The sequence below is a fragment of the Geotrypetes seraphini genome, chromosome 1, assembly GCF_902459505.1.
Source record: "Geotrypetes seraphini chromosome 1, aGeoSer1.1, whole genome shotgun sequence".
Classification (NCBI taxonomy): Eukaryota; Metazoa; Chordata; class Amphibia; order Gymnophiona; family Dermophiidae; genus Geotrypetes; species Geotrypetes seraphini.
Window position 1 is genome coordinate 94072271 of NC_047084.1, and position 288358 is coordinate 94360628.

Here is a 288358-nt window from a genome sequence, read left to right on the forward strand (position 1 = left end):
TGCTTACCAGGTATACCAAGCAAAACAATAATTCAGTAATTTAACTGAGTCAAATTATAGCTTGCAAGGTTAGTTGGAAATATGGAGGACCCAGTGAAGGTTCCTGCCTTCCCTCCCTCCCCTTTCTAGCCTAATGATAATGTAACTCCTGTATGGTCTCTTCCCAAGCTAACCTTAGAACACTCCCTGCATCTAATTTAAGGTGCCTACTTAGGTGGTATGTTATAAAGACACATAAAAGGAAATTCTGAAACCGACATCAGCCAATCAGAGTCTTAGGCCCCTCCTATGGGAAAGGCCTCTGGTGTCTGGGCCAATAAGAGTCTTAGGCCCCTCCCAGTGCATTCCAGTGCATACCGGGAAGGGGAAAAACACCATTTTGAAGAGGTGGGCCTGTCGGCAGGAAGGAGTGGGCATCCCTTTTGGTTTTTCATCCAAAAGTACAACGGGGTTGTAGAGGGGTGTATGGAGATATTGGGTGTGTGTGGAGGGATGTAGGGTGTCAGGCTCAGTGGAAGAGGGATCTCCTTGGAGGGGTGCTGGGGGGGGGATCAGTGGGTGGGTGGGAGGGATGGAGAGAAGAATCTGAGATCTACCTGCTGGTTCAGCTAATCACAGCAGGGGAATCACCAATCAGCTTACTTCATGAAGCCATGGTTGTGAGTAGTCTTGCTAGCTCAGCTGATCAGGGATTCCCCTGCCATGATCAGCTGATAGCAAGCTGTGGACTATTTTCGGGATCCCTCAGCAAAGATAGGTGCAAAAAATGTAGGCCCAGGTTTTCCAGGCCTACATTGCCAGCATCTAACTTTGCATGAATTGCACCTACGTAGGCGCTTGAGGTGCGATTCTCTAACTGGTGCTGCCATGTGATTGTTACGGCGCTTGGTGGCGCTTGGTGGCTGCTGAAATGGGCACCAGTTAAAGAATCCAGGCAAAAACACAACAAAAGGATCAGGAATCACACCTACATTGCAGTAATGGACCATGACGTCTACTGGTAAAGTATGCACAATCAAGTCAATGTGTACTGTATACTTTTACTCCCACTGGAATTTTAGAATAGAATGTTTGTGGTCCATGCACATGAAAATGACTTTATTAAATTATCCCCATTATTCAGGGAGGCTAGAACGTTAGAAGAAGACTTCAGCTGATGAGAAGGACAGCATTCACTATAAGTGTTTAAGAAAAAAGGTGTGTACCTCATCCCTTAAGGTTTTATAAACCAACTTTAAATTTGTTCCATCAGTTCCCAGGGAGTAAATTGAGACGAAGCACAGTAAGTAAGGCTACTGAGAAGATGGGTAGAGCATTTTCTACAAGCCGTAGTGCATGTAAGGGCCAAGATGAACGTCTTGTGGTATTGAGACATTCCTGTAGACCAGTGGTCTCAAACTCAAACCCTTTGCAGGGCCACATTTTGGATTTGTAGGTACTTGGAGGGCCTCAGAAAAAAATAGTTAATGTCTTCTTAAAGAAATGACAATTTTGCATGAGGTAAAACTCTTTATAGTTTATAAATCTTTCCTTTTGGCTAAGTCTTAATAATAATATTGTAATTTATAGCTAGACAGACATACGGTCAAGAAATTGTTTTATTTTACTTTCATGATTATGATAAACATACCGAGGGTGTCAAAATAGTACCTAGCGGGCCGCGAGTTTGAGACCACTGCTGTAGAGACTTTGAGAATGAGTACACAAGCCGCAAATTTATCTCAATATGGGGTCCTTTTACTAAGGCGCGCTAGCCGTTTTAGTGTGCGATAAATGCCAATGCATTTATTACAGTCTATAGACGCTTTGGCGTGCGCTAAAACAGCTAGCGCCCCTTAGTAAAAGGACCCCTATATTACCAATCATGTAAATGATATTCTGATTTGAATACAGTATGTACATTCATTTTCAGTTCTCAGCTATGCTTGGTTGCTTGGGTAGGTCTTCTGATCAAAATTTTCATACGTTGACTCTTGGACATGATGCCTGACAAGAGAAAGTTGACGAGGTTAACATACAGTGCATAGTACATGTTCATCAGGCTATAAACTCAGTATCAATGACTGAATTCTAAATATTGCACCTAAAGAATCAGTGCTGAAAAAGAAGTCTAAGTGCCATTCTATAACAGCTCCTAAAGTTAGGCTCAGTTTAGAGATTAGCGCTTACACTTGGGAACTACACCTAACTTTAAGCATGACGTTTGAACCTACAGAAACATGGTACAAACCATTGCGCCTACAATTATGTGTACATACTCCTTAGTCTACAATTACGCATGTAACGTTGAAGAACACCCCTAATCTGTCCATGACCCTCCCGTTTCTGTCCCATTTTTGGCACTGCATATACATTTTCAGTGCATAAATTTAAATGGAAACCAATTAATGCTAATAATTGCCTGTTAAGAAGTCAATTATCATCACTAATTGGCTTGCTATGCAATTAAGTTGGGCATGCAAATTGGACGTGTGCCCAAATTTACACGTGCAATTCAAAGTGCCATGTGTAGAATTTGAAATAGTCTATCGTGTGCTATACTCTTTACATTCTTATACCCTTTGGATCTCAGCGATGCACCTCCGCCGCGATCCAAATTTCATTGCCGCTAAGAGGGGAGTACATCAAATTTCCACTGATTCAATATTTAATTTTGGTTTATGACTAATTTTTTAACCTTTGTTTGACTAACTTTATTTAAATAATTTTCAATCAATAATAAATATGAAGAAGGGCATAGTACTACTCGTAAGGGTCCAGGGAAGAGCAACTAAAATGGTTAAGGGGCTGGAGGAGTTGCCGTACAGTGAGAGATTAGAGATACTAGGCCTCTTCTCCCTTGAAAAGAGGAGACAGAGGGAACATGATCGAAACATTCAAGATAATGAAGGGAATAGACTTAGTAGATAAAGGCAGATTGTTCACCCTCTCCAAGGTAGAGAGAACGAGAGGGCACTCTCTAAAGTTAAAAGGGGATCAATTCCGTACAAACGTAAGGAAGTTCTTCTTCACCCAGAGAGTGGTAGAAAACTGGAACGCTCTCCATAGTTATAGGGGAAAACACCCTCCAGGGATTCAAGACAAAATTAGACAAGTTCCTGCTGAACCAGAATGTACAAAGATGAGGCTAGTCTCAGTTAGGGCACTGGTCTTTGACCTAAGGGCCGCCGTGGGAGCGGACTGCTGGGCACGATGGACCACTGGTCTGACCCAGCAGCAGCAATTCTTATGTTCTAAGTGCATAACTTAGCTTTAAAGTTCAGTCGGCAAGGAGGTTCACGTCGCTGACATGGCTCATGCTTCACGTTTGCTATATCAAGGTAGACGCCCTCTTTTGTTAGCGTCACCGCCCCTCTCCTCCTCCGCCCCTTCAACCTCCCAGACCTCTTTAACATTAGCGGTGTGAGTAGCCACCCCAACCTGCTGCTCGTGCCAGTGTCAGCTCTTCCTTGGCACGGGTCTAGAAAATGATGTCAGAAGAAGAGCCGGCGCCAGCAGCAGGTTGGGGTTGTGACTCGCGCTGTGAACATTAAAGATGTACAAGGGAAGGGAATAGGTGCGTGCACGCACCGTAGTGGTAGGGTGGGGAAGGAACAGGGGTGGAAAGGAGGATGGGTTCTGTCACCCCCCACCGAGAATGTGCCTGGGGAGGTCCGCTTCCCTCGCCCCACCCCCTTACTACACCGCTACTGACGAGAAACAGAAAAAATGATGTCTGGTTATCAACCACTAAGATCATTGCGTTTCGAAAGATCCGCATTGCTGAAAACAAAGGCTAATCCCAAATATGTGGAAGAGAATGCCATGCCTTTTACATGCAAATCTGATACAAAATCACACTTCCGTATTCAGAAGTAAATTATTTGGAATTATATCAACTTATGATGAAACATATGCTCAGAGACATGGAGGCAAAAACAAGGGGTGAACCCCAAGAATATCGCCTCACCACCCAATCATCGCATGTTCAAAATACTTCAGTTGATATCCAAGAGTATTCAATGAACGCAGGGAGAGGGGGGGACATGATCGAGACATTCAAGTACCTCACGCGCCGTATCGAGGTGGGGGAGGATATCTTCTTCTTCAAGGAACCCAGGTCAACACGAGGGCATCCATGGAAAATCAGGGGAGGGACATTGCATGGCGACACCAGGAAATACTTCTTCACCGAGAGGGTGGTGGATCGATGGAATGGTCTTCCGATGCAGGTGATTGAGGCCAGCAGTGTGCCTGATTTTAAAGCTAAATGGGATCGAAAGGTGGGATCTCTTCACAAAGGGAGGTAGGGGAGGGTCATTGGTGTGGGCAGACTTGATGGGCCTTGGCCCTTATCTGCCGTCACTTTCTATGTTTCTATGTTTCTATGTTTCTAATGTGCTGTGTACCCACAGTCTATCACGTACGCATAAAGTTAGAAATTTCCAAAATAACAAACTTATCCTAGATTGCAGGTTCTAAGATAAGTTTGTTATTTTGGGATTGTTTCAAAAGAGTTTTCTTAGAGTTTTCATTGAGATTTCAATGCTTTTGAAAGGTTTTCTTCCGAAGCCTGTGAGAACTTAAACATTCCTATGACATTACACTGGAACTATAAAGACTCTAGTTTTCGCCTGGGTCAATGTGACTATTCTAATGCTACACCAGGTTAGGAGGGTTACAAAGATGCAGTTTCTGCATTTTGATAGTTATATCAATGGATTCTGCAATAACAGAATGTAAGTTAAAAAAAAAAAAAAAGAAAAAAGACGACTTACCGTATGAGGTGGGGCTGTCCATGAGAATTATCTGTAAGAAAAAGTAAGATATGCTTTAAAACAAGCACCCATCAGAAAGCAAATCAAATGAGACCAAATGTATCATATTTCAACTTTCTATGAACCAAGGAAAATAATATACAACCTCGGCTTCCGTGAGCCCATTACTCCAGCGCTCCGTGCAGCCCACTGATTACCAGTCAAAAAGCGCTGCATCTTTAAAGCCCTGGTTATGACCCACAAGAGATTCCACCCCAAAACTCTTACCAACATAGCATCCAAGCTGCACCCATACACCCCCCCCCCCCCCCCCCCACACACACAACCGCCCCATCCGCTCCAAAGCAGAACAAAGACTCGGCATTCCTGCAAGGAGATCCCTCCGGATGAGCACGGCACATAAACGCTCCCACAGCCATTTCCTCCCTCAGCTATGGAACCAGCTACCCACACAGATAAGGTCACTAGACTCACTAAAGTCCTTCCGTAGAGCAACAAAGACCTTCCTCTTCCAACAATAGGGCCTCAACTGAACAGCTTCCTCAATTTACTCTCCAATTACTCTTTGCTATGACTAGGCTGGACTCTCGAAGTAACCTAATTGTTGTCATGACTATTCTGTTCTTAAATTGATTGTGAATTCTCAAATTGTAACCCGTTCTGAGCTTCTGGGAGAACGGGATAAAGATCGAAATAAATAAAATATAGATGCATATACAAACAGGGAGAGGTTTTAGTCCACTATTTTGATATAGCACCGACATTTTTGCCCAGATTTGTACAAAAAAATGCAACACGTAAAGATTTGAATGCAATGGCATCTGTTTAAAAGATATGAATAGTTATGGAAAATCCCAGAGTGCACTGGGAGTACCTATCATGCCTAAATTTCTTTCATAGGAGCTGTCGGGTTTTATGTAGCTAACTGCAGTTGCCAATGTTCCCTCTAAGGATTGATGAGGTGTGTGCAAAAAAAAATATGCATGAGCGACAAGTTACATATTCCACAAATTTATGAGCAGGCACGGAGGATGCATTTTTAAACAAATGTAGTTTATCCTTGTACTCCTTATGTATTTTTAATCATCTATGGATATGTTTGTATGTTTATTGTTCAAATGGTTTTATTTATTTCCCAAAATTTATTTTTGTTATACACATTGAAAATATTTGATATTGCATTTAAATCAAAATCTCAATAAACTTGAAACTTGAAACGAGTGCCCATGAGATTGTGGGAGGGTTAAATACTCAAAACTTAGAAGAATAACAATTTACTTAAAGTTTTTGCTTCGCCAGCTTTCTGGTATCTTTACATAATGCAGTGGTGTACCTAACTTATGTAACACCCGGGACCCATCATTTTTTGGCACCCCCCCATCTGTCCGAAAAACATGATTTTTAGTAACAAGCCACCCGTCACACATGAGTATCTAAGAAAAGGCAGCATCTTACATATTGCAGTGAACAGTACATCAATACACCCATTATAAAACTAAACAAGCCAGACCAGCACAGATCAATCCTACACCGTCAATCCTAACAGAAAACTATGTCTTTCGAACACACAGAACACACCTTCGCCTATTATGGAATATGTAATCACAAACTAACCCCTCCCTCTTTTACAAAACTGTAGTGTGGATTTTAGCTACGGAGGTAACAGCTCTGATGCTCATAGAATTCTGAGCATCAGAGCTGCTACCACCACGGCTGGTGCTAAAAAACGCTTCACAGTTTTGTAAAAGGGGGGATAAAATAAAAATACATAGACAAAGGTTAAATTGAACCAGCAAGAAGCTGGACTCTGCATACAATGCTTCACAGAAACAGTGACACATGTCTCCTAAAGCAATAAATAAATAGAAATTTTTTTTCTACCTTTGTCTTCTGTGGTTTCTGCTTTCCTCATCTTCTTGTAACTCTCTTCCTTCCATCCACTGTCTGCCGTCTCTCTTCCCCTATATGGCATTTTCTCTCCTTCTATGCCCCTTCCAGAAACTGTATGCCTCCCCCTTTCATCTCTCCTTTCACCCCCATTGGTCTGGCATCTCTCTCCTCTCCTTCCCTCTCCCACACCTCTCCTCTGCAATCCCTTTCCCTTTTTTCCCTCATTTCCCTTTTCAATTTATTTTCTGCATCTGTCTAGATTATGTTCTTACTACCCTCTCATCAATGTCCTTTTTTACTGTCTACCTAAAGCTTGCCACCTCTTTCCCTCACCCCAGTGTTTCCCTAACTCAATCCTTTTCTCCCCATCATGTGCCCTCCTTTTATTTATCCCCTCCTTCCATCATGTACCCTCTTTCTCCAACCCTTCCATCTAGTACCTTCTCCTCTCTCTGTCCACTTCCATCCAGCATCTGCTCCCCTCTTTCTCTCCTCCCATTTCCTTCTGGCATTTGCTGCCTTATCTCTCCCATCTGCACTTCCATCCAGCATAGGCTCCCCACTACCATCCAATGTCTGCCCTTTCTCCCTCCATCCACCCCTCTTCAATCAGCATCTTCCCCCTTTCTTTCCCTCCAATATCCTTCCCCCTTATGTCTCTCCCCTTTCTCTGTACATCAATTCCATCAGCACCACCCTTCCATACCACCCTGCCCCTTTTCTTTCCCTCCACCACTCTTCCATTCCAGCAGTCCTGCTCCTTTCTCTCCCTTCATGCAGCAAGGTCCCACGATGATTGTAGCTGCCTGCTGCCAATCCACCCCACTCCGACGTACTTGCTCTAGAGTGGACTCAGCAGCCGCATGCTGGAAGGGCCCGCGATGACTTGTCTGCTGGCTCTACTCTGGAAGAAGTAAGTTACATTGGAGGGGGTGGACCCGGCAGACGCAGGGAGTTGCGACAATGTCCCGCAATGACTGTGTCTGCCGGGTCCACCCCCTCCGACGTAACTTACTTCTTCCAGAGCAGAGCCAGCAGACGAGTCATCGCGGGACCTTCCTGCACCTCAGTGCGGATGCTGACTCTGCTGAAGAGAAAGTAAGTCAGTGGTAACGTGACCATTTATTTTTTTCATCAAAAGGGGACATCTATTAATTGACTGTGTATCCTTTCTTTCTTTCTGCACTCAGGCCCAACAATTGTCCCATTCTATTCCCTCCCTCCTTCCTTCCCATGTCCTTAGTGCCCCCAGTGCCTCCTTCCCGTGTCCATAGTGCCCCCAGTGCCTCCTTCCTGTGTCCTTTGTGCCCCCAGTGCCTCCTTCTTATGTCCCCCCACTGTCTTCCAGAATTTGCCCACCCCCAAAGCCAGCCAGCTCTGCCACCTCTCCATTTTTTTCTGTCACCACCCCATCCCCTATGCTCTGGCATCTCTCTCTTCTCCTTTCTTTCCTTCACACCCCATAGTCTGGTATCTTCCCTTCCCTGATTCTCTGGCATCTCTCTCCTTTCCTTCCCTCCCCCTCCATGCTCTCACATCTCCCCCTTCCTTTTCCCTTAGTCTGGCATACCTTCCTCCTTCCCTCCAAGCCCTGGCATCTCCTTTCATTTCCTCCCTCATCTTCCTTCTCCCTCCAGCTGGGTACCGCAACACTCTCCCCTGCAGCTCCGGACTCCACCCCCCCCCCCCCCGGATCGCTATTATTTTAAATGTTATAGTGGCGGCGCTGTATCCATCAGTGGAGACGTCTAACCTCGGCCTGCCCCGGAACTCTTACTGCAGCAGCCGCCCGTCTAGGCAGGAACAGGAAGTGACTGTTGCAGTAAGAGTTCCGGGTCAGGCCGAGGTTAGACGTCTCCACTGATGGATACAGCGCCGCCGCTATAACATTTAAAATAATAGCGATCCGAAGGGGGGGCAGGGCCGGCGTTACACCAATGAGAACAAGGGGCGGACCGCCCCCCCACTTAATACGCCACTGATTACGGGGATCATGAAAGGAGCCGCCGCTGCTGCATCTTAGGCGATCAGGGCAGACCGCCGCCGCTTCGTGTGTGCGCTGTGACGAGAAACTTGTGCGCTGCGATGTAATATTTTGTGCGCCAGCGCACGCCAGCGCAGCTTAGCGGGAACACTGGCGCCCGGACCTGCATTGTGTTTATCAACAGTGACACTTTCTCAGAAAAAAAGTACTACTTATCGCTTATATAGCGCTGAAAGGTGTACGCAGCGCTGTACATTTGGGCATTTATACAAGGTCCCTGCTCAGAAGAGCTTACAATCTAACTTGGACAGACAGACATGACATATAGGGCTCCTTTTACGAAGCCGCGTTAGCGGTTTAATGCGCGTAATAGCGCGCACCAAACTGCCGGCCGCACTAGACGCTAACGACAGCATTGAGCTGGCGTTAGTTCTAGCCGCGTAGCGGGGGGTTTAGCGCACGCTAAAAAGCTGTGTGCGCTAAAACCGCTAACGCGGCTTCGTAAAAGGAGCCCGTAGGGTAGGGGATGCAGAACCCAAGGTGAGAGGAGTTAGGAGTCGAAAGCACTCTCAAAAAGGTGGGCTTTTAACTGGGCCTTGAACACTGCCAGAGACGGAGCCCGCTGTAGAGAATCAGGCAGTTTGTTCCAGGCATACGGTGCATCAAGACAGAAAGGATGGTCCCTGCTCAGAAGAGCTTACAATCTAACTTGGACAGACAGACATGACATATAGGGTTGGGATGCAGAACCTAAGGTGAGAGGAGTTAGGAGCCAAAAGCACCACCTTCAGTCTAGTTGCAATGGGATGAAAGGTGCATATTCCAAAAAGTCCCTGATTGGTGATGAAAGGCTCTAGGTCAGTGACCTTGAATGACCTGCTAGAAAATTGTCGCTCATTATTAGACTAACTGGGCCATAGGTATCCAAATATTTAAGAAATTCAAAACTGTGCTGCACAATTCATCTTCTACGCTCATGTCACCCCTCTCCTTAAGTTACTTCACTGGCTCCCTATCTGCCATCGCATACAGTTCAAGATCTTATTGCTGACCTACAAATGTGTTCATTCTGCTGCCCCTCAATATTTCTTCTCTCTCCTTATACACCTCCTTCTCTCTCCTTATACACTCCGTTCCTCAGATAAGTTGTTCTTTACCCTTCTCCTCCACTGCCAATTTCAGACTTGGTTGCTTTCATCTAGCTGCCCCCTATGCCTGGAATAAATTATCCAAGTTTGTCCGTCAAGCCCCTTCCCTTGTTTAAAAGCAGACTGAAAACCCACTTTTTTGATATAGCTTTCAATACTTAACCCTACTCCTCTACCCTCCAACCCAGCCTGCTGATTAACCGTTCCCCTTAACTGTATCCATGACACCATGTTTGTCTTTGGGAAGCAGAGCTGAGATTGTGATGTCATAATGCCTCATTCCACCAATAAGAGCCAACCTCATCAGTGATGTCACAATGGCTTGATTGTCCTGTACTCCCCTCTGCCCTCCAACCCAGCCAGCAGAAGAACTGTTCCACTTAACTGTAGCCATGACATTCTGTTTGTCTTAGACTGTAAGCTCTTTTGAGCAGGGACTGTTTTCTTCTTCTTTGTGACTCTGTGCAGTGCTGTGTGCATCTGGTAGTGCTATAGAAATAATTAATAATCGCTACAAATGCAGGCTTTTCCTAATTATGACAGGGATTGCTATGCAAATGATAACCCGCAATTGGAAAAGTTGCGACCGCCTTAACTTTCCTTTTTGGTGGGCTAGTTTATGTTTAGGTTACAAATATGAAAAGATGAATGATGATATGTTGGGGCATAGCAATCTTTTTAATTTGGTTTGGGGTCCGTTGACATCCTTTGTCTTCAGCATAGTTGTCTTTTATTTTATTTTGCTTATTTCTATACATATCCAGGACGGGGCGGGTGGGGAGGTGGGGAGGGTGGGAGGGAATCTTTTTGGTTTATTCTTGATTAAATTGTTGTTTGGGAGGGGAGGGATATTTTTCTTCTGCATTGTTATTGATGGAATTTAAATGCTTACGTTGATTATTAATGTCTATATAATTCCTGGCACTTTGTATTAGTTTTGAAAATTAATAAAGATTTTTTTTTTTTAAAAGAATATTAATTACTACTACTAGTAGTAAAGAAGCAATTGGCATGTAGCATTCATAATTTGTGACCAATGTAAAAAATTGATACCTTTCAATGAGTCACTGGAAAGATGTTCCTGCATATAAGTATAGTAAAACGTTGGATTGCAAGTAACGTGGTTTGCAAGAGTTTTGCAAGACAAGCAAAACATTTTATTAACTTGTAACTTGCTAAACAAGCAAAGACTTGCAATACAAGTACATACAGTATTTTGTGTTAAAGTTTTTGGGTTGTGGAACGAATTGTCTGAGTTTCCATTATTTCTTATGGGGAGATTTGCTTTGATATATTAGTGTTTTGGACTACAAGCATGGTTTCGGAACGAATTATGCTTGCAAACCAAGGTTTTACTGTATAGCCTTCTATCACATGGTGCTGCCTGCAAAGATTAAGAGGCCATTTGCTCCAAGACTCAAAAGAGTCAGTAATTTCTGTCATTCGCATGAAGTTCTCATACATGTTTTGCTGTTCCACAGCAGAATCTCAGTATTCTGTTTCCAATAGTGGCCAATTCAAATCACTGGTAATATTACCATGTAATTTCTTTGTGCCTTTTGAAAGAGTAAACATAGTTTTACTTGCACTTATACTCATTCTAAGCCACTCAGGATTTCGTATCCCCCTCTTGGGGCACTGCTCCATTTTACATGGTCAATAGATTTTCTTTAGCATCGTACAAATACAGTAGAAGATCCCATGCCCTGTTTACTTTTCCACCACTACAGGGCTGCAAAAGCAAGAAATTTCTCAACCACACTTTAGCTTTTCAAGCAGCTTCCCACAATAGAGAATTTTGATGCTTGGGATAATGAAGGGGATCACGAACAGATCGGAGAAGGTTATCATGCCGCTTTACCAAGCCATGGTGCGCCCTCACCTGGAGTACTGCATCCAGCACTGGTCGCCATACATGAAGAACGACAGGGTACTACTCGAAAAGGTCCAGAAAAAAGTGACTAAAATGGTTAAGGGGCTGAAGGAGTTGCTGTACAGTGAGAGATTGGAGAAACTGGGCCTCTTCTCCCTTGAAACGAGGAGACTGAGAGAGGACATGATCAAAATATTCAAAATACTGAAGGGAATAGACTTAGCAGATAAAGACAGATTGTTCACCCTCTCCAAGGTAGGGAGAATGAGAGGGCACTCTCTAAAGTTGAAAGGGGATAGATTCCGTACAAACGTAAGGAAGTTCTTCTACACCCAGAGAGTGGTAGAAAAACCCAGAGAGTGGTAGAAAACTGGAACGCTCTTTTGGAGTCTGTTATAGGGGAAAACACCCTCCAGGGATTCAAGACAAAGTTGGACAAGTTCTTGCTAAACTGGAACGTATGCAGGTGAGGCTGGACGCATTTAGAGCACTGGTCTTTGACCTGGGGGGCCGCCGCGTGAGCCAGCAGCGACAATTCTTAAGTTCTTATTGCTTGGAGTTTGTTCTTATATACATTTTAGAATTCAGTTGAAAACCTCTCTTTTTTCAAAACACTTGGTCAAATAATTTTCTTGCCTTCATTAAATTGTTTATTGTTTATAATATTTTGTCAATTGCGTTGAACGTATGGTTATGCGGTTAAGAAGTACGATGTTATGTTATGCTATATCATCCTACCTCAGCTGTCTCTTTTCCAAGCCCTACCCTCTTTAGCCTTTCCTCATATGAGAGGAATTCCATCCCTTTTATCATTTTGACCACCCTACTTTGAATCTGTCCTAATTCTGCTACATCTTTTTTGAAATATGGCAATAGGAACTGAATCTCAAAGATAAGAAAAAGAAATCCCTAAAGAGTATATACCACAGAAAAATACTATAATATCAGAGCAATGTACTCAAATTGCAAAATTAGAAATATTGTACATATTTATTCATTTAAAATTTGCAAAAATATCACAAAATTTTCATAGAATAGCATACACAGAACACCATACAAACACTACAAACAAACCAGACAAGATTTAACAACATATAACATATAACAGGCACTATCAAACCAGGCTGGAAAAGGCCACACAAAAAATCATACAATGATATATAAATATAGCTGTGTTCAAAAGTTCATAAATCACTTAGCTTGAGAGTTTGAAGTCTTCCTGGAACAGTCTGGTTGTCTGGTTTGTTTGTAGTGTTTGTATGGTGTTCTGTGTATGCTATTCTATGAAAATTTTGTGATATTTTTGCAAATTTTAAATGAATAAATATGTACAATATTTCTAATTTTGCAATTTGAGTACATTGCTCTGATATTATAATATTTTTCTGTGGTATATACTCTTTAGGGATTTCTTTTTCTTATCTTTGAGATTTATTTTTGAATCCCGTTGTTTATTGGTTGTAGCTCTCTGTTTTATTTTTTTGTTTAATAGGAACTGAATGCAATATTTAAGATGAGATTGCATTCTGGAGCGACACAGAGGCGTTATAACATTCTTTGTCTTATTTTCCATCCCTTTATGAGCGGACAAAGAAATCATGGTTTTCTATTGCTGGGCCCGTTGTCTGCAATGCCCTAACAGGCATATTGAGATTTTGTGGCACCCAGTTACATTTTCAAAAACTATTGAAAACTCATTTTTTTGGTTCATGCATTTTTACACTAATTGTTCCCTACATTGAGCAGAATATGTAATTTTGTTGAGACAGTGTATGATAAAATGTCTAGTAAGTTACCTCTTTTATCGTTTTTACTCTTGTTCGCTGGAAGAACTATGAGACATGTATGTTTTAAAGATTATGTATGTTGAATTGTGAGCTGTTTTGGCAAAAAGCGAAATATAAATGTTTTAAATAAAATAAATAAATCCTAGCATTATGTTTGCTTTTTTGTTTTTGCTGCTATCATACTCTGGGTAAATTTCAGCGTATTGTCTACAATGACTAGATCATTTTCGTTACACCGACAAATGTGCACAGGACAATTGCACTAGTGTTAGGGTAAGGTTTAGACGAGGGTTATGGGAACCATTTACATAAGTGGATATCTGGAAGGCCCTGATTGGCTCAGGCGCCTCAAGCCCCTCCCAAGGGATGGGGGCCTGAGGAGTCTGAGCAAATCAGGGCCTTCCAGATATCGAATTATGTAAAGGGTTCCCATAATCCTCATGTAAACCTTACCCTAACACTAGTAGCAAGTGAATGTTTTAAGTGTAGTGGGGGGGGGGCGGTATTCCCCCAACCCCCCTCTGCAAAGAGGGTTACTTTGTAACCCTCAAAAAGACAAAATAGTATCCGCTATAAGGAACGCATTTGTCAGGGTGCAATTGTCCTGCGTGCATTTGATGGGTCACCTCATTTTCTTGGGTACTGACTCTTAAGGTGGAACTTAACATCAAGTAACTATGATTTGGATTATTCTATCTAATGGATGCCACTTTGCATTTGCCCGCATTGTTTTAATAACTTTGAACAGTTTTGTATAATCTGCAAATGTAGTCACCTTACTTATTGTTCTGATTTCAGATCATTTATGATAGCACTGGTCCCAGTACAGATCCCTGTGGCACTTCACTATTCACTCTACTGTTTTCATAGAGAGCTGACCACGAGGAGAACAAGGATAGAGAAACAAATACAATGGACACAGAGGAGGAAATTAATTGCAATGAAAAAGGAAATCCCGAAGATGCTTACCTCTGCCACAATAAGCAGCCATTCCAAGTATGACCAATAATAGGAGCAATTTTACTCCAAATGCTGAAAGAAACAAGAAGAAAATGAAGGAACTGGTTCCCGATTTAAACTTAAAGAAATAGACGGTACCCTCTGTTTTACCATGACTGTTCATGGCAATGCATGTGTATTTTCCATCTTGAGTGAGATAGTTAAGCTCTGCCATTATCTGATGCTTCAGAGGATGTTGGATGATGGTGGTATAGTTGCTGTGCTCGGGAACAGTCCAAACCAGAGAGGGCAGCGGCTCTCCTTCTGCTGTGCACACGGCACTGTACCCGCGATTGCTGTCATATGCCACGGTGATATTAAGAATCTTGGGTGGAGCTGTGGAAGTCACAAGAAGGGAGAAGAAATTAGACTAGGCCCGAGACCTGCTTCCTCTCATGCCCCCCCCCCCAACCCCACAGAACAAGACTATGCAATCAAACTTAGGGGGCTTTAAGCAAAACATTTGCAAAATCGGCACCTCGGAAACCGAGTGTGGCTTGATTTATGAGCGCACCCTCCCCCCCCCCCCCCGCGATCTGGCACCCTCCCCCCCGCAATCCGGCACCCCCTCGCCGCGATTGGGCACCCCCTGCCATGATTGGGCACCCCCCGCCGCTTCTTTCTGTCATCTGGGCACCGGCAACGGCATGTCCTGTGCTTGGTGCCGGTTCAGAACATGAACTCGCAGGCCTTGAGCATGCACAGATGCTCAAGGCTCAGCAGAAGAGGAGGCCGATCTTCGGGCACCGGCACCAAGCACAGGACATGCCGGTGCCGGTGCCCAGATGACGGTAAGAAGCGGTGGGGGGGGGTGCCCAATCACGGCAGGGGGGGTGCCCAATCATGTCGGGGGGGGGTGCCGGATCGCGGGGGGAGGGTGCCGGATCGCAGGGGGGGCCTTTGGGGGGAGCAATGCCGGTTCTCGTGGGGGGGGGGGGGAACCTATCAAAGCGAGTTTCCATTATTTCCTATGGGGAAACTCGCTTTGATAAACGAGCATTTTGGATTACGAGCATGCTCCTGGAACGGATTATGCTCGTAAACCAAGGTACCACTGTATATCTGAAGAGCCTCAAGAGGGCCTCAAGAAACAGGGATTAACTGAAATATACTTCTGTGGGATTCATGATAGATCTTCCCAGATGGTTCAGTTTCCCTGCAGATACCAGATTTTCACTAAAACCCAGAAGTAGATAACCAGAGAAACGGAAGATTTATATACATAACACTTTTTGCATACTAGTTTTCTAAATTTGGCCGACTTTACATTATTCAGCTTCGGCCTACTTGGAATGTACCTCATCAACATGCTTATTTCTTCCTTGTCCTAATATTCTGGAATACTTTGCCCTTGTACCTATGAACTGAAGCTTTCTCGCCAGCCTTAAATACACATCTCTTTGAGCAGGTTTCCTGCATCATCTTTAGAACTGGCCTAGACAGTAAAGTATAGTTTTGCTTTGTCTTTGACTTTGCCTTATATATTCTACGTGATATTGGCATTCCTTTTTTTTCTATGAATATATTATAGTGATACTTCAGAATCCGAACGCCCCAGTACTCGAGCAACTTGGAATCCGAACAAAAAAATTCAAGCAAATTTTGCCCCGGAATCCGAACGCTGCTTTGAAATCCGAACGCCCTGCATGTTGCTCGTGTGTGTTTGTGCGTACGTTTCCTCAGCGCTCGGGCCACCTATACGTCGTTCAGTTCATTGTCGGAAGCTGTAGTGAAAGCATCTCGTGTAATTTTTGCCTTTGTGTAGTGTAGTGAGAAAAATACTGTACTGTATTATTATTATTTGTTAATATTTTACCTTAAAATCCAGGGTATTTACTGTTAAAATTTGAGTTTGTGGGACCCAGGAACGGATTAATCCAGTTTCTATTATTTTAAATGGGAAAAATTGTCTTGGAACTCAAACGATTTGGAACTCGAATGGGATTCTGGAATGGATTAAGTTTGGATTCCAAGATATCACTGTATGTGTGTTACATAGTAAATGATGTCAGATAAAGACCTGAATGGTCCATCCAGTCTGCCCTGTGACTACATGCATTATAATTTCATGATTGAATTTTGGTTTTCATTGTTTCTTTTGGACCACAAACCTTAGAAGTCCACCTGATACTGTCCTTAGGTCCCAACTACTGGAGATGACGTTGAAGCTTACCCCAGCCTATCCAAACCATCTCCTTTGTGGTATTCAGACCGTGAATTAAATTTGTAAATCAGTCTGCTGTTATAGGAAGGGGCAATATATTAAATCAAATAAGCCATAACCATAACCTTAGGAGTGTAGTTATGGCTTACCATTATGTTATTTTACCACTAACTTCTCATAAGGGGAGAGTTGGCGCAGTGGTTAAAGCTACAGCCTCAGTACCCTATGGTTGTGGGTTCAAACCCATGCTGCTCCTTGTGACCCTGGGCAAGTCCTTAATCCACCCCCCTTGCCCCAGCTACATTAGATAGATTGTGAGCCCACCAGGACAGACAGGGAAAATGCTTGAGTACCTGAATAAATTCATGTAAAACCATTCTGAACTCCCTTGGGAGAACAGTATACAAAATTGAATAAATAAATAAATACTGTAGCACAGATCCCATTTTCTGAGACCATGGAGCTTATTTTGGAAGTATATAATAATTTATTTTCTTGTAGACCGCCCCACCAGCAGTTCTAGGCGGTTCACAACAGAAGAACTGAAACATTTCAGTTAAAAAAATACAATTTTAAAAAACACAACTATTATAACTACTACATCCATTAAATACAGCGTCAGATAAAAAGTACATTTAAAATACAGAGGCTAATACAAAATATCTTCTTAAATATCCACATTCTTGTTTATCAAATAGGTGAATTTTCAATAATTTCCTAAATGTAAGATAAGAATAGGCTTGAATAATCAGCGGACTCATCCAGGAGTTCAACTTCCCTGTGGCCGTGTCAAATGCTCAAATGGACATCATATGCTTAAAATATCCAAATGCAGAAAAAGGATATGTCTAAATAGCAAGGGTATCAGTTGTGTGGGCAGGACTAGGGAGGACCCCCAAATCAGGATGTCCAACAGCAATAATGTAATGTAATTTATTTCTTATATAACGCTAAACCCCGTTAGGATTCTAAGCGGTTTACAGAAAAAATAGACAATAGGGTGCATTAAAATTATAAGTAAAATAGGTACTTAGATATTCCCTTACTGTCCCGAAGGCTCACAATCTAACTAAAGTACCTAGAAAAATGACAATTAGTAGAGTAATGAAAAAATAAAATAGAGATAGATGAGAAAAAATAAGAAAATAAACATTCTAATAAGACTACAATGGTCTAAAGGACTTTGAAAGGTTGAAAAAAAGAGGGGAGATAGGAAATAGAAGCAGAAGGGAGAACCGTTGAAACTATAGAATTCTTGGGAAATTTAAATGAAATTTAAATAATAAAGTAGGAAACAAAAACCAAGTGGCAAAACAATAAATGAGATTTAAAAATAAAATATCATAAACTAAAAAAAAAAGTGAAAAAATAAAAACAAACAGTCAAGACTGAAGTCCAGCTTGAAATGACTTCACTGCTTTACCAACCAGGAAGAAACATCTAAGCCTAAAAGGAACGACATCCTAACTTAGACCTGTTTCAATCACATCCAGGGTAGAAAAGGGTCCTCTGAGCAATTGACCACTGTAAGGAATTAATCCCCCAGTGGTTGCTGTCCCCCTCCCTCTTCCCTGAAAAGGGACACCGGGTTGTATTACAGCTTCAGAAACTGGGTCAGAAACTGGCTGTCGGACAGACGCCAGAGGGTGGTGGTTAATGGAAGTCGCTCGAAGGAAGGAAAGGTGACTAGTGGAGTCCCTCAGGGTTCGGTGCTGGGGCCAATCCTGTTCAATATGTATGTAAGTGACATTGCTGAAGGGTTAGAAGGAAAAGTGTGCCTTTTTGCAGATGATACCAAGATTTGTAACAGAGTAGACACCGAAGAGGGAGTGGAAAATATGAAAAAGGATCTGCAAAAGTTAGAGGAATGGTCTAATGCCTGGCAACTAAAATTCAATGCAAAGAAATGCAGAGTAATGCATTTGGGGATTAATAATAGGAAGGAACCGTATATGCTGGGAGGAGAGAAGCTGATATGCACGGACGGGGAGAGGGACCTTGGGGTGATAGTGTCCGAAGATCTAAAGGCGAAAAAACAGTGTGACAAGGCAGTGGCTGCTGCCAGAAGGATTCTGGGCTGTATAAAGAGAGGCGTAGTCAGTAGAAGGAAGAAGGTGTTGATGCCCCTGTACAGGTCATTGGTGAGGCCCCACTTGGAGTATTGTGTTCAGTTTTGGAGACTGTATCTGGCGAAAGACGTAAGAAGACTTGAGGCGGTCCAGAGGAGGGCGACGAAAATGATAGGAGGCTTGCGCCAGAAGACGTATGAGGAGAGACTGGAAGCCCTGAATATGTATACCCTAGAGGAAAGGAGAGACAGGGGAGATATGATTCAGACGTTCAAATACTTAAAGGGTATTAACGTAGAACAAAATCTTTTCCAGAGAAAGGAAAATGGTAAAACCAGAGGACATAATTTGAGGTTGAGGGGGTGGTAGATTCAGGGGCAATGTTAGGAAATTCTACTTTAAGGAGAGGGTGGTGGATGCCTGGAATGTGCTCCCGAGAGAGGTGGTGGAGAGTAAAACTGTGACTGAGTTCAAAGAAGCGTGGGATGAACACAGAAGATTTAGAATCAGAAAATAATATTAAATATTGAACTAGGCCAGTTACTGGGCAGACTTGCACGGTCTGTGTCTGTGTATGGCCGTTTGGTGGAGGATGGGCAGGGGTGGGCTTCAATGGCTGGGAGGGTGTAGATGGGCTAGAGTAAGTCTTAACAGAGATTTCGGCAGTTGGAACCCAAGCATAGTACCGGGTAAAGCTTTGGATTCTTGCCCAGAAATAGCTAAGAAGAAAAAAAAAAAAAAAAAAATTTAAATTGAATCAGGTTGGGCAGACTGGATGGACCATTCGGGTCTTTATCTGCCGTCATCTACTATGTTACTATGTTAGCTTCAGGTATTATGACCATTCTTAGCAAATCAAGGAGTAAGTCTGAGGCAGGGATTTCAAAGTCCCTCCTTGAGGGCCGCAATCCAGTCGGGTTTTCAGGATTTCCCCAATGAATATGCATTGAAAGCAGTGCATGCACATAGATCTTATGCATATATTCATTGGGGAAATCCTGAAAACCCAACTGGATTGCGGCCCTCAAGGAGGGACTTTGAGACCCCTGGGCTGAGGGGTAGCCTAGAGCAGGGGTAGGCAATTCCGGTCCTCGAGAGCCAGGTCAGGTTTTCAGGATATCCACAATAAATATGCATGAGATAGATTTGCATCTCAAGGAGGCAGTGCATGGAAATCCATCTCGTACATATTCATGGTGGATATCCTGAAAACCTGACCTGGCTCTGGCTCTCAAGGACTGGAATTGCCTACCCCTGGCCTGGAAGCTAGTGCAATGGGCTTTAAACCAAGGAAACTAGGTTCAAATTCTACTTTAACTCTCTTATTTTCTTCTTAATTGTGAGCCCTCAAGAAAACAGCACACCGACAATAGTGCGCAGGACAAATACACCCTGACAATAGTGCCCCGACAAGTGCGCGTATGACTGAAAGGGAGTGGAATTGTTGGGAAGAGAGCGGAATTGTAGACTCTTTTAAGTGTACTGGGGGGTTCCCCCCCCCCCTCAAAATTGAAGGCATGGGAACGGAATTGTTTTTTTTTTGGGAAGGGAGCATAATTGTAAACTGGAAAGGAGGAATCTTTTGAGTATAGTGGGTGGGGTGGGGGTTCCCCCATCCCCTCAAAACGGAAGGCATGGGAGCGGAATTGTCGGGACGCAATTGTCAGGTGACCTTCCATTGGGTACGTGCATTTGTCATGCATGCAAATGTCTGGCCGCAAATGTCAGGGCGCAATTGTCGTACATGCATTTGACAGGTCACCTCCAGAATTAGAAAAATACCTAGTGTACCTAAATATATTAACCACCTTAGGGCTACCAGATGTCCGGATTTTTAGACAATCTTTTTAGAGGATTGTCTGGGTGTCTGGATGGATTTAGAAAACCCAGCACTTTGTCCGGATTTTGGACGGCCCCGGCTCTGCCCTCCCCAGTGCAAGAAAAAATTGGCAGGAGGGATGCCCACTCCCTCCTGCCAACGGAGTGCCCCCTCCCCACACCAGGTGCCCCCAAAACATCTCTTACCCTCCCCCTTCCTCCTCAAAAAAGGCAGGTAGGATGCCCACTCCCTCCTGCCACTGGATGCTCCTCTGAACCTCTCCCCTCCCCGTACCTTTGTAAGACGTTGGGTGCAGGAGGAGAGATGCTCCCTCCTGCTCCGAGGCCTGCCAGACCAAAATGGTGGGCCTTCTCCTCCCTGGTGCATCATGTGATACATGGGGAGAGGCCTAAGGCTCTTTGCATGTGTGAGAGCTGCGTAGCTGGTTTTAAGAAAGGTTTGGACAAATTCATGGAGGAAAAGTCCATAGTCTGTTATTGAGAAAGAATGGGGGAAGTCATTGCCTGCCCTGTATTGGTAGCATGGAATATTGCTACTCCTTGGGTTTAGGTCAGGTATTAGTGACCTGGACTGGCCACCGTGAGAATGGGCTATTTGGCTTGATGGACCATTGGTCTGATCCAGTAAGGCTATTCTTATGTTCTTATGATTGAAGGGATGGGAGAGATGAGGATTACGACAAACCTCTGTCAAATAATTTGCATGCAAAATTTTTTGTGCATCTGTAGCTCTTATGGGATCAGCCACAAATCGGAACGGAGCAGACCAACGCAGTCTTATCGACCCTGTTTAGTGAATCTAGTTCCTAGTATTTTGATTCTTAAAGATTTTATAAATGGTGTTCAAAATTAGGAGCCAGGAAAAATTTGCACCAAATGCAGTTCTACGCAGGTTAATCTGGGCTCAGTACTTAGGCCCAGATGTACACAGCTCCATCAGCCTGGTATAGAATACCAGATTGGGAGCAATTTACTTTTATCAGGATATGCTCGCACAACTAGCATGCAAATCATATGCATGCTATTTGTGTGGAGTAACCTATTAAAAGAGGGGAGGAACTGTGCTTGGCGCCTGCTCCGAAGAGCTAGGCACAGCTCCTCCTCCTGCCTGCAGCTGCCGTTCTCCCCCTCTGCCCAGCTGATGGCAGCTCCAGAGCTGCGATCACCTGAGAGCTGATGGAGGGGGGAGCAACGGTTGTCAGCTCAACTGATTCGTGGCTTCTCCTGCTGGCTCTGGAGCCACGATCAGCTGATCAGAGCCTCCCCTGCCAGCTCCTGCTCCAGAGCTGGCAGGGAAAAGCCTGATCAGCTGATTACAGCTCTGGAGCTGGCATGGGAAGCTGACATTCAGCTGAGCAGGCAGATACCGCTCTCCCCTCTGCTGATCATGGCTCCTGAATTGCCATCAGCTGGGCAGAAGGGGAGAAAAAAAAGCTGCAGGCTTGGGCTTTTTTTTTGGGGGGGGGAGGGATGGAGGGCGCAGCTGTTGTGTGCTTGAATTTCTTTGGCCTTGGAGAACCTGAGTGCCTCTATTGCATGGACTGTTGCTTTGTCTCAGGATCTTAGTGGTGTAACCATATTTCAACAGTAACCAGTTGTTCCAAAAAATTGGCACCAGCTCACTGAAAATGCTGTAAAATCAACTTGGAAGTGTCCACTCAACGTTGATTTTCATCAGCATTCATACATTTGGGCACTCACTTGGCTCACGGCTTTTGCATTCCCAGCTGCTCATAGATTAAACGCCCAACAAGTTCCCTGGATATCTGTAGTGTCTCAGCAATTGTTTCAGCCGATATTTGCCGATATGCCAAAATCAGGTCAGAGACATTGTCAACAATTTGAGGAGTTGATACCCTTTGAGGCCTTCCAGACCTTGCTGCATCTCCGGGTTTGCACACCAGGTCTTCACTGTGAAGTATGATGGGCATCTATCACTCAATGTTTGCAACATACATTTATGGATTTCCTTTGGAGTTTTCTTCTGGAAGAATAGGAACTTCATCATGATGGTTTGGAGTTCCACACTTGAAAATTCTATACTTTTCATTGATATGGTTCAATCAATGATCTGAAACAACGTTAAAACATAGCATTACAATTCAACAAATTGGCACTTTGTAAAATAAAATAACACTTTTCAGCTACAGTGGCAACATAATGCTTAGAATTTGGAAAGTTGGTTTGACGGAGAACTTTTCAGCACCCCTTCGTAAAGAGTCCTTTGGAATTCAAAGATGGAAGGTTAAACTCAGGCAAGCTGGTCCTGGTGCAGAATAAGTGTATCGTCAACCACCCTATGTATTAAAGGCTTGGGTGAAGAGCCAGGCTTTCACCTGCTTCCTGAAATTAGACGTAACCTCTCTGGGAGAAAATTCTAGAGCATGGGGACTACTGAGAAGGCTCGCTGGTGGGTATCACATCATACAATATATTTTGATTAGGGTAGAGATAGTGATGCTCCTTGAGCGGACCTTAGAGGTCTCAAAGATAAATACATAGAAACATGATGGCAGATAAAGGCCAAATGGCCCATCTATTCTGCCCATCTGCAGTAATCATTATCTCTTTCTCTCTCCGAGAGATCCCACGTGCCTATCCCAGGCCCTCTTGAATTCAGACACAGTCTCTGTCTCCACCACCTCTTCCGGGAGACTGTTCCATGCATCCACCACCCTTTCTGTGAAGTATTTTCTTAGATTACTCTGGAGCCTATTGCCTCTTAATTTCATCCTATGCCCTCTCATTGCAGAGTTTCCTTTGAAATGAAAGAGACTTGACTCATGCACATCTACATTATGTAAGTATTTAAACGTCTCTATCATATCACGCCTCTCCCGCCTTTCCTCCAAAGTATACAGATTGAGATCTTTAAGTCTTTCCCCATACGCCTCATCACGAAGACCACGCGCCATTTTAGTAGCCTTCCTCTTGATAGACTCCATCCTTTTTATATCTTTTGGAAGGTGCGGCCTCCAGAATTGTACACAATATTCTAAATGAGGTCTCACCAAAGTCTTATACAAGGGCATCAATACCTCCTTTTATTTCCTACTGGCCATACCTCTCCCTTTGCAACCTAGTATCCTTAGCTTATTCTTTATGTATTCTGGACCATTTTGTCTGAGGACCATGAATATCAAAAAGTTTTAAATTTAGCCCTGTAAGGTACTGGTAGCCAGTTTAGTTTTTGCTGGAAGGGTGTAATGTGGTCACGCTGCTTGCAGCCTTCTATCATTCATGCTGTGGCATTTTATCTATAATTAAAAAGCTGTGGTCTCAGTACAGATTCACCTTTCTCCATTGAAAAAAATTGATCGTTTAACCTTGCTCTCTGTTTTCTTTTAACCCATTCCCAAACCACAAAAGTTCATTGCCTACCATCCCATTACTTTAATTTCCTCAGGAGTTTCTCATGAGGCACTTTGTTAAATGGATGCCTTGGATATTATTTCCCAGTGAGGCAAGCCAGTTTCTTCCAAAAGACTCTTTTGTTTCTCCTCTGTGACTATGAATAGCAAACATCCCCTGAATGAAGCCATAACCAGCACTTACAACATAGCTTTCTGTAACGTGAAAGCTGTACGGTGGAATGGACAACTTAGAAAATATGTGAGTAGGAAACAGCTCTCTGAGGGTCTCCAAAACAAGTCATCTTCCATTTTACATTCAACATTCAAGATAATGAAGGGAACAGACTTAGTAGATAAAGACAGTTTGTTCACCCTCTCCAAGGTAGAGAGAATGAGAGGGCACTCTCTAAAGTTAAAAGGTGATAGATTCCGTACAAACGTAAGGAAGTTCTTCACCCAGAGAGTGGTAGAAAACTGGAACGCTCTTCCGGAGGCTGTTATAGGGGAAAACATCCTCTAGGGATTCAAGACAAAGTTAGACAAGTTCCTGCTGAATCAGAACGTACGCAGGTAAGGCTAGTCTCAGTTAGGCCACTGGTCTTTGACCTAAGGGCCGCCGCGGGAGCAGACTTCTGGGCACGATGGACCACTGGTCTGATCCAGCAGCGGCAATTCTTAAGTTCTTACTCTCACAACTATTAATATGGTCTATTGTTAACACTTCTGAATTATGTAACTTTGTGCTCTGTACAATCTGGATATCATAATTTCCCAGTCACATCATTCATCGCTCTGAGAAATTTGTTCTTCTTAAGCTTTTCACCATTGGGTTTTGATCTCCTAAATCCTTCCACCATACTTTTTTTTTTTTTTTTTGTATACATGGCATTGTCAAGAGAATGTCCAAGTCGGAATTGGAATGTCCTGGTCATAACATCCAAAACAAATGTATACCTCTCACAGCAACTTTTGAACAAGAAAATCGTCCTGCTTTCCTGTTCAAAAATACGTGAAAAGGACTTCTTCACATTGGAGACTGAAGTTTTTAGGGGTAGGGGAGAGGAAGAAGACACAGACATCTGTCTGGCAGTATTCTTATTAAAATGGCCACATAGACATCCTTATAGATTAGAGCAGGGGTGCCCAACACGTCGATCGTGATCGACAGGTCGTTCGCTCAGGCGACCCCAGTCGATCGCAGAGCGGGTTCCCTTCTTCCCTTCTTTTTTTTCCCATCCTGATTGGCCCGCCTCTTGAAGAACGCCGGCCAATCAGAGTGCTGGAAGGGCGGGGTGAAGGGTCAGTGGGGGATGGAGCTCAGCGCACCACAAGAAATAGAAGCGCCTGTAATGATTGAGGTAAGAGCCGAGGCCTAGTGCTGCCCGATATACAATTTTAAAACCCCCAAAATCAGCCTCCCAATCAGTGGCGTACCGGGGGGGGGCCGTCCGCCCCCGCCCCGGGTGCACGGCTTGGAGGGATGCACAGCCGTCCGGTCCTCCTGCCCTTCCTTTCCCCCGGTCCGCGCTCGGAGCTCGCACCTGCCTGGTCCTGTACCGCCGCCCAAATGGTGCTGTTGGTTATCGCCAGACTCACGGGAATTGACGGCACCATTCGAGCGTCGGTGCGGGACCAGGCAGGCGCGAGCCCCGAGCGCGGACTGGGGGAAAGGAAGGGCAGGATGACCCGGACCTGGCCGGCTATGCACCCCTTCTAAATCCATTGTACTTGTCTTTTATTCAGTTCCACTAATGAGCATTGTGACACATGGGGCAGTTCTTGGAGGTATGTCTCTTCTGCATTTCTTTGTTTTCCTGTGCCTAAGTATTCTATTAATTTAACTTCCTTGTTCCTGTGGGATCTCCAAAGGGGACGAATGGGAGACAGCCGGTGGCAGGTGGTACTTTAGCAATTCTTGCAGGTTGCCATAGGCCTCAGGTCTTCCCTTTGCCTGGTCCTGCCCCTCCTCTGAGTCAGAGACAGGATTGGGGCAGAGGGAAGACAGCTCCTGAGGCCTATGGCAACCTGCAAGGATCGCTAAAGTACCAGCGATCCTCTCTGCAGACTGCTCTCTGCTGGAATTAGGTAAATGGATGTGGGGAGGGCAGGCCTTCGGGAGGGGGGGGTGCAGGGGGGGTGCAGTCCTTCAAGGGGTAGTGCAGGCCTTCAGGGGGGGAGTCAACCTTTGGGGGGGAATGTGCAGACCTTCAAGGGGGGGTCAGGCCTTCGGGGGAGGGGGGTGTAAAGTGAAACACATGTACATTTCTTTTTCTGGGGGCCCTGGTGTAGAAGTACATGGAGGGAGGGAGAGAAGGGGTTCAAAGAGACGTACATATGCCGGACTTTGGGGAAAAGAAATAATGGGTCTTAAAAATAGAGGAGAGGGAGAGAGATGGTGGACAATGGAATTTAGGGAGGGAAGGAACAGACAGGGAAGAAGTTGGAAACAAGGGATGGTATGGAGGGAGGACTAGAGATACTGGATAGGAAGGTAATTGGGAAGAGAAAGGGAGAGATGGTGGACCCTGGGGGGTGGGGAAGGAGGGAGAGATGAAGGATGAAAGGGTAGTTGAGAACAGGTGGATCTGTGGATCGTGATGAAAAAAAGAAAAGATGCCAGACTTGGGGGAAGGGAAGGGAAACAGAAGGGTTGGACAGAGATGGAAGATGGATGGTTAGCATGGTGAAAGAAGAAAACAACAAATGGGCAGGAGACCCTGGCAAGTGAGTTATCAGAAGACAACCAGAGCCTGAGACCAACAAGATTTGAATAATGTCCAGACAACAAAGGTAATAAAAATGATTTTATTTTCAATTTAGTGATCAAAATTTGGCCATTTTGAGAATTTAAATCTGCAGTCTATATTTTGCACTATGGCCCCCTTTTACTAAACCACAATAGTGTTTTTTAGCGCAGGGAGCCTATGAGCATTGAGAGCATCGCAGGGCATTCAGCGCAGCTCCCTGCGCTAAAACCCGCTATTGTCTATTTTTGTATGGTTGTTACTGAAGTGACATTGCATAAAGTCATCTGCCTTGATCTCTTTGAAAAAAACCCCAGAATATAAATGATAATTAACATTTCTCTGCGTACAGTGTGCTTTGTGTTTTTAAAAATTTTATTGTTGGTAGATCATTTTGACTTGGTCATTTTAAAAGTAGCTCGCAAGCCCAAAAAGTGTGGGCACCCCTGGATTAGAGGAATAGCCTAGTGGTTAGTGCCGTGAACCATATATCAATGAACTTAGGCCCAAACTCCACTGCAACTCTTTTTGTGTGTGTGTCTGTGAATGTGATCCTTCCAGGAACAGAAAAAATATCTTACACTATCTGAATGTATACTAATTCAATAACCTTCAGGCTTGCAGGTGTCATATCTTTAGGCACAGTAAGTATTTTTCTGTTTCTGGAGGGAGATCCGGAAAAAAAAATTCCTGAGTTCCAGCGGGATTTGAACTTAAACCCCTTTGATTACCGTCCACTACATTAACCACTAGGCTACTCCTCTTAACTGCTTGCTGTTTTGTTCCTTGGGACCTGGGATGGCTACTGTTGGAAACAGGATACTGGGCTTGATGGACCTTCAGTCTTTCCCAGTACGGCAGCTCTTATGTTCTTATGTGAGTCAAGTATAGAACAATCAAGCCATTGTGACATCACTGATGAGTTTGTCTCTTAGGCATTGGTGGAAGGAGGCATTATGACATCACAATCTCAGCTTTGCAATGTTGGTACTCTTTGGGTTTCTACCTGGTATTTGGGACCTGGGTTGGCCACTGTTGGAAACGGGATACTGGGCTTGATAGACTTTTGGTCTGTCCCAATATGGCAATTCATATGTTCTTATAATATCTGTAACTGACTTAGAGCCTGGTTTTCCTTTCTGGCTTCCCTGTCAGGGTTAAAGGAGGGAGTCAGCAACAACTGGGTTGGATTAAGGAGGTATCATGCCATAATCCCTCCAGTATACAACTGCCCTCTAATAAGAGATATCACAACAGCTTTACAGATACAAACTCGGTATACAAAATAAAGTTATTATTATAATATCTAAACACAGAATTTACGGTCTGCCACAGCAACTCATAATATTTATATACAGTACATGAATAATTACCTGCAAGGTTGAGGCGGAATAGAAATCAGTAATGTAATGTAATTAGTAAAAGGGAGCCCTCAGTTATTAGCACTAACGACCATGGTTTCAATCGGCAATATGCTTAGTACAACACCCAACGTTTATATTAAGCTTCAGTCTTATAACATCCCTTAGCGACCCTTAAATATCCCACCATAAAGGTGCAAGAATGCTGGCACAAAAACATAATAAGTGCTAAATTAAAGTCACTAATCTCATTCCGGAGGTGTGGGGAGCAAATAGGAAAGCTTTACTAATCCTCAGGTTACTACAACTGACGAATGACCACTATGGAGCGCTATCCCAACCCTGCTCTAGGGTTCAATGAAGTGCCCCGTTTCATTGGTTCTTCAGGATCCGTCGACTTGCAACTTGCAGTGTGACAGGGGGTATCCTATTTCATTGGTTCTTCAGGAGCTAACAGTCTTAACATCACAAACACCTTCCTCCTCCCACCTTCTTCTTGCCTCACAGATACCACCTGTGCTACTCCTTACCCTCTCTAGAAATCACCAATGATCTTCCATTGTAACCCACCGTTTATAACTCTTTTGTAATCCGCCTTGAACCACCAGGTAATGGCGGAATAGAAATCTCTAATGTAATGTAATGGGGTGTTCTGTTGCGTTGCTTCTACAGGAGCCATCTACTTGCAACTAGGGAAAGAACTGCATAATGGCACATTAAGGCCACTTTTATCACAGCTTTATAAAAGGACCCCAAAGCATTTCCCTAGACTTAGCTAGGCTTAAGTCCTACACTTTTCCTTCAAAAACATCATGTATTGTATCACCTTTACAGAAGCTCATGCAAACCACTCTGAACTGACTCTCCAGTCATTAGCAACGGTATATGGGTTTAAACACAAACAAGCATTTTAAGCAAAGCCGAGCTTGCGGATTATCTAGAAACTAGTCTTTAAGCCCGTTACATTAACGGGTGCTAGAATAGAGTGCTGTCTGTCTGTGTTTCTTTATCTCTCTCTCCTTAGCTGCTGTCTGTGTCCTTCTGTCTTCCACCCCCCCCCCCGCAAAGCTGTCTGTCCCCAGCACACACCTCCCACCCAAAGCAGCCCCCTTTCCCTCTCCCTATCTCTCCATGGCCCCTTCTGCCTCCCCCCAGCACACCCCTCCCCCAAAACAGCCCCCTTCCCCTCTCCCTGTCTCTCCATGGCCCCTTCTGTCTGCCCCAGAGCAAAACTGTCTGTCCCCAGCACACCTCCCCCCCCCAAAGCAGCCCCTTTTCCCTCTCCCTATCTCTCCATGGCCCCTTCTGCCTCCCCCCAGCACACCCCTCCCCCAAAGAAGCCCCCTTTCCTTCTCCCTGTCTCTCCATGGGCCCTTCTGTCTTCCCCCCAGAGTAAAACTGTCTGCCCCCAGCACACCTCCCCCCAAAGAAGCCCTCTTTCCCTCTCCCTATCTCTCCATGGCCCCTTTCCCTCTCCCTCTGGCCCCCTGAATTAATCCCCCTGCTTACCTGGCCTGCTCCTCTTCAAAGCAGGCCGCAATCGTGGTGGCCGGTGTCAGAGGGAACGTGCCACCGAGGCCGGAAAGCAGCCCGCGAGGCCTGCCAAAGCCGGCCACAATCGCAGGCTGGCCCGAAGAGGAGGATCAGCGGCAGCGACAGCAGCGGTGAGCGAGGGCGGGAGGTATGGTTCCAGCTTGGTGAGGTGAGGGCGGGAGGTCTGCTGAGCTTCCTTCAGGTTGGTGAGGGCAGGAGGAGGGGCGTGGCCAGAGTGATCATTGGCCGGGTTCTAAAATGGAACATGGCCACGGATCACACACCACTGCCGCAGTAATCACGCTTTTTTAAAAGCGCATGTGCCACTAACCTTTTATTATGTAGGATATTCAGGCAAACAGCATCAGTGTGAGCATTTCCACGTACACTGCACACTCAGAGCTCCTTTTACGAAGCTGCGTTAGCGGTTTAACGTGCATATAAGCAGGCGGTAGTTTTTTGGCTAGCACGAGGGTTAGCGCGTGATAAAAAGTCGCATGCGATAAAGCCGCTAACGCAGCTTCAGAAAAGGAGCCCTCGGTATCACGTCCTCATCAGTTCACCAGGTCTTACCTATTAAATGCAACCTTGTTCCGGTTCTGGTCTCGTACATATCGTGGTGCTCTGTGGAAAGTTCCACGCGGCAGAAGTATCTGTCGCTGTCGCTCCACGTCAAGTTATCTATTTTGATCGAAAGGTTGTTATGCCTTGGATTCCCCAGCAGCTTGTATTTGTTCCCGTAACTGACCGTGGTTTTACAGAGATCGTTACTGTTGTGGCTCACACACTTAAAGATCACCATTCCGTTGTACGGTTCTCCAATTCTCCAGATACCAGTCAAGGTGCCGTTATAATTTTTGTGAGGATGTGTGAAGGTGCAGAGCAAAGCAGCAGGTTTTCCAACTTCTCCAGTAACATCGGGTGCAACCTGAAAGGACCAACTACTTGCCTCTGTACCTAGGAGAAAACAACGACTTTCATTAATTAATGCCTTCTATATGATCACACAGTTATTACAACCCAATCTCTCTATTATGTGCAATCCATATGACTTCCAAGTGCTTATCTTTCTTCACTGAAGCTCTGTCGGCCGGGGACTTCTGCCGACATGTTTCGCCGTTCAGGCTTGATCAAGGCTGTCTCCCATCAAGTCTCTTTGTTGCTTTTGACAAAAGAAAAGCAAAAAGAAGCAAACAGACTTTATGGGGGACAGCCTTGATCACGCCTGAACGGCGAAACATGTCGGTAGAAGTCCCCGGCCGACAGAGCTTCAGTGAAGAAAGATAAGTGTCTTAAAAGTGTCTTTAAATTATTGAAGTATTATAATAAATAGAACATAATAGAAAACCAGAATAAATTATAATAAGGATCGATGACGATTTCAGCAGCTTTCCAAACAAAATGTGAAGGATTACTGCGCTAAATTCCGATGATCTAAGAAACTGATATATGAATTGTTAAGTGAGTCATATAGATCGTATATAATAATAATAATAATAATAACTTTATTTTTGTATACCGCCATACCCAGAAGAGTTCTAGGCGGTTCACATTGGTTAGAACAAATTACAAGAGGTTACATGCCAAACTGATCATAGAATTGCGAACAGCAAGGAGGAAGAAGGGGGGATAGGAGGGAGACCGGGGGGGGAGAAGTTTCGGTAGGAGGGAAGAGGAGGATTAAAGAAGGGGCATTATGAGTCTTTAAGGGTCTTGGTCTCAGAATAGGTGGGTTTTAAGTGTTTTTCTGAAGTCGAGGAAGTTGTGGGCTTTGAGGACCATTTGGGCCAGCCAAGGGTTTAGTTTGGTGGCTTGGAAGGCCGCCATTAATTAATGGACATGTATGTTTCCTCTTATCTGAAAATGTCTTTCTGCTCATTTAGGTCAAGTCTCGCTATTCTTATGTTCTTATTTTGGCACGTCAAGTCTTATTGTTTTGGTCTTCGAAATTCAAGCGGGAGCAGCACGCAGACCCAAGCCTGGGAGCTCTGAGCCTCCTGCTCATTCCTCTACCGTAATTCTCAGAAATCTCAGTGCCTGGGAATTTATCTCTCAAAGTACTTAAATGATTTGCACAGACTTGAAGCTGTCATTGAGCCTCTTGAAATCATAAGAAATATGTACGGTACATTTCTACAACAGAACTAGCAAGCTTTCTTCCTCAGCCTTTTGCTAGTTTCCAGATTAATCAGTTTTACTAGTACTGGGCTGACAAGGCAACACCCCTTGTCCTCTGTGGAATGTGTTTTACTGTGTCTTATCAACAGCCGTAAATCTTTTCAGATACATTTATGTGGAGGATGCAATGTAAAACATATTTGTATAGTGATGAAAACCAAGAGTGAATTTAGTGCTAGAGGTAGTAACTAGTAATATAAACATTTACCTCTGCAGGATTCCATGCAAGTTTCAAGTTTATTAAAAATTTGATTAAACGCTAATCAAAAATTCTAAGCGTTTTACAGTAAAAATTTAAAAAGGGGTCCAGTTAACAAACTATTAATGACATAACTTTACTTACATGAAACAATAGGATAGTGAAGAGAAATACAATTTGAAGGAAAGAAAGAATAATTAAGGATAATAACTCACTATTTGTAAAGTACAAATCATTTTGGGGTCCTTTTACTAAGGCGTGCTAACTGATTTAGCACGCGTTAATCGATTTAGTGCTAAATGCTAAGGTGCCCATTGGGGTCCTTTTACTAAGGTATGCTAACTGATTTAGCACGTGTTAATCGATTTAGCGCTAAATGCTAAGGTGCCCATTGAGGTCCTTTTACTAAGGCGTGTTAACTGATTTAGCACGCGTTAATCGATTTAGTGCTAAATGCTAAGGTGCCCATTGGGGTCCTTTTACTAAGGTATGCTAACTGATTTAGCACGTGTTAATCGATTTAGCGCTAAATGCTAAGGTGCCCATTGAGGTCCTTTTACTAAGGCGTGTTAACTGATTTAGCACGCGTTAATCGATTTAGCACTAAATGCTAAGGTGCCCATTGGGGTCCTTTTACTAAGGCATGCTAACTGATTTAGCACGCGTTAATCGATTTAGCGCTAAATGCTAAAGTTCCCATTAGGGTCCTTTTACTAAGGCGTGCTAACCGATTTAACATGCGTTAATCGATTTAGTGCTAAATGCTAAAGTGCCCATTGGGGTCCTTTTACTAAGGCGTGCTAACCGATTTAGCACGCGTTAATGGATTTAGTGCTAAATGCTAAGGTTCCCATTGGGGTCCTTTTACTAAGGCGTGCTAACCGATTTAGCACGCGTTAATGGATTTAGTGCTAAATGCTAAGGTGCCCATTGGGTTCCTTTCATTAAGGCGTGCTAACCGATTTAGCACGCGTTAATGGATTTAGTGCTAAATGCTAAGGTTCCCATTGGGGTCCTTTTACTAAGGCGTGCTAACTGATTTAGCACGCATTAATCGATTTAGTGCTAAATGCTAAGGTGCCCATTGGGGTCCTTTTACTAAGGCATGCTAACCGATTTAACGTGCGTTAATCGATTTAGTGCTAAATGCTAAGGTGCCCATTGGGATCCTTTTACTAAGGCGTTCTAAGCAATTTAGCACGCGTTAATGGATTTAGTGCTAAATGTTAAGGTGCCCATTGGGGTCCTTTTACTAAGGCGTGCTAACCGATTTAGCACGCGTTAATGGATTTAGTGCTAAATGTTAAGGTGCCCATTGGGGTCCTTTCATTAAGGCGTGCTAACCGATTTAGCACGCGTTAATGGATTTAGTGCTAAATGCTAAGGTGCCCATTGGGGTCCTTTTACTAAGAAGTGCTAACCGATTTAGCACGCGTTAATGGATTTAGCGCTAAATGTTAAGGTGCCCATTGGGGTCCTTTCACTAAGGCGTGCTAACCGATTTAGCACGCGTTAATGGATTTAGTGCTAAATGCTAAGGTTCCCATTGGGGTCCTTTTACTAAGGCGTGCTAACTGATTTAGCACGCATTAATCGATTTAGTGCTAAATGCTAAGGTGCCCATTGGGATCCTTTTACTAAGGCGTTCTAACCAATTTAGCACGCGTTAATGGATTTAGTGCTAAATGCTAAGGTGCCCATTGGGGTCCTTTTACTAAGAAGTGCTAACCGATTTAGCACGCGTTAATGGATTTAGCGCTAAATGTTAAGGTGCCCATTGGGGTCCTTTTACTAAGGCGTGCTAACCGATTTAGCACGCGTTAATGGATTTAGTGCTAAATGCTAAGGTTCCCATTGGGGTCCTTTTACTAATGCGTGCTAACTGATTTAGCACGCATTAATCGATTTAGTGCTAAATGCAAAGGTTCCCATTGGGTTCCTTTTACTAAGGCGTGCTAACTGATTTAGCTTGCGTTAATCGATTTAGCGCTAAATGCTAAGGTGCCCATTGGGGTCCTTTTACTAAGGCGTGCTAACCGATTTAACGTGCGTTAATCGATTTAGTGCTAAATGCTAAGGTGCCCATTGAGGTCCTCTTACTAAGGTGTGCTAATCAATTTAGCATGCGTTAATGGATTTAGTGCTAAATGTTAAGGTGTCCATTGGGGTCCTTTTACTAAGGCGTGCTAACCGATTTAGCACGCGTTAATGGATTTAGTGCTAAATGCTAAGGTTCCCATTGGGGTCCTTTTACTAATGCGTGCTAACTGATTTAGCACGCGTTAATCGATTTAGTGCTAAATGCAAAGGTTCCCATTGGGTTCCTTTTACTAAGGCGTGCTAACTGATTTAGCATGCGTTAATCGATTTAGCGCTAAATGCTAAGGTGCCCATTGGGGTCCTTTTACTAAGGCGTGCTAACCGATTTAGCACGCGTTAATGGATTTAGTGCTAAATGTTAAGGTGCCCATTGGGGTCCTTTCACTAAGGCGTGCTAACCGATTTAGCACGCGTTAATGGATTTAGTGCTAAATGCTAAGGTTCCCATTGGGGTCCTTTTACTAAGGCGTGCTAACTGATTTAGCACGCATTAATCGATTTAGTGCTAAATGCTAAGGTGCCCATTGGGGTCCTTTTACTAAGGTGTGCTAACCGATTTAACGTGCTTTAATCGATTTAGTGCTAAATGCTAAGGTGCCCATTGGGATCCTTTTACTAAGGCGTTCTAACCAATTTAGCACGCGTTAATGGATTTAGCGCTAAATGCTAAGGTGCCCATTGGGGTCCTTTTACTAAGGCGTGCTAACCGATTTAGCACGCGTTAATGGATTTAGTGCTAAATGCTAAGGTTCCCATTGGGGTCCTTTTACTAATGCGTGCTAACTGATTTAGCACGCATTAATCGATTTAGTGCTAAATGCAAAGCTTCCCATTGGGTTCCTTTTACTAAGGCGTGCTAACTGATTTAGCATGCGTTAATCGATTTAGCGCTAAATGCTAAGGTGCCCATTGGGGTCCTTTTACTAAGGCGTGCTAACCGATTTAACGTGCGTTAATCGATTTAGTGCTAAATGCTAAGGTGCCCATTGAGGTCCTCTTACTAAGGCGTGCTAATCAATTTAGCATGCATTAATGGATTTAGTGCTAAATGTTAAGGTGTCCATTGGGGTCCTTTTACTAAGGCGTGCTAACCGATTTAGCACGCGTTAATGGATTTAGTGCTAAATGCTAAGGTTCCCATTGGGGTCCTTTTACTAATGCGTGCTAACTGATTTAGCACGCATTAATCGATTTAGTGCTAAATGCAAAGGTTCCCATTGGGTTCCTTTTACTAAGGCGTGCTAACTGATTTAGCATGCGTTAATCGATTTAGCGCTAATTGCTAAGGTGCCCATTGGGGTCCTTTTACTAAGGCATGCTAACCGATTTAGCACGCGTTAATGGATTTAGTGCTAAATGTTAAGGTGTCCATTGGGGTCCTTTCACTAAGGCGTGCTAACCGATTTAGCACGCATTAATGGATTTAGTGCTAAATGCTAAGGTTCCCATTGGGGTCCTTTTACTAAGGCGTGCTAACTGATTTAGCACGCATTAATCGATTTAGTGCTAAATGCTAAGGTGCCCATTGGGGTCCTTTTACTAAGGCGTGCTAACCGATTTAACGTGCGTTAATCGATTTAGTGCTAAATGCTAAGGTGCCCATTGGGATCCTTTTACTAAGGCGTTCTAACCAATTTAGCACGCGTTAATGGATTTAGTGCTAAATGCTAAGGTGCCCATTGGGGTCCTTTTACTAAGAAGTGCTAACCGATTTAGCACGCGTTAATGGATTTAGCGCTAAATGTTAAGGTGCCCATTGGGGTCCTTTTACTAAGGCGTGCTAACCGATTTAGCACGCGTTAATGGATTTAGTGCTAAATGCAAAGGTTCCCATTGGGTTCCTTTTACTAAGGCATGCTAACTGATTTAGCATGCGTTAATCGATTTAGCGCTAAATGCTAAGGTGCCCATTGGGGTCCTTTTACTAAGGCGTGCTAACCGATTTAACGTGCGTTAATCGATTTAGTGCTAAATGCTAAGGTGCCCATTGAGATCCTCTTACTAAGGCGTGCTAATCAATTTAGCATGCGTTAATGGATTTAGTGCTAAATGTTAAGGTGTCCATTGGGGTCCTTTTACTAAGGCGTGCTAACCGATTTAGCACGCGTTAATGGACTTAGTGCTAAATGTTAAGGTGCCCATTGGGTTCCTTTCATTAAGGCGTGCTAACCGATTTAGCACGCGTTAATGGATTTAGTGCTAAATGCTAAGGTTCCCATTGGGGTCCTTTTACTAAGGCGTGCTAACTGATTTAGCACGCATTAATCGATTTAGTGCTAAATGCTAAGGTGCCCATTGGGGTCCTTTTACTAAGGCGTGCTAACCGATTTAACGTGCGTTAATCGATTTAGTGCTAAATGCTAAGGTGCCCATTGGGATCCTTTTACTAAGGCGTTCTAACCAATTTAGCACGCGTTAATGGATTTAGTGCTAAATGCTAAGGTGCCCATTGGGGTCCTTTTACTAAGAAGTGCTAACCGATTTAGCACGCGTTAATGGATTTAGTGCTAAATGCTAAGGTGCCATTGGGGTCCTTTTACTAAGAAGTACTAACTGATTTAGCATGCGTTAATCGATTTAGTGCTAAATACTAAGGTGCCCATTGGGGTTCTTTTACTGGCGTGCTAACCGATTTAGCACGCGTTAATTGATTTAGTGCTAAATGCTAAGGTGCCCATTGGGGTCCTTTTACTAAGGCATGCTAACCGATTTAGCACGTAATAATCGCTTTAGCACGCGCTAAAGATTACCATGCACTTTGTTTTCTTTCTCCAGACAGGGTGATGAATTTGTTTAACCAATGGAATACATTTCTGGGGTCAGGCCTGTGTTAAGCCCAAGCGGAGGATCTGGGTACGATTCTAGGACCAGGCACTGCTTTCTGTGCCAGTCAGGACTGGGAATGCTACTGAGGCAAGGGAGTGGGGGGAAGTTCCATCCATCCCTTAATAGGAGCAGCAGTGAGGCAAAACTTTGCAGTGGAAGTAAATTCCTTATGAATTAAAAGTGAAGTCAAATGTCCTGTGATTCTGGAAACTGGTCAAAGCTCATTTATTTTCAGTTCTTATTCTTGTGATCATCATTAATATTTATTTAATGCATTTTATTTATCTAATTTAGATTTTATTTTTGTTCCATGGTTTCTATAATCATGTTTTCTAATGGAATAAGGTATATGGAGGGAATATAAGAGAGTTAACTTGGGGAGATACTTTTAATTTGAGTGCAATTGTTGTATATGTAGAAAGAGGGGATGATAGAATTTGATAGAATTTAAGTGCTGTTAAAGTGTAAAATGTCTGTATATTATGTTGCACTTATTTTTGGCTTTAAAACGAATAAAGATATTTAAAAAAAGAAAGAAAGTTAACTGGGTGCAAGTGAGATAGGGGAGAAGCTCAGATGAGCTGATGGAAAAATGATTGTTTATTGTTGTTTATTGTTTATTCAGATTTTTGATTAAACGCTTTTTCAAAACTACAAAGCGTTGAACAAGATTTAAAATTAACATTTAAACAAAAATTTAACAAGTAAAACATACATTTCTATAATAAAAACTACAAGACTGACAACAATTACATACTAGGTAAAAACGGACCAAAAGGCCCGTAAACACGAATAGGAAGAGGGGGAGAAATACAATCGATATAGAAAATGTGAGAAACATTTAAGGTAAACACAAAAGGGGATTGGGAAAAGAAATGTAAAAAACAAGAATAGGTTAATTACTAAAATATAATTGATCAATTAAAAGCATCTTTAAAAAGAAAGCACTTTAAATTGCTTTTAAAATTTTTTAAGTTTTTTTTCCATTTTTAAGTGTAAAGGAAGAGTATTCCAGATCATAGGGGCTGTCACAGAAAAGATTGAGGTACGACGTGTACCAATTATTTTTAAAGATGGAATGTTAAGATTGTATTGAGAAATAGATCTTAAAGCTCTCGGAGGGTCATTTGGGATCAAAAGTCTGTCTATAAATGCTGGTATATTGTTCTGCAAAGTTTTAAATGTCAGAAGGGCGATTTGATAAGTTACCCTGTGTGGGACAGGCAACCAGTGCTGAGTGAAAGAAAAGCAAGAAATAGAAAAACATGCGAGATGTTCTGATGGATGGAAGAAATGCAGAGAGGAGAGATATGGGATGGAGTGAAAGGTAAGAAAAACAATGCTAGGTGGGCTGGGAAGAGAAGCATTATGGAAGGAAAAGCGAAATGGAAAGGAGCCATTCCATTGTAGATTTCTATGATGTTCCATTGACCTGTTGCTCTTTGTCTAGAGCAGTGGTCTCAAACTTGGGGCCCGGGGGCCACATGCGGCCCACCAGGTACTATTTTGAGGCCCTCGGTATGTTAATCATAATCACAAAAGTAAAATAAAACTTTCTTGATCATATGTTTCTTTAGCTATAAATGACAATATTATTATTAAGACTTAGCCAAAAGGAAAGATTTATCAACTATAAAGAGTTTTACCTCATGCAAAATTGTCATTTCCTTAATAAGACATTAACTATTTTTTCTGCGGCCCTCCGAGTACCGACAAATCCAAAATGTGGCCCTGCAAAGGGTTTGAGATTGAGACCACTGGTCTAGAAGGCCTACAAAGGGCCGCTGAAAAGTCCTCAGCCCAACCGGCAATGTTGGGGCAGTTCCATCTAAGGCCCTCTTTTACTACGGTGTGCTCAGTGTTTTAGCGCACGTTAAATCAACGCGTGCGCTAACTGCTCACGTGTCCATAGGATAACATGCATGCGTTAGTGTTTAGCGCGTGATTAGCGCACGTGCCAAAAAGCATAGTGAAACTTAGTAAAAGAGGGGGATAGTCCAGCGATTTTCCACTTTTATCGAACCGTATTTTTCTAACAGAACGAAAAAAAAGTGTAAAATCACTGGATTAAGGGGGAAATTCTAAAATGGGCACCTAAGGCACCCTACCGATGCCTAAGTTAATTGAAGAATACCATTAGAAATGGCAAAAAAATGGCAGGGTTGAAACGCCTACCGGCGCCTAAATAAAAGGGACTGGAATCATGCCTACATAGGTGCTTTAGGCCAACAAATGCCAAAGTAGGCATGGCCAATGCTGGAAGTGGTGTTGGCCTACAGTGCCTACCTAGGTGTGATTCACGCAACGATAGACGCCAGAAATGTATAGGCCCGAAGGTTTCTTCAGTTTTTGGTTTTCTTTATACATAGGGACATTTTCATGACAGGAACCTGGAACGGTATATATCATAAGAGGTTCTCAAGATTGAAGTCTGTATAATTTATGATATGTCCACTATATTTTTCTTTGAATACTCAATAAGGATCAAAACTTTACTCTTATTATGATTTAGATATTTATGATGATATTCTTAACAAATAATTTCATCTAGATTTGTTATATTAAATGCCTTTTTGGCTTTCATTTAAAGTCTCAAATGATATTAGAATTGATGATTTGATCATATACCGATTAACTTATCTTCCCTTTATCTTATTTGTTTACATTCATAGGGTTGATATATGATTAAGGCCTTTCTATATAATATCTTTCAGGTGATTAACTGAACTGGCAGGGAGGGCCCCCATTCCGCTCTCTCACTCTCTATCTCCCTCCCTTCCACCCACCCACTGACCTGATCCCTCCCAGTTCCTGTCCAATGTGCCTACCAGAAAGTGTGCGTGGTTATGGGTAGATCGTTGGCATATTTTTCATGTAGACGCCTGTTTTGGACTTAGGCGCATTCATTTAGGTCAAGAAAACTTTGGCATAAATAGGGTGTGCCTAATGTTAGGGTATCTACTGGTGTTTAAGTTCACTTTAGATGCCCCTAGGGGAAATTTTATCAACAGCGCCTAACTTATGATTGACGTGTACTTTGCAACATGCTCCTCGGTGCCTATATTTTAGGCGCTGTTTATAGAATCTGAGCCTTACTGCCTGTTGGAAATATTAACACACGGTAACTGCAAAGCCTGTTGTGTCCGACATCGTCCCATTTATTTACTGGAGAAAGGAAACAACGCCAATAATTATTGATGATTCAGAGCTCATTATCCATTTGTGTGTGCATGTCTTTGGGTGCCATATATGGAATCTGGGGGATAGCATGCATTTCCAGGAGCAAAATATGGGCATGGCATAGGTGGAACTCCTCTAATGCATTAAACTTACAGATTACTGTATGTTACATGTGTATTAATAATAGTAATAATAACAGCTTATATACTGCAATACCATGAAGTTCTATGCGGTTTACAAAAGATTAAGCAAAGGTACAAATTGACTGACTTCAAGAGGGGAAGAGGAAAGAGAAGTAATTAGACAGGAAATTCATTGTTGAGGAGAAAAGTGATCAAAAGGACAGTAGGTCGCTATTGAGAGGAAAGAGATAAGTGGATCAGTTGTCAAGATGTTTTAGGAACAGGTTTCCTAAATTCCTCATAAGTAGAGGGCGAAAATAATTGTTCTGGGTCTTTACCCCATGATGCTGCTTGGTGTGAGAGAAGGAATTCATGGTGTTTTTTCAGTTTGCAACCTCTCACTGGGGGGGGGGGAACGAAGTTGGAATGTGAACTTCTCTTGTGTCTGTTGGTTGAGAAGGAGAAAAGGTCAGTAATGTATTTGGGGGCAAGTCCGTGTAATGCTTTAAAGCAGAAACAGGCAAATTTGAACTTTACGCGTGCCTTCATCGGCAGCCAATGTAGCTGCCGGTAGTAGGGTGTCACGTGGTCAAATTTTTTTAGTCCAAAGATTAGTCTGACTGCCGCATTCTGCAACAGTTGTAGGCGTCGCATATTTTTTGGGGAAATTGCCAAATAGGCGATGTTACAGTAGTCAAGCAGGCTTAGTACGAGGGATTGCACTAGGATTCTAAAAACCGATGTAACAAAATAAGCTTATAAAGTTTGAGCACCTAAATGTTTGGTGCACTAATATTCTATAGGAATCTATATTCTATAGGAACTAATATTCTATAGGAACCTATTTTCCTTTATAGAAAAAAGCTCCTCCTTCTCATCTTCAAGGCACTTTATCGGAGGCAGCCAGTGGCGTACTAAAGGGGGTGGACCGCCCTTATGGTGAACACCGGCACCTGAGCCTCTCTTCCCCCCGCTTGCTTCGTTAAATGTTTGCTGGCTCGAGCAGCGTCTTCTTCTCATGCCAGCATTGGCTCCCCTCTGACATCACTTCCTGGTCATGGGACCATGACATGATGTCAGAAGGGAGCTGACACGGGTGGAATATGCTGCTCACATCAGTACCTATTTCAAAAGGTACGTGGAAAGTGGGGGGCATTCAAGCGTTGGGGAAGAGTTGAGAGCATCCAAGCCGCAGGGAAGAGTAGGGGGAGGGGAAGAATGGGGGAGGGAAGGCGCAAGACCATCATAGGCGTCAACCCTCCTCACTACATCACTGCCCCTTAATTCTATCACTGGGGGCTGCAAGCATAAATACCTAGAATACTAGTGCTTACATGTGTTAAGTGTACACTTACCCTTATAAGTGCCAGCTGGGTTCTTATGCACTCTTCTGGAACAGCACGCATACATGGCATACTGCGATAATACAAAGGCGGGCATATACAAGAGTAGAGAATGGACATAACATGGGAGGGGGGCTCCCATTAACACAGGTAACTTACAGAATACCGTCAGTTACACACAGTAGCGTAGCCACGGGAGTAGGGCCTGGGCCCGCCCACTTGGGCTCAGGCACCCTTCAAGCTTGTGGTACCAGATTTAAGGGAGGATGCTCAGTTGTACTCAGGGGCAATTCCATATGTGGGTACCTCCATTTTGGTTCCCTGATGCCTCACGGTGAGAAATTATTCTATAAAAGCATCAGGGTGCCCAGCTTCCATTATAGAATATTAATCAGGGACTCTGAGAGATTTTCCCTATCTGTTCCAGTGGGTTTATAATCTGGCTATGGTACCTGGGGCAAAGAGGGTTAAGTGACTTGCCCAAGGTCACAAGGAGTGGCACTAGGACTGAATCTACAACTGCAGGGTGCTGAGACAGCGGTTTTAACCAGTAGGCCACTCCCCCCTCCCTGGCATCAGTGTACTTAAGAACATAAGAATAGCTTTACTGGATTCACTTTATGCATCCCCAGTTACACTAATCACAGACCTGATGTAACTGGGGGCACAGAAATGTGACAGGGATGCATGCAACCAGGGGTGTAACTGGTTTTGGAGGGAGCCCAGGTGTGGACTGAGGGGACCAATTATTTTATTTTCTTCCCCAGCCGCTGCTGCCATATCATATGTTTACTGGCGGAAATCCTTATTCCTGCCAGCTGATGAGATTTGCCACTAGAAACCCCCGCCTGTGCTGCCTGAGCAGCAGGAAGTCGGTGGGGTGCTCCAGCCACTAATGCCGCCCTTTCCGTGCATGCTCAGTTCATGCAGTAAACTGAGCACGTGCATAAGTGTCGGTATCGTTGGCTAGAGAACCCGCTGGCTTCCTTGCTGCTCAGTGACAAACCTCTTTGGCTGGCAGGGCTTGAGAATCCCCACCAGTACAGGCGTGTTGCGGTAGTGGCGGCTAGGGGCGTGGATGGAAGATAAAATAGTTGCCCCTCCCCCATCCACTCCTAGCCCCCCCCCTCTCCGAAATTAAATTCTGGCGATGCTCCTGGTTGCAAGCATCTCTGCCACATTTCTGTATGCACAGTTGCACCAGGTCTATGGTGGGCGTAAATGTGAAGTATGCTGATGCCAGGTTATGCTATAATTCTATATAGGAAGCTGGGCACCCTGATGCTTTTATAGAATAATTTCTCACTACGTGGCTTCAGGGTTAGTTTACCAGAAGTCTGGATTTACCCGGACGAATCCTCCGACGCTGCTTCAATGCATATAGGAATTCTATGAGTGTCGGAGCAGCACTGGAGCACTTAGCACTGCCGCAGTTTAGTAAAGGGGGAGGGTGGGGGGGTTGAAAGTACAAGTCCACAGACTGGGTCAAAAGCTAAACTGGACCAGCCCGCTTCCAGACCATTTTAAGAGCGTTAGAGTTGTGCTGCCAGGACTAAATAAAATAAAATAGCAGACAGTCAGAACTCACCAGTCTTCAGGACACAAAATAGACATGAAGTAAAAGCAAGCAAATCCCTCATTCTGTCCATCGGAAGAGGTTAGCGTATAGCTCCAGAAAGCGCCCTGCTCAGTGCTTGAGCACTGTGGCAGGAAATCTCCGAAAGCACAGAAGCAGAGCATGCAAACTGAGGTGCAGGGAGAAATGAGGAAACGAGTTGACCATTTTCAGGAAGAATTGCTCAATGTTGGCATTACTCAGTCTGTGATCAGGACACCAGTGTTCTAGCATTTGCTGTCAAGTTCTCTAATCTGTATGGATTCAGCACGAGTTTGGATTTTCCTATTATTCATACCGTAGAAGGAAATTTTTAGGAATGTGTCAGCAAGAAAGATATGATTGAACGTTGAAGCACTGCTTTAAGGTTGATATAGTGCCTGATAAAAAAACAAAAGGACTCCCCTTACATCTGAAGAAATGACGCTGATGGAGATGGCTGCTTAAGCTTAGAGCTCCTGGAACCCTGCAGTTATTTGTGCTTCCTGGTGGAAGTAAATCTTGGACCTAAGCCTTCTAAGTCTCACAGAAATAGGAACCTCAAATGTGCCTGCCTAACTTTCAAGATCCTTCACGGCATCCTTCCTTCTGTTATTCCATTATCTTGGAAATCCTCAATTCCTAATTCCACCAGATCCTCCCAAATATTAAAACTATCCTTCCCTTCTATAAAAGGTATACCCCATGCAGGAAAACTAGGGACATCCCTCCCCTTTAGAATCACTGAGCTCTGAAATAACCTCATCTCCCCACTCCGAAACTCAAGCTCCCTCCAACTTTTCCATAAACATCCGAAAACTTGGCTATTCTCAAAAATGTAACATTTTCTCCCTCTCCGGTATCTTACACCCATCTAAACCTTCTTTACACTTAATCCTTTAACCCTCCATTGGAGTTCCTTTCCATCACAACTTCTATATACCGTGCTGAGCTCTACAATTGCGGAGATAGTGCGGTATATAAACCTAAGGTTTAGTTTAGTTTAGCTCATAGATCTGTACCAACTAGTTGTTCTTGTTAGGTTCCATCAACTCATGCTTGAGTCCTAGCGACTTGATGAATTGGGGATCTAAATCGGTTTTTTGCTAGTCTGGGAAGGTCCTGCAGCGTCATCCCTATAGTTGTTTTCAACGTGTCTATCCTTCTGATTGCAGGTCGCCCTCTTCTCCTGGTTCCTTCGATCTTCACCAGTGATCCATCCTTCTGATTGTAGGTCGCCCTCTTCGCCTGGTTCCTTCGATCTTCTCTAGTGATCATCCTTTTGATTGCAGGTTGCCCTCTTCGCCTGGTTCCTTCGATCTTCTCCAGTGATCCATCCTTCTGATTGCAGGTCGCCCTCTTCGCCTGGTTCCTTCGATCTTCACCAGTGATCCATCCTTCTGATTGCAGGTCGCCCTCTTCGCCTGGTTCCTTCAATTTTTCACCAGTGATCCATCCTTCTGATTGCAGGTCGCCCTCTTCGCCTGGTTCCTTCGATCTTCACCAGTGATCCATCCTTCTGATTGCAGGTCGCCCTCTTCGCCTGGTTCCTTCGATCTTCACCAGTGATCCATCCTTCTGATTGCAGGTCGCCCTCTTCGCCTGGTTCCTTCGATCTTCACCAGTGATCCATCCTTCTGATTGCAGGTCGCCCTCTTCGCCTGGTTCCTTCGATCTTCACCAGTGATCCATCCTTCTGATTGCAGGTCACCCTTTTCGCATGGTTCCTTCGATGTCCTTCTCCAGTGATCTCGAATAAGCGCTCTAAATCTGAGCTTCCTTCTTCAGTGGGGATGGCATCGCAAGATGAGCAGACTATAACGCTTCAGTGGATCATGCAGGAATTGTTAAGTACAGTCAATTAACAAATATAGTGCGAAAACAAGCAGGGAAGGCAGCCTTAGCTGGCTGATATTGCCAGAAGAAAAGAGCATTTTGAAAAAATATATCACCAAGCGCTCCCAAAAAACTGACTTTGTAATTTGTTAAGGATAAAGGATGTTCTTTGTGATAACGCAGCAACTTTGGCAGATCTGAGAAGGGAAACGTCACATGTGCAGGCACAAATGGGAAATGCACAGGAGCAAACAGCTGTTTTAACGCAGCGGTACGCAGCTACTGTTGACATTATGAGGCGGTTTAGTCAGCTGATAGGAAGGAGTTGGAAAGGAAGTAGAAACATGCCACCACCATCTGTAGACACTTTACAAACTAATGGTTGGATGGTGACGAAATGATTGAGGTAGGTGCTGATGAAATTAAACTTAAGGGATAAGTTAGGAGACCTTATTTTAAATATGTTCTGTCTCTGATTTGTTGCAGGGAAACATCTTATGATCTTTAGTTATATTGATAGAAGCATTGGAAATATTGAAAACATTTCCAGCATATGTTAAAGAGATATCATACGTAGTAATATCTGAACAAGACACCATACCTGCTGCCAAAAATCACAAACCTTAGGACAATAAAACAGCATATGATCTAATGCAGTGGTTCCCAACCCTGTCCTGGAGGACCACCAGGCCAATCGGGTTTTCAGGCTAGTCCTAATGAATATGCATGAGAGAGATTTGCATATAATGGAAGTGACAGGCAAGCAAATCTGCTCCATGCATATTCATTAGGGCTATCCTGAAAACCCGATTGGCCTGGTGGTCCTCCAGGACAGGGTTGGGAACCACTGATCTAACGTTCCCTTATCACTAGGGTTACCAAACATCTGGATTTCCCCGGACATGTCCTCTGGACAGCTTTTCAAAACCCGGCACTTTGCCTGGGTTTTGAAAAGCTTCCCCTGAAATTGTGTCGGTCAAGAGGGCATCCGCGCCTGCAGGGAAGCCACGCGCATGCGCAAATGCACGTGACATCATCGCGTCGCATTCGCGCACGTGCGGGTGCCCTCTGCCCGACCAGAGTAAGCAGTGGGGGAGGGGCTAGGGCAGCATTAGGGGCAAGACTGGGGCATAATAGGGTGGGGATGGGTGGGCTTAGGGGGCGGGTTTAGGGGCGTCAAATATAAAATCTGGCAACCCTACTTATCACAGCAGCAAGACCGACACAATGGAGAACATCCAGGGCAGAACTTATTCAGTTTAACAGGAATCCACATCACTCGTCAGATGGTGAAAAATGTAATGTAATGTAATTTATTTCTTATATACCGCTACATCCGTTAGGTTCTAAGCGGTTTACAGAAAATATACATTAAGATTAGAAATAAGAAAGGTACTTGAAAAATTCCCTTACTGTCCCGAAGGCTCACAATCTAACTAAAGTACCTGGAGGGTAATAGAGAAGTGAAAAGTAGAGTTAGAGGAAAAATAAAAATAAAATAAACATTTTAACAAGACAGCATTGATCTAAATACTTTGGAAGGTAGAAGAGAGGAGAGAAAGGAATAGAAGCAGAAGGGGGAGCCGTTGAACAGTAGAATTCTGCAGCATCCACTATCTCCTCCTCTCCCTATTGGCTAAGGCTCTAAACATTTGCATATCTTCTTCCCATTGGCTAAGGCTCTTTGCCTGCATTGTGATGTCATAGAGCTTTATGGTTATAGAAACCTAGAAACATGATGGCAGATGAAGGCCAAATGGTCCATGTAATGTAATGTAATGTAATTTATTTCTTATATACCGCTACATCCGTTAGGTTCTAAGCGGTTTACAGAAAATATACATTAAGATTAGAAATAAGAAAGGTACTTGAAAAATTCCCTTACTGTCCCGAAGGCTCACAATCTAACTAAAGTACCTGGAGGGTAATAGAGAAGTGAAAAGTAGAGTTAGAGGAAAAATAAAAATAAAATAAACATTTTAACAAGACAGCATTGATCTAAATACTTTGGAAGGTAGAAGAGAGGAGAGAAAGGAATAGAAGCAGAAGGGGGAGCCGTTGCACAGTAGAATTCTGGAGAAATTTAAATGATAGAAAGGTAAAACAATAGATAAGATTAAAGATAAATCATAAGCTGGAAAGAAAAATAAAATAAAACTCTGTCTTCAATCCACGGTTTCAGCGTCAGTGATGAAGTGGAGCAAGTAAGTTTAGAAGGAGCGATTGACGTTTCCAGAAAGGGCTTCTTCAGGGAAGAGACTTGGCCGACAGTCCCAGGATGCCTATGTCTCCTCCCCTGCGATGTCCTCCCATCCATGCATTCCCTCCCAGACACACTGCCCGTGCCCCAGCCGCTCCAAGGAGGCTGCCCCAGATGAGGCCCACGGTGAATGCAGGATTCTCTCCTCTGCGGGAAAGCCGCCCGGAGCCGACAGTCGATCTTCTTAGCGGATTGCATGGGGGGAAGAGTTCACACTCTTGGTAGGATCGGGTCTGTGTGCTCTCGGTGGTTGTGGCTGGTCTCGTTGCTGCTTAGGTGTAAAAGCAGTTGATCTCCTGTCCCTGCTTATTCAAGATATTGTGGACAGAGCTTTTTAATAGTCCCATCGAAGAAACTGCCGCCTGAGAATGATTGTTTCATAGAAGCAGATTGACATCAATGTACACGTCCCCCTCCATATTCGCGGTGATAGGGAAACAGCATGACAGCGAATGCAGATAAACTGCAAATAACTTTTCGTATGTTATTCGTGGTTTTTCTGTTTAAAAAAAACCCCTAGAAAATATACAAAACTGCAAATAACCTGACCTGTTCCTGTGAAGAAAGTATAGCGATTTTCTCTCCGCAACGCTGGGAACAGCGATTTCCACTGATGTAATTTTGGGGGGCGGAACCTGCAAATGAAAAACCGTGAATAACCGAAACCGCGCTTAATGAAACCGCAAATACGGAGGGGGAAGTGTTAGAGCGATATTCAGTTCATGCGACCATATATCATGCAGACCCTCTATGTTCCATTTTTGTTGTTCCAGTTGTACTAGCATTTTGCACCAATTAGATGCTTCATGACCTAGTCCCATAATCCTTTTACACAATGAAAGCATACTAGGGTTAGACGCTACCAGAGAATGGCATGACGGAGTTGTAGCCACTTAAAGCTGGAAGCAAATCTGAAGTGACGATTATTACATAGTTCTGAAAAACATTTCAAATGATTTGATTGCAGTAGGTCTGTCATTGTACATATGCCATGTTCTGTCCATTCCTTCCATATTATACGTTTAGCATCAATGCAAATATATTAGCATAGTACCTATGACCTGGAACTCGCTTCCAACACATTAGAACAGAACAAAATATGGTGGAGCCTTGGTTTGCGGGCATAATTTGTTCCAGAAGCATACTCGTAAACTAAAGTGCTCGTATATCAAAGCAATTTTCCCCATAGGAAGTAATGGAAATGCGGGCGATTCATTCCACATCCCAAAAAGACACCCCTCCCCCCGAGGCCTACGGTGTGCTTCCACTCCAGCCCCGGGAACCAGCTTCGCCCACTCTACCCCCAAGAACCGGCATTGCCCCCCCTGCCCGCCCTCCCAAAATCTTACCGCAATTGGGCACTGGCATGCAGCACCAACCCACAGCACGTGTCAGTGCCAAAAGAGCCTGCTGCCTGTCGCTGATCTCTGCTGGGCCTTGAGCATCTGCGCATGCTCACGGCCTTCTGGCTCCCGCTCTCTCCAAGAATCTCATTAGAATCTCGGAGAGAGCGGGAGCCAGAAGGCCTTGAGCATGCGCAGATGCTCAAGGCCCAGCAGAGATCGGCGGCAGGCTCTTTTGGCACCGGCATGTCCTGTGAGTTGGTGCTGCGTGCCGGCGCCCGATCACGGTAAGGGTTTAGGCGGGTGGGTGATGCCGGTTCTCGGGGGGTGGGGGCTCGCATATCGAGTCAATGCTCGGTGTGCGAGGCAAGATTTGGGAGAGTGTTTTAAACACTCGCAAACCGAAGTTTGACTGTAAGCTAAATTTAAGGGAAGCTTAAAATGCTTCCTTTTTAAGACGCCTATGAGTAACCTATTCACAGGTCAACAAAAAACTCAGATATATTGAAAACCAAATGTGTGCAATGGTAAACACTTTCAATAATGACTAGAGAGCTGTTCAAAAAAAGTGTAAGAACAGTAGAGGCTCTGTACCATATAAAAAATGAAGGAAAAAGCCTCAGAACAGGACCTCCCACCTCCACAAAGGTGGATAGTATAAGGTGGTCAAGCGGTAACCTCACTGGCAAAAAACCTTCAATAAATACTGGGCAGAGCTTAAAACTGTGCTTCACTGATAAATAAAACAGATAGAGGAAAAAAATCCACTTATCTTCTGCTGATCAGGCTTCTGCAGAACACAAAAGAGGAAATGAGATCGTGGTCCACTGCATGGAATACAATCATTTATTCAGTGAGTTACGCTGATGTGTTATTGATCATATCGGGGAAGGTGTTAACAACCGTCCTCTCCGATTGTTACAAGCTGAGCAATTCTGGATCCATCTGCTGAACAGCGAAGAACCTGGGTGTCAGGTCAAAAGCGCGCCGGGACAAAGGCACGCCCAGACAATTAAACGCAGCGCGGAGGCACGCGCCGCTCAAAATTACTGTTTTTAGGGCTCTGACGGGGGGCGTGGGGGGGAACCCCCCACTTTACTTAATAGAGATCGCGCCGCGTTGTGGAGGCGTTGGTGGGGGGTTTGGGGGGTTGTAACCCCCCACATTTTACTGAAAACTTCACTTTTTCCCTGTTTTTAGGGAAAAAGCTAAGTTTACAGTAAACTGTGGAGGGTTACAACCCCCCATAACGCCAGCGCGATCTCTATTAAGTAAACTGGGGGGGCTCCCCAACAAAACCCCCTGTCGGAGCCCCTAAAAACTGTAATTTTCTTCGGCGCGCGCCTCCGTCATGCGCTCAGTTGTCGGCGCGCGCCTTTGTCTTTCGCGGGGTTGACTATGAACCAGAACCTGTGGGGCTTAATCAGAGACTGGATTGGAGTGCTTTTAATTAGATCTGTTACTAAGTTGTTTACCAATACACCTCTCATCTTTTTTTAATTTAAATTTTGTTCTTGTTTTTTTTTGGTCTACACTTTGGGGGAACATAAAAATTCATAGAAATAATATTAAAAACAAAAGCAAAGCCAACAAAATCAAAAACCTTAAAATCATTTAAAAATAAATAAAAACAAAAATAAATATTTAATATTGATAAGTACAGACAAAGCGTTTGTTTTTTGGGGGGTTCACCTTTATAGCTGTTTTTGTTAGACCGGTTTTTTATCTCAGCAGTTACGTCATTTTTGACGCACTTCCGGTGGGGTCGTTTCTCCACCGGGAGGGTTTAAATTCTGAATCCCTAAGCCACCCAATGGGAGCTTTTTTCGGATTTGTGAGGCGTTTCGGCGTCCCTTTTGAAAGGTATGTTCTTTTATCTTATACACAAAGAAGTGATGTTTGGAGAGGGAGAGAGTTTTGCTATACATATATATCCTTTTCCCGACCTCATTTCCTCTTTTGTGTTCTGCAGAAGCCTGATTGGTCGGGAAATACCCTTATGTAGCCTTTCGGTGAAACGCTGGCCTTCGTTGGTGTGCCGATCAGCAGAACATAAGTGGATTTTTTCCTCTTATCTGTTTTATTTATAAGTGAAGCACAGTTTTAAGCTCAAGTGCTCAGGAAACCTTAATTCATCTGTCTGACAAAATTAAATCCTCAAATTTCTTGCACATTTCTGTGAAAGTTGCTTCCACAGGCCACCCAGTGTGAGGGTCATCTTCAATGGACTTGCTTGCTCCAAAATTTTACTTTGTAGGATGATGGGGCTGACTCGCCATAAACTGCAGTCATGTGTTCATGAATCTCCTTTGGCTTTTTCCCTTCTTTTGTGAGAAATTTTATCACTGAACGGTGCTCCAAATTAGAGAATGACACGGTGACAAAATTCATCACCGTTCCCTTCCCTGAGGATAACCGCAAGAAATAATCCCTTGTCATTTTCTAGTGCCTATTTCAACCTCGGTCCTTCTACACCAGCATTCTTCAAAGCAAAGCTTGCGGGTCAGTGGTTGTGGCCATTCATACTCTGATTCTTATGTAAGCCAAGGATAATGAAGCCATTGTGACATCACTGATGTGATTGGCTCTTAGGCACTGGTGGAATGAGGCATTATGACATCACAATATCTGCTCTGGATACCAGAGACTGTCATTCTTTAGTGTCTGTTTCAACCTTGGTCCTTCTACACCAGCATTCTTCAAAGTAGAGAATGACACGGGGAAAAAATCTGTCCCCGTCACCGGCCCACCATCCTCTGCACCGCCCCGTCACCGCCGTTCCCTTCACCGCCCCGTCACCGTCACCGCCATCCCTTTCACTGCCCCGTCACCGCCACTGCCATCCCATTCACCGCCCCGTCACCGTCCCCGCTGCATCCATATAAGCTAGAGAATGACACGGGGAAAAAATCTGTCCCCGTCACCGCCCCGTCACCGGCCCACCATCCTCTGCACCGCCCCGTCACCGTCGTTCCCTTCACCGCCCCGTCACCGTCACCGCCATCCCTTTCACCGCCCCGTCACCGCCACTGCCATCCCATTCACCGCCCCGTCACCGTCCCCGCTGCATCCATATAAGCCTTAGTACTGTAATATTTAGCTTATTTCTTTCTTATAAATCAAAGTTCCTGCTGCTGAACTAGAGAAAGAGATGTTCAGCTGGCAGGGCTTTGTTTATAAATTTTTATCAACACAACTAATATACTATTTTATCCTAAAGCAAAAAATAAATAAATAAATATAATTTATTTTTTCTACCTTTGTTGTCTGGTTTCTGCTTTCCACATCTTCTCATTGAATTCCTTCCATCCACTGTGTGTCTTCTCTCTGCGTCTTCCATTTGCTGTTACTGTGCCTCTCCCTTAACCCCCCCCCCCCAATTGGTCTAGCACCCATCTTCTTCCCTCCGCTCCCGCATAGTCTGGCATCTGTCTTCTTCCAACTCTGTCTTCCACATTTCCCTTGGGGGTCTGTTCCTCTCCACCCTCCTTCAATGTCTGTTCTATTCCTTTCCACCACCACCCTTCCCTCCCTCCTTTACCATCTGTTCCTTTCTACTACCCTTCAGCTCCTCTCGCGTGGCCTATCTACCTTCCTTCCTCTTATTTTCATGGCACGTTACAATGTAGTTTGTGCAAGCCACTGGAGCCTGCAAGCTCGGTCCCTGTCCCATCCCCACAAACCATCTCGCTTCTGTGCTCCTATTTTCTCCATTTCTAATATCTCCCCTATGTATCTGTCATTGCCCCCCCTGTGTCCATATACCATCCCCATGGCATGTCCCCTTTATGTCTCTGTCCCTATGCCCCATGCACATAATTTCCCCTCTTTCTGTTACCTTCCTGTGTCCAGATTTCCCCTATCTTCCTCTTCCATACCAGTGTGTCTCTTCTTTTCAACCCCATCTAGCTTTTTTCCCTCTTTCTTCCCCCCCCCTGCTTCTAGCATCTGGCTCACCTGCCAGTCCTTCCCTTTCTTTCCTGCTGTGGGTTTTTCTTTCCGACTTCATCCCCTTGGCCCAGAATCCTTTTCCCTTTCACTCCCTCCTTCCAATTTGAGCCGGGAACACTAGCGATCGCACGGTCCCCGCAGCCACTACCTGCCTGCCCAATCGATCCTAGTGTTTAGCCAGTTCTCTCCCTTCTCCTCACCTTAGTTTATAGGTTTTCTTTTTCGGCGACCTGCACGCTTTCCCAAAGAGCCGCGCACGCGCGGCTGCTCAGTGTTCAATCTTCTGCTCTGCTGCAACTTCCTGTTTCCAGTTGCGTCAGAGCAGAAGATCGAAACTGAGCAGCAGCGCGTGCGCGGCTCTCTGATAGCGTGCGGGTCGCCGAAAAAGAAAATCTACAAACTAAGGTGAGGAGAAGGGAGAGAGCTGGCTAAACACTAGAATCGATTGGGCAGGTGGGTGTGAGCTGCGGGGACCGCGCGATCCTTCATGCCTCACTGCGGGGACAAGACCATTCACCGCCCCGCGGGCGGTGAATGGCCTTGTCCCCGTCGCCGCAGCGACTGCTAGTTTTCTTCCCCGTTTTCGGCGGGTGACCCGCGGCTAAAATGCGGTGGCCGTGGGTAAACCGCCACCGTGTCATTCTCTACTTCAAAGCAAAGCTTGCGGGTCAGTGGTTGTGGCCATTCATACTCTGATTCTTCCCTCTCTCCTTAAAGAATGACATGAAGATAGTTTCCCGCGGTTATCCGCGGGGACGGGAACGGTGATGAATTTTGTCACCGTGTCATTCTCTATTCCAAATCTAGCATTTCATACTTGATTGGCACGAGGACTCAACATAAGAACATAAGAAGTGCCTCTGCTGGGTCAGACCAGAGGTCCATCGTGCCCAGCCATCCGCTCGCGCGGCGGCCCAACAGGTCCAGGACCTGTGTAGTATTCCTCTATCTATACCCCTCTATCCCCTTTTCCTTCAGAAAACTGTCCAATTCCTTCTTGAACCCTAATGCCGTACTCTTCTGACATCCTGTCTTTTGGAATGTTAGACTTACACTGAGCCCCTCGTATTTGTCCTGTGCTTTACTCTCTCTCCATTTTTTTTTTTTTTTTTTTAGTATCATGTGCCAATCTACAAAATGGACGTTTCAAAGCATCCAATAATGAATTGTGATGCTTTTTTTTTTTAAGAACAGGAAACAATTTCTGGTAACATTAACTTTGGTGCAATGTGACAACATGTCCTTTGTATACAAAACACGTGAGAAAATGACAATATAAAAGTGAGGAAAGATCAGGTACAAATACTGTACCTCCTAACCATAGGCGTCAGAACGGGGGTGGCCACAGGGGCCGTGGCCTCCCCCAAAATTTAGCCCTGGTGGTCCAGAGGTGCAGCGGGCAGGAGTCACCTTTCCACGCTCCTACCCGCTGCTAATCCAGTGGGTGGAGACAGCTGCGGGATGCGTTTTCTTCTGTCGCTCAGCGGCAACGAGAATTCACAGGAGCCAGTCATAAAGCCGCTCAGCGCCAAAGCACGCTTGTGCTTGTTGCTGCTGAGCGGCAGAAGAAAATGCATCCCATGGCTGCTACCATAGGAGGGCAGGGCTGGGAGGGGGGCTGGGTGCAGAGTCTGACAGGTGGAGGGAAGGGGGCTGGGTGCAGTGCCTGATAGGGAGGAGGGAAGGGGGCTGGGTGCAGAGTCTGACAGGGGGTAATGAGGGAAGGGGGCTGGGTGTAGAGCTGGGAAGGGGGCTGGGTACAGAGCCTGACAGGGGAGGAGGGAAGGGGGCTGGGTCCAGAGTCTGATAGGGAGGGGGAGGGGGGCTGGGTTCAGTGCAGTGCAGTGCCTGACAGGGGGGGAGGGAAGGGTGTTGGGTGCAGAGCCTGACAGAGGGGGTAGTGAGGGAAAGGAGCTGGGTGCATAGTCTGACAAGGGGGAAGGGAAGGGGGCTGGGTGCAGAGTCTGACAGGGAAGGGGGCTGGGTGCAGAGTCTGGCAGGGAGAGGCTGGGTGCAGGGGGTAGGGAATTGGGAAAGCAGGGAGGACAGATGCTCAGGGGGTTGGGAAGACAGATACGGCATATACTGGGTTATCTGTGTTCTGGTAGGAATGAATGTTGAGAAGCATACATACAGTGTGTTTTGTGTAGTTTAATTTTGTGGTTAACCATTATGTATTGTTAATCCGCTATAATAAAACCCATAGCACACATGTGCACTTCAATCTCTGTGTTCCGTGCCTCTGTGCTACTGTGCTGCCACATGCGCAGTAGAGTAGCACTCTGCCTGTGGCGGTTTCACCATTGGCCTCCCTCGGTGACGCTGAGAGGCCGGATCCACAACCGGGCATACCAAGGGGGGGGGGGGGGAAGGAGAGGATGAACCGCCCCGGGAGGAAGCATGAGGGGGTGTTGCGATCCCAGGGCAGGCAGGAAGTTTAATCGCGGCTCTGCAGTGATCCCTCGGGGGCTCCTGGCAGCGCTGAAGATGAGGCAGCAGTCTGGGAAGAGCAGAAGAGGCCAGGAAGAGCAGGGGCAGGAAGAGCAGAAGAGGCCGGGAAAAGCAGGGCTGGGAAGAGCAGAAGAGGGTCCAGGGAATGGGAAGACAGCGGGAATGTGAGCGGACCCCAGTTAGATAGGCAGGTAGGAGAGAGAGAGTACACGGATGGGGTAGGCCTCCACCACCTTGGCGAGTGAGGGCTAAGGACCCCTCCCCTCACCCGCCCCACCCCAGAGAAAGTGAAAGCACAGAGTGCAGAATTGCTTGTCTGCGCATGGTTCAACTTGGCATGGCCCAGCAGTTTGTGAGCTTCCTGCAGAGCAGCATCAGGTGGCGATCCAGCGAACGGGGTCTGGAGGGGAGATGGGACATGTTTGCCTGTTGTGTAGCTGGGCAAGTGTGTGGCGGCAGCTGGCCACAGCTGGTTTGAGGAAAGGGCAAAGGATCCCTTAGCTGGCACAGGTGGAAGGCGGCTTCAGTGAGGGTCTGGGCAGGGAGAGAGACAGAATGAAAGATAGACAGCGGGAGAGAAAGAGACAGAAAGAAAGGAAGAAAGAGACAGGGTGCAGGGAGAGAGAGAAAAAGAAAGAAAGAAAAAAATAGACGGGGCAGGGAGAGAGACAGAAAGAAAGAAAAAAAAAATAGACATGGGCAGGGAGAGAGACAGAAAGAAAGATAGAAAGAAAGAAAGACAGTGGGAGGGAGAGAGACAGAAATAAAGGAAGAAAGAGACAGGGCAGGAAGAGAGAGGAAAAAGAAAGAAAGAAAAAAAAAAGATAGATGGGGCAGGGAGAGAGACAGAAAGAAAGATAGAAAGAAAGAAAGACAGCAGGAGGGACAGAAATAAAATTAGAAAGAGATAGGGTAGGGAGAGAGAGAAAAAGAAAAAAAGATGGGGAAGGGAGAGAGACAGAAAGAAAGAAAAAAGATAGATAGGGCAGGGAGAGAGAAAGAAAGAAAGAAAGAAAGATAGACGGGTAGGGAGACAGAAAGAAAGAAAGAAAAAAGATAGATGGGGCAGGAAGAGAAACAGAAAGAAAGATTAGACAGTGGGAGGGAGAGAGACAGAAAGAAAGAAAGATAGACAGTGAGAGGGAGACATAAAGAAAGGAAGAAAGAGACAGGGGCAGGGAATGAGACAGAAAGAAAGATAAACAGACAGACATCTATTCTAGCACCCGTTAATGTAACGGGCTTAAATACTAGCAAGATTATATTGTGTGTGTATATACGAAAAATGAATGGAAAAAATGGTATTACAATTAGTACTATTATGGGGGCGGGGCCTGGAGCAAAGCTGGAGGGCCCTCCCAAACAAAAAAGCATTCCACTGCCTATGCGCTTAACTACGACTCCCATTTATCATGGGCAATATGAAATAGACCTGTTTTTTAAACAGCTAGGGTTTATTAAACTCACCTTTTGGACTGACCAATGGTATAGTTAACTTTAGTAAGCCAACACTGAATTTATTTGCTGATAGGCCACAGTTCAATATAGTGGCTGATATTCAGGACATGGGAGTTGGCTGGCTATCTCCTGCAATCAGCAACGAAACTGGAAATTCAATGCTGGCACAGTATTTGGTGACTAGCATTGAATTTCCAGGTTTTTTTTGGATGTCCGAGACATAGCCAGCTAAGTCGATATTCATCAGCAGCCAAAGAAACTAAAGTGTCGAGAAAAGTGTGGAATAACTTGTAAGTTTCATGGTTCCACATCATTCTGAGAACTGTTCATTGGCCCCTCGTATTGTGATGTCATAATGCCTCATTCCACCAGTGCCTAAGAGCCAACCTCATTGGTGATGTCACAATGGCTTGGTTTCCCTGTACTTGTGCCCATCTACTAGATGCATTTGCCTCATTGAAATGAAAAGTGTCAAGAAAAGTGTAGAATAACTTGTAAGTTTCATGGCTCCACATCATTCTCTTCTTGGTTGGGCTGAGAACTGTTCATTGGCCCCTCGTATTGTGATGTCATAATGCCTCATTCCACCAGTGCCTAAGAGCCAACCTCATTGGTGATGTCACAATGGCTTGATTTCCCTGTACTTGTGCCCATTCACTAGATGCATTTGCCTCATTGAAATGAAAAGTGTCAAGAAAAGTGTAGAATAACTTCTAAGTTTCATGGCTCCACATCATTCTCTTCTTGGTTGGCCTGAAAACTTTTCAGTGGCCCCTGGTAGACCTGCTTTATAGATGGGTCTTTCTGACTGCTAAAAATTAGCCAGCGAGCCGCTGAATATTGGTGGTGACCAGCTATATTGCGTGACCATTGGCATCAGAATGAGGAAGGCCACAGGGGCCGTGGCCTCCTCAAACATTGGCGGTCGCCAGTCGGTTATGGCTCTACTCCCCCACCCACCTCCTCCCAGCTCTGTATTTTTGAGTTTTCGGGCAGCCATTGCGCAGTGTCAATAAGCAGACCTGCCCCGGAACCTGTCATTCTACTTCCAGTGGCAGGCATGCTCGTTGATGCTGCGTGATGGCTGCCTGAAGATTTAATAGTACAGTGCTGGGAGGAGGTGGGTGGGGGAGTTGGGAGCTGGTGAGAGGTCGTGCCACAGGACTCCACTGGGTCCTCCCACACAAAACAGAGTTCCGCTGTCTATGAGTGTGACATAGCTGGTCACCAGCCAATCCACTGAATGGGATATTCAGAAGGAGATAAGCATCCATTTCCCACTGAATATTGTCGGAGAGTCGGCTATGTTAAGGTTATTACAGAAAAACCTAAAACTGTGAATTGAAGATTTTCCCATGAATTTGATTGCGCTTGATCAGGCAATAATTTTTAAATAAAATTTTTTAGAGCCCAACCTGGGGTCCCTCAAAGCCCCTGATCACATAAAGCTCATTTTTTTCTTAAAATGTGCTAGCATGAGAATAGAGCTGATGAGATCCTTCTCCCCGCAGCAGAGCCGATGAGCACCAGCACACGGCAAGAACCCGGATTCTGGCCTAGCTGGTAACATTGAACCAGAGTGGAATTGTCCCAATCAGAATGGTGCGCACCAAAGAAAGTGCCCTTCAGCTCATCTGATAAATTCAAATGCCTTTATTCATCCAAAGTCTCATAAATTCATCCAATGACTCATTCTGATTGGGACAACTCCACTCTGGTTCTGTGCTTTTGAGTTTGAGGTTTTGTTTCCCCTGGTTCATTTTGTTTCTAGCTGCTAACACTGACAGATTCTAACATAGTAATATAACATAGTAACATAGTAGATGACGGCAGATAAAGACCCGAATGGTCCATCCAGTCTGCCCAACCTGATTCAATTTAAATTTTTCTTTCTTCTTAGCTATTTCTGGGCAAGAATCCAAAGCTTTACCCGGTACTGTGCTTGGGTTCCAACTGCTGAAATCTCTGTTAAGACTTACTCCAGCCCAACTACACCCTCCCAGCCATTGAAGCCCTCCCCTGCCCATCCTCCACCAAACGGCCATACACAGACACAGACTGTGCAAGTCTGCCCAGTAACTGGCCTAGTTCAATATTTAATATTATTTTCTGATTCTAAATCTTCTGTGTTCATCCCATGCTTCTTTGAACTCAGTCACCGTTTTCCTCTCCACCACCTCTCTCGGGAGCGCATTCCAGGCATCCACCACCCTCTCCGTAAAGTAGAATTTCCTAACATTGCCCCTGAATCTACCACCCCTCAACCTCAAATTATCAATTATCGTACGCGACGTACAAGTAGTCTAGTGTATACTTATTTTTTTTTTTTTTTAATATTTATTGAATTTTTCAATATAATCAAGCATAAAACTTGTACAGAAAGGAAATTCAGCATGAAATTAATACAATTGAAAAAATATATAAAAGAATATCAAATATAAGCATAAATTTCTACTCAAGTCCTCAAGTCTAGTGTATACTTATGAAGGGGATTTTTAAAAATAAAATGCTGGACTCTCTCGTGGCACACCCGGAATCTTTTCGGGGCACACCGCCGTGCCGGGGCACACAGTTTGAGTGACGCTGATCTATGGGAAAGAAAGATCTACTTCTTGAATCATGTGGTGGTTCAGGGACCAAACAATAATTGCATTAATCAAGATGACTGACCTACAGATAGAGTAAACAGAAGCGACCCTGGTCCCCTCAGAGTCATCAGGGCCATTATCCGATGCGTCAGAGATTCTTCTCTACATATTTCTTGAATGTTTTGCAAACAAATGCCAAAGTACATGTCGTAAGCTAAGGACTAAATCTTACCAAAACTCGTTCTTTATTTTGAAAATTGTGCCATTGTTTGTGAAAAGATGTTTCAAGCTTCTTAAAAATTGTCCTCTCGATTATTTGATTGATCCCTCAGACAAAAAAAAAAAAAAAAGGCAAATATTGTTTTTCATAACATAATATGAGAATTCTGATCTATTGCATAATGTCTGCTGACTTGAACAGACAATAATGGAAAATCCTGAACTCAGTTACCCATGCAGTCATGTTTCCTCTAAATATAATTTACTTTGTGTAAATTTCAAGTTATTTGTAATATCTTGCTATCATATTAAGATTGCAAAAGATGTGTTTGTCTTTGTTGTCATTCATTGTGGAATGCTGGGATTATGGTGAGGTCATTTTGAAAAAGCCAGTTGAAGAGAGCAGAGCGGGCCTGGTCTTCAAATCCCACTTTGATTACAACCAATATTATGACTGACAATACTATTTTAGAAACATAGAAACATAGAAATTGACGGCAGAAAAGGGCTATAGCCCATCGAGTCTGCCCATGCCAATGACCCTGACTTTTACTCCCCTATTGATCCCATGTGAATATCCCATTTTCTCTTAAAATCTGACACACTGTTGGCCTCAATCACCTGCTGAGGCAGCTCGTTCCAATGACCGACCACCCTCTCGGTGAAGAAGTACTTTCTAGCATCACCTTGAAATTTCCCTCCCCTGATTTTCAGCGAGTGTCCTCTGGTAATCGAGGGCCCTGTAAGACTAAAGATATCATCTTTCATCTCTATACGCCCCGTGATATACTTAAAGGTCTCAATCATGTCCCCCCTCTCTCTTCTCTCCTCCAGTGAGTACATCCGCAGTTTTTTTAGTCTTTCTTCATATGTGAGATCCCTGAGCCCCAAGACCATCTTGGTAGCCATTCGCTGAACCGATTCAATTCTCAACACATCTTTCCGGTAGTGTGGTCTCCAGAATTGAACACAATACTCGAGATGAGGTCTCACCATGGATCTGTACAGTGGCATTATGACTTCAGGTTTTCTGCTGACAAAACCCCTACGGGGTTGGCTTTATCATTGGTTGCTATCAAAGTGGGTTTTGAAGACTAGGCTCGCTTTGCTCTCCTTTCTGGAGTTTGCTGCTATTTGTGCAGAGGTGTGACGGTCTCCATCGTGGTTTGAGGTAATTTTGAAGTCATCCAGCAGTAGGCTAATGCTACCCTTCTCAGAGGACAAGCAGGCCATCTCATCTCACAACTGGGAATTGGGTGACGTCATCCAGTGGAGCCCATTGTGAACGCTGCCCAGTGCAGAGGCCTTTGGCAGCATAGTAATGTACACAATAGAGATGGTAAGTGAGATCCACTGGAACAACTCCAAATTAACAAAAAGATCCCACTGTTCAAAGCATAAGGTGTAAAAAAAAAAAAAAAAGGGGGAAGAAAAGGATCTCAGAAATCTGCTTGGTGACAGGGGAATAAACCTCAGCCAAGTCTGACAAGGTTCCGCATTTCATTCATTAAAACATAAGAATAGCCTTACTGGGTCAGACCAACGGTTCATCATGCCCAGCAGGCCGTTCTCACGGAGGCTAATCCAGCTCCCTAGTACCTAGCCAAAACCCAAGGAGTTCCATTCAGAATCCTAAAGAATAGCAAGATTCTCGAATCCCAAAGATTAACAAAAGATTCCGGAACCCCAAACAGTAGCAACATTCCATGCTACCATTCCAGGTCAAACAGTGGTTTCCCCTTTGTTTTTCTGAATAACAGACTATGGACTTTTCCTCCAGGAACTTGTCCAAACCTTTCTTAAAACCAGCTACGCTATCCACTCCTACCACATTCTCTGGCAACGTGTTCCAGAGCTTAACCATTCTCTGAGTGAAAAAATAATTTCCTCCTATTAGTTTTAAAAGTATTTCTATGTAACTTTGAGTGTCCCCTAGTCTTTGTAATTTTTGACGGAGCGATCCTGAAAAACCTCCCCCTTCCTGGGGGTCTCGTCAGGGTGCGGGAGCCTGCAACATCTGAGATAAGTAAATCTGAAGATACATTGAACAGTAATTCAAATGAATAGAGTTTCATGAGAAAACTCCGAGGAGAAGATTTTTTTATATAAAAAATTAATATTAAAAGGAAGAAAGAATCATAATAAATATAAAAGAAATAGAATAAAAAAGGAAAGGGGGGGTCACTAGCCCATCCACCAGGTTACTTAAGGCACCTGTGTGATGCTCCCATACCAAGGGGTCCTTTTACAAAGCCGCGCTAGCGGTTTTATTGCACGCGCTAGCTGGAAATCTACCGCCTGCTCAAAAGGAGGCGGTAGCGGCTAGTGTGTGCGCTATTCCTCGCGTTAAGGCCCTAGCGTGGCTTTGTAAAAGGAGCCCCAAGTGTTGCGGTTCTTGAGACAGGTATGTACATTTCCATTCAGATTCTTTTGGGGGTGGGAGGGGATTAGTAAGCAATGGGGGAGTGTGGGGTGTCATGCCTTAATGTATCCAGTGGTCGTCTAATCAGTTTGGGTACCTTTGTGGCACTTAGATGTTCAGAGCTGGACCTGTTTTAGAAGCGTCTACGGGCTAGATTCACTAAGCAAACCGATCGTGTACCGATCAGTTTGCGACCCCCCTTTGCGACCCGATTTTCCTCCCACCCGATTCACTAACCTCTGCGCCGATCATCCTCCGATCCGTGCATGCAAATGAGGGGGAAACGGCATGCAAAGTAGGAAGGATGCGATTCACTAACAAAATTCGGGCACACCGACTGGGCTGGCCGATCCAAAAAAGAAGCGACTACTGGGGACCAGTCACTCGCGTCCTTTCCGACTGTCCTGCCAGCTGTAACAAACCCACTGCCAGCAGGGGTTTTGTTCCTATGAAATGTGTGGCGTTTGGCCCCGGTGCAGAGGAGTTGACCGAACTTGCAGGCGATGACTATCTCTGGAATAGCCAGGATGAGACAGGGAAAGTTTGGCAGGAAAGCTTGCACTCTTGTATAGAGCCTTGAAATCCTGGCGGGAGACTTGTTCCTGAAATGCTTGCTGTTCCTTTAAAAAAAATGGAGCAGGGAAATCTGACTCCTGGCAGACGTAGCAGTTCTCTAGAGCAGTGATTCCCAACCCTGTCCTGGAGGAACACCAGGCCAATCGGGTTTTCAGGCTAGCCCTAATGAATATGCATGAGAGAGATTTGCATATGATGGAAGTGATAGGCATGCAAATTTGCTTCATGCATATTCATTAGGGCTAACCTGAAAACCCAATTGGCCTGGTGTTCCTCCAGGACAGGGTTGGGAACCACTGCTCTAGAGCAGTGTTCTTCAACCTTATGACACCTATGGACCGGCGGAAATAAAATAATTATTTTGTGGACCGGCACCGGCCCGCGGACCGGCAGTTGAAGAACACTGGGCTAAGTTGTGGGCCAGACCCTGCCCCCTTAATAGTACTAATTATAACATCATTTTTTCCATTCACTTTTCATATATATATACACACACACACACATTATAATCATATTAACAACACATAATGGTTAACCACAAAATTAAACTACACAAAGCACACTGTATGCTTCTCAATATTCATTCCTACCAGAACACAGATAACCCCATACAAATATGGGACCAAAAACTAAAAGTACTAATATATATACAAACAAACCCTAAGATGTAAGACTGCATGCAATACAACCCCAGAGGAAAAGAAATAAATGCATTTCTTCATGAACAGACAGCAGATGTAAATCAATCACTAAATTAAAAAAATAAAATCATTCCCCCTACCGTTGTTGTCTCCCTCCCTCCATACTGTGCCTTGCCTTATGGCCTGCCACCCCCCCGGGTGTTATATTCGGGACGGCACCCTCTTCCTCAGTGCTGCAGTGCACAAAGCCATGGGCAGCGGCTCCTCGCACGTCCCATGCATCATCTGGAAGCCTTCCCTCTGAAGTTGCGACATCAGAGAGAAGGCTTCTGGTTCAGGCGCAGGACGCATGTAGGAGCCTCTGCACACGGCTTTGTGTACTGCAGGAAATTTCTGCGGACCGGCACCAGTCCACGGACCAGCAGTCGAAGAACACTGCTCTAGAGAACTGATTAACCTCCCCCCTCAGCCAGGCAGAGGGGGCGTGGTTTTGAGCTCCCTAAAATGGAAGCCAGGGAGGGAGTCAAGAGGAGAGGAAGGAAAGCTGGGAAGTACCCCAAGCTAAAGGGGACACGCCGGGCCAGTATTTTGTCGCAGCCTAGGTGGTTTGCTGCGCTCATCAGAGACCTTGGGTAGTGACACAGCCCTGCAGCCCTGAAATTAACCTGCTCTCTGCCTCCCCGGCTCTCACTTTGCATTTGCCTACATTAAATTTCATCTGTCACTTGGTTGCCCAGCCTTCCAAATTCCTAAGGTCTGGCTGCAATTTTTCACAATATGCATGTGTTTTAACAACTTACAAGGAAGCTTATTTTTCCATTTCCCAGATGTAAAGAAGATTAAGTAGAAAAAGATTTTCTTACAAATAGCATATCAAGCTGCTTTAATTTAGAATACCCTGCCCTTGGGATATCAGATCACTAGATATTTCATAAGAAATTGAAAACTTATCTCTTTGAAAAACACTTATCTGGTTGATTATGTTCTAAATTTATGCATATCCTAGGAATGCCTAGTTTCTACCTTTATAATCTGCATAAGACCATTTTGGTAATCTGTGGAGTATAAGTTTCACTTGCATTGTATTATGGGGTAATTTTATCAGGGATTTGAGTGTGTGTAAGTACGTTTTAATCCCTCTACTAGGATACGTAATATAAAAATGTCCTAAGGCTATATATTTCTAAAGCTTTAAGAGGTCCCTAAAACATTATTTGCTTGTTAAAGCTTAACATCTGAGTGACATACAAAGTAGCAGGTAGGTGTAGGGCAGTGGTCTCAAACTTGCGGCCTGGTCTCAAACTTGGGGCCCACATGCGGCCCTCCAGGTACTATTTTGAGGCCCTCTGTATGTTTATCATATTCACAAAAGTAAAATAAAACAGTTTCTTGATCATGTGTCTCTTTAGCTATAAATGACAATATGATTATTAAGACTTAGCCAAAAGGAAAGATTTATAAACTAGAAAGAGTTTTACCTCATGCAAAATTGTCATTTCTTTAATAAGACATTAACTATTTTTTTCTGAGGCCCTCCAAGTACCTACAAATCCAAAATGTGGCCCTGCAAAGGGTTTGAGTTTGAGACCACTGGCCTATAGGAAGAGGAGATGCAAATGTTAAAAGCCTTGGCCAATAGGGAGAGGAGGAGGTAGTGGATGCTGTGGATGGGCCATTTGGCCTTTATCTGCCATCATGTTACTATGTTTCTATATAACAATTCAAAAAATAATCACCTTATTTCCACATAAATAAACAACCCAATACTTTTATGGTCACACAGTGACTCTAGATTTCTAAGTGAACGCTCAGACCCATAACCAAACTCTAGTGAAAAGTCACGGAGTCAGTTATAATAGAGACCATCACAGCAAGTTCACTGTCTCTGCCACCTGCTAATAACATACCAGGAAAAGATAGATAACTTATCTGAATGCAGGATGGCACTGCTGTTGCTCTTTCACTGCTCCCGGTACATATTTATAGTACTAACACATTGCAACTGCCATAAGCTGTTAAACCACCCAACCCGGGTTTCAAGAAACAGCTGGAAGGATCCACAGTACAGTTTTCCACTTCCCTTTTTTTTAAAAACTCTCCGATCATAATACGATCTTACAGTACAGCAGTTTCCATCCTAAACCCTTACGTGACAGCATTCCTATTGGCCAATTCCTTAGGCTGAAGAGGGTTTGCAGGCCAGGATAATGTATGATAAATTCACGGAGCGTGGGTACCCGTCTCGGGTAGTCAAACGAGCCTGGAAAAGAGCCCACTGTTGCCAGCGGGAGTGGTTATTTCAACCCAAACAGCGTCAAGATGACCAAGATTTAGTGTGTGCGTTGCCTTTCTCCAACCTTAGTTATAATATTCGGCAGATTATTGTCAAACATTGGTCAGTGCTTCAGGTGCATGCAGGTTTTCAAAAAAATACCTCGGTTTGCGTTTACTCGCGGCCGTAATTTGGCAGATATATTGAAACACAAGGGCATTAGAGATGATGAGGACTTGGTTCCCCATGCCTAATGTGGGCATTGTACGTACTGCCAGCATGTCTTGAGCACTGACCATTTGACAATACCTGGTATTAAGGGGAAAAGGTTTTTCTAAAAACTGGCACCGACTGTACTTCTCAGGCCGTGGTATATTGTATTATATGCCCGTGTGGTAAATATTACATAGGTCAGACAAGGAGGATCATTAAGGTTCGCATTGCTGAACATCTCAGCAATATTCGGTGCCAGCGGAGTACAGCTCCCTTGGTCAGTCATTGGTTGGAGGCAGGCCACACCATTGAACAGGTCCAATATACAGTATTAGTTAAAGCTTGGAAAAAAAACAGGAAACGTGTCTCAATACCTGTTGCAGCAGGAACATCGATTCATCTACAATTGGCAAACTTTAGCTCCAGTGGGCTTAAATAATGAAATAGATTGGTTTCAGATTTAAAGTTTGTTGAAATTCTGTGACATCAGTGAAGCTCCGCCCCCAACGTCTGACATCATGGTTGACCCTGGTTGGCTGGAGCTTCAAATTCTGGGCCTGCTCCGGGTTTCGACATCGCTAGAGTTGCCTGTCAGCCGGGTGAAGGAGTGTCCGGTCCCTGGTAAGCCTATTTAATAGTATTTGAAAGGTTTTGAAACATTTAGTGTGAATGCATTTATTAGTCTTGGGTTTCTAGTTCGCCCTGACCCTGTTGTCACAGTAGAAGGTGGTTAGAATGTTATTGTTTTTCCTTTGCAGTACCCCTCCTGAGGAAGCCAATCGTGAAACCCGGCTTGGGGGGGGGGGGGGGGGGGTGAGGTTAACAGCTTATGGCAGTTGCAATGTGTTAGTACTTTAAATATGTACCGGGAGCAGTGAAAGAGCAACAGCAGTGCCATCCTGCATTCAGATAAGTTATCTATCTTTTCCTGGTATGTTATTAGCAGGTGGCAGAGACAGTGAACTTGCTGTGATGGTCTCTATTATAACTGACTCTGTGACTTTTCACTAGAGTTTGGTTATGGGTCTGAGCATTCACTTAGAAATCTAGAGTCACTGTGTGACCATAAAAGTATTGGGTTGTTTATTTATGTGGAAATAAGGTGATTATTTTTTGAACCTTTGAAAAAACAAGGTCCCTTATATTTTATGTACAATGTTTTCTATAACCATAAAGTTCTATGACATCACAATACAGGTGTAAAGAGCCTTAGCCTATAGCAGTGGTCTCAAACTCGCAGCCCGCCAGGTCCTATTTTGAGGCCCTCGGTATGTTTATTACAATCATAAAAGTAAAATAAAACAGTTTCTTGATCACATGTCTCTTTAGCTATAAATGACAATACAGTATTATTATTAAGACTTAGCCAAAAGGAAAGATTTATAAACTAGAAAGAGTTTTACCTCATGCAAAACTGTCATTCCTTTAATAAGACCTTAACTATTTTTCTCTGAGGCCTTCCAAGTACCTACACATCCAAAAGGTGGCCCTTGAAAGGGTTTGAGTTGGGGGACCACCGGTGTAGGGGGTTGGCAAAGTCAGTGGCAAGAACAGGCAGAGGAATTCATATGGTACTGTTGTCATAGCAACAAAACGGGAGCCAATTTCTGAAAATGACTGGTGGTGCTGAACTCCAAACGGACAACACATTTTCCCTCCCCCAGCCAAGAAAAACAAAATACATCCGGTAGTGAATGACCAGGCTGTATCTAAGGCCTCCTTTTACGAAGGTGCGCCGGCGTTTTTTAGCGCACACACCGGATTAGCGCGCTGTAGCGCGTGCGGCATTTTAGCGTGTGCTATTCTGCGCGTTAAGGCCCTAACGCACCTTTGTAAAAGGAGCCCTAAATGTCAAGATCATGGCATGTAATGTAGACAAATCAAAAGTTAGGGTTCCTTCCATTCTCTCTTCCCCCTTGCATCGTTCCAGCATCTTTCTCTCTCTCTCTCTCTCTCTCCATTCAGGTAGGGTTACCAGATTTTCCCGAAGGAAAATCCGGACACATGGCCACGCCCCCAGGCCCGCCCAGTTCTGCCCACACCCTGCCCCCCCTGCTCCACCCCCTTAACCTGTTCGTGCGTGCACGGATGCGACGCGATGATATCGTGGGCGATGTCACTGTGTTGCATCTATTCTGCACATTCTCGGATGCCGACCCAATGTCAGAAACTTTTCAAAACCCGGACAAAGTACCAGGTTTTGAAAAGCCGTCTGGATCCCCAGACGCGTTCTCAACAGGACATGTCTGGGGATATTCGGACGTCTGGTAACCCCACATTCAGCAAATAAAACGGGGGAAACAAACCACAACTCAAACGCAAAAAGGCAAAGTGGAATTGTCCCAATCAGAATGGTGAGCACTAAAAAAAGTGTCCTTCAACTCATCTGATGGATACAAATATCTTTATTGGTTCAATATCTTGTACATATACAGTGGTGCCTCGCATAACGGCCCGCCTCGCACAGCGAACGCTGCGCACAACGAACTTCTTGTCTTGATCCGTACAACGGACTTCGTTTCACACAACGAAGTCGCCCGAGCTGCATCGCTTAACTGGCGCTACATATTTTTAAACCTCCCCCCCGCCGCCACCGCATATTTTTAAACCTCCCCCCCCCCGCCACCGCATATTTTTAAAACCTCCCCCCCGCCGCCTGGGCCTGCGCTGATCTCTGAATGGCTGCATGTCAGCTCTCGCGGGACTCACAAGAACTAACTGCAGCCAGCTCTCGCGGGACTCACAAGAACTAACTGCAGCCACTCGGAGATCGGCATGGGCCCAACAGGCGTGCAGAGGAATTGCTCCTGATCTCTGCGCTTCTGGCCTGTACGCACTGGCTGGGAAAGAATGGGAAGAATTAAAAAAGGTACTGGGGAGTATGTGGGGGGTGATTATAATACACAGCAAGGATCAACAAAACCCCTGTCTCCCCTCCCCCTTCACATATATCCCCTCTATATCATGCTAACAGCTTCTAACAAGGTAAATTTATCTTTTTTTTATGTCATTACTTAGCATATTTTATGTACAGAACGAATTATTTTTTTTTATCATGTATTGATTATGGGAAATGCGTTTTCACATAACGAACTTTTCGCCATAACAAACTTGCTCCTGGAACGAATTACGTTCGTTGCTGTGATCGGCACCACTGTATATCCAAAGGACTCAACGACCCGACATGTACATGTCTTTTTTTTTCCGAGTTACAGCACATTCATGTCGTTTCACCCGCCTATCCATGCTCCAGAACCACTTTGTATCCCATGTGATTTTCTCACACAACCTGTAAAGGCTTATAAGACTCCTGAGGCAGGCCGGTTGGGCCGAAACATGTACATGTCGGGTCGTTGAGTCTTTGGATATATATAGACACATAGAAACATGACGGCAGAAAAGGGCCAAGGCCCATCAAATCTGCCCACTCTATTGACCCTCCCTCCTAGCTACCCTTTGAGATATCGTGCTCTGATGACCCATCCCCTTAACTCTACCCTCCTAGAGGTCCGACCTGGGCATCCCATCTGTTTTATTAAAATCTGCCACGCTGCTGGCCTCGATCACCTGCACTGGAAGCTCATTCCAATTGTCAACCACTCTTTCGGTGAAGAAGTACTTCCTGGTGTCGCCATGAACCAATAAAGATATTTGCATCCATCAGATGAATTGAAGGACACTTTTTTTAGTGCTCACCATTCTGATTGGGACAATTCCACTTTGCCTTTTAACCCTACATTCAGGCCATCAGCCCATCATCTACTGTACACCACACTCTTTCCCCTTTCTCCTAACTTCTTTTTCTTCTTCGTTCCCCCTTGTCCTCTTTTCCCCCCCTCACCACTTCCTCTGGACTTTTCCATTTTTTTCTCCTTTTGCACGGGCATAATTTGACATTTTCCCCCTCTTTTACCAAGGTGCGCTAACCGATTAGTCCGCGCTAAACGCTAATGCGTCCATAGACTAACATGCACGCATTAGCGGTTAGCGCTCACTAATCGGTTAGCGCACCTTAGTAAAAGAAGGCCTTTATATTTGGGGGCAGACAGTTTAATAGCTCTCCTTAAATCTAAACTAAACTAAAGTTTAACTTTGTATACCGAGTCATCATTTTGGGGTCAGACAGTTTAATAGCTCTCCTTAAATCTAAACTAAACTAAAGCTAACTTTATATACCGGGTCATCATTTTGAGAAGACTCAACTCGGTTTACAGCAATTAAATGAACAGGGAATGATTTACAAATGATAAATAGAAGATAATAGCAAAATTTCAAAAGAATTAATTTTCAAAATGTTTGGCAAATAGAGTAGTTTATAAAGATTTACAGAAAAATTGAAACGAACTGGAACTCCACTTCTCATTTTTCCCTGACCCAGACTTCTCGTTCCCTACACGCCTCAGCAAGCTTCAGTGCCCCCTTCACAAACACAAGGGGCACTCGGAGAAACTGAAAGGGGACAAGTTTAGAACCAATGCTAGGAAGTTCTTTTTCACTCAGAGGGTGGTGGACACCTGGAATGCGCTTCCGGAGGTTGTGATAAGACAGAGTACGCTACGGGGGTTCAAAGTAGGATTGGATAAATTCCTGAAGGATAGGGGGATTGAGGGATACAGATAGAGGTAGAGACAGGTTATAGAAAGAGTATAGATAGAAGATAAGAGGGATTAAAGGGCTTAGAAAAGGATCACCTTACAGGTCATGGGCGCGATGGACCTCTGGTCTGACCCAGCGGAGGCAACTTCTTATATTCTTATCTCTTCACTGCTTCCCACTTCTTACTCTCCTTTCTTGGGTAGGTATCACTCATTTTCAATTTGTTCCTCCCTATTGACCACAGGCATGGATCATTTCCCTGCTCTGCTCTCCATGGCTAGGGTTAGCAGACGTCACGGAAGGAGAAAAATAAATTGAAGAACGCTGAGATGACTCCTCCCTCAAAAAACAAACCAACCCAATGTTAGAGATGGATGTGTAGTGGAGGACATGAGGGCAGGAGAAAAATGACAAATGGACACAAAACCCTGGCATAAGCAGGAAAGCAGAAAGCAGAGATTGGGACCAAGGTGATTATTTATTTATTTAAAAGATTTTTCATCCGCCTATTCCTAGGTGGCTTTACAGATAGCAACATACATAAAATAAAATAAAAACCATACACAAAAACAAAATTTATTCAAACAACAAACATTTCAGATCATTCAATGAAAACAATTAATTCACAGCGCTCTATTATATATTGATCCAAAAACTAGAATAAACCAGCATCATAATTTATTGAAAAATTAGAAAAATTAAATGGCTAGATAACAAAGGTAGAAAAAATAATTGTATTTTTAATTTAGAATAAAGTTCAAAACTCACAAGTGAAAGTCCGATATGTCATGTGGAGAAGGTGGCGGCAGTGCAAGAAAGGATGGGGTACCAGAGAGTACAAGACACCCGGGGTGTAATTATAGCTTGCTAAGCCCCTGACCACATAGCCTTTAGCAACCTAGGAGAGGGGTGGGGTGAGGTGAGACCAGGTGTCCTCTTTTTTGTCTTCACAAATATGGTAACCCTCCCCGTATGTTGGGTTACCATATGGCTGCAGAAAAAGGAGGACAGAAGGAGACATCCGGGTTTTACTTCCACTGAAAGCAATGGAAGTAAAATCCGGACATTTAAAATCCATCCTCCTTTTTCTGGAGCTATATGGTAACCCTTTACATATGGGAAAGTTGCACCATGACAGATGCGCATGGCAAACAATGAAATATGCCTAACAGTGTCTCAATGCTATCAAAAGGTCCACATGGAAGTGATGACCCAACACTTGTCCAAACCTTTCTTAAAACCAGCTACACTATCCGCTCTTACCACATCCTCTGGTAATGCGTTCCAGAGCTTAATTATTCTGAGTGGAAAAATTTTTCCTCTTGTTGGATTTAAGAGTATTTCCCTGTAACTTCATTGAGTGTCCTCTAGTCTTTGTAATTTTTGACGGAGTGAAAAATCGATCCACTTGTACCCATTCGCTGCCTGGCTGGCCCGGAACGTCCTCTCCGATGTCAGAATTGGCATCGGAAAAAAGACTTCCTGTCGGGTTTAGAGCGGCAGGGCAGTAAGAGCAGCAGACAGGGGGAAAGATGGGGAGGCTTTTTTTTTTTTGCGGCAGGGAGGGAAGGAGATAGGTAGGCAGGCAAGCAGGCTGGCTTTGGCCAGGGAGGAGGGAAGGAGAGAGGTAGACAGGTAGGCAGCCTGGCTTTGGCCAGGGAGGGAGGGAGAGAGGTAGACAGGCAGGCAGGCTGGCTTGGGGGGTGGGGGTGGGACAAAGTGTGGAAGGCAGTGAGAGGGACATAGGAAGGAGGCACTGGGGGCACTAAAGACATGGGAAGGAGGCACTGGGGGCACTTAGGACACAGGACAGAGGTACTGGGGGCACCAAGGACATGAGAAGGAGGCTCTGGGGGCACTAAGGACATGGGAAGAAAGGAGGGAAGGAATAGAAAGGGACAATTGTTGGGCCTGAGTGCAGAAAGAAAGAAACAAAAGAAAGGATACACAGACAGAAGGAAACGCAACCAGAGACTCATGAAATCACAAGACAACAAAGGTAGGAAAAATGATTTTATTTTTAATTTAGTGATCAAAACGTGTCGGTTTTGAGAATTTATATCTGCTGTCTATATTTTGCACTAAATTTGTCTATTTTTCTTTAGTTACTGAGGTGACATTGCATATTTGAGTCATTTGCCTTGACATCTTTGAAACCCCCCCAAATACAAATGATAATTAACATTTTCTCTGCATATAGTGTGCTTTGTAGTTTTTTAAAATTTATAAGATATGTGTACATGAAAAATGAATTGGAAGAAATTGGGGGCGGGATTGTGGGTGGGGCTAGGGTGGGGTTGAGGCAGGGCTAGGGTGGGATTGGGGGTGGGACTGACAATTAATAGATGTCCCCTTTTGATGAAAAAAAATAAATGGTCACGTTAGTTATACCACCTAGCTTTTTTACTTTCACTTTCATCTCATGGTCAGGCTTTGCTTCCAGATCTGGACCCCAAGCATCCAGAGAGCGAATTACAGGTACTCCAAGTGCGGTCCCATGCAGGAACCTAACCCTATTCTCCCAACAGGATTCACTGTTCCCTTTCAGTGGTTTGGAGTCATAACGTGTACTGCTGGAGCTTACACTCTATTTTCCCATAGACTCAACATTTTGTTATTAACGATTTCACAGTTTGCAAACATTTTTGGGAGCTCTATTACTATGAATAATGAGAACAGACTGTAAACATCAATATCAACACTGCAGTGTTCCAGAAGCTCACAGGAGTGACAGAGGAGGTTGAAACCGTGAGAGCTGGAGAAGGCCAACAACCTCTAACGCAGCGAATCGCAAGCTTTGTTAAGTGTGCTGCGGCAAGATTGCAGGTGTGCCACGAGTCACTGGAGCTGGCACCTTTCCTCCTCTCGGTGGCCTCTCCTATTCAGCACCCCCGACTGGCGGCTCAGGGCCTGTCTGCCGGGCCTTCACACATGCACAGACATCGGCATGATGATGTGATGTAATGTAATGTAATTTATTTCTTATATACCGCTAATCCGTTAGGTTCTAAGCGGTTTACAGAAAAATACATTAGGGTGCATTAAAATTATAAGTAAATAGGTACTTAGAAATTCCCTTATTGTCCCGAAGGCTCACAATCTAACTAAAGTACCTGGAAAAATAACAATTAGTTGAGTAATAAAAGTAAGAAATAGAAGAAAAAATAAGAAAATAAACATTCTAACAAGACTACATTGATCTAAGGACTTTGAAAGTTAGAAAAGAAGAGAGATAGGAATAGCTGCAGAAAGGGGGAACCGTTGAGCAATAGAATTTTGGAGAAATTTAAATGTTAAAAATAAAACCAAACAAGGGGCTAATCAATGAATGAAATGAACAATAAAACATAAACTGGAAAAAAAAAGTGAAAATAAAAATCAGAACAGTCGGATTAAAATCCAGATTGAGATGACTTCACTGCTAGGCCGCCAAATTTCACCAGGTATCATCCGATCCTTGCCAACACACCGGAAGCCCCAGATCCAGTGTCTCTGGTCTCGAACTCGACCGAGATGTTCACATCCTCCTCCTGCATGCCAAGCCTGATGAATTTGTCTCTTTTGGACAGGTATTGTCACGTGTCAACATCCATGCACTTCCGGGTGCATTCCCCCCAGCCGCGGCCCACTGTTTAGCGTGCCATGGCTCCAGATAGTGTGCGAGACGCTGCTCTAATGCATGCCAAAAATCTGCTATGGGGGGGTGGTGGATGTGGTGGGTTGCACCTTGCAGAAGCATAAACATAAAAGGTCTTTTCATGTACTCTGAGCTTTCCCCAAGGGCTTGCATTACATTTTAGCTAAAAGAAAATCATATTGGAAATAAACCTATGGTCTGACCTAAGATTATGTTCATTTCTTTCTTATAATAGCCATGACTACAAAAACCCAACAAAACAGCATATGTGAAAAAACCCTTAATCTTGAGGAAACAGAATTTGGAATACCTTTAAGTTGATCCAGCTCTTCTGTATCTTTCCACTTTGCCACATTACTGCTTTGAAATTTATAGTTCTACTTTTGAATGTCAGGAAATTAGTGGACAACGCGACCCACATTATTCCCTTCTCAGTCCTGGCTTGTGGCTATAAAGATTATTTTCTGATGGGAATCGGATCTCATAAGGAGTACCCCTAGTCTTAGTCGTTCTCAGTACCAGTTGAAACAGGAACCGAGGTCTTGAAGTCGCTGGTAAACTTCAAAGTCTTTCATGGGAAGTTGTAATTCAAGCACAGCACAACTCATAAACAAAGTGAACTTTTAACGATACAGGTAACCATTTTAAAGAGTGATTTTAATTTAATATCACATTTCCTAATCCTGGCAAAGAATGGAAAGCAAACTTTCTACATAAACAATACTGAAAGGAACGTGGAGTACAGATAATTCTATCGTGCACAAATATAATCAGCTCCACTTGGCAAAAACAGTTGTGAACAACTTTCAGGATACTGAAAGCTATTACAAAGCCTTATTGTTGAAATACAATACCGACAAAGCACATTATAGGAGGAAGAAGCCTCAACGAGCTTGGACAGATTTAACTTTGGTTTTATCATTGGCATTATAAAAAAAAAAACCCTATTGGCTAATCTCAGTATTTTACATTATATATATATATACTAGTATTTTAGCCCATTACATTAACGGGTGCTAGAATATATGTCTTTCTTTCTGTGTCTCTCTCCCTCCCGCTATCTTTCTTTCTGTCTGTCTCTCTCCCTGGCCCCCTTTGTCTGTCTGTCTTTCTGTGTCTCTCTCTGCCCCTGTGCCTTTCTTCTTTTCTTTCTGTCTCCCTTCCTCTCACTGTCTGGCTTTCTTTCTATCTATCTGTCTCTCTCCCCCCCCACTTCCCTGTGCAACAGCCACAGCAGCATTCCCTCCCCCTCCATGTCCCTGTGCAGCAGCATTCCCTCCCCCTCCAATACTTCCCTGTACAGCAGCATTTAGATCCCCCCTTCCCTGTGCAGCAGCCACAGCAGCAGCAGCATTCCCTCCCACCCCACACCACTTCCCTGTGCAGAAGCAGCGTTTCCCTTACCCCCCCCCTTTTCCCTTCCCTTGGTCTTGCCTGCTCCCTTAGTCCCTTGCCGCCCCCACCCTTCCCTTCCCGCGGTCCGACAAACCTGCCGATTCCATCAGCGTGTGCAGCACTCTACACACACTGCTTCGGGGCCTTTTACTGCCCTGATTTACTCTGGTACGTCCCTGATGACATCATTAGAGATGCGGCAGAGCAAATCAGGGCAGTAAAAGGCCCCGAAGCAGTGTGTGTAGAGTGCTGCACATGCTGCTGGAATCAGCTGGTTTGGAGTCGGGACCGTGGCATCCCTTTGCGACTGGAGTGTTATGGGCTTCCCTTCCCGCCTTGCGAGGTGTCGCCGTGGCTCCTGTCGATCCCGCCAGCATCGGAAGCCTTCTTGGACGCTGGTTTGGCTGGTGAGAGGAGCTGACACGGAGAACAGGGAGTCCTGCGCTGGCGTCCAGTCCTGCCAGCGAGTGGTAGGTGCTGGGAAGTAAGGCTGGGGACTCGCGCATGCGCACTCCTGCGGCCACAGACCTACAGATCATGGAAACCACGCAGATAGGAGTGCGCATGCACGAGGTAGGCTTTTATTATATAGGATATTTTGTACTTGTAAACTTAAATAAATTAAGAGCAAAGAAAGTTCACCTATCTCTAAGGGCCCCTTTTACAAAGCCACGGTAGAAATACTGCCGCGATAAATGCTCTAAAGTCTATTCAATTCCTATGAATTTTAGCGCATTTACTGTGGTGGCATCACTACCGGAGCTTTGTATAAGGGGCCCTAAATTTGTTTGGTAGCTGTATTCTATTTCTTTTAAAAAAAAAAAAAAAGTCCATATCCAATGGTGTTATATTTTATTTTTTTATTATTTTGTTATTTTATCGGGTGGATATAAGAACATAAGAAAAGCCTTACTAGGTCAGACCAATGGTCCATCAAGCCCAGTAGCCCGTTCTGATGGTGGCCAATCCAGGTCACTAGTACCTGGCCAAAACCCAAAGTGTAGCAATATTCCATGCTACTAATACAGGGCAAGCAGTGGCTTCCTCCATGTCTTTCTCAATAATAGACTATGGACTTTCCTCCAGGAACTTGTCCAAACCGTTCTTAAAACTAGCTATGCTATCCGCTCTTACTACATCCTCTGGCAACGCGTTCCAGAGCTTAACTATTCTCTGAGTGAAAAAACATTTCCTCCTATTGGTTTTAAAAGTATTTCCCTGTAACTTCATCGCGTGTCCCCTAGTCTTTGTAATTTTTGACGGAGTGAAAAATCAATCCACTTGAACCCGTTCTACTCCACTCAGGATTTTGTAGACTTCAATCATATCTCCCCTTAGCCATCTCGTTTCCAAGCTGAAGAGCCCTAACCATTTTAGTCTTTCCTCATATGAGAGGAGTTCCATCCCATTTGAGAGGAGCTCTTTGAACCTTTTGTAGTGCCGCTATATCTTTCTTGAGTTAGGGAGACCAGAATTGAACGCAATACTCCAGATGAGGTCGCACCAAGGAGCAATACAGGGACATTATAACATTCTTAGTCTTCTTAACCATAAAAGGCCTCAGAATTAGAGCGTAATATTCTCTGGTATTAATATCCAGATTTTTTTTTATCACTCGTGATCTTTATCATTGGCCAAACACCACGCACCTCCCTCCCTTTCAAAATTTCTGTTATTCTTATCTTCTTTTTTTCTTTTTCAAAAAACTCTTATACATATTCAACTTAACATTCAGTTTAGGAGGATTTAAAAAAAAACAAACTAATGTCGGAAATTCACCCCACATTCAATCTCTCAGTAGGTTACATGGCACTTTTTGGATGAGAAAAACGTATTAATATCGTATCCAAAGGTACTTATCTGAAGTGTTTTAGACCGCTATCAATCTTCTTTTGTACTAGTTGGCTATCTCAGCATAAGCCGCTTCAGAATTTACCAACGCGGCCAGCATTTTGCGGAACATTACATTTCATCCGCTTCCTCAGGGTTTTTATTTAGAGCGGTTATCTTCTCTGCTTTAAAGCTCAAGCTTGAAGTTGGCAGGTGGGATTTCAGCCAATGATTAAGATCATGAGCGATAAAAAAATTCTGGATATTAATACCAGAGGATATTACGCTGTAATTCTGAGGCTTTTTTTCTACTTGATAAAACAACAAAATAAAAAAAAATGTTTCAATATAAGCATGAAAGTATTTATATATTTATATATCTAAGTTGAAAGATATGATACTTTAATCGGTGGAATAGAAGTTTACTGATCAAATTATATTGATAGTTCCATTGGATGTGAATTAGAATATTTTGCCATATGTTAGAATATTTTGGCCAGTGTTTTGCTTTGCTGCTTCAGGGAACCATGGACTACTGCAAAACAAAATAGAAAATTAACTGAAATTCAGCTGATGTGGAAATTCATAAGAAAAAAAAAATGTTTAAAGACTTGCAATAACTCATAGCTTTAACGGTGCAAAGCCTTACGGCTCACAAAACATGGTGGCTGCTTGAGAAAAGCACCAACAGACTTCTCTTCCAATCAGATGTCTGCTTTCACTTCTAAAGACGAACCAAAACATTAGAAAAGATGCTGACCATTTAAAATCTGCAGTTCCATTGGGTCAAGAAAGAAGATCCACTGCTATTCACATTATAGCAATAATTTCTGTCTTATTTTCATGGGGGAATCCAATCTAGTAGGAAACAATGAAGAGATAAAAAACTATGGCTGTTCGAACACAATGTTGAGCAAAAAGGGAATTTTGTTTCTGTGTAGCAATAATACTTTTTTGTTCTAATATCCATTTCGTCAGGTTTGCCCACATGCAGCTTCCGACAAGGGCGCATTATACAATAAACCACAAATTCTGTAGCACAGGTCACACGCATCCACGCATTGTCAGGCCCTTCAGATGCGGCCGGAGCTGGTTATAGAAGAGAGGAGGCTTGCCGGGGGTGTGGTTGGAGCGGAACAGGATGGAGCCGGAGGCAGAATGGGTGGGGCTATGTGTCCAGGGTTTTCTTTTTCAAAATATGGTAACCTTAGTTAAAGGTCTGATCATTTAATTGTCTATAAATGTCACATTTATTGTCATCTACATTTATCACCAATGCTGTCCTTCCTTTGTCAGCTGGTTTAGTGATAAACTAAACTAAACTAAACCTTAAGTTTGTATACCGCATCATCTTCATAAAGATAGAGCTCGACACGGTTTACAGGTAATTCAATAAATGAGGAAAGGACATAATAAGAAATTAGAGGTTATGAAGAGGATAAGAACTTAAGAACATAAGAAGTTCAGACATGTGGTCCATCATGCCCAGCAGTCCGCACACGCGGCAGCCCAACAGGTCCAGGACCTGTACAGTAATCCTCTATCTATACCCCTCTATCTCCTTTTCCAGCAGGAAATTGTCCAATCCTTTCTTGAACTCCAGTACTGTACGCTGCCCTATTACGTCCTCTGGAAGCGCATTCCAGGTGTCCACCACACGTTGGGTAAAGAAGAACTTCCTAGCATTCGTTTTGAATCTGTCTCCTTTCAACTTTTCCGAATGCCCTCTTGTTCTTTTATTTTTGAAAAGATTGAAGAATCTGTCCCTCTCTACTCTCTCTATGCCCTTCATAATCTTGTAAGTCTCTATCATATCCCCTCTAAGTCTCCTCTTCTCAAGGGAAAAGAGTCCCAGTTTTTCCAATCTCTCAGCATATGAAAGGTTTTCCATACCTTTTATCAGATGTGTCGCTCTTCTCTGAACCCTCTCGAGTAATGCCATATCCTTCTTAAGGTACGGCGACCAATATTGGGCGCAGTACTCCAGATGCAGACGCACTATCGCCCGATACAATGGCAGGATAACTTTTCATTCTGGTAGTAATACCCTTCTTGATTATACCTAGCATTCTATTTGCTCTCTTAGCGGCCGCTGCGCACTGCGCCGTCGGTTTCATTGTCATGTTCATCAATACCCCCAAGTCCCTTTCTTGGGTACTCTCCTTCAATAACATCCCTCTCATCGTATAGCTGTACCTTGGGTTTCTGCTTCCCACATGTAGTACTTTACATTTCTCAACGTTGATCTTCATCTGCCATCTCATCGCCCATTCACCTAGTTTGTTCAAGTCTCTTTGCAATTCTTCGCAGTCTTCTTTAGTCCGAGCTCCACTAAATAGTTTGGTGTCGTCTGCAAATTTTATTATCTCACACTTCGTCCCTGTTTCTAGATCATTTATAAATATATTAAATAGCAGCGGCCCGAGCACCGAGCCCTTCGGGACACCACTCGTGACCCTCCTCCAGTCCGAGTAGTGGCCCTTCACTCCTACCCTCTGTTTCCTACCCGCCAACCAGTTTCTGATCCATCTATGTACGTCTCCTTCCACCCCATGGTTCTTCAGTTTCCGAAGTAGGCGTTCGTGGGGTACCTTGTCAAAGGCTTTTTGGAAATCTAGATATATGATGTCTATGGGGTCATCTCTGTCCATCTGTTTGTTAATTCCTTCGAAGAAGTGCAATAAGTTCTTTAGGCACGATCTCCCCTTGCTGAAACCATGTTAGCTGGTTATCAGAAGTTTTTTCTTTCAAAATGTTCATCGATGTTGTCTTTTATCAGTGCTTCCGCCATTTTTCCTGGAACTGAGGTCAGACTCACCGGTCTGTAGTTTCCCGGGTCACCTCTTGATCCCTTTTTAAAGATGGGTGTAACATTGGCTATCTTCCAGTCCTCCAGGATCACACCTGTTTTCAGGGATAGATTGCAAATTTGCTGCAGTAGTTCTGCTATCTCCTCCTTAAGTTCCTTCAGAACCCTTGGATGGATTCTGTCCGGACCCAGGGATTTGTCAGTTTTTAGTTTTTCTAGCTGCCTGCGTACATCTTCCAGGCTCACTTCCATGGATATTAATTTTTCTGCTTGATCTCCCTTGAAGATTTACTCAGGTTCCGGTATGTTGGATGTGTCTTCATTTATAAATACAGACGAAAAGAACATGAAGTCTTTCTGCTACTTCTTTCTCCTCCTTCACCACTTCCTTCCTGTCTCCGTCGTCCAGCGGTCCCACCTCCTCCCTAGCTGGCTGCTTCCCTCTGACATATCTAAAGAACGGTTTGAAATTTCGAACTTCCCTGGCTAGCCTCTCTTCATACTCTCTTTTGGCTTTTCGAACCACACGGTGACATTCTTTTTGATACTCCCTGTGCTCTTTCCAGTTGCCCTCAGTTTTGTCCTTTTTCCATTTCCTGAATGAATTTTTCTTATTGCCTATCGCTTCCTTCACTATTTTAGTTATCCACGCCGGGTCTTTTGTTCGACTCTTTTTGCACCCCTTTCTGAATCTGGAGATATACAAATTTTGCGCCTCGCTCACTGTGTCCTTGAAAAAAGACCAGGCATGTTCTACCATTTGCCATTTTCTGGAAGTTTTCCTAAGTTTCTTCCTTACCATTTACCTCATTGCTTCATAGTTTCCTTTCCTGAAGTTGAAAGTTGTCGCTATGGTTCTCTTTCCTTTCGGTATTGCTACTTCAACCTTGAACTTGATCATATTATGATCGCTGTTTCCCAACGGTTCCACTACTTCCACTTCCTTTGCAGGTCCCCTTAACCCATTTAGGATTAGATCCAGAGTGGCATTTCCTCTCGTCGGTTCTCTAGCAAGCTGCTCCATGAAGTAATCTTGTATAGTCTCCAGGAATTCTGTTTCCCTAGCGCATTTTGAGCTTCCATGACTCCAGTCTATCCCTGGATAGTTGAAGTCTCCCATAATAACCGTATTACTGCTTTTGCATTCGCGCTTCATCTCGGCTTCCATTTCTTCATCGATATCTCCGGCTTGCCCAGGTGGACGATAGTATAGACCCATCTTTATTTCAGGCCCTTTCCTTCCCGGTATTTTAACCCATAGCGATTCCAGCTTGTTGGTCGTCTCTGTTGTGTCCATTCTTTTCGATTGTATGCTTTCTTTTATGTATAGAGCTATTCCACCTTCTTTCTGTCCTGATCTGTCCTGGCGATAGAGCTTGTACCCCGGCAGTGCTGTATCCCATTTGTTTTCTTCATTCCACCATGTTTCAGAGACTCCAATGATGTCTATGTCTTCTGCATTGGCCATGGCTTCCAATTCCCCCATTTTGTTTCTTAGGCTCCTTGCATTAGTATATATGCAATTTAGATCCTGGTATTTTCTTGTCTTCATTTCCTTTCCCTGTGCTTCGGTCTTTAGTTTATTCTCTTGTGCTATAATCCCTCTAACCTCCTCTTCTGTGTTAGTCAACTCCTGTAATTTGATCATTGTTTCTTCCCAGCCTTTTTTCCCTTTAGTATCTACACAAGATACCTTCTTCCGAATCATCGACGCTTGGTCGACTGTCGGCTTTCTCCTTCTTATTAGTTTAAAGCCTGTTCTATTCCTCTCCTGACATTGTTTGCTAGAAGTCTTGTTCCCACCGCGCTTAGATGCAGTCCATCTCTCCTGCCCCAGAACGTTGTCCAGTTCCTCACGAAGTGGAACCCTTCTTCCTCACACCATCTCCTCATCCACGCATTTACATTTTAAATAGATAGCTTTACGGTTTGGAGAAAAGCCAGGTTTTCAGATGCTTTCAGAATAATTGGAATGAGCCTAGTTCCGCAGCAGGGCAGGGAGGTTATTCCAAAGCTCAGTGAATTTGAAGAAAAGGGATTTCCCTAATTTACCTACATACATGACGCCTTTTAACGAGGGGAAAGATAGTTTGAGTATGTGGGTGGATCTGGTAGTGTCAGGTCTTGAAGAATTCTAGGATAGTGGGATTAGGGGAGGAAGAATGCCATATGGGATCTTGAAAATTAGGCAGGTACATTTAAAGTGAATCCTAGAAATCACCGGAAGTCAGTGAAGTTTTGACAGAAGCGGGGAAACATGATCGAATTTGCTTTTTGCGAAGATCAACCTAGCCGCAGTGTTCTGGATCCGCTGAAGTCTTTGAAGATTTTTCTTGGTTAGACTTAGATGGAATTGCAATAGTCCAGTCTGGAAAGAATGATTGATTGGAAAGAATGATAACTGAAGTATTTTGGCTCAAGCTTTTCTATTCTTTTCTAACAGTAGGATTCTTTAAACATGAGCTTTTCATAAGTTTGTAGTAATGGATTAGAAAAATTCAAGAGAGATTAAATTAAATTTATTTTAATTCTGCATATCCTACAATTCTATGCAGAGGGTTGGAGTGAAGGGCCACTACTCGGACTGGAGGAGGGTCACGAGCGGAGTTCCGCAGGGGTCGGTACTCGGACTGCTGCTGTTCAATGTATTTATAAATGACCTAGAAACGGGGACGAAGTGTGAAGTTATAAAATTTGCGGATGACACTAAACTCTGTAGCAGGGTTAGAACTGTGGAAGAATGTGAGGACCTACAAAGGGACCTGAACAAACTGGAGGAGTGGGCGAATAAATGGCAGATGAACTTCAATGTAGAGAAATGCAAGGTCATGCATATAGGGAAAAAGAACCCGATGTTCAGCTACAAAATGGGGGGAATAGTACTAGAGGGAAGTAACCTTGAAAAAGACTTGGGTGTGCTGGTGGACACAACAATGAAGTTGACGGCACAATGCGCAGCAGCCTCAAAGAAAGCAAACAGAATGTTGGGTATTATTAAGAAGGGTATTACAACCGGAACGAAGGAAGTCATTATGCTGCTGTATCACGTGATGGTGCGCCCGCACCTGGAATACTGTGTCCAATATTGGTCGCCGTACCTAAAGAAGAACATGGAGATACTTGAGAGGGTTCAGAGAAGAGCGGAAGAGCGACAAAAATGATAAAAGGTATGGAAAACCTTTCATACGCAGACAGGCTAGAAAGGCTGGGGCTCTTCACCCTGGAAAAGCGGAGACTCAGTGGAGACATGATAGAGATTTCCAAGATCATGAAGGGCATAGAGAAAGTGGAAAGGGACAGATTCTTCAGCCTATTGGGAAATACAAGAACAAGGGGGCACTCGGAGAAATTGAAAGGGGACAGGTTTAGAACCAATGCTAGGAAATTTTTAAACTAAACTAAACTAAACTAAACCTTAAGTTTATATACCGCGTCATCTCCACGGAAGTGGAGCTCGACACGGTTTACAGGAATTAAAACAGAGAAAGGAACTACAATGGAAGGAAGAAGGGCTGCTAAACAGGAAGGAAAGAGGGGGCTTTGAATAATGGAGGTGGGGGGGGTGGTTACATTTTGGAGAAAAGCCAGGTTTTCAGATGTTTTCTGAAGTGTTGGAGGGAGGTCGAACTCCGAAGGTGGGCAGAGAAGCTGTTCCACAGCTCGGTGATCCTGAAGAGGAGGGATGTTCCAAGTTTTCCTGTGTGGGAAATGCCATTTAGAGATGGGAAGGATAGTTTAAATTTCTGAGTGGATCTGGTGGGGTGGGTACTCGAGAGCCAGGATAGTGGAAAGAGGGGAGGAAGGATGCCGTGAAGAGATTTGAAGGTGAGACAGGCGCATTTGTAGCGAACCCTGAGGGTGACTGGGAGCCAGTGAAGCTTAGACAGAAGCGGGGAGACATGGTCGAATTTGCCTTTTGTGAAGATTAGTTTAGCCGTGGTATTTTGAATCCGTTGGATTCTGAGGAGATTTTTCTTTGTTAGGCTTAGGTAGATGGAGTTGCAGTAATCAAGTCTGGATAAGATGATGGATTGGACAAGGACAGCGAAATGTTGTTGGTGGAAGCAGGATCTGACTTTTCTTAGCATATGAAGATTGAAAAAGCATTTTTTTACTAGGGAGTTGATGTGGTCGTTAAAGGACAGTGTAGAGTCGATGATGATTCCCAGAACTTTGCTAACGTGCTCAAGCTGCAGGTTGGTGCCAGAGGGTGGTAGACACCTGGAATGCGCTTCCGGGGGATGTGATAGGACAGAGTACATTAAGGGGTTTCATGGAGGGATTGGAAAAGTTCCTGAAGGATACGGGGATTGAGGGGTATAGAAAGAGGTAGAGATAGGATTATGAAAGGGTATAGATAGGAGAAAAATAGGGATTGAAAGGTTTTAGACAAAGGATCACTTCCAGGTCATGGACCTGATGGGCCGCTGCGGGAGCGGACTGCTGGGCATGATGGACCCCTGGTGTGACCCAACGGAGGCACTTCTTATGTTCTTATATCACATATTTTTCAGGTACTCAAGCATTTTTCCCTATCTGTCCAGGCAGGCTCACACTCTATCTAATGTATCTGGGGCACTGGGGGATTAAGTGACTTGCCCAGGGTCACAAGGAGCATAGTGGAATTTGAACCCACAACCCCAGAGTGCTGGGGCTGTAGTTCTAACCACTACACCACACACTCCCCTGTGTGATGAGCAAGATCAATGGTGTAGTAAGGGGGGGCAGAGTGCCCTGGGCACAGTGTCAGTAGGGGCGCCAGCACCTCTCTGTCCCGCCCTGCCACATTACGCCATGCTTGCGCCATCCCATCCCTACCCCCTATCCCATACCTCTGTAGAACTTCACTAGCGTGAATAACTACTCCTGCCTGATGCTGGTGCATGCCTGGTTCCCCTTTGAATTACTTCCGGGTCACGGGGCCAGGAAGTGATGTCAAAAGAAAACCCGATGCTGGCACGATGAGCATGCTTGAGAAAAGTCGCTCGTGCTGGCAAAGATTTAGAGGTATGGGAGAGCGTGAGTGTGGAGTGGGGGTGGGAAGGAGTGAGGAGGGGGAGCGCGGAAAGAGCAGCGGTGCAGAGAGGAGGGCGTGGGGGTCTCCTATCCTTACTACGCCACTGAGCAAGATTATAAACAAGGGACTGTATATTCATGGCACAAGAGGATAAAGAGTAGAGGTAGATATAAGCCGATTTTGAAAGCGAATGATCTTCCCAGAACCAATTTAGAATGCAAGACACCCTTAAACATGGCACATTCATCTCAGCCGTTTGAGTGGCATGTTAGGGGATTTAGGTGCATGGGGTTATACAATAGGGCATGGGAGATCCACATGTAAATTTCAATTATTGGCAATTAACTGCAATCACCAATTGCTAACATCAATTAATAGCAATTGATTTGCTCAAAAGCTAAGTAATTTGTGCATGAATCAAAGAGCCTTGCGCAAATTTCATTGCTGACATCTGTTTTATTCTTATAACCTTGTTCATTCCATCAGAATCTTTTAATTTTATTCCTTTGCAAGTCACTCCGAAATATGAGGGCTTATCAAAAATTAACTGGAACAGAGCTAGCGAAATGCAACACATGCACTTGTGCATTGTCCGCTGGATAGTTCATCCATGCACAGAGAACCACACGGCCTTTAGTTATGTGGCAACCACGTGGTCAGACAATAAACAGAGAGAAGACCCAATGTTCCACCATGAAAGCAATCCAAACGATAAGAACAAAAAAGCTGTGGATGTGGCTGTTCTGAATGGTAATTTATTATTCACTCTTCACAATAAAATCATAAAAATACAAATATGAAGTTTATAGTCCACATGTAATTGACCTACCAGACCCTACAAGGTCCGTGTATCAGTGAACACGCCTTCCTCAGGGATCCTAAAAGAAAGGGGTGTGTAATGATATGAATATAAAGTTTTGGAAACTACGGCAATGAAAGTGACTGTGGTGCCAACCTTGCGCATATTAATTAATGACTAGACTTGACTGAAAGGTGAGAATGGTGTCTTAGAGCAGGTGTCTTAGAGCAGGGGTATCAAAGTCCCTCCTCGAAGGCTGAAATCCAGTTAGGTTTTCAGGATTTTCCCCAATGAATATGCATGAAATCTATTAGTGTACAATGAAAGCAGTGCATGCAAATAGATCTCATGCATATTCATTGGGGAAATCCTGAAAACCCAACTGGATTGTGGTCCTCGAGGAGGGACTTTGATACCCCTGGCTTAGAGCATCAACAAGAGACATGGGAGGAAAAACATTGTGAAAAAAATGGAAAGTTCCAAGAACAGCCAATGGAAATTTAACAGATGAGAAACCAGAATTCCACAGTGCATAATGTGCACACTATAGATATTAAAAATATTAAAAACATACTAGTGATTATCATGATGTGGAAGTTAAGATGTGTGAATAAGGACTGTATACACACCCCTTTTTTTAGGACCCCTGAGGAAGGCGTGTTTACCGAAACACAGACCATGTAGGATCCGGTAGATCAATTACATGTGGACTATAAACTTCATATTTGTATTTTTATGATTTTATTGTGAAGAGTAAATAATAAATCACCATTCAGAATAGCCACATCCACAGCTTTTTGCTCTTACTGTTCAGAAACATGGCCGCTCCATTGCAAGATTGCACCATCAAAGAACAATGCGCAGTAGTGCACTTTCGATCAAGTCCTCTCCAAGTCTCCTCTTTTCAAGGGAGAAGAAGCCCAGTTTCTCCAATCTCTCACTGTACGGCAACTCCTCCAGCCCCTCAACCATTTTAGTCGCTCTTCTCTGGACCCTTTCTAGTAGTACCGTGTCCTTCTTCGTGTATGGCGACCAGAGCTGGACGCAGTACTCCAGGTGGGGCATACCATGGCCCGGTACAGTGGCAAGATAACCCTCTCCGATCTGTTTGTGATCCCCTTCTTAATTATTCCCGGCAAAAAGGGCGAAAAGAATGCTAGGAATGATTACGAGAACGAGAGGGCACTCTCTAAAGTTGAAAGGGGATAGATTCCGTACAAATGTAAGGAAGTTCTTCTTCACCCAGAGAGTGGTGGAAAACTGGAATGCTCTTCTGGAATCTGTCATAGGGGAAAACACTCTCCAGGGTTTCAAGACAAAGTTGGACAAGTTCCTGCTAAACTGGAACATACGCAGGTGAGGCTGGACTCATTTAGAGCACTGGTCTTTGAGGGCCGCCGTGTGAGCGGACTGCTGGGCAGGATGGACTACTGGTCTGACCCAGCAGCTGCAATTCTTATATTATTCTCTTTGAGCAGAGAGTGAAACCTGTGGAAATTCACCATCGGATATTGACTCAGTATAGTCATAGCACCATGAATCAACAAAAGGTTTATGAGTGGGTAAAAAGGTTTAAATAAGGAAGAACAGATGTAACCGATGAAGGTCGTACTGGTCAACCATCAACATCGTGCACACAAGAGCACATCGACAGGGAGGATGCCTTGATTAGACCGAAGGATAACAGTGTCTCGATTGGCTGCAAATTTGGATATCAGCTATGGATCTGCATTTCACTGAATCTCACTGACACCAAACCATACCTGGCCACTCAAGGTACCCACCCACCGACAGCCATCCACCTAGCAGATCACTTCAAAAATAAGATCACAAATATCAGAGCTGCATTCATAAACACACCCTCCCATCTCGAAAAAATAATAACAAACCCAACAACTGATGAAGCCATCGCAGCAGACAGATGCTGGTCCAACTTCCCAATCCTACTTTGGTCGGATATGAACCGACTCTACAATAAATACAGCCATGCATCTAGCGAACTCAATAACTGCCCCACCTACCTGTTATCAAACGCCTCCACCACATTCAAAACCAACTTGATGCTATGGATTCAAACCACACTAACAGAAGGCCAATTCCCACAGGAATTAGGAGAGATTATAATCACCCCTATCATAAAAGATCACAAGGGCCCAATAGATAGCCCCTCCAACTACAGACCCATCGCCTCAATTCCAATGTATGTCAAAATAATAGAAGGCCTTGTTACACAACACCTCACAAACTACCTGGAAAAACATAACCTACTTCACCACTCACAATCAGGTTTTCGAACCAACCATAGCACAGAAACACTTCTAATCTCACTCCTAGATATAGCCCGGCAACACATCAGTAAAGGAAAAAAGATGATACTAATACAACTTGACCTCTCTGCAGCATTTGACCTAATAGACCACACCTTATTACTACAGATACTCGACGCCATAGGGATCTCAGGCAAGGTCTACAATTGGTTACAAGGGTTCCTCAAATCAAGAACCTATAGGGTAAAATACAATGACACCAAATCAGAGCCATGGGCAAACCCCTGCGGAGTACCACAAGGATCACCTCTCTCACCTACACTCTTCAACCTCTTTATCTCCTCCTTAGGAGCCACCTTAGACAAACTAAACGTCACATCCTTCAGCTACGCAGACGACATCACCATACTCCTCCCCTTCGACCCGTTAGAGCCCACCACCACAGAAAAGCTGGAAACAACCTTAGATACAGTAGAAAAATGGATGATGGATCACAAACTAAAACTAAACCCAGAAAAAACAAAATTCCTCCTGCTTGAAAAGGCCAAAACCCCTACCATCACAGAACTGATAATCAAAAACACCAAATACCCAATACAACTCGAACTAAAACTACTAGGAATTACCATAGACAGATGTTGCACAATGCACTCCCAAATCAACAAGACAACACAGAAAGCCTTCCTAACTATGAGAAATCTACGCAAAATCAGAAAATTCTTCAACCAAACACAATTCAGACTAATAGTACAATCCTTAGTACTAGGTCTACTGGACTATTGCAACTCCCTATATCTCCCTTGTCCAGCCTCTATGATAAAGCAACTTCAGACCATACAAAACACCGCCCTCAGACTAATCTACTCACTTAGAAAATATGATCACATAACAGCTGCCTTCTTAGACTCCCACTGGCTACCCTTACAAGCACAAATTCAATTCAAATTCTACTGCCTATTATTCAAAGCTTTACACGGCTCTTCCCCATCCTACTTAACCAACCGCTTAAACCAGATCTCCTCAAAAAGACACAGAAGAACCCCTAACCCTTTCACCTTCCCCCCTTTCAAGGGCACACATCGCAAGAAAATGTTCGATAACCTTCTGGCAACTCAAGCAGCAAAACTCAACCAATCTGTCACCAACCTGCTGACAACATCGGACAACTTCAAGACGTTCCGCAAAGAAATCAAAACCCTGCTCTTCAAAAAATTCATCCAAAAACCCTAACCCCCTTACCTACCACCAACTCACTTCACCAACCTCTCACCTTCATCCAGAAAATTCCAGTTACCCAAAAAAAAAAAAAAAAAAAAATTGCATCCTCACTGGAAAATGTCCAGTAATCTCCTCTGAAATGTTTACATCTCTGGAAATGTCCAGACAATTCTTTTGTAATCCGCCTTGAACTGCAAGGTATAGGCGGAATAGAAATCCGTAATGTAATGTAATGTAATTTCCTATAATGCATGATGACTTGCGGTATAGGAAAGTCTGCGCATGATGGGTTCCCAAACAGCTTTTTGATCTGCACAAGCAACAGCGTGTGGAGGTTGTGACCCAGTTCCTGAGATGGTACGAAGAAGATCTGAGTGTTTGGAGAGAATTGTCACTGGCGATGAGACATGGGTGTATCACTGCAACCCAGAGAGCAGAAGAAGCGATGCTTACCCAGCCGAAAAACGTCTTCTCTGCAGGAATGCAAAAGATAGTTGAACGATACAACAAATGCGTCATCTTGCATGGGGACTATATGGAAAAGTGAGATGTTCAATTGCTCACAGTTACTTCTATTAAAGCCGTTAAATGTATTTTTGCCTTTTCTTTTTGATTTACCCTCGTAATTTTATTTTTTCAACTCGGGCTCCTTTTATGAAGGACTCATATTCAAAACATAAAGATGTCCAAAAAAGGCATGAAGTGCCAATTTTTGAAACTGACTTTTTAGACATCTTGCAGGTCATTCCCCCCCCCCAGGGGAGGGTGCTACAAGCATGTTTTAGGCATGATTAGGGGATGTCTTTCAGGGATAATGAAACCTTTTTGAAGACGTCCAGGGCATAATTTCAATGTTTGGAGTTAGATCTGTTCCAAAGCACATAAGGGCCAAAATAGTACCCAAACGGACCAAATGACCATTAAATAGATGTAAGCATGACCCTGCTACACTTCCACAGTGGTCCCTGACTCCCTCCAACCCTCCCAAAGATGTGTAAGAAACAATACATACCAGCCTCTATGATAGCAGCAGATATGGGAAATCCTAGTAGAGCAGGAGTGTCTGGAGTTGCCTGGTGGGTTAGATTGTAAGCTCTTCTGATCAGGGACTGTCTATTGTATGTTAAAATGTACAGCGCTGCACACGCCTTTCAGCGCTTTAGAAATAATAAATAGTCGTAGTAGTGTAGTGAGAGCAGAAAAAGGGAGTGGGGAAGGGGCACGGGTCAAACCACTATAAGGACAATACGTTTATTAAAATGTCAACAAACTTAGGTCAAAAATACACAAATATATAAATAAATAAAACGTGACAGGCATAGAAAGTCCCTTATAATAAAATATATACTGGACCCCAGTAAAAGGTAGCCCAGCAGATGGTGCCAAATTGCATAAAGTCAAGCCAAAAAAGGTTAATTGCGGTGTATATGATAAAGTTCCTGCTGCCTGGCACAATGTCCAAAAAACCCACAATCTCAAAACAATGCTGCAACAACACAAAAATCGCTGCTAAGTGTGTATACACTGCAAGTAACCTTTTTTGGCTTGACTTTATGCAATTTGGCGCCATCTACTGGGCTACCTTTTTACACTCCTGAGGAAGGTCTATTTGGCGGTTCATAGACAAAACTGACGAAGACAAAGGCGTGCGCCGACAACTGAGCGCAAGACGGAAGCGCGCGCCGAAGAAAAAGACTGTTTTTAGGGGCTCCGACGGGGGTTTTTGTTGGGGAACCCCCCCACTTTACTTAATACAGATCGCGGCGGCGTTGTGGGGGGCTTGGGGGGGGGTTGTAACCGCCCTCATTATACTGGAAACTTAACTGTTTCCCTGTTTTTTAGGGAAAAAGTGAAGTTTTCAGTAAAATGTGGGGGGTTACAACTCCCCAAACCCCCCCACAATGCCCCATAACGCGGCGCTATCTGTATAAAGTAAAGTGTGTGTGGGGGGTTCCCCCCGTCAGAAGCCCTATTAAAACAGTCATTTTTCTTCGGTGCGCGCCTCCGCGTTGCGCTCAGTTGTCCTGCACGCGCCTTTGTCCCGGCGCGCTTTTGACCTGACACCCTATTTGGCTGGAACACGGACCATGAAGGGGTCCAGTATATATTTTATTATAAAGGATTTTCTATGCCTGTCACGTTTTATTTATTACGATATATTCTGGCCTTAACTAATACAGAGAAAAAAATTCTTCTGAGTGAAAGCAGTATATAAACCAAAATAGGCAGTTGCCACACTCTCATCCATATTCAAACTAAGAAAAAGATAAGTATAATCCTTTTCGTTCTTCCTTCTTAATCATTCATAATCCTCTTCAAACCACAGTTAGTATATATTTTTATAGTGACTCCCCAGCTCTACAGCCCTGCTTTTTTTATTTCTTTTTTTGTATACTTTTTGCTTGATGCAGTTTGATTGGTTGAGTGGGTAGCCTGCGGGGGTGGGGAAGCAGTGCGCGTGTGTGGCAGTGGGGGTGGAGAGGAGGACGGGTGCTGTGCCCCTACGAAGACGGTGCACATGGCAGATCGCCCCCTCATCCCCCCCCTTTACTATGCCACCGGACATCTAATATAATAAAACGGTAAGCCGCGCATGTGCAGTTCCTATGCGTGCGTCCGTTTTCCGTGAGCTGTAGCTAGGAAGTGCGCATGCGCGGCTTACGGTCTTCTTCCTCCCCCCCCCCTCCCCGAGGTGGATGTCGGCCGCGGCGGCTGCTGGCCGCCCGTAGCTCGCTCTCTCTTCCTCCCCTCCCCCCGAGGCGGATGTCGACATAAGTAGGGCATTGAGTTCAGGAGGAAGGTATGGGGGGGAAGGAAAATACTGCAACACACAGAAATGGAGGGGCAGAAAAGGGGTTGATGGACAAGGGAAGAGGTGCTGATGAACAGGGAGGGGGGCAGAAAAAATGAAGACAGGCGTACTGCTGGACAGATGATGGACAGGGGGAGGTAAAACAAAGGGAGAAGGGCTTCTGCTGGATAAGGTGAGCAGTGATGGGGTAATGGAGGACACGGGAGGTAAAAGGAAGGGAGAATGAACAGGGGGAGCAGGCAAGGGGTGGACAGCCAAAGAAAAAAAAAAAAAGACAGACAGACAGAAATACAGAAAGCGGCTAAGGAGAGAGAAAAAATAAAAAAGACAGACACACACACATATATTCTAGCACCCGTTAATGTAACGGGCTATAAGACTAGTTATATAATAGCCCAGAAGGTGCCTAATTGATAAAAAAAAGTGTGTACCTTCTTAGTTTCAAAGAAAACCAATGTAACAGGGAAGAAACGTGTAGGGGGGTGCCACCCCTCCTGCCCTTCACCCTTACTATACCACTGATAATGTCTAGTCTCAATCAGTCAAGTTTATGATGCCGAGAAGGTCAGTCGTCAATCTTGTGGTCTTGGCACTTCTCTAATTCTTTTGATCTTGTGGTCAAGACCAGTCATTAAATTTGCATGCTTACGATTGGCACCACAGTCACCTTCACGCCATTTTTTACTTTTCATTTATCTTTCTTTTTTTTATTTCATTATATCTAATCCCCTTTAGGACTCCTGAGGAAGGCGGTCTTGCCGAAACACGGACCGTGTAGGGTCCGGCAGTACAATCATAAGTGTATTACAAATTCAGACTTTTGTTTGTATTTTTAGTGTGAAGAGCGAATAATAAAGCATCTTCCAGAACATCCACATCCACAATCTTTTGTTTTTATCTTTGGATTGTTTTTACTGTGGAACATTGGGTCTTCCTTTATGTTTTGTTGAGAAGTTTGCTTCACATATCCAACACACACATAGACCCTGCAGCACATAAATAACATTTGCAGAATGACAGGTCGTCCTTGAAATTAGAGCGAACCATCGCTCAGCACCTGCAGGAATAAAAACTGTTGATTCCATCATTAAATTGCAGACAGAGCAATGATTACATTTAAAGTGCCCAGCTGGACGTGTCAAATACCAGGTCCAAACATCAGATCCACACAAAATATCACTCAAATCACAGTAACCAAAACACTAGTTAGATGGAATGGGCCTATGGGCAAAGTGGTTCCGAGGTCTTTCTTTCTCCCCTAATTGTTGTTAAAATGTGAAGTAGCTGTATTGGGTTTGTGGATTTTCAGGAATTCCTTTTTGTTGGTAATTGAAATCACCCATTATTTTGTTGGTCTTCCTGATTTCTAGTAGCATTTCAACATTTGTCAGTTCATTCTGGCCAGGCAGGCAGTAGTATACGTCTATCACTTCCCTTTTCCTCTTTATACAGTGGTACCATGGAATCCGAACTTAATCCGTTCCAGAACCCCTTTCGAGTTCCATGACAATTTTTCCCATAGAAAATAAAAGAAACTGGATTAATCCGTTCCATGGTCCCACAAACTCAGCAAGATCGGGCCCACCTGGCAGAAACAGCAGAAACAGCAAGCTCGGGTCCCCCACCAGCATAGGCAGCAAGATCGGTAACAAACTGCAAGCGGTTCTCAGCCCAAAGCTTCCCTCCCAGGTGGAAACAGGAAGCTGCGTCAGAGGGGAAGCTTTGGGCTGAGCAACGCTTGCAGTTCGTTCAGATTCCAAAGCAGCGTTCGGATTCTGGGGCAACATTTAAGAAAAAAGAAAAAAGTTTGGATTCCAAGTTATTCGAGTTCTGTGGTGTTTGGATTCCAAGGTACCACTATATTGGAAATTTCTATCTATAAGGCATGCAAGCTCTATTTTGTGTTATGAGGAACTTTTTATCGATCTATTTTAAGATCCTCGTTACCATATAGCACTATCCCTCTACCCAATGGCGTAGTAGGAGTGGGTGGCGCCTTTCCATGCCCCCTCCCCTTTCTCCCGTACCTTTTTAACTTCTCTGGCATGAGCAGCATGCCCACGTCTGTGTCAGCTCGCCCTTTGATGTCACTTCCTGGAAGTGATGTCAGAGAGAGCGCTGATACCGACATGAGCAGCAACCTTGTGCTGGGAAAGTAAAAAAAGGTACCGGGGAAGACAAAAGTACACACAGCAAGGAGAGGAGTGGGAAGGGGGGGGGGGGCATAGAGGAGGAGGGGTGCCGCGCCTTTAGGAACACCACGCCCGAGGCAGACCTCCCCTCCCTCACACCCTTACTACATCACTGCCTCTACCCATCTGATTCATCCTGTCAATGTGATATAATTTTTACCCTGGTATAACAGGGTCTCATTAGTTGTCTTCATTTCCTCAGGTCTCAGAGATGCCTATTATAGCTACCTTTTCTTTTAGGGTTTTTTTTTTTTTTTCCTTTACTACAAACTGCTAAGGATTGGCTTTTCTGTGCAAGCTCGTTTTATTCATCATCTGAGAATACTATAAACAAATCTTTAAAAAGGTGATCTTTGTGCCAAATTGGCATGATTCTAGAATAATTTGTTTCTTGTGGGAGGGTGCCTTGTAGTCTCTTGAAAACAAACACTGTATAATTTAATACCAGATTAGATGAGAGCTTCACATGTAATGACATGTCTGGTAATAAGGAGAGTTTTTAATTGGTGCCACAGATACTCGTTTTATGCTTATTACAAAAATCTTTAAGCATGCCCATGCCAGAGTTTTGATCTGGATCATCCTGATACCGCTGGCTAGCTTGGTATAAACCAAACACAGCCTGAAATGAAGCAAAATCTGGAGAGTTAACACCACCCAGCTCTCATTAATGTTAGTTTTGCAAGCAGAATCCTTTCCACAGTAATTGTATTAATTTTAGACTTACCAATAATGTTTGGAAAACATCTATTGGGATCATACTACGTATATAATTTAACTTGAGGCAATTATTATTTTATAGTTTCCAACCTGCCCCACCAAGAAATATAAAGTGGCAATTATCAAGCAGTCTATGGGTTTTGTTTTTTTTCTACTGTTCATTCCAGATTCCTATCATACTCCCCTACATATGTAATCATGAAAAATATCCACTGAAAATGGTTGACTCATACCTTTGACGGTATGGACCTTGAGTGCAAGAATCTAAAATCTAGACCAAATTGATTTCTATAACTGGAGATCTATGAAAATCAATCAATCACTTTTGCTAGCAGTGTTCACACTGAGCGTCAGCCCGTCTGTAGTTTTGCCTTCAATTCTCGAATTTTAAGGATTTTATGCAACACCGTTGTACTCCATATGGTTCTCTATTAATGGTAGCATAGGATAATTTGCACCCCTGAAGGAGGAGTGTTTAGTCCGTTCCCCATGTATATGAGAACCATTTTCTGGATTAGAATATTTTATTGGCTTTTAATTGATTTCTATAACTGGAGATCTATGAAAATAAATCAATCACTTTTGCTAGCAGTGTTCACACTGAGCGTCAGCCCGTCTGTAGTTTTGCCTTCAATTCTCCATTTTCTGGATTAGAATATTTTATTGACTTTTAATAAAAATCCCTGCACCTTGTACATTCCTCTTTGCAGTCTCTTTTTTGTTTTTAATATATCAATAATATCGAGCAAGATAGGGATGGAATCCACATTAAGAAAAGGTGGAATATCTTCTGCATAAATCAGTGTGTCTCAAACTTTTTATAGCGCCGACAAACTGTACGGGGAGCAAATGTTTTTCGTGGCACATTATAACCGAAATGATAAAATTGCAAAACCAGCAAAAAATTACAATTGAGAGTTATTTATTTAAAGTTCTTTAAGCTATGTATGGGTAATTGTAACAGCAGTGAATCTAAAGTAGATAGAATAGAATTGCTAATTAAAGCGATGGATGAGCTTGTTTTTGAGTGCAAATTAACTCAAAATGCGGCTCAATAATCGACAAGCAAACACGCATTTCATCATCCACCATCTGCAATCGTTCTCTTTGTTTTTTTATTTAATTTCTGTCAGAGCTGAAAATCCAAGTTCACAAAGATAAGAAGATCCAAACGGCAACAAAGCCTCAATTGTTTTGTTGCTCAAGTTAGGATAGCTATGGCATAAAAAATAAAACTAAAATTAAACTAAACTAAACTAAACCTTAAGTTTATATACCGCATCATCTCCACGGAAGTAGAGCTCGGCTCAGTTTACAAGAACTTAAAAATGAGAAAGGGTAGGAAAAGGTTTACATAAGTTTATAAATTGAGTGGAAAAGTAAGGGAAAAGAAATGACATGTTAGAGAAGAGCCAGGTTTTTAGTTGCTTGCGGAATAAATGGAGGGAGCTCAGGTTCCGCAGCGGGATAGTAAGGTCATTCCAGAGACCTGTGATTTTGAAAAGAAGTGATTTTCCCAGTTTACCTACATGGAGAATACCATGTAGGGAGGGGAAGGATAGTTTTAATTTATGGGCGGTCCTGGTGGAGTCAGGGCACGAGGAGTTGAAAGAAAGTGGGATTAAGGAAGGAAGGATGCAGTTAGTTTTCAAGGACCAATCACATCAAAGAATGATGCTTGGCTGGGTGGTTGTATCCTTTTTTAAAAATTCTTTATTTAATTTTTAATTAAGTACAGAATTGTGCTTAACAGGAAATATTCCGATATTAATACATCCAATATACTATTGGAACAAACAAGCTAAATCAAAAAGGTAATAATACAAATTAATAGATCTAATTTTCTATTGGGTTAAACAGAATAAATCAAAAAGTATTATTTAACTTAAAAATAGTCCTCAAACAAGGTGAAGGAGGGAAACCAAAAAGGAAACTCTTTCAGGGAAGAATACATATTATCATTAATAACAGGAAATTAAAGTGAAACCGATGGCTCAACGACGGACTTGAATTATTCCGGAAATCACTATGGTGCAAATGAAACTCCTTTCCCTTCTAAAAAGAAATGTAATTGATCTGAGTCATAAAAAATATATCTATTATTTTGAAATACAACAAAGCATTTACAGGGAAATCTTAACTGAAAGGAAGCACCTAATGAGACAACTTTGTCCTGATATGTAAGAAATTCTTTCCTTCTTGACTGAGTCCACTTTGAAACATCCAGGTATATATATATATTCTTTCTCCCAAAAAAGAAACTTGTTTCAAACTATAATACAATCTCAAAATCATTTCTTTATCCTGATGAAATACTAAAGAAACTATTAATGTAGCTCGACCAGACAATTCAAACTTTGATAATTCCAGAAGTACTGATAAATCTTGTTCAGTAGTTGTATCATTCTCTTTTATTGTCCTTTTTAACCCTTTCAGGACCAAGGGACATATTTGTCCCATAACTTTAAAATCCTATAAATTTTGATTGGGATAGTCTACAGTTCTAAATTTGATATGTACGGATTCCATATGATACTGCCTTTATGTAAACAAACTGATTCCGACATTCATTCATTAGCGTCGTTGCCAGATTGACGAGAAGATTCACTTGCCACACTGTCCATAAGCCAGAAGTGTGATTTTTTTTTAAAAAAAAATATTTCACAAAAAAAATCAATTTTTTGGCATCTGCAAGCCCTTTTTACCATAAAAATGTCATCAAAACCACAAAAATTGGCCTACGATCCTTATGGTCCTGAAAGGGTTAAATAATAAATCTTTTGCAAAGGTGGTATATTCACTTCTGTAATTTTTAATATGGAAACGAAAAAGATTTATTATTTAAAAAGGTGGTTGTATCCTTACGCACACAGACGTTCATAACATTAACAGACTTGCGTACATTTCATCTAGCCTAGTACATAGTTATGAAAGGAATTTTTTAAAATAAAGTAAAATTCTGGAATCTCTCATGGCGCCAAGACAAAACCAGAAAAAATTGACCTTAGGGAATCCACAGAGAAAAGAGTGACGATGTTCCTGAAATAATAATAATAACTTTATTCTTCTATACCGCCACAATCTTGCGACTTCTAGGCGGTTTACAATCAAGGGAGCTGGACGTTCAGCGAGTTACAATATGCAGATGATCAGAGGAAATACAGAGTGCAGAAATTTTAAGAAAGCAAAAATATAAATATACAGTTTGCTGAGCGAGAATAAAAGACATACAGTTTGCTAAAAAATTTCCGAGAGGACCTGTTAGGAAAAGGTCATGCATTTAAAAAAATATAGCGAAAATTACAATATGATAATAATAACAGTTTATATATATCGCTGAACCGTGAAGTTCTATGCGGACTTATGAGGGGAGAAAGGGAATGGGTAAGAGGTCGGGAGGACCTTTATTGTGGAGAGAGAAAAGAGCGGGCTAGTTGTCTAAGTATTGAAATGGACTTTACTGAAAATTTCAAAGTTCCAAAGGTACAATTCAGCAATCTACATGGTCCGCATTTCGACAAGATAGTCTTCTTCTGGGGTCCTATGGTAGCAGATACGTAGAATAACTTGCCCCGTTGTCCTACGCCAAAATGTCCCGTTTTCGGAGCTCAGGATTTCTCCCTTCTTCACCCACGCAGCAACACCAAGGTGCGCGCAGCACATCTGAGAAACGGCACACCTGGAATCTCTTCAGGACAGGCCACTGTGCCGTGGCACACAGTTTGAGAGATGCTGACATAGATCAATAGTTAACATTTAATAAGAGGGATTGAAAGTCTACAATTTTCTGCTTCTTAATAGCAATGGGTAAGTGTTGCTCTCCCAATGTGTATCCCATATATTATTTCACGGCAGCTAAACCAAGTGAACATCCAAGGAAGCCTTGCTTTCTTAATTTTCAAGGCAGAATGAATCCGTGAAGCAGGATGACGATCAACAGGATGACAGACCGCTGGCCTGAAGAACCGGACGTTGACAGACTAGGGAGATGGATTCTGACTTATTGCAGAGGTGGATGTTAAATGTTAGTGGAAAAAGGAAGGTTTGCGGGGTTCAATGCAAGAAGGCAGTTGGATATCTGTGGAGAGGATGTTGGGCTCTTTGGAGAAAAAGCAGTTGTTTTCTCCAGAGGAGAGAGAGGGATGGAGGCTGAAGATAGCTTGCGCTTGAGCCCGACATGAAGAATTCTGTTCTGCAGGGAAGGATACAGAGAGTGTCCTGTCTAAATTAGATTGTAAGCTCTTCTGAGCAGAGACTGTCTATTGTATATTGCCAGGTTGAGGACCAACTTTCCAATGTAAGCAGGTCCTGCGCCATATAATTTACAGAATTATATGGCGCAGGACCTGCTTACATTGGAAAGTTGGTCCTCAACCTGGCAGCTAGGCTTCAATGCTAAGAAATGTAAGGTCATGCACCTCGGAAGCGGAAATCCATGCAGGACGTACTTCTTGAACGGAGAAACTTTAACTAGGACTTCAGCAGAATGAGATTTAGGAGTAATCATCAGTGCAGACATGGAAACTGCCAATCAAGTGGAGAAGGCTTCATCTAAGGCAAGGCAGATATTGGGTTGTATCAATAGAAGTTTCGTCAGCCGAAAGCCTGAAGTCATAATGTACAGGGCCATGGTGAGACCTCATCTGGAGTACTGTGTGCAATTCTGGAGGCCACATTACAGTAAAGATGTGCGCAGAATTGAATCGGTTCAACGGACGGCCACCAGGATGATCTCGGGGCTCAAGGGTCTCTCGTACGAAGAGAGACTGAACAAATTGCAGCTCTACACTCTCGAGGAACGTAGGGAGAGGGGAGACATGATCGAAACATTTAAGTACCTCACGGGACGTGTCGAAGTGGAAGATGATATTTTCTTTCTCAAGGGACCCTCGGCCACAAGAGGGCACCCGCTCAAACTCAGGGGTGGAAAATTTCATGGCGACACCAGAAAGTATTTCTTCACAGAGAGAGTGGTTGATCATTGGAACAAGCTTCCAGTGCAGGTGATCGAGGCAGACAGCGTGCCAGACTTTAAGAATAAATGGGATCCCCATGTGGGATCCCTACGAGGGTCAAGATAAGGAAATTGGGTCATTAGGGCATAGACAGGGGGTGGGTAAGCAGAGTGGGCAGACTTGATGGGCTGTAGCCCTTTTCTGCCGTCATCTTCTATGTTTCTATTAAAATGTACAGCGCTGCGCACGCCTTTTCAGCGCTATAGAAATTATAAATAATAGTAGCAGTACTCATAAGACTAGGAGCTGTAAACTGTTTTGAGTTCCCTTGGGAGAATGGTATAGAAAATTGAATAAATAAATAACACTCTTATCCCTCCGTCGCAATCAGCTCACAAATCGGGATCATCTTTGACTAATCTCTCCTTCTCTGCACAAATCCATCAGACTGCTAAACCTGTTGTTTCTTTCTCTATAATATCACCAAAATCTGACCTTTTTTGTCTGATCACACTACCAAAACCCTTAGTAGCTTCTTGCCTAGATTACTGCAATTTGTTTCGTACAGGTCTTCCGCTAAACCATCTCTCTCCACTTCAATCTGTTCACATTTCTGCCACAAGGCTTATATTCTACCACTGTCGCTATGTTTGTGTTATCCTTCTCAAGTCACTCCATTGGTTCCCTATCTGCTTCCGCCTACAGACCAAATTCTTCTTGTTGACTTACAAATGTATTCACTCTGCAGCCCCTCAGTATCTCTCCTTTTTTATTCTTCCTATATTCCTCCCCGGGACCTCCGTTTATTGGGTAAGTCTCTCTTAACTGTACTCTTCTCCTCTATAATTAACTTAGAGGCCAACATTTTTTGAATATATTTTGCAATCAACATTAATAAATCATTTGGGATGATAATTAGTAATATATAATAGGTGTTTCTAATACTATAATTTTCAGTTCTATGAAAGGACCTCATTATATAAATACAAAAGGTGCGGTACAATGAATTCAGAGAAAGCTAATTCAATTCTAAGGTTAGGTCATCCGGCCCTGTGGATTTCTTGATTGAGAGGGATCTTTTAGCCTGTCAGACATCCTATAGGGATTTTTATCATGACTACCTGCATTGGAGAGAGAGTAGGATTGTGAAGAGAGCCTAAAAATTGAGTGTTGCATGTCCAGAATACAGTTTTATATAATATGCCTGAAAATACCATGCAATATTTTTAGCATTTGTTGTAATTTCGCCTTGTAGAATCAGTTATATCCTTGATAATGTAATCAGGGTTAAAAAAAAGTACAAACTAAACTAAACTAAACCTTAAGCTTATATACCGCATCTTCTTTATAAGGATAGAACTCGACACGGTTTACAAAAGTTTAAGAAAGGAAAATATAATAAGAATTAGTGGTTACATAGAGAGCAGCGGAAATTACATTTTTGAAAATAGCCACATTTGCAGATGTTTTTGAAATAATTGGAAAGAGCTCAAATTACGTAGCTGGACAGGAAAGTTATTCCAAAGCTCAGTAATTTTAAAGTAGAGAGATTTCCCAATTTTCCAATATAGATAACGCCTTTTAATGAGGGGAAAGATAATTTAAGCTTTTGGATAGATCTGGTAATATCAATTACAATGGTGTTAATTATCACCATTCCTCATTTTTTTTTCTTTTTGTGTATTCATGTTTGCACTATAGTTAGTATGGTGCCAGTGCTGCAAAATTATGAGAGACATATTAGCATAGGCATACATGTGCCTGCTGGTTGCCCTGGTAACCAGGGTAAAACATTCTAGTTTCTGCTGTTGCCTGTCATTGTCAGCTGGGAGAGCTTAAAAATGTGAAAACAGATGTTTGACTGATGTGTGCCTGAAATTGACTTGTTTTAGGAAATTAAGGTAAAATTTAGTTGGGAAATATATGGTAAACCGAAAGTTTGGAAGTCTAATTTAAAGATTGAGCTTCACAGATTTGCGGGGCTCAAGGTACATGTGTGTTATGTACACCAGATGATGATGAAGGGGAATTGTGAAATTAAAAAAAAAAAAAATATATATATATATATATATAATATATATATAAATATAAATAAATATGTAAATAAATAAATAATATATAATAAATAAATAATATAAATATAAATAATATATAAATAAATATAAATATATATATATATATATCAGCTTTGCTGGTGTTTAGGCCTCATAAGATTGTTTACTAACTGTGTGAACTAAAGTTATGGACCTGCCAAAGAAAAAGCATGTTCTGGTGTAAAACTAAACTAAACTAAACCTTAAGTTTATATACCGCATCATCTCCACGGAAGTAGAGCTGAGCACAGTTTACAAGAACTTAAAAATGAGAAAGGGTAGGAAAAGGTTTACATAAGTTTATAAATCGAATGGAAAAGTAAGGGAAAAAAGAAATTACATGTTAGAGAAGAGCCAGGTTTTTAGTTGCTTACGGAATAAATGGAGGGAGCTCAGGTTCCGCAGCGGGATAGTAAGGTCATTCCAGAGACCTGTGATTTTGAAAATAAGTGATTTTCCCAGTTTACCTGCGTGGAGAATACCATGTAGGGAGGGGAAGGATAGCTTTAATTTATGGGTGGTCCTGGTGGAGTCAGGGCACGAGGAGTTGAAAGAAAGTGGGATTAGGGAAGGAAGGATGCTGTGAATAATCTTAAAAGCCAGGCAAGAGCATTTGAATTGGACTCTGGAAATCACTGGGAGACAATGAAGATTGGCCAGGAGTGGGGAGACGTGGTCAGATTTACATTTTGCAAAAATCAGCTTGGCTGCCGTGTTCTGAATAAGCTGGAGTCTTTGGAGGCTTTTTTTTGTTAAGCATAGGTAAATGGCATTAAAATGAAACAATTTTATTGGAACAATGGAACAATCAGGCCTTAGATTAAGTGGGGATGGGAGGACCCGCTATGCCTTAGGCCTGATTGGTCCAGGCTTCTAGAGCCTGGGCCAATCAGGCCTTAGGCTTCGGCGGAATGGGCCGGGAAGGGGCGGGCCCGCCTCATTTCGATGAGGCGGGCCTGCCGGCTTAACGGACAAGACCCGTCTAGCCAAAAGAAAAGGTTAGTTTGGTGGGGTGGAGGTTTGGGGGCTGTTAGCGCGGGGGGGGGGGGGGGGTGCGGAGGGGTGCGTCTTCGGGCAGGAGGGATTGGGCACCCTTCTGCCAGCGATTGGTAGTGTCGGGGGGGGCATCTTCTGGCAGGAGGGTTTGGGCACCTTTCTGCCAGCGATTGGTAGTGTCGGGGGAGGGGGCATCTTCTGGCAGGAGGGTTTGGGCACCCTCCTGCCAGCGATCGGTAGTGTCGGGGGGGCGGTCGTTAGTGTCGGGGGGGGGGGCATCTTCTGGCAGGAGGGTTTGGGCACCCTCCTGCCGGCAATCGGACAGGCGGCCGCGGCCCGCTATACTTATAGCGGCAGAGAGATCCCTTGCCGCAATAAGTATAGCGGTCGCGTCTACTTACAATGTAGACCAGCATTTTGTTGGCTTACATTGTAAGCGTCTCTTCCTCTACTAGGGAGACACGTAGGGCCGCCTAGGTTCGCCTAAGGCCCGCCTAAGGCCCTTAGGCAAGCTTAGGCGTCTTGCGGGCCTCCCTAGGCTCCCGGAGGCGCCTTCAATATAGGCGGCCTGCCTGGGGAGCATTTTTTTTTAAAAAACGTGCATCCCGATTGGCTGATTAGACAGCTGTAGGATGCCTACAGCTGCCTAAAATCGTGACACACTTTGTAGAATCAGGGCCTAAGTGTCTGGCGGTCATGCCCACTTTCAGCTCTCACCTCCTCCAGCACCGGACACACACACAAGCTGCACTACCTCCAATGGTTACCTTACATTCTGGAATGTTTCCCGCCTCACTGTTGTAACCTCACGCAAGCGCTTTCCTGCATCTGAACACGATTGTGAGGTGGAGTGGAGAGGACAATCGCATACAGACGCAGGAAAACGCTTGCGTGAGGTGGCAGCAGTAAGGTGGGCAACGTTCCAGAACGTGACTGCAGGACACTTAAGACACAAGTTTTCCATAAAGAATCATTGTTTATAATACCGGGGGCCTCAAAATGGTACCTGGCAGGCCACATGTGGCCTCCGGGCTGCGAGTTTGAGACCACTGTGCTAGAGAGTACTTTGGAGGAGTTTTGAGATTGGAATCTGAAGCCTGAAGGTCTTGATCCATTTTATATCAGTCCTGAAAGATATTTGCAGTATCTCTGTTAGAGAAGGGAAAGACTGGAACAACAGGATGGAAGGGAGAGGGGCAATTTCTTTGAAGGAACTGACAGTTCTGAAAAGAAAGTCACAGGAAGTTATTTATATTAGGCCAGGAATAAGCTGAGAAGTAGTAGAACTGGATGTGACATCAGAAGAAAAGGTTTTGATGGTAATGAGGTCATAAAATCTAATCTAATCTAATTCTTAGTCTTATTTACTGAATCATCTTCTAAAAATAGGAGCTCGATTCAGTTTACATAAAAATGTACACTCAAAGAAGGAACTTACAGCAGAACAAAGCAAAGGGGTAATTCCTACGCAGAACCATTTAGACATGTAGATCATCTCCTGAGCCACTAGTGAAAAAAGTTTGTGGAAAACAATTGCCTGAGGCAGAAGCAGTGGAAAGAGGCTTTTTTAGCTACAGAATTTCCTCCTCGTGGCCTTGACCTGCAGGAGTTGAAAGAAAAACTGGAGGCCTCAATTAGGCTTCCCTGGTGATAGAAGACCTAGGTCCAGAATTAAAGCTAGAGGAAAGAAATGGCGTTCAAGTAGAAAGGGGGAAGGAAAACTCTGCACTAGCTGGTCAAGTATATTAAAAGTTTTCCTGTACAGCTAAATTGCAGGGAAAAGATACTCCCATTGAGAAACCCCCAAAGAGATTTGTCGTGTTTGGGAGAAAAAGGAAAGAGCATAGAAAATATTGTCACAGAAGAGGCGTACTTTGACAACATAGAAAACGTGCAGCAGTCAATGTAGGGAGAGAATACAGATGTGAGCAACGAAAGAAACAACCTTGTGAACATGGGATGTCAAGCACAATCTACAGAAAGTCAAGACTTAGTAGATAAGGATAGGTTGTTTACCCTCTCCAAGGTAGGGAGAACGAGAGGGCACTCTGTAAAGTTGAAAGAAGATAGATTCCGTACGAATGTAAGGAAGTTCTTCTTCATCCAGAGAGCGGTAGAAAACTGGAACGCTCTTCCGGAGTCAGTCATAGGGGAAAACACCTTCCAGGGATTCAAGACAAAGTTAGACAAGTTCCTGGTGAACAAGAGCTTAGGTTGGTAGGGCTAGTCTCAGTTAGGGTGATGGTCTTTGACCAGAGGGCCGCCACGTGAGCGGACTGCTGGGCATGATGGACCACTGGTCTGACCCAGCAGCGGCAGTTCTTATGTTATGTTTTTTAAGAAAAAGGAAACATATCAAATTCTGGTAAAGAAAATACAGATAAGAAAAATGTCCTTTTGTCCGAAAAAATTATAACGAAAGAATGGACAGGGAAGTGGCCTTAGATGAGTTTAGGCGGCCTTAGGCATCTCCCTAGGGCTGAGATAGGCACCTGAAATGTATGCCAGCAAAATGCTGGCCAACATTTCAAACAGATGCTGCCGCTGAACTGATTGCGGCAAGGGAATCTTCCTGCCACGAACGGTTTAGCGGCCGCAGCAGGGAACCCGTCCCACCGCAAAGTCGTCTGGCAGGAGGGATGCCCAATCCCTCATGCTGCAAACCCCAAAACAATCCCTGGCAGGAGTGACATCCAATTCCTCCTACAGCCACCCCTCCAAGCCATCCCCTGGTAGGAGGGATGCCTAGTCCCTCCTTCCAGAAAGCCCCCTCCCCCCGAGACATCCCCTGGCACCCTGACCCCAAGCCCACCTGGACCCCAAAAGTACCTTTTTTAGTTGGCCGGCCAGCATGCTATTGGACTTTTTGAGCTGTTTCAACAGTGAACACAACAAAGATAAATACACCTTTTCTCAAGTTATTTCCAAGAAAGCAATTTCTTGTATTTTTTACAGGACTTACTGCAGTTCAGAAGTTTGTTTTTGATGCCACAAGTTCTCTTAGAACATGGAGTCAATAATATTTGTTGGAGTGTTGCATAAATACACATGTTTTTGTTAGTACTGATTGCACTGTATTAGGAGCCCAGGGATGTTTCACAAGTTATACCACTTATATTATCTTGGGGGGACGGGAATAAATTCAGAAAAGAAAAAATATTCAGCATTTTACTGAAGCACTTGCACTTTAATTTTAACAAGTCACCAAAGAGAGTTAACAATACCAATCGCCCCCAAATACAGATAAGTATAATAAGTTGGATGGACCTAGAAGTTAGGTTTCAGTATTTAGGGAGGGCAGGGGACTTGTGAAGGCGATGATGGTCCCCTTGTAAACCTCATTGCAGTGACATCACTATTATATGGGTTTCTTGGTCTGAGCACTTCACAAACAAATAATTTGTTTTGCACAAATATAAATGATTAAGCTTTTAATTGGATCATAGCTGTGATTATATTAATATATAGTAATTTTTGTCACAGATTACAAAGAAATTTATCTCTCTAATTTGTAGTCACAAGTTATACCAACATGGGTGCACTGAACAAAGAACTCTAATTCCAGGCTATTGGCCTGCCTATGAGTTGTGAAAACTGAGGGCTCCTCTTCACTAAAAATGTTTTTATTAATGTTATTGAGAGTCCTGTTTGGGCTCTGTTGGTATTTATTGATACTCCACTACACTTACTCTCTCCTTCATTTTGAAGGAATCCTTTTTTGCATACTCCTTCAGACTGGCAGGCCTGCCTCCACTGAATGGCGGGCCTTCCCCTTCCCAGTGTATTATGGGATGCACCGGGGAGGTGCCTAAGGCCCTAATTGGCCCAGGTGCTTAAGGTCCCTCCCATAGGAGGGGCCTTAGGTACCTGGGCCAACTGGAATCATAGGCCTCTCTCCCAGTGCATTCTGGGATGCACTGGAAGTATCCTAAGATTCTGATAGATCAGATCTCTTAGGCCGTCCCCATAGGAGTGGCCTAAGGGATCTGGTCAATTGGAATCCAAGGCCACTCCCAGTACATCCCAGAATGCACTGGGAGAGACTAAGATTCTGGTTGTTCCAGGTTCGTAAGGCCCTTCCTTTGGGAGGAGCCTTAAGCACTTGGGCCAATCAGGACCTTAGGCCCCTCCCTGGTGCATCCCACAATGCACCAGGAAGAGGAAGGCCTGTCAGCCGAAGGGAGTAAGCATCCCTCTGGCTGGCCAACTAAAAAGGTACTTGTGGGGTCTGGGTGGGCTTGGGAGGGGTCCATGATGCCGAGGGGGGGGGGGGTTCTGGCAGGAGGGAATGGGCATTCTTCCTATCATGGACATTCAAGGGTGAGGGGTGGCTTTGGTAGTCTTCATGGGGTGGGGGAGGGTTTTCTGCTACGGCCGCTAAATTGATTGCGGCAGGGAGATACTCTTGCCGCGATCAGCTCAGCTGCAACCCGATTTTCTAACTGGCGCCTGTCACATGGATGGCGGTTAGAGAATCATGGCGTTAGAAGGACTTAACGGAAAATGCAAGCAAATGAAAAATCCAACAGTTCCTGTTAGAAGGACTTAAGCATCTGCCCTGTGAGGACAGACATGATTCTAAATAGGACACCCATGTATGATTCTCAAAAGTTGCTTAGGTGGCTTCTGAGACCGGGCGTCCTATACAGAATCCGGCCCTTTCTCCATTATATAGAAGACCTCTAAAACAAATAAGTTTTAGCTGGATACAACTTTTAAAACAGCTGACTTTAATAATAATAATTTTATTTCTTATATACCGCTGTACCGTGAAGTTCTAAGCGGTTTACAGTAGAAACAGAAGAAATGCAATAAGTAAGATTAATTAAGATGAAGAGAGAGTACTTAGAGTTCCCTGACTGTCCCAAAGGCTCACATTCTTGCTAAAGTACTTGAGAAAAATAAATTAGTTAGGTTATAAACAGAGTAGAAGAAGGTAGGAAAACAGTTCATAGGAAAATTAATTTTGAATACATTATATATTGTTCTTTTGTCTGAGTAAGATTTGTAAGCTTGGGGGGGTTTCCCAAAAGAAGGAACCAGAATTTTTCACCAAGGAAGAAAATTGTTAAAAAGGAGCTTGAGAATGGATCAGGCATACTCCTATACTCAAAGAGACAGGTTGTGAAAAGAAATAAAGAACCTAAAGAGATTGATTATAAGAAAAGAAAGAAGAAGAAGATTTTGGGATAAAGAAATGGGCTTTAGGTAGCTTAGGGAAAAAGTCCTTTTTACATTCAGAATGAAAGCTGTGGGAAAACTCTGTTTCCTGGAGAAGTGGAAAACTATGGGCTCCTTTTATTAAACTGCATTAGGGCTTTAAGGCACGGTATAGTGCACGTTGAATTGCTGAGCCTGCTAGACCTTAATGCCAGCATTGAGCTGGCGTTAGTCCTAGCCGCGTAACGTGTGGTAATATCCTGTGTGCGCTATAAACGCTAGCACACCTTAGTAAAAGGAGCCCTATGAGGTGCTGGGAGAGAGAGGAGAAATTTTTCTGAGGCTGAGAGGGCTCTGGTCGCATGAGGAGACTAATTGCTGCACAGTGAATTGCAAGGAGACTATTATAATGGGAATTTTGTAAGTGACACTTGCAGGAAAATATTTACAGTGGTGCCTCACACAACGAACTTAATTGGTTCCAGGAGCAAGTTTGTTATGCGAAAAGTTCGTTATGTGAAACGCGTTTTCCCATAACAATACATGTTAAAAAAAATAATTCGTTCTGTAGCATAAAATATGCTAAGATGACATAAAAAAAGATAAATTTTTTGTTATTATTTTTATTTAGATACATCTAAAAACATAATTGTTTTTTAAAACAACACACATTTTTTAAATTTAAAGACAGACTAAGTAGAGTCTAATTTTACAGTGAGAGAGGGCAGAGTCTCAGCGGCAAAAACTGGGACTTAACTGTTCATTTACATCCTTTAATTTACATTTGGTGCACTGACTTGCTGCCCTTTCTATTGTCTCCCATTGGAAAAAAACAGTCATTCCTTTGCATTTCTTTTGTGTAGCATCTCAAAGGCTACCCTGACACCCCAGTGTATGTTTGAGAAAACATCATGTTTAGCTGCTGTTTGGCTCCTGGAGCCCAAAACAGAGAGACAGACTTGACTCCCTTATAACCATATAGTATCTCAAGTACAGGGCAGCTTTAATGCAGAAGTGTAAGCATGCATCGGATACAAAAGAACGCAAGAGCAAAGCTTAACAAATTGCCAGATGCATGAAAGAAAAGTCAATTTAATAAGGTCAGTTGGTTTCTGTACAACAATGTTTTTTTTTTTTTCTAGCATCGGGGAAGCGGCAAGAGTAGCTCCGCCCCCCCCAACGCATCAGCAGTAGGCGCCGGGCCCCTGCGAGCCGACGGTCCGCCACTGCACAGGGAGCCAGGTGGAGAGAGGGCAGTTAAGCGCAGTGCCTGCGCGGAAGGATGCAGCTCGGGCGACTTCGTTGTGTGAAACGAAGTTCGTTGTAGGAAGCAAGACATAAAGTTCGTTGTGCGCAGCGTTCGCTGTGCGAGGCGTTCGTTATGCGAGGCACCACTGTATATTGTTTAGTATTTAGATGTATAGAAGCTGGAGTTTTAAAGTGTATAAATACGAGCAGGTTTATAGTAAACTTAATAGGGTATAGTGGTACTGACAAAAGATGTGGAGGGGCATAATCAAAAAAAACATCTAAGTCCCCTCTAAGTCCTTAAACGTTCAAAGCAGAAGCAGGGAAAGTGTCCATAACCAAAACAAACGTCCTTGTTTTGACTATGGCTTGCCTCTACTAAACGCCCAGATCACCACTACGTCTAAAAGTACACCCCCAGGACGTCTACACTTTTTGGCCATAATGAACCCAAAAAAAGCCTAAGCCCCAAACGTCCAACACAAGGGCTTTTAGGCGAAGGAGGAGCCAGTCCTTCGCCTAAAAGCTGGATTCTGTAACCGGTGTCTGTCAAAAACAACATCGGTTATAGAACCCCCCTCCCACAACGATCCAGGCAGGAGGGTGCCCAAGCCCTCCTGCCATGTTGAACCGCGACCCCCCCCTATTCTGATTGGCCCAGGCGCCTTAGGCCCCAACTATGGGTGGGGCTTTGGGACGGCTGGGCCAATCTGGGCCTATTCTGGCGTCGGCTGCCTGCTGGACGGGCGGATTTGACACCCGTCCATCTGGCCAACTTTAAAAGGTACGGGGAAGGGGGGTGGGGGGGTTGTGGGGTCGGCTGGGGGGGGGGGTCGTGGGTCGGCGGAGGGGAGGGCGATTGGAGGTTCTGGGGGGGCGGTTGTTGGGGGGAAGGGGGTTGCGTCGAGGGCAGGAGGGCCTGGGATAGGGGGTTGCCGGGGCCAGGAGGGCTTGAGCTCCCTCCTGGCCCAATCCAATCATGGGGGGGGGGGGGTCGCCGGGGCCAGGAGAGCTTGGGCTCTCTCTTGGCTCATTTAATCGGAGGGGGGGGTCGCCGGGGCCAGGAGGGCTTGGGCTCCCTCCTGGCCAGATCGAGTCGGGGGGGGGGGGGGCACGATCGCCTGGGCAAGAGGGCTTGGGCTCCCTCTTGCCCCGATATCATTGGGAAGTCGGAGAGTCGGCGGGGCAAGAGGGCTTGGGCTCCCTCTTGCCCCAATGCTGTGTGTGTGTGTGTGTGTGTGTGTGTGGGGGGGGGGTGATGCATTGCGGCAGGAGAGATGCCTCATCTCCCCTACCGTGATGCCATCACTCCTCTACCTGAGCTACTGCGACCCACGGCAGAAGAGATAGGGCATCTCTCCTGCCGCGGGTCGCGGCAGTTCAGGTAGAGGAGTGATGGCATCGCAGTAGGGGAGATGAGGCATCTCTCCTGCCGTGATGCTTGTGGTGGGTAGGTTGCCGGGCTGCTGAACTGATGGCGCCAGCGGCCATCAGCTCAGCAGCCCCTTTTTCAGCACTTAGACCTTCTTCAGGGATTTGAGTGTCGATTCACCCGCCCTGTCAGGAGTGGAAGCGGGTGAATCGACGCTCAAATCCCTGAAGAAGCTTTTTAGCGAAACGGGGAGCCCTGTTGGATTTGATGGAGGCGGGCTAGCAGTTGGTTAAAACTAGCTGCTATCCTTCAAGCTGATCCCTTTTTGGAGCCGTTTTTTTCCTGCGTTCAAGTCTCAAGTTTCTACCAGTATCAATGGACTGAAGACAGCGAATTTCAGATAAGTGATTTGGGAGCTAAGATTTATAAGACTGTTTTTGAATAAGCTCATGCTATAAATTGTTACCCTATCACATCTTCTTTCTTTTGGGAGTTTTTCTGACCAAGGATGTGTCTTCTGGTCTCAAGTTCCATTTGAGATCAGTTTGTCTATGTGGGTAGCCTGTTTAGTGTACCCCTAGACACTGAGGTCTTTTCTCCCTTTTGAAGTTGATCTGATATCGAACCTTGTGCATCAAGGGTGTTTTTTGTGCATTTGAATGTTTTGGTTATAACTGTTGTACGCCTAGGTGTAGGTCGGCCCACCTCCCACCCACTGCCCGCCCTTTCCCCTCCTCTAAACACACCTCTTTTCTCTCTGTGCATTTAATGGCAGGGGAAAGGCCTAAGGTGTTTTTAGATATGTCTAAAAACCAGCTTTGGTTATGAGTACTTGGACGATCAGGCTTTTTGATCATCCAAGTAGCCATTTAGGACACTTTTTAGACTTTTTTTTTTTAAATTATTAACCCCATAGTGTGAAGGATAAATAAAATGTAAAGGACACAAGAGGTCTGATTATGATTGGTGCGTAAAAATTCTAATGTGTGGAAAATGGAGTTTAGAATTCAGAGAAAGATAAATGTGTGAGTGGAGTTTAATGACATAGAAATGGTTAAAGACTTGCATTAAGTTTTATTCTAAAAATTATATGTGGGATGTAATGAAAAACATGGATAGTTATATATTAAGGGAGGTTGAGAAAGTAATGGAATGCTGGTGAAATGGGTGAATGAGGGTGGAGTTGTTTAATGAAATGTTGGGGACAATATTTAAGGTCACCTTGAGAAATGTAACCAGGGTTAAAAAAAGTATGAATATGGGGGAGGGGGGATGCAGTTTATTCATGTTTGTGCTATAGCTGGTATGGTGCAGGGGCTGCAGAATTATGAGAGGAATATTAGCACAGGCAGGTTGCTCTAGTAACTAGGGTGAAAACATTCTGGTCGCTGCTGTTGCCTGTCATTGTCAGTTGGGCGGATTTGAAGATGTGAGACTGATGTTTGACTGATGTGTGCCTGAAATTGGCTTGTTTTAGGAAATGAAGGTAAAACAGTTGGGAAAGATGGTAAACTGAAAGTTTGTAAGTGTAATGATTGAGCTTCACAGGTTTACTGGGCTCAAGGTACAGCATGTGTGTGTTATGTACACCAGATGATGATAAAGGAGAATTGTGAAGTAAAAATTAAAAAAATCTGATTTGCCGAGAGTCACTAAATGTTGTAAAATCTCGCTAGAGTCACTCTAACGAGATTTTACAACATTTAGTGACTCTCGGCGTGACACATTATCCGTCTGTTTTTACTGTATTTTTCACTACAATTTTTTGTGACATATATTTTTTCCCTTTTCTACCATTGACCCCTGATGAAGGTTGTCCGAAACACGGACCGTGTTGGGTCCCTTGTTTGGTAAAAAGGTTTTAAAATATACTTTGGTTGTCACAATAAATTTTGCCTACATCGTTGTACATATCTGCAGTTTTGGTTTGTTTGTTCCAAGTCTGACAGTCAGGCCATTATAGGATTTTTTTTACTCGCTGTGTGAATTAAAGTGATGGAACTGCCAAAGAAAAATCAAGTATGTTCTGGTGTAAAATGGAGCAATGGTCAGATTTGTGAGAATTTGTGTCAGTGTGAGTAAGTACAGGAGGGAGGTATTTCTAACAGATCTGAACCTAAAAAAGATCCGTTGGAAAATTTGACATTATTTCTTGAAACTACTCCAGATGAAATTTCTGAACGTGCCACTCTCCTCGGTGACTTTCTCCTCAGGGAATAGTAAAAGTATTGTTTTGAAAAACTTATTTCTTAAAAAAAAAAAAAAAGATTTCTTCTCTTGTGATCAAAATTACAAATGTTTCCCCAATGTTTGCAGAACATATATATAGACGAAAACAATTGTTTCCCCAATATAGACGAAAACAATTTCTTCAATATAAATCTATTCTAGTGCACTAGCATTGGGAGAAACTTTCTTCTTAAAATTTCCTGCCAAATGTCTGGTTACATATAACGGTGTATCGTACGCTTGCTTTGAACCTGACCGGTTAGATCAGGGATCTCAAAGTCCCTCCTTGAGGGCCGCAATCCAGTCGGGTTTTCAGGATTTCCCCAATGAATATGCATTGAAAGCAGTGCATGCACATAGATCTCAGGCATATGCATTGCAGAAATCCTGAAAACCCGACTGGAATACGGCTCTCGAGGACCGGAGTTCCCTACCCCTGCCCTAATGAATATGCATGAGAGAGATCTGCATATAATGGAGGTGTCAGGCATGCAAATCTGCTCCATGCATATTCATTAGGGCTATCCTGAAAACCCGACTGACCTAGTGGTCCTCCAGGACAGGTTTGGGAACCACTGACCTAGATGTCTCAATATATCCTCCTTTTTCAGGAGCCATACAGTAACCCTAGGTCAGGGATCTCAAAGTCCCTCCTTGAGGGCCGCAATCCAGTCAGGTTTTCAGGATTTCCCCAATGAATATGCATTGAAAGCAATGCATGCACATAGATCTCATGCATATTCATTGGGGAAATCCTGAAAACCCGATTGGATTGCGGTCCTCAAGGAGGGACTTTGAGACCCCTGGGTTAGATAGATTCCTGTTAGATAAAGAGCAGGTTGTTCAACCAGAAACTTAATAATATGGAAAAAGAACAGGCAAATTATTTTCTTTTTGATTTTTCCTGGTGATTGATATGTATGAAGAAATGCTCCTCTTTCTTCCTTGATGTGGACTCATGAGAGGCTAGAGAAACTGGGCCTTTTCTCCCTTGAAAAGAGGAGACTGAGAGGGGACATGATCGAAACATTCAAGATAATGAAGGGAATAGACTTACGGCCTCTTTTACAGAGCCACGCTAGCGGCTGCCCTGCGCTAACGGCCCCAAAGCCCGCAGAGATTTAAAGGGCTTCGGGGCTGTTGCTGCGCGGCAGCCGCTAACGTGGCTTTGTAAAAGAGGCCGTTAGTAGATAAAGACAGGTTGTTCACCCTCTCCAAGGTGGAGAGAACGAGAGGGCACTCTCGAAAGCTAAAAGGGGATAGATTCCGTACAAACGTAAGGAAGTTCTTCTTCACCCAGAGAGTGGTAGAAATCTGGAACGCTCTTCCGGAGCCTGTTATAGGGGAAAACACCCTCCAGGGATTCAAGACAAAGTTAGACAAGTTCCTGCTGAACCAGAACGTACGCAGGTAAAGCTAGACTCAAATAGGGCACTGGTCTTTGACCTAAGGGCCGCCGCGTGAGCGGAATGCTGGGTGCGATGGACCACTGGTCTGACCCAGTAGCGGCAATTCTTATGTTCATATGTGCTTTAGAATACTGTATGTATTATCAGGGCAGAATTAATTCGTCAAGGGCCCCTAGGCACACAAGTACACTGGGCCCCCCTGCCCCGCCCCATCCCGCCATGCGCCCAGGCAGAAACAGGAAGCTGCGTCAGAGGGAAGCTTTGGGCAAACAGCACCGCTTGCACAATTAAAGTTCCCGTTGCCTTTCTTACTCGCGTTGCTTGCTTGTCATACTTTCCATCGATGAGGGGGGGGGGAGGGGGCCACGTTGCCGATCGGGAGGGCCCACGTTGCCGATCGATGCTGGAGGGTCCCATCGCCGTTTGGAAAAAACAATGTTGATGCCCTCCTTCATCGGGCCCCCCTGACTATTTCGGGCCCTAGGCACGTACTTACTTGGCCTATTGGTTAATCCTGCCCTGTGTATTATGGAGTCCTTTTACTAAGGTGCGGTAACTGATTGATTTAGTGCACGCTAAACACTAACACACCCGTTATAGTCTATGGACGCCGTAGCGTTTAGCGTGCGCTAAATCGATTAGTGCCCGCTAAATCGTTTACTGCGCCTCAGTAAAAGGACCCCTGTATACTGTTATATTCAAATAATTTTTAAAAAAAAAAGAATGGAAGCTTGAATGCTTATGCAACTGCCCAGTCAGCTGTAATTTGCAAATCATTAGGCAGGGTTCATTCTCAGGCATACAAATTATAGCAATTACTTTTGAACCTTGGGGCGTGACACCGTGGAAGATGGGACTTCTTCCAAGAAAGCAGCACTTCACAGCAAGTATTTTTTTAAGGAATACAGTTATGATATACGATAGGAGTGTTGATGGCACTAAGGAAAACCACACCTAAAAACTAGTGCCAGGATCCAATAAATTCTTCTTTACTTTCAAACGCAACTCAGACACAGATGGCATCCATTTTTTTTTTTTTTTAATTTTCACCTTAGTTGCCCTAGTTATGAATCAAGACCAGAAAGATTGGGATCACAAGAGTGCAATGATGAACAGCACAAACGACCTGAATAGGGACAATGAGGACTTTAATTGAAGTGACCCCCTTCTCTTTTAAGTTCAAAAGTTTTTATTGAAAAGTTTTTCATAACAAAACATCTAGACAGAAGACTATATATCAAAACAATTCTTATAAAATATATATCAAAATAATTCCTATAATACGCTTAACATAAGCAAGGGATACACATGTATCTTCAACATAAACCTTCCCACCCTTCCCCTGCACGCAGAGAGCGCAGTCCCATACATACCAATATATACACATTCATATCCAATCATTCAAAACATTCAAGTCTTATTACTTTCCACATATTTTTTAATAGGCAACCATATTTTATCAAATCTTCCTTTTTTACCCCTTTTTTTCCCATTACAGTTGCTTCATACTTTCCCAACTAAACCGTCTGAATTCCACCAGAATTGAAATGACAGTGAAAATGAGTCTTTCCATGTTCTCAAAATAGACTGAGTGGCCACAGCAGTCAATATCGCTACTAATCGTATATTATTCTTATTTATATCTATAGAAGTGTCAAATAGGTTAAATATATGGGCTCCTTATACAAAGCCACGCTAGGGCCTTAACGTGCGGAATAGCGTACGCTAAAATGCTGCACGCGCTAGCCGCTACCGCTTCCTTTTGAGCAGGCGGTAGATTTTCGGCTAGCGCGTGCTAATCCGGTGCGTGCATTAAAACCGCTAGCGCGGCTTTGTAAAAGGAGCCCTATGTATTTATTTATTTAAAAATTCATATACCGCATAGAACTATGCGGTTTACATATCACACACACAATATCTTACATATCACGCACACAATATCTTACATATCACGCACATAATATCTTACGTTCCCTGGGGTTTTCATAAATATAACTGGATAACTTCAATAACATCCTCCCATATAAAATGTCAGATATGCTCCTGCATATGCTAAAGGTATATTTCCTTAATGCTACTTTATTTTCTTTCGATATTTCAGTTAACAAGATCATCAAATCTAATGCGCATTTATTTAGAATAGAGCGCCATTTGTCTAGCTGGCTTTAGAAAAACACACATATTGAGTTTACATTTTTAGTGTCGGCAGTGGGCCAAAAAAATATTTAAAAATGCTGGCTGCTGTCAGCTGAATATTAGCTGGATCCTGTTTAACATCTATATTTATTTATTTAAAAATTTAAATACCACCTAAAAAAAAGTCTAGGCAAGTTACAATTAACATACAAAATAATTAAAAAAGAACCCCCCCCCAGTATATCATCTATCTAACAAAACTGCTGTGACCCGCCCTGATGATCATGTTCATGTCCTACACATTACACCAGTAAATAACTGTGTATCCTCTGTAGGGGTCTCAAAGTCCCTCCTTGAGGGCCGCAGTCCAGTCAGGTTTTCAGGATGTCCCCAATGAATATGCATGAGATCTATGTGCATGCACTGCTTTCAATGCATATTCATTGGGGAAATCCTGAAAACCCGACTGGATTGCAGCCCTCAAGGAGAGACTTTGAGATCCCTGCAAAATATGAACATCTCTGATCTTACATTAACTATTCATAGACAATTCATTCACTTAAACACTTCAACAAATAATTGTGTCTTCAAGAGTTGTTTTTTTTAAAGACATCTCTGATCTTTTACAGACACAACTGACCCGACAATGTATTCCACAATGTCACTCCCGCAACTGAAAACAGAGAATTCCTAACTTTTGCATGCATTATACTCACTTCCTCTCTCTGTAGATAATTTCATTGTGTTTTCAGATCTTAATGCTCTTCCAGGGTAATATAACACCAACATATCTTGAATACATCCAGGCGCTTTTTAAAGCAAAGCTTGATGAATTATCGATATCACTTTATATTGCACTCTTTGCTGGATGGGAAGCCAGAGCAGTTGTTTCAAAACTGGCCAATGATTGAGGGGTAAAGGGGAGCTATGACTGTTGTATAAGCTCCATCCTTCATAGCTCCAGTGGAGGGTTCTCTCACGGTTGTTTCTAAGGTCTTTTTCCTCCTGTTATATCAATGTGTGCTGTGGGTGGGCAGTGAACAGTGACATTGTTTTCAGCAGTATTTTTTTTTCCTGGAGTGTGTGTTTTGTTGCTTGAAAACCGGCATGATGCAAGCAGTGTCTCACTTCCGGCTCACCACACAATTGTTTCCCACGTATTCACCTTTATAGGACCCCCAGGGACCCCTGAAGAAGACTTTTTGTCGAAACGCGGACCATGTTGGATCCTGTATCCCTAGCGGACTAGGTCCTTTAAGGCTTTTATGTGGATGATTCATATTTATGTGGATGGAATTATTTTTTGTGGATGATTTCAGTGTACCTTTGGAACTTTGACACTTTCAAATAAAGTCCATTTAGGAACATCGTCACTCCATAGAGTGTTTTTGGTTTTCTCTGGATTTCCTTCTTTGTGGATATTTTGGGGTCAATTCCTTTTGTTTCATCCTTGAAACCCCCCCCAATCAATCTAGCAGCATAATTCATTCGTACTTGCAATGCCTTACTCCTAGTTTTCGTTACCCCTAAATACAGTGCATTGCAGTAATCTAATCTGCCTAATGTTAATACTTGCACCACCGTGAGAAAATCATAGGACATTAAACATTGGCTTCAACCTGTACAGCATATGTAATTGCGCATAAACTGCCTCAAAATGTACAACGCTGCGTACACCTTTCAGCGCTATATAAGTGATAAGTAGTAGTAGTAGTAGTTGATTGTAACCACAGAAAGGCAGCACATCATGTCCCAGCCCCCTTAGATTATAAGCCCTCCAGGAATAGGGAAAAGCCTATTGTAACTGAATGCAGCTTGCTCTGAGCTACCTCTGAAAAAGGTATGAACAAAATCCTTCCTCTCCAACCCCCCGAGATCAACACAAACTCCTAGACAACACCTTTATATTGGACTAACAATATAGGAGTATTTCTGACTAGATTTTATTTGTGGATTTAATAAATTGCAAGGGTCACTGTAATATCCTAGGTAGTGTATACTCTCAAATTTAAAACCGTAAATATTGACTACATTTTGAAAGATACCCGAACATAAGCTGCTTTGATAGTGCAGGGTGGGCCATGGAAAAGTAGCCCGCCTCTAATACCATAGTAACATAGTAACTGACAGTAGATAAATGAACGGTCCATCCAGTCTGCCCATAAGTTATACCCATTAAAAAATAAACAATTAGATTAACTTGTCTCTTCTTTGATATTTCTGGGCTGTAGACTGTAAAGTCTGGTATTGTCCTAGGTTCCAAATGCTGAAGTTGCCGTCCAAGCTCACTCCAGCCTGTCCAACCATCCCGTTGTTTGCAGGATGTCTACCGTAAAGTTTGGCCAGTAACATCCTCATGCTCCATATTAGTGACGTTCACACTGATGCCCACCCCAGTCCATCCTACACCGAATCACCATTTATGGGACACAGACCGTGCAGGTCTGTCCAATACCGGCCTTAGTTCTTTCATTTACATCCTTCGCTTTCTAATTAGAGATCCTCTATTTTTTATCCCACTCTTTTTTGAATTCCTTGCCGGTGCCAGATAGATCGTGCTTTCCTTGGAACAGTGAATAGTGATTGTGGAAGGCTACGTGAGAAGAGGGAGCCACTTTCACCATTGGTTGCAACTTGTGGGTAAGTGAATAAAAACAATCCACTTGCTCGTTCTTGTCATATTATCGTCAGAGGTGGGCTACTTTTCCATGGCCCACCCTGTATTACAAAAAGGCAGCATATCAAATGCATGATGCATGATGGAAAGCTACGTTCCCACCAATAGTTAAAGCAAATGTTCATTTTCATATAAAAGGATAGTATTGTCTGAATAAACAAATTAAATCTCAGGTTGCAGTATATATAGATAAAAAGTTGGGAGCAGGGGAATTCAAGAAGGCCTGGGATAGACACGTGGGATCTCTCAAAGAGAGAATGAGATAATGGTTAACATAGAAACATAGAAATAGACGGCAGATAAGGGCCATGGCCCATCTAGTCTGCCCACCCTAATGACCCTCCCCTACCTTTCTCTGTGAATAGATCCCACGTGTCTATTCCATTTGGCCTTAAAATCAGGCACGCTGCTGGCCTCAATCACCTGAAGTGGAAGACTATTCCAGCGATCAACCACCCTTTCAGTGAAAAAGAATTTCCTGGTGTCCCCGTGCAGTTTCCCGCCCCTGATTTTCCACGGATGCCCCCTTGTTGCCGTGGGACCCTTGAAAAAGAAGATATCTTCTTCCACCTCGATGCGGCCCGTGAGATACTTGAATGTCTCGATCATGTCACCCCTCTCTCTGCGTTCCTCGAGTGAGTACAGCTGCAACTTATCCAGCCGTTCCTCGTACGGGAGATCCTTGAGTCCCGAGACCATCCGGGTGGCCATTCTCTGGACTGACTCCAGTCTCAGCACATCCTTACGGTAATGCAGCCTCCAGAATTGCACACAGTATTCCAGGTGGGGCCTCACCATGGATCTATACAATGGCATAATGACTTCAGGCTTACGGCTGACGAAACTCCTGCATATGCAACCTATGATTTGCCTTGCCTTGGATGAAGCTTGCTTCACTTGATTGGCAGTCTTCATGTTTTCACTGACGATCACCCCTAAGTCTCGTTCTGCTTCAGTTCTTGTTAGGATCTCGCCATTAAGGGTGTAAGTCTTGCATGGATTTTGGCTGCCCAGGTGAATGACTTTGCAATTTTTGGCATTGAAGCTGAGTTGCCAGGACCTAGACCAGCGCTCTAGTAGGAGTAGGTCGTGCATTATGTTGTCGGACATTGAATTTATGTCTGTTGTGCTTTTGCCCACTACATTGCTTAGTTTGGCGTCATCGGCGAATAATGTTATTTTACTGTGGATGGGCAGACTGGATGGGCCATTTGTATAACCATAAAGTTGTATGACATCACAATGCATGTGTTAAGAGTCTTAGTTTGCAACAATAATGCTCTATAACCTCACAATGCAGGTGTAAAGAGCCTTAGCCTATTGGAAGAGGAGATGCAAATGCAAAGAGCCTTAGCCAATAGGGAGAGGAGATAGTGGATGCTGCAGATAGACAGATTGGATGGGCCATTTGGCCTTTATCTGCCATCATGTTTCTTTAACCATATAGTTCTATGACATCACAATGCAATTGTTAAGAGCCTTAGCTGTAACAATAATGCTCTATGACCTCACAATGCAGGTGTAAAGAGCCTTAGCCTATAGGGAGAGAAAGAGATAATGGACAAACTGGATGGGCCATTTGGCCTTTATTTGTCATCATGTTTCTATATTTCTAATACCCGAGAACACGGCAGTTCCCCAGATCCTATTAAACTCTCTTCTGTTTGTTTTCAAAATGTCCCATTATTTTCATTGAGAATGTCTTACATGTTTAGATGGCTTGAAGATTCCTCTTAGTGCCTTCTTCATAAAGTCACATTGATGAAATATTCATTGTTGTACTGGGTCAGCACACAACCTGCTCTTTCACAATCGGATTGGCTTGATGCTGCGACACATTTCTGAAAGGATTCCCATTGTTAAGTCCTGGCCTGGAAGGAGAGCACAGATCAGTATGTTCCAGCAGTTCATGCTTTTGTAATTTAGTTTTGCATTTTGCAATAAGTCAAAGTTTTCTCTCTTTTGTTTTTGTTTATTTTAATAAATTTTTTTTTTAAATAAATGGGGTATTGTAATAATGTTTCAACAACTACACATGAGCTGGTCTTCCTTTGGGTCCAAGTGGACAGGCGCCCACATCATTGTGATCATCTTCACAATGGTTCGCTTGTTGAATGTGTCATTGGTATAGAAACAGCAAAGGTTATCAAAGGTTTCAGCAGGGCTTAATTTCTGGAGAAACAGCTTGGGAAGAAGTTCCACCGCTTCTTTTTCAGACTCCGGAACAACAGGGATGGTTTTCTCTAGTTCCTCCCTTTCAGGAAAGCTGCAGGGAGCAGGAGAGGATGAAGCAAAGCGGAAAACAGTAGCTTTACTCCCTAATTCAGTCTCTCTTTTAATTAAATTAAATTAAATGTGGTGTCTTATATACCGTTAAATCTCCCAAAGGATTTGAAGTGGTTTACAAAACAATTAAATTGAAAAGTCAGATTAGGTACATTGAGTTTCCCTCTCTGTCCCAACAGGCTAACTATAGCACCTATGAAAGAAGTTTTTAATTACATGGTGGAGAAATATTGAGAGAAGAAAGAGGTGTACTAATGGTACTAGACCAGGGTTAGGCAATTCCGGTCCTCGAGAGCCAGAGCCAGGTCAGGTTTTCAGGATCTCCACAATAAATATGCATGCGATAGATTTGCATCTCAAGGAGGCAGTGCATGCAAATCCATCTCATACATATTCATTGTGGATATCCTGAAAACCTGACCTGGCTCCGGCTTTTGAGGACCGGAATTGCCTACCCCTGGACTAGACGTACAAAAAGGCACAACATAAGAGAAAAACTTCAAAATTTCTGTATCAAAGCACAAAAAAAAAATAGCAAAATTAAATAAACCCAGCAAAAATAAAATGAAAGTAAATTAGAAATTTGCTCATCATGACAGGGGTTGCCATACAACAAATTATGAAAAACTGGAAAAATTGGGATAGGTTGAATTATAATTTTTGGTGGAATTGGTTATGCTAGATCTTTAAAATGGAGCGGGCAATAGCCATACAGCTGGGGCATTTTAAGAAATTTAGGGATGTTTGGGAGCCATTAACAAAATACTGCACAGAATAAATATTATTTTTTTCCCTTTTGTTCATACACGTCCAGGGTGGGGAGGGAGTGGGTGGGAATATTTTATGATTTCTTATGTTTATGAACAATTGTTGGGTATAAGGGGGGAGGGATATTGGATGTGAGTTAGAAATCTGATGGTATATTAAGTGATGTTAAAGTATAAAATGATTGTATCTTATGTTACACTTATTGAAAGTTTTAAAAACGAATAAAGATTATTAAAAAATAAATAAATAAATAAAATAAACCCCAGTCAATCTCAGACAGCTTCCAGTTCTCAAACGAGTCAGGCCTGCCTGAACGGGTCTCACGGAAACAGCTCAGCCACCTCAGTCTCTCTTCTCTTGAAAGGCTGGAACCAAACGCACACTCCTGATGCCCACCTGCTTTTCCCCCTCCCTTGGCTCACGGTTCCATTTCCTTTTTTGCCTACAAATTAAGCCCCGGTTTTCAGAATCTATTTTATAATGTGGTAAAGTTGCAACCTCTTATTTTTCAAGTAAAGATTTGGGGCTCCTTTTACTAAGGTACGCCAACCCCTGCGCTACGCGGAAAATACCAACGCCAGCTCTATGGAGGCGTTAGTATGTAGCACGTATTCTTTTATTCTCCACCCGATGTAACTTGATTCAGTTGCTATGTAATATCTTCTGTGATGTTGAAGTATCATAATTCTTTACTGTTCCTGTAACTTACTCTTCGCCTGTAATGTAATTCTACTGGAAATGCCCAGATATCCTCTATTTTGTAATCCGCCTAGAACCGCAAGGCACAGGCGGAATAGAAATCCCTAATGTAATGTAATGTAATGCTAGCGCAGCTTAGTAAAAGGAGCCCTCAGTTATGTGAAGTGGCATAATAAGGGGTGGATGGGGGTTGGAACGCCTCAAGCATGGTGGGGGTGCCGACACCTCTCTGCTCCCCACTCCACGCTTATACCATCCCTTCCACCCGTACCTCTTTAAATCTTTGCCAGCACGAGCAACTTCTACGGCCTGCTGGTCGCACTGGCCTAGCTCCCCTTTGAAATCACTTCCTGGTCATGGGGGCCAGGAAGTAATGTCAGAGGGAAAACCAAAGCCGGTGCGAAGGCAACTCTTTCCCTCACTCTCTCCATTCTTCCATTCTATGGCTCATGCTCCCCTCTCTCCTTCCCTTCATTCTATATCCCAAGTTCATGCCCCCACTCTCCTTCCTTCCTTCTTTCTATCAAAGACTTGGGGACACTCAATAAAGTTATAGGGAAATACTTTTAAAACCAATAGGAGGAAAAAATTTTTTCACTCAGAGAACAGTTAAGCTCTGGAACGCATTGTCAGAGGATGTGGTAAGAGTGGATAGCGTAGCTGGTTTTAAGAAAGGTTTGGACAAGTTCCTGGAGGAAAAGTCCATAGTCTGTTATTGAGAAAGGCATAGGGGAATCCACTGCTTGCCCTGGATTGGTAGCATGGAATATTGCTACTCTTTGGGTTTTGACCAGGTATTAGTGACCTGGATTGGCCACCGTGAGAACGGGCTACTGGGCTTGAGGGACCAGTGGTCTAACCACGTAAGGCTATTCTTATGTCCCGGATGGACTTTTTAAAACCCAGAAGTTTGTGTGGGTGTTTGGAAAGCCCTGAAGAGCTCCAGCTGCATCTGGAGGGCGTCTGAGCATGCACAGATGATGTTACACACATCCGCACATGCTCCAGGCTCTCCAGATGCACCTGAAGTTGTCGGAGAAGAAGAGAGGAGGTTTGTAGGGGCGGGGCTTGAGGCTGATGTGGGAGGGGCTGGTGTGGAACAGGGAAGAGCTGAAGGCAGAACTGGGTGGGACCATGTGTCTAGATTTTTGAGGCCTGAAAAATAGTAATCCTATTTATAGGTACTATAAAACTCAGACTTTAACTTCTGATTGAGCATGGGGAACAGAACAATGTAGCTGGTATTTGTAGCTGGTTTGCACATTTTCCACAAATCTGTAGTGCACATTAACAAAGCATGGTATAAAGCATACATTGAAACTGATTTCACTCACCACTAAACAAAAACAGAACTGAGAACATGGTCATTGATTTCTCTGATAAGGAAGTGATGAGAATAGTCAGTCTGATAAGTTTTTTCAAACTGCCAACTCTCAAAGGTGTCCCTGAGATCACGTCTTAAGTATTTATTGGCAAGTTAATGGAGGTTTCCCTCTTGCTCGACTTGTGAACTGGTCTTCCTTGTGCATCAAAGTCTGTCACTCTCGAATGTTTGGGTGAATTTCTTTTCTCTAGATGCTCGTCCTCTGTTGGGACTTCTGCTGCTCTGTTCTGAATGGGCCTAGTTTTTAGTGGTCCACTACTAATTTGGGAGGGGGGGTTCTTCCCACTGCTTTATGCCCCCCAGCTACATTGTTCTGTTCCCCATGCTCAATCAGAAGTCAAAGTCTAAATGTTATAGTACTTATTAGTAAGATTACCATTTTTTGGGCCGCAAAAATCCGGACACATGGCCCCGCCCAGTCCAACCTTTGGCTCTGCCCCATTTCACCCCCAGCCCCTCCCAGTTCCACCTCTAGCTCTGCCCCTACATACCTCCTCTCTACTTCCCAGACAAGGTCCGGCTGCATCTGGAGGGCCTGGAGCATGTGGATGTATGCAACGTCATGCATGTATGCTCAGATGTCCTCCAGATGCGGCCAGAGCTCTTTGGGGGCTTTCCAAAACCCAGACAAAGTTTGGATAGCATCCCCATTTTGCCTTTAAAGTATTAAATACTTTGCCAGCTCTCCATTTTGTGACTCACATTTTAGTACTCTAGCGTCTTCTGTTATTTCATTAGCCTCATTTCCTTGTGTCTCAGGTTCCCAGATTTCTTTCTATGCTTGTGCCTTTTTTCTGCTTTTAGAAGAACGTAAGAATAGCTCCATTGGGTCAGACCAATGGCCCATCAAGCCCAGTAGCTTGTTCTCATGGTGGCCAATCCAGGTCCCTAGTACCAGGCCAAAACCCAAGGAGATGCGACATTCCATTCAGAATCCTAAAGAATAGCAAGATTCTGAAATCCCATAGATTCCGGAACCCCCAAACAGTAGCAACATTCCATGCTACTGATCCAGGGCAAGCACTGGCTTCACCCATGTCCTTCTCAATAACACACTATGGTCTCTCATAACCCTTGCGCTCCCTCTGAGTCTCAATATTTTCAGCTTCATTGATAGGGTCCTCCATTGCAAGCCTCAAAGCTCCTTTGCTCATGCATATGCTAAACTAAAACTTGAATTTATACACCGCATCATCTTTACAGGAATAAAGCTCGACTCGGTTTACAGTATGTAGTATTAAAGAGAATTAATAAAGAGGGAAATTTACAATTTAGTGAATAACCAAGTTTTGAAGATTTGAAGAGAGTCTAGTTCTGTCAACCACAAAGGGATATTATTCCATAGTTCGGTGAGTTTGAAGAAGAGAGACTTCCCCAATTTACTAGAAGAGGCTTTCGCCTTTCAAAGAGGGAAAAGATAATTTAAGTTTTTGCATAGTTTTAACCAGTCTGTATTTTTGGGGAGGGGGAGTTCTAAGACAAAGGAATTAATAAAGGACAAACGCCGAATAAGATCTTGAAGGTTAGACATGCACATTTAGGGCTCCTTTTATCAAGCCGCACTAGTGGGGTTAACGCGCGCGACTTTTCATCACACGTTAACCCTCGCGCTAGCTAAACACTACCGCCTGCTCAAGAGGAGGCGGTAGCGGCTAATGCGGCCGGCGGTTTAGCGCGCGGTATTACACACGTTAAACCCTAGCGCGGCTTGATAAAAGGAGCCCTAAAAGTGTATTCTGGGGCGTATTGGAAGCCAGTGTCGTGTAGCGAGAAGCGGCGATACAGTTCCACTATTTCAAGTCAGTGGTTTTCCACCATTTTATATACCGCTTTTCTGTGGTTTAACCAAAGTGGTTTATATAATAGACACAGGTAATTTCTCTGTCCCTTTGCCCTAATCTCTCTGTTTTCTGAGGGCCAAAGCGGCTCCCCCTGCTCTTCCCCCCACTTAACATAGAAACATAGAAATAGAAGGCAGATAAGGGCCACGGCCCATCTAGTCTGCCCACCCCAATGACCCCCCCTACCTTTCTCTGTGAATAGATCCCACGCTGCACCTAGTTCCCATGCACTCTCCTTTACTGAAGGAGTCCATGCTTTTCGGCATGTAGACCATACAACTTATTTACTTTAATCCTTACGCATCTGGTTATGCATAACTTCATAATGTTAAACTTTGACCCATTTAAAATGTTCTCTCTTTTAGTTTGGTTTCGAAACACTGCACCTGTTTGTAAGTTTTCTTTTGTTTGTTATGTACACAGATCTCATTTTATAAGAACGGACGGGAGCCAAGAATATTATTATCAAGAAAAATTACTTTAACAAAATTTGAGTGCCTTGGCAAACAATCTACAGGAATTATTTTGGCAGATAAGACCTCAGTCTCTTATAGATAAACTACCACTAAAGGGTTTTGTCATTGGAAGGAATGGTTGTGTAGGCATAAAATAATACTGTATGTACATTACACTTATTACCTTCTATTCCACCTTAACCTTTCAGTTCTAGGCGGATTACAATAAGAGGTGTGTGGACAGTTCCAGGGAATTACATTTCAAAGTGTATTTATTAGACCGACATTGCATCAGCATTGTAAGACATATTTCTGAAATAACATTGTTTTGAATTCTTTCCAGAATGTTCTATAATCCAATATGACACCTAAGATTCTGATGCTATTTTTATCTAGCTAGGAATGATTAAGAAGGGGATTACGAACAGATCGGAGAAGGTTATCATGCCGCTGTACCGGGCCATGGTACGCCCTCACCTGGAATACTGCGTCCAGCACTGATCGGCGTACATGAAGGACACGGTACTACTCGAAAGAGTCCAGAGAATAGCGACTATAATGGTTAAGGGGTTGGAGGAGTTACCATACAGTGAGAGATTAGAGAAGCTGGGCCTATTCTCCCTTGAAAAGAGGAGACTGAAAGGGGACATGATTGAAACATTCAAGATAATGAAGGGAATAGACTTAGTAGATAAAGACAGGTTGTTCACCCTCTCCAAAGTAGGGAGAACGAGAGGGCACTCTCTAAAGTTAAAAGGGGATAGAAACATATAAACATAGAAATAGACGGCAGGTAAGGGCCACGGCCCATCTAGTCTGCCAACCCCAATGACCCTCCCCTACCTTTCTCTGTGAATAGATCCCACGTGTCTATCTCATTTGGCCTTAAAATCAGGCACGCTGCTGACCTCAATAACCTGAAGTGGAAGACTATTCCAGCGATCAACCATCCTTTCAGTGAAAAAGAATTTCCTGGTGTCCCTGTGCAGTTTCCCGCCCCTGATTTTCCACGGATGCCCCCTTGTTGCTGCGGGACCCTTGAAAAAAAAGATATCTTCTTCCACCTCGATGCAGCCCGTGAGATACTTGAATGTCTCGATCATGTCACCCCTCTCTCTGCGTTCCTCGAGTGCGTACAGCTGCAACTTATCCAGCCGTTCCTCGTACGAGAGATCCTTGAGTCCTGAGACCATCCGGGTGGCCATTCTCTTGACCGACTCCAGTCTCAGCAAATCCTTTCGGTAATGCGGCCTCCAGAATTGCACACAGTATTCCAGGTGGGGCCTCACCATGGATCTATACAATGGCATAATGACTTCAGGCTTACGGCTGACGAAACTCCTGCGTATGCAACCTATGATTTGCCTTGCCTTGGATGAAGCTTGCTCCACTTGATTGGCAGTCTTCATGTTCTCACTGACGATCACCCCTAAGTCTCGCTCTGCTTCAGTTCTTGTTAGGATCTCACCATTAAGGGTGTAAGTTTTGCATGGATTTTGGCTGCCCAGGTACATGACTTTGCATTTTTTGGCATTGAAGCTGAGTTGCCAGGACCTAGACCAACGCTCCAGTAGGAGTAGGTCATGCATCATGTTGTCGGACATTGAATTTATGTTTGTTGTGCTTTTGCCCACTAGATTCCGTACAAACGTAAGGAAGTTCTTCTTCACCCAGAGAGTGGTGGAAAACTGGAATGCTCTTCTGGAGGCTGTTGTAGGGGAAAACACCCTCCAGGGATTCAAGACAAGGTTAGGCAAGTTCCTGCTGAACCAGAACAAATGCAGGTAAGGCTAGTCTCAGTTAGGGCACTGGTCTTTGACCTGGGGACCGCCGCATGAGCGGACTGCTGGGCGCGATGGAGCACTTGTCTGACCCAGCAGCAGCAATTCTTATTTTCTTATATTTGCTGCTTGGAATGACAGTAGGCCTTCTAACATTTATAGCCTTTTTGATTGAGGGATTCATGTTTCTCCGAGGCCTTTTTGCTTCTTTCAGTGTGTCTATTGTTCAGATATTTATTTATTTTTAAAATTTCTATACCGTTTAAAACAAAATGATTTACATAATTTTATATACATAAAATTGTAAAAAAACATAAACAAACTTAATCAGACAAACAAACAAATAATCCTGTAGTGCTTTTAATAGAATTTGAATAAGATTTAACCTTTCACTGGGTACCTGTCAGTTTTTTCCGATCACTAAAACACTTGTATTTTTTTTTTTTTTTTTGCATAGCCAAGCGATGTTAGTGCATCAATCACTTGACTATTTTGCATAGAGTTTTAGCTAATTTGCATGGTCGGATCGGAAAATAGGTGATCGTGGGGGAAAAAAAAAATCATATCACACGGTAACCTGTTTTGTGAATCAGGTCGGTAAAAGCGATTGTTGCTAAAGCAGCGAAAATGGGTTTTAGCGATGATCGCTGACTTTAGTGCATTGAGCAGATTATTCCTATTCCCCTAGACCAGGGGTAGGCAATTCCGGTCCTCAAGAGCCAGGTCAGGTTTTCAGGATATCCACAGTGAATATGTATGAGATGGATTTAATGCACTGCCTCCTTGAGATGCAAACCTCATGCATATTTATTGTGGATATCCTGAAAACCTGACCTGGCTCTGGCTCTCGAGGACCGGAATTGCCTACCCCTGCCCTAGGCTATCAGACTACCAGGGACCTCTGATAAGTGTTGTTGGCGTTGTGTTGTGGTAGGGAGTGCAAGGTGATAATGGAGAGGGATGTGATGGGGTTTTGCCATTCTATATTATAGTGTGTTCAAGGTTCAGATAAAAATCAGGGGGTGAGGTTGGGAATAGGGGGGATTGATGCTGTTGAGAAAGGTATTCCAAAAAGCTGCAGACGTATAAAGGTGGGGAGGGCGGGATTTTCTTCTTTTCTCGTATGCAGCTGACAAATACATGTGAATGAAAGGCTCTATATTTGGAAGGACCTTTTGCAAATTACTGGGGAGAATTGTGAACAACCTGATCTGGACGTTTCATTTTCCATCTATGTGAAATGGGCCTTTTTGTGTTGCATAAGCCATAAATTAATGGTATATAATGATAATAAACTATAGCTACTAAGTGGTTCAACTTTAGTGACCTTGACCATTGTCACTAGAATTAACGCACACTCATGGAATAAAATATTCAGGTGTTATATTGGGTTTCTCATTTTATAATTATTGTGAAATGATTACATTATCATTTATAGTACTCGTTAAAGTAATTATTATATAAACTGTAGCTAAAAATACACAGGATAGGAAAGACCTGTGAAAACTATTTTATAATTTACTCAGAGAATAGTTAAGCTCTGGAACGTGTTGCCAGAGGTTATGTTAAGAACGGACAGAGTTGCGGGCTTTAAGAAAGGTTTGGACAAGTTCCTGGAGAAAAAAGTCCATAGTCTGTTATTGAGAAAGACATGGGGGAAGCCACTGCTTGCCCTGGATCAGTAGCATGGAATGTTGCTACTCCTTGGGTTTTGGCCAGGTATTAGTGACCTGGATTGGCCACCGTGAGAACGGGCTACTGGGCTTGATGGACCATTGGTCTGACCAAGAAAAGCTATTCTTATGTAAACCTTGGGAGTACTCACATTTATGCCAGGGTTTCTTGGTGTGCCTGAGTATACCTAAGTCAGTCCAGAATCCACTCAGAATGAACCACATCATTAAATCGAGGGAACATTGATTCAGTATTTTGTTCCATTGATCCACAAATATGGGGTCGTCACCAAACAGCTTCGGGGTCCTGGTCATTCTAAGGTCCCTAGGGATAATTTCTTGTTTGCAATAGTCTACTAATGAAGCACTATGCAATTTTGACCTGATTAATTCCCGTTTCATATTCAGAACATCAATCCATGTATCTGACAAATTGTATGCTTCTTGATCAATCCCTAAAGAGGGAATATTTCATAATTCTTGTCTGAGATGATCTGAAAACCCCAGTCCCCAAGGCACCTTAGGCCCCACTTGTGGGCGGGGTTTCAGATGCCTGGGCCAATCCGGCCCCATTCTGCAGCCGGCTGCGCTGCCGGACGGGTGAGTTTGGCACCTGTCTGTTCGGGGGGACGGTCGTTGGGGGGGTTGTGTCAAGGGCAGGAGGGCCTGGGATCCCTCCTGCCCGTATTGTAGTGGGGGGTCCGCCTGAGCAGGAGGGGTTGGGCTACCTCCTGCCCGATCGTGTAGGGAGGTGGGGGCGAGAGGCTAGGAGGGCTTGGGCTCCCTCCTGGCCTGATCGTAATCGGGGGGTGCCGCGGGTGCTCGGGGAAAGAGGGCTTGGGCTCCTTCTTGCCCCGAACGTAATCAGGGGGTGGGGGGGTCGGTGCCACGGGGCAAGAGGGCTTGGACTCCCTCTTGCCCCGAATGTAATCAGGGAGGGGGTCGGTGCCCTGGGGCAAGAGGGCTTGGGCTCTCTCTTGCCCCGATGTTGTGTGTGGGGGAGTGATGTATCACGGCAGGAGAGATGCCTCATCTCCCCTACTGCGATGCCATAATTCCTCTACCCGAACTGCCGTGACCCGCGGCAGGAGAGATAGGGCATCTCTCCTGCCGCGGGTCGCAGCAGTTCGGTTAGAGGAGTGATGGCATCGTGGTAGGGGAGATGAGGCATCTCTCCTGCAGTGAGAGCTGTAGGGAGCAGGCAGGTTGCTGGGGCCGCTGAGCTGATTGCAGCAGCCACGATCAGCTCAGCGGACCCTTTTTCAGCACTTAGACCTGTTTTGACTTTGTCTAAGTCAAAACATATAAGTGCCGACTAGGCAACCTGCCTAAGGTTTTGGTTATACCTGCTGCACGCCTAGGTGTAGGTCGGCCCACCGTCTGCCCTTTCCCCTCCTCTAAACACGCCTCTTTTCTCTCTGTGCGTTTAGTGGCAGGGGAAAGGCCTAAGCTGGGTTTAGATATGTCTAAAACCAGCTTTGATTATGGGTCCTTGGACGATCAGGCTTTTTGATCGTCCAAGTAGCTATTTAGGCCACTTTTTAGACTTTTTTTTTTTTTTTATTATGAACCCCCTAGCCCATACATGAAAGTAGCATCAGCACTGCATATAGGGGAAAAAAATAGAAGGAAGACTTTGCTACTACACGGAGTCCAGTGGTGTCCAATTCTCTGCTGCTTGGCTCCCAATCCTAGCTGCAAGTGTCCCCTCCAGATCACCCAACAGGGAATCTCTGTTTTGCTTGGTCAGGGGTTGTACCAACAAAACAGCGATGCTGCGAGGACACTCTCGCTCCACTCTGCAAGTGTCAGGTTCTTTCTAAGGAGCCCTTTTACCAAGCTGTCGTAAGCACTAGCATATGCTTACCTAGCCTAGAATTCATACATCCTTATATCTTTCATAGAAACATAGAAACATGACGGCAGATAAAGGCCAAATGGCCCATCTAGTCTGCCCATCCGCAGTAACCACTATCCTGTTCTCTCTCCGAGAGATCCCACGTGCCTATCCCAGGCCCTCTTGAATTCAGACACAGTCTCTGTCTCCACCACCTCTTCTGGGAGACTGTTCCATGCATTTATCACCCTTTATGTAAAAAACTATTTCCTTGGATTACTCCTGAGCCTATCACCTCTTAACTTCACCCTATGCCCTCTCATTGCAGAGTTTCCTTTCACATGAAAGAGACTCGACTCATTCACATTTATGCCATGTAGGTATTTAAACGTCGCTATCATATCTCCCCTCTTCCGCCTTTCCTCCAAAGTATACAGATTAAGATCTTTAAGTCTGTCCCCATACACCTTATAATGAAGACCACACACCATTTTAGCAGCCTTCTTCTGGACTGACTCCATCCTTTTTATATCTTTTTGAAGGTGTGGCCTCCAGAATTTTATACAGAGGCATCAATACCTCTTTTTCCCTACTGGCCATACCTCTCCCTATGCAACCTAGCATCCTTCTAGCTTTCACCATCACCCTTTCAACCTGTTTGGCCACCTTAAGATCATCACATACAATTACACTCAAGTCCCGCTTTTCCGTCGTGCACATAAGTTCTTCACACCCTAAACTGTACCGTTCCCTCGGGTTTTTGCAGCCCAAATGCATGACCTTGCGTTTCTTAGCATTAAATTTTAGGTGCCAAATTTCAGATCATTCTTCAAGCTTCGCCAGGTCTTTCGTCATGTTATTCACCCGATAACTCTTCAGCAATATCGTTTTTAAAAATGTTAAAAAGAACAGGCCCAAGAACAGAACCTTGAGGCATACCACTGGTAATATCTTCATATATTGAACATTCACTCATTCTCCATCCATGTCAGGCTGACTTCAATCTATTCCATAGTCCTAGCTGTCTTGTTCAGTGAACTGCATGCTCGCAGAATTACCCTATTAAATCTATCTTCTGCTTTTGATTTAGTAGACCATCATCTCCTTGTCTCTCATTTAGCTGAAATTGGTATCTCAGTGTTAGTCTGGTCCTGGTTTTCCTCATTCCTCACTGGTAGAACTTTTACTGTGTTCACCAAATGAGATCACTTGCGACATACCCCAAGGTTCGCTGCTTTCCTCAATTCAGTTTTAATATTTACCTCAACAATGGGTTAAAATACCGGGAAGGAAAGGGCCTGAAATAAAGATGGGCCTATACTATCGTCCGCCCGGACAAACCAGACATATCGATGAGGAAATGAAAGCTGAGATGAAGCAAGAATGCAAAAGTGGCAACACGGTTATTATGGGAGACTTCAACTACCCTGGGATAGACTGGAGTCTTGGAAGCTCAAAATGCGCTAGAGAGACAGAATTCCTGGAGGCTACACAAGATTGCTTCATGGAACAGCTTGTTAGAGAACCAACGAGAGGGAATGCCACCCTGGATCTAATCCTAAATGGGTTAAGGGGACCTGCAAAGGAAGTAAAAGTAATGGGACCGTTGGGAAACAGCGATCATAATATAATCAAGTTCAAGATTGAGGTAGGAGTACCGAAAGGAAAGAGAACCATAGCGACAGCTTTTAACTTCAGGAAAGGAAACTATGAAGCAATGAGGGAAATGGTCAGGAAGAGACTTAAGAACACTTCCAAAAAATGGCAAACGGTAAATCATGCCTGGTCTTTCTTCAAGGACATTGTGAGCGAGGCGCAAAATCTGTATATCCCCAGATTCAGAAAGGGGTGCAAAGAGGGTCGAACAAAAGACCCAGCATGGATAACCAAAATAGTAAAGGAAGTGATAGGCAATAAGAAAAATTCATTCAAGAAATGGAAAAAGGACAAAACTGAGGGGAACTGGAAAGAGCACAGGAAGTATCAAAAAGAATGTCACCATGTGGTTCAAAAAGCCAAAAGGGAGTATGAAGAGAGGCTAGCAAGGGAAGCAAGAAATTTCAAACCGTTCTTTAGATATGTTAAAGGGAAGCAGCCAGCTAGAGAGGAGGTGGATGACGGAGACAGGAAGGTAGTAGCAGAAAGGCTTAACATGTTCTTCTCATCTGTATTTACAAACGAGGACACGTCCAACATACCGGAACCTGAGCAATTCTTCAATGGAAGTCAAGCAGAAAAATTAATATCCGTGGAAGTGAGCCTTGAGGATGTGCGCAGGCAGATAGAAAAACTAAAAGCTGACAAATCCCCGGGTCCGGACGGCATACATCCAAGGGTTCTGAAAGAATTAAAGGAGGAGATAGCGGAACTACTGCAGCAAATTTGCAACTTATCCCTGAAAACAGGAGTGATCCCGGAGGATTGGAAGATAGCCAACGTTACACCTATCTTTAAAAAGGGATCAAGAGGTGACCCGGGAAATTACAGGCCGGTGAGCCTGACCTCGGTTCCGGGGAAAATGGCAGAAGCACTGATAAAAGAAAATATCGATGAACATTTTGAAAGAAACGAACTTCTGATAACCAGCCAACATGGTTTCTGCAAAGGGAGATCGTGCCTAACGAACTTATTGCACTTCTTCGAAGGGATTAACAAAAGGATGGACAAAGGAGACCCCATAGACATTGTATATCTAGATTTCCAAAAAGCCTTTGACAAGGTGCCCCATGAACGTCTACTCCGGAAACTGAAGAACCATGGGGTAGAAGGAGATGTACATAGATGGATCAGAAACTGGTTGGAGGGTAGAAAACAGAGGGTAGGAGTGAAGGGCCACTATTCGGACTGGAGGAGGGTCACGAGTGGTGCTATTTAATATCTTCATTAATGATCTAGAAACAGAAACAAAGTGTGAGATAATAAAATTTGCAGACGACACCAAACTATTTAATGGAGCTCGGACTAAAGAGGACTGTGAAGAATTGCAAAGGGACTTGAACAAACTAGGAGAATGGGCGACGAAATGGCAGATGAAGTTCAATGTTGAGAAATGTAAAGTAATACACGTGGGAAGCAGAAACCCAAGGTACAACTATACGATGGGAGGGATATTATTGAATAAGAGTACCCAGGAAAGGGACTTGGAGGTAATGGTGGATATGACAATGAAGCCGACGGCACAATGCGCAGTGGCCGCTAAGAGAGTGAATAGAATGCTAGGTGTAATCAAGAAGGGTATTACAGCTAGAACAAAAGTAGTTATCCTGCCGTTGTATCGGGCGATGGTACGCCCGCATTTGGAGTATTGCGTACAATATTGGACGCCATACCTTAAGAAGGATATGGCGTTACTCGAGAGGGTTCAGAGGAGAGCGACACGTCTGATAAAAGGTATGGAAAACCTGTCATACGCTGAGAGACTGGAGAAACTGGGTCTCTTTTCCCTGGAGAAGAGGAGACTTAGAGGGGATATGATAGAGACTTACAAGATCATGAAGGGCATAGAGAGAGTAGAGAGGGACAGATTCTTCAAACTTTCGAAAAATAAAAGAACAAGAGGGCACTTGGAAAAGCTGATAGGGGACAGATTCAAAACGAATGCTAGGAAGTTCTTTTTTACCCAACGTGTGGTGGACACCTGGAATGCGCTTCCAGAGGACGTAATAGGGCAGAGTACGGTACTGGGGTTTAAGAAAGGATTGGACAATTTCCTACTGGAAAAGGGGATAGAGGGGTATAGATAGAGGATTACTGCACAGGTCCTGGACCTGCTTGGGCTGCCGCGTGAGCGGACTGCTGGGCGCGATGGACCTCAGGTCTGACCCAGTGTAGGCATTGCTTATGTTCTTATGTTCATCCCACTGCTTACCCTCATACAGTCCTTTTAATACAAAGTCTTTCGTCTATGCACATGATATTCTCTTGGTCTTCAAATGTTCCACATCCAACCCTGAGCTTCACCCTCTCTAATCTTGTTTGTCCGTCCTGGTGAATTAGATTGAGAGTACTGGAGAAAGAGAGTCCACATTTTTAAGCAATTAATAAAGGATAAATTGTAAAGCTTTTTATTCTGCTTAGATCGGTCCATCAGCTACTAACATCAAAGAATTGTTTGAGCTGGTTTCTAATATTTTTGATTCGACTCATTATACTCAGCCATTGCACACTATTCTTCCAACGTCAAATGATCTAGCTTACTATTGTAGCTCTAAAATTAATAGCTTTAAGAACATCCTGCCCTCAAGTTGAGGGTTCAGACTCTTAAATCCAGTCACCCCTAACAGATGCTAGTCATGCTGACCTAGGTTGGGGCTCATTTAGTAAATCGGATTGGGAAAAATTTAGAAAATTATATAATAAGTATGCAAACTCATTTTGTTCTCCAGACTCTTGTCCTCCAGCAATTATGAAAGTATCTCCATCGAATTTTCAATTAGATCTATTTGGTTGACTTACTTGCCGAAAATAGGTAAAGTTTCCATCAACTGGAGGACACATTATAATTACTTAAAGCATCTATCTCAATAGTTGCTAATTATAGGACAATTGCATCCATCCTCTTCTTTGTAAAATTAATGGAAGGTTTGGTCTATTTTCAGTTGTTAGACAATTTAGAGCATCATTCTCTTTTGCATGAATCACAATCAGGTTTTAGGCTTTTATATAGTACCGAGATAGTTTTAACTTCTATTCTAGACAGCTTGCAGAACTTGTTTAGTAATGGTACTAATGCCCTGATAATGCATTTCAACTGGAGTAGTAGATCATAAAAAGTTGTTGGTTGGATGCCATTGGCATTCAAGATAAAATTCTCGATTGGTTTTGAGGCTCTCTCTCTCTCATCACCTACTTACCAGGTCCAATTTAAAAATGACTGTTCTAACAGTTGGAACAATCCATGCAGTGCTCCTCATGGTTCTCCACTCTCCCCTTTACTTTTTAACGTCTACTTATCTTCATTGGGTACTAGATTTATTTATTTACTAGCTGATGCCCCGGCGTTGCATGGGTATTTAATTATAGCAATAACACTGTAAATGGATTCAAATAAAGATACTTTATAGTGGTAAATGAAATTATTTTTTTACAGCTTTATAAAAAGTACAATATTCAAATTATAATGTGAAATATTTGACAAAATGAATACAATACAACTAACACAAAACTTGATTATAAACAACATTTTTAGTTTTACCTCCAGGAGCAAGAACATATAAATTCTTGGGTGAACCCACCCTTGAGCAAGCAACATAGAGTTGTCCATGGGAAAAACAGTGGGATCTTAAATCCACTCCACAGTATGTAATAGTCTGTCCCTGTGATTTGTTGATTGTGATAGAGAATGCAAGTCTCACTGGAATTTGCAATCTCTTAAACTGAAAAGGAAGATCTGTTGGAATAAGTGGCATCCAAAAGTTTCAGTATTGATTTAAACAACTCAATATGTGGAAACTCAGGTTGAAAAGAAACTCCATGCAGTTTTTTCCCGGTTCAGAATGGAACCTGTGTTCCTAGTTCAGCATATGTGAGTACTCATGTAATGTAATAACATTATGAACTGGGGTGCATGAAGGAAACAGTTACAAACACAGTTAGAACATACAAACTCTATATGTATGGTGTCCGTGGTAGAATAGAAACGATGTCCCTAGTGGTTATAGTGTCATAGAAAGTGTTTTATAGTTGGAATTACTGTGAGAATGGCAGCTTTTTGCATTTTTTCCATTGACATGAATGGGTGAAATCTGATTTTCTGTTTGTAGCTCCGCCCACGTGTGCAGGCGGGCCGCGAGACCCCCAGAACATATCACCCCAGGTAGTGAGGGATCTGCATACCAAGTTTCGTTCAAATCGGTCAAGCCGTTTTTGAATTACTGTGAGAATGGCAGCTTTTTACATTTTTTCCATTGACATGAATGAGTGAAATCTGATTTTCTGTTTGTAGCTCCGCCCACATTTTTTCAATTGAAAGAGCTACTGTTAATATCTTCGTGGATGGTATAGCAATGTCTCTGTCTGGTAGATTATCCCATTTAAGAATTAAGTGGTTCAGTTTTGCTGATGATATAACCATCTTGATCCCTACTTCAATTTCAATCTCTCTTATCAGTCCTATAGTTGCTGAGATATTTCTGATAATCAAACAGTGGATGGTTGAATTTTAAATAAAACATAATCTGCAAAAGACAAAATTTTTCTATGCATCCCACGTCAAAACTGTACTGAGACATCTCTGACTTTAAATGCTATAACCTATCCCGTTCAATCTACTATTAAGATTCTAGGAGTGATTTTGGACCAGAATTTGACCATGAAGAACCAGGTTGATGCTCTGGTATGGAAAGGTTTCCACATGTTATGGAAATTGTGTACTATTAGAGCATACTTTGATGTTTCATCATTCTGATTGCTGGTACAGTCTTTGGTTTTCAGTCAGCTGGACTGTTGTAACATTGTTTATTTTGCTGGTACTCAAAACAATCTTTACAGATTGTACATTATTCAGAATGCAGCTATTTGACTGATTTTCAATCTGAAAAATCCGATCATATCACCCCTTTTCTTCATGAACTGCACTGGTTGAGACCTATCTGAAGTCTAAGTTTGGTTGTATTTGTTTCAAGGTATCATCCGGTCTCATACCCAATTATCTTGTGGATTCGTTTACGAGTATATTTGCTAATTCAAAACATTCAAGATGCTCACATGCTCTATTTACTTTTCCATTTGTTAAAGGATGCAAATTTTAAAAATGCCATCAGTGTCTTTTGTCTTATCAAGGTGTATCATGGGACAAGGACCTGAATTCCTTAATTGCAACTTCCAGTACTTATCAACAATTTAGGAGACATCTAAAAACATATTTGTTTACTAGATTGATAGGCAACTGAAGTATTTCATCTAATTGTAATTCATTTTACTTTTGTAAACCGCATAGAATGAAATGGTATTGCGGTATAGAAGTTTTAATGTTATGTTATGTTTTTATGTTACATGACTACCGCCTTAGGCTAAATCTGGACAAAACTGTTGCTGGATCACTGGTCTCCTTTCCCAGTCTTTATACTCAAATAGGTTTATATATTATTAAAAAAGTGCTTATGATGAAGGAAAAGGATCTCAGAAATCCACGCCAAAAGATCATTACAATCTCAAAATGGCTCACTTATGGATGGGGGTTTCGTTCATTGATCCTAAAAAAAACCCTTCAAATTACTTGAACTGCAAACTCACCTAGCAATTCTTATTTTATTCAATTTTCAATTATTTGCTTGTAATTTAATTAACTTTTTATTGTTTTTCTTTAATATAATTTAAGTAACTTATTCTTGTTTTTCTTTGATATTGTTCTATAAAAGTGGTATATTCACCATAATGTTTCTGCCAATTTGATTTTGATAAAAAACATTTAATAAAATACTTGTCTCATATAAAGCACATAAACTTTCAACATCTTGTTGCCAATGTACCAGCTGTTACCATAAACTGTTCAATCGTAAAACATTCTATGCCAAAATTAATTCACTTATGTAATGTAATGTAATTTATTTCTTATATACCGCTACATCCGTTAGGTTCTAAGCGGTTTACAGAAAATATACATTAAGATTAGAAATAAGAAAGGTACTTGAAAAATTCCCTTACTGTCCCGAAGGCTCACAATCTAACTAAAGTACCTGGAGGATAATAGAGAAGTGAAAAGTAGAGTTATAGGAAAAATAAAAATAAAATAAACATTTTAACAAGACAGCATTGATCTAAATGCTTTGGAAGGTAGAAGAGAGGAGAGAAAGGAATAGAAGCAGAAGGGGAGTCGTTGAATAGTAGAATTCTGGAGAAATTTAAATGATAGAAATAGAACAAAACAAAGACAAAAGGCAAAACAATAGATAAGATTAAAGATAAATCATAAGCTGGAAAGAAAAATAAAATAAAACTTTGTCTTCAATCCACGGTTTCAGCGTCAGTGATGAAGTGGAGCAAGTAAGTTTAGGAGGAGCGATTGATGTTTCCAGAAAGGGAGCTTTTTACATTTTTTCCATTGACATGAATGAGTGAAATCTGATTTTCTGTTTGTAGCTCCGCCCACATTTTTTCAATTGAAAGAGCTACTGTTAATATCTTCGTGGATGGTATAGCAATGTCTCTGTCTGGTAGATTATCCCATTTAAGAATTATATGTGTGTAGAGCACAAAGATGCTTCTTCTTATATTGCCAGTACATCGGCTTGTATCACCACAATTCAGTTGTCAAACATTCTATGTCAAGAATTGTCCGACGAGACCCGTTTCGTCCTAATCATTGGGCTTTTTCAAGGTACATAGTAACATAGTAGATGACGGCAGATAAAGACCCGAATGGTCCATCCAGTCTGCCCAACCTGATTCAATTTAAATTTTTTACATTTTTTCTTCTTAGTTATTTCTGGGCAAGCGTAACGTTATGATAAAGTTTGAACGTGGAGTGGTGCATCTGAGGATCAATTCCTTGAGGCCTAATTTTATTACTGACAAAAATATAACTAGAAACAAGACTTCTCAATATATAAATCAAATAATAAGGCTTGAATATAAATGTTAAAAATATAATGCAATTTTTCACATACACTCAGATTTGTGTAATCCAACCAAGAGCCGTAGCTCCTATAGTCGAACCCACCGTCCCATCACTGTGTATGACTTTGATGTGAAAGATAGTAAGTGAGGCTACATGCTCTACTGATTAATAACTTTGTTCTCTCACTTCTATATATTTTTAAGAGCATTTTCCTCACTTCCTATTATTTTTGACTAATTTTATTATTGGCCACATGCTTAATGCACCGCTATCAGCACATAAAATGGAAAAAAAAAAAAAACCTTTTTTTTTTTTTTTTTTTTACAGCTGTGGTGAAAATGTCCTTAGCACACAGGAAAAACTCTCCCAAGTGTGTGCTCAGGCCATTTTTTCTTGCAGCTGCATAAAAGGGTTCCTTAGTTGCCTAATCTAAAAGGATTTTCCTGGTCACAGCTGTTCTCATTGTTTGCTGCTATTTTCATACTGCACTCAGCCACTATGTTTATTTTCAAGCAGTTTCACTGACACCCAGCCAGAGTTTTCACAGTCAGACCCTACATGAGTAGGAGTCAACTTTAAATTTTCAGATCTCTTATGAAGGGCGAGCAGTGTCACACCCTCACAGGCCTTGCTTATTGACCAATTAGCTAAATTGCTTTATCTTGGTTTCATAGACTGAGTTCACAGAAGAAAAGTTTTAAAAATTCCTCAAAATCTTGACGTTAGCAGTGTGCTTTTAAAACCAATAATCACTGACTTAGAATCCGATCAGTCACTAATATCTTTTTTTTTCTTTATTTATAAATTTTGAATATATTACAATATCCAATAATTCCAAAGGAAAAAAGGATAAACACATAAAACAATACATAATCATAATCAAACCAAGCATACATAATTCCTTTTAAGCCCACATTAATGGTGAGCACATATTGCTATTTCTAATCAAATAAATTCAAGAAAATAAAGGACAATAATTCTTGGTTCGCACTAGAGAACCTTGAATCATTCCTTAAAGTGGGATATTATTTAAATTAATTCTCCTCATATTCTCAGCTAGGTGAAACAAATCTCATTTCTGTTCTCTTGCAACTAAAAATTGTTGTAGTTGTAAAAAGTATGGAGAACTTGAGCTACAAAGATCGCCTCAGAAAACTGGGACTATTCACCCTTGAGAAGAGAAGACTGAGAGGGGATCTGATAGAGACTTTTAAATTGCTAAAAGGGATCGACATAATGGAGCAAGCTCACTCACCAGCAGGGGGAAAGGATGGTGAACAAGAAACAGCATTATTCACATTGGCAAATGTAACCCAGTCTCGGACGAGAGGTCATGGCCTGAAGCTGAGAGGGGACACGGCCAGGACAAACGTCAGAAAGTTCTGCTTCACACAGCGAGTAGTGAACGCCTGGAACTCTCTCCCGAAAGAGCTGGTGGAGGAAACCACCATTCTAGGATTTAAGGGAAAATTGGACGCACATCTTCTTGCAGAAGACATTGAGGGATACGAGTGACCATTGTATTCGCCAGGGTGTGCCTGGCTGAGCCTCCGCGTGTGTGGATCGCCGGACTAGATGGACCCCAGGTCTGATCCGGTGCAGGCATTTCTTATGTTCTTATGTTGTATAGGATCCCAAAAGGTGTACTCAATATCTTGTAGCTTAACCAAACATTTACAGGGAAATTTCAGGTAAAAGGATGCCTCCAGGGCCAAAACTCTATCCTTCAATTTCAGAAATTCTTTCCTCCTCATTTGAGTGGTCCTGGATACATCCGGAAAAATCCTAACCAAATCCCCACAAAATTTCATTAACCTATTTTTGAAGTAAAGTTTCATTATCAACATTTTGTCCATCTCGCTCATGCACGTTATTACCAGGGTGGACCGAGTCTGAATCACATCCTGTGTATCTTCCAAAAATTCAGTCAAGTTTACCTCTGGTGTGGTCAGATGGTCCACCTCCTGGGCAGATTCAACTTTTTTTGGAGGAATATAATAATTATTTATTGGAAAATTCTCTGCATTGGCCATTCCCAGTGCTTCTTTAAAAAACTTCCTTAATAAGATTTCAGGTGACAATAAATGAGTTACTGGAAAATTGACCAGTCACTAATATCTTACAGCTTCATACACACTTTCAAACTATACACTTCAGTCATTCACACCAAAATCTCTTGAAACTCATTTCACACTTCACTAAACTGACTGAACTCACACTCTTATATACCGGAACATTCAATTTCTCACAGATGTTACTCTCATACAGGAATACCTATTGTAGGGTTACCAGATGCCCACGAAAGTCTGGAAATGTCCGCTCTTTAAAGGACTGTCCAGGCTCCTGGACGGACTTTCCAAACTCGGCGTTTGTCAGGGTTTTGGAAAGCCCCTACAAGCTCAGGCTGCATCTGGAGTTATTATTGGGAGTTATTATTGATGACAAATTATTGTTTCATGACCACATTAGTCATATAGTCAAAACATGCTTTTACAAATTATGCTTGATATGATCCATTTCAAAATTTCTTGAGCTTAAATCTATCAACATACTGATACATTCCTTGATTATAGCAAAAATGGATTATTGTAACTCTCTTTTACTTAATATCTATGAAAAGGAAAAAAGAAGGCTGCAAATTATTCAAAATACAGCTGTAAAACTAATCCACAATGCCAAGAAATACGATCATGTCACGCCCTTAATGATTGACTCCCACTGGCTCCCAATCAGTCATCGTATCACCTTCAAGATGATACTTCTAGTATTTAAAACATTAACCTTCAACGAGCCCCAATTTATAAGCAGAATGCTAATCCCTCATAATACCTCCCGACCTCTCCGGTCGACCTCCCAGAATCTTTTAGCTATCCCTTCTTTGAAAATAGTAGGCACCAGAAGACATGATATGTTTTCCATAATGGGCCCTCAATGGTGGAACTCATTACCTCAATACATTAAAGATGAAAGGGACCTTACTTCTTTTAAAAAGTCCTTAAAAACTTATCTTTTTAAAGATGCTTTTAATATTTAAATTTTTAGACATGACTTAATGCTCCAGGTTTTTAATTCTCTCCCCTCCTTTATGTTCTGCCCTTCTTTGTTTATTCCCTCTAAGAAAGAATTGTAACTTTTCCCTCCTTTCCACCCCATGTTTGTTTTATTAATAAGTCTCACGTAACTTAGTTAGTTTTATGTAGGCAGGCAGGCAGCGTCGGTGAGAAGCTGTAGTCGGGAGTAGTCAGGAGGACAGCAGGCTCGGGGTAGCGGCGAGAGTTCGCTCCGCCCCCCCCCCACGCGTCACAGGCAGCGCCGGACTTGCGAAGGGCCTTAAGAAGGGCCAAGTTACTACACCCAGGAGCACCAGAGAAAGACTGAAGGGTACAGAAGAAGCAGGCGCAGAAGGAACGAACACACACAAGCAACAGTAAGGTAAGGTAGAACAAACACAGCACACACAAGAAGTAGGCAATAAGGCAAAAAGCAGGTGCAGAAAGAAGCAGGCTCAAAAGGAACACGTAGTCTTAAGTGTTATATTAATTATATTAAAGTAGGAACAACTATGGAAGCAGAGGGAAACCAGAAGATGAGCTTTCCAGTGTTCTGCACCGACTGTCATATGTATGACTACCTCCCCTCGGGGAGACAGTCGTATGTATGCGGTCGGTGTCAGGAGCTGGAAAGCTTGAAGAAGGAAGTCAAGCGACTAGAGGACAGGATACAGGAGCTAGAAGGACTTTACACCACGGACGACCCAATCAGGACAACTGAAGACTTCAGGAGCGAGAGGCACATCGAGGAGGAAGTCAGGGAACTCGAGAAATTCATTGAAGAGGCATACAGAAAGAGGGTGGAAGAGAACGAACTTCAGATGAAAGAAGAAGTTACAGCAACATCGAAGGGAGAGCAAGAAATTGAAGACCACAAAGAAGACACCGACGGAGAAAAAACGCAAGAAGGCGAGAAATTGACCAGTCGATGCCCAGAGGAAGAAAGAGAGAAACATACCGAGGACATCGACCTGAGACCGAAGCGAACATTGAAGAAGGGAAGGTCAACGATCCTAGTGGGGGACTCGATCCTGAGGCAGGTGGACAGCCACATAGCAGGAGGAAGAGAGGACCGACTGGTGACCTGCCTCCCGGGAGCGAGAGCCAAGGACATCGTGGACAAAATTGGAAAGATCCTGGAAGGAGCGGAGACGGAAGAGACTACAGTAATGATCCACATCGGGACGAACGATGTCAGCAGGAGGGACTATAGAAGAAACACACTGATAGAACAGTTCAAGATTCTGGGAAGGAAGCTGAAGATGAGGACCCAGAAGATAGCGTTCTCAGAGATCCTACCAGTGCCGAGGGCAGATGTGAAAAGGCAAGAGGAACTACAATCAATAAATGCATGGATGAGGAGATGGTGTGAGGAAGAAGGATTCCACTTCGTGAGGAACTGGACGACGTTCTGGGGCAAGAGCAAGCTCTACAGGAGAGATGGACTTCACCTGAGCGCAGAGGGAACTAGACTTCTAGCAAACAACATCAAGAGAGGAATAGAACAGGCTTTAAACTAACAAGAAGGGGAAAGCCGACAGTCGACCAAGCGTCGATGATTCGGAAAAAGGTATCTTGTGAAGATACTAAGGAGATAAAAGGCTGGGATGAGACAAGAGACAAATTACAGGAGTCGACAAACAAAGGAGAGGAGATTAGAAAGATCACAACCAAAGAGAAGAATCTAATGACCAAAACACAGAGAAAGGAAATGAAGGCAACAAAAATCCAGGAGCTAAATTGCATATATACTAATGCAAGGAGCCTAAGAAACAAAATGGGAGAATTAGAAGCCATGGCTATTGCAGAGAACATAGACATCATTGGAATCTCCGAAACATGGTGGAATGAGGAAAGCAGATGGGATACAGCACTGCCGGGGTACAAACTCTATCGCCGAGACAGATTAGGACAGAAAGGCGGAGGAATAGCACTATACATAAAAGAAAACATACAATCGACAAGAATGGACATAGCAGAGACGGCCAACAAGCTAGAATCGCTATGGGTTAAAATACCAGGAAGGAAAGGGCCTGAAATAAAGATAGGTCTATACTATCGTCCACCCGGGCAAACCGGAGAAATCGATGAAGAAATGGAAGCCGAGATGAAGCGAGAATGTAAAAGCGGTAACACAGTTATTATGGGAGACTTTAACTACCCTGGGATAGACTGGAGTCTTGGAAGCTCAAGATGCGCCAAGGAGGCAGACTTTCTGGAGGCTGTACAAGATTGCTTCATGGAGCAGCTTGTTAGAGAACCGACGAGAGGAAATGCCACTCTGGATCTAATCCTAAATGGGCTAAGGGGACCTGCAAAGGAAGTGGAAGTGGTGGGACCGTTGGGAAACAGCGATCATAATATGATCAAGTTCAAGGTGGAAATAGGAATACTGAAAGGAAAGAGAACCATAGCGACAACTTTTAACTTCAAGAAGGGAAACTACGAAGCAATGAGAAGAATGGTAAAGAAGAAACTTAGGAACACTTCCAAAAAATGGCATACGGTAGAACATGCCTGGTCCTTCTTCAAGAATACAGTGAGCGAGGCGCAAAATCTGTATATCCCCAAATTCAGAAAAGGGTGCAACAAGAGTCGAACAAAAGACCCGGCGTGGATAACTAAAATAGTGAAGGAAGCGATAGGCAATAAGAAAAACTCATTCAGAAAATGGAAGAAGGACAAATCTGAGGGAAACTGGAAAGAACACAGAAAGTATCAAAAGGAATGTCATCGTGTGGTTCGAAAAGCCAAAAAAGAGTATGAAGAGAGGCTAGCCAGGGAAGCACGAAATTTCAAGCCGTTCTTTAGATATATTAAAGGGAATCAGCCGGCTAGGGAAGAGGTGGGACCACTGGACGACGGAGACCTGAAGGGAGTGGTGAAGGAAGAGAAAGAGGTCGCAGAAAGACTTAACATGTTCTTTTCATCGGTATTTACAAGCGAAGACACAACCAACATACCGGAACCTGAACAAATCTTTAAGGGAAATCAAGCACAAAAGTTAACATCCATGGAAGTGAGCCTTGATGAGGTGCGCAGGCAGATAGAAAAACTAAAAACTGACAAATCGCCGGGTCCGGATGGAATCCATCCAAGGGTTCTGAATGAACTAAAGGAAGAAATAGCAGAACTACTGCAGCAAATTTGCAACCTATCTCTGAAAACAGGTGTGATTCCGGAGGATTGGAAGATAGCCAACGTAACGCCCATCTTTAAAAAGGGATCAAGAGGGGACCCGGGAAACTACAGACCGGTGAGTCTGACCTCGGTTCCGGGGAAAATGGCGGAAGCACTGATAAAAGAAAACATCGATGAACATTTTGAAAGAAACGAACTTCTGAAAACCAGCCAACATGGTTTCTGCAGGGGAAGATCGTGCCTGACTAACTTACTGCACTTCTTCGAAGGAATTAACAAACAAATGGACAGAGGAGACCCCATAGACATCATATACCTAGATTTCCAGAAAGCCTTTGACAAGGTGCCTCATGAACGTCTACTCCGGAAACTGAAGAACCATGGGGTGGACGGAGACGTGCATAGATGGATCAGAAACTGGTTAGAAGGTAGGAAACAGAGGGTAGGGGTGAAGGGCCACTACTCAGACTGGAGAAAGGTCACGAGTGGTGTTCCGCAGGGCTCGGTGCTCGGGCCACTGCTTTTTAACATATTCATAAATGATCTAGAAACAGGGACGAAGTGTGAGATAATAAAGTTTGCGGACGACACCAAACTATTCAGTAGAGCTCGGACAAAGGAGGACTGCGAAGAATTGCAAAGAGACTTGGACAAACTAGGAGAATGGGCAGAGAGATGGCAGATGAAATTCAATGTTGGGAAGTGTAAAGTATTGCATGTGGGAAGCAAAAACTCGAGGTATAATTATGCGATGGGAGGGAAGTTTTTGAATGAGAGTGCCCAAGAAAGGGACTTGGGGGTGATGGTAGACATGACAATGAAGCCGACAGCACAGTGCGCAGCTGCCGCTAAGAGAGCAAATAGAATGCTAGGTATAATCAAGAAAGGTATTAAAACCAGAACGAAAGAAGTTATCCTTCCGCTGTATCGGGCAATGGTGCGCCCACATCTTGAGTACTGCGTCCAGTATTGGTCACCGTACCTTAAGAAGGATATGGCATTGCTCGAGAGAGTTCAGAGGAGAGCAACACGACTGATTAAGGGGATGGAAAGCCTTTCATATGCTGAGAGATTAGAAAAACTGGGACTCTTTTCCCTAGAAAAGAGAAGATTAAGAGGGGATATGATAGAGACTTACAAGATCATGAAGGGCATAGAGAGAGTAGAGAGGGACAGATTCTTCAAACTTTCAGAGAATAAAAAAACAAGAGGGCATTCGGAAAAGTTGAAAGGAGGCAAATTCAAAACTAATGCTAGGAAATTCTTCTTTACACAACGGGTGGTGGACACCTGGAATACAATTCCAGAGGAAGTTATAGGGCAGAGTACAGTACTGGGGTTTAAGAAAGGTTTGGACAAATTCCTGCTGGAAAAGGGGATAGAGGGGTATAGATAGAAATTTACTGCACAGGTCCTGAACCTGTTGGGCCGCCGCGTGAGCGGACTGCTGGGCGCGATGGACCTCGGGTCTGACCCAGCGGAGGCATTTCTTATGTTCTTATGTTCTTATGTACATCGCTTAGCAAATTAAATAAGTGATTCATCAAATAATAATAAAAACTTGAAACTTGGAGGGCCTCTATGCATCCACGCATGCTCTAGACCAGCGATGGCGAACCTATGGCACGCGTGCCAGCTTTGGCACGCGAAGGCCTTGCAGCTGGCACGCGGGAAGGTCCGCAATAGAGAGCTGCATGGGTCGCGGGGATCCCGTGGGGACGCCTCCGAGGGTCGCGGGGTTCCTGCGGGGCTGGATGTACTAAGTCGCGCGGCTTTTCTCCCTACCTGCTCTGCTTGCAGCACAGAGCCGAACGGAAGTCTTCCCGACGTCAGCGCTGACGTCGGAGGGGAGGGAGGGCTTACAAAGCTTACAAAGCCCTCCCTCCCTCCGATGTCAGCGCTGACATCGGGAAGACTTCCGTTCGGCTCTGTGCTGCAGGCAGGGTAGGTAAGGAGGAGTAGCCTCGCGGCTCGAGTGGCTACCAAGGGAGGGGGGCGGTCCGCCCCGCCCCGCCCCGTGTGCAGCACAGCCGGCCAGGTCCCCTTACTTTTGTGGCGCTAACGCGACCACTTTAATGTACTAAACAAAAAATTACAAGGCATGGGAAAAACAGCAGAAAGCATGTTTAGTGACATCAAAGCTTTTGAGAGAAAATTGCATGTTTTTGAAAAAGACCTTGAGAGTGGACAGCTAAAATATTTTCCCAACCTAAAAATACATTTGGATAATTCTACAACATTTGTGGACAGTCATAAAAAACACCAAGAAATCCACAAAGCATATTCCACCATTGTAGCCGAAGCAAAGGAGAATTTTAGTAAAAGATTTTCTCAGTTCCGTAAGATGGAGACAACCCTTTCATTTATAACTTCCCCAGAAAAGTCCACATTTGAAGATCTTGATCTTTCTTGCTTACAGTGGTTGGATATTCAAAATTTGGAAATGGAGCTACTGGAATTTCAAGAAAGCTCTATCTGGAAAAGTAAATTCAATGACCTGCGTGCGGCTCTTGAACGTATTGAGTGTGAAAGGGTGACAAATGAAATCACTGCTAGCAGTTCTGAAAATGAAATCCTAAAAGCGTGGAATTCTCTGCCAGACAATTTTAAGTCCATGAAAGCACTTGGGATTGCTCTTCTTACTTTGTTTGGGTCATCCTATGCTTGTGAGCAGCTGTTTCTGGCTTTGAATCATATAAAATCTGATGCTAGAAACAGATTAACGGATGACATGAGTGCTGCATGTGTTGCTCTGAAATTAACGCACTATGAGCCAAGGATTGACAAGTTATCAGCATGCATGCAACAACAAAAATCACATTAATTTTTTTCAGAGCATGCCCAATGCATATGTTTACATGAAGCAGTGTTTTCAGTTTGCAGTTAAGACACTTTCTAAGTTATTTAAATATTATTTTAAGATGTTATTTAAAAAAGGGACTTTACATGGCCCTGTTGTATTCCAATCTGGAATTTCCAATAAAAACGGTTGGTTTAATTGAAAGCTCTTTTGTTTTCTTTACATCATATTATTAGAAATGTAATGATTTAATTATTTTCTAATTTGATTCTAAATTTTACAAAAAAAACATGTATAGACTCTTTGGGAATACACACAGAGTCTTGACACAGTTAACAGTTTTAAGAAGTTTATCTTTTTTTTTACTCAGGATACATTTGACATGTTATGTGAATAATACATTTAAAATATATTGTGTAACTGAATCAAATTCTTCCTAAATTCATTAAATTGAATGAAATCATTAAAACATTATAAATTGCCAATAAATTGAAATGAAAACCAAAGGATTGTGAATCAAATTGATTCTCTGACAATACAAAGATTCCAACCTTTAAAAATTATGTTACATAGTTCAGGCAACTTTATAAAGAGTTTTTAGATACTAAAATCTTGTTATTAAGGTTTAATTGATGTGCTGGCACTTTGAGGAAATTCTTTGATTTTGTGCGGCAGTTTGGGCACTCGGGCTCAAAAAGGTTAGCCATCACTGCTCTAGACCCTCCAGAGATGGCCGGAGATTGTTGCAAAAAAAGAGGCTTTCTGGGGTCAGGGTTAGAGGGCAGAATGGGGTGGGGATAGATAAGGCAAGCCCCTCCCTGGCACATCCCACAATGCACTGGGAAGGGGCAGGCCTACTATTCAGATGAAGGCAGGCCTGCTGGATGGACAAAGCATCCGGCTGGCCGGCCAACTCCTAAAGGTAGGGTGGGGTTCAGGTGGGCTGGGGGTCAGCGGCCTACCTTCACCGGGGGTGTGTATGTGTGGGTGTCTGGTAGGAAGGACTGGGCATCCCTCTTGCTACAGACATTATGTGGGGGGTGGAGGGGTGTCCAGCAGGAGGTTAGGCATCCCTCCTATCGGGGGATGTGTCAGCAGAAGGAATTAGGCAGTTCTCCTGCCACAGACATTCGGGGGGGGGGGAGTGGGGGGCTTCAAAGGTCCCGGCAGGAGGTACTGGGCATCGCTCCTGATAGTAGTCTTCATTGGGGGCCTAGGGAACGGGTCCATGCCATGGTCGCTAGACTAATCGCATCAGGGAGGTTCCCTTGACGATAAGTTCAGCAGCCGTGTTTACATTTCAGGTGCCTTCCAAGGGCCTAGAGAGGCACCCAAGTTCACCTAGGGCTGCCTAAGCTCGCTAAGGCCACTTCTGAGTGAAACCACACCCATGCTAGCCTTAGGCGAGGTTAGGCGGCCCTACGCACCTCACTAGGTTCCCAGAGGTGCCTCAGGAGATTTTTTTTCCAAAAACATGCATCTTGATTTGCTTTTAGACAGCAGTAGGCCACCTAAATCGGAACGCCATTTATAGAATTTGCTCCTTTGTGTGTTTTCTACTGAGATCCTGTGGAGGATTGCATGTTATTCCACTTACAAGCATATCATACCTTTGGGGAACTTAGGCTGCCTTTTGCCACAGATGAACCTAAGTTGAAAACACATTTTTTAAAAAACCTAAATTGTACGCACGGATTGGTAATTTTTATATATGTTATTTAATTTAAGATTGTAGATTTGATGATATTGTTACTCAAACTGATTAGGGATTTAATGGGATACAAATCCTTACATAACATATCATAACACTAAGTAATTGATAGAGAGGAAATGGAGACACCCTATAGTATTTTACTCATCTATCAAAATGCATTTGAGACAATCTGCTAATGATGTTGTCTTCCTTAATTCAGTTTCAATGAAGTACCATTGAAGCAAGGAATCTTGTTTGGAGAAACATTAAATTACATCACATTTTGCATTTATAGTCCACCTTACCTAATGAGATCTAGGCGGTTCACAAAAGACAAACTGGGTATTCAGTGAATAGCAGTAATATTATTCAAAATTAGACCCAAGGCATGTTCATAACACTTTAGTTAATATGCATTTCTAAAATAAAAATAATGTTTTCATAGATCTACGAAATTGTCTATAATTGAACTTATGTGCATGACGGAAGAGCGGGACTTGGGTGGGATTGTATGTGATGATCTTAAGGTGGCTAAACAGGTTGAAAAGGTGACAGCGAAAGCTAGAAGGATGCTAGGTTGCATAGGGAGAGGTATGGCCAGTAGGAAAAAAGAGGTATTGATGCCTCTGTGTAAGATTCTGGTGAGACCTCATTTAGAATATTGTGTACAATTCCGTAGGCCGCACCTTCAAAAAGATATAAAAAGGATGGAGTCGGTCCAGATGAAGGCTATTAAAATGGTACGTGGTCTTCGTCATAAGGCGTATGGGGACAGACTTAAAGATCTCAATCTGTATACTTTGGAGAAAAGGCAGGAGAGGGGAGATTTGACAGAGACGTTTAAATATGCACGAGTCGAGTCTCTTTCATTTGAAAGGAAGCTCTGGAATGAGAGAGCATAGGATGAAGTTAAGAGGTAATAGGCTCCGGAGTCATCTAAGGAAATACTTTTGTACAGAAAGGATGGTAGATGCGTGGAACAGTCTCCCAGAAGAGGCTGTGGATACAGAGACTGTCTCTGAATTCAAGATAGGCACGTGGGATCTCTCAGAAAGAGAAAGAGATAATGGTTACTGCGGATGGGCAGACTGGATGGGCCATTTGACCTTTATCTGCCATCATGTTTCTATGATTAGTGTCTTGATAAGTGAAAGTAATTGAGAACATGTGCTTATATTTCGCCTTTGAAACACTTGGGTAAAGAAGGGTTAAAAAATGTTTCAAAGTGGCCTTGCAATTTCTTTCCAAAAATTTAACTAAGTCATCCTACTCATATAGGCTGAAACCTAACTATGAAGGACGTTTACATATTTTGATGAAGATGCACTGCTATTAATGTTGCTCGTGTTTTCATTGTCTTTATATAACCATAATTATGTAGATGTAATGTTGTACACCGCCTAGAACAATCAGAGTAGTTAAGAAATATTTTAAATTAAAAAAATAACATACAAATTTTGAAACTCACCCTAGCCTCAACAGGCAACCAATGCAATTTAGCTAATGAAAGCGGTACTCTGTCAAATTTAGGCACCTGATTTATCAGTCTGACTGCTGTATTCTTTGGCATTTACAGTCTCTTTAATAGAACTTTATTTCTGCATAAATCAATCCCTCCTTTTACAAAACTGTGAAAGCAGTTTTTAGTGCCGGCTGGCACACTGAACGCTGTGCGCTGCTTAGACCTCAGACTTCAGCAGGCCTCACAGCATTCAGCGCGCCGACCAATGCTAAACACTGCTTCTGCAGTTTTGTAAAAGGGAGATAAATTGCAGTAATCTAACACCCTTTCCTTTTACCAAGCTGCAAAAGAGGTTTCTACCACAGCGCGGAACAGTAAATGCTATGACCCTGCTCCGATGCTCCTAGAATTCCTAGGAGTGTTGGAGCAGCCAGGGCAGGATTAATTCATCGAGGGCCACTAGGCACACAGGTCTACTGGGAACCCTGCCCCACCCCGCCCCCTACCCCACTCGCCTCTCCCCACCATGCCCCGCCCACTGCCCCGCCCCCATTTATTTACCCATTTTCTTCTTTATTTCCACTTTATTTCTTTTACTTTAAAATTCAAAAACAAACAACAAAGATTACCATACCAGTGCACCGTTTTTCTTCTATGCAACCTCCAAACCTCTCAGAACAAATCCCCCCTTCTTTCCTAGAGGAAGAGATCATCAGCTGGCAGGGCTTTGGTAAGCTCACTAATTTATATTTTGCATTTGGGTAGGAGGCATGGGGCATGGAGGGAAGAAAATCTACTGCCGCCATTTTATTGGATAAATACATTTCTCAATTAGTTTTTAGTGGTTAAAACCTCTTTCTTCAAAAATAAATAAATAAAACAATATAATTTTTTTTCTACCTTTGTTGTCTGGTTTCCTCATCATTCTCTTCCCTCCATTCACTCTCTGCCTCTTCCATATGGCATCTGCTCTCTTTCTATGCCTATTCCAGAAACTGTCTGCCTCTCCCTCCCCTACCCCCAATTGGTGTGGCATCCATTTACTTCTCTTCGCTCCCCTCATGGTGTGACATCTGTTTTCTTCCCTTCCATCTCTCCCTCCCAGCAGATTTTAGCATCTCTGTCTCTCCTCCTTTCCTCCCCTCAGATCTGGTATCTGTCTCCTCCCCTTCCCCCCTGTTCTGGCATCTCTCTCTCTCCACTCCCTTCCTCCTGTTCTTTCCTGTTCTTCCTTCTCAATTTATTTTCTGCCTCTGTCTAAATTCTTTCTTAATATTCAGTAATCATTTTCCCTCTTTCATTGTGTCTACCTATAGCTTGCCACCTCTTTCCCTCACCCCTTCCAGTATCTAACTCTGTCCTCTTCCCCAATCCAGCATGTGCCCTTTTTTCTTTCTCTTCCCCACTTCCTTCCAGTGTCTGCTCCCTTCTCTCACCCCCTTCCATTCAATGTCTGTCCCTCCCACACTTCCATTCAGCATCTGTCATCCCCCCTCCCTACTTCCATTCAGCGTCTGCCTCCCCTCCCCCACACTTCCATTCAGGTCTGTCCCCCCTCTCTCCCACACTTCCATTCATTGTCTGCCCCCCTCTCTCTACCCGTTCTACCTACTGTTCACCCTCTCTCTCACCCATTCCATCTACTGCCCTCTCTGCCCTTTCCATCCAGTGTCCGCCCTCTCTCTCTCTTTCATATGGCATCTTCCCTCTTTCTATGTAGCTTCAATAAGCTATATGTCCTGTGCCCCTTCTCTCCTTTGTACATAATTCATTTCAGCTTCACCCCTTCTCCATTTTTCTGTCTCCACCCCTTCCCCTATGCTCTGGCATCTCTCTCTTCTCCTTTTATTCCTTCCTTCCCACTCAATCCCATGGCCTGGCATCTCTCTCCTTTCCTTCTCTTCTATTTCTCCCTCCCCCCATGTTCTGGAATCTCCTCTTCTTCCTTTCTCTCTGGTCTGGCATCTGTCGCCTTAGTTTCCCTTCCCTCCCCCCATGCCCTGGCATCTTTCTGCTCTCCTTCTCTTTTATCTCTCCCTCACTCTCCATTAACTGGCATTTTTTCTCCTTCCTTTTTCTCCCTCCCTCCTTCCTTGCCGATGGTCTGGCACCTGTCTCCTTCCCTTCCCTCCCATGGTCTTGACATCTCTCTTTCTTCTCCTCTCTCTTCCCTGGTCTTACTTCTCCCTCCTTCCCTCTTCCTCCCCAATTGGGTGCAGCAGCATTTCTCCCCCACCCCGACTGCCTGGTGAGGCGAGGTCAGCTTCCCTCCCTTCCACTCCCTCACTGCCCATAAATGTAGTTTTCTTCTTAGTGAACTGAGAAGCCCACATCCCAATAGCGTTAAACCCTTTTTAATATCTTCTAGGACTCCAGGAAGATCCCCAACCAATAGCATAGAAATCATAATGTCATCAGCATATATAAATGGACAGAATCCCAAGGTCATTAATCTATTTCCCAGTGAGGCCATTAAAATAGTAAATAATATGGGTGATCACCCTTAAACTCTATCCCCCGTATTTTTCAGTGCTTGAATCTTTTACCCTTTTTGTTGACTTGACAGTTTAGAATGTATTTTAGCAAGTTCATATTTTATGATGTTTGCTATTGTATTTATTTGATTGGATTTGGTCGTTAACTCGCCTTGAGCTATCATTTGCAAAGGTGTGAAACAAAAAGAAGGCAGTAAAAAAATAAAGTTCCAAAAGACATGAAGTTATAAATGTATTATTAGTCCAATAAAAAAAGGACTCACCTATAGCTTGTTAAAGTGTTTTAGCTGTTAGGGCAGAGTGAGTGTTTAAGTGTGTGCCCATATCCAACAGGAAACAAAATTTTATCAGAAACTAGAATTAGTTAATATAAGAACATAAGAAGTGTCATACTGGGACAGACCAAAGGTCCCCATCAAGCCCAGGATCCTGTTTCCAACAATGGCTAATTCAGATCCCAAGTACCAGGCAGAAACCCAAAGAGTAGCAGCATTCCGAAGCTGAGATTGTGATGTCATAATGCTTCATTCCACCAGTGCCTAAGAGCCAGCCTCATCAGTGATGTCACAATGGCTTGGTTATCCTATACTTGACTCACATAAGAACCTAAGAGCTGTCATACTGTTTCCAACAGTGGCCAATCCAGGTCACACGTACCTGGCAAGATCCCAAGGAGTAAAACAGATTCTATGCTGTTTACCTCAGCAACAAGCAGTGGATTTCTCCAAGCCATGTCAATACATTTCCCCTCCGAATCCATGGTTTCAGCATCTGCGGATTCGGTTATTCGCGGTTATAAAACCAAAAAACCATTTAAATTTTTTGGGCTATTTTAAGCCCTGTAAGCCCCCCCTTAAGCCTTACCTGGTGGTCTAACGGGTTTTCGGGGCAGGAGCGATCTTCCCATGCTCCTTCCCCGTGCAGATCGCTCACAGGAAATGGCTCGAGAGACTGCAGGAGCTCAAGGCAGCCATTTCCTGTGAGCGATCTGCACGGGGCAGGAGCGTGGGAAGATCGCTCCTGCCCCGAAAACCTGTTAGACCACCAGGTAAGGCTTAAGGGGAAGGGGGGGTTACAGGGCTTAAAATAGCCGGGGGGAAGCGGGGGTTAGGGGCAGAACGGGCCCGAACATTATTCGCGTTTTTTTTATATTCACGGGCCGCCTCTGCCCCTCACCCCCGCAAATACGGAGGGAGAAGTGTAAGGGCATATGACTTTTGTTTAAGGAAATTATCCAAACCTTTTCTAGACCCTGCTAAGCTAACTGGATTTTACCACATTTGTCCAGCAACAAATTCTAGAGTTTAAATTACACGCTGAGTGAAGAAAAAAAAGCCAAAGAATACATTTAAGTCTAATATTTCGTAGTTTCATCACATGCCCCCTCGTCCTAGTATTTTTGAAAAGAGTAAACAAGTGATTCACATCTACTATTTCCACTCTACTCAGTATTTTATAGACTTATCGTATCGCCCCTGAGCTGCCTCTTCTCCAAACGGAAGAGCCCTAGCTGCTTTAGCCTTTCTTCATAGGGAAGTTGTTCTATCCCTTGTATCATTTTTGTCGCTCTTCTCTGTACCTTTTCCAGTGTTGCTGTATATTTTTTTGAGGTACGGTGACCATAATTGCGCACTGTATTCAATTGCGCAACCACACCACAGAGCGATACAAAGGATTTTTGTAACTTTTTCAAAATTTTACTTCAATTCCAAATAGACTAGGATTTTTATATAGTGTACTATATATCATGTAGTTATAACTTGATGTATTAATTTTTTCCAAAATAAATTTGAACTGTTATTTATGTATTTCTGCTTGTGCATGTGTTTCCCACTTCAGGTTCAGATACGTCTCCTACTCTGGAAGGTTAGACTAGAATAAATTTTAGGGATCATTAGCGTGGTAAGGTCATTTTTCCCGTTGCCAGAGATGTGGTAAGAGCTGTTTTTGTTTTTTTTTTAAAAGGTTTGGACAAGTTCCTGGAGGAAAAGTCCATAGTCTTCTGTTGAGACAGATATGGGTCGGTAGCTTGGAATGCTGCTACTATTTGGGGCTTTTAATATGATACTAAAGGACAAAATGTACTATAACAAACCGCTTCGAACTTCACGGTATAGCGGTATATAAGAAATAAATTATTATTATTATTATTTGTAATTTGATTTAACTTCTTTCCAATCTCAATTGAACAAGAGAATCAACTCCATAAAACTTGAAAACTACTCTGAACCAATGAAATAAACTACTGGAGTGGGTATATCATATAGGATCTCTTATAACATAATATTATTCCAGATCTCCATCCTGGGATCACAGGTTCTAATCACATATTCTGTACACCACCCACACTCCTATCAAAAATCTAAAAGTGCTAATTTAAACTCCTTGTTTTCCCATTCTACTAGTAATAGCAAAATCAGTATGTTCAAAGGATTACAATGTGTGCAAAGTTGGCAACACTTATCTTAAACAGTTGACACCGACTCCGGCGCTGGCAGGACTTGGACACATAATTATCGGACACAAGTTATTATTGAATGCGGACAAAAATTGCAATTAAAAAATTTAAAAAACCCTCTTTCTACTTTTTGGGTTTTTGCCAGGTACTTGTTTGGTTTTTTTAAACTTTATTTAGTTTTTAATGCCAACAAAAAGTGCAATACAATTTATATACAAATAATGATAATCAACCAAGCACTTATAATCAATCAGTATCTATACAAAAGATAAAAATTCCCTCCCCCATCCATCATTACCATCAGGAATAATACCAAAACAAAAGATATACCCCCCTCCCGCTCCCACCCCCTGGATGTGTGGGTACCAGGTACTTGTGACTTGTATTGGCCTCCGTGAAGATGGGATACGAAGCTGACCCAGTAAGGCTATTCTTATGTTCCCATTTTCCATATTAATGTTCCTCAACAAACAAGGTGAGCTTCATATGGACGACATTTCACATCTTCATTGATCCACGTTTTTATCTTTTCTGTATAAATGTTTTTCTTAATAAAGAAGCTTAAGCAACTTAATTCTTGATTCTCAATCATTCTTGTGCAATAAAATTAATTAATGAATTTATCTCTTGTTGGTGGATTAACCCTCATGAACATACGAACATAAGATTTGCCGCTGCTGGGTCAGACCAGTGGTCCATCGTGCCTTATCTGAGTCTAGCCTTACCTTACCGAAATGACAGAGGTAATCAGTGGAGTGCCGCAGGGCTCGGTCCTAGGCCCGATCCTATTCAACATCTTTATAAGAGACTTGGCAGAAGGGCTGCGAGGTAAAATAACATTATTCGCCGATGACGCCAAACTAAGCAACGTAGTGGGCAAAAGCACAACAGACATAAATTCAATGTCCGACAACATGATGCACGACCTACTCCTACTGGAGCGCTGGTCTAGGTCCTGGCAACTCAGCTTCAATGCCAAAAAATGCAAAGTCATGCACCTGGGCAACCAAAATCCTTACACCCTTAATGGCGAGATCCTAACAAGAACTGAAGCAGAACGAGACTTAGGGGTGATCGTCAGTGAGAACATGAAGACTGCCAATCAAGTGGAGCAAGCTTCATCCAAGGCAAGGCAAATCATAGGTTGCATGCGCAGGAGTTTTGTCAGCCGTAAGCCTTAAGTCATTATGCCATTGTATAGATCCATGGTGAGGCCCCACCTGGAGTACTGTATGCAATTCGGAGGCCGCATTACCGTAAGGATGTGCTGAGACTGGAGTCGGTCCAGAGAATGGCCACCCGGATGGTCTCGGGACTCAAGGATCTCCCGTATGAGGAACGGCTGGATAAGTTGCAGTTGTACTCACTCGAGGAACGCAGAGAGAGGGGTGACATGATCGAGACATTCAAGTATCTCACGGGCCGCATCGAGGTGGAAGAAGATATCTTCTTTTTCAAGGGTCCCGCGGCAACAAGGGGGCATCCATGGAAAATCAGGGGTGGGAAACTGCACGGGGACACCAGGAAATTCTTTTTCACTGAAAGGGTGGTTGATCGCTGGAATAGTCTTCCACTTCAGGTGATTGAGGCCAGCAGCGTGCCTGATTTTAAGGCCAAATGGAATAGACACGTGGGATCTATTCACAGAGAAAGGTAGGGGAGGGTCATTGGGGTGGGCAGACTAGATGGGCCGTGGCACTTATCTGCCGTCTGTTTCTATGTTTCTATGTTCCAATAGGAACTTATCCAACCTTTTCTTCAATCCCTGAAGGGTGCTTTTCCCTATATCAGCCTCTGGAAGAGCGTTCCAAATTTCTACCACTTTCTGGGTGAAGAAGAACTTCCTTATGTTTGTACGGAATCTTTTCCCTTCTAACTTTAGCGCATGCCCTCTCGTTCTCTTCTCCTTGGAGAGGGTGAACAATCTCTTTCTCTACTAAGTCAATTCCCTTCAATATCTTGAATGTTTCAATCATGTCCCCTCTCAGTCTCCTCTTTTCAAGGGAGAAGAGGCCCAGTTTCTCTAGCCTCTCATTGTACGGCAACTCCCCCAGTCCCTTAACCATTTTTGTCGCTCTTCTCTGGACCCTTTCAAGTAGTACTATGTCCTTTTTCATGTACGGCGACCAGTGTTGGACTCAGTATTCCAGGTGGGGGGCGTAACATGGCCTGGTATAACGGCATGATAACCTATTCAGATCTGTTTGTGATCCCCTTCTTAATCATTCCTAGCATTCTGTCTACCCTTTTTGCCACCACCGCACATTATGCGGACGGTTTCATTGACTTGTCTACAAGTACTCCCAAGTCTCTTTCCAACATAAGTTCATTAATTAATTTTACTGCACAAGAATGATTGAGAATCAAGAATTAAGTTGCTTAAGCTTCTTTATTACATTACATTATATTATATTAGTGATTTTTATTCCGCCATTCAAGGTGGATTACAGAAGAGGATTTCTGGACATGTCTAGAGGTGTTACAGAGTAGAGCGGGTTGCTTCAGAGGATTGAAATGTTTCATACGGTGCTAGTTGGTCTTCATGGAGTTTTTGAATAGCAGGGTTTTTATTTCTTTTCTGAAAGTTTTGTAGTCTGGGGTCGCGATTATTATTATTTATTAAGAAAAACATTTAAGAAATAAACACGGAAAAGATAAAAAGAGGCTCATTCTTGGAAAACTCTGACGATCCATAAATGAAATATAATGTTAGTTTAGGGACATGTTTGTACATTAATAAATTTGCAGATTAATTGAGTGTTCTGAGTTAAGATAAACTATTTAATTGTGCACTACATGCTAGAACACATGCTAATTTCACCATTAGGACACAGCCAAATAAAAAATAAAATTAAAAAAGGAGCTCGTGAGTCTCTATCGTCTCCTATGTTGGAGGCGGTAAGGCCCCCCCCCACTGAACCCCAAGCTAATTAATTAACACGTGACAATGCCCTTCATGCTATAATTAACGCGGTCACACCTACACTCTGCCCTTAGACACGCCCCCTTTGCAGAAAAATAATTTTTGTTTTACTTGTGCTGTGCGTGCGCAAAAGTGCCCATTTCCTGCGGGATGCCAAAGCGCCTCCCACAGTAATTGTTTTTAACCTGCGGTAAGTGTGCACTAGCACGTACAGGGGGTCCTTTTATTAAGGCATGCTAACCAATGTAGCACGCGTTCAATGTTAAGGCACCCATAGAATATAATGGATGCCTTAGCATTTCGCGCGTGGTAAATCGGTTAGCACGCCTTAATAAAAGGAACCCACAGTTTAATAAAAGGACCTCTTATTTGCCCCCCCTTTTGCTTGTCACTGTTGATTGTTGTTCTATCCTATCTTTTATTGTATTTCCTTTTAAACTTTTAATTTTATTATGTAATTTTTTTTTATATAAACCACTTTGACCTGTAACCTTCAGAAAATGTTGTATAGCAAGTTTTGGAAATAAGCATAAACATACTAGCTCTAACTGGGAACAGTTTGGATTTACACACAGATCTTTCTATGTGCTATTTTTTAAAAGATGTACGACGGGTTGCTGCAAAGGTCTTAGCCTAACCTAAGAAGAAAATGACGTGGATATGGTGCAATCAATGATCTGAAACAATGTCATAACACAGAATTTTGTTTCTGCAAATGGGCACTTAATGAGATAAGATATTCTTTTCAGCTACAGTGGCAAAATAATGCTCAGAACTTAGGAAGTTGGTTGGTTGGGTGAGAACTTTTCAACATCCCCTGGAATGTAATAAAATTGAGCCAAGTATAGGACGATCAAGCCATTATGACATCACTGATGATGTTGGCTCTTATTGGTGGAATGAGTCATTATGATATCACAATCTCAGCTCTGGTTACCAGAGACTGAACGAAAAAACAGGGGAAAACAATACCACAAATACAAATATGCAGGAACCAGAGTGGAATTGTCTAGATAGGAATGATGTACAACAAAAAAGTGTCCTCCAATCTGTCTGGTAATATGACGATCTTTATTGTTCAAACATCTAAATGATACATTCACCAACTCAATGACTCGACATGTACATGTTTCGGCCATCAGGTCTGCCTCAGGAGTCTTAAAAATCGCAAATGATAACATGCGAATTATGCAGATTTGACCAAGAACCAAACAAAATGGAGTATCATACCGCGTATGATACGAGCGCTGTGAACTAATTAGATGCACGGGATCAGTTCACAGCGCTCGTATCATACGCGTTATGATACTCCATTTTGATTGGTTCTTGGTCAAATCTGCATAATTCGCATGTTACATTCACGATTTTTAAGACTCCTGAGGCAGACCTCATGGCCGAAACATGTACATGTCGAGTCATTGAGTTGGTGAATGTATCGTTTTGATGTTTGAACAATAAAGATCGTCATATTACCAGACGGATTGGAGGACACTTTTTTGTTGCACATCATTCCTATCTGGACAATTCCACTCTGGTTCCTGCATACCAGAGACTGAAACAATGTCAAAACATAGATTGACACTTTAGCTGAAAAGAGCGTTATCTTATTTTGTTTAAGTGCCAATTTGTAGAAATGAAATTCTATGTTTTGACATTGTTTCAGTCTCTGGTAACCAGAGCTGAGATTGTGATATCATAATGACTCATTCTACCAATAAGAGCCACCTCCCCCAATGCTAAGCGTTGCTCTTCTCTCGGCGGGCCACACCTCGATCTCTCCACTGGCCTTCGCGTCCTACTGCAGAAGGTAGTAAGCATGTCCACTGCCATTAAGACCGTTAGCCCGCAGAACCAACGGTTGTTTGAGGGGCAGTGCAAGAAATAAATAAGTGAGTTTTAGGACCAAAATACAAGTCCGATCAAAAAACAAACCAAAAATGAAAGAATAATGCTAAAATAAGGAAGAAGAAAATAAGGGCCAGGAGACGGCATAACTGATAACTTAGCTGGCCGCCATCTTGTTAGAATCCCCTATAATACCATATAATCATATGACCCATTACCAAAATTATGTTCTGTCCGCCATGTTGAATTGTTCGTTGCTCCTGTCGAGAGTTTGAGATTTAATATATCACGTGCAAGCATGTTCTCTTATATGGGCCCTCAGGAATGGAACCCAGTACCTATGTATGTTCGACAGCAGGGGAACCTTGGTGTTTTTAAGAAATAAAGTAGATAGTTCCAAGTCTGTCATCTCTCTGCTGGAACGTTAGATCATTTATTATACTATTGTCCCTAGATACTGAAATTTTGGAATTCTATTTGGGATCAAGTTAATAATCTTTTAGAGAATCCAGTGGCGTTATCGTATGATACAATTTTATTTGGTACATTTATGAGGAAAAAGAGTCAACTATCTGTGAAAAATAATAAACTTCTTTTTGTAATGACAGGGGTTGCCATACAGCTTATTTTAAGAAATTGGAAAAATTGGGATAGATTAAATTATTCATTTTGGTGGGAGTCCCTTTGTTATATTTTTAAGATGGAGAGGTTTATGGCTATTCAGAAGGGTAGTTACAAAACATTCATGAATGTTTGAAACATAGAAACATAGAAGATGACGGCAGAAAAGGGCTACAGTCCACCAAGTCTGCCCACTCAGCTTACCCACCCCCTGTCTATGCCCTAATGACCCAATTTCCTTATCTTGACCCTCGTAGGGATCCCACATGGGTATCCCATTTATTCTTAAAGTCTGGCACGCTGTCTGCCTCGATCACCTGCACTGGAAGCTTGTTCCAATGATCAACCACTCTCTCTGTGAAGAAATTCTTTCTGGTGTTGCCATGAAATTTTCCGCCCCTGAGTTTGAGCGGGTGCCCTCTTGTGGCCGAGGGTCCCTTGAGAAAGAAAATATCATCTTCCACTTCGACACGTCCCGTGAGGTACTTAAATGTTTCGATCATGTCTCCCCTCTCCCTACGTTTCTCAAGAGTGTAGAGCTGCAATTTGTTCAGTCTCTCTTCGTACGAGAGACCCTTGAGCCCCGAGATCATCCTGGTGGCTGTCCGCTGAACCGATTCAATTCTGCGCACATCTTTACTGTAATGTGGCCTCCAGAATTGCACACAGTACTCCAGATGAGGTCTCACCGTGGCCCTGTACAACGACATTATGACTTCAGGCTTTCGGCTGAAGAAACTTCTATTGATACAACCCAATATCTGCCTTGCCTTAGATGAAGCCTTCTTCTAAGGCAAGGCAGTTTTCATGTCTGCACTGATGATTACTCCTAAATCTCGTTCTGCTGAAGTCCTAGTTAAAGTTTCTCCGTTCAAGAAGTACGTCCTGCATGGATTTCCGCTTCCGAGGTGCCTTACATTTCTTAGCATTGAAGCCTAGCTGCCAGGTTGAGGACCAACTTTCCAATGGGAACCATTAACTAAGTACAATAAAGATTGATCTTGGTAAATGGGAAATCATACACATCCTGGGAGGGGGTAGGGAGGTAGGTTTTTTTTTTTTTTAGAATTGTTCAATGGATATATTTTTATGTTCTTACCAGAATTTTATTTATTGGAATTGAAGGGAGGGGGGAAATAATTTTTTTGTTAATAATCTTGGTAAGTTTATTGTGCTTTAATTTTAATATTATATGTAAATGATTTATTATGCAGAATTGTAGTTTTAAAAATGAATAAAGAATAATAAAAAAAAGAAATTATTGAAGAGACAGGTGTTTTGCAGTATGAAATATGGGAACTGATGATTTGTAAGGTCCGAGCGCTGGTCGCTTTTGTTTGGATGTCAAATATTTATTGAGCGCATGCTTGTGATTTTATATGTTTATGTTCTATTTTGTGAACCGCTCTGTAAAAAGCGGGTTATAAATTTTTATTTATTTTTTTAAAAAATACTCCCGTTCATTTGCGGCAGTAAATTAGGCCAGGAAAACCCTGGCGTAATATATTGGCACCTAATATTATGACGCTACTAACGCCTAAGTCAAGCTTTATAAACGGTGCCTAACTTTGATTGACGTGGTATGTGCCGTTTTCAATGGCACCTACCGATTTAGATGCTGTTTATAGAACCATGACCTAAGTGATCTTTAGTTGGAATTCCTTTAGAATAACAGAAGAACCATAAATTTACAGCAACCTGTCATAATGCGTGACATGTTGAAATATTTCTGAAGCCATATAATTTGTGCTACCAAATAATCATCAAGATTTATGGGCAGTAACTGCACCCACTTTATTTGCAGAAGAAACCTAGTTATCTAGTTAAGCGACATTGCCAAAGGGTTAGAAGGAAAAGTTTGCCTTTTTTGCAGATGACATAGAGATTTTCAACAGAATGGACTCCCCAGAAGTAACCTACAAAGACCAGAAAGCCATTAAGATTTAACGTGAAAAGGGCAAAGTGAATTACTTGGGGTGTAGAAATACTAAGGAGCTATATGGGATGGAGGGAGGGGGGGCACAAATTGATATGCGTGGATCCGAACAGAGACCTCAGAGTAGTAGTGTGTGAGAACCTCAAGCTGATAGAACAAAGTGACAAAGCAATGGCCAAGCTAGAAGTATGCTAGACTTCATAAAGAAGGTCAGAACTAGCAGAAAGATTGCGTGGTGCAGTGATTAGAGCTACATCCTCAGCACCCTGCTCCTTGTGACCCTAGCAAGTCACTTAATCCCTGATTGCCCCAGATCCATTACATAGAGTGTAAGTTCACAAGACAGATAGGGAAAAATGCTTGAGTACCTGAATGTAAACCACATGGAGGGGCATAATCAAAAGATACATCTAAGTCCATTTTGGGCTTAAGTCGCTAGTCGCCCAAAGTCGGACATGGAAAAAGTCCATTTTTGAAAAATACGTCCAAAATATATATTTTTTTTCTTGAAAATCATCTAACTGTAAGTCCAGCTGTCTGATCGTCCAGACCACTAAGTTGTCTATCTTTATATCCCATTTTCAACCAAACATTTGTCCAAGTCAAAAACACCTAGAAAAAGACCTTTTGGATGTGGATGGGATCAACAAAGTGATGGACTAGACACCCAAACATTGCACCAGAGTGGTGGGGTACCTTATAGGGCACTGCTGTGAACTTCACAAAAAGGGTGCCACATATACATCTCACCACAACAACCTTATAGGTCATGGTAAGCCCCCCCAAAACACGCCCCAGAACCGACTAGACCCACCTGTTTACCACCCCAATAGTCCTTATGGCTGCAGGTGCCACTTATATGGCAGTACATAAGGGTTTTGGAGGGTGCACATGTTTCACCATGCATGCAGTGGTTAGAGTAGCTTATGGACCTGGGTCCTCCTCTCCATAGTTCACTAGCTCCCCCCTCCCCCCCGACCACTTAAGCCACCTCTGTGCAGCTCTACTAGGCTTTCCTAAGCCAGGCTGCCAGGTGGAGGCAGATATGTGATGTTTTTATTATGATTTTTAAGGCAGTGGTGTGTGTGTGTGTGGGTCACTGAGGGAGTGTGTAGGGGTCTGTACTTTGTCCTTGCAGTGGTTATCTGGTCACTTTAGATACCTTCTTGTGACTTTGACCTGGTTTTAGATGGCCTAAGTCACAACGTTCAAGTTCCATCTAGGCAGTGTTGTTAAACTTTCGGTTATACATGCAGTACGACTAAGTCTAGGATGGCCCACGCCCCGCCCAAATCCCGCCTTCACCATTCCTCGTAAAACGCCCCTTTCAGCTCTGAGCGTACTGCAGCACTGTGAAGGCCTAAGTCATTTTTAGATACGTCTAAAACCCAGTTCGATTAAGGGCACTTGGACGACTTGTCTCACCAATCATCTAAGTGCCGATTTAGGCCGTTTTTTAGACATATTTCCGTTTCGATTATGAGCCCCTTAGGCTATAAGTGGTATATAAATACTTAAATAAATAAAAGAGGTATACAGGTCACTAGTGAAGTCTCATATAGAGTACTGTATTCAGTTCGAGCATTTAGCGTGGCTCCTTGCACTAATAACCGCTATCGTGGTTTGTAACAAGGGGGGGGGTTAATTTGTACATTCCGCTTACAGCAGTTCTAGTTTGAGGCAGATCACACAATGAAAGAAGCCAGAAATAATCTTCTGGGAAGCACAAAATACATAGTAATACAATTATAATAGTCCTCGTTGTCAATTAGAGAATGACACGGTGACAGAATTTATCACTGTCCCCGCCCCCGCGGATAACCGCGGGAAGCATTCCCATGTCATTCTTTAGTGACTATCTCAACTTCAGCCCTTCTACACCAGCATTCTACAATGCAAGGCTTGAGGGTCAGTGGCTGAGCCCATTCATACTCTGATTCTTATGAGAGCCAAGTAAAGGATAATGAAGCCATTGTGACATCACTGATGTTACTGGCTCTTAGGCATTGGTGGAATGAGGTATTGTGACATCACAATATCTGCTGTGGATCCCAGAGACTGTCATTCTCTAGTGTCTCACTCAACTTCAGTCCTTCTACACCAGCATTCTTCAATGCAAGGCTTGAGGGTCAGTGGCTGGGCCCATTCATACTCTGATTCTTCCCTCTCTCCTTAAAGAATGACATGGGGATGGTTTCCCGTGGTTATCCGTGGGGACGGGAACGGTGATGAATTCTATCACCGTGTCATTCTCTATTGTCCATTAGCAATCTACCCCAAAAATATGGAAATGGATTCATTTATGACTCCTTTTACAAAGCCACAGTAGCGATTCCCGGCACAGCAAATTCGATGAAGCCCATTCAGTTCCTACGAGTTTCATTGCATTTGCTGCACTGGGACTCGTAATCCACCCCAAAATGATAAACAGGCAAACTATTCTAAAAGAACATTTTTTTAAAAAAATGAAACAAACAGTCTTAATGCAAGTTTGAAAAATATTGTAGGTACTCAAAGTACATTTGCTAGCAAAGCGTTTATAGTTTTGCTGTTTGATAAGAAATCTGAATGGAAAAAAAAGGCTCTAGTGAATTTTGCATGTTGGGAATGCCAATTTTAATTGGTTGCAGGTCCCATATTTTGAGTCTAGAGGTTTAATTAAATTATACGTGTATGGTTCCTTGAATTATTTAAAATATCAAGCTGTATAATTTAAAATAAGTTCTCGTTTCCACAGGCAACCAATGCAGTTGAATGTACCGCGGTATAACTCTTCCAAATTTATAGTTTCAAGTTTCAAGTTTCAAGTTTAATATGTTTTTGATTAATCGCTTCATCTAAATTCGAAGCGATGTACAATATGATAAAATTACAATGTAAAAACAAAATCATAGAAGATAATACTAACAAGGTTAAAAAACAAATTTGACGAAACTGGAGACAAAAGGAAAATATGGGGATGAAGTTACATTTTAAATAAGGTAGAATATACATAAAGGGAAGGCACATAAGGGAGGGATAATGATAATAATTTTAATAAGATAAAATTTAATAGGAGAGTAAAAATTGGAAATGAGACTCGAAAGAATAACTTTATGAGATTCTCATGATTATTAAAAAGACACATAGGAGCATAGTTAGTTTATGAATGCGTCATTAAACAGGAATGTTTTTAGTTTACATTTAAATTTTCCTAAATTAGTTTCTTCCCTTAGAAAGCTCGGTAGAGAATTCCAAGTCTGGGGTGCAGTGACTGAAAAAATAAATTGACGACGCGTATTTATTATTTTTAACGATGGAATCGTTAGAAGATAGTCTTCAAGTAAGCTGAAATGTAGTATTTTGTATGGTCTAACTTTTTTAGTAATTGCTTAGAACAACATAAATAGACAACATTACAGTAATGCTTATATAACCACTCTAAGGGCCCCTTTTAGATAGCTGCGCTCTGTGGCATAATAAGGATATGGGGTGCCCATTTTCCCCGCCCCCTGCCACACACGTGCGCCCCCGTCCCTTTCCCCTTTCCTTTTTAACTTCTCCAACGTGAGCAGCAGGCTCACGTTGGTGTTGGCTCGCCCTCCAATGTCACTTTATAGGTGCGGGTCCTGGATGTGATGTCAGAGAGAGAGCACCAATGCTGACACGGGCAGCAACCTCGTGCCAGGGAAGGTACGGGGGAAGGCAAAGGGTGTGTGCCCGTGGAAAGGAGAGGAGAGGGAGTGCCGTGCCCTTAGGAAGACCGCGCCTGAGGTGTAACGACCCATGCACCCTTGTACTGCGCCAACGGCTGCGGTAGCGATGCTGCAGCGGTAAACGCTCCAAAGTCCATAGGAATTTTGTGGCTTTGTAAAATGGGCCCTAAGTTTGTTCTGGTAAAAAATACTTATAATAATAATAATAACAACTTATATACCGCAGTACCGTGAAGTTCTGTGTGGTTTACAAAACATTAAAAATACAATTGAATAAGAAATAGAAATATAATAATTAGAATAAAATTATACAAATCTAAATAGATTACTAAGCATACAATTATCCATACAAGCTGATTACCCAGATATTTCAAGAACAAATGTGTCCTTAGATGTCTCCTAAATTCCACATATGAATTAGAAAGCTTGATCATATGTTCCAGGTCCTTACCCCAAAATGCCGCTTGGTATGATAAATGACATTGATGATGCTTTTTAAATTTACAACCTCCAGCAGATGGAAAGACGAAATTCAAATGCGAGTTTCTCCTATTTTTATTAGTTGCAAAAGAGAAGAGCTCAATTATATATTTAGGGGTTAAACTTAACAACACCTCGAAACAGAAACAACCAAATTTGAACTTCACCCGTGCCTCCAATGGCAACCAACACAGTTTCCGGTAAGAAGGTGTCGAATTTCCTCAACCCCAAAATCAATCTGACTGCCGGATTCTGAACCATGCACAGTCGCTGCATATTCCTCTGAGAAATTGCCAAATAGGCAATATTACAGTAGTCAAGCTGACGAAGTATGAGAGACTGCACCAAAATTCTGAATGATAAAATGTCAAAATATGCCCTAATAGATCGAAGCTTCCATAGGGTGAAGAAGCTTTTCTAACCAAAGAATCTACCTGGTTCTTCATAGTCAGGCCTTGATCCAGTATTATTCCCAATATCTTAATGGTTGATTGAACAGGATAGCTAAATTTATTTATGATCAAAGATGTCTTACCCCCTTTTCTAGTAAGCCACGCTAGCGATTTTAGTGCAGGGAGCCACGCTGAATGACCCGTGCTGCTCCCAACGCTCAAAGAGTTCTTATGAGTGTTGGGAGTAGCGCGGGTCATTCAGCACGGCTCCCAGTGGTTTAGTAGAAGAGGCCCCTAGTATCATATAGATGTGGAGAAGCCCCCCAAAACTTTGTTTTTCCTGAGTTAAGCTTTAATTTAAATTCAATCATCCACTTGCAGATTCTTCTAAGATTATACATAGCTAATTGCCAATTATTGGTGTCAATTAGGCTTGTTTTAAACTATAAAATTGTGCACATGGGTTGGCAGAATGTACTGATTTGCATGCACAGCATAAGGTACCATATACAGAATTTGAGGGTTAGAGGATAATTCGTGAATTACTGCACACAAACTGCAAACCCTTTGTGGTAGAAGTTGGTACTAATAACTGGGGAGTCAATTATGAGCGGTTTGCATGAGCTTCAGTAAAGGTGTTACAATACATGAGTTAAATATGTGAATCTTACCTATTTATACCATCTGTGTATATATACTATAATTATTGTTTCTATACACTTATCTTTTTTGTATCATTTGTGAGTTTAACCTTTCATGTTCCAAGTCGGATGTGTGGGTGTGTGTGGGGGAGGGGGCAGGGGGGGATAGCCTGCTGTTTCCTCCATGTTGCTATTCCCCTTAAATGTTTCTTTATTTGCTAAAGTGTTCTGTGAAGAGTATTGTCTATTCCTTTCTTGAACTTTTTGGTGTCCTTTTCTAATTTTAATTCCTTTGGAAGGGAGTTCCACCATATTGGGGCCATCACTGTGAACATTCTTTTCCTGATGCTTTTGTATTTAATGTCTCTGAAGGAAGGCATTTCCAGTAGAAACATAGAAACATAGAAATTGACGGCAGAAAAGGGCCATAGCCCATCGAGTCTGCCCATACCAATGACCCACTCCCTGATTCTTACTCCCCTATAGATCCCACATGAATATCCCACATTCTAGGCTCGAGCATAAGGCGCAAGTTGATTTATGGTTGTCTATTCTGTTTACTAGGTATTGCAGTTCTGACAGATGAATGATTTTGTGCATCAGCAACATGATCTTGAATTTCACCCTGCTTTCAATCAATCAGGAGCCAGTGTAGCTCTTTCAGTAGCAGGGTGGCACTCGTCTACTTTTATTTTCCCAACAGAAATGTAGCTGCTGCATTTTGTACTATTTGGATCTGTCTGATCATATACTTTGGAACGCACAGCAGGATTGCATTGCAGTAGTCAACGATTGAGAGTACCAGGGATATTTCTATTACTACGTTGGACATTGCTTGATGGGTTAGGTAGGGTTTTAATTCTCTGACCCAATAAGAACATAAGAACACAAGCAGTGCCTCCGCTGGGTCAGACCTGAGGTCCATCATGCTCAGCAGTCCGCACATGCGGCGGCCCAACAGGCCCAGGACCTGTACAGTAATCCTCTATCTATAGCCCTCTATCCCCTTTTCCAGCAGGAAATTGTCCAATCCTTTCTTGAACCCCAGTACTGTACGCTGCCCTATTACGTCCTTTCTAACATTCGTTTTGAATCTGTCCCCTTTCAACTTTTCTGAATGCCCTCTTGTTCTTTTATTTTTCGAAAGTTTGAAGAATCTGTCCCTCTCTACTCTCTCTATGCCCTTCATAATCTTGTAAGTCTCTATCATATCCCCTCTAAGTCTCCTCTTCTTAAGGGAAAATAGTCCCAGTTTTTCCAGTCTCTCAGCGTATGAAAGGTTTTCCATACCTTTTATCAGACGTGTCGCTCTCCTCTGAACCCTCTCGAGTAACTCCATATCTTTCTTAAGGTACGGCGACCAATATTGGATGCAGTACTCCAGATGCGGACGCACCATCGCCCAATACATTGGCAGGATAACTTATTTCGTTTTGGTAGTAATACCCTTCTTGATTATACCTAGCATTCTATTCGCTCTCTTAGCGGCCGCTGCGCACTGCGCCGTCAGTTTCATTGTCATGTCCACCATTACCCCCAAGTCCCTTTCTTGGGTACTCTCCTTCAACATCCCTCTCATCGTATAGCTGTATCTCGGGTTTCTGCTTCCCACATGTAGTACTTTACATTTCTCAACTTTGAACTTCATCTGCCATCTCGTCGCCCATTCACCTAGTTTGTTCAAGTCTCTTTGCAATAGAGTTTGCCATAAGTGTTTTTCATGATGCGTTGGATGTGTATCGTCATATCCAGGTTTGGGTCTAGCAGGTGTCATCATAATGTAGGTACAGTAAGTTTTTGAGGCTCACCATACAATATAAGCATGATATGGTGACATCTGTACCTGGAACTTTTCATGTGAAATTCACTGCAGTAACCTCTGCCCTCTGAGCTCAAATGTCTGTATTAACATCTGAAGTTGCTTGAGCTGAGAACTTTTTAGCAACCCCTTGTAATACAGTTTAGACTTTACTGGGTTGTTGGTTTTTTACACTTTTGGGTGGTAGAAGGGGGACATGCCTCCAGTGGTCAACTGGTCAGTTTGGGCACCTTTTTAGCATTTAGACACTTTTCAAACAGGTTTAGCTCCAAAAGCCTCAAAAAAAAAAAGAGCCCAGGACTTTTTGTTAAAGGTTTGATTATGCCTGATGAGCGTCCAAGCCCTAAGCCCACCCAAAACACGCCCCCTTAAGATTTAGACACACTGGAGACAAAGCAACCAGAATTTCTCTCTTTGCAAAAATGTCAAGAAATTAATTTTTTTTTGAAACTGTACAATAAACTAGCAAGTAGGATTTTTGTACACTTATGTTCATCCTTTATGAAAAATAAATCTGCCCTGTTGCTTGCTACTTTCCTTTATCGGTATTTTTAATTTGCCACTAGAGGTAAGATGAATTGTAATTTTTGTTTTACTTTAATTCCCAGTAGACTAGAAAATAAGCTGGCATCACAGTTAAATCATGACCTAAGCTGACCTAACAATCCCTCCCCGACTCATGGAAATTCTAAGCAGTCTGCAATTTTATTTTTCCTTTGGAATACAGTAAGGGCCATAAATTCATAGTGAATTGCCATGTGCGTGACATGTTAAAATATTTCTGAAGCCATATAATTTATGTTTCTCCAAATAATAATCAAAAATTATTTATGTCTACTGGCTGCACCTACTTTTATTTGCTGAATTGAGTAATTTTCAGGGCGGTAATATCAGGAAGTGCTAGGGAGGTGAAGTTCCTAGATTAAATAAAATGACTGTTTCAAGAAGCAGCTGTTTGGGGAATCAAGAGGGGGGAATAATTTTATACCTAGCTTGTAGTGGAATGCAGGACTCGGTACACGATGTAATGATGTTGGCGTCACTTGGCAATAGTGATCATAATATTATCAAATTTGAGTTAGAGGGAAAGAATTAGAAAACCACCACTAAAAATAAAGCTAACCCCCACTCTTTTACTAAGGTGCGCGAGCCATTGTAGCGCACACTAAAAGCTAACGCGTCCACAGAATATAATGGAAATAGTAACATAGTAGATGACGGCAGATAAAGACCCGAATGGTCCATCCAGTCTGCCCAACCTGATTCAATTTAAAATTTTTTTTTTTTTTTTAAGTTTTTCTTCTTATCTATTTCTGGGCAAGAATCCAAAGCTTTACCCGGTACTGTGCTTGGGTTCCAACTGCCGAAATCTCTGTTAAGACTTACTCCAGCCCATCTACACCCTCCCAGCCATTGAAGCCCTCCCCTGCCCATCCTCCACCAAACGGCCATACACAGACACAGACCGTGCAAGTCTGCCCAGTAACTTAAAATGGCTAACGTGCCATAGTAAAAAAAAAAAAAAAAAACCCCTAAATGAGAAGCTGGGAAGGTGAAAGGGTCTATTTTCATTTCAAATTTCAAGTTTCAAGTTTATTTAAATTCTTTGATTTACTCGCATACTCCAAATCCAATGCGATTTACATAAGTTAAGAGTTAGGTTAAAATAAAAAACAAAACAAACATAACAATTAATACTAATTACAATAATACATTTAGGGAAATAGGGGCCGACAACAATTGGCTTAAATACAATTCTAAAAAAAAAAAAAATAAATAAACAAAAAAAGAAGGTCTAATGACACAAAAGGGGTTGGGGAACAAATACCTGCTTGATTTTACTAGATTGTCTTCCTAGTCTATTGTAACTTAGAATGAATCCATTAGAAAGCGTCCTTAAATAACCAACTCTTTAGGAGACTTTTAAACTTGCTCAGTAATTTTTCTTCTCTTATATTAAGTGGGAGTGAGTTCCAAATTTGAGGGGCTGTAACAAAAAAAGATCATATCTCTCCTAGAATATATATATTTTAATGAAGGAACTACTAATAAAGATTTCCTTCCAATCCTGGAATTTCCAGGGCTAGAGATCCAGTTCTTCTATTTTTTGGTTCAATAATTTTTATTGGTATTTAAAGAAAAGTCATACATATGTAATCACAATACAATTCAGCAAAGGTCATAAGTATGAAAAAAACAACAACCCCCAAAAGCAATAAATCCCCCCACTAAACAAACAACATGAACATCAGATTAACGATTAAAATTCTTAATGGTAATTGATACTGTCATAAATACATCAGAAAGGACAGTATGGATGTTCACCTTTATCAGACAAATCATTATGGTTTTAACAGGCGCGTGGCTATAAGATTCCAATGGCTCCCATATTGTAGTAAATTTTTTTTAAAGCTTTGAATCTCTCTGCAGCAACACGCTCATACTTGGCAGTTATACAGTGTTCCAAGTTATGTATTCCACCCTAGAAGCATCCTTCCAGTGTTGCAAGATGATTTTGACGGCCAAATTAAGCAAAATTCTTAGTTTAATTGTCAGATCCGACTGCTGAAGCCCAAAATGACCCAACAGAATGATGTTTAATGTGAGCGATTCGTTGATATTCAACAAAGTACAGATCGTATCCCATACTCGTAGCCACTTATGTGGTCACAGAAATATAATAGATGAATTAGAGCGCCAACCTCCTTTTGACACGACCAGCACTTATTAGATTTGTCACCATTAATTTTGGATAACTTATAAGGCGTCCAAATGGCTTTATGAAACACAGGCACAAAAAAATAGATTGTTTAATTGCAGCCGATTTTAGCGATTTGTGAATGGAAATCCAAATCTGTTTCCAACACTGCTCAGAAACAACCTTCTTGATGCCGAATTGCCACGTATCTTCAGTACCCTTAGGACGTAAAAATGAATTAACCTGTAAAATTTTGTACAATTTAGAAGCAGTCCCTTTTTATAGATGTTATCACTGACATAAAAGACAATAAACTCGGTGTGGAAGAACGGAGAGGCTTATTCTTCAGAAAAGCATTAAGGCAATGTTGAAGTTGTAGCCACTTATAAAATTTGTTTGGAGGCAACATGTATTCATGTTGTAATTCCTGAAAGGTTAACCACTTATCGTCTTTCCTGGCAACTCCACCATCTTCCCTTGGATTCTAATAAGCTTATTATTCCATACTAGTATTTTAACCCGTTACATTAACTGGTGCTAGAATATATATGTCTGTCTGTCTTTCGTTCTTTCTGTGTCTCTCTCCCTCCCGCTGTCTTTCTTTCTGTCTGTCTCTCTCCCTGGCCCCCTTTGTCTGTCTGTCTTTCTGTGTCTCTCTCTGCCCCTGTGCCTTTCTTCTTTTCTTTCTGGCTCCCTTCCTCTCGCTGTCTGGCTTTCTTTCTATCTATCTGTCTCTCTCCCCCCTCCCCCACTTCCCTGTGCAGCAGCCAGAGCAGCATTCCCTCCCCCTCCATGTCCCTGTGCAGCAGCATTTAGATCCCCCCCTTCCCATGCAGCAGCCACAGCATTCCCTCCCACCCCACCCCACTTCCCTGTGCAGCGGCAGCATTTCCCTTACCCCCCTTTCCCTTCTCTCGGTCTTGCCTGCTCCCTTAGTCCCTTGCCGCCCCCACCCATCAGAGATGCGGCAGAGCAAATCAGGGCAGTAAAAGGCCCCGAAGCAGCATGTGTAGAGTGCTGCACACGCTGCTGGAATCAGCTGGTTTGGAGTCGGGACTGGGGCATCCCTTTGCGGCTGGAGTGTTTTGGGCTTCCCTTCCCGCCCTGCAAGGTGTCGCTGCGGCTCCTCTCGATCCCGCCAGCGTCGGAAGCCTTCTCCGACGCTGGTGCGGCTGGTGAGAGGAGCCGACACGGAGAGCAGGGAGTCCAGCGCTGGCGTCCAGTCCTGCCGGCGAGTGGTAGGTGCTGGGAAGAAAGGCTGGGGACTCGCGCATGCGCACTCCTGCGGCCACAGACCTACGGATCATGGAAACACGCAGATGGGAGTGCGCATGCGTGAGGTAGGGTTTTATTATATAGGATAGGTACATGAAGAGTAGTTTCCAATGGCGTGGTGAGACATTTCTCTATTATCTTCACAGCTTGCGATGAGCTTTTAATAAGTACATCTTGATTAAAAGTGTTATTATTTGATGAAAATGGGAGAAGATGTAATAGACAATTCCTCGAAATTGTTAGCTGTACATTCAGGCATTTAGGATAATCCGTAATATTCTCACAAGTACCAAACCAAGCAGTGGATTGTTTCAGTATGTGTGCTCTATGGCAGTGTTTTTCAACCTTTTTACACCTATGGACCGGCAAAAATAAAAGAATTATTCTGTGGACTGGCATCGGTCTGTGGACCGGCGGTTGAAGAACACTGGGCTAAGTTGTGGGCCAGACCCACCCAACTCTACCCAATCTCCACCCCAGACCCCGCCCCCCATAATAGTACTAATTGCACCTTGCACGCCTCATCTGGAAGCCTTCCCTCTGACGTTGCAACGTCAGAGAGAAGACTTCCAGTTCAGGCGCAGGATGACCATAGGATCCACTGCCCGTGGCTTTGTGTACTGAATCAGTTAGGAAGAGGGAACTGGCTCGAAGATAACGCCGCATCGATCGCACCTGGACCAGCGGTTGAAGAACACTGTTTTGGGCCTGATGCACGTGCTGGCCCTGTGGACCGGCAGGAAATTTCTGTGGACCGGCACTGGTCCATGGACCGGTGGTTGAAGAACACTGCTCTATGGTATTCCAAAAAAACTAGGAAAATTAACTCCACCAACAGACACATTAGCCTTTAGTTTTTTTAATGACCAATACGTGGTGCCTTATTATTCCATAACAAGACGGTAAGGATCTTTTCTGACTTACAATAGATCGTATTAAAATAAATAGGCAACATCTGAAGAGTGTAATTGATCTTGGGCATTATCATTGTTTTGATGGTATCCAACCTTCCCCACCAAGAAAGTCGCAACGGTGACCAATTTTTTTTGTCAAATCAAGTGTTGATTTAATAAGGGCTTCTTCATTCAATAACATTGCTTCTTCAATAGTTGACCCGAATAACAAGCCAAGTTATTTTAACCTCAAAATCACGGGCAATAAACTTTTGAGCGAAGTAGTGCCAAAGTTCCCGAAGAAGGTTCTTGCCTTCGAAACGGAACCCAGTTGGACTTGAATAACATGCGGAGCTGTTGATGGTTTTTGGCCTCCTCATTTCCCAAAGATAAGTGCTGTGTTTATGTGGTTTTTTTCCAGCAGTAGTGTTTACACTGTCTGGTTTGGTGATTCTTATGGACACTGTTGCTTTCCTTGATTGCACAACAGCGATTTAACACAATCCATATTATTTTAATTAGATTTATTTAATATTGTCATGTTTGATTCACTTATTTAATTTTTCACGGAAAGGGTCCAAGATGTGGGTTTATTGAGTGACAACTCTGGATTAAGGAGTTTTGATTTTTCCCCCATCCACGAGTTGTGTAGACTGAGGACCCTCCTCACTTTATACTTGTATTTAAATTTGATTGGACTTTTTTGTCCTGGATTGTTGTTTCCTCGCCGCTGTTACAATTTTTTCAAGGGAGAGATTTTATACTTTTTGGTATCTGTTTCTAATGACACCCAGATCTTTTTCTTGGGTGCTGACTCCTAAGGTGGATCCTAGGATAAGGTAACTCCAAACCCTTTTGCCTTCCCTCCTCTCAATGGCACTCAGCGCAAAAAGATGTTTGATAACCTTCTGGCGACGCAAGCAGCAAAACTTAACCACTCCATCTCCAACCTGTTGACGGCAATGGGCGACTTCAAAACTTTTCGAAAAGAAATCAAAACCCTACTTTTCAAAAAATGTATCCAGATATTTTAACCCAACCCTTCCCCCTCCTCCTAGATAAATTCTCCCCCCAAACCTCCACTTAAATAATCTCTTCCTCCCTAAAACACCAACCAAGTATTCAGATCCCTGAAATGTAACGTAATCTTATTTGTACTCTAACTGTAATCTATTTGTTATATCATACAGTAACGTACAGTCAATTTAATATCCAATTTGCAAGTTCTTCCGAAATTAATCCAGCTACCTCTCCTCCCTTGTAACCGAAACCCCCCCAAAAAAACTCTTGTAACTTCACTGGAAATGTCCAGTTAGATCTTTTGTAATCCGCCTTGAACTGCAAGGTATAGGCGGAATAGAAGTCCCTAATGTAATGTAATGTAACTATAATTTGAATTATTTTTTCTGATGTGCATCATTTTGCATTTGTCCACTTTAAATTTCATTTACCATTTAAATGCTTAGTTTCCCAGTTTCCTAAGGTCTTATTCCAATTTTTCACAGTCCCCATGTGTTTTGAAAACTTTGAATAGTTTTGTGTCATCTGCAAATTTAATTACTTCACTTGTCATTCCAATTTCCGGATTGTTTATAAGAACATAAGAACAGCCTTACTGGGTCAGACCAATGGTCCATCAAGCCCAGTAGCCCATTCTCACAGTGGCCAACCCAAGGTGTAGCAATATTCTATGCTAGCAATACAGGGCAAGCAGTAGCTTCCCCCATGTCTTTCTCAATAACTGACTATGGACTTTTCCTCCAGGAACTTGTCCAAACCTTTCTTAAAACCAGCTACACTATCCGCTCTTACCACATCCTCTGGCAATGCGTTCCAGAGCTTAACTATTCTCTCATTGAAAAAAATTTCCTCCTATTAGTTTTAAAAGTATTTCCCTGTAACTTCATCGAGTGTCCCCTAGTCTTTGTAATTTTTGACGGAGTGAAAAATTGATCCACTTGTACCCGTTCTACTCCTCTCTGAATTTTGTAGACTTCAATCATGTCTCCCCTAAGCCATCTCTTTCCAAGCTGAAGAGCCTTAACTGTTTTAGTCTTTCCTCATACGAGAGGAGTTCCTTCCCCTTTACCATCTTGGTCGCTCTTCTTTGAACCTTTTCTAGCACCACTATATCTTTCTTGAGATGAAGAGACCAGAATTGAATGCAATACTCCAGATGAGGTTGCACCATGGAGCGATACATGGGCATTATGACATTCTTAGTCTTGTTAACCATCTCTTTTTTTATAATTCCCAGCATCCTGTTTGCTTTTTTGGCCGCCGCCGCACTATTTACCCTCCTCCATTGAGAAAAATGGCCAAATGGGGCCCAAAATTTGGAATAGCCTACCATTAAGTTTGCAACTGTTCCCCACTTACTACAATTTAATGAAAATCTTAAAGACATATATACTCTCTGTAATTCTCTTGAGGTCTACCCACTTAGGATTCTAGAAACCTTACTGTAACCTCAACCATTTGTCTTTGTAACTCTATGGTAAACCACAATGAATCCTAGTGGAAATTTGTGGGATATAAGAAATTATATGATATGGTGCCCAGTTGATTTATGCCCAGTTCCTAATCCACAACAGAATATTGCCTCTTATCCCATGACTCTTTAATTTTCTCAGGAGTCTCTCATGAGGAACCTTGGCAAAAGCTGTCTGAAAATCTAGATATACTAGATCAACTGGCTCACCTTTATCTACATGGTCATTCACACTTTCAACAAAATGAAGCAAAATTGGTGAGGCAAGACCTCCCTTGGCTGAACCCATGCTGCCTCTGACTCATTTAAACCAGATTTAGCACACGATAACAATGAGTGTGTGCTAAATGCTAATGCGCCCATTATATTATATGGACGTGTTAGCATTTAGTGCATGCTAAATCGACTAGCGCGCGCTAAATCAGTTAGCGCGCCGTAGTAAAAGGACCCCTTACTTTTTTTTTTTTTTATAATAATTTCCATTATTTTGCCTGCCACTAAAGTCAGGCTTATTGGTCTATAATTTCCGTGGTCACCACTGGAACCCTTTTAAAAAATTGGTATATCATTGGCCACTCTCCAATCTTCATGTAATATGGATGATTTTAGCTACAGGTTGCAGATCACAAACAGTAGATCAGCAATTTCATGTCTGAGTTCTTTTAGTACCCTGGGATATACACCATCTGGTCCAGGTGATTTATTACTAACTTGTCGATTTGACTTAGTAAATCTAGGTTAATTGAGAATTCTTTCAGTTCTTCTACATTATCACCCTTGAAAACCATTTCTGGTTCAGGTAGATCTCTAATGAAAACTACTGGGTCAAACTTAAAACTATGTCTCCCAAAAAAGCAGAATCATACAACAAAACTAGAAAGGAAGAACTAATAAAGTAAACTTCACTTGAATATATAAACTTTCAACCTGAGAGGTGCTCAGAACCTTGAAAAACAAGGTGGAATGAATGCTAATGGGGACAAGCCCCTATAGACATTTCAGTGTTCTATCATTGCATCCTCTCCCGTGTTAGAAAGAATATAGTGAACCAATTTTTCCCAAAAATTGAGTTAATGTCCCAAAACAATCATGTGAACAAAATAGTAACTTCTACGTTTTTTCAAATTTGGGAAAAATTGGTTCACTATATTCTTTCTAACAAGGGAGAGGATGCAATGATAGAACACTGAAATGTCTATAGGGGCTTGTCCCCATTAGCATTCATTCCACCTTGTTTTTCAAGGTTCTGAGCACCTCTCAGGTTGAAAGTTTATATATTCAAGTGAAGTTTACTTTATTAGTTCTTCCTTTCTAGTTTTGTTGTATCAGGTAGATCTCTTGCATCTTCTGCCATAAAGCCCAAAGGAAAGTATTCAGTCAGTCTCTCTGCTAGCTAATAAGTTAAGTTTGCTCTTTTTAAAATTTAAACTGTTTTTATAAAGGAACCTACAATTTATCTTTCATCCCCAAATTATCAAAGCACAGACAAAATAATGTTCACTTACCCAGAGATGTCCTCTTCTCCTCTTTTTTCAGAAAGAAGTTACCTGCAATTGTTCTTCTCTATGGAGTTTTGATTCTTATGGAACTGCTTCAAATAGACCCTTTGATGTTAACACAGTAATCAGATTGCCCTGGTAACCTTTACAACTATTCTACCTTCCTTACAGAACATTAATTAACACCTAATTTAGGTCAGAAGCACTGCAAAGAACAGAAATCTTTTTTTTTTTTAAAGAAAGTTTGAGCTCTGCTCCTAGCATTTTAAAGGCATTTTGGTTGAACATAAAGTTTGTACATTAAGAAAAGAAAGGCAGAGAACAACTAGAGTTGATTGATAGGCTTGCTGAGCCTTAATTAACCCATCTGTGCAAGGAGAGGTAATGTTAGAAAAGAAACCCGCAGTATGAAGTTTATTTGTTTTTTTGTTTGACTGGGGCTCCAGATCAAAGGGAGAGGAACAATTTACAGGATTTGTCAGAGCTTGTTCCTAACATGTTTGGAGAAATTAAGAATCTAGAGCAAGGATTTATTTGTGCATTGAGGTGAGAGACATTCTCAGGGATGCCAACTTTTCCAGGTCCAGGCTGGAGCTTTTTTGGACAGTCCTGGATTTCTGAGCACCCAGTCCTGGTGCATTATGGGGTTTGTAGTGCTGATTTCAATGGCAGGGTAAGGCACTACAAATCTCACACTGCTTTGGGATGTACGTTCAATGCCAGGAGTGCTCCATAATCTACAGCCTGGAACTAGGTAACTTGGCATCCCTGCACGTGTATTTAAGATCAATTGCCAGTAGTTAAATCCCATGAAGGATGCACAGTGCTCTGTGTCACTAGCAGCTGTATTGTTAGCCTTTTCAAAGCTGCCTTTTCTTCAGCCATCATAGCCATCATAAACTGGGGTTTCTTAATTGGGTTAACGCTTATAATAAGTGCCTGTGAAATGACACCTATCGGGCTACTGCATTTTTTGATGTTGATTTTTTTCAGGCTGGCAGTCTGTTATTAAGAGGCCAGTAGCATTTCTAGACTGCAGGACTATTTGAACAAATTGATTTAAATACTATACAAGACTGAAGATGGTTAACAAGACTAAGAATGTTATAATGTCTCTGTATCGTTCCATGGTGCGACCTCACCTGGAGTATTGCGTTCAGTTCTGGTCTCCTTATCTCAAGAAAGATATAGCGGCACTAGAAAAGGCTCAAAGAAGAGCGACCAAGATGATAAAGGGGATGGAACTCCTCTCGTATGAGAAAAGACTAAAAAGATTAGGGCTCTTCAGCTTGGAAAAGAGATGGTTGAGGGGAGATATGATTGAAGTCTACAAAATCCTGAGTGGTACAAGTGGATCGATTTTTCACTCCGTCAAAAATTACAAAGACTAGGGGACACTTGAAGTTATAGGGAAATACTTATTCCTCTTCAATTAGTTAAAAATACTAAAATTCTAGGAGTAATTTTTGATAATAAACTTAATTATCATGATCACATTAGTAGTATTGTTAAAACCACCTTCTATAGGTTGCGGAAAATTCGATCCATTTCTAAATTCCTCTGTCCCAAAGCACTTAATATTCTTATTCACTCTCTGGTGATGTCTAAAATCGATTATTGTAACTCATTATTTACAGGAATTGCGTCACAAGAAATTAAACGATTACAAATTATTCAAAATGCCTCTATTAAATTAATAACAAAATCTAAAAAATTTGATCATGTGACACCACTCCTTAAAAAGGCTCATTGGCTTCCAGTCATACATAGAATTACACACAAATTATGTACAATTATTTTTAAAACATTAGAAAATAAGACTCCAGCATTTTTATTCAGATTACTTATCCCATATTCAGTTAAAAGAACTTTAAGATCTAGTGAACGGAACCTTTTGTCAATTCCTTCGTTGAAGGTTATTAGCACAAGAAGACAATTTATCTTCTCATGTACAGCTCCCCAGATCTGGAATGCGCTTCCCATGTTTTTACGGGAGGAGAAGGTGTTTGGGAAATTTAAAAGCGAATTAAAAACCTTTTTGTTTAAAGATGCATTTGCAAATTAATTAAATTTTTTTATAAAGTGTTATTCTAGTGAATTATATTGCTTTCTTTTGTTTTTTTTCAATTTCCTTTTGTATTTTCCCTGTATGTTCTTTCTTTACTATAAAAAATGTATTTCATCCCCTCTTACCTTTTGTTTACGTTATAATTAATTAATTGTATGTAATGTTTTTGTTTCCTTACATGTATATTTTATTGTACATCGCTTAGAAATCCGATTAAGCGATTGAACAAGCCAATTAATAAACTTGAAACTTGAAACTTGAATAAGGAAGAAATATTTTTTTCACTCAGAGAATAGTTAAGCTCTGGAACGCGTTGCCAGAGGTTGTGGTAAGAGCAGATAGCGTATCTGGTTTTAAGAAAGGTTTGGACAGGTTTCTGGAGGAAAAGTCCATAGTCTATTATTGAGACAGACATGTGGTAAGCCACTGTTTGCCCTGGATCAGTGGCATGGAATGCTGCTACTATTTGGGTTTTTGCCAGGTACTAGGGACCTGGATTGGCCACCATGAGAATGGGCTACTGGGCAAGTTGGACCACTGGTCTGACCCAGTGAGGCTATTCTTATGTTCTTATGTCAGAAGACAAGTACGGTAATATTTGATTATTTGACTGTTTTGATGTATGATAGTTTTGAAAGTTTTTTAATGTAAAGTACTGTATGTTTGAATGATTGTGAATGTGATAATGTAATCTGCCTAGAACTGTATAGATAGTTATTTCTATACTAGTATTTTAGCCCGTTACATTAACGGGTGCTAGAATATATGTCTGTCTGTCTTTATTTCCATCTCTCTCACTCTGTTCTGCTGTCTTTCTTTCTGTCTATCTCTCTCCCTGGCCCCCTTTGTCTGTCTGTCTTTCTTTCTGTTTCTCTCCCTGTCCCTGTGTCTTTCTTCTTTTCTTTCTGTCTCCCTTCCTCCCGCTGGTGGTAGAATATATGTCTGTCTTTCTTTCTGTTTCTCTCCCTACCTCTGTCTTTTTCTTTCTGTCTCTCTTCCTCCCGCTGTCTTTCTTTCTGTCTCCCTCCCTGGCCCCCTTTGTCTGTCTGTCTTTCTGTCTCTCTCCCTGCCCCTGTCCCTGTGTCTTTCTTCCTATCTCCTTCTCTACTTCCCTGTCCAGCAGCCGCAGCATTCCCTCTCCCTCCATTTACCGCGAGAGGAGCCTGCACGGACCTAACAGCCCGAGCCCTCAGCAGTGTAACTTCCCGGCGGCTCCTCTCACGATCGCCGCCTTCTCCGATGCAGGAGCGGCTCGTGAGAGGAGCCGCTGCAGCGTCTTTGAAGTTAAAAAAGAAACTTCGACCCGGCTCCATGCTCGGCCGCCGCGGCCTGCAACCACCAACAGCCACCGCGGCCTACAGCTGCCGCGGCCTGCAGCCACCGACAGCCACCACGGCCTACAGCTGCCACGGCCTGCAGCCGCCGACAGCCGCCGCGGCCGACATCCGCCTTGAAGAGAGAAAGAGAGATTCGCGCGCAGACGCACTCCTACCTGCGGTGCCCTACAGCGCCCGGAAAACGGAACACGCGGTGGGAGTGCGCATGCGCGGCTTAGGCTTTTATTATATTAGATTTATTTTCTGTACTAACATCACTTACTATGTAAATCTACCTTTCTTGCCATGTTTCCCCTTCTTGGTCCCATCCTCCACCTCTCCCCAAACCGATAGGTCTAGGCTGCTAAGTCAACCCTCAGAGTTGCTTGTGAGTCTCTTTTTGGGCTCAAGTGCACCCTTGGCATGCATAGATGAGTTGATCTTTTTCTCACTCTAATGCAGTGTGTCGCGAACTTTTTAAGCTGCGGCATACTAATGCCGCAGGGCTGCGGCTGGAGGGCACCCAGAAATGCGCTGACGCGATGGGCATGAGAAGGGCAGAGATTTTTTTTTGGTCGTCATACCGCAGTTATGGAACTCACTTCCTGGATATATTAGAGAAGAATCTATACTAGACAGGTTTAAAAGTTCATTGACAACCTTTCTGTACAAAGACCTTTTTTTTTTTTAAATTCTTTATTCATTTTCAATCTTAGAATAACTTTGACAAATGTTCAAACAAATTAACAATAAATACATCACTTAATAATCAGCAATGATGCAAATCATAAACTCTTATCACCCCCCTTCCCATCCTTTCCTAACATATGATCAAATATCTTGTAGAATATGTAATAATAAAAATAACCTCCTCCCCCCTCACTACTAAACTTGTAAATTTAAGGGAAACAAACTCATCTAATCATTACAATCCTTTGTTAATGGCTCCCACACATCCTGAAATTTCCTAAAACAACCCCGCTGTATTGCAATAAATCTCTCCATTTTATAAACATGACATAAAGAATTCCACCAGAAATTATAATTTAATCTACTCCAATCTTTCCAATTATACGTAATTTGTTGAATGGCAATACCAGTCATTATAATAATAATAATAACTTTATTCTTTTATACCGCCACAATCTTGCGATTTCTAGGCGGTTTTCATTCAAGAGAGCTGGACATTCAGCGATTTACAATATGTAGAAGGAGTACAGAGTACAGGGACTTGAGAAATCGAAATTACAAAATGTGCTGTTTGCTAAGAATTTCGGAGCAGACCTGTAAAGAAACGTCGCAGCTTTCAGAAAAAAAGAAAAAAAAATGAAAATTACAATATACAGTTTGTTTAGAGATTCAAAAAGACAGCGAAAATTACAATATATAGTTTGTTTAGAGATTCGGGGGGGACATATTAGAAGAAAGGTCCTGAAATTACAAATGCTGCTCGTTTAGGATTTCAGAGGGCATTTTGAAAAGAGACAGAGTGTTTGGTGAGGTTCTGTTTAGGTGATGTATCTGTCGAATAAGGTAGTTTTTATGAGTTTTCTAAAAGCTTTGTAGGTCAATTCGGCTTTATTAATGTAACTGTCTAGCCACTGTTGTTGTTTATTTGCTTGGTGCATGAAAGTTCTGTCAGTGTCAGGTCAAAAGCGTGCCGGGACAAAGGCGCGCCCAGACAATTGAGCGCAGCGCGAAGGCGCGCGCCGCTCAAAATTACTGTTTTTAGGGCTCTGACGGGGGGCATGGGGGGGAACCCCCCACTTTACTGAATAGACATCACGCCACGTTGTGGGGGCATTGTGGGGGGTATGGGGGGTTGTAACCCCCCACATTTTACTGAAAACTTCACTTTTTCCCTGTTTTTAGGGAAAAAGTTAAGTTTACAGTAAAATGTGGAGGGTTACAACCCCCCAAACCCCCATAACGCCGGCACGATGTCTATTAAGTAAAGTGGGGGGGGTTCCCCAACAAAAACCCCCGTCGGAGCCCCTTAAAACTGTAATTTTCTTCGGTGCGCACCTCCATCTTGCGCTCAGTTGTCGGCGCGCGCCTTTGTCTTTCGCGCCGTTGTCTATGAACCGTTCTGTCCAGGAAGGTTTTATATGAGTAATAATTTATTATTGTTTGTAGAAATCTGACTTTTTGCTCTCATTGCCATACCAAATAGCACAGTATCACATGATAATGCCACTGGGTTATCTAATAAACAATTAATTTGGTCTCAAATTGATTTCCAGAAATTGATAATAAATGGACAATAGAATAATAAATGATCTAAAGTCCCTGCTTCGAGATGACAGTGCCAACATTTATTAGACTTAGAGCTATCCAATTTTTGTAACCGAACAGGGGTCCATAACGCTCTATGTAACAGAAAAAAACAAGTTTGTCTCATAGATGCCGACACTGTACATCTCATCCAAATCCTTTTCGTTGGTAACATTACTGCAGAACTCTTTTTCACTTATTTATTTTAAACGTTCTGCTCTCTTCTTTCTTCCCCGACCTATTATGTTACCCTTCAATGTCACTTTTCTCTTAAATATAATAATAATAATAATAACTTTATTCTTCTATACCGCCACAATCTTGCGACTTCTAGGCGGTTTACAATCAAGAGAGCTGGACATTCAGCGAAACACAATATGCAGATATACATATGAAATACAGATAGCATAGACTTTAAGAAAGCAAGAATATAGAAATACAATTTGCTTAGCAAGAGTATAAGATGTACATTTTGGTAGGTAATGTCTGAGAGGACCTGTTTGGAATAAGCCGTATGTTTTAGAAAATAACAACGAAAAATAACGATAATATAAAGATAATAGATTATATGAATCACAGTTCCGTGTGATTCAGGTGGACTAAGGAGGGGGGATAAAGGTGGAAAGGTAAGTGGGGGGTAAAGGTAAGTGGGGGGTAAAGGTAGGGGTAGGGGAGACCGTTCTTGGGGAGAGAGAGGGGAGAGCGGGTCAATTGTTTAGGTATTTCAGGAACAGGTATGTTTTTAGGCGCTTCCTAAATTCCCGGTAGGTAGTGGGCGAAAGTAGTTGATCTAGGTCTTTACCCCATAGGGCTGCTTGGTGAGAGAGAAGGTGTTTGTGGTGGTTTTTTTAGTTTGCAACCTCTAACTGGAGGAGAAATGAATTTTGAGTGTGAGTTTCTCTTGCATTTGTTGTTGGAAAATATTGTAGTTCTACCCTTTTTCCTTTCGTTTCTGTATGTCTGCCCTCAGAATTTGTCCTCGTACGTATAATTATGTGTTTTTTGTTACCCCTGACTTTTAGGGGTTCCTTTTACTAAGCTGCGTTAGGGCTTTAACGCGCAGAATAGCGCAGGCTACATTGCCGCGTGCGCTAGACCTTAACACCATCATCGAGCTGGCGTTAGTTCTAGCTTCGTAGCGCACGGTAATATCCTGCGTGCGCTAAAAACACTGGCGCACCTTAGTAAAAAGAGCCCTTAATGTATGCAATTCGCTTTGAAATTAATATTATATGCGTTGGCATCAAATTTGAATGAACATGAAACACGTGCATACGTGATATCATCACGTCGATGTCCACGCACGCGCGGATGTCTTCCAGTTGCAGCTCGGAGCCTCCTATTACCGCCGGTGGCGGTGGGGGCTGCAGAGGAAGAGGTAAGGAGAAGGAGCAGAGGTGCCGGCTGACTGCCCCAGCAGATTCCAGCTGTGCCTTCTCACCGTCCTCTTGAGGGGGGGGGGTTACATCTGGAATCTGCTGGGGCAGATTAGTGTGCCGCAGCACACGGTTTGCGGTTTGCGACATATTGTTCTAATGCATGAGGGATTGGAAACAGGATTCCCCGCATTGTAGTACGTTGTGATCTGAATCACAGGGTTGACCCAAGAGGCCCTGATTCAATACAGAACTTACAGAATTATTATTATTATTATTTTTTAAAATCTTTATTAATTTTCAAAACTAATACAAAGTGCCATAAATTACACTAATAACAAAATAAGCACTTAAGTTCCACTTAAGTTCCATTAATAGCAATGAAGATAATAAATATCCCTCCCTTTCCATCCAACAATATAATCAAGAAATGAACCAGAAAGATATCCCTCCCCCCCCACCTATCCCGTTCTGGATATGTATAAAAATAATCAAAAAATTTAAACAAAGACAATTATGTTGAATTAACAAAGGATGTCAACGGGCCTCAGATCAATTTAAATAATTTGCTATTCCCTCACATATCTGCATTCAACTTTTCGTATTTGTAACCTAAACATAAACTGGCCCACCAAAACAAAACTTTGAGGCGGTCGCAATTTTTCCAATGGCGGGTTATCATTTGCATAGCGATCCCTGCCATACTCAAGAAAAGCCTGCCTTTGTAGCGATCTATGGGAGACTTGATATGCATCAATGTTCCACATATAATTGCCTCATACGTCAAAGGGATTTTTGATTCCAGAATTATTTTTATATGCTTGTAAAAGCGTGAACGGGCAGGGTCTGGCCTGGTACACAAACAGAAATGAATATATTTTCAATGAATTTTCCACTATAAATATTAATTTCATTGAAAGAAAACAACATACTATATCACCCACCCATATCGTTATCTAATCTATTTTACCTATACTCTATACCAGTGGTTCCCAAACCTGTCCTGGGGGACCCCCAGCCAGTCAGGTTTTCAAGATATTCCTAATGAATATGCATGAGAGAGATTTGCATATAATGGAAGTAACAGGTATGCAAATCTCTCTCATGCATATTCATTAGGAATATCTTGAAAACCTGACTGGCTGGGGGTCCCCCAGGACAGGTTTGGGAACCACTGATCTATACAAAAGGTGGAGAAATAGCCTCAGAGCTTGAGTGGCTGCATTGTTATGTGCGTGAATAACAGCTCATTCGTAATTTCAATCATAGGCTACACCAGGGGTAGGCAATTCCGGTCCTCGAGAGCCGGAGCCAGGTCAGGTTTTCAGGATATCCACAGTGAATATGTATGAGATGGATCTGCATGTACTGCCTCCTTGAGATGCAAATCTATCTCATGCATATTTATTGTGGATATCCTGAAAACCTGACCTGGCTCCAGCTCTCGAGGACCGGAATTTCCACCCTCATTACATACCCTTCTAACTTTTTCCCGTTTTGGTTATTTTTTTTTTTTTTTAGAACTTTTTTATTATATATCTTTTTTTATCCCTTATCTTCAACTATCCTTAATAAAACTCCTAAATAAATACTTAAAAACTTTCTTGATCTGTTTATAGGAAAGCTGATATCAGTATTTCTTATAGCAAACTCATAAAACTAATGTCCATATTCCTTTTAGGCAAGCGCATAAACTTTCTTGATCTTTTGTAAGGGAGCTGATGCATATGTTCCTTATAACAAACACATAAACGGGTTTTATACACTTTTTTCTGTCGTAGTTCTCACACTGTTAGGAGATATAGGGCTCTTTTTACTAAGGTGCGCTGGCGTTTTTTGCGCATGCACAAGATTAGCGCACGCTAGCTGAAAAATTACCACCTGCTTATAAGGAGGCGGTAGCGGCTAGCGCGCGCTAAAACCGCTAGTGCACCTTAGTAAAAGGAGCCCATAGTATATATCCCTACAGAGAAGTACACTTCTCCCTTATTCACGGGGGATACAGGCAGAGCCGGACCGCGAATGGCGATAAACCGTGATTATCCGGCTCTGACCCATCCCCACCTCCCTGCGCCTTCCCGGCCTTACCTGGTGGTCTAGAGGGCTTTCGGGGCAGGAGCGATCTTCCTATGCTCCTGCCTCGTGCAGATCGCCATTAGGAAATGGCTGCTGTGAGTTCCCGTAGTCTCTCGAGACTACAATGGGAATTCCCTACAGCCATTTCCTCATGGCGATCTGCACGGGGCAGGAGCGTAGGAAGATCGCTCCTGCCCCGAAAGCCCTCTAGACCACCAGGTAAGGCCGGGAAGGCGGCAGGGAGGTAAAAAAATATGTTTTTTTTTAAATTTTCCCCCTCCCCAGAAAAAAAATCTCGATTATGTGAAATCGTGAGTGCAGAAACCGCAAATGGGGAGGGGGAAGTGTACTGCCAGCTGTGTTGAATTTCACATACAGTCAAACCCCGTGAATTTGCAGTTCACAAATCGCGGAATCAGTAATTCGCGGTATTTTCCGACCGTCTCTTCCTGGTACTAAAGTCATGGTTACTCCAATCAAGAGCTGCTTTGACACGCTATCTGGCATATCAAAGCAGCTTCTGATTGGTGTAACCATGACTTTAATACCAGGAAGAGGCGGTCTGAAAATGTGCCTGGCTTCGTAAGTAGAATTTATGCACCCGCCGGTGCCCCGGCTGCCCTCTCCTGCCTTCGATCAGCTGAAAAACCATATTTGCGTTTTTGTTAAATTTGCGGGTGTTCCTGGAATGGAACCCCCATGAATTTCAGGGGAGTCCTGTATTAACATATTCACGTTACTTCATTTTTTCATGTTCTCGTATCATACGTATCATTAATCTTCTATAGTTGTACTTAGCTTATTTTCTCTTCTTTTATGCCACTATACAAGCCACTTCACTATCGGCCTCTTTTACAAAGCCGCCCTAGCAGTTGTGCTGCGCTAACAGCCCCGAAGCCCATAGAGATTTAAAGGGCTTCGGGGCTGTTGCCGTGCGACAGCCGCTAGCGTGGCTTTGTAAAAGAGGCCGTATGTCTCCAACGCGGCCAGTGTTTTGCGGCTTCTAATTCTTAACCGCTGCCTTGGGGAATTGTCCACAGCAGTTAGCTTATCTGCCTCCAGACCTGCAGTCCTTCCCGTAGCTAGTTGAAGATAGTTGAAGATAAGGGATAAAAAAAGATATATAATAAAAAAAATTCTAAAAAAACCAAAACGGGAAAAAGTTAGAAGGGTATATAATGAGGGTGGCTGGTTGTGTAGCCTATGATTGAAATTACGAGTGAGCTGTCATTCACGCACATAACAATGCAGCCACTCTAACTCTGAGGCTATTTCTCCACCTTTTGTATAGAGTACTAGCTGATGACCCGGCGTTGCACGGGTATTTAATTATAGCAATAACACTGTAAATGGATTCAAATAAAGATACTTTATAGTGGTGAATGAATGCAAGTCACCCTGGAATTTGCAATCTCTTAAACTGAAAAGGAAGATCTGTTGGAATAAGTGGCATGCAAAAGTTTCAGTATTGATTTAAACAACTCAATATGTGGAAACTCAGGTTGAAAAGAAACTCCATGCAGTTTTTTCCCGGTTCAGAATGGAACCTGTGTGCCTAGTTCAGCATATGTGAGTACTCATGTAATGTAATAACATTATGAACTGGGGTGCATGAAGGAAACAGTTACAAACACAGTTAGAAAATACAAACTCTATATGTATGGTGTCCGTGGTAGAATAGAAAAGATGTCCCTAGTGGTTATAGTGTCATATAAAGTGTTTTATAGTTGGAATTACTGTGAGAATGGCAGCTTTTTACATCCTTTCCATTGACATGAATGGGTGAAATATGATTTTCTGTTTGTAGCTCCGCCCACGTGTGCAGGTGGGCCGCGAGACCCCCAGAACATATCACCCCAGGTAGTTTGAATTACTGTGAGAATGGCAGCTTTTTACATTTTTTCCATTGACATGAATGGGTGAAATCTGATGTTCTGTTTGTAGCTCCGCCCATGTGTGCAGGTGGGCCGCGAGACCCCCAGAACATATCACCCCAGGTAGTGAGGGATCTGCATACCAAGTTTCGTTCAAATCGGTCAAGCCGTTTTTGCGTGATCGCGGCACATACACACACACACACACATACATACATACATACATACACACATACATACCTCCGATTTTATATATATAGATAGGTGAAATAGATTAGATAACTATATGGGTGGCTGGTATACAAACCATAGAAGGTAAAGCAAAATGCTTTATTGACTCACATGGAAAAATCTGGCACTCTTTTACTTCACAGGGCAGTGGCGTGGAAAGGGGGCACGGGGGGATGCGGTCCGCCCCGAGCGCAGTCTTCTTATGGACGCAGCAGTACCCCTCCTCCTCGGTGACGGGTCAAAAGCGCGCGAGACTTCGGTGTGCCGACATTGCAGTGCAGACAATTTGGCGCGAGACTCCAGCGCACCACCTAAAAAGTTACTTTTAAAGAGCTACGACAGGGGGTGTGGGGGGGGTTTCCCCTACTTAACTTCATACTCTTCGCACTGCATTGCAAACCCCCCCATTATAGAGAAAACTTAACTTTTTCCTAAAAAATCAGGAAACAGTTAAGTTTACTCTATAATGGAGGGTTCCAACCCCCCAACCCCTCCAACGGCAGCGCGAAGAGTATGAAGTAACCTGGGGGAGGGATTCCCCACTCACATCCCGCGTCGGAGCTCTTTAAAGTCACTTTTTAGGCGGCATGCTGGGGTCTTGCGCTGATTTGTCTGCGCTGCAAGGTTGGTGTGCCAAAGTCCCGCGCGCAAATGACTATGAACCCTCCTCCTCTCCGCTCCCCCGCCTGCCCGCTCACTTGCCCCCTGCACCTCCCTTTGCCACGCGCAGCCCTTTCCTTCCCCCATACCTTTTCGGCGCTCTAACATCACTTCCAAGACCTGTGCCTTGGAAGTGACATCAAAGGGAGCCGACACCAACGTGGGTAGCACGCTGAGAAGTTTAAAAGGTACGGGGAAAGGGAAGGGGGCGTATGTGTGGTGGGGGGGCAGGGGAGGGGTGCCACCACCTTAGGTGCCGCTCAGCCTTTGTAGACCACTGTCACAGGGTCAGGCATAAAATGAACAGGTTTTTGGTTCCAAAGTCCTAAGGTGGACCTGTAGCTGATAGTACCCAAGAAATGGATCGCGGTTTGGAATTGCTATGCCCCCAAACACAGTCAGGCAATAGATTTTCTCAGTCAGGCAATAGGGTCTGGCCCCAGCCGGACCTCAGAGCAACTCACAGGTGTTCAGTAACAAAAGGAAGATTGGCTTACCTCAGCCAAGCAAAGACTCTAAGGGTTGTAGTCAAGATGCATACAGGAATCACCTCTTTCTCCTTCTTTCCCCAGGACCTTTTCTAGATAGTTCTGGCCCGGCCTCTTATACTTCCTGGTTCCTCCTTCCCGTGTTACTTCCCCTTAAGGAGAAGCTAGCGTGTTGTGACGTGTCTTAAGGTTAGTCATGCTCAGTTGTGGCTCAGGGTGAGTCTAACATTCGAAGAGACAGGATGTCAGGAGAGTCCTCATGTGAATCTGCTAGATATGGAGATAAGAAACTGCTAGATATGGAGCACCGTTCAGTGATAAAATTTCTCACAAAGGGGAAAAAGCCAAAGGAGATCCATGACTGCATCCGACAAAGTAAAAATTTGGATCAAGCAATTTAAGTGGGATAGAGAGTCCATTGAAGATGACCCTCACACTGAACGGCCTGTGGGAGCAACTTCCACAGAAATGTGTACGAAAGTTGAGGATTTAATTTTGTCACAATCAAATTAAGGTTTTCCGCATAGGTGAAGAAATGGGTATCTCGTCAGATAGAGTTTGTAAAATCATGAAAAGTTGGGCATGTACAAGGTTAGTGCAAGATGGGTTCCAAGAATGCTGAAGCCATGTCAGAAGGCCATGAGGCTCTAATGCTGTCAGGAGTCATCGTTTGGTGACTGAAAATGAGACTTGGGTCTATCACAGAGATCCTGAGTCCAAAATGGAGTCAATGCAGTGGAAGCGTAAGTCATCCCCCACCCCAATAAAGTTCAAGACAAAAAAATATGCAGGCAAAGTCATGGCAACTGTCTTCTGGGATGATGAAGGACTTATGTTTCTGGAATTCAAGCCACACAAGACAACCATAACCAAGTAGAGTTACATCAACACAATGATCCCTTTGCGGGAGTCAATCACGGAAAAAAGACAAGGGAAATCCACAGCAGGCGTGCTGCTTCTTCATGACAATATGCCAGTGCACATGTCACGACAATCACAGTCTGCCATCCAAGAAAGTGGGTTTCAGCAGCTGAACCATCCACCCTACAGTCCTGACCTGGCTCCTTTGGTTTATTTCCTGTTCCAAGTTCTGAAGAAATTTCTCCGTGGACGAAGCTGTGACGTCCTGGTTTGAAGATCAAACAGAAGAATTCTTTTCAAAGGGGTTAAAGTCATTGCAGGAAAAGTGAATGAAGTGTATGGAACTATCAGGGGGGTCTATAATGAAAAATAAAACAAAATTTTTTGAAAACTCTTTTTCTTTCCTGTTGAGGTAGAACACACCTCGAATATTAAGGTGGCTCTGGTATTGTGAGGGAGTATCCATCAGGAGGAGTGGATGTATCTTAGAGACTCCCTCACAATGCTTTTTGGCTCTTTTCCTCTTGCCAGTTTCATAGTTTATATACCATTTTTATTTCCTTTTAATCACAGTGGGATTTTGAAGTTCTTTTACTACAGATGTTTGAGTTATTTAATCGTGTTGCATTCCTGGTAGGTCAAATAACTTAAGCTGTTGTTTGTCACATTTCATATCAGAGTTTCCTTTATATATTAAGTTGCTTTTGACAGCTTTATAGGCACGTTCTTTCTTACATTGATGGATCAAATATTTGCAGAAATGAAATAATTAGCTCTAGCCATGCCTCCCTACTAACTCCTGCCCATCAGATAATTTAGCTCTGTCCTAGATTCCAGATGTTCATCCCCTAGTGTTTTGTGATTTCCTTACTATAAAATGAAGGACTGAAAAGCTCAGAAGTTTGGTGTTAGAAATGAAAACAAAAAAAAACAAACAGCAATGACAGATCTACCTTGGAATCGCTGATGGTCCGAACTTTCAGAGAAATACGAGTAAACACAAGGTTTACAAGGTTTGGACAAGTCTATAGTTCGCTATTGAGATAGATATAGGGGAAGCCACTGTGATCGGTAGCATGGAATGTTGCTGTTTGGGTTTTGGCCAAATAGTACTTGTGACCATTGGTATAGCGAGAATAGTGGGTGCCCAGAGCGGTGGCACCCCCTGCTCCGTCCATGACCCTCACATCACACTCATGCCCTCCCTTCCCACGTACCTCTTTAAATCTTTGCCAGCGCCAGCAGCTTCTCTGGCTTGCTGCTTGCGCCGGTGTTGGATTTCTCTCTGACATCACTTCCTGGTCCCGTGACCAGGAAGTGATTTTAGAGGGGAACCAGGCCAGCACGAGCAGCAAGCCAGAGAAATGGGTCACGCTGGCGGAGATTTTAAAGTGGTATCGGAGGCAGGAAGGGCACAAGCTTGGCGTGAGGACGGCGGAGAAGTGACGGTGCCTTCACCAAGACGACACCCAGGGCGGTCTACCCACTTTGCCACTTCTTGTGACTGGATTGGCCATGCTGGAAGCAGAATATTGGGTTAGATGGACCATTGGTCTGACCCAGTGTGTCTTTTCCTATGTTTTTAACATTCCACGTTTACGCTTGGTGGGGAGTCATCCAGGTTATCACGGACTGGTTTACACAGACAACTTAACACATTGGTCTCACCATCAGCCTAAAAAAATCAAAAAATCAGAGGTCATGTGGCAACTAGCTTCAGCTAAGTCCTTGATCTTCACTCTCAGTCCTCAAAGGCTGCTAATGGCTCAGGTTTTCAGGATATTCTTAATGAATATGCATGAAAGAGATTTGCATGCCTCCTGCTTCCGTTGTACATAGATCTCTCTCAAAAATATTCATGAGGGGTATTCTGAAAACCATACCTGTTGACAGCCCTTGGACAGTGTGAGTGAAGATCAACGATCTAAGCCAGGGGTGTCAAAGTCCCTCCAGTCGGGTTTTCAGGATTTCCCCAATGAATAGTGTGCCTGACGTGTTCCCAGCTAGAAACCCCAGGAGAGGCAGAGACAAGGCTAGGAAAGTTATTCCCAAGCCCCGCAGATCCTAGCGGCCTAGGTTCCAGGAGTACACTAAGGAGGAATCCACTGAGGATGAGGTCCTATCTGATTATTCAGAAGCTGAGGACATGGTAACTCAGACCAGCTCTGCTAGGTTTGCACTTAAGCCTGTGAATATTAGGTTTAGACAGGATACTCCTGTAAGAAAACCTTGCAATTACCACAGCATCTACAGGGGGAGCCCAAGAGAGCCTCAGAACAGCACAGGCACACTGAGAGCAGGGCCTGGCTTTCCCCTTGAAAAGCCAGCTGCTTTCCCTTCAGAATCAGAGAGGATAAGGATGGGAAAAGGTCCTCTCTCCTGGGCTTAGCAGCCAGACCAGAGCAACTGATTAGCCTGATACCCATGGAAGTGGATAATTTAGCTCCATGCCAGGAAGCTGAGGCCATACCTCAAGTGGAAGAAATGGAGGTTTGTGAGCAGGTATTTCCAGGACCTGAAGCAATGGAAATAGGTATTGCCTGCAAGGCCACTAACTGAAAAACTGTGTTTTCTTTTTGAGGAGGTTTTTTTTCCAAGCTAGCCAGTGCTTTAAAGTGAACTGTTTTTGTATGCTGTTTTGAAGTTTTGTATGGACAATTGTACCAGGGCTTGTGTTACAGCCTGCAGCTTAGTGACAAAGAGGGTTTTTTTTTTTGTTTTTTTTTAACTTTCTCCTTTTTGCTACCTAGGCTCACAGCTCTACTGTGGCTCAATGCAAAGCCCCAGGCGGGGGCAGGGCTCGTTAGCTGCAATGTAATAAAGGACTTATAGCTGGTGCTTTCACAGTTTGTTTTGCTGGAAAAATGTTTTGTTTTGGTTTTTTGAACAGCATTGCTTTTGGTTTGAATGCAGCAATGTATAGGGACTGAGAACTGTTCTAAAGTGGGGAGAAGTCTTTCAAGATCTCAGGTGGGAATATTGAATAGTTGAACATTTTATATGAAGACAAACTTAGCAGTTCTCTTGCCCCAGCTCAGGAGCAGCGAGCTGAGGGCCTCCTGGACTTTTCCTTTTTTGTTGAGTGTGTGTGTTTGGTGGAAATTATTACACTGTGCTTAGTGAGATTATGAAATGGGATATCTTCAGTGTGAGGTAATAGCGAGGGGAGGAGAACCTCCAGCACTAAACACAAAGGCAGCGGCGGGAAGCCCCTACCTGCACACCATCACTGGATATTTCCCTAACACAATAGGGAGTAATAGTGCAGTGAGTAATAAATGAAATAATTAATACATAAATCAATCACACACAGAAAGAGGGCCAAGATACCACTCTAAGAACTCCCCAGCCAACTCCAGAAAAAGTAAAACTTAGCTTGGATTGCTGTCCTTCACGTTTCTGATGTTTCCAGCATTTCAACTTTAATGGGTTCCTGATGAAGGGACACCTTGTCACTGAAACCGGGCTTGGTTGAACCCAGCTTGATGAATAAGTCAATGAATTTGTTTTTGGACGTGTTGTTACCGAAAAAGGACTTCATCCATTCGTCAATTCAAGCTAAGTTTTTACTTTTTCTGGAGTTGGCTGGGGAGTTCTTAGAGTGGTATCTTGGCCCTCTTTCTGTCTGTGATTGATTTATGTATTAATTATTTCATTTATTACTCACTGCACTATTACTCACTATTGTGTTAGGCACACAGGAGATATCCAGCTTCCCGCCGCTGCCTTTGTGTTTAGCGCTGGAGGTTCTCCTCCCCTCGCTTTTACCTCACACTGAGGATATCCCGTTTCATAATATTATTATATGGGTGTCGTGTATATTAGTTCAGGGTATTTTACCCGGGTCACACACTTTTGTCCAAGATACCACTCCTAGAACCTATTGACTTCACTGCATATAGCTTCTAACTCAAACATAATGCTCAATTTTTGTTCACTGAAGCAGTAAGTTTCCAAGTTTATTATGTATTTTGATTTATCGCCTATTCAAAATTCAAGGCGATGTACAAATAAATAAAAATTTTTGGTAACATACTTACAATTATTAAATTAAACAAATGATAATCTTATATATACATATTACAGTACATTTAGAGGGTATTTCTACAAATTATAATGAAACGAAAGGAAAATTATTTAATGGTTACATTCAGTATTAAAATCATTAATTCAGGGGAAAAACAATAGGAAGGGAGACGAAGACAATTGACCTATTAAATTAAGAATACGAAAAAAATTAATCATTAAAGGCATCTATAAATAGAAAACTTTTAAGTTCAGACTTAAATTTTGCCAGGTTTTTTTCCTGTCTTAGGTACAGTGGAAGGTTGTTCCAAGATTGAGGGGCTGTTATAGAAAAGATTGTATTACGCCTTGTGCTAATAACTTTTAGTGAAGGAATTACTAATAGGTGTTGGTCTTGAGATCTAAGAGATCTAGAGGTAGTGTAAGGTATCAAAAGTCTAAATATAAAGGCTGGAGTTTTATGTTCTAAAGCTTTAAAAATGAGTAAACATTGTTTAAATAATATTCGATGTGCTACTGGAAGCCAGTGTGCTTTCTTAAGTAGGGGTGAAACATGATCAAATTTTTTGGCTTTATAAATTATTTTAATAGCGGCGTTCTGGATTATTTGTAATCGCTTAAGCTCTTTCTGTGGCAAGCCTATATATAATGCATTGCAGTAATCAAGTTTAGAGACTACCAGGGAATGAATTAAGATATTCAATGATTTTGCACATAAAAATTTTGATACCGATCGAATCTGACGAAGTCTATAAAAAGTAGATCTTACCACTTGACTTATGTGATCATGGAAAGACAATTTATTGTCAAAGGTAACTCCTAGAATCTTGATATTATTAGCCATCTTTAAAGAAATGCCTTTAATAGTTATAGGTGAAGAAAGTATTTCACAATCTTTCCAGGGAAAGAACATAAGATTTGATTTCTGAATATTTAAAGCAAGTTTATTGGTTTCCATCCAATAATAAGCAAAATAGACCCACACAGAACACACATGATAATCAGAGAGAGCGCAAGGTTCTGCACTAAGGGTAGCCAGTAATGCGTGGATGTCTGAACAAAGAAAAGTATCAACACATATTTTCTTCGATAACATCCCAGATGCATGGCCCTGCCCCATTCTTCCCTAAGCCTCACCCCCAAAAGCCACATTCTTAAAATTTCTGGCCTCGGGGCCGTGTCTGGGGGCCTCCGAACATGCACAGATGTGTGTGGGAATGAGTGGTGCTTTTTTTTTTTCTTTCTTTTCATTTTTTTGAAAGGTATTCCCCCAACGAAGCCTTATAGGGTGAAGCGGAGGCCCCGTCGGGTTTCACTATGCAGTACCAGCAACACTTTGCGGCGTTTACCTAGAGACGTGCTGTTTGAATTTTGGCGCTGTCTTTCATTGAAACGATATTATTGTGCCCTTTAATGGTGGTAAAAGATGTAAAAATATTACAAAAATATCACAAAAGAACACCATAAAAATATTTAAAACTATATTTAAAGTTATTTAAGATTATTAGTATGATAAAAAGCATTTGGTGTTTGGAACAATGATCACGCCACTGACCTGCAAGTCACTTAATCCCCATTGTCCCAGGTACATTAGATAGAGTGGGAGCCTGCCGGGACAGTTAGGGAATGACGCTTGAGCACCTGAATAATTTGTAATCCACATAGAACTGTAGGATTATGCGGAATGTAAATTATTAAAAATAAATCATCCGTGAATGCTCAGAGGCCCTCCAGACACAGTCAGAGCTTTCCAAAACCCGGACAGTCCTCTAAAAAGAGGACATGTCTAGATTTTCCCAGACATCTGGCAACCCTACAACACACAACTGTGCATGTGCTGTGATACTATTTTGTGTGTAAATATTGAAATCACAAAAATACCTTAAATAAAATTTTGTGATGCTGATAGTTATATAGAATAACTTTATAACACTTGCTCGGCTACAATTTCTTTCATGCTCAGATCTGTGTGCAGAATCATCACCTTTCCCTGTTCTGACTTTTTTTTTTTAAACCCATGGTCTTCATGGAGACCGCGAAAAAATGTCGCGAGTACAGTATAATCTCATTATAATGGATTCGCTTATAACGGAATATCGTTTATAGTGGACAAGGTCTGCTGGTCCCAGCCGTGCGCTTTTACGAACATGCAGAAAATCACTGCAAATAGCAGACTCGGCATATAACGGACTTTCGCATATAACGGACAACCAATTTGGTCCCCAGAGCCGCTTTTAGCTGCAGTTTTGTTCGGCTATAACGGACATGTAGGCTCCGCCTACAAGGTGCGTGGCATGCCGGTAATATAATATCAAAATGCAGCCCAGAAGAAAATGACAGATTATTTTTCTTTCCAGTACAGTACAACATAATGCTTTAGAACAGGAGTGTCCAACCCGAGAAGTATTTTGTGCAGCCCCACTCGAGGTTCGAGGGCGATGCAATGTTTTCCTCTGCCACCCCCGGGTGTATACCGTCTTGCCGGCTCCCTCCTCCATCTTGCTGCAGCGTTTGCTCAAAGCCGCAGGCAACGGATCCTATGTGCCTCTTGCAGCTGACCTGGAAGTGTTTCCTCTGATGTGTTGGGACTTGAGAGGGAGGCACTGCCCACGGCTTTCAGCAAAAAAAAAAAAAAAATGACTAGCAATGAGGGAGCCGGACTGAAGGTAAACACCCGGAGCACAGAAGGGAGGGAGGGAGAAGGGCGTGAGACTTGAGAGGACTTGAGAGGGAGGGAGCACAAACTTAGGAAAAATGATGGAAGGAAGGAGGGAGGGGCATGAACTTAGGACACAGAATGAAGGGAAAGATAGAGGGGAGCATGAGCCATAAGATGGGAAGGGGAGAACATGCTGGGCCAAGGAAGCCTCCTGTACTTTTTTTTTTTTTGGGGGGAAGGTATTAAAAGAAGTGCCAGATTGGGCATGGGGGAGAGATTATGGGACTAGAAACAGAGGACAGAGAGAGAGAGATGGTGGGCAATGGTCTGAAGGGAGAGAAGTTGGACTTGGGGTGGTATGGAGGAAGAGGGAAAAAGATACTTGAAGGGAGAACTGTTGGGAAGATGGACCTGGGGAAGGGAGGCAGACAGACAGGGGGAGAGATGGGGTCAGTTGGGAAGAGAAAAGGAGAGAAGTTGGATCTAGGGATGAGAGGGAGGGAGGAAGGGAGAAATGTTAGGCCTGTGAATGGAAGGCAGAGAGATGCAGCATCTCTCTCTCTTTTTTTTTTTTTCTCCATTTCATTGTTTAGCATCAAGGAGGGAGGGAAGAAGAAAATCAGAAAAGAGAGGGAGCAAAATGTTGGACCATGGAGATAGAGGAGGAGAGATGGAACCAGGAAGGGCAGGAGGGAAGAGAGCTGTGACAAGATGATGCTAGGGGATGGAAAGAAAGGGACAGGGAGTTATAGCCTGACCATTGGAGAGAGGGAGGGGGATTCTGAAAGTGGTGAGCCATGTGGATGAGGTCAAAAGGGAGATGACAAGATGAGTGAGCGAGCAGTGAGTACAGTGGTAGAAATGTGGTAATGGGGAGTAGATAGAAGGGAATAGGAAGCTGGGAAAGGAGTGAGGTGGGAAATGGGAGAGCTAGAGACAGAGATGATGGAGAATCGAGAGGTAGCTGAACATTTAAAAAGAAGAAGGGTGAGAAAGAAGGCAAGTTGTGAGTGGACAGAGGCAGAAAAAAAAAGTTAAGAAAGCTAAAAGGGAAAAATCAATACGTTGGAGACAGGCATAAGAAGGAAATGGAATGAGAGAAGAGGAGAAAAAAATGGACAGCAGACACTGGAAAGAGAATTAGTTGAAGATAGAGAAAAAGCAGAAAGAGAAACTGGGACCAAGATGATGGAAAAACAAAACATCCAGACAACAAGGTAGAAAAAATGGTTTTATTTTGAATTTATTAACTGGAATATGTTAGCTTTGGGATATGTGCATCACAATTATTTTTGTATTCAGTGGCGTAGTCATATACAGCTGATTTGGGGAGGGACTGGAGCCCAAAATTAGTGGATGGGCACCAAAGTTTCTCCCTGCCTGAGTGTAATTTATAAATACTTGAGCTAGTGGGGATTCCCAAGCCCTGCCAACTGAAGACATCTTCCTCCAGTCTGGCAACTCAAAATCTCCAAGCTTTGCAGCCAATGTCAATATCCTCAAGCTGCCCCTGCTTTCATGCATACATGAATGCCGGGGGGAGGGGGGGCAGGGAGGAGGGAAGGCAGCAGCTCTGCAATATTGCTGCCAGCTGTAGAACTTGGGAAGTTGGAGGGGGAGGAGGTAGCTTTCAGTTTTTGAGGCTTGGGGATGCCTACTAGCTACAGCAGGGGAGATATTCATTTTGAGGTAGCCTAAGCTCAAAGTGGGAGGCCCAAAAAAGCAGTAATATTTACCCTGATTAAACGATCCTCCATGTGCGCTGCTGACAGCTGATTCAGCATCCCCGCTCTGATGAGGCCCACCTCTGAAGAGGCTCACCGTAGCTGTAATAGAAGTGAATGGGAGAACGAGCGCACATCCCTGCTCATCAGAGTGGGGATGCGGAAGCCTGTGGCTGCTCCCACTGTCAGCACATAGAGGGATCACTCAGTCAGGGTAAGTATTACTGCTTTTTGGGGTTCCTCTCCACAGTGTCCCTTTAATGAAGGTTTATCATTAGATACGTATATCTTCTATATTAGTGATTGCAAATTTGGGACCTGCTCAACTTTTTTTTTGCTCATAGGCATAGTGTTTGTGCGGCCCCAGGAAAACTTTTTTCGGCCAATGCGGCCCAGGGAAGCCAAAAGGTTGGACACCCCTGCTTTAGAACACCTTTTAGTGTACTGGTTTTGCAATCATTTCGTGCCATACCAGCGCTTTGCTAAGTTTTGTTATTGATGTGACTGATACGCTTGTGCAGTGACTGTTGTTCATCCATCGTACGTTGTTTCAAGTTGACCAAAATAAAGTTTAAAAAAAAAAATGCAACTTTGGATATAACGGACTGTTTTTCCAGGTCCCTAGAAGTCCATTATAACGAGATTATACTGTGCTACGATGGTCACAGCAAAAAAGAAGAAATTGGCATGAAATCCTTACAGATACTACTGATCTAGCCTCCTCTGACCTGGTATTCAAGTTCTTCTGCTGTGCTCACCTTGACGTCTTCTGTATATCAAGCCATGAATAAACTTGAAACTCTACATTGGGGTGGAGTGGCTATTAGCCTCATTACTACAAATTTTAGTGTACAGAGAGCTGGTGCCTTACACAAAGTTTTGTGTAGGGTTAGCTTTCCTGCACTGTGCACTCAGAAAATGATGGGAAGGGAAGGGTGGGAGAGAGGGGGGAGTATATTTGTCTTAGTTTTGTTTTAGGGTACTTACATTTGGGGGTGAGTGAACGGATGGGAAGATATTATCAATTAGAATAGAGTATGGCTTTTTGCGGTGATCTATGTTTTTTGTGTTTTATTGAATAATCATTGGGGGTGGGGGGAAATGGTTGATTAAGAACATGTGTAAGTTGAATGTGCTTTTATTGTATGTTACATTTGTTGTATTGCACTATTTAAGTTTTGAAAATCAATCAAGAATTTGGAGTGGGTGGGGATTGGGGGGATTCTTTGGTTGGGGTGAAAATGTGTTTGATGGTACATTTGATGTTCGCGACCTTGTTGTATGGTCGTGTTGTCTTGTGTATTTACTGATGATGTGCCAATAAAACATGATTTATACTAAAAAAAAAAAAAAAAAAAATGAAGGGCGATGTCCCCTTTTGCTAAGTTGCGGTGGAGGTTTGTACTGCGGCCCGGAGTGTTAAATGCCCTGACGCTGCTACGATGCTCGTAGAATTCGGAGCAGCGTCGGATCATTTAGCGCTCCGGGCCGCCGTAGAAGTCTCTACCACGGCTTAGTAAAAGAGGGCCTATGTGCTACCGCCCGCACCAGTTTTCTGCAAATTCTGTTCTCTTGGAAGCGTTCTTTCCATTTGAATATTCACAGTGAGAGTCGGCAAAGGAAACGGATTTATTTGAATTTATGCATGCATCTGCGTATGCACTTTTTTATAACTCTCTGTGGCCCAGAGTGTCTCGTTTGCAACCCATAAGAAGGTATGGCTATAGGATGGGCATGGGCATTCCAAATATTTAGGAATACCAGGGTTTCACGTCCAAACTATGCACTGAGATTTACACCAGGTATCAGCAGGTACCTGATGCCCCAAAGCTGACCCATAAACCTTCTCTCCGATGTCAGAGTTGACATCAGAGAGAAGTCTTATGGGTCGGCCCCATGTGGCATGTGAATCGCTGCCTGCGCTGTTCCTGCAAGGAGTGCAGATGAAGAAAGAAGGAGCGAGTGCGTGTCGAATAAGAACTGGGTTGGCTTTGGGGGGGGGGGGGGTGCAGGAAGGGAGGGATCCCAGCAGCGGCAGGGGACGGGCAGGAAGGCAGGAACCCAACGATGGTGGTTTCTATGGACAGGCAGCTACTTACATGAAGTGAGGGGGAGGAGGGAAAGAACTCAACAAATGGAAGGGAGGGGGCATCAACATGGGACACAGAAGTGAGGGAAGAATGGGGCACTAATTTGGGACATAGGAGGGAGGGAATAGAAAGGGAAAATTGTTGGGTATGAGTGTGTGAGTGAGCGGGAAAGATGGTGGCACATGGGGAAAGGAAGAAAAGAAAATTGGGCATAGATGCATGGGGAAGAGAAGGATGAGAGGGAGAAATGTTGGATATGGTGGTAGAGAGGGATCAGAGGGACAGATTGAAGGGTATTGCAAGGGGGAGGAATGTTGGACATAGTGATGGAGGGAGAGATGCGGCATTGTGCTGGAGAGGGGTGATAGAAGGAGAAATGGGCATGGGGCTGGTGGGCAGTGGTGAAAAATGCTGCACATGATCCGGGGGATGAGAGAGGGAGAAATGTTGGATGTGACAATAGAGGGGGTGAGAGAGATGCCTGAATCTCTCAAGACAGATGGACAGTGTGTGAGAGAGAGGGAGACTTGTTGCCAATAGGGGTGGAGGAGAGAAGAAGAAAAGTTGGACTCATGGAAGGACAGAGAGAGATGTTGGTTGGGGAAGGGAATGGGGTCCGGAGGAGAGGAAGCGTGCAGCAGGTAAAAAGTGTTGGACTCATGGTGAGAGAGAGAGAGAGATGGATGAGACACAGACCGCAGAAGTCCATACGGCATCAGCTACACTGTCCCACAGCTGGAGTCACCGACAGCGCTAACTCCAACCAGTCCTTAACTGTCTTGCCATATATTGGACCCAGACCATATAAGTCCGTCCAGCATCAGCTTCGCTTCCCTGGGGCTTAGATTTATGCACCACTCCTGTGCATCATAAATGAAGTTATAGTTAGTTGATTTTTGAGTTTTGGGTCAATACTCTTCTCTTTCTATTTAAGGATCTTTTGTATCTATCCTGTGCATTTTTGAACTCCATCACTGTTTTTGCCTCCACCACCTCTAGAGGGAGGGCATTCCAGGCATCCACCACCCTCTCCATGAAAAAGTATTTCCTGACATTATTCCTAAGTCTACCACCCACAACCTCATATTATGTCCTCTATTTATTTATTTTAAAAAACTTAATATACTGCCTGGAGTCACAGTGGTTTCCAAATAAACATACATAGATCAAAAACAAAGACAAATACAAATCATTCTTCAAAATAATATCAACACATATGAAAACAAAACCTACAAATTCTTCAGTGACGTATTAAAAAATATTACAAAAATGCCCAAACAACATTAGGAAAGACAGATCAAAAGTATGCGTCATACAAACAGCTTGGTTTTCAACATCTTAAAGCTGTAATGATCTGCCCATAATCTTAGTTGTTCCAATATGACATTCCAGCAATGGCAAACATTTGGAGTCGAGTTGCCCTATATCTTATGTTATCAGCTGTCGGTGCTACCAATTTCATTTTCCCCTCAGAGCTCAATGCCCTCCCAGATAGATTGAAACCAAAGTGGTACAGTGTAATATACCGCGTTTCCCTGAAAATAAGACAGTGTCTTATATTAATTTTGGGTCCATACAACGCATTTGGGCTTATTTTGGGGGGATGTCTTATTTTTTTCATGTACAACAATCATCTCTCACTTCTTCTCCTCCACCCCAATTCTTCCTCTTTCTTTTCTCCTCCCTCCCCCCCTCATGTGCAGCATCTTTCTTCCCCTCTCACCCATCCCCTTGTGCAGCATCTTGCTATCCCTCCCTCCCATTCCCCTGTGCAGCAGAACCCCACCGACCCTCCCATCATGAGATTGCCATACCTCCGAGGCCTCCTAAAGCATCAGGAGAGGGGGTTGCTGAAACGACAAGTCTGATTTTTTTCAGCAAATCAGGCAGCACCAGTGCCATACAGATCTTAACCAGGGCTTATTTTTGGGATAGGGCTTATTTTCGGGGAAACAGGGTACTATTTGATGTACCAATGTAGTTTCACTACTCTATCTTTACTGCGTCTCTGTCTCTGGAAAAGATTTGTTTGAAGATTAATACCATTCAAACATTTAAACGTCTGTATCATATCTCTTCCGTTCTTTCTTTCCTCTAGGGTATACACATTAGGTATTCAAGCCTCTTCTCGTATGTCTCTCGGCACAATGCCAATATCATTTTCATCACCATCCTCTGGACCACGTCAAGTCTTCGCACTTCCTTAGCAAGATATGGCCTCCAGAACTGAACACAATATTCGAAGCGGGCCTCATCAATGACTTGCACAGGGGCATTAGCACCTCACTTTTTCTGCTGGCAGTTCCTCTCTCTATGCCACCCAGCATCCTTCTGGCCACAGAATGGCCACTGCACGCTTGAAATCCAGGACTTTGTGTTTTGTGTGTCCACAGTCTGCTACCATTAGACACAATTTTTCCATTTCTTTCTTTTTTCTTTTTTTTAAGCAACTTTTATTATTTTTATAAGATAAATGTACAAATATTAAATAAAACAAGAAGCAAATCATATGTACAAAACAATAAATACAAATACAGGTATTAAATAAAACAAGAAATAGATCATATGTACAAGTCATCACGTGTATGTATATATATATATGTATAACTAGTTATATATATATAACTAGTCTTTAAGCCCGTTTTATTAAAGGGTGCTAGAATAGATTTGTGTGTCTGCCTTTCTTTCTTTCTTTCTGTCTCTCTCTTTCTCTCTCCTTGGCCACTGTATGTCTATCTGTCTTTTTTTGCTGTCTCCTTGGCCGCTGTATGTCTGTCTGTCTTTGTTTTGATGTCTATCTCTTTTAATCTGTCTCTGTAGCCCCTGTCTTTTTTTTTTCTGTTTGTCTCTCTCCTTGTCCAAAGTTTTTTTTATTTTTATTTTCTTTAAATCTGTCTCTTTAGACCCCTGTTCTTCTTTGTGGTTTTTTGACTGTCACCTTCTGTCTATCTCTTTGGCTGCTGTCTGTATTTCTTACTTTTGGTCTCTCTGTCTGTGTTTGTTTTGGTGTTTGTCTCTTTGGCTGCTGTATGTGGGGTTTTTTTTTTTGTTCTGTGTCTCCTATTATTAAACAGCATTCCCTCCCCCTCCATTTCCCTCCCCCCCCACTACTTCCCTGTGCAGCAGCAGCGTTTCCCCTACCCCCCCTTTCCCTTCCCGCGGTCTGGCCGGCTCCCTTAGTCCCTTTCTGCCCCCCCTTCCCTTCATGCGGTCCCGACAAACCTGCGACTCCAGCAGCCTGCAGCACTGTACACACGCTGCTTCGAGGCCTTCTACTGCCCTGATTTGCTCTGCCGCGCCTTCATAAAAGGAGCCCATAGTAACAAGTAACATAGTAAATGACGGCAGATAAAGATCCGAATGGTCCATCCAGTCTGCCCAACTGTGCCCTCTCTTTAAATTACTGATTTAATTTAAAATTGGTTTTTCTTATATATTTCTGGGCCAGAAACCCAGAGCTCTGCCCGGTACTATGCTTAGGTTCCATCTACTGGAGTCTCCGTCAAAGCTCACTTCAGCCCATCTAAACCCTTGAAACCCTCCCCAGCCCATCCTCAACTGAATGGTCATATACGGGACCCAGACCGTGCAAGTCTTCCCAGTACCGGCCTTAAATATATACCATTATATTCTGATTCGAGATAATAATAATAATAACAGTATATATACCACATGACCTTGAAGTTCTATGCGGTTTACAATGATTAAAAATGCTACAAATTGAGTAGAACTAACAAATTTTGGATTTTTTTTTTAAATATATCTTTAAAAACTAGTGACTAACAGCTCTAGAGAACAGCTCTAGGAACAGATATGTTTTTAGGTGTCTCCTAAATTCCCCATAAGTATTAGTAAGCATAAGCAATTGTTCCATATCTTTACCCCATAATGCTGCCTGATATGAGAAAAGATGTTGATGTCTTTTAAATTTACTTCCTCTAACCGGTGGAGAAACAAAATTCAAGTGTGAGCTTCTCTTATATCTATTGGCTGAAAAAGAGAAAAGGTCAGTTATGTATTTAGGGGCTAAACCAAATAGTACCTTAAAGCAAAAACATCCTCTGTGTTCAGCCCACGCTTTTTTTTTTTTTTTTAACTCTGTCGCCGTTTTCCTCTCCATCACTTCCTTTGGGAGCACGTTCCAGGCATCAAGGAGAGGAACGACGGTGGTTGTTGCAGAGCGATTGTTTAAGTGGAGTGTTTTTATGACCAACGATGATAAGAGCTCAAAAGGATCAACATTTTTGATCCAGGAGCTGTGTTACTGAGGTCTTTTTCTTCACTGTTTAGGACTGTGAACAATGGGAAGATGAATGCCTCATGAATACTTACCCAGGTCGTGACTCCTAATGTGTGCTTCATTACCACATTTAGGGTTGCAACCCAGCTACAGCCTCAGCACCCTGGGGTTATGGGTTCAAACCCACACTGCTCTTGTGATCCTGGGCAAGTCACTTAATCCCCCCATTGCCCCAGGTCCATTAGGTAGATTGGGAGCCCACTGGGACAGACAGGAAAAAATGCTTGAGTACCTGAATAAATTCATATAAACCGTTCTGAGCTCTCCTGGGAGAACAGTATAGAGAATAAATTGTCATACAGAGCTGGTATTGTGACATCACAATGCCTCATTCCACCAATGCCTAAGAGCCAACCTCATCAGTGATGTCACAATGGCTTCATTGTCCTTTACTTGGCTTACGTCTACTACACTTTGATTTCTAGAGTGGCGCAGTGGATAAAGCTACAGCTTCAGCATCCTGAGGTTGCGGGTTCAAACCTATGCTGCTCCTTGTGACCCTGGGCAAGTCACTTAATCCCCCCCATTTCCCCAGGTACATTAGATAGAGATTGTGATCCTGCCGGGACAGACAGGGAAAAATCCTTCAGTACCTGAATAAACTCATGTAAACCATTCTGAGCTCTCCTGGGAGAACAACATAGAAAATTGAATAAATAAATTTCATTAGTTTTATGACAATAAGAATATTTATTTTGGTAAGCATGAACAATTTATTTTCTGAAAAATTGTACAGGGCAGTGTCTACACACAACTACATGCACTTAAAAATACAAGGCTATTATAATACAATGTAATTTCTACAAAGGGCTCCTTTTACAAAGCCGAGCTAGCGGTTTAACGCAGGCGGTAGTTTTTAGGCCAGCGTGGGGGTTAGCGCGTGATGAAAAGTCACGTGCGTTAACCCCGCTAGCTCGGCTTAATAAAAGGAGCCCTAATTTTAAATCGACTAAGTAATTATGCCTGAAAACAGCATATTTAATATAGTCACACTGTCAGAAAAACAATGCCAAAGTGCAGTATGTAAATTTTTTTTCCATGGCGTTCACTTTGATATGCGATATGGTAATCCTGGCTTAATCTTGCTATTGTTTGCTAGGCTCTATGGGTTTGATTCTACAAATAGCACCTACCAGTGCCAAGGTCAGCAGCACTTAGCTGATTACTATGCAGAACTTAACATTTTTTGATTGGCTTAATTGGCACGATAACTGAAAACATCATTAAAAAGCCAATTAAAACCCCAAAAAAACCCAATTAAGTTATGCTCGGAAATCAGCAAGGCGCGCTTCTGGCACCTACCCTGAGGCACCTACTGGTACCTACACAAAAAGTAGGTATTGTTAAGGGTGGAGTTTGAGTGTAAAAGGCGTTAGGCATTTGTATTTTAGGCCAGGAAAACCCTGGCTTAATATATTGGTACCTAATTCCCCTTTTTACTAAGCCACAGTTGTGGATAAGGAATTGGTTATCGGATAGAAAACAGAGGGTAGGGTTAAATGGTCATTTTTCTCAATGGAGGAGAGTAAACAGTGGAGTGCCACAGGGGTCTGTACTAGGACCGGTGTTATTTAACTTATTTATAAATGATCTGGAAATTGGAATGACAAGTGAGGTGATTAAATTTGAAGATGACACTAAACTATTCAAAGTTATTAAAATGCATGTGGATTGTGAAAAATTGCAGGTGGACCTTAGGAAGTTAGAAGACTGGGCATCCAAATGGCAGATGAAATGCAAAGTGATGCACATTGGGAAGAATAACCTGAATCACAGTTACCGGATGCTAGGATCCAACTTGGGGGTTAGCACCCCAATAATAGGATCTGGGTATCATTGTAGACAATACGATGAAACCTTCCGCCCAATGTATAGCGGCGGCCAAAAAAGCAAACAGGATGCTAGGAATTATTAAAAAAGGGATGGTGAACAAGGCTAAGAATGTTATAATGCCCCTGTATTGCTCCATGGTGCGACCTCATTTGGAGTATTGCATTCATTTCTGGTCTCCTTATCTCAAGAAAGATATAGCGGCACTAGAAAAGGTTCAAAGAAGAGCGACCAAGATGGTAAAGGGGATGGAGCTCCTCTCGTATGAGGAAAGACTAAAATAGTTAGGGCTCTTCAGCTTGGAAAAGAGATGGCTGAGGGGAGATATGATTGAAGTCTACAAAATCCTGAGTGGAGTAGAACGGGTATAAGTGGATCGATTTTTCACTCCATAAAATATTACAAAGACTAGGGGACACTCGATGAAGTTACAGGGAAATATTTTTAAAACCAATTGGAAGAAATTTATTTTCACTCAGAAGTTAAGCTCTGGAACACGTTGCCAAAGGATGTGGTAAGAGCGGATAGCGTAGCTGTTTTTAAGAAAGGTTTGGACAAGTTCCTGGAGGAAAAGTCCATAGTCTGTTATTGAGAAAGTCATGGGGGAAGCCACTGCTTGCCCTGTATTGGTAGCATGGAATGTTGCTGCTGTCTGGGGTCCCGGAATCTTTTGGGATTCCAGAATCTTACTATTCTTTAGGATTCTGAATGGAATGTTGCTACTCTTTTGGGTTTTGGCCAGGTACTAGTGACTTGAATTGGCCATCGTGAGAACGGGCTACTGGGCTTGATGGACCATTGGTCTGACCCAGTAAGGCTATTCTTAAGTTCTTATGTTCTCTGATGCTCATAGAATTCCTATGTGCGTTGGAACCAGGTCGCGCATTTAGTGCCCTGGGTCACGGTAGAAACCTCTACTGCAGCTTAGTAAAAGAGGGCCTAAGTTGTAGATGCCTAAATTTGATTTACGTGCGGTAGGCACCGTTTCCCTAAGTGATCAAGTTGCAAGTCAACGTTTCTATCACAGCATAGATAATGTAATACTATATTTCCATATCCAAGTCTGACACTTTTTTTCCTTTTAATTCACACACTCTGGGATCAAACAAAGTTCTTCTAGAACAATACAGACAAAAAAAAAAACAAGCAAACCAACAACAACCCAGCAGAGCAAACATAAGTCATTTGTCCATGTTTGGGAGACAACTTTTTTAAAATATCTAATTTTTCTTGCAGTGTCCCAACAATCCCAAACAGGAGTCGGGAAGTGAAAGCAAGGCAAAACATGTCCATGGATCAGAAACAGTGTAGGCCGGATCCTGCAATTGGTGCCTAAAAAAGATATGCACCTGTTGCATGCCAACCACACTTTGGGCGCCCATTTACAGAATCGTGCTTAATAGCACCCAACTTATCTTTGCCAGCAATCCTTTTCTTCCCACCCCCCTTTTGTACTTTCCTTTTATGTACTTTTTCTTTAAAAATTGTAGTTCTCCCCTTCTTTCCCATTGTTTCTTGTGGCTTTACAAAGCAGTTACCCAAGTATGTCCTTAATGAATCATGTACATTTAATTTCTTAAAATGTTTAATGTCCTTTTATTTTTTACTCTTTGTACAACGCTTTGTACCTTTGGATAAAAAACATGAATAAACTTGAACTTAAAACTTAGGCGCCTGTCATATAGGCCAGGGTTTTAAAGGCCTACAATGTGGCCGCCTAAGTCCTTTAGAGAATTGCACCAAGCGGCGCCTAAGTCTTTCTCCACCCCTAACCATGCCGACTTTGGTGTTAGGCACCATGCGATAGGTGCTTAATGTAGAAGTCCCTAGTCTGACTTGAATGCCCTTTCGAGACTGCCCCTCCAAGAGTCCAATATTTAAAACAATTTAAGCGAGAAGGAAAAGCAGCAGCTCAGTTAAACTGTGCCGAGCAGGTCTTTTCTTTTTGATTTTATAGCATTATTTATATGTGTGTTCATCGTAGGTCTTGTATGGGCATTAACCTTTTCCTATCGTGTGTCCCGGATGACGGGACATTCCAAAAATGTCGTTGCCATCGTATGTCCCATGGCGTGGGACATACAGTACACGACAGGAACACAAAATATTTGAATTTACAGACTTATGACTTATTTACATTATGTTTACAATAGCCGTAAATGATAACGGTGAATAATACAAAACTTTGCTAAAATAATTACGATTGGAACCAGCGTAATGTAAAATTTATTACGATAGGAAAAGGTTAAACTGCTAACAGGCTAGAGCTTAACAATCTGGTGTGTGAAATGTAAGCTGGAAGACCAGTAAAGAAGAGCACTTATCTTAAGCCTGACGGCTACCCAGCCGTTTCACAGCCAAGTTTCTTCAGGGGCTATATCTCTTCTTTTAATCACACCTCTGCTTTTTTTTTTTTTTTTTTTTTTTTTTTTTTTAGCTTTCAAGGTGAAGCATGAATTTACTGCTCTGTTGGCGTGTTCGTCAGCTTCTGTGGTCCTGAGGCAGTGGCAGAACGCCATGAAACGATCGTTAACCCACTTTCTAATTGGAATCCTGTACTTTATAATAGAAAGTTTTGGCAGTAGAAGATTTTTTTCCCCCCCCTTACCATTTCTCACATGACACATCAAACAAATATAGAAATAGTGCGTTTGTGAAAGATTTTTGTGCCTATGATGGGGAGGAGGTAGGGTCTTGTGACTCGCCCGATACTGAGGCTTTTTCTTTCATGCGCACAAATTTCTCTGGTCTTTGAAGTTGATTTGATTTTTTTGTGGCGCGTTGTTTTTTGACTTTTTTTTTTATATATATATATAAACAATCTGAATCCTAGTAGGCTAGATGGTATATCAAATTTTTAATAAGCTATATATCTTGGAGCATTATGGACACTAGGGGCCAGATTCTGTAACTGGCACCCGATAAAGATAGTCAATCACACTTAGGGGTCCTATTATCAAGCCGCGCTAGTGGGGTTAGCATGTCGGACATTTCATCACTTGCTAACCCCTGCGGCCGGCTAAAAAACTAACGCCTGCTCAATGCGGGCGTTAGCAGCTAGCGTGGCAGGCGGTTTAACATGCGGTATTATGCACGTTAAACCCCCCTACCGCAGCTTGATAAAAGGACCCTTTAGGCATGCCCATTACAGAATAGGCACCTAAGTCCTCTAGAGCAGTGGTTCCCAACCCTGTCCTGGAGGACCCCAGGCCAATCGGGTTTTCAGGCTAGCCCTAATGAATATGCATGGAGCAGATTTGCATGCCTGTCACTTCCATTATATGCAAATCTCTCTCATGCATATTCATTAGGGCTAGCCTGAAAACCCGATTGGCCTGGGGTCCTCCAGGACAGGGTTGGGAACCACTGCTCTAGAGAATTGCACCTAGAGGCGCCTAAGTCTTTCTCTACCCATAAACACGCCTACTTCAGTGTTAAATGCCGCCAGGCAATAGGCGCCTATCTTTTGTAGAATCCCGCCTAAGAGGATAGATGCCTATCTCCCAATTATCGGTATATTTTTCAATTAATATTGAAGCCAATTTACTAATTAACCCCCCCCTTCCGCACACTTTTACAAAACCACGATAGCGGTTTCTAGCGCTGGCTGGCTGGTGCGCTGAATGCTGCACACCGTTCCTGACGCTTATGGCATCAGGAGCAGCGCGGAGCATTCAGCGCGCCGGCCTGCGCTAAAACTTCCATCGTGGTTTTGTAAATGGAGGGGGGGAGGGTCAGGTAAGTTCCCTGTTAAATCTGTACTGTGTTTCCAAATGTATTATGTTTGCTCTTACCGTAATTCATATTAACAATTCTTCCTAAAGAATTTAAAAAAAAACAAAACCCTCAAATGCAATAAGACACATGAAAATAAAGTAACAGACAGATCTCTCTTGTGGAAATGACTTACTTTGATTACATAAAATTAAACACGAGCGAAAATACTAAAGAACAAATCTTGGCATCTACATGTCAACATTACATCTCAAAAAGAAAACAGTGCAAAAATACAAAAAAAAGAAAAAGTTCTTGAGTCCATTTGTTTGTACAGCTTGAAAATATGGTTTGATGCATCTTTTGCATTCTGTATTTTGAGGCCAAAAATCAGTGAGACAGGTAAAAAAAAAAGTCTTATCTCAAAAAGCCTCATTTTCAATGCGGCTCTAGGTAAGTGCATGGTTCACAAACAAGTCCTGTTTGTCATGTTCAGAGGAAGCATTCCTGAGGGGGTGTTCCGGGAGAGAAAAAATAAATCCCCCACCTGCAGCTGGCATTTTCTAATCTACTGCATACTTTTGAAACAAAATTCTACAAAAATTCTACAAAAAAAACAACAACAGGTGAACATTTCACTGTGAACTTTGCGCCATTTGGGTTAACTTTAGTGGTGCCAAAGTGACGGGTCAAAAAGTCTTCCTGGTTTTTTGTCACAGTGGTGGAGGCTTGAGAATAGCAGGAAAGGAAGAATCCATGGACCAATAAGGAAAGGCGTGGAAAACAAAATAGTACTGTAAAAATGTAAGCATTCTAGGACTTTTGCTTGCCCAAATATGATAAATCCAATAATAGGGTAAAAGTACCACAGTGCTTTTGGGGTATGTTTTTGCTTGCATTGGGATTTTTTCTTTCTTTCTTAGGAGTTTTATCCTCCCCCCTTGTCTAGGAAATTCAGTGGTGTTACCTCAAAACTTTGAAAGCAAACTGGCAGTCTGGCTTTCTAGACATTTTACCACGAGTTTTTTGGCTGAAACTTAAAACTGATACTAAGATGCATTAGTGTGATTCGCATTTATATATATAAAAAAAAATTAAGTGGAAGACTCAGATGTTGTTTTCATAGTTCATTCATGTCCTTTTCTTTCTGGCTGGCCTTTCGCTGCTTCAGATAATAGATTCGATTGGCTTCTGGGAAGGTGACCTGACAGAGTGGTAGCTTGTAAATGGCCGAATTATTTGTGGTTATTAGTAAGAAGGTGAGTGCTGATAAGCAGAAAGGCCACGTACATGACGGCAATCCAACCTGAAAGCAGGAACAGAATCATTTCAACAACTTAGAGGGAGGTCATATTACCTGCTTAAAATCACTGTTGCTGGAACCACTCTGTGCCCTTCAGCTCATAACGCTCCTATGTTCTATAACTACACTTTTAAACTGATACCAGAGCTCACTTAGAGCTGACATCAGTGATAGTCTAATGACAGAATGAGACTGGCAATAATAATAATGCAAATACTATACGAAGAAAGGGATCAAACAACACAAAACAGTCAATAACGCCCACAAAGAATTGTACAAGCCAACAGAACTGGGACGGATAATTCTTTATTCGGCAAAAGACCCAACACTGCCAGTGTTTTGGCTCTTGGCCTGCCTCAGGGGTCTTTTCTTTGCCGGCATTCAGCGAAGGCTATCTACTAACAGTGGCAGTGTCGGGTCTTTTACCGATTAAAGAATTATCCGTCCCAGTTCTGTTGCCAGATCAGCACCTCTATGATGAGAACGAAAATCCAAATTCAAGAGTCGTAGGTAAGAGATACTACCAGCCAGGAAGTTGTTCGACAAATAGATCTTTATTAGGTCTATATTAGTCTAGATCTAATTAGTCTAGAGTCAGACTAATAACAGACCTGGTAAAGATCTACTTGTCGAACAACCTCCTGGTTGGTAACATCTCTTACCTACGACTCTTGTATTTCAATAATAATAATGCACAGAAGCGGTCCCCTCCATCAATAACATTATTCCAAAATACAGAAATAGGCTTTTCTTAATTCTAATGGGGCAAATATTCAGCTGGCAGTGGTCAATGAGTTTTTAGTTGCCCCTGGCTTTATACCCAGATTTTCAACGCCGGGCCCTGTCTGGGCACTGGCAGTGAATATCCAGGTGTGTGTAATAGCTGGTTAAAGGCCAACATTCAGCCCTTAATCAGATTTAAGTGAAACTTGACAAAGATAGAACTGCATTATATACTACCACAGTAAATAACGGCAGATAAAGATCTGTAATCACATGCGTAACAGTAGGCCCGACGTTATTTAGTACAGGAAGAGGTGGTCGGAGCATGCAGCGAGTGATTTCCTTCACTCGCTGGCGCTCCGGCTGCCCTCTCCTGCCTCTCCAGCTGCACTCTCCTGTCTCCCCTGCCTAAAACCTGTATTCGTGGTTTTTCGAAATTAATTTCTGGGGAGTACTGTATAGACTTTTCCTCCAGGAACCTGTCCAAACCTTTCTTAAAACCAGCTACGCTATCTGCTCTTATCACACAAGATAGTTTTAAGGCAGTCTGGGGGGCTTGAAACCAGAGTTATCTGGATAGTGGCAATTTCCAACACTACTAGCTGGGTATCTGGATAACGTAGGAAAGCAAAAAGCTGTCCAGATAGTGCTGGCACCTCACCCACCACTCTGTTTGGATACTACCTCTGACTAGCCAACTTCGTTTGCCCAAGGTGGCCAATCTTAAAAAAAAAAACCCCAACCAAAAGAATGATGACTGCCATGGGCTCAATAGCAGGGGATTACTTTAGACTTGCCGACTAACAGACCTAGTCTAAACATATGGCCCCAGTGCAGTGACTGCTTTGCACATATACTTGATACCGTTCCTTATGTGTGTGCTGGCACTGTATATGAAGAATAAGTCAAATGTACGGCATCGGCATCTATGAGACAAACTTGGTTTTTTTGTTACATAGAGCAGTTTGGACCCCAGTTCGTTTACAGAAATTAGATAGCTCTAAGTCTAATAGATGCTGGCACTGTCATCTCGAAGCTGGGACATTAGATCAATTACTATTCTATTATCCATTGATACTTAGTTTTTGGAAATCCATTTGGGGCCAAGTGAATAATCTACTGGAAAATCCGGTGGCATTATCATATGATACTGTGTTATTTGGTACTTCCATGAAAGCCAAGAGTCAAATCTCTTCTAATAATAATACATTTTTGTTCATCATGACAGGGCCATGCAGCAAATTATGAAAAATTGGAAAAATTGGGATCGGCTGAATTATAATTTTTGGTGGAATTTATTATGCCAAATCTTTAAAATGGAACGGGTACTAGCCTTACAGCAGGGGCATTTTAGTTCAAAGATTTTATTGTTTTAAAATACATCAGCAGGAGCATTTTAAGAAATTTAGGGATGTTTGGGAGCCATTAACAAAATATTGCACAGAATGAATATTATTTTTTTCCCTTTGTTCATACACGTACAGGGGGGAGGGAATACTTTATGCTATATTATGCTTAAGTACAATTGTTGGGTATAAGGGGGGAAGGGATATTTGATGTGAGTTAAGCTTTGATGGTATATTAAGTGATGTTAAAGTATAAAATGATTGTATCTTATGTTGCACTTGTTGAAAGTTTTAAAAATGAATAAAGATTAAAAAAGAAAAAGGAATAAGTCAAATGTTGAAGCCAGTATTAAACTTACATTCTGGTTGCCACTTTAGCCAAATACTAGGCCTATGTTTTTTCAAAACTTTCAGATTCTCACATCAGGACAGACATGGAATGTTGCTACAATTTGGGTTTTTGCCAGGTATTTTTGACCTGGATTGGCCACTGTGGAAACAGGATACTGGGCTAGACGAACCCTTGGCCTGACCCCGGTATGGTTATTCTTATGTTTCTATGTTTTTCAAATTCCCAAATGCTTCCCTTATCAGTTTGAAAATCAATTTTCCCTCCTCTCTCCATTCCTGAGCATTGCGTGGCCTCGGGCTGACTCCTTTTAAACCGCCCTGGTATTGTGCTGTGTTTCATTTCATTAACACCCAGGGCTGAATTACCCAAGCAGAGGAGAATTGACTGCTTAATGAACGAGTCCCTTCGTTGATCAAAGAGTCAGCATTCCTCACGCGTGTTGTGTCTCCGTTTCAAAGATCAAATAGAATTCTTTTTCGGGCCACAGAGAGGTCCACTGAGAGGGGGTTAATAAATGTATATCAGTACGTCAGATCGTCGATTATATGGTCCGAAGCGCCATTATTGTTGAGAACTTTAGGAGTTCATCTCACTCTCCTGGAGTCCCAACCAACCTGGCCAGTGTACTGCTTCTGAAGAAGGGGGCTTGAAATGCATCAGTGCACTTTATATCTACAGTACAGCTTCTTTGTCGGTTTTGAGTATCAAAATGGCATGTAGACTTTTTTAGAGAAATATGAATCCCATACCATATGTACTACATAGTTAAGAGTTTTTATATATTAAACTAGTTGTTTAGCCCGTTACATTAACGGGTGCTAGAAGGTAGCTAGCATCTCCCCTTTCTCCCATCCCCCCACGGTAGCCAGCATCTCCTTTCCCATCCCCCCATTCAGCATCTACCCTTTCTTACCCTCAGGTAGTCAGTGTGCTCTCTTCCTCTCTATACCCTATTTTGAAATGCCGTCCGTGCTCGGCCGCTGCGGCCAGCAGCCACTGCGGCCTGCAACCGCCAACAGCCGCCGCGGCCTGCAACCGCCGAAAGCCGCCGCGGCCGACATCCACCTCGGGCCGCCAACAGCCGCCGCGGCCGACATCCACCTCGGGCTGCCGACAGACACCGCGGCCTACATCCTCCTGGGAGGGGGGGGGGGGAAGAGAGTGTTTCGCGCACATGCGCACTCCTATCTGCGGTGCCCTACACTGCACGGAAAACGGAACACGCGATGAGAGTGCGCATGCGCGGCTTAGGCTTTTATTATATTAGATAAGAATGAAATAAAATTTGAGAGTATGTAAAAGTAAGATTTATGAATTATAGGAAGCAGTATAATGGTAATTAAGTAATTTGGTAGGGAGGAGAGCACGTTACAGGGCTTCAAAGAAGGTTTGGATAGGTTCCTAGAAGATAAGGGAATTGAGGGGTACAGATAGGAGTAGAGGTAGGTTATAGAAATAGAAATAGTCAGGGACCTCTGCAACAGGTAATAGGCCTGATGGGCCGCCGCGGGAGCGGACGGCTGGGCGGGATGGACCTCTGGTCTGACCCATCGGAGGCAACTTCTTATGTTCTTATGAGGTTGGGTCAAGCTGGTGATGTTATAAGGAGTAAGAGAAAAGAAGTTTTCTTTCTCTTGAAGAAATCCCATAATCTGAGGCTTGTCCCTGAACACAAAACTTTAAATCTAAATCTAAACCAAATTATACAGTCCTTTTTGACTTTTTAATGGGTTTATATATATATATTTAACATTTCAATGTTAATCAGATTGCTAAACACTTACCACAGACATCATATTGCCAAGAGCAGCCCCCAGATAAGCACAAAATAATGCTGTGAAAAAAAGCATAAGAAATGAATGAAAAGACTGGATTAGAAATACCAAGGTATGGCATTTACATTCTGTTCTTCTGCTTGGAAATTGTTCTTTGCACTAAGAAGGGTGTTTTTTCTTTTCTTTATGACCTTAAACACGTGCTAATAAATAAGTGCTTCCAATCCCATGCAGATTAGAAGCACCTACATTTGAATGCCTAAAGGATAACTATGTGAAGAACATACTCCCTACACACAAGGGAAAAAAACATTCAGCATAAGGGGATCCTTCATATGCTCAAATTCAAATGTAGTTTATATCATTAGATGCAAAAGGTGTAGAGAAGGATGCTACATTGGAGAAACAAGCCAGATGGTAAAGACTAGGATTACTTTACACAGATGTCATATTAAAAATTGAAATGCCAACCAGGATATCACCTCTGTAGAACTAGACCACTGCATTAATGTTTTTAAGGTGAGGATACTAAAAGGAAATTTTAAGATAATCTAGGAATGCGAGACCTTTGAGATCAAAATGATAAAACATTTTGATACCCACCAGACAGGACTTCCAAAGACACTGGCTTTTTTTTGTATAACAAACTGTAATTGTAGTGCTTTGGGACCTTCTTATTACTCTTCAATATCTCCCTGTCTTCCACTCTTCCCCACCCTCTTCCTGTGAGACTTCCATTTTAATACTTATATAATAATAATAATAATAATAATAATAGCTTTATTTATATCCCATCATACCTATTCAGTTCAAGACGGTATACAGTAAAGTAGAAATACAGAATGAATACCACAGGTATCGTAGCAATTGAAGATTACAGAGCTGGATTGGGGGGTGGTGCGCAGGTAGGAGGGGGTGCATGTTGGGAATGTAGGTGAGAAGGATGGTTTTTGAAGGATCAGATAAACTTCTTGAATAAGTGGGATTTCAGAGATTTTCTGAAGGATTGGTATGATGGAGAATTCAAGAGGAGGGCGCTTAATGTGTTGTTCCAGATGCCTGCCTGGAAGGATAGTATCTTATCAAGAAATTTTTTGTATCGACATCCCTTGGGCGTGGGGAATGAGAATAGTAGAGTATTGCAGGAGGGGCGGGGATGGTCCTGAAGAACGAAGTGATTCATGAGGTAGGTGGGTGAGGTGACGAATAGTGTCTTGTAACAGAGGCAGCCGAATTTGAAGATGATTCTGGCTTCGAGTGGTAGCCAGTGCAGCTTTCTGAAGTATGGAGAAATGTGGTCGGAATTTTTTAGGCCGAAAATCAGTCTCGCTGCTGTGTTTTGGATCGCTCTTAATGGTTTTTTTGTGGGACCCTAAGTAGATAATGTTGTAGTAGTCCAGTGAGCTTAGGATGAGAGATTGGACTAGTAGCCTAAACGTGGCGAAGTCAAAGTAAGGTTTTAGCGATAGCTGTCAGCATTTGCTTATCTCTGATCTGAAGAAGAAAGCTAATCTAACAATGCTCTAGTTACATAGAAACATAGAAGATGACGGCAGATAAGGGCCATAGCCCATCAGGTCTGCCCACTCTACAGACCCACCCCCAAGTCTACTATCCTAGGGATCCCACTCCTGGTGACAGGTTCCCTTGGCTTAACCCTCTAAGGGATCCCACATGGGCATCCCATTTGCTCTTAAATTCTTGCACGTTGTTTGCCTCGATCACCTGCACAGGGAGCTCATTCCAAGGATCAACCACTCTCTCGGTGAATAAATATTTCCTGGTGTCGCCATGAAATTTCCCACCCCTGAGTTTGAGCGGATGCCCTCTTGTGGCTGAGGGTCCTTTGAGAAAGAGAATCTCTTCTTCCATCTCGATACGGCCGGTAATATACTTAAACGTCTCGATCATGTCTCCTCTCTCCCTACGTTCCTCGAGTGAGTACAGCCGCAAATTTTTCAGCCTTTCCTCGTACGATAGATCCTTGAGCCCCGAGACCATCCTGGTGGCCATCCGTTGCACCGACTCTACTCTCAGCACATCTTTTCGGTAGTGTGGCCTCCAGAATTGCACACAGTATTCCAAATGAGGCCTCACCATGGTTCTGTATAATGGCATATACAGTCCAATATAGTCCAATATAGAAAGGTATCACTTTAATTTTTTTTTTTTTGCTCTGTTGTATTTCTACATATCTTTAAGAGTGGACTAACATGGCTGCCACACTATTTGTCTCATAGAATACTAGCAAAACTGGGTAGATATGTACATATATATTAGTCATGAATTCTTGCAAATGCTCATATCTAGGGGCCCTTTTACAAAGCTGTGGTAAGCGCTAATGTGTGCTTATTGCAGCAAAATGTTTATTTATTTATTCCATTTTCTATACCGTTCTCCCAGGGGAGCTCAGAAAGGTTTACATTAATTTATTCAGGTACTCAAGCATTTTTCCCTGTCTGTCCCGGTGGGCTCACAATCTATCTAATGGACCTGGGGCAATGGGGGATTAAGTGACTTGCCCAGGGTCACAAGGAGCAGTGTGGGTTTGAATCCACAACCTCAGGGTGCTGAGGCTTTAGGTTTAACCACTGCACTGCATCACTCTAGAAATCAAAATGTAGTAGAAGTGATTCAAGTATAGGACTATCAAGCCATTGTGACATCACTAATGAGGTTGGCTCTTAGGCACTGGTGGAATGAGGCATTGTGATGTCACAATATCAGCTCTGGTTATAGAGTTTTCTATACCGTTCTCTCAGGGGAGCTCAGAACAGTTTACATGAATTTATTCAGGTACTCAAACATTTTTCCCTGTCTGTTTAATGTACCTAGGGTAATGGGGGGATTAAGTGACTTTCCAGGGTCACAAGGAGCAGCGTGAGTTTGAATCCACAACCTCAGGATGCTGAGGCTGTAGCTTTAACCTTTTCTTATAGTGTGTCCCGGATGATGGGACATTCCAAAAATGACATAGACAGTGGATAAACAGTCTGTATGGACTAATAAAGAGCCAGGAACACAAACTATTTGAATTTACTGACTTAGACTTATTTACATTATGTTTACAATAGCCGTAAATGATAACGGTGAATAATACAAAATTTTGCTAAAATAATTACGATTGGAACCAGCGTAATGTAAAATTTATTACGATAGGAAAAGGTTAACCACTGTGCCACACTCTCTTCATGGCGTATAGAAGCATCCTGCAGTAATTTTGCCCTGTGTACATGCTACTCGCACCCTAGAAAATATTTTTAAAGTTTTGGTGCAGGGAGCATGCTCGGAGGCAGAGAGTGAGCGTGGCCTGTGCTTATCAGCGCAGCTACATTGCTGCATGCTCACCAATTGGAGCTGGTTTCACGCACGAGTCCCTACTGTCTACAAAATAGGTGGCGGAAGGGGCTCGCATGCTAATGACCACATGCTAATGTGAACATTACCTTGTGGCCATTATATATATAAATTCAGAAAATCTGCCATTTTACCCAGCGGTGAAAATGGCCATAGTATGTAGAAATGACCCTCATAAGTGTGTGCTAAAAGCCATTTTTTATTGCTATTTGGTAAAAGGGCTCCCTAGATTGTTACAAAAAAGGTGGGTGTAAAGGAAAACAGTCTAAAATGTATGCTTTTTTTTTTTTTCTAAATTTGGATTTTACATTACATTACATTACGGATTTCTATTCCGCCTATACCTTGCAGTTCAAGGCGGATTACAAAAGATTTGACTGGACATTTTCCAGTGAAGATACTTTTTTTTTTTTTTTATAACAGAGGAGAGATAGCTGGATAGATTCCGAGGGGAACTTCCGAGTTGGAGGTAAATTGAAAATGCAGAACTAATGATTTAAGTAAATAGATTACAGTTAGAGTAGGTAAGATTACTATACATTTCAGGGATCTGTTTACTTGGTAGGTGTTTTGGGGGTTTTTTTTTAGGGGGAATTATCTGGAGGTATGATGATGATATGGTGATGAGGGTTAAGATTTTTGGATGAATTTTTTGAAGAGTAGGGTTTTGATTTCTTTTCGGAAGGTTTTGTAGTCGCCCGTTGTCGTCAGCAGGTTGGAGATGGTATGGTTGAGTTTTGCTGCTTGTGTTGCTAGAAGGTTGTCAAACATTTTCTTGCGCTGTGTGCCTTTGAGTGGGGAAAGGCAAAAGGGTTCGGAGTTCTTCTGTGTCTTGAGGTGATCTGGTTTAGGCGGCTGTTTAGGTAGGAGGGGGAGGAGCCATTTAATGCCTTGAATAATAGGCAGTAGAATTTGAATTGGATTTGCGCTTGTATGGGTAGCCAGTGAGAGTCTATGAAGGCGGTTGTAATGTGATCATATTTTCTCAGGGAGTAGTTCAGTCTGAGGGCGGTGTTTTGTATGGTCTGAAGTTGTTTTATCATGATGGTTGGACAAGGTAGATAGAGGGAGTTGCAATAGTCCAGCAAACCTAAGACTAGGGATTGGACAATTAGTCTGAATTGTGCTGGGTTAAAGAATTTTCTGATTTTACGTAGATTTCTCATGGTTAGAAAAACTTTCTGGGTTGTCTTGTTGATTTGGGACTGCATTGTGCAACATCTGTCTATCGTTACTCTATTTTAGATCATAACTTTTTTAGTGGCAGTTGGGCTTACAATCTATGTCTGCTTCGGAGGCAATGAGGGATTAAGGGGGGGGGAATTCATCAAGGCACGCTAAACGATTTAGGGCTAGATTCACTAAACCGATCGGTTTGCAACCCCTTTGCGACCCGATTTTACACCGGCCCTATTCACTTACCTCTCTGCCGATCCGATTCCGATCCGCGCATGCAAATGAGGGGAACAGCATGCAAAGTAGGTAGGGACGCGATTCACAAAACAAATTTTGCGATCCGACTGTCCTTTCTGACTCTCAAGCTCCATTGCTGCCCTGCTCTCTGCTGCCCCAAATCTCTCCTGTACTTCCCCGCACTGCGAGCCTGTGGTTTTAACCTGCGGGTTTCAAGCGGGTTAAAACCATGGACTCGCTGGGATCCTAAAAGTAAAGTAAAAGTTTAAAAAAAAAAAAAAAAGTCATGGCTCAGACGGGTCTTAGACGCATGTGCAGACCATCTACAGACATCTGCGCATGCGTCGGGATCACACACTACCGATCCGTGGCGGCGGATGGGGGCATTCCTCCGATCGCCCCCATTAGAATATTGCCGGTTTGTGAATCCATCGGACCTGCCCGGATCAGACACGGATCGGTCACGATCGGGCAGCTTAGTGAACCTAGCCCTTAGTGCGCGCTAACTGATTTAGCACATGCCAACCATTTTTAACATGCACTAAATGCTAAGATGCTCAAATTCCTATGGGCATCTTAGCATTTATCGCTCGCTAATCTTTAGTGCCCTCTAAAGAGGTTAGCGCCCACTGACGCATTCTCCCCTGACTTGTCCAAGGTCACAAGGAACAATAGCAGGATTCCAGAAAGTATTCCATTGTGTATTATGAGTCATGGGTCACACGGTCTCATCATTCATCATCAATTGTTGTAAGTATCCTTTTGTTTACCTCTCTACCAGATAGCCCAATCAGAACCGAGTCATGGATAGGAGCATTAAGACATTCATGCAGTCCATATCGCAGCTACTATGAGCATGATACTATGCTTTACTTGGTTGTCATCTTGCATTTTTGGTCAAAAAAATGTTCACCTTGGAGATACCTACCACAAGCCACAGCCAGCAAATGGGTCTGCCACGTGAGTGCATAGAACATCCCCCCTACTGCAATGCAAGCAAGCACAGAATTGTATCCCCAGAGCCCAAAGTAGATATTCTTGAAAGGTATCGCTATGCTCAGCCCTAAAGAGAAGCAACATGAAGAAAAACGTTACTCTTCCAGAAAGGCATTGTTCTGCTTCAGAGGCGCGCCTGGAAAAAAAAAAAATGAAGTACCTGCTAACATGCCCACCGTTGATCCGATGGCACCATGCAAGCAAATGACCGGTGAAGAAACGAACAGTGCGATCAGGAAGAGGCCACCGGTCCAGGCGTTATCACAGCCGTACACCTGGCCGACTCCAACCGGGATGGACTTCAACAGCTGCAAGTTCAAAGAACAAAACACAGCACAAAAGTTACTATGTATGTACGCATTGGATGCGCATTATTCTTTCAGACTTATAATTAAGTGCAGATAGATTAGACATGGGGAGACGGATTCTGTGAATGACACTGAAAATTGGGCTGCTGAGGAAAATCGGTGCAGCCTGGCGGTGTAAATCAGGGTCTCGCAAACTTTCCGGCCGGCGGCACACTAAACCCAGTGCCCCGGCCAGAAGGCACCCAGACGTGAGCGGTCGTCGACGCCATGAAATCACGTGCGTGCATGACGGGCTTGTGGGCGTGGCCATGGGTCCAGATTTTCCTTCGGGAAAATCTGGTAACCCTAGTATTAGCTGCGACGCTCATAGGACTTGAATAAGCACTGGAGCATTTACCTCACCGGCCCATGGTAAAAAGTGGCTTAGTAAAAGGCGGCCCAAATTTGTAAACTCATGAAAAACTTTGCTTCTTACTAGAAAGTTCCTGGCAGAAAAGCATATTTGGCTCATCTGACCTGCCCCTTTGTACTTGCCTGATCTAGGCCCTACTTGATCTGCAATCTTAATCCGGGTCGGTTGCAACCTTCGTGGCAGAGAGAGGTACAGATTACATTAGTGATTTCTATTCCGCCTTTACCTTGCGGTCCAAGGTGGATTACATAAGAATATCATAACAATTTTTATGTAATCCGCCTTGAACTGCAAAGTAAAGGCGGAATAGAAATCATTACATTACATTAGGGACTTCTATTCCGCCTATACCTTGCAGTTCAAGGCGGATTACAAAAGAGCTAACTGGACATTTCCAGTGAAGTTACAACAGTTTTGGGGTTTTGTTTTTTTTTGGTTACAAGGGAGGAGAGGTACCTGGATTAATTCCGGAAGAACTTGCAAATTGGATATTAAATTGACTGTACGTTACTGTGTGATATAACAAATAGATTACAGTTAGAGTACAAATAAGATTACGTTACATTTCAGGGATCTGAATACTTGGTTGGTGTTTTGGGGAGGAAGAGATTATTTAAGTGGAGGTTTTGGGGGAGAATTTATCTAGGAGGAGGGGGAAGGGTTGGGTTAAGATATCTGGATACATTTTTTTAAAAGTAGGGTTTTGATTTCTTTTTGAAAAGTTTTGAAGTCGCCCGTTGCCACGAAGGTTGCAACTGACCCGGATTAAAACGGAGAAGGAAATACTTTGCTTTTTCATTGACATACCAGTGGCACATTCAAGTCAGTCCAAGTAATGTTCGGAGTTGCTGAAATGGGTTCAATGGAAACTGTGGGGAAGAAGAGATTGTAATGTCCAGTTGCAGCCATATGTAGACACACAGCGATGTTGAAAGGTAGTGTGAAGACCGGAAGGTCCCATTTGCCTAATATTGAAGCCAATGCACTTGACAGGACTGGACTGAAAGGCAAAGATAAAGAAAAAAACAAACTTATCCACACATTTCTGCATAACTTATACCAGTGATTCCCAACCCTGTCCTGGAGGAACACCAGGCCAATCGGGTTTTCAGGCTAGCCCTAATGAATATGCATGAGAGAGATTTGCATATGATGGAAATGATAGGCATGCAAATTTGCTTCATGCATATTCATTAGGGCTAGCCTGAAAACCCAATTGGCCTGGTGTTCCTCCAGGACAGGGTTGGGAACCACTGACTTATACAATTAACCTTTTGATATGGTAAGCGGTAACATAACATAAAAACGATGTGGCAGTGTCTCTCTGTGAAGAAGTCTTAAAAAAACACCCAAATGATTTGCAATGCCAGCCTTCATTACTAGAACAGGGGTGGGCAACTCCGGTCCTCGAGGGCCTAGAATCCAGTCGGGTTTTCAGTATTTCCATAATGAATATGCATTGAAAGCAGTGCATGCATATTCATTGGGGAAATCCTGAAAACCTGACTGGATTCCGGCCCTCGGGGACCGGAGCTGCCCACTCCTGAGTTAGAATGTATAGGTTTCAAAAAGTAAATAACACAGGAGTCCTTTTACTAAGGCACACTAAATGCTAAGGCGCCCATTATATTCTATAGGTGCCTTAGCATTTAGCGTGTGCTAAATTGATTAGCGTGCTCTAAATCAGTTAGCACGCCTTTGTAAAAAGATCCCAAAGTGAGAAGAACCATTATGAAAGGGATGAAGCTGGAGAACTACGGTAAGTTGTTACCTGGTTAGATTGCCCTAGATCAGGGATAGGCAATTCCGGTACTCGAGAGCCACAGGCAGGTCAGGTTTTCAGGATATCCACAATCAATATGCGTGAGATAGATTTGCATCTCAAGCAGGCAGTGCATGCAAATGACGGCGATCGGTATCACGCTCCCAGATGCCTGCCCGGATTGCTCTATAGTGATCCCAGCGCATGTGCAGACCATCTGTAGATGGTCTGCGCATGGGCTGGACCTCCGGGCTCAGCAGAGATTTTTTTTTTTTCAACTTCTTTTGGAGCCTGTGGTTTTAACCCGCTCAAGCCCGCAGGTTAAAACCACGCGCTTTCTAGTTTGAGCTCATCTCGGCCCTGACAAAAGTTCTTGAAACGGATATGGCGTGGGAGAGGGGTGTTGTTGCAAAGCAAGTCAAGTACAATTTTAAAAAGAAAAAGAAAATAAGTAGCCTGACTGATTCAAATTAAGAAGTAATATACTCGGAATATAACTACCTACTAGAAAACTTTCAACGGGATTAATGAGAAGTCCAGCCAGCGGGAGTTATGCTACCCTGCTGGTATTCTGAAGATCCTGTTGTAGGGTACGAGTAAGCTTTAGTACATATTTCCCACATGCACTTTGATGGTATTTAGACATAACTGAGGTGTTTGTAGGTACTGTGATTGTATAATTTAAGCATACGATTTGCTTAGTGCATACATGCAAGGGGGCATATACATGGGAGGAGCATGGGTAATGCATAGGTGGGATGCCCACTTGTGTGCATATCTTAGAGACCACTGTAAGGTATGCACTAAAGTGCCACATTTTGGTGCGTGACGTTTATATCTGCTATTGACATGGTGTAAGTGGGAAAGCCTAATTGTACACACCTTGATTCTAGTGTTCTAAAATAGAATCTCATTTATCCCAAAGGGATCCTATGAAGTTTACACTGAATGTTGATTAGGTACTCTAAGTGTTTCCCTATCTATTTCAGCAGACTTACAATTTAACTATGGCATCTAGGTTGAGTTACCCTATTTGTGAAGACAAAAAAGAGGACACATGACACCGTCCACATTCCACCCACAGCCCTGCCCACATCTCACCCAAAGTTTCTCACCTTTCACCCATTTCCTTGGTCCCCCTTCCCATCCTCTGTACCCTTTTAGTGCTTCTCTCTCTCTCCCCCTCCCTCCAACCCTCCTCTCCCATGGGTGCTTCTCTCTTTTTTTCTCTCCTTCCAACCCCCCTCTCCTGTGGGCGCTTCTTTCTTTTTTCTCTCTTTCTCCTTCCAACAGCCTCTCCTGCTGTTTCTATCTCTCCCCCCCTATCCAGCACTCTCTCTTTCCTTAATGCTTCTCCAGCCCTCCTACCCTCTCTCCATGATGTTTCTCCAGCCCTCTCTCCTCCCTTCCCCTCCCAATGTTGATTCTTCAGTCCTCCCTCCTCCAACCTCAGATTCTGCTTCCCCTCACAACTTCTCTCTCCAGCTCCTGACTCCTCCACCTACCTCTTCACTGGCCGCTGCAATTTTGAATATTTGGGCAGCCGGTAGTGCCAATGAGGGGATCCTGCTGCCATCGTCCTTCCCCAGAAGTCACCTCTTACTTATTGTTCCCTCATAGGTGGGACCTGCAGAGAGGTGGCTTCTGGGGTAGGCTGACAGCAGCAGGGTTTCATTAACGCTGCCAGCTGCCTGAAGATTCAAAATTGCAGTGGCTGTGGAGGAGGTAGGTGGGGGATTTGAGAGAGCCGGCTAAACACAGACAGACTCACCTGGACACCCTTCTAAAAAGAGGACATGTCTGGGTTTCCCTGGACATTTGATAACCCTAATCCTAGGACAATGGAGAATTAGGTGACTTGGCCAGGGTCATAGGAAGAGGTGCTGGGTTTGAACCCTACTTCCTCAATGTACTGAGGCAGCAGTTCTAACCACTAGGGCCATTCCTCTACTTCACGCTTGGCATGCTGCATCTAACTTTGGCACTCAGTTATTAATGATTGCCCCTTAGTTGGTTGTTTGTTTGTTTTTTTTAACAGATCTAAGATGCTCAGGAAAAGCTTTTGTTGGCATACACGTTATTCTCAAAATAAGCTATGGCGTACTTACCAAGTCATGGACATGATGGCAACAGGAAACAGAAGCCACCAGTACCAGTCCCCTTTATTAGAGAACACAGCCATCAGCAGACCTACAAGGATTCCATTGTAGCCATGAAGTCCCGCTGCTATGGCTGATCTGTGTGAGAGAAAATAATGACATTTACTACACCGAAGATATGTCGTTCCTGAATAAACTTCTATGGTCTAGGACCCAGTTATATCAAAGAAAAAAAGTTGATTCAATCAAATCATGAATTTATAATGAATGTAACTATTGGGCAGACTGGATGGACCATTCAGGTCTTTATATGCTGCCATTTACTAAGGGCGCCTTTTACTAAGCCTCGTTAGGGCTTTAACACATGGAATAGCGCTCGCTACATTGCCCCGCGTGCTCCATTGCTCCACGCGCTAGACCTTAATGCCAGCACTGAGCTGGCGTTAGTTTTAAAAGCGTAGCGCGCAGTAATTTCCTGCGTGTGTTAAAAATGCTAGTGCACCTTAGTAAAAGGAGCCTTAAGTTACTTTGTTATTAGTTCTTTTATTTATTTATTTAAAACACTTGTAGCCCGCATATCAACCATCTATGCGGATAACAGCGATACATACATAATAAAACAGAACATAGCAAATTATTAAAATAATAGCATACAATAGACAATTAACACGTATGCCTTAAAATAAAAAGCCAAGCAATTACAAGATTACAAGGTAACTAAATTTGAAAAGGCAAGTTAAAAAAAAAAAGGTTTTCAAACTTTTCCGAAATGCTAAAAAATCAGATGTCAGATGGATAGAATCTGGAACCGTGTTCCATAGTAAAGGCCCGGCTACTTGGAACATACGTGATTGATTTGCAACTTTGGTGACAGAGCGAAGAGTGAGAACAGCCAAAAAAGCTCTGTCTTATAATCTCAAAGAATGAGAAGGCACTTAAGTCTTTATTTTATGTAAACTCTTCCCTGAATCCACACACATTCTTTCATTTCTTGCAAATCATTATATTGGGTCAAAGAGATTTTTATATTCATTGGCCAACACTAAGGGCCAGATTTTATAACTTTGCACGCCTATGGGCCCTATTTTCAGTTGGCAGTGATCAACGATTTGCTGACTACCGCCAGTACTAAACTTGGAAATTCAGGTCCCAATTCTATAAATGACACCTAAAAGTTAGGTGCTGAATACTGCGGCGCTCAGAGCAATTCTATAAAAGCTAGGTGTGCTTTATAGAATCGCGCCTAGTGGCTCCTAAAGTGACTTTAGGCATCGATAGGCATTCTGACCTTAGGTACGCTCTATGCTAGGGTTTGCTTGGCCTAAATGAGTGTGCCTAAGCCCAAAATAGGCACCTAGATGAAAAACACATCCATGATCCACTCCTTTACCATGCCTACTTTCTGGTAGGCACCTTGGACTAGGCGTCTACTTCAAAGTGGTAGGTGCCTAGTAAGATAGATGTCTATCATCCAATTAAGTGCAATGAACATCAATTACAAGTTGTTAATTCCAATTATAGGTGCCAATTAAGCTTTTTAAACCCTTAGGTTAGATGCCCAGATCGGCTTGGCATGCCAATCCAGGCGCCTAACTCTAGACGCAATTTATAGAATCTGGACCTCAATGCTTTTCATTGACATGACATAAGAGGGTGTGCCTACACATGGGTGCACCAATGCCAACCTTGTGCTACTATTATCTAATAAGATCTTGACACTATTATAGAATTGATGCTAAGCACACGGCATTGGAGCATCTAGACTGAGGTGTCAATTTATAGAATCGCCCTTCAGAGCATGTCAACATTTGACCTGATTCATTTACCACCCCCTTCCCTTTTTACAAAACCGTAGTACAGTTTTTAGCACTGGCTGAGGCAGTAACAGCTCTGATGCTCATAGGAATTCTATGAGCATTGGAGCTGTTACCGCCGCAGCCAGCGCTAAAAACTGCATTATGGTTTTGTAAAAATGTGTGTGGGGGGGAGGAGGGTTAGTTTTCAAAGAGACAAAAGCCATATTTAGTTCTATAATTTAGGCCAACCTTTTCCGTTGCATGAAGTTCCAGAGACATTACCTGTCTTGACTAAGAATAAGTGCTGTTAGAGTTGATATGATAGTTCCCAAACATCCTGCAATGGCCCACCAAGGGTTCTGAACAAACAGCCCCGCTACAATGATAAGTCCACTGAGAGGGTTGTTGACAAACATCACTTGGGATGTTCCTCGCAGTACCCAGTCGATGAACTGGAAGACTATAGGTTTATCTGAAGGAAGAGTCAAAAAATGAATGAGTTATTGGTTATCCATGAACATATTGAAATACATGTTATTTTCCATTTATTTTTGTAAGTTATACAAAAATAATAAAATGCCAATAAAGGATGCATGATAAAGAGAGCAAGAGTTAAGAAGTATAGTCTTGTCATGCAAAAGTAATTCCTATTATCAATAAATTCAAAGGAGCCAAGACACTGATATTATATTGTAACAAAAATTAAATAGAATGTCTCATAAATGAATACATATGGATGTAGGATGGACAATTGAGCAGAATTAAGTTATTCCAAAATAGACCTCAAAATCCAGAAAAAAGAGACTCATGAATTCAAAGACTTCACCAAAGAGTTTCAATTGATATCATGGGTCGGCTCTGGGAAACAAAACCAGAGAGAAAATACTCCCCACCGCTAAGGGAGAAAAACTCTCTGGCCCAAAAACCCGGGCTAGATTCATAGGCAAATGCTCAAAAGACTCTGATACCACAGATTTATGACTATCATGTTAAATCAAGGTCCGGTAAAGGCTGGACTTTGTCGCACCTTGATAACTTCTCTCTGAAGTCCAATTTTATATAGGCCATGTGTAGGTCCAGAAAGGAATGCCCAAGTTGGTGCATTAAAACATTGAGCTCTAGTTTAAAAAAAGGCTTTCTGAGCATGGAGTCATTTATAAAATATTTATATGGGCATGGAAAAAAAAAAAAGTGCATTTGGTGGCATAAACAATGGGAACTCAACAACAGAAAAACAGAACTGAGATCCCACCACCCAAAGGCCCTGTTTTACTATGGTGTGCTAACCAATTAGCCCACGCTAATCAATTTAGCACGTGCTAAATGCTAATGCGTGCATGTTAGTCTATGGACGCGTTAGCATTTAGCGCATGCTAATTTGATTAGTGCACGCTAATCGGTTAGCGCACCTTAGTAAAACAGGGGGAAAGAATGGGAAAAACCAGGAACAAAACATGTCGATCCACAATATAAGATACACTGGATAAGATGGTTGAAATAACCCTGGCCTACATTTCCGGCGCCTACAGTTGCCGGAGGTGCGATTCTCTAAACCAGGGGTGTCCAACCTGTGGCCCGAGGGCCGCATGCGGCCCCATGAAGTATTTTGTGCGGCCCCAGTGTTTTCCTCTGTTGTCCCTGGGTGTTTACCGTTTTGCCAGCTCCCTCCTCTGTCTTGCTGCAGCATTTGCGCATTTGTGTGGTCCAAGAAACATTTTTTCGGCCAATGCGGTACAGGGAAGCCAAAAGGTTGGACACTCCTGGTTTAGATTCTCTAAACGGTGCCATTGTCAATTGCGTGTCAATCATGCAAAGGCACCGTTTAGAGCAGGGATGTCCAACCTTTTGGCTTCCCTGGGCCGCATTGGCTGAAAAAAATGTTTCTGGGGCCTCACAAATGCGCAAACGCTGCTGCAAGACAGAGGAGGGAGCTGGCAAGACGGTAAACACCTGGGGGCAGCAGCGGAAAACACTGAATCGCCCTCGATCGGGGCCGCACAAAATACTTCACAGGGCTGCAGGTTGGACACCCCTGATTTAGAGCATCTGGGCCTCAGCGCAGCTAAACATCAGCAGTAACTGCGAATTGAAAACCGGCTGTTTTGGGGGTGGTTCCAAGGCGGTGTTGGCGCTTATACACTGCTAACTGGTCATATTGGAAAACATAAAACACAGTCCTATCTTCATCTAGTTTTGCATAGGAGGTTAAGTGTTGACGTGCTAATTTTCTTGGAAGGGTACAGATCTTCACCTTTTTATGCCGTTGGCCCAATTTATGGAACAGTCTACTTTTGTCTTTAAGAACAATTAAAAAGTTAGACCAGTTTAAAAAGTTATTGAAAATATACTTATTTCAAAATGCTTCTAATAATAATACCTGATGGACTGACGATGTGCAAGAATTGAACTATTTTGATGAACATTCACTAAATTGTACTACTGTTGTTAATGTGATGCGATTAAAGTCTTAGAGTAGTAAGTATTAGTACATATGTGCAATTGTAAACTGCTCTGAATTGTAAATCAAACGGTCTATACGTTTTAGAAATAAATAAATAGATAAATCCATATTATGGCCACATGCTGTTTCGCCGATAGATAGATAGATGACCTAGATCAGGGGTGTCCAATGTCGGTCCTTGAGGGCCGCAATCCAGTCGGGTTTTTAGGATTTCCCCAATGAATATGCATTGAAAGCAGTGCATGTATATAGATCTCATGCATATTTATTGGGGAAATCCTGAAAACCCGACTGGATTGCGGCCCTCGAGGACCGACATTGGACACCCCTGACCTAGATAAATGCATTGCTCAAATTCCCAACTTCCTGATTCAAGTCTTTGAAACATGATCATGTCGAAGGGGTAATTCTATAAGATAAGTTTTTGTTTTCATTGAGTTTTACGGAAAATATCTACAAGAACTGAAATTGAATATATTTAAAAGTACAATAGTATCTCGATTAGATGACCTTCACTACTACGACCATCCGGCATATCTGACAGACCCCCCCAATGACATCATCATAGTTTTCTTTATTTTAATTTATTTCTTTATTGCTTTTAAAAATTCTCCAAGTAAACCTCTTGTACAGAATATTGAAAAAGAAACAGAAATAATATTTTAAACAAGATATGAATATCAGATAGAAAATACAATTCTTAATCAATACTTTAAATCCCATATAATGGATCCAAGACTTCTAATGAGTGTATATAAAATAAATCACATCAATTTGGCAAGAAAAGCAAATATCTAACTGCGGTAGTAGGAATCTTTTCTTTCAAGTTTCTTGATGTTTGATTCAGTGGAAAGGCAGCATCCACCTCTGTTTGACTTTGCTACTGAGTCCCTGCTTTCACTGTGCAACAGCAGCAGCAGCATTTCCCTCCCATCCTTCTCTGTGCAGCAGCACCCCTTTCCTGCTCCCCCTGTCCTGCAGTAGCCCTTCTCCCTTTCTTTTACCTTCCCCCTGTCCAGCAGCACCTATTCCGTTCTCCCTGTCCTGCAGTAGCCCTTTTCCCTCCCCCCTATCCAGCAGCACCCCTTCCCTGTTCCCCCTGTCCTGTAGTAGGACAGCCATTAGTAGCGTTTCTCATCCCCCCCCACCTCTCTCCTCCCAGGTCTCACACAGCCGTTGGCAGCACAGTATTCACAACTCGTTGCTCCTACTTATTACGGTCCTTTGTCGCTGCCGGTTCCTACCTACTTTCTTTTTGCATGAAGGCAGAAGCAGGACCCAGAAGCGAGGAAGGCGTCAAGCAAGCAGGAGCAGCGAGTTGAAGCCTCCCTCCCTGCCCTAGGCTGGAAGCGACGTCGGCAATGGCAATGCTCCTTTTACCGCCACAAATCAAACCGCCATAGGCTCCACCACCGTGCACGCGCCACAAATGGAACACGGCACGGAAGCACAAATCACGGCGGCAGGGATCACCCCATTTCAACTGCGCATGCGCTGGTAAGGCTTTTATTATATTAGATATATACCAATTTACTGGAGTGTTTTATTGTGTCTTACAGTTGTGTGTACCTCCAGTCCTTCCTTAGTTCAGATTAAATAAATCTGCATGTCTGACAGACTAGATTAAGAAAGCATCCTCCCAAAGTCAACCTTCTGCAGTTGGAGGTGACTTTGCACACCAGAGAGCCAGAGAAGTACCCATAATTCTCCATTCAAGCACTCCTCCCCAATCTAAATCAAAACCAGAAATTTATGGGGAGATATGGTATGACTTACATTTTTCAAAGTATACACGCATTATCTTTCCAAAATAAAGAATGCATATATGCTTTGAAGGACTGCCCAAACCACACTCAGGAAGAGCTTCTTTTAATTTTCCACATGCCGTGGCATACACATACAAGCAGCACCTGTTGTCTTGCATATACCTGTGGATTTACACATGTGAATCCACTTTTTACGTGTGCAAATTGTACACAATTCTTTGAAAATTGCATCCTCTGTCTTGTAATAAAACAAAATTGTTGCTTTTATAAGTTCCGTTACCTTTCATCCAGTTTCCAAATGATTTCATTTCCCCAGAAATGTGTTTAATTCCATTCCAGATGACTCTTATAACCTTATTGGATTCATTTGTAAATGTGGGTTGTTTTTCTTCTTCCTTTTGTGGAATGGAAACCGCAAGGTGCTTCTCCATACCTTCTGATTCTTCTAGATGCTTCTTAAAATTTAGAGATAAAAACAAACTCTTCCGTTAGGAAAGTAAATAGAAGGAAAAGCTGACTACTTTAGTTCTCAAAAGTGGTAGCTTACAATATCTGGAAAAGCTAGAAGCTGGTAAAGTAGTCAGGAAAGCAACAATGCAAAAGTCATCAATGAAGGCATACTTTTTCTAGCTGGCTTTTGGTGATGTAGGTACTCTCTCATATTCTTTTCTTTTTCTGATTGTTTATCTTTCCTGTGACATATTGTAGTTCTTTTCTGTTTCTTATTGATTTTGTATTTGTAAACTGCTTTGGTCTGAAGTCAGTTAGCACCAGTATATCAAGAATAAATATCTAACTTAACCTAGAGTGTAGGGAGTGTGTGGGAAGAGTATGGTGCAGGGGTTAGAGCTACAACCTCAGCACCCTGAGGTTGTGGGTTCAAATCTCTTGCTGCTCCTTGTGACCCTAGGCAAGTCACTTAATCCCCTCATTGCCCCAGGTACACTAGATAGAGTTTGAGCCCACCGGGACAGATAGGGAAATATGATAAAGTACCTGAATGTAAGCCACTTAGGATATAAGTGGTATAAAAATAATTTAATAAAAAAATAATATGGTAAAATGGGGGACAAAACAGTTGGTTGCAGATAGGTGTGCCACAAGGATAGGGTGAAGTGCCTCTTTGTAAGTCTCTGGCGAGACCCCATTTAGGATTCTGGAGAGCCCACCTTCAAAAATGATCAACAAAATTAATCAGTCCAGAATGCGGTTGCTAAAATAGTTAGTGGATGCCATCATAACGCATATGGGGATAGACTTCAAGATCTCAATATGTATACATTAGAAGAAAAATAGGAAAAGGAAGATATCATTGAGACATTCAAATAACTCCATGGCATACATACCCAGGAGGCAAGTCTCTTTCAATTAGAAATCAGAAGGAGCCATATGTGCTGGAAGGTGAGGCTGATATGCATGGATGGGGAAAGGGATCTTTGTGTGATACTGTCTGAAGATCTAAAGATGAAGAAACAGTGTGACAAGGCGGTGACTGTTGCCAGAAGGATGCTAGGCTATATAGAGAGAGGCATGACCAGTAGAAGAAAGAAGGTGTGGATGACCTTGTACAGGTTGATGGTGTATTGTGTTCCATTTTGGAGACCATATCTGGTGAAGGACATCAAAAGACTTGAAATGGTCCAGAAGAAAGCGACAAAAATGTTAGGAGGTTTGCGCCAGAAGACGAATGAGGAGAAACTGGAAGCCCTGAATATGTATACCCTAGACTAGAGGAAAGGAGGGATAGGGGAGCTATGATTCAGACGTTCAAATACTTGAAAGGTATTAACATAGAACAAAATCTATTCCAGAGAAAGGAAATTGGTAAAACCAGAGGGCATAATTTGAGGTTGAGGGGTAGTAGATTCAAGAATAATGTTAGGAAATTCTTCTTTACAGAGAGGTGGTTGATGCGTGGAATGCACTCCTGAGGGAGGTGGTGGAGAAGAAAACAGTGACAGAGTTCTAACAAGTGTGGGAAGATCACAGAGGATCTCAAACAAGAAAATAATGGGTATACATTGAAGGAACTAAGGCCAGTACTGGGAAGGCTTGCATGGCCTGTGTCCGTTATATGGACATTCAGTTGAGGATGGGCTGGTGAGGGCTTCGATGGCTGGGATGGTATAGATGGGCTGGAGCGAGCTTTGATGGAGACTCCGGTAGATGGAACCTATGCACATTGCCGGGCAAGGCTCTGGGTTTCTGGCCCAGGAATATCTAAGAAAAAGGACCATTTAAACTAAATAATTAATTTATGGAGCATGTATGGTTGGGCAGACTGGATGGACCACTCGGGTCTTTATCTGCCGTCATTTACTATGTTACTATGTAATTGAAAGGAAGCTCTGGAATGTGGGGGCATAGGATGAAGGTGAAAGGCGATAGACTAAAGAATAATCTAACAAAATATTTCTTAACGGAAAGGGTGTTAGATGAGAGGAGAGCCTCCTATTAGAAGACTGTATCTGAATTCAGAAAGCATGAGACAAGCACATATGATCTCTAAAGGAAAGGAAGAGAGGATAGATGGAATGGATGGGCAGATTAGATGGCTCATATGGGTTTTATCTGCGTTCATTTTCTACGTTTCTATGCAATACAATTCAAAATGTACAAACTCTGATTTTAAAATAACTATTAAAAATAAACAGAGCAAGGTCAATCTGGAATAGCAAAAATAATGAGGCTGGTACTACCTTAGAGACACCAATTTTTTTGAGGCAGATGAAGTCTTTCTACTAATCCCTACAAATTTGAACCAAGCAAGCACGACTACCCTATTGTCCAGAATTATAACTAAAGTGGAAGAATAGGTGGGGGAGATACCATCTCAAACTAAACACTGAAAAAACCCAATCTATTATGGTTTGGGTGACATACATACCTAATCCCATACACCATTACTTTGACAACTGGAAACAGCTTGAACATTGAGAAAACCTCCAAAGTACTGGGAGTCACTTTAGATAGCTCATTAATCCCCTATTTTACAAAGCTGAGCTTGCAGCTGCCGTGCGGCAAAAGCCCCCGAAGCCTTTTAAATCCCTATGGGCTTTGAGGCAGTTACTGCAGCGGCCCACTCTATCAGGCTTTGTAAAAGAGGGGGTTAGTTTTGAAGGTCATGTTAACAACTTACTTAGTTCAAAAATCCTTTCTCACACTACAAAAACTTCTTCCAACAGCATTACAGGATGCTAGTGCAGTCAATGACATTGTTACTACTAGACTACTGCAATGCTCTACTCTCAGATATCTCCATGAAACTAATGAAAAAACTCCAACTGATACAAAACACTGCAGCAAAACTCATATACTACAAATCAAGATTTGACTATGTCACACCACTGCTTATAGAACTACACTGGTTACTGAAAGAAAAAAAAGACTAGGATTCAAGCTATGCTGCTTATCGTTTAAAACGCTATAGGGTGATGTCCCAAATAGCTTCCCCAGATTTACTGAACCATTGGGTAGATCTGCTTGTAACCTGCCTAGAACTCTAATGAAGTTTCAGTGAGATATAAGAATGCACATTGCATAACATAACATTCATGGTTAAACTATCTTTTTTTTTTTTTTTTTTCAGGGCCGTAGACTGTAGAAGTCCGCCTGGTATTGTCTTTAGGTTCCAACTACTGGGGTTGCTATCATAGCTCACTCCAGCCTATCCTAACCATCTTGTCATTTGTGGTCCCTTTTAGAAAACACATGAGACGGAAATTGAGGCATCCATCTTGGGTCATCTATATTCTTCCAGGAGTTTAGCAAGGCTCTTGTAAAACACAGTATATGTAAGGATATGCAGGATACCATGTCCATATCTTTCCACTTTCAGTGAGACAGAAATTTTAGAAAACTGCATGAAGAAGGGATACATACTTTCACAACCCACATGTGTGAGGGACAGCTTTTTAACATCACGCTTCCCATTCACCATAGAAACATGATGGCATTTAAAGGCCAAACGGCCCATCCAATCTGGCAATCTGCAGCATCCACTATCTCCTCCTCTCCCTATTGGCTAAGGCTCTTAACATTTGCATCTCCTCTTCCTATAGGCTAAGGCTCTTTACACCTGCATTGTGAGGTCATAGAGCTTTATGGTTATAGAAACATAGTAACATGATGGCAGATATAGAGGCCAAATGGTCCAGCTAGTCTACCCTTCCACAGTAACCATTATCTCTTTTCCTCTCTGAGAGAACCCATGTGCCTATCCCAGGCCCTCTTGAATTCAGACACAGTCTCTGAATCCACCACCTCTTCCATACATCTACCATCCTTTCTGTAAAAAAGAATTTCCTTAGATTACTCCAGAGCCTATCATGTTTTAACTTCATCCTATGCCTTCTCATTCCAGAGTTTCCTTTTAAATGAAAGAGACTCAACTCATGCGCATTTACATACATGCATACCATGATCACTTCCTTGACAAAATTTCCCCTGGCATAAAAGTAGCCCATGGGCACTACTAGCCTATTCCTTGTTCCCTCTAAGCTGAGTGATGGTCCTCCACCTATAGTCTTACCAGTGTGTGTTGGGTGGGGGGAGTGCTGTTTCATTATCACATTATCAATAATGAGGGACAGGGAAGCTCTGCAGGACCTCAGGGAACCTGCCTGTCTCTAGCTATTGAAAACACAATATTGAAAAACCACCCACCACTGGTAGTAAAGCAGTTGGAGGACTCTGGCTCAGCTTAGAGGGAACAATACTCCTTGGTCATAACTATGTCCCCATAAAACAATTGGCTCTTCCAACATCCAGTACTCCTCGCCTCTACAAGCCTCACCATCATCCAATCCCTTGGTATAAAGCCCCTTACCCAGTAACAAGTAGACCCAGAATACTGCTAGGGGTTGCAGGTGCCATTTTGGATCCAGGAGGAGTGATTATCACTCCTGATCTTACTAGACACCGGATACCATTGAGACTTTGGTAATGGGTAGGGAGATCAAGAGGTAAATGGGGGAGAGTCTATTTGGATCCCACTGGGCAGTTTGCTTGTTGCCACATGCAGGACTTTCTGTGAGGGATGGAATTGGATGGCCTGGGGGCTTATAGATACTGAGGGTGGGGATTAGATTTCAGGGGACTTGGACGTTGGGGTGGAGTGACTAGTTGTTGTCAGGTAGGGTTTTGGATGATGGAACAGGTCTTGTTTTTGCATCTGACTTTCTAGCAGTCGGTTATTTATGTCTTGTAGTGGTAGTTAGGTGCCATCGAGTTACGCTTGAGTCCTAGCGATTTGATAAATTACAGATCCCAAAAGAGATCAATTTTGTGCTAGTCCGCTAAGGTCCTCCAGCAAAAGTAAATAATCAAATTGCCTTGTAGACTAATAAAATGAAAAGTATATTTATGTAATTAAATTCAAATAAGCATTATTTATAATACAAAGTGACCATAATAGAGGATTAGATATATGAGGTCTATTGAAAAAGTTCCAGGACAGTTTGAATTGCGCACCAATGGGAAGTTCTTTTGAGACATGCTAGGTGGTGTTGAATAGCTCGAAATCTCACAAGTAACCTCCTTTTTTTCCATTTGTTCATATCTGTTTTCGTCTCCGAGCTACAGCAGTTTTCGTGAAAGTGTGTTTTCGTGATTGGCTATTTTTCATCATGTGTGACCTCAATGAGCAGCGTTACAGTATGAAGTTCTGTTTTAAATTGGGCAAGACCATTACAGAAGCTTAGGAAATGTCGAAAGTGGCTTATGGGGAACATGTCATGAGTTGTGGAAGGTATTTTGAAAGCATCAAAATGTGCAAATTTTGTGCAAAAAATGCAATGTCAGTCCTTCCCCGGCCACCTGACTCTCCTGACTTGGTCCCTGCTGGCCTCTTCTTGTTTCCTAAACTTACATCCACGCTGAAAGGAAAGCGATTCAACTCCATTGAAGACATAAAGCTAAAATTTTACGCATAAACTTTTGGCGATTCCTGAAGATGTGTTTAAGGACTGTATCCGGAAGGGGAAATCACGTTGGGAAAAGAAATAATAAAATAATAATAATTTTATTCTTATATACCGCCATACCCGGAGAGTTCTAGGCAGTTTACATCAATTACAGTAGTATCTGCGTTGACACGCGGATTTACAACAATTTATCAGATATAAACAATTTATCAGATAGAAACAGATGTTGAAGCAGATTTACAGCAGTTTATCAGATATAGACAATTTATCAGATATAAGTAGTTTATCGGAAATAAACAAGTGTTAACCAAACTTGACAGGGGATGACGGGGGTGGGAAGATAGGGAAGAGGGAAGCAATTAGGGGGAGGAGAAGAGCGGGAAAAGTGTATACATAGGGAAGGGGAGTACTTTGGAGGAGACTCAATGGAATAAGTTGTAAGATTGTTTAATACATTTTTATAAAATCAGTCCTGGAACTTTTTGAACAGACCTCACATAATGACGCGCTTGGACTCTTTAATAAAATGCAAGAACGACTTCTTGTTTTCACATTCTCATTAATCATAGGTAAGTTCCTCTGGTTGACAGGTTTCCTGCTTGCCTCAGATCACTGAACAATGCTTGCTTTTAACTATCTCTAGCAGTCCCTTGCTAGGGAGTCTGCGACAATGATAGCTCTGGCACGTGGAACAACTGATAACCCAGTGCTGTATGGGTTTCATTGTCATTCCCGGTGTCAGGGGCCAGCAGACACAAAGGCTGGTTTCCTGCAGAACATTTTGTACCCGCTCTATACAGCTTATAACCTAAGCCAAGAGAACAGAAACTTTAAGTGATGTATTCCTCCAGGTCATGCACAGTTTGTAGAGGACTCTTCCCACTGAGAGGAGATGTTTTGAAATAAGGCCATATTGTGTAATCGTCTATAGAAGCATGCATGATATTATCCTTGATTGGATTAAGATATTTGTGCGTGGGGGGGAGGGGGGGCGCGAAGGGAGGGGAAAGAATTTCTGGAACAGTAGGCTCCAAATATTTGAGGTTTTTTTCTTACCTTCTTGAGCTGCCAGGAAAAAAACGATTTCTTATTTACACAATACTCATAACATTAATAAATCACGTTTATAAAAACTAATTAGTGACCTTTTCCTGCTCTGGTAAATGACTGGGTTGCTTTGTCTAAGATATATGCTTATTATGGTATTACGCATGCTCTCCATTGTTCCACAAGCATTACCAAATTTTGCATTTCATCTTAATTTGCCTCCGCCTGAAGCTGGACTTCCCAGTTCATTGCTATTTGTTTTGGCTCATTTAGCTTTTAACTGTAACGTTTGGGGCTCCTTTTACTAAGCTGCGCCACCTTTGAGCTGGCGTTAGTTCTTGGCGCGTAGCGCGGAGGGGGGGGCAGCGCATGCTAATCCGCAGCACGCGCTAAAAACACTACCACAGCTTAGTAAAAGGAGCTCTTGGCGTCATATTCAGAAAGGTTGTTTTCCCATCCCGTATCTATGAAATATTTTTTTTAATTGAATAAGGGCTCTTTGTATTTTTTTTCCCTATCTATGAGGATAGAAAATAAGGACAGAGAAGAATAAAGTGACTGTGATCCTAAAGGAAACTGGTTACTTTAACCTACAAAGGCCCAGAGTTTGATTTTCAGCACATGCAAAGGGCAAGAAGGCTGCTAATTGTTTTATTTGGACAACTTTGAAAGAGGGGTCCATAGAATGAATTTCGAGCAATTTCAGTAAGGTGAAAAATGTCCACTGGGAAAGATCTGAAAAACAGTTTTTACATGTAGCCTCATCCCTAGGGCTTCATTTCCAGATGGGGCCGGGGCCGGGGAGAAGTTTGCTACATCAGACCTAGAACTTTTTGTATGCATACAGTAAAACCTTGGATTGCGAGTAGCTTGGTGTGCGAGTGCTTTGCAAGACGAGCAAAACGTTTTATTAAATTTTAACTTGATAAACGAGCAAGGTCTTGCAATACGAGTACATACAGTATATGCGCATGACAACTGAGCCGACGGTTCTTCTCTCTCTGACGCTGCGGGAGTGTAGTGACTGTTCTAAATCAGCGAGGTCTTGCGGTACAAGTACGTACAGTATACGCGCGTCACGCCATCACAACTAAGCTGATGGTGCTTCTCTCTCTGAAGCTGCGGGAGTGTAGTGACTGTTCTGTACAGTCCAGTATTTTGTATTAATGTTTTTGGGTTGTGGAACGAATCGTTTGAGTTTCCATTATTTCTTATGCGGAAATTTACTTTGATACATACGTGTTTTGGATTACAAGCATGTTTCCGGAACGAATTAGACTCGCAAACCAAGGCTTTACTGAGTTTTGCTTTTTATTTTTTGTGAGTTTCCGGAAACTGAAGGATGTCAAACCCTGGGATAAAAGTGATGAAAACATTTAGGCCCGGATTCTATAATAGGTGCCTAAATCTGCCGGTGCCTAGAAAAATGGCGCTGGCCGCGTGTCAATCGCACTTGGACGCCTTTAACCCAATCGCGGCTACCGGCGCCTAAGAAAAAACTTAGGTGCTGGTAATATAGGTCAAGATTTTAAGGCCTACATTTCTGGCACCTAATTATTGGGGAGAATCATGCATAGCGATGCCCAGAGACGCCTAAGATCTGCTTCGCCACTAAAACACCTGCTTTGACCTTAGGCGCTGCTAGACTCATAGTGGAGCCTACTCTTTTTAAATTGGTTTTAAATAGTGTGTTCAATTACCATGCCAATTAAAGCTGATTAAAACAATTAGGTTAGGCTCCAGTAGGCCTACCTGCACCTAACTTTTGACACCGTTCATAGAATATGGCCCTTAAGGGTCTCTCAACCATTTTTTTAGATCCGGCACACTACATGGAGCAAATGTTTTTCACCGCACATTGCAATTGAAACTATAAAATTGCAATACCAACAAAAAATTAAATTTGAAAGTTATTTATTTACAGTTCTTTAAGCTATATATGGGTAATAGTAACAACGATGTAATCAAAGAGAAGGCTGAGGGGAGAAAGGATTGAAGTCTACAAAATTCTGAGTGGTGTAGAATGGGTGTGAAGTGGATCGATTTTTCACTCCGTCAAAAATGACAAAGACTAGGGGACACTCGATGAAACTGCAGGGAAATACTGTGGTACCTCGGTTTACGAGTGCACCGGTTTGCGAATGTTTTGCAAGACTAGCAAAACATTTACAAAATCGGCACCTCGGAAACCGAGCGTGCCTCGATTTACGAACGCAGATGCTCAAGGCCCAGCAAGAAGAGGAGGCCGATCTTCGAGCACCGGCACCAACGCACAGGACATGCTGGTGCCGGTGCCAAGGCCGAGATGAAAGTAAGAAGCGGGTTCGGGTGGGTTTGGGGGACTTCAGATCGCGGCGGGGGGGGGGGGGGGTGATGGATCGTGGCGGGGGTGCCGGATCACGGGGGGGAGTGTGCCGGATCACGAGGGAGGGCCTTCGGGGGGAGCAATGCCGGTTCTCGAAGGGGGGGGATAGAGCAGCGCCGCTGGCCTCGGGGGGTGGGAACGTATCAAAGCGAGTTTCCATTATTTCCTATGGGGAAACTCGCTTTGATATACGAGTATTTTGGTTTACGAGCATGCTTCTGGAACGAATTATGCTCGTAAACCAAGGTACCACTGTACTCTTAAAACTAATAGGAGGAAATATTTTTTTATTCAGAGAATAGTTAAGCTCTGGAACGGTTGTGGTAAAAGCGGATAGCATAGGTGGTTTTAAGAAAGGCTTGGACAAATTCCTGGAGGAAAAGTCCATAGTCAGTTATTAAGACATGGGTGAAGCCTCTGCTTGCCCTGGATCAGTAGCATGGAACGTTGGTACTCTTTGAGTTTTAGCCAGGTACTAGTGACCTGGATTGGCCACCATGAGAATAGCTACTGGGCATGATGAACCATTGGTCTGACACAGTAAGGCTATTCTTATGTTCTAATAGAATTGCTAATCAATGCGATGGATGTGCTTGTTTTTGAGTGCAAATTAACTCAAAATGTGGCCTGATAGTTGACAAGCAAACATGCATTTCATCATCCACCATCTGCAATCATTCCCTTTTTTTTCGATTTAATTTTTGTCAGAGCTGAAAATCCAAGTTCGCAAAGATAAGAAGATCCAAACGGTAACAGAGCCTCGATTGCTTTGTTGCTGAAGTTAGGATAATTTCTGCATAAAAAACTAAAACTAAAATTACTTGCTGTTAGTTATCAAGGACCAATCACGTCAAAGAATGATGCGTGTCTGGGCGGTTGTATCCTTCCGCACACAGACGCTCATAACATTGACAGACTCTTGTGCAAGCAAAGTACATGTCATCTATTCTGGTGTATACTTATGAAAGGAATTTTTTAAATAAAGTAAAATTCTGGAATCTCTCGTGGCACACCCGGAATCTCTTTGGGGCACACCATTGTGCCGTGGCACACAGTTTGAGAGACACTGGCCTAATTCAATAAATGGCACCTAACTCGGTAGACACCTATGGAAACAACACCTACCATATATCATTCTACTACTACTACTATTTATCACTTTTGTAGCGCTGAAAGGCATAAACAGCACTGTACATTTGACATTTAATAGGCAGTCCCTTCTCAGAAGAGCTTACAATCTTATTCATTCAAAGTTAGGCGCCGTTTGCAGAACCATGCCCCCGAACCTCCCCGAACCTCCCCTAACCTCCCCTAACCCTAACACCTACATGGTGTTAGGCACCTGCCACCCAGTTAACCTTCCCCCCCCCCTTTATCAAGCTGCGCTAGAGGTTTTTAGTGTGGGCCAAAAAAGTAAGCGCTCCGACGCTCATAGGAATTCTTTGAGTGTTGGAGCATTTTACCGCACCAGTCCATGCTAAAAATCTCAAGTGCGGTTTGATAAATGGGGCCCCTTAAATTTTTGGGTCATTATAAGATTGTTAAAGTTCATTAATGACGCCATTAATTCTAATTTTGGAACTGATTTTTTTAAATTAATGTAGGCCCCTACTCGTTATCCATCACTTATAGACTTTCCTCCATCCTTTCCTTTATAAAACAGGCTTCTATTATGTCCCCTCCAGGCCTCTAAATGTAGGCCCTTCATCCCTAGTCAGTATTCTCTCTTGTTATAATTATCTTCTTAATGTTATGAATTATTGCAATCTAGGTGAAAAGGCAAATTCAAACAATCAAATGATCTGTTCACTTATATTTTATCAGTTCATATACACACCTGTGTGCCTCCTGAGATTTCAGGCGTGCCGTGACACGCTGGCGAGGAGGAGAGCCGTCCACGCCGGCTGACTGCCTACAGGACGTGCCTCTCGCGGTGAGAGGCACATCCTGTAGGAAGTCAGCAGGCACAGATGACTCTCCTCCTGGCCGGCATCTCTCCTCCTCTCCTCGCAGCTCCCAGATCCCTCCACTGAAGCGGGTCGTGGTCAGATGGGCCTCCACGCGTTTCTGGGTGCCTTCTGGCTGGGGCCCTAGATTTAGGGCTTTTATAAGGTGCGCTAGCGGTTTTAGCGCGCTTTGCGCGTGCTACAATGCCGCGGGCAAGCCGCTACCACCTCCTTTTAAGCAGGCGGTAATTTTTCAGCTAGCGCACACTATACCGCGCACTAATCTTGCGCGTGCACTAAAAACGCTAGTGCACCTTTGTGAAAGGAGCCCTTAGTGTGCCGCTGGCCGGAAAGTTTGCAAGACACTGATACAGAAACTGCACACAGACCAATATTAAGCATGCAGATGGATTGTATTCATAAGGGAAGAAAAGCCTTATCTGAAAAAAAAATCTTTAAATTCCTATTTTACACCAACCAGGCATCACCTTAGCGTGGCTCTTTCTTATTTTTCCTTTGTTCATTAAGCAAATTGCAGTGAAGCTGGCCTCTCTCTCTTTCCTTGACCCTGAGGCTTTCTAAAACATTGCTTGCATTGGAAAGCCAAAAATATGACCACTTTACCCCCTTACTGGTTAACTCTCACTGGCTTCCAATCAGCCATCGCATCACTTACAAAATACTCCTTTTAGTCTTTAAAACTTTAAATCTTCAATGAACTTCAATTTGTCTCCAGAATGCTCATTCCTCATAATACTTCCAGGCTTCTTCGCTCAATGTCTCATAATCTTCTAACTGTTCCATCTTTGAAAATTATAGGCACCAGAAGACCTGATATTTTTTCGGTTATGGTCCCTCAACTGTGGAATTCACTCCCCCAACACATTAGAGAAGAAAAAGACCTCAATTTTTTTAAAAATCACTTAAGACTCATCTTTTTAAAGATGCATTCAACATTTAATTCTAAACCAATACTTTTTGGTTTAGTTTTTTACCTTTCCTTTCGTTTTTCCCCCATCTTTGTTTCTTCTCTCTAACTTTTCCCCTTTATCCGTCACCAGTCATGTCTGTCCTGGAGTTTGAAGTCTTAAGCTATTTGTTTGTCCACACATCCCCGTCTTTATGAAGTTGTACATCGCTTAGAATATTGAATAAGCGATTCATCAAGTATTAATAAAATCTTGAAATTTTGAAATCTATTGCCATTGCTCCCATATTCTTAAACAAAGGGGAAACGTATTTATAGTCACTCATGAAACGCAACACATACCACCAAAGAATAAAAAGAGCAAGAACTCTTATCCTTAACATTCAAGAAATATCTCTTTATTGATCAAGAACTAGGGAAGGGATAAGAGATTACAAAGATGCAAATTGGTACAACAAGAGAAGAGAAAAAAAAAAGATCTCAACCAAATCATACTGAAACTTCATCACAAATGGACAAGACTTTTCTTTTTTGGAGGGGGTACTGAGTACCGGCACTGTGAGTACTGGCACTGGCCAGCAGAGAGAAGGAGCTCATTTGCATATATATGCTGCAAAGAAACCTGGGAGCTCTCTACCCAGTCTGAGTGGAATAGAGCTGAAAGCAAGAGTTCCGGAACAAAGAGCTGGGAGAAGCAAGACCTTCAAGGGGAGGAACGCTGGCAAAAGCCTAACTCTCAATAAGCCTAACCTTGACCAGCCATGCCCAGTTGAGGGTGCTCAAGCTTGATGACTGGCTGTGACTAGTGAAGAGCATCTGAGTGTCTGGGGGAGTCCTCAGGGAGTAAAGACTGAGCAACCAGGAGGGTCCTCAGGGAGTGATTAGTAAGGAGGGTCTGCAGGGGACCAATGGAATCCCAATTGACAGTGGCTGGTGGAGTGACCAGTGAGGAGACCAGTAGTGACCAGTGGAGGAATCAGAGTGACCAACTGGGACTAGAAAGGCCATCAACTGGCGAGACCAGAAGTGTCCAGGACCAGTGGGGACCCATAAGACCAGCGTCCAGAGTGACCAGCAGTGGCCCCAGTGAGGGTGACTGGTGGTGACCATGAAGGGAACAGCTACCAGAATATCCAGGGATGATCAGTAGTGACCAGCAGTGGTGTGGTGAGGGTGAGAGGTGCCCGGGGCGGTGGTGCCCCTCTCCTGCCTTTGTCTCTGCCCCCCCCCCACTACTTCCCTGATCCCGCCTGCTGCGTGCACCCCCCCTTCCCCATACCTCTAGTTCAAGTTTTTGCTAGCAGCAGTCAACAACGTGCTCCTTGCGAATCCGTTGACTCTCCCACTGTCACTTCCTGTGTGCGGCACCCGGAAGTGACGTCAGTGGGAGAGCCGACAGGGTCACCAGGAGCACGTCGTTGACCCACTGCGAACTACAACTTCAGCTAGAGGTACAGGGAAAGGGAAGGGGGAGCACGTGCTTGGTGAGGGGAGTAGGAAGAGGTGGGGGGGAGGGCAGAGAGGAGGAGGGGTGCCAGCACCCCTACAAACATGACATCCGGGACGGACTGCCCCTCTCACACCCCCATTACTACATCACTGGTGACCAGAGAGACCAGTAGTGAAGTGATGACCAAAGAGACTGGTGCGAGGAAGAAGAAGACCAGAGGGACCTGGTGGTGGTGAAATGACAGGAGGCGACCGCCTGGTCCGTTCACAGGCCCCTTTTCCATTACTTGATCAAAGTGACCCAAGGTCCCCAAGTATTAATAAAAGCTCATGGATTCTGTGGCTGGTTACAGGGGGCCTGGCTCCCTCAGTAATCACCCCACGCCTGAACAATGACCTGGTATTTGAGTAATGGCACCTTTTTTTTTTCTCTATAAAATATACACTGCAAACAGATAATCCGCTACAAAACGTTTCTTCTTTTTTTCTACACAAAATGCACAATACTTAACCCTAAACAGTGCTGTGATAAGTCAGTGCTTTAACTGAAACGATGGCTCCAATCCAACTTATGCAACTGGGCTGCATGGTCAGCAGGAAGAGAAGATAATTGTTGGGTAAAAGCAAATCGGTCAATTCAGTTGGCTAACTGTCATACTTTGAGTGTTAATCACTCTTTATCATACGAGGGATCGTTGCACTAATTACGGCTGCATTTTGATTAAAATTGTAATTGCCTAATTAAAGATTTCTTATTTTTTCCCCCCATTAGGTTTAAAAGACTTGTCCAGAGTCACAAGGAGCTACAGTGTATCTGTATGTGTGTGTGTGTGGGGGGGGGGGGGGAATAGGAGGGGGCAACATATCTCTATTATCCTGATCACAAGTTTTAATCAAAATGTGGCCCTACAAAATTTAAAGAATAAGTCATGAAAAGATAATACATACAAAATATAAAGTAAAATTATAAATTAAAGAAGCTACAACAGCAAGCAAAATAGCTATTTAAAGAGCCTTATAGTTTTCATAGCCTGCTTCAGAAAAGCAAGCCTAAAAATTGTGCATGGAAGATTAAATTTGCCCTACTGTTTTCATTTTAGCATGGTCTTATTCAAACATGAAGCCAGCGGTTGTGCATTAAAGCCATTAATCAGCAAGAGGAACCCTAACCTGGGCCATGGAATGGAATGCATATGAGAAGCCATTACGACTGTGTTTACAATGAACCTAGATAGGAAGGCTGCATTAGAGATATGCGTACCTGTTTCTCCAACTTATCCAAAAGAGGCACACTTGGCTGAATATCTTGGGACTGTTCTGGCCTGCCAGCGTGTTGAGGCTCAGATCCATCAAACAAAATGTCTGCCATAAGTGGGCTATCGGGAGTGTCACATAAGTTGCCGAAAGTACGTCCATTCATCCTTCGACCTCAGTTATGGTAAAGTGTAAAAACATGTAAATCAGTAATAAACGTCCACCTTTTTGTTTTGGAAGAGCAGTCTGGCATGCACAGGGAAGCAAATAACACATAGTGCTGAATTTCGGCTAGACTCTTAGGGCCCCCTTTTACAAAGCCGTGGTAGCGATGCTGCCGGAGTCAATGCACCGAAGCCCATTCAATTCCTTTGGGCTTTGGCGCATTTATCGTGGCAACATCGCTACCACGGTTTTGTGACAGGGTCCTTTAGGGCTGTTGGGTTGATCTAAACAACTTCTCTAGCAGTTCGTGCACAAGAGATGTATTTGACTTTTCGCTTGGAGAATTCATTTTATAGAATACGTCAGCAAAATCATCAGAACTCTGGATCACCTAACACAGATGCTTTGCCTTCTTTCTGGATAGAAATAATTCACCAAATACCAGAGAAAATACACTCTGCACAAGACCCAAGGAATCCAGAGAAAGACCAGACTGAGCCAGGTCTCCAAGTGAACCACTCTTTAATAGCAACCAATATAACAAATATGGAATATCATCTAGGCACGCGGCGGAGTCGACACGGGCCGTGTTTCGGCAAGTGTGCCTGCATCAGGGGACAAAGGCAAGACAATACTCTTCAAGAAAACTCTGAAAAAAGAAATAATACCGCAAGTCTCAAACTCCACCTCTCACTAAAGCCAACTACCCCAAACAAATAACCTTACCCATTTCTCACTCTTTTTGAAAATGACCAATTTTTTTTTTTGTAAGTTCTTGTTGTAATACATCTTGGATAATTCTTTTGTAATCCGCCTTGAACTGCAAAGTAAGGCGGAATAGAAATCCCTAATATAATGCAATGTAATGTAATACTTCTGAGGTAATCATTGTATTTACATAGTAAGATAGTAAATGACAGCAGATAAAGACCCGAGTGGTCCATCCAGTCTTCCCAACCATACATGCTTCATAAATTAATTATTTAGTTTAAATGATCCTTGTTCTTAGATATTTCTGGGCCAGAAATCCAGAGCCTTGTACTTAGGTTCCATCTACTGCAGTCTCCATCAAAGCTCACTCCAGCCCATCTTAACCATTCCAGCCATCGAAACCCTCCCCAGCCTGTCCTCAACTGAATGTTCATATTCGGGACACAGGCCTTGCAAGCCTGCCCAGTACTGGCCTTAGTTCCTTCAATGTAGACCCATTATTTTCAGATTAGAGATCCTCTGTGTTCATCCCGCACTTGTTTGAACTCTGTCACTGTTTTCTTCTCCACCACCTCCCTCGGGAGTGCATTCCACGCATCCACCACTCTTTCCGTAAAGAAGAATTTCCTAACATAACTCTTGAATCTACCACCCCTCAACCTCAAATTATGCCCTCTGGTTTTATCATTTTCCTTTCTCTGGAATAGATTCTGTTCTACGTTAATACCGTTCAATCATATCTCCCCTGTCCCTCCTTTCCTCTAGGGCAGGGGTGTCCAATGTCGGTCCTCGAGGGCCGCAATCCAGTCGGGTTTTCAGGATTTCCCCAATGAATATGCATTGAAAGCAGTGCATGCACATAGATCTCATGCATATTCATTGGGGAAATCCTGAAAACCTGACTGGATTGCGGCCCTTGAGGACCAACATTGGACACCCCTGCTCTAGGGTATACATATTCAGGGCTTCCAGTCTCTCCTCATACATCTTCTGGCGCAAACCTCCTACCATTTTCGTCGCCTTCCTCTGGACCACTTGTGTAGCTTCAATAATATAATCGTATTTGTGGAGCTTCATTAGTACTATTTATGGTTATACGGGCTTTGATTACCCCAGAAGTATAGTCTAGCGCAGTGGTTCCCAAACCTGTCCTGGAGGACCCCCAGGCCAGTCGGGTTTTCAAGATAGCCCTAATGAATATGCATGACAGAGATTTGCATATAATGGAGATGCCAGGAATGCAGATCTGCTCCATGCATATTCATTAGGGCCATCTTGAAAACCCGACTGGCCTGGGGGTCCTCCAGGACAGGTTTGGGAACCACTGGTCTAGTGCCTTGGACTCCTGACGCAGGCACTCTTGCCGAAACACGGCCCGTGTCGAGTCCGCCATATGCCTAGATGATATTCTATATTTGTTATATTGGTTGCTATTAAAGTGTGGTTCGCTTGAAGACTGGCTCATTCTGCTCTTTCTCTGGATTCCTAGAAATATTTTAGATGTCCTTTTACTAAGTTGCAGTAGAAAGTGGCCTTAGTGCACAGGAAGAATCAGTGGCATAGCGAGGGCGAATGGCACCCGGGGGCCCCTCCCCTGCTCTCTTCTCCACCCCCCGCCACCTCCCCCCCTTCCCTCGTACCTTTTTCATTTTCCAGGTGGGAGCAACCTCGCAAACTCGCTGTCCGCGTTGCGCCGGCTATCCCTCTGACATCACTTCCCGGGCGCAGGGCCCGGAAGTGATGCCAGAGAGAGGCGACACCGAAGCGGGAGGCGCGTTCATAATGCTGCTCGGGCAGGGAAAATTAAAGAGGTAAAGGGAAGGGGGCGTGCATGTGTGGCAGAGGGTGTCGGAAAGGAGGACGGGTGCTGGCGGCCCTACCAAGACCGGTTCATAGACAAAATCGCCGAAGACAAAGGCACACGCCGACAACTGAGCGCAAGATGGAAGCGCGCGCCGGAGAAAAAGAGTGTTTTCAGGGGCTCCGACGGGGGTTTTTGTTGGGGAACCCTCCACTTTACTTAATACAGATCGCGGTGGCGTTGTGGGGGGTTTGGGGGGTTGTAACTGCCCTCATTATACTGGAAACTTAACTGTTACCCTGTTTTTTAGGGAAAAAGTTCCCCCCCACACCCCCTGTCGGAGCTCTTTAAAACAGTCATTTTCTTCGGCGTGCGCCTCCACGTTGCGCTCAGTTGTCTGCGCGCACCTTTGTCCCGGCGCACTTTTGACCTGACACCACCAAGACCGCACATGGGGCGCCCGTCCTCCAGCCCCTTACTACACCCCCATAATAGGGCACTGAGACCATTTTTTCCAAAGCCGTAACATAGCTGATTTTCCATTTTTGAATGAATGGCCATACGTGAAGGCTGCTTTGAGTGCGTAGGTATTAAAAAAAAAAAAATTATTGTGGGAGCACTTATCAACACCTCTTTCGTAGATGGTAAGGGAATTCAGTAATCCTGCGCTAACCAGATTGGTGCAGGAATGACCACTCTATACCCCTCTGACATGCCCCCTCCAATAAAAACGAGAAAATATTGTTTAGTACGTGGATGACTGCAGGATGCCCGAGCGTGTCCTATGGTAAAGCCATTTTAAATTCTGGTAAGCACGAGTTAGTGCTCACCACAGCATAGTGAAAGGATCCCTTGGTCAGACATGTTGAAAAGTATATTTATTAAACACTGTCTACATAGAGTGCAACAAGTTAGGGACTAATTTGGCACATACACTAAACCGCACGAGACAATCGCGCGCAGGATGTCATCGCGCTGGATTAATTTTATAGCGCTCCGAGGGGGAGTGTGTGGGGCGGGAAACCCCCCACTTTGCTTAGAACAGTTGGTGCTCCTGTTGTGGAGGGTGTTGGGGGAAATCCCCCATTATAGAGGAAACAACCTTTTTCCCTCTTTTATAGGGAAAAATTACAGTTTCCCCCCATCGGCAGCGCCAACAGTTCTCACCCCCTCGGAGCGCTTTAAAATTATGTTTTAATCCAGCGTGCTGATGTCCTGTGCGCAATTGTGTGCCCGGCATTGTCCGCGTGCGATTGTCTTGCGTGGTTTTGACTCATCACCACTACTTTAGTATGTGATTTTTGGCACTTAAATGGAAGTACAGAAACATGAATAAATGGCAGTTAGGTATATAACTATAGTACTCTCCCGAAATTCGTGGGGGTATCGTTCCAGGAACCCCCGCGATTCTTAAAAAACTGCGAATATGGTTTTTCGTGGGGGAGACTGGAGAGGACAACTGGAGAGGCAGGAGAGAGCAGCCGGAGCGCTGGCGAGTGAAGGAAATCACTCACTGTATGCTCCGACCGCCTCTTCCTTCACTAAAGTCGGACCTTACCCTGCAGATATGAATGCATTTTGGTCTTATGTTTTTATCATATACTTTAGGACTCCTGAGGCAGGCTCTGAGGCTGAAACACGGTCCATGTCGAGTCATGTGAATATTTGCTTCATTTGGTTGCTAATAAAGTCTGCTTGGTTTGAAGTCCTGGTTTCTTCTGCTCGTACCCTAGAGGTACACGAACCTCAATCGCAGGTCTCCCGCCCCCTCCCCCCCCACACACTTCCTCATTAATCACCACTGCCGAAATTGACTTGGAAGGTTTCCTTCCGATGTCAGAGCCAGTTACCTTTCTGCCTTCAGCTGTACTTGTTTGCAGGGACACGGGCAGTGGCTCTTGCATGCTGCACGTGGCTGACCAGGAAGTCTTCGCTCCAACATTAGAGCTGACATCAGAGGGAAGGCTTCTGGATCAGGCCACGTGCAGCCGCTGCCTGCGTCCCTGCAAACAAGTGCGGCTGAGGCAGGAAGGAGCAGGCCAGCTGGAAGGCCCTGAAGGAAGCGAGTGTGGCCCTAGGGAGAGGGCAAAGGGAGAATGGAGGAGGGAAGGAGTGCATTTGGACATGGGAGGGGCACAAATTTGGGACAAAGGCTGTAAGGCAGGAAGGGGAGCACAAACTCAGGACACAGAAGGAAGGGAGGGGGCATGGACTTGGGATACAAGGGAGGTAGAAAGGGAGCAGTAACTTGGGACATAAGAGGGAGGGAGTGACTAGAAAGAGATAATTGCTGGGCATGAGTGTGTGAGTGAGAGGAAAAGAGATGGTGCACATGTGGAGAGGAAGAAAGAGGAAAATTGGGCAGAGAGAGAGGAGTGAGGTAGAGATGTATGGGGAAGAGAAGGAGGAGAGGGAGAAATGTTGGATATGGTGGTGGAGAGGGGACAGAGGAACACATTGAAGGGGATGCAAGGGGGAGGAATGTTGGACATAGTGATAGAAGGAGAGATGTGGCATGGTGCTGGGGAAGGATGATAGAAGGAGAAATGGGCATGGGGCTGGTGGGCAGTGGTGAAAAATGCTGCACATGATCCAGGGGATAAGAGAGGGAGAAATGTTGGATGTGGCAGTAGAGGGAGTGGGAGAGATGCACCCTGGATCCCTCTCTCTCTCTCTATCTTTCTCCACTCCCTTTGTAGCAAGGGAGGGAATGAGAGAGGGAGGGATACATGTTGCCAATGGGGGTGGAGGAGAGAGAAAGAAAAGTTGGATTCATAGAGGGACAGACAGATATTGGCTGGGGAAGGGAATTAGGTCCGGAGAGGAAGTGTGTAGGAGGCAGAAAGAAAGAAATATTGGATGCACAGTCAGAAGGAAGTGCAACCAGAGACTCATGAAATCACCAGACAACAAAGGTAAGAAAAATGATTTTATTTTTAATTTAGTGATTGAAATATGTTAATTTTGAGAATTTATATCTGCTGTCTATATTTTGCACTATATTTGCCTATTTTTCTATAGTTGTTACCGATTGCATATTTTAAAGTCATCTGCCTTGACCTCTTAGAAAAAAAACCCCTGAATATAAATGATAATTAACATTTTCTCTGCATGTGTTTTTTAATTTTGTGGTTACCATTATGTATTGTTAATAAGATTATATTGTTATGTATATGAAAAAAAGATTGGAAGAAATTGCATTTCAATTAGTACTAATATTATGGGGGTGGGGTCAGCGGTGGAGATTGGGTGGGTCTGGGGGTGGAGCTTAGGCGGGTCTAGGGGTGGAGCTTGGGTGAATCTGGGGTGGAGCTTAAGCAGGTCAGGGGTGGAGCTTGGGCGGGGGTACTTGATTGATATTGTTAGACTTAGGGGGTACTTGGCTTGAAGAAGTTGAGAAACTGTTATAGAATAATAGGCCTCCGCACCCAATTTAGGCACCAGGATTTTCAGTGGGTGCCCAGCGTTGGGCAAAGGAATCAGTGCTGAGTGCTATGCTATCACCAATCTTTTCCAGGGTCCATTTTTTAGTGCCATTTATAGAATTCTCCCTTACTATTGATAGTTCACCCTTTAATATGTATATACCCAGGCAAATATCTAAACATTTACTTCTGCAGGATTTATTTACTTGCTTAACCTATTAGGATTTATTTTTGAAGAAATTCACCCAAGATAGCATACGAAAAGATCATGGGCAATAGAGAATTACAGTAGTAAACATATTCAAAGGGCAACATTATGGCATAGGATGAGGGGGTGCTGAAAAGTTCCCAGCCCAACCAACTTCCTAAATTCTGTAACTGAAGTGTTATCTTATTTCATTAAGTGCCAATTTGCAGAAACAAAATTCTATGTTTTTGACATTGTTTCCGTCTCTGGTAACCAGAGCTGAGATTGTGATGTCATAATGCCTCGTTCCGCCAGTAAGAGCCAACCTCAGCAGTGATGTCACAATGGCTTGATTGTCCTATACTTGGCTCGCTTTTATTACATACCAGGGGGGTGCTGAAAAGTTCGCAGCCCAACCAACCAACTTCCTAAATTCTGAGCGTTATTTTGCCCCTGTAGCTGAAAAGAGTGCCATCATATTTCGTTAAGGGCCAATTTGCAGAAACGAAATTCTCTGTTTTGACATTGTTTCAGATCATTGATTGCACCATATCCACGTCATTCTCTTCTTGGTTGGGCTGAGAACTTTTCAGCACCCCCCCTTGTATGCTATTTACAATGCCAGCGCAATGCACAGAGTGCAAGTCAAGATGGAACATAGGGACAGATAAGATACCCTAATGGAGGTTAGATAGAAATAAGGGTGACTCATTTTTTTTTTTTAAATATCTTGATTCATTTTTAAAGAAACTAAAACAGTGCGTATAGGAATAGGGTGACTAACTTAAAGAAAAAATTGCACATGAAGTCAGAGAAGGTGCCGGAAAATGACTTTAGCCAAGAGTGGATAGGCAAGTCCTACTACAATCTTAGCAGCTGGTGTTATTCCTTTGGTGTAAAGTGAGCTATTTAATTGCTTATTCCATTAAAGGCTTAGGAGAGGAGCCAAGTCTTAGATGTAAACAGGATTGAGATAACGGTGGACTCCAGTAAGCGAAACATGTATTCCTAGGTTTTCAGAAAGATAAATGCACACAAAATATAAGAAACCTGTTTTTTTAAAAGGCCACCTTACACAATTGTTTCATTACTGTATGGACAGTAAATCAATCAACTATTATACCTCCACTTGTAACTTTGTGCTGGTAGCAGAAATGCTCAATGGCTTAACCCCTTATCAACACTGGACAAAAATTCCAAAAATGTATCTAAACAGGGGAGAAAACGCCTCAGAAGCTGCAGGGCAAACGTTGCTCATGAGCTATGAAAGGGAGCTTAATTGCGCTTTTACTCCCCTCCAGTAATCTATCATAGGCGAAACAACCCCTCAGTTATACTGTAAAAGGTAGTTCAAAATCAAAGCAAGCAGCACTTATCTTTGCCTCAACGTGGAAAAAAAACCCTCACAACATGATGCTGAAGCTAGCCATTGAGCATTCAAGTTTTCAAGTTTCAAGTTTTTATTAGTATTTGATGAATCGCTTATTCGGGTTGCTAAGCGATTTAAAATTATCTAATATAATAAAATGGTAAGCCGCGCATGCGCAGTTCCTATGCGTGCGTCCGTTTTCCGTGAGCTGTAGCTAGGATGTGCGCATGCGTGGCTTACGGTCTTCTTCCTCTCCCCCCTCCCGCCGAGGTGGATGTCGGCCACGGTGGACCGAGGTGGATGTCGGCCGAAGCTCGCTCTCTCTCTTCCTCCCCCCCCCCGAGGCGGATGTCGACCGTGGTGGCCCGAGGTGGATGTCGGCCGCGGCGGCTGCTGGCCGCCCGAAGCTCTCTCTCTCTCTTCCTACCCTCCCCCCGAGGCGGATGTCGACCGTGGTGGCCCGAGTTGGATGTTGGCCGCGGCGGCTGCTGGCCGCCCGAAGCTCTCTCTCTCTCTTCCTCTCCCCCCCCCCGAGGCGGATGTCGACATAAGTAGGGCATGGAGTTCAGGAGGAAGGTATGGGGGGGGAGGAAAATACTGCACAGAGAAGTGGGGTGGGAGGGAAATGCTGCAACACACGGAAATGGAGGGGCAGAAAAGGGGTTGATGGACAGGGGAAGAGGTGCTGATGAACAGGGAGGGGGGCAGAAAAATGAAGACAGGCCTACTGCTGGACAGATGATGGACAGGGGGAGGTAAAACAAAGGGAGAAGGGCTTCTGCTGGATAAGGTGAGCAGTGATGGGGTGGTGGAGGACACGGGAGGTAAAAGGAAAGGAGAATGGACAGGGGGAGCAGGCAAGGGGTGGTAGTGGACAGCCAAGGAAAAAAAAAAAAAAAAGACAGACAGAAATACAGAAAGCGGCTAAGGAGAGAGAAAAAATAAAAAAGGCAGACACACACACATATATTCTAGAACCCGTTAATGTAATGGGCTATAAGACTAGTATAAAATAATGTTATATACTTTAAACAAGGTAACTTCAGACTTACAAATCAAAGACAGACACGAAACAAGTGGGAAAGAGGGGCAAAGTTACATGTTCATGGTTTAAGGAAAAAAGATTAAAGCTAGGAAAAAACAATAGGATGGGTAAAAGACTGAGCCAAAAATCTTCGTCTAAAATTAGATATTAAATGCGTCTTTAAAAAGATAACTTTTAAGAAGTTTTTTTTTTTCCTCTCTAATATACTGGGGAAGTGAGTTCCACAGCTGGGGGGCCATCACTGAGAACATATCCTGTCTTCTAATACCTATGATTTTCAATGAAGGGACCGCTATGAGATTTTGTGATGTCGAACGAAGGGACCGGGAAGTATTGTGGGGAACGAGCATTCTGTCGATGAATTGCGGTTCTTTAAAGGTTAAAGTTTTAAATACTAAAAGTAATCTTTTAAAAGTAATGCGATGACTAATTGGGAGCCAATGGGAGTTGATTAGTAGAGGGGGGGTGACATGATCATATTTTTTTCTGTTGTGGATGAGTTTAACCGGAGATATAACAATTTGATTGATTTGTATATTTTTCTCCAGTTCCTCTTTATTCTGTTGTTTGGACAGCAAATCATACCTCTAAAAGCGAGCTGCTTGCAATTCTGGACTGCAATCACATCGATTGAGGAGTAAATAGGAATATGAATGTGCAATTTTACAAAAGGTTCTGCACCAGTCTGATGCTCTGGCCATTTCAGACAGAGAAATCCATTGTTTCATGACTCAGCTTTCTCGATAACTGATTCTGATTGGCTGTCACTGAACACCGGCATCGGGCTGATCCTATAAGATGTCAGTGGGCAGCAGCTTACAAATATTTGTGCTTAGTCACAGCCGAGCGCAGGTTCGATGGCAGGGGCTGCACGTATCAGCAAATTATGGAGACTATCCCCAGCATGGTGATTTGAAAGGGCGGGCTTCACTCTTAAATGTGCAGCTGCAGCGGCCTCTGGTGGCAGTTGCTCGGGTTTCAGTTTATTTATTTATATTTTGCAATCGAGCTCACGCCTTTTCAGGAGTGGATCAACGTGAGAAACATCAAGCGCACTAGGCAAGTCCCTGTCCCTGGAGGAACTCTAATCTACATCTGTACCTGAGGCAGTGTTATTCATAGTACTAGGTCAAAGCACTTAAGTACAAGTGCATTGAAGAACACAATAAAACATTTACTTAAGTGCTAGCAAAAGAGTTATTAATTTATATAATCCTTTTTGAGTAAAAAGTAAGAGTACCACAATTACAATGAATGCAACTATTGTTAGCGTTTTTAACCCAACAACTGTATTCCTCTAGAATTCAATCCACTTTGCTTTTAGTAAAACTACATTAAATTTTAAAAAAATCACTATGCTTGTGAGTCATTAATAATCCATCATAGCTTAAAAAGGTGTTCAACAAGTGCACTGGTGGAAAGTGAATTGTTCAGCTTGATAAAAAGTTCTTTCAAATCAAGCCAGGTTGTGATATTACTGATGTTTTCTGACTGGGTCTGCAGGCTTTGGTCAAGAGAATCTCTGAAACACACAGGATCCAGGTTTTTAGCTCTGGCACACTCTGCACAAGCCTCAAATCCTTTAAAATCCTAAGTAGCAACATTCTAGAGCTCAGATTGTGATGTCATAATGCCTCATTCCGCCAATGCCTAAGCTCCATCCTCATCTGCACAAGCCTCAAACCCTTTAAAATCCTAAGTAGCAACATTCTAGAGCTCAGATTGTGATGTCATAATGCCTCATTCCACCAATGCCTAAGCACCATCCTCATCTTGAACAAGCCTCAAACACTTTCGAGGTTTGTGCAGTTAAGGTAGAGCTTATAGGAATGGAGCAGGGACAGCGACAAAACTCGCAGGGATGGGACGGGGAAATTGAGTTCCTGCAGGAATAGGGGACAAATTTGTCCCCGTGTCATTCTCTAGTTGTGAGCCCAGTTGTACAAGGAAATAAATTATAACTGAAGCAATAGAAGGTAAAGCGTCACAAGAAGTTGGTGGAAGAAGTGGGATTTGAATCTGCTTCTCAAATTAATGAGCAGCTTCTCCATTTCGAAATGATAACACTTCAAAACCAGGAAAAATAAATAAATTTGAGAGTTCTCTACGCTATGTATGGGTAATTGTAACAACGGTGAAACTAAACTAGGTAGAATAGAATTGCCAATCAAAGCGATGGATGTGCTTGTTTTTGAGTGCAAATTAATCGAAAATAAGGCTTGAGAGTCCACCATCTAAAGTTCTCTTTTTTTTTTTCAAAATTTAATTTCTGTCAGAGCTGAAAATCCAAATAGGCAAAGATAAGAAGATCCAAATGGTAACAAAGCCTCGATTGTCTGGCGGGCCAAATTTTATTACACCGCGGGCCAGATGTGCAACGCGGGCCAGAGTTTGACATGTCTGAATTAGAAGATGTTTACAATTTCATCTTTATTTGTTATACCCTCTACCAGTGTTTATCAGCTCGGTCCTGGAGTGCCCCCTTGCCAGTCAGGTCTTCAGGCTCTCCACACTGAATTTGCACAAACTTGATTTGCATACACTGCCTCCATTATATGCAAATTTTTTCATGCATATTTTGGCAAGGGGGTACTCCAGGACCGAGTTGAGAAACACTGCCCTACACCACAATGATATCTAACCAGGTCACAGGGTTGCAATAAGAATCCAGAATAGAATCCAGCCATCCACGGGCTGAGCCAGTGTCAGTAGCAGCTGTCAGAGGTTAGATAGGGTTTTCCGAGTCATGGCAGCTCCAGTTTTTTGACTCTGACTTGCGCATACTATAATCCGACTCTTGATGAAAGGATTGAGAAATGTAGGGAGTGATGAGGAAGCATATTTTCTCTTTCTAGTAACACACCTCATGGCCAACTCCCCTTAAGATGAATTAAGAATTCCCGATGAAGTTTTCTAGGAAGGGATGGCTTTGAGCTTCGGTTTGTGGCACCACAGCTGTACTTGGGTATAAGCAGACCTGCGATGGGCGCGGCGCTGCTATAATCTCGAGATACTTCTCTAAACACTGGTCCTGTGCTCTTCCAGATCTGATCTAGTATGGAACTCATTTAGGAGCGGTGGAAACTCTGGATAGAGGAAAAGAAAAGCAATAGTCCCCGGGGTTCATAGACAACGGCGTGAAAGACAAAAGCGCGCGCCGACAATTGAGCGCAGAGTGGAGGTGCGCGCCGCACAAAATTACAGTTTTTAGGGGCTCCGACGGGGGTTTTTGTTGGGGAACCCCCCCAGTTTACTTAATAGACATCACGCCGGCGTTGTGGGGGGTGTGGGGGGTTGTAACCCTCCACATTTTACTGTAAACTGAACTTTTTCCCTAAAAACACCTCCGCGCTGTGCTCAATTGTCTGGGCGCGCCTTTGTCCCGGCGCGCTTTTGACCTGACACCATCCCCGGCACTAAGGCCTCCTTTTACGAAACTGCGATAGCAGTTTCTAGCGCGGGGAGCTGCGCTGCTCCCGACGCTCATTGAGTTTCTATGAGTGTTGGGAGCAGCGCGGGCCCTCCAGTTTCGTAAAAGAGGGAGTAAGTTCCTAGACTGGCCAGAGAAACACTGCCTCTAAACCCGCTTTTACAAACTCCACTCCCACCTGAAAATTTCTCTAGCAAAACACACATTAATTCCATCACACTGCACATTAAAGCTGAAATCTGGTCAATTGTAGGTTGATGCAGCCAATGACATTACACCAAACATAATTTGATATACCGTGAGGGTCATTTTCAAAGCGCTTAGACAACAAAGTACCATAGAACTCTGTGTGCCTATGTGCTTTGAAAATGAGCCCCTGTGATAAAATGAGACTATAATGACCACCATACTGGGTCAGACCAATGGCTCAGTTTTCTATCTCTGTTTCCACCAGATTTTGCTGAGGGAAACCATTCCACTTCCAGCCTCCTGCAGCACAAGGCAATGCTCCCAAAATTCACTTGGCTAATGGTCATTAATGAACCTATCTTCCAGGATTTTATCCAAAGTACTGGATATATTGTAGATGCATAGAGGTTTGCACAATCTGTACACCCCTGGCATCTAACAGGAATGGATTTTTACAGCTCACTAGACACTATAGTAGTATAGGCATAGCTAAGGGTCTGCTAAATGTAGATCACCGAGGCCTCTATGGATCAAGGCAGGGCTAAACTAAACTACACTAAACTAAACCTTAAGTTTGTATACCGCATCATCTCCACAGAAGTGGAGCTCGACACGGTTTACAGGAATTAATATGGAAAGGAACTCCAATGGAAAGAAGAAGGGCTTAGTAAAAAGAAAGAAAGAGGGGACTTAGTATAATGGAGAGGGAGGGAGTAGTTACATTTTAGAGAAAAGCCAAGTTTTCAAATGTTTTCGGGCTCTCCTGGTCAGTGAAGTAATGGTGGAAGAAGACTCCTCTTGAAAGTAAATGGCGGCTAAGATAAAACCTCAGCCCTTTGTCTGTGGCTCCTGCTTCCCCCCCAACCATTGTACCCGGAGAATCAAGACTATCGCTTCCGTCGAGGGAGAAAAAAGGAGGAGCCACAGAAGATCCAGTCTTGAGAAGTTGGGAGGGAGCCAGGAACAAATCCCTATGATTCAATGAAATAAAGACATCTTTAGAGAAGGTCTTACATTGGGGAAAAATCAGCCCCTGCTGATTTTTCCACAATGTAAGACCTTCTCTGAAGATGTCTTTATTTCATTGAATCATAGGGATTTGTTCCTGGCTCCCTCCCAACTTCTCTGAAGAGCCACGACAGAATAAATTACACATATTAGTGGGCAAATGTGTGTACCACATATAAATATGAGAGAATGAATGCGGAATGTATGGGGTGTAATAGTTCATTTAATAAAGTGTGGAGCTCATTGAATAGATTTGTTACCTCGCAATAAGGGTCATGTATCTTTCCTTTTCTTAGATTTCCTTACACATCCAGGGTGGGGAAGGGAAATGTATTTTGAGGATTTAAGTTACTTAATTATAATATTGTAATCACATCATAAGTCTTATTGTATTAATAATTGGGAGGAGGGTGGAAGAAAATGATTGTTTTATGTATTACTTGTATAGTTAATAGTGCATTTTATGCAGTGTTTTATGTTCAATTAATTGTATTGCACTGTCAGAGTTTGAAAATCAATAAAGTTTTTTTTGTTTTAAAAAAAGAACTCTTCAGAGAAGCTCCTACCTGGGGTGAAAAATCAGCCTAGGGAGAGCTACAACTTTAAATGACTGTTTAGGAAACTACAGAGTAGAGACCTGGAAGAACAGTGAAGAGACTATGGGCTAGCTACATTCACTAGTGACTAAGGGCACGGATCGGATCCGATCCGTGAGGGATCCGATCCATGTCCGGGAGGGGCTGATTCACGAATCGCCCTCATGCAAATGAGGGCAATCGGAATCATGCCCCCAACCGACCGCCGGGATCGTCCTATAGCGATCCCGACGCATGCGCAGACCATCTGTAGGTGGTCTGCGCATGGGTCTAAGAGCCACAACTTTTTCTTTTTTTTCTTTTTCTTTTTTACTTTTACTAGCCCAGCGAGCCTGCGGTTTTAACCCGCTTTAAACCTGTGGGTTAAAAACACAGGCTCGCACTGCGGGGGAAGGCCAGGACAGCGCTTGTGGCAGAGAACCGCACAGGAGATTAGGGGCAGAGAGTTGGGGCAAGGAGCAGGAGAGCAGATTCGGGGGCAGAGAAAAAGGCAGAGAGTCGGAGCAAGGAGCTGGAGAGCAGATTCGGGGGCAGAGCAGGGTGACAGGAGAAAATCGCGGCAGAGAGTCAGGGGCAGAGAGCTGGAAAGTCGGGGTAGACAGCAGACAGAACAGGAGATGCAGTCGGAAAGCAGTGAACGACTGGTTCCCAGCAGTCGCTTGTTTGTGATTGGCCAGCCCAGTCGATGATGCAGGGTTTTTGTTTGTGAACCACTGCCTGCCATCATTTCAATGCCGTTCACCCTCATTTGCATGGGTGGATCGGAGGATGATCGGGACAGAGGTTAGTGAATTGGGCCGGAGGGAAATTGGGTTGCAAAGGGGTCGCAAACCGATTCGGTACACAGTCGGTCTCCTTAGTGAATCTAGCCCTATAAATGTTGAAGGTAATTTTGAATCTATCTATACCAGGGATCTCAAAGTCCCTCTTTGAGGGCCGCAATCCAGTTGAGTTTTCAGGATTTCCCCAATGAATATGCATTGAAAGCAGTGCATGCACATAGGATCTCATGCATATTCATTGGGGAAATCCTGAAAACCCGACTGGATTGCGGCCCTCAAGGAGGGACTTTGAGACCCCTAATCTATACTATACTAATATTACTGTTGACATGTTGTCCCTGTTTGCTAAAGACTTTCTTTTAAGTACATTTTTTGGTTCCGAACACAAAGTTTGCAATAGAGCAGACATCCTGATAGTGTGGAAAACATGAGGAAGGACCTAGAGAAGTTTGAGAAATGGTCTGAAATTTGGTGGCTAAGATTTTATATTTAAATATTTTTGAACCACAAAACAATGGCAGTGATACAAGCAAGTAATTTACAAACAGATCTATCTACCATAGAGGACTGTACCCTGATATCATGGCCCTAAGATTTAATGCTAAGAAATGTGAGGTCATGCATGATCATGCATTTGAGCTGCAGAAACCCGAGAGAACAATACAGTTTAGGGCAGAGGTAGGCAATTCCAGTCCTCAAGAGCCACAGGCAGGTCAGGTTATCAGGATCTCCACAATGAATATGTATGAGATGGATTTGCATGCACTGCTTCCTTGAGATGCAAATCTATCTGATGCATATTTATTGTGGATATCCTGAAAACCTGACCTGTCTGTGGCTCTCGAGGACCGGAATTGCCTACCCTTGGTTTAAGGGATGAAGAACTTTTGTGCAAGAAAGAGGAGTGGGACTTGGGTGGGATTGTATGTGATGATCTTAAGGTGGCCAAACAGGTTGAAAATGTGACAGTGAAAGCTAGAAGAATGATTGGGTTCATAGGGAGAGGAATGGCCAGTAGGAAGCAGGAGATATTGATGCCCCTGTATAAGACTCTGGTGAGAACTCATTTAGAATATTGTGTACAGTTCTGGAGACCACACCTTCAAAAAGATAAACAGCATGGAGTCAGATCAGAGGAAGGCAACCAAAATGCTTGAGGGTCTACTCTATGTCACAAGGGACAGACTGAAAGATCTCAATATGTATATTTTGGAGGAAAGGCTGAAGAGAGTAGACATGATAGAGAGGTTTAAATACCTACATGGTATAAATATGCATGAGGCAAGCCTCTTTCATTTGAAAGGAAGCTCCAGAATGAGAAGGCATAGAAAGAAGTTAAGAGGTGATTGGCTCAGGAGTAATCTAAAGAAATACTTTTTTACAGAAAGGGTAGTAGATGGTGGTGGAGACAAAGAGTGTATCTGAAGTCAGCAAAGTCTGGGACAAGCACATGAGATCTCTTGGGGAGAGAAGGAGATGCTGCGGATGGGCAGACTGGGTGGGCCGTGTGGCCTTTAGCTACCATCATAGAAACATAGTCTGGCAAATGGCCCATCTAGTCTGCTCTCCGAGAGATCCCACGTGCCTATCCCAGGCCCTTTTGAATTCAGACACAGTCTCTATCTCCACCACCTCTTTTGGGAGACTGTTCCAAGCATCTACCACCCTTTCCATAAAAAAAGTATTTCCTCAGATTACTCCTGAGCCTATCACCTCTTAACTTCATCCTGTGCCCTCTCATTGCAGAGTTTCCTTTCAAATTAAAGAGACTCGGCCCATGCGTGTTTACATTACGTAGGTATTTAAACATCTCTATCATATCTCCCCTTTCCTGCATTTCCTCTAAAGTATACAGATTGAGATCTTTAAGTCTGTCCCCATACACCTTATGACGAAGACCGCACACCATTTTAGTAGCCTTCCTCTGGACCGAATCCATCTTTTTAATATCTTTTTGAAGGTGCGGCCTCCAGAATTGCACACAATATTCTAAATTCTAAATCAAGTTTCTATATTTCTATGAAGTGAATTATTGATTGCTAAAGAAGGGTGTAAAGTATGGATTGTGCACCAGAAGCCCCCACCCCCACCCACTGAATATTGGTCTCGGGCATGACCCATCAACAAAATTATACCAAAGAAACCTGCCTAAAGCTTATCTGGGTGAAAAAGTGTTGCAATAGCATACCAAAGTACACTATATTTTGCTAGTAAAAATAATATATGAATGCTATCTTGTAGATCAGAATGCAGTGCTGTAGCTGTTTTGTATACTAGATTCAATTTATTAGTCACTTTTTCCTCTTTGCAAGAAAGTACACTGATTATACTACTATGAAATATGCTGATTTTGCATTTGTCTATTATATACTACTGAAAGAAGCCACCAAGTTGATACGGAACATGAATGCAATGATGTAAATTCAAAATATAACAGCAATCTATTTTCAGATCTACCTATTTGGGTTTAATTACTGCTTTTCCACACTTCTTATGAATTATTTTTGTTGCCAAGAATTGCCATACTTGGATTGAAGGTCCATCAAGCCCAGCATCTGTTTCAAACAGTGGCCAACCCAGGTCCCAAGTACCAGGCAGAAACCCAAAGAGTAGCAAACTTTCCAAAGCTGAGATTGTGATGTCATAATGCCTCATTCCACCAGTGCCTAAGAGCCAGTCTCATTAGTGATGTCACAATGGCTTAATTATCCTATACAGTACTTGATTCACATAAGAACATAAGAGCTGTCATACTGGAACAAACTGAAGGTCCATCAAGCCCAGTATCCTGTTTCCAACAGTGGGCAACCCAGGTCCCAAGTACCAGGCAGAAACCCAAAGAGTAGAAAACATTCCAAAGCTGACATTGTGATGCCATAATGCCTCATTCCACCAATGCCTAAGATTGAGCCTCATCAGTGATATCACAATCGCTTGATTATCATATACTTGATTCACCTAAGAACATAAGAGCTGCCATACTAAGACAGTCGAAGAGTCATCAAGCTCAGTACCCTGTTTCCAACAGTGCCCAACCCAGGTCCCAAGTACCCAGCTAGATCCCAAGTAGTAAAACTGATTTTATGCTGCTTATCCTAGGAATAAGCAGTGGATTTCCCGAGCCATCTCAATAATGGCCTATGGACTTCTCTTTCAGGAAATTATCCAGACCTTTTTAAAACCCTGCTAAGCCAACTGGTTTCACCACATTCTCTGGCAACGAATTCAAGAGTTTAATTACATGTTGTGTGAAGAAATATTTTCTCTGCTCTGTTTTAAATCTACTACTTAGTAGCTTCATCGCGATTCATATCTACCCTTTCCACTCCACTCGGTATTTTATAGACCTCTATCATATCACCTCTGAGCTGTCTCTTCTCCAAACTGAAGAGCCCTAGCCACTTTAGTCTTTCCTCACAGGGAAGTCATTCCATCCCTTTTATCATTTTCGCCACCCTTCTTTGTACCTTTTCCAATACCTCTGCATCTTTATTGAGATATGGCCACAGAATTGCACACGGTATTCGAGGTGCAGTTATACCAGGCATAGAGCGATACAAGGGCATTCTAACATTTTCATCTTTGTTTTCCATTCCTTTCCTGATAATTCCGAACATTCTATTTGCTTTCTTAGCAGCTATTGCGCCTTGAGTTAAAGTTTCCAACACATCCTCAACGATGACACCTAGATCCTTTTCCTGGGCAGTGACTCCTAACATAGAACCCAGCATCACATAGCTATAGCTCGGGTTCCTCTTTCCCACAGGCATCACTTTGCACTTGTTCACATTAAATGCCATCTGTGGGATGCCTATTCTATAACGGAAAAGAGGAGGTGCCTACTTAATAAAAAAAAGTGTAACAGGTGAACTATGTGCCTATAATTTAGTCACATGCACTTATGCTTGCCATAGAGCTGGTATAAATTGCCATACCTAAACTGCTAATATGCATGTTCTAGAATTTTTTGCATGTACTCTGTTCAAACTCCGCCCATGGGCACGCCCACCTTCAAACTACACACCATTGCAGTTAGGCGCCTTTTCCTAAAATAATGCACTGCAGGAATATTGACATTTTCAGGAACTGCTAGGTGCCGTAATTGAGATGTCTAGTGATGCCTTTCTAAAATGCGCAACTGCATTAAATCAATTAGCTTAAATGGTGTGGCAATTGACCACGCCATTGAAGTTAATTGAATAATTAGTAAACTAGGCTAGCAGATTCTTAGGAAAGGCAAAGAACAGTCGCAGCCAAAGCAAAATAATAAATTTATCCGCGTGGATTTTAAACCACAAGGAGAGGGGATCATTTTCAAGTAGTTCACCTGCCTGGATAAAGAGCTCTTTAACCAATGAAAGCTTTTGAAAACTGCTTTAATTAAGAATATACATTCAAAACAAAGTTTAATATTTAAATATGTGGTATATACCTGTGCATGTTTCCGGGATTATTCTGGGATGAATAATGTTGGGATAATCATGAGTTTAAATTATCAAAATCTAATGAGGGGTGGTGGGGGGGGGGTACATTACAGAGCTTCACAGGAATAGGGATTGTGGGAATACTGCAGAACCTGCGAGATTCCCATTGGTATGGAAAAAGTTGCCACCAGATTCCCAAGGGAGTGTAGTCAAACTCTCTAGTGACTCCATAATGAGTCTTGGAATGCATTGAGAGAGGCAATTGGAACATCAGAATGAGGCTTGGAATGCCCAGCGAGAGGCAATTGGAACATCAGAATGAGGCTTGGAATGCCCAGCGAGAGGCAATTGGAACATCAGAATGAGGCTTGGAATGCCCAGCGAGACAACTGGAACACTAGGCTGAGACTTGGAATACTCATTGGTTGAATAATGAATGCCATGCAAAAAAGCTACAGCTGTGGGTGGAGGAGATTAATTGTGAGGATAGGTGGGGATGGAATGAATCTTAGTGGATATAGGTGGATAAGAGTTAGATACCATTGGGGATGGGCAGGGATAGGTGAAATTTCTGTCCCCATGCAACTAAGCTGAAATTGTCACGACGGGGGCACAAGACTAAAGTTTCGCCTAGGGCATCTAATACCCTTGCACCAGCAATATCAATCCCTGGCTGTAACTGTGGTGAAAGGCTATGGGGTCCTTTTACCAAGCTGCGGTAGGGGTTTAACCTGCGTAATACCGCATTGAGCAGGCGTTAGTTTTTTAGCCAGCCGCGGGGGTTAGCGCGTGATGAAATGTTCACGCTAACCCCACTAGCGCGGCTTGATAAAAGGACCCCTATGTTGATCTTAACAAATGATGGTTTAATTTGAGCCATGAAAATGTTTGTGAGTTGACTCAAAATGGCACGAAGAATACAGGCGGAATATAATATGGCAGGTTTTACTTGAAGCAGGGTGTAGAGAGGTGGCAAATTAGTTTTTTTGTGTTTTTTTTTTTAAGTTCAGTCAGTTTTATTGATTGTATAAGAAAATAAAATTCCAACAATAAAGCGCTCCCAAAAGGAGAGCACATAAGAACAAGTATTAACACTTGCCAAGTCCATTAAATTGCAGAGAATGGGAACTTATACATATGCAATACAAGTAAAATAGAAATACCAATACTCATGATAAATTACAAAAGTATCTGAACAAGCAAGATAGACAATGATAATGATAAAGACAATGAAGAGTGTAGTACAATTTAACAGTTAAGTAGCCAGTAAGAACATAAGAACATAAGCAGTGCCTCCGCCGGGTCAGACCATAGGTCCATCCCGCCCGGCAGTCCGCTCCCGCGGCAGCCCGAACAGGTCACGGCCTGTCTGAGTCACCAGAAGGGGCCCCCTTGCCACCTTGGTTTCCCATTGAGTCCTATCTTCCCATCGAAGTCCTAACCCTCCGGTCTTGCACATGCACGACCTGGTTGGGTTTCTATACTTATTACCTGGTTAGCTTTCTATACCTGTGTTACATCCCAGCACCTCTCTCAGTATCCCACGATCCCCCTATCCCTCAGGAATCCGTCCAATCCCTGTTTGAATCCTTGTACCGTACTCTGCCTGATCACTTCCTCCGGTAGCGCATTCCAAGTGTCCACGACCCTTTGGGTGAAAAAAAACTTCCTTGCATTTGTTCTGAACCTATCTCCCTTCAGTTTCTCCGAATGCCCCCTCGTGCCTGTTGTCCCCTTCAGCCTGAAGAATCTGTCCCTATCCACCCTCTCAGTAGTCAGTTCACTTGTTGATCTGCCTCTGATACATGGCTTAACAAGGTCAGGTGATAGACCAGCAGCTTGGGGGACAAGATCTAGCTTATCATTTTCTCTCACTTCCATTTAAAAAAATGTGTGCAAGCAGACAAGGCTTGTTTGCCAGTTACTTTTGCCAGCCTAGCATTGCTAAGCCGTCAGCATTTTCTGTTGGCCTAACCAATGTCAGCAGATTGCCTATGGGACATTATATCAACCTGATTCTGGATTGTTGATGCAAATAGACCCTGAATGTCTGTGAATTCTTTGCAGAAGCATTCAGTATCCAGCCTGACTGGATTGTTTATCGAGAAGGCATGCTACTTGAATGGGACAAAGACGCCAGTCCCAGTAAAATTCCATCTACCATTCCTGTAAGTGTCACACCTTCCTGATCGATTAAGCTAACCATTGTTTCACACAGTTTACAAACTAAAAACAGAAAGACCCTTGTTTACCCTCTCTCTCTCCCCGTCCCTCTCTGGACTCTGGTTTCTCACTCTCTCTCCTCTCTTTGCCCTCACAGCACCTATTCAGGACACTGTCTTTTCTCTCTCATTCACAAGAGCACAGAAGCAGCTACATAATAGAATATCTTTCTGTACATTAGTATCTTTATAAACATTGCTTTTCTGTGGTTCATAGACAACCCCGCGAAAGACAAAGGCGCGTGCCGACAACTGAGCGCAAGACGGAGGCGCGCGCCGAAGAAAATTACAGTTTTTAGGGGATCCGACGGGGGGTTTTGTTGGGGGAGCCCCCCCAGTTTACTTAATAGAGATCGCGCCGGCGTTATGGGGGGTTTGGGGGGTTGTAACTGTCCACATTTTACTGTAAACTTAACTTTTTCCCTAAAAACAGGGAAAAAGTGAAGTTTTCAGTAAAATGTGGGGGGTTACAACCCCCCAAAATGCCCCCACAACGCGGCGCGATCTCTATTAAGTAAAGTGTGTGGGGGGTTCCCCCCCCACACCCCCGTCGGAGCCCTAAAAACAGTAATTTTCTGTGGTGCCCACCCCCGCGCTGCGCTCAATTGTCTGGGCGCGCCTTTGTCCCGGCGCGCTTTTGACCTGACACCCTTTTCTGTAATATTAAGACAATTTCTGCACAATATATTCTTTATATATTGTCGCTCAGTTTGTAAATTCCACCGTTGGAGTTTTTGATTTGCTCACGGGGTTGTTTAGATTGTATAATTTATTCAGGGTTTCATTGCAGGTGTTCTCATTATTCACACATAGGGGGCTCAATGATGGTGTGGTGGTGGAGGCTTCCTGCCTCAACCTAGAAGTGAAGTGTCGGAGCTTTTGCTCCCATTGCTGTTGATTCACACTGAGAGCTCCCTTTATTTCTCAAGTGGAACTGTTATAGGTTAGGATTGCAGTTCATTCTGGGCGTCCCCCATCCAAACCCTGTTGTGACTGGTTGTGCCTTTTTGTTGTTACTATTTTAGGATTTTTGGCATACATATTGAGTGTAGTGTTGTGTGTCAATATATTCTTTATGCAACCACACTTAGCTGTCATTGTCATTGATTTCACTTCCTATTGAATGTCCTGAGGGCATTGAACCCGGGACCTTGGCAGATTGTAAGGCCGCCACCTTACTTATTTGGGGGCTTGTCTGCTGCATCACCCCCTGCAAAACTTACAACTTTCTCTGGCAACAGTGTTTCTGCTCTCACTAACATCACTGGATAAAACAGGGCGTAGCTAGGGAATTAGCATGTGTGAAACACCCAAACAGCTGGATGGGTTTCAGCATATCTAAAATCTGACCACATCAATGTGTTTCCGGAGACATGGGGGTAAAATAACCACAACAGGAGTTCTTGACTCACTCTTTGGAACTCAACCAGCCGATCAGGTTTTCAGGGTATTCACGATGGCTATGCATGAGATCAATTTTGCATGCAGTGCTACAGTTGCATGCAAATCGATCTCATGCATATTCAGTGTAAGTAACCTGAGAACCTGACTGGCTCGGTAGGTCCAGAAGACTGGGCTGAGAAACTATGATCTAGGGCAGTGGTCCCCAACCCTGTCCTGGAGGACCACTACCCCCGTCAGGTTTTTGGGATAACCCTAATGAATCTGCGCGGGGCAGATCTGCACTCCTATCGTCTTCATTACATGCAAGGCTGGTGATCCTCCAGGACAGGATTGGGGCAAATGAGGAACTTCTCGTGATTACAGCAGTCATGAATTATCACGGCACAGTGCAACTGCAAGTGAAGGAGCGGGGGTGGGGCGAGGACGGGTGCCAGCACCCCCACCAAGATGGCGCCCGGGGCGGACCGCTCCATGCCCCTCCCCTTACTGCATCACTGTATCTTATGGCAAATTAATGAAGTTTGTTATCATTCAAGCATATCCTATCTCTGGTGTTTCTCCTATAAATAGCATTAAGGGTTTTTTGGGTTTTTTTAAGCTGTCTCATTTCATTTTTGTAGAATAATAGCAGTGTTTGTGAACTAAATACATTCATGGAAAACAAATGGTTGCGTAAGGTTTTTTTTTTTTTTTTAATCGCAGACCGCTGCGGTAAAAGCTCTGATGCTTGATCTTTATACACATCCAGGGAGGGCGGGAGGGAGGGGGTTGGAAGTAAAATATTTTATTTATTATCTATTTGAAGATAAGTGCTGTTTATATGTTATTCTTCTGATTGTCTACTTTGCTTGCACTTTGTATAAGTTTTGAAAATGAATAAAGATTTACAAAAAAAAAAAAGCTCTGATGCTCATAGGAATTCTATAAGTGTTGGGGTTTTTACCACAGCGGTCTGCAATTTAAAAACAAAAACCCTTACGCAGCTTAATAAAAGGGGGCCTTAGTAATATGGAGGAAAATTCTCAGTGGGATACAACAAATAGGGGAAAAAAATTCCTGGAATAAAACACCATCATTGGTAAAAATAAAACAAACAAATGAAAAAAAACAACAATCCCTCTATAAACAAATAACTACAAAAAACCCCCAAAACAAACTGTGTAGATGACATTCTAGGGACTTTTTAATGTTGCATGAAAACTTAAAATGGATTCATTTAGCATTTTATATGGAAAGAAACCATTTTGGGCCACTAACTCTCTATCATTTGTTATAGCAGATACTAAACTGAATCCTGGAAATTTCTGTTCCTGAATACTTGAGACCGTGCCTGAAAATAGCATTTTCATTAACACCCCCCACCCCTCCGTTTTATCAAGCTGCACCAGAGGTTTTTAGCGTGGGCTGGCAAGGTCGAGCGTTGGAGCGCTTGCACTAAAAACCTCTAATGCCCTAAGTGAACAGTTCCAGGGCTATATTACAAAATTTGCAAAACTAGTCACCGAAGACCTCTTTCCTTGAAAGAATGCATACTTAGCGAGTTAAACAGAACATTGCCCTTGTTAAACAGGTGTTCTAAATACAGCAAAAATATGAATTTTCTCACTTCTCATCTGTTTTGTAACAGCAAAAACAAATCAACAGCATAACCCCCCTCAGGATATGTGAGACAGCACAAAGGTTCCACATAATATTCCTACTGAATTTTTTTTTGCCACTATTATTTCAAAGATTCTCAATCTATATATATAAAATCGGAGGTATGTATGTGTGTATGTATGTGTGTGTGTATGTGCCACGATCACGCAAAAACGGCTTGACCGATTTGAACGAAACTTGGTATGCAGATCCCTCACTACCTGGGGTGATATGTTCTGGGGGTCTCGCGGCCCACAACTCTATGTTGCTTGCTCAAGGGTGGGTTCACCCATGAATTTATATGTTCTTGCTCCAGGAAGTGAAACTAAAAATGTTGTTTATAATCACGTTTTGCGTTAGTTGTATTGTATTCATTTTGTCAAATATTTCACATTATAATTTGAATATTGTACTTTTTATTAAGCTGTAAAAAAATAATTTCATTCATCACTATAAAGTATCTTTATTTGAATCCATTTACAGTGTTATTGCTATAATTAAATACCCGTGCAACGCCGGGGCATCAGCTAGTATTTAATATTTATGCACAAAATTTAAATTCCTGCAGAGCTGATATAAGTGTTTCATCAGTCTGAAAAGGACCAAATGAACGTTAGACAGAAATGCAGCTGTGTGTCTTTACCCTGACTGCAAAATGCTACTGAACTCATTAATGCTCATTTTCTGATTATAAGGTAACTGTGCTGAAATCTCCACTTACATTTTGGTTGCTATAAACTATTTACAAAGACATCACTTAATACTCTTTCAAGAAACAAATCAATCTATATCCCTCCCCCCCACCCTATCCCAAAACTATTATAAATTTTTAATTTAATAATCAAATCTTCAAAAAGCTCATTATGATATACATTTCATATCCATAAGAGATAAGCGCTAATAAAGAAAGCCATACATTCATTTTACAAGAATTCAGAGAATCATTTAAAAATAAATCCGCCCTCCCTCCCTCCTTTCTTGAAAGAGTATTAAGTGATGTCTTAAATTTAAAATGTGTTTAATTTGTATTGCACTTATTGAAAATGTTGAAAATGAATAAAGAATTAAAAAAAAAACTATTTACAAAGAACTTGGAAAAAGAACATACCAGACAGAAAGAGAAACTTTCTCTTTTTTTTTTTCTAGTTTGCCAGCCTAAAGAACACATTTCCTTAGTGAGAGGAAAACGTTTTTGACTCTACACACTTCCATGAAATAACTTTTTTGGAGTTTCCACTACTGAGAAAAAAAAAAAGCTTTTTCTTATACCCAGTGCATCTGGAACTAGGTCAACTTTATAGCTGTGCTAAGAACATTGAACTAAATTAATCTTACCTGCTGGCTTAAATTCAAGTTTAGTCAAAATCAGCTGTTAAAACTTCCAGCCCGTTGCCTGCCAAGTTGATGGTGCCAGCGTTAATAATGCAGATTGCATGGCCTAAGTTTTTTTTATACCCTGTGCTGTACCAGCTACACACGGTTGCTCCGCCCACTTTCAGATGCAGCCACAGACTCTTCAGAGAGCTCAGTGGGTCGATTTAATTCAGCCCTTTTTGCCTTGCTTGTCTGTCCTTGAATAATTGCCAGGCCTCCTTGGTTCCAATGTATCTGCCCAAACAAGAGCTCTCTGAAAAACTTGCAGCGTTACCACACTGGCTGGTTGACAGCTTTTTTTGTTGTTGTTGTTCTTTTCACAGGCTGGTTCTAAGGGGTTTCTCTCTGTGCCCTACTTGAGGCAAAGATGATGAAATGCACGGCTTTGCTGGCAAAGAGGGGCTGTGATTTTCAGTCCAGCCATTCCAAAACTACTGTATGCCACACCACCAGGGGAAAATAGCAGAGTTTAATGACAGGGCAGGAGTCTTAAAATGCTTAGAATGGAACCTGCTGTTAGGTGACCTAACATAGAGCACTAAAAGTACAGTGGTGCCTCGCATAACGAACGCCTCGCACAGCGAACGCTGCGCACAACGAACTTCATGTCTTGCTTCCTACAACGAACTTCGTTTCACACAACGAAGTCGCCCGAGCTGCATCCTTCCGCGCAGGCACTGCGCTTAACTGCCCTCTCTCCGCCTGGCTCCCTGTGCAGTGGCGGACCGTCGGCTCTCAGGGGCCCGGCGCCTACTGCTGATGCGTTGGGGGGGGCGGAGCTACTCTCGCCGCTTCCCCGATGCTAGAAAAAAAAAAAAAATGAACAGTTAAGTCCCAGTTTTTGCCGCTGAGACTCTGCCCTCTCTCACTGTAAAATTAGACTCTACTTAGTCTGTCTTTAAATTTAAAAAATGTGTGTTGTTTTAAAAAACAATTATGTTTTTAGATGTATCTAAATAAACATAATAACAAAAAATTTATCTTTTTTTATGTCATCTTAGCATATTTTATGCTGCAGAACGAATTATTTTTTTTAACATGTATTGTTATGGGAAAACGCGTTTCACATAACGAACTTTTCGCATAACAAACTTGCTCCTGGAACCAATTAAGTTCGTTGTGTGAGGCACCACGAAAATGCAACCCTTTTGGCTGTTTCCTAAAATTAGTGAAGTCTGCTATGGAATCTGTGACTGCTGCAAAAAAAAAAAAAAAAAAAAAAGTGGCCCATTAAAGCCTGTTGGTATATAGCTTTGGATTCTCGCCCAGAAATAGCTAAGAAGAAAAAAAAAAAATTTAAATTGAATCAGGTTGGGCAGACTGGATGGACCATTCGGGTCTTTATCTGCCGTCATCTACTATGTTATGTTACTATAGCAGTGGTCTCAAACTCAAACCCTCTGCAGGGCCACATTTTGGATTTGTAGGTACTTGGAGGGCTGCAGAAAAAAATAGTTCATGTCTTATTAAAGAAATGACAACTTTAATGACAGATGCATAAACTATAAAGAGTTTTACCTCATGCAAAATGACCTATTTTTTCTGCGGCCCTCACAGTTAAAGTTTAACATCTTTCCTTTCTCAATCACTGTATTGAAAATAAAATCATTTTCCCTACCTTTGTTGTCTGGTGACTTTATTTTTCTGTGCTTTTAATTATGTTTCCAGGGCCTTCATGTCCATTGACTGTTTTCCTCTCCATCTTCACTTTCTGCCTTGCATCCATCTTTGGCATTAACTTAACATTCAATTTTTCTGCTTTCTTCTCAAAATCTACTTTTTCATGTTTTCCTATCTCTCTCTCCTTCCCTCCCTATTTCCATGGTCTGCCATCTCTCTCATTCCCTCCAGTGTAACATTTCTCTTTCCCTTCCTCCTTTCTGGCCCCTCTCCCAGTCAACATTTCTCCCTCCTTTCCACCAGTCCAACATTTTTTTTCTCTTTTCCTCCTGCATGCTTCTTCTCTGGTCCTCCTTCCCTCAACCAAACAACATCTCTCACTCTCTCTCTCCCTCCATGAGTCCAATTTTTCACTCTCTGCTCTCTCCCCCTTCCCCAGTGTCACATTTCTCCTTCCCTCCTTTCTATCCTCCCCATCCATCTTGCCCTCACCATGAGTCCAACACTTTCTGCCTCCTGCACGCTTTCTCTCTCTGTCTTTGCCTCTTCTCTCAGTGGCATCCCTCCATCCCACCCCCCAACCCAACATGCTCTCTCCTCATGCACCATCTCACCCTCCCCTCCAGTGTGTAGCACCTTTCCTTTCCCTCCCTTTCTGCCAGGTCCAGCAGCACCTCTTCTCCCTTCCTTTTACCTCTCCCCTGCCCATCAGTACCCCTTCTCCCTTCCCTGCTCCCCTTATTCATCAGTACCCCTTCTCCCTTCCCTATTTATTTATTTTATTTATTTATTTAGATTTTTATCCCGTCCTCCCAGTAGCTCAGAACGGTTTAAAAGTAAACATTCACAATGGAGTGAATTGGACATACAAGATTATACAGTAGATTTAAATACTTGGACATACGAGACTGTGCAGTAGTTTAGATATAAGGACTATACAGTAAATTAAGAACAGTAGTTTAAATATAAGTAGTTTAGTTTAGATACAAGTTCTTTGAGTATAGGCTTAGAGTGGACTATACAGAAATTTAGGCAGAAGATTAGAATGGAGAAAGAAGGGTAGAAGTGAGGTTTAAGGGGGTTGGGTGTAGACTGAGGGTGACCTTTAGTTGAAGAGGAGGGTCTTTACCATTTTCCGGAATGTCATTAGTGAGTTCTGTAGTCTGAATTGAGGGGGGAGTTGGTTCCAGAGTTGGGGAATGAAGTGGCTGTAGGAGCGTTTGTGGGCGGTTTCTGAGAGGAGGGACCTTCCGGGGGGAATGCATAGGCATATCTCCGTTTCTGAGCGGAGGGTGCGGGTGGGGATGTAGATGGGTAGCTTAGATTTTATGTAGGAGGGGGTGGTGGCATAAATTATTTTGTGTGCTATTGCCAGGGCCTTGAATGCACAGCGTTGGCTAATTGGGAGCCAGTGTTCAGCGCAGAGTGCTGGGGAGATGGGATCATAATAGTTGAGGCTGTGTAGGAGGTGGATAGCTGCATTTTCGACCCGTTGGAGGTGCTTGAGATCTTTTTTGGTTATTTCATTAAATAGGGAGTTGCAGTAATCCATTCTGGAGAGGACGTATGCGTAGAGGAGATGGGCTAGGTCAGGTGTGGAGATGTAGGGTTTGATCCTTCTCAGTTGGCGGAGGTAGTAGAAGGAGGTAGAGACTACTTGGGATATGTGGGTGGATAGGGATAGGTGTCCGTCTAAGGTTACTCCTAGGCTGCGTACTTGATCTGTTGACGTTAGTAGAGTGGAGTCCCATGATAGTGTTGGGCGTGTGTATTTGATGTTTTTTTTCCTGATCCATAAGAGTTCGGTCTTAGAGGCGTTCAGTTGTAGTTTGTTGTTTGTCATCCAGGTTTTCATGTTAGAGAGGCAGTGTTGGAGGTTAGCAATTTGGGACAATCGGTTTTCGCCTAGAGGGAGGAGCAGCTGGATGTCATCGGCATAGGAGTGGATTTTATTGTTGTACTTCTGCGCTATATCAATGACAGGTCTGATGTAGAGGTTGAATAGGAGGGGGGATAGAAGGGCGCCTTGGGGAACGCCATATTTGATAGGCTTGGGGTTAGATTTGTGCGTCCTTAGTAGGACAGTTTGGGTCCTTCGGTGGAGGAAGGAGGTGAACCATTGGAGGGCAGAGTCCTTGATTCCAAGGTCATAGAGTCTGGATATGAGGAGGTGGTGGTCAACCGTGTCAAAGGCAGCACTGAGGTCAAGTAGGACTAGTAGGGCATCGCTGCCTTTGTCGAGTATTGACCAGCTATCAACGATGATATCTAGGAGTACTGACTATATGCTGTGGCCTGTTCGGAAGCTGGATTGAGCAGGGGACAGAGCCGCTTGTTCTTCTCTGAAAGGGTGTAGTCGGCGGAGCACAATTCGTTCTAGGAGTTTGGAGACAAATGGGAGGTTGGAGACCGGGCGATAGTTGCCCAGTTCGTTAGGATCAAGGGTGGGTTTTTTGAGAGTGGGTTTGATAATAGCTGATTTCCAGCTGAGGGGAACTGTCCCTGTGGAGAGGGAGGTGTTAATGATGGGGAGGATGGATTCTGCCATGGCGTCTTCTGTGGACAGCAGGAGGCTGGATGGGCAGGGATCGAGAATGGTGTTGGAGGGTTTGAGTTCTCTCAGGGTTTCGAGAACCTCTGCATGGTTGGCCATATCAAATTGGGGGAGAGTGGTAGAGGATGGGGTATTTGGGTTAGGCTGGGGGTGTGCAGGAGTGGGGTTGGGGTTGGTGTTGGTATCAAGATTGTTGCGAATGGTTTGTACTTTGGACTGGAAGAAGTTCGAGAGAGTCTCACTATCAAGTTCTGTTTGGTTGTTGTGGCTTTTTCCTTGGGCACTGGTGAAGAGTTGGTTTGTGAGGGTGAATAGTTGTTTGGATCTAGCAGGGGCTAATTGTAGGAGGCGAGAGTAGTAGGCTTTCTTTGCTTCTAGAATGGCAGCTTTGTAGGTGATGGATGTGCTTTTCCAGTGGGCTTTGGTTTCTGAATTTGGGTATTTGATCCAATTCCTTTCTGCTTTCCTCAGAGATCATTTTATGGATCAGAGGTCACTGGTGTACCAGGGAGCAGGTGTTTTATTGGTGGTTATTCGAGTTGTTTTTGTCTGGGCAAGGCTGTTATAGAGGGATTGGATGTTGGAGTGCCACATGGAGGCTGCTAGGTCGATGGAGTGGGGATGTTGGATGCAGGTTTCATTCAGGGTGCGAATGCCTGCGGCCATGGCTGGAGGGCTGACTGAGTTAGGGAGTTAGCGTAAAGTGTCTTTACGCGGGGCTATGGCAGTTTCGAGTGGGAGTTGAAATTCAATGAGGTGGTGGTCTGACCATGGGACAGGTGTGGTGGTGTAGATTGTTTGTTGGTGCTCTGCAGTTGGGCCTCTGAGGGTGAAGATCAAGTCTAAGATGTTGCTTGCTGAGTGTGTAGGGGTGGTTATAGCTTGATGAAATCCCAGGTCAGTGAGGGAGGAGAGGAAGCTGTCTCTTTGTCCTGAGGTGTTGGGGTAGTCTGGGAAATTAAAATCTCCTAGGATGGTCACATGTTTGTGGGAGATGGACAGTTCGGTGATGAATTCGAGGAGGGTCTCTAGGGTATCTGTTGGGGAGTTGGGAGCTCTGTAGAGGAGTATGAGGGCGATTTTGTGTTTGTGGCCTATGGTGAAGGCAAGAGCTTCTAGGGAGGGAATGTTGATAGAGTTTATCAGTTTTGGTGTGGTGGAGGTCTTGGTGATGGTAATCATTCCACCTCCTTTCCCAGAGGTATGTGAGCAGGTTAGGGCCTGGTAGCCTGGAGGACATAGTTCGCCTAGTGCTATCCCCTCATTGTCTTGGAGCCAGGTTTCAGTGATCATGAGGGCGTCCCAAGTCTTGTCACGGATGAGGTCGTGCAGGAGGAAGGTCTTGTTGTTAACTGATCTTGCATTGATGAGTGCCAGTTTGAGAGTATTGCTGGTGGGGGCTGGTGGGGAGGGTAGAATGGGGATGAGGTTGGCAGGGTTCCTGGTGTGGTTTTTTTTGTGCTGGGAGGTAAGATCACCGTGTCTGCCTTGGCCTGTAATGATGGGGATGGTGAAGAATAGTGTCGTAAGGAGTGTTGGGGATGTGGTAGGAATGGAGGCGGGGAAGAGTGGTGGGAAGGGGGTGGCCTGGAGAGTTGGGGGCACGATAGGATGGGGGGGATTGAGGAGCTGGGCTGGAAGAGTTTCGAGAGGGTCTCACTATCAGGTCCTGGCCAGTCCTACCGTTGCAGCTGGAGCCTACTGGAGGGTCAAGTCTGACAGAGCTAAGATGGGAGCTTGGTGCCAAATTGATACTAGTGAGACAACTGGAGGAGAGAGAAGAAAAAAAACCCAGAAAACAAGCAAGCTGGGTTGGATGAAGACTGAGCACCAATTGTTGCTAGTGAGATAAGAGCAAAGAGGGGTTAGACAATTACTTGCAGTTTAACAGCTTAAAACACAGGTGTCAAAGTCGGTCCTCGAGGGCCAGAATCCAGTCGGGTTTTCAGGATTTCCCCAATGAATCTGCATGAGATCTATTTGCATGCACTGCTTTCAATGCATATTCATTGGGGAAATCCAGAAAACCCGACTGGATTCCGGCCCTCGAGGAGGGACTTTGACACTCCTGGCTTAAAAGCTTAATAGGTGTTAGTTTCATGTGAAACTTGGTTAGAGGTAGACAATAGTTTCTAGTGAGGGATCGTATAGCATCAGAGTTCAGTCTTTTTTTTTTCTTTTTTCCAAGCGCTGCTGGGATGTCAGGAGGCAGAGTTCGTCTCCCACACCGTCCCGATTCAGATCCCTGCAGTGAGGAGGTGTGCTGAGGCGTCGGGCAGCTCCCGTTGGTAGTGGAGCTGTTCTGAAGCAGGAGATTCAAGTTTAGAGCCCTGCTAGGGATGTCAGGAGGCAGAGTTGGTCTCCCACACCGTCCCGATTCAGATCCCTGCAGATCCATCAGTACCCCTTATCCCTTCCCCCCGTCCATCAGTACCCCTTCTCCCTTCCTTCCTCCCCTCCCCAGCAATACCTCTATTTTGCGTCCTGCGGTCTGTACACAATCTTGCACACTGGGCAGGAAGAGAGGCTCCGGCGCCGGCGTCAGCTGACTTGAAACTTCCTGCTGCCGTCCCATATGCTGGAATTCCTGCCTTTGCGTATCTGCTGGGACTCCTGCCTACGTCTTGTCTCCGCACCCCGGACCAGCAGCAGCAGGCTAGAGAAAGGAGGTAATGAGTCCCGGCAGACACGTGAAGGCAGGAGTCCCGGCAAATGCGACGGCAGCAGGAAGCTTCAAGTCAGCTGATGCCGGCACCGGAGCCTCTCTTCCTACCCAGTGTGCGAGATTGAGTACAGAAAGCGGGCCCCAAATAGGACCTGGGGGGGCCACGAGTTTGAGACCACTGGTATATAGCCATTCTTTTTTAAAATACCAACTGAGATAGACATGTTTTTTTCTATTACATAGATCTTTTTGGACCCCTGTTAGGTTGCATAAGTTGGATAGTTCCAAGTTTGATAGATGCTGGCACTGTCATTTAGACATTGGGACACTGGATCATCTGTTGTTCTATTGTCCTTTGATACTTAGCTTCTGGAGATCAATATGGGGTAGAATTAATAACATTTTGGAATCATCAATTCCTTTAACTTATGAGACAGTCATTTGTGGTACAATATTACATGTTAAACCCCCTTTAGATCATTATAGAGGTCGTCTTTTCCTTATAATGACTGGGATAGCCATCCAGAGGATCACCCGAAATTGGAAGAACTGTGATCGTTTAAATTTTTCGTTCTGGTGGGCAAGTCTTTGCTCTAGTTATAGATTTGAATGAATAAATGCTGAAAATTTAGGACCTGGTAATAGATTTAAATTAATATGGGGCCCATTGGCATCTTATGTTACCTCATTGTAAGTGTTTGTTGACTGTGAATCAGTTTGTTCTTTACTTTGGTACATATCCGCCTTGAACCGCAAGGTAATGGCGGAATAGAAATCTCTAATGTAATGTAATATACAGGGCAGGGGGGAGGGGGATTCTTTATGTCATAAATTGATTTTTGAATATTTATAATTGGGATGGGTGAGAAGATATCATTATTCAGAATAAGTAGGATATTTATGATAATATATGTTTGTGTTATACAAGTTTCAAGTTTCAAGTTTATTAACTTTTTAATATACCGACCATCACCAAGTATCTGGCCGGTTCACAATAAAATTTATACAGAGGAAAAAAGAAGAAGAAAAAATTTAAAATATAAAATGTAGTGAGTGAACATAACTTGACTAACATGAAAGTGGGGATATGAGGGAAAGGGGGGGGGAAGTTACATATTTTGGAGAAGAGAGGGAAATAGTGGGGATGGGGAAAAACATATTGGGTAGGATCACTTTTATTAAAGCGGTTGGTTGAATAAGTTGGAACCAATCAGATGAAGAAGAGAAAAGATAAGGAAAAGGGTGAAATAGAGAGGAAAAAGGTAGGAAGAGATCGAAAGATTAGGGGAAGAAAAAGAAAGAATTTAGAAAAAAAAAACGGAATGATAATTGTTTGGGTGGATGGGTGGGTAGGTGGGGGGGGGAAGGATGATTAAGAACATAAGAAAGATGAATGTGCTTTTATTGTATTACTATGAGTTGCATTGGTTGCATTGCACTGTTGTAGTTTTGAAAATTAATAAAGAATTTTTTTTTTTTTAAAAAAACAACTGAGAATTAACATAGCTGAATTTAACATAGCATAACATACATTTTTATTTATATGTCACTTAAACCTTTTAGTTCTATGAGGTTTAGAAAAGAGGTAAAACTAATCAGTCAGTGAAGTACAACATAACTTGGCATAAGAGGTTCACAGCGGAAGTACAAAGGTGATTGGCAGTAAAGATTTACAAACAGGTAGAGCTGACCAGTGGCATAGCGAGGGTGAGAGAAGCTGTGAGAGGCGTCCTGGGTGGTGGTGCTTCTCCGCCTCCTCCTGCCACATGCGCACACCTCTTCCCTTCCTCATACCTCTTTAATGTTCATGGCACGAGCAGCAACTACAACCTGTTTCTCGCGCCAGCGTCGACTCTTTCTCTGACATCACTTTCTAGGCGCAGGCCCAGGAAGTGACATCAGAGGAAGAGCCAACGCTGGCGCGAGCGGTAGGTTGAGGGAAGTGGCAGGGCATGCATTCGCATTAGTTGGGAGGGGGGGGCGGGGAAGTTGTGGCGGGGTAGAGAGGAGGTCGGATGCCAGCATCCCCACCATGACGACGCCCGGGATGGACCACCACCCTCCAATCTTCAGGTACTGCAGACAATTTTAATGACAGGTTACAGATCACTAACAACAGATCAGCAACTTCATGTTTCAGTTCTTTCAGTACCCTGGGATATATACCATCCGGTACAGGTGATTTATTACTCTTTAACTTGTCAATTTGGCTTAGTACATCTTCTAGATTCACCAAGGTTTCTTTCAATTCCTCCGCCTCATCACCCTTGAAAACCATTTCCGGTTCAGGTAGATCTCTTCCATCTTCTTCCGTAAAGACCGAAGCAAAGAATTCATTCAGTCTCTCCGCTATGGCCTTATCTTCCCTGAGAGCACCTTTTACTCCTTGATCATCCAATGGTCCCACGGATTCCCTCACAGGTTTTCATCTTCTGAAGTACCTAAAAAAAATTGTTACTATGCGTTTTTGCCTCTTTGGCAAGTTCTTCATATCCTTGCTCAGCTTTCTTTATCAATGCTTTGCATCTAACTTGCCAGTGAAGAGACATAAGCACTGGCAAGTTAGATGCAAACCATTGATAAAGAAAACGAAACAAGAATATGAAGTACAACTTGCGACCGTCCCTGTGGATAACCCATGTCATTCTTTAGTGTCTATCTCAACTTCAGTCCTCCTACATCAGCATTCAATGCAAGGCTTGAGAGTCAGTGGTTGTACCCATTCATACTCTGATTCTTCCCTCTCTCCTTAAAAAAATGGCATAGGGATGGTTTCTTGCAGTTATCCGCAGGGATGGGGATGGTGACAAATTCTGTCTCTGTGTCATTCTGATCTAAACTAAACTAAACTAAACCTTACGTTTATATACTGCATCTTCTCCACGAATGTGGAGCTCAGCACGGTTTACAAGAACTTAAAATATAGGATGAAAAGGAAAAAAGGTTTACATGAACTTATATATAGAAGAGAAGAGTAAGGGGGGATAGAATTACATTTTAGTGAAAAGCCAGGTTTTCAGTTGCTTGCGGAATAATTGGAGGGAGCCCAGGTTCCGCAGCAGGGTAGTAAGGTCGTTCCAAAGGCCTGTGATTCTGAAGAGAAGGGATTTTCCCAGTTTGCCTGCATAGATCGACTCAGTTTACAATAGTTAACTTAAACAAATAAGAACCATAAGAAGAAAGATTTAAAAAAAAAAAAATTAATTTCCAAAGTGCTTAGTGAATAAAATGGTTTTCAAGAGTTTACGGAAGAATGGAAGAGAACTGGAGCTTCTTAAAAGGAACGGAAGATTATTCCAAAGTTGGGGAAACTTAAAAGTCAAAGATTGTAGGCTACTTTGAACTCAACCAGCATTCACCTGTTCCCTACTTGTGTTGATTTAATAATTCCTATAATACATGTAACATGCTAATCCCTTATTTGTTCTATTTGTGTCTCTTAGATAGATTGTAAACTCTGTTGAGCAAGGACTGTCTCAAGTGTGCTTAGTGGAGAGGCTTTGAAAACTTTTTACTTTGAGCAGAGTTTTAATTCACATTTTCTGTTGCCTCCAGGAGAATTCAGTTGGAATTTGAATAGTTTTTCAACTTTAGATTGTGAATGTTCTCAATAGTTTCATTCCGTCCTTTGAATTAATTAATAGAGTTCCTTTCTTCTCGGTTGTAGATTGTACGAGGATGGTTTGAAAAGTCTGATATAAAAAAAAAGCAAGTTAAACAACGTAGTTTCCATCGAGGGCTATACACTTAGGGGTCCTTTTACTAAGGGGTGCTAGTGTGTCTTAGCGTACGCTAAATGCTAATGAATGCTAGCTAACGTGTCCATTATATCCTTTGGACGCATTGTCATACGTTAGCATTTAGCGCGTGCTAAGACGCACTAGCGAGTTTCCAGTTTTTTCATATCGTAGGAAAAATAGCTTTTGTCAACCTCTGCAAAATACTCATTGATGGCATCAATGACTTAAAGGACTGTGGCGCCATCTCATGGAAATTTACTAGACTTTTCAAACCACCCTTGTACACTACTTTGACCATCTCTAGAATTGCGATATAGCAAATATTTTAATAAATATAAATGTAAAATGTAAATGTATTTCTAATCCTATATAATAAAACCCCTAGCCGTGCATGCACACTCAACTGCATGCTTCCGTGATCTCTGATCTGTGAGATGTAGGTCCGTGGCCGCAGGAGTGCGCATGCACGAGTCCCCAGCCTTACTGCTTCCCAGCTGCCACTCCCTGCTCTCCAGATTGCGGTGTCGGCTCCTCTCATGAGCCGCACCAGCATCGGAGAAGGCTTCCGACGCTGGTGGGGATTGAGAGGAGCCCTGCGACACTCGCCCAGAGCAGGCTAGACCGCGGGCCGGGCAGGGAAGCGCCGAAAGAGACTCCAGCTGCGAGCCGCTCAGTGGGACCAGGCAGGCAGCCAAGCGAGGGACGGAAACAGAAACAAAAAAGGGTACGTGCAGGGAGAAGCTGGGCCTGCCTGAGGGAAACACGATAAGGGAAGGGGGGGGCCCTTGGAGCAGGCTACACCGCGGGAGGGAAGGGGGAGGGGCCAAAAGGAGCAGGCCACATCGTGCTAAGAGTAGGGAAGGGGTGTGGGGGAAAATGCTGATACTGCTGCACAGGGACTTGGAGGGGAAGGGAAATACCTGGAGGAAAGACACAGGGAAAGGGACAGAAAGACAGAGAAAGGGGGCCAGGGAGAGAGAGAGACAGTGGGAGGGAGGGAGACAGAAAGACAGACATTCTAGTACCCGTTTATGTAACGGGCTTAATGACTAGTAGTATAATAATAATAATAATAACATTATTCTTCTATACCGCCATAGTCAGATGATGTCTAGGTGGTTCACATCGAAGAGGGCTGGACAATCAGCGAATTACAGAATGCAAAAAGGGTGCAACATATTACACAAGAAATAGACAGACGGAAAATATATAGAAATGTTACACAGTAGAAG

At 43.0% G+C, this 288358-nt stretch overlaps 2 protein-coding genes across 7 annotated transcripts; both read right to left on the reverse strand.

The window, feature by feature from the left end:
• Positions 1–1618: 1618 nt before the first annotated feature.
• Positions 1619–193461, reverse strand: SIGLEC15 (sialic acid binding Ig like lectin 15). 3 transcript variants are annotated; one of them, XM_033935261.1, is made up of 6 exons: positions 65648–65719; positions 30075–30458; positions 14550–14774; positions 14409–14471; positions 4758–4788; positions 1619–1986 (listed from the first exon to the last, which is right to left on the reverse strand). In XM_033935261.1, the coding sequence occupies exons 2-6, from the start codon at positions 30301–30303 to the stop codon at positions 1920–1922; spliced, it is 615 nt and encodes a 204-aa protein (XP_033791152.1). In that variant the 5' UTR covers positions 30304–30458; positions 65648–65719; the 3' UTR covers positions 1619–1919. The 3 variants fall into 3 exon arrangements, with proteins under 3 accessions (XP_033791152.1, XP_033791142.1, XP_033791138.1); XM_033935251.1 differs by lacking the exon at positions 65648–65719 and adding an exon at positions 192801–193461 and having other exon boundaries at positions 14409–14774; XM_033935247.1 differs by having other exon boundaries at positions 14409–14774.
• A 20437-nt stretch (positions 193462–213898) lies between these two features.
• On the reverse strand, positions 213899–276621 carry SLC14A1 (solute carrier family 14 member 1 (Kidd blood group)). Of its 4 annotated transcripts, none has more exons than XM_033935227.1 (10): positions 276509–276621; positions 250785–250951; positions 236145–236316; positions 231920–232109; positions 229851–229979; positions 226788–226980; positions 225421–225568; positions 225193–225327; positions 219504–219553; positions 213899–215301 (listed from the first exon to the last, which is right to left on the reverse strand). In XM_033935227.1, the coding sequence occupies exons 2-10, from the start codon at positions 250941–250943 to the stop codon at positions 215116–215118; spliced, it is 1362 nt and encodes a 453-aa protein (XP_033791118.1). In that variant the 5' UTR covers positions 250944–250951; positions 276509–276621; the 3' UTR covers positions 213899–215115. The 4 variants fall into 4 exon arrangements, with proteins under 4 accessions (XP_033791118.1, XP_033791102.1, XP_033791110.1 ...); XM_033935211.1 differs by having other exon boundaries at positions 236145–236319; XM_033935219.1 differs by lacking the exon at positions 276509–276621 and adding an exon at positions 253294–253389 and having other exon boundaries at positions 236145–236319.
• Between the last annotated feature and the right edge of the window lie 11737 nt (positions 276622–288358).

What these genes read in the sequence shown, in the direction of transcription:
- SIGLEC15 (XM_033935251.1), bottom strand. Translation starts at nt 30,303, where the DNA reads ATGGTGATCTTTAAGTGTGTGAGCCACAACAGTAACGATCTCTGTAAA. An exon ending in AACAAGGTTGCATTTAATAG is followed by an intron (nt 14,775 to 30,074) that starts GTAAGACCTGGT and finishes TGACTTCCACAG; the next exon opens with CTCCACCCAAGATTCTTAAT. An exon ending in GGACAGCCCCACCTCATACG is followed by an intron (nt 1,987 to 4,757) that starts GTAAGTCGTCTT and finishes TTCTCTTGTCAG; the next exon opens with GCATCATGTCCAAGAGTCAA.
- SLC14A1 (XM_033935211.1), bottom strand. Translation starts at nt 250,943, where the DNA reads ATGAATGGACGTACTTTCGGCAACTTATGTGACACTCCCGATAGCCCA. An exon ending in CTTATTCTTAGTCAAGACAG is followed by an intron (nt 229,980 to 231,919) that starts GTAATGTCTCTG and finishes TCTCTCACACAG; the next exon opens with ATCAGCCATAGCAGCGGGAC. An exon ending in CTGACTTGAATGTGCCACTG is followed by an intron (nt 225,569 to 226,787) that starts GTATGTCAATGA and finishes TTGAACTTGCAG; the next exon opens with CTGTTGAAGTCCATCCCGGT.